Genomic DNA, 228890 nt, shown 5'->3' with positions numbered 1-228890 from the left:
CAGCAGCACCAGTGACCATTCGCTCATCAAGGATCCCACAGTTCTATTGATGGCCGATCCTAAGTGAGCTTTATGTACATAACATCAGAGAACACCTTTAGCATCAAAATGACATCAGCACTGAACTTCTGCAATTTTATAACACAAAGTTTTATTGCAAACTATGTACAAAAACCTCAAACACACCTGGGTACAACTCCGAATCCCAGCACATCTGTAACATTAAAGTGATCCTCCGATTCTGGAAAAACAAAGATGGCCGAACGGCTTCTCTAACTACTTGATGTACATTGCGTACTAGTATGCATCAGTAGTGTAAGACACTACATGCTGATGTGACTGGCCAATGCTGCCTACCTAGTCAATCAAAGTAGGTGTATTGCGTTATAGGCTAATGATTAGAGATGAGCGAACATGCTCGTTTAGGACAATTACTCGATTGAGCATCGCTTTTTTTCGAGTAACTACCTAATCGGGCAAAAAGATTCGGGGGGCCCCGGGGGTGAGCAGGGGGGGGTTGCGGTGGGGGATGGGGGGCAAAGAGAGAGAGCTCCCCCCTGTTCCCCCCTGCTAACCCCCGCTCCATCCCGCCGCCCCCCAAATCTTTTCGCCCGAGTAGGCAGTTACTGGAAAAAAGTGGTGCTCGATCGAGTAATTGTCCTAAACGAGCAGGTAGTCATGATTAGTCTTCATCTTACAAATACAGTGGGGAAAAAAAGTATTTAGTCAGATACCAATTGAACAAGTTCTCCCACTTAAAAAGATGAGAGAGGCCTGTAATTGACATCATAGGTAGACTCAATTATGAGAGTCAACATGAGAAAACACATCCAGAAATCACATTGTCTGATTTTTAACAAATTTATTGGCAAATTATGGTGGAAAATTAGTATTTGGTCACCTACAAACAAGCAAGATTTCTGGGTCTCACAGACCTGTAACTTCTTCTTTAAGAGGCTCCTCTGTCCTCCACTCTAACCTGTTGTAATGGCACCTGTGTGAACTTCTTATCAGTATAAAAGACTCCTGTCCACAACCTCAAGCAGTCACACTCCAAACTCCACTATGGTGAAGACCAAAGAGCTGTCGAAGGGCACCAGAAACAAAATTGTAGCCCTGAACCAGACTGGGAAAACTGAATCTGCAATAGGCAAGCAGCTTGGTGTGAAGAAATCAACTGTGGGAGCAATAATTAGAGAATGGAAGAGATACAAGACCACTGATAATCTCCCTCAATATGGGGCTCCACGCAAGATCTCACCCCGTGGGGTCAAAATGATCACAAGAACGGTGAGCAAAAATCCCAGAACCACATGGGGGAACCTAGTGAATGACCTGCAGAGTGCTAGGACCAACGTAACAAAGGCTACCATCAGTAACACACTACGCCGCCAGGGACTCAGATCCTGCAGTGCCAGACGTGTCCCTCTGCTTAAAGGGGTTGTCTCGCGAAATCAAGTTGGGGTATACACTTCTGTATGGCCATATTAATGCACTTTGTAATATACATCGTGCATTAAATATGAGCCATACAGAAGTTATTCACTTACCTGCTCCGTTGCTAGCGTCCTCGTCTCCATGGTTCCGTCTAAATTCGCTGGCAGCTTGCTTTTTTAGATGCGCTTGCGCAGTCCGGTCTTCTCCTTTCAGCACGAGCCGCTTCAGTGTGCTCCCCGCTACAGCTCCTCTGCGCATGCGCAGACGAGCTGTCACTGCTCGGGAGCGCGCTGGAGCGGCCATTCTGTACCATCCTCTGTTAGAGGAAGGTGCAGAGCTGCCGAGCTGTCCGGAGAAGCCGCCCAGCTGTCCCGCCGTCCTGGTAAGTGATGGGCCGGGGGGCTGCCGCTGCGCCGGGGGGGCTGCCGCTGCGATGGGGGGGCTGTCGCTGTGGCGGGGGGGCTGCCGCTGCGCCGGGGGGGCTGCCGCTGCGATGGGGGGGCTGTCGCTGTGGCGGGGGGGCTGCCGCTGCGCCGGGGGGGCTGCCGCTGCGATGGGGGGGCTGCCGTTGCGATGGGGGGGGGCTGCCGCTGTGATGGGGGGGCTGTCGCTGCGATGGGGGGGCTGTCGCTGCGATGGGGGGGGCTGCCGCTGTGATGGGGGGGCTGCCGCTGCGATGGGGGGGCTGCCGCTGTGCCGGGGGGGGGGCTGCCGCTGTGATGGGGGGCTGTCGCTGCGATGGGGGGGCTGTCGCTGCGATGTGCCGGGGGGGCTGCGATGGGGGGGGCTGTCGCTGCGATGGGGGGGGCTGTCGCTGTGCCGGGGGGGGCTGCGCCGGTTACCTGCTGCCTGGCGGTGGGTGACTGGTCGGCCGTGTTCACTCCAAGGGGCCGGTCGGCGGCTGCGGGGCGTCTGGTTGTCAGGGAGACACAGCTGGTAGCGTCTCGGGAGCGCGCACGTCGGGCTGCAGCAAGCGAAGGGAAAAGAGCCGGCGGCCATCTTGGGAAAATTTTTATAAGTTGCTGGAACGGTAAGTACAAACCAGCTAGAAAAGTCATTTACAGGGGGGCTTAGTAATGTTTGCTTAATTAGGGGGACTGGGCAATAAAAAAAATCCACTCCTGCCTCGAGACATCTCCTTTAAGCCAGTACATGTCCGGGGCCAACTGAATTTGCTAGAGAGCATTTGAATGATCCAGAAGAGTATTGGGAGAATGTCATATGGTCAGATGAAACCAAAGTAGAACTGCTTGACAGAAACACAACTTGTCGTGTTTGGAGGGGAAAGAATGCTGAGTTGCATCCAAAGAACACCATACCTACTGTGAAGCATGGGGATGGCAACATCATGCTTTGGGGCTGTTTCTCTGCAAAGGGACCAGGACGACTGATCCGTATACATGAAAGAATGAATGGGGCCATGTATGGTGAGATTTTGAGTGCAAACCTCCCATCAGCAAGGGCACTGAAGATGATACGTGGCTGGGTCTTTCAGCATGACAATGATGCCAAGCACACCACCAGGGCAACGGAGTGGCTTCGTAAGAAGCATTTCAAGGTCCTGGAGTGGCCTAGCCAGTCTCCAGATCTCAACCCTATAGAAAACCTTTGTAGGGCGAGTTCAAAGTCCGTGTTGCCCAGCGACAGCCCCAAAACATCACTGCTCTTGAGGAGATCTGCATGGAGGAATACCAGCAACAGTGTGTGCCAACCTTGTGAGGACTTACAGAAAACGTTTGACCTCTGTCATTGCCAATAAAGGATATATAACAAAGTATTGAGATGAATTTATGTTATTGACCAAATACTTATTTTCCACCATAATTTGCAAATAAATTCTTTAAAAATCAGACAATGTGACTTTCTGGATGTGTTTTCTCATGTTGTCTCTCATAGTTGAGGTCTACCTATGATGTCAAGTACAGGCCTCTCATCTTTTTAAGTGGGAGAACTTGTACAATTGGTATCTGACTAAATACTTTTTTTCCCCACTGTACAAGTGAACCTTTTGCTTTTGCTAGAAAAATATTTATACAAAGTTTGTTGTTTTATGATTGTCTATGGCCTGTAAGAGCAATAAAGTTGTGTCAAAGCTTAGACTTAAACCACGCTGCTCTCTTACTGCCTTATAAATCAGATTTTTTTAAGCTTAGGCTGGTAACACACAAGTGTATTTTGGTCGCATTGATGCGTCTGTACTACAAATGATTGGTCCGCCTGAACGTGGGTCTCCTGACCCAAACTCTGAGCATCATAGGAATATATAATGTTCCAAGTTCAAGTCAATGGACCCACCGATAGGCCAGGACACTCCTCCCTAGTGTGGATGAATAAAAGTAACTGGAATACGCTCATCTGTTACCGGCCATAGATGAGGAAACTATTAAACTAACGCTATATCTTTCAACATTTCAATCCCATCTTGCTCTGCCCACAAAAACAAGAAACACACACTTTTGGGCACATTTGTGAAAAATGGGATGGCTGGGAGGTATATGAGGAACAGAGGAAGTGGTAATCTCCGCTTGTGAGTTAATATAAACTCTTTGCCGTCCAAGTAATCAACGGAATGATGATGATTTAGAATTACACCGCGGGTCTCCCGTTTCATCACTTCTGCAGACAAATAGTTTTCCTGCCCATAATGACCAATCAGAGTCCAGATTCATGTTCTAATTTGCACGCGAAACGCGTCTGCTTATTTGCTGTTCGCGGTAAGGATCCATGTAGTCCAATATCTCTGAGATTACTTTCCTGTCCCACCGTGATGAGATCTTTAGGACGGTGCAGTCACTGTAATGGTAACATTCACTGGATCTTCTTCTGAAGTAGGAGGCAACGGAGACAGGGGCAGGTCAGAATTACTGGGACCTGCAGCCAAAAAAAGAGGAAGGTAAATTGTAATATCAGTCCTATGTACATTAGCAGCACAATTCTCCTGCTAGTTTGCTATGATGCATCAGTCTGGAGTCCTGTTCAGCCACAGGGGCCCAGGAGATAAGCTATCACTTTAAAAGCATTTCCCTAATGTGTATTACAATGCATATAAAGGAGCAATGAATTGCATAGCTCAAGGGGCAAAAGGAGATGTTCTATGATGAGCTAGAGTACTGGAGACTACAGGTCCATATACTTGCATGGTAGCCGCTTGCTGTCCTCTGTTCAGGCTCTTTGCGTGAAATCCTATGCTGTGAGAAGTGTTACATCTATGTAAGATTTCACAGACAGCAAAGCTCTTTTAATAGTCTATTCTCCAGTGTATGTCAGATGAGATACAGAGTGATAAAGTAAACTCTCCACTAAATGTTACTAGTCTAATCCAGGAAGAAGTGCAGAGCCACCTTAGAAAGATTAAAATAGACAAATGTGATAGACAGACCCTTCTTTGTTATATTTAAGGACTCTATAGTGACTGGGTCTGTTTCACTGGATTGGTGCACAGTCAATGTGGTTCCAATATTCAAAAATGGGTCAAAAAGTGAACCTGGAAACTACAGGCCAGTAAGTCTAACTTCTATTGTGGGCAAAATGTTTGAAGTGTTTCTAAGAGATGCTATCCTGGAGTATCTCAAGGAAAATAGCTGTATAACTCCATATCAACATGGGTTTATGAGAGATCATTCCTGTCAAACCAACCTGATTCACTTCTAGCATATTTGCAGATGATACAAAAGTATATAAAGTAATTAACACGAGGGAAGACAGAATGCAGTTGCAATTAGATCTGAATAAGTTTGGGGCAGAAAAGTGGCAAATAAGGTTTAACACTAATAAATGTAAGGTTCTGCACATGGGCAGGAAATACATGTCACCATGACACACTAAATGGGAAACCACTGGGGAACACTGACATGGAAAAGGACTTGGGGGTTTTAGTTAACTGTAAGCTTAACTGGAGCGACCAGTGTCAGGCAGCTGCTGCCAAGGCATATAGGATCATGGGGGTACATCAGAAGAGGTCTAGGGGCACAAGATGAGAACATTGTTCTTCCTCTTTACCAGTCACTGGTCAGACCACACATGGAATATTGTGGATACTTTTGGGCACCGGTACTCAAGAAGGACATACCAGAGCTTGAGTGGGTACAAAGGCAGGCAACTAAAGTAATAAATGGAATGGGCGGACTACAATACCCAGAGAGGTTATCAAAATTGGGGTTATTTAGTTTAGAGAAAAAACAGCTGAGGGTCAACCTCATAACTACCGGTATGTATAAATATATCAGGTGACAATACAGGGATCTCTCCTATCATCTATTTATACCCAGGAATGTGACGGTAACAAGGGGGCGCCCTCTACGTCTAGAAGAAAGAAGGTTTCTACACCGACATAGAAGGGGGTTCTTTACTGTAAGAGCAGTGAGACTGTGGAACTTTCTGCCTGAGGATGTGGTTATGGAGAACATGATAAAAGAGTACAAGAGGGGCCTGGACACATTTCTCGAGCGATAAAATATTACATGTTATAGTCACTAATTACTTCCGAAGGGTCGGTGATCCGGAGATTATTCCGATTACCAGATTGGAGTCGGGAAGGAATTTTTTCTCTTAGATGGAGAAAATTGGCATCTACCTCATTGGTTTTTTTTGCCTTCCTCTGGATCAATATTGGGGGGGGGAGGGGTAATAGGCTGAACTGGATGGACATATGTTTTTGTTCGGCCTAACATACTAAGTTCCTATTTTAAAGGAGATGTACCACAATTGACAGGATAGGTGATAAAAGTCTGATCATTGGGTGGTCTCACCGCTCACCAGTCTCAAGAACGAAGGTCCTATGTCTCCCACTATTCCTCATTTTGGGCTTACTGCTTCTATTCACAGTGATGTGTAGATTGAATAATGCAGCGATTGCGCATGTGCGGTGCCGCTCCTTTTTTTTTCTCAATGCGGCTGACCGAATCAGCCGAGTACAAGTGCTATCTTTAGCAGTCCCATTGAAAATTAATCAAGAAGCATCATTCTCGTGCAACAGCTGTTCCATTCAATCTCCTCCTCAATGCAGGGGGTGCAATGAACCTACAGTGAGGAGGAGAGGTGGACAGAGTATCCCCATTCTCAAGATCAGTGGAGGTCTAAGCAGTGAGACCCCCACCAATCTGTGGATAGGTGATAAATATCTGTTCTGGCACAACCCCTTTAAAATGGTGAAGAATGGAAGCACACAGTATATTGGAGAGTTACAGAATATTTTATGATACAATCTTGAAGTGACCATCCAGTTTCAGGACAAAATTCTATCATGTGATGAGAGTATATTAGCTGCACTTGTTATCTGACATCCATCCGATTCATCAGTTCTGGGTCCAGTTTTTGGCTACCCAGGATGGCCACTACAATTTTCTATCTAGCTAATGCGCACTGCTCTCTGATTCGCCAGTGCTGATCACGTGAGCAGCACTGGCCAATCAGAAAGCAGGTATAGTGCACTGGTAGTCTGACAATGTACTGTCGGGATTTAGGTAGCCTTAAGATTGTGTCAGTCATCACAGATGGCTGAAAATGGGACCTAAGACTGGCAAACTAGACAGACAGCAGAGAAGTGCAGTCTCATGAAATAATTTTGCCCAGAAACTAGAGAGACACTTTAAGCGTAATTTACATAACATTGGATGACCCCTTTAATATGCACCACTGAGGGTCATTATGTCATTTTTCACACACATAGACATGATGGTCTCCTACCTTCGGCAGGAGTTTCTGACACTGGACCTGTGTCCCCAGAAGTGCTGGGACCCTCGTCACCATCTGCTGCTGTTTCAGCATCCTCTGGGTTTCGGATGTTCTCTCGGGACTCAGCCGGGGCTCTAAGGAGTAGAAGAGATGACAAGTTAGGGTGTTTTTACACACAACAATTTATTGTTCACACAAGCAGCCTGTTTATACAGTCCAATACATTGTTGGATCTTTCACTCATTAAATCGTTTACATTCACTGCATCAGTCAATAAGAATGCATGAACGACTGTATTTAAACCAAACGATTAGTGAACGACCCAACAAGGATTTTCGGCATACATGAAATGAACAATAAGTGAACAGATTATTGTTCATCTCTTGATTGTGGACTGCATTTACACTAATAATCGTTCGTTTTTAGAGATGAGCGAACCTACTCGGCCACGCTCCTTTTTCGCCCGAGCGCCGCGATTTCCGAGTACTTCCAAAGATTCGAGGGGCGCCGTGGGTGAGTGGGGGGTTGCAGCAGGGAGTGGGGTGGAGAGGGACAGAGAGAAGGCTCCCCCCTGTTCCCCGCGGCTACCCCCCGCTCCACCACGCCTCCCCCCCCCGCCCCCCGAATCTTTTGACCCGAGTACAGAAGTACTCGAAAATCGAGGTGCTCGATCGAGTAATTACTCGAAACGAGTACATTCGCTCATCTCTATTCGTTTTCACTTATTTAAACAATTTTTGAACAATAACATTTCGTGTAAAAGGACCCTTTATTTTATAAGTTACCTAACATACATACAGTGGGTCAATAAGGGACAGATGGAAAGGAGGGGAACTGCAGTTACAGACCAGACAAAGTTTTTTTTGTAGTCTACAACCACAGAGAGACAAGTCTTCTAGAGTTGAGCGAACATGCTCGTCCAAGTTTGATGCTCGTTCGAGTATCAGCCTACTCGATGGTGCTCGTTAGTCGAGCGAGTACCACGCCGAGTTCGACCCCTCCCCGCATTACCACTTCCTGCTATGACGTGCCAGAGAGAGGGAGAGAGAGAGCTCTCGAATATTACGAAACACTCGACTCGAATAGCAAGGACCCGTGCAGGGAAGGGCTTATATATTTAAGCCCTTCCCGACAATTCATCCCGCGCTCGCCCGCAACGCATTGCTTTCAATGGAGCCGGCTGTATTGACAGCTCCATTGAATTCAATGGGCAAACATCATTCTTCTCTGCCACAGCTGTTACAGCTGTGGCAGAGAAGAATGATTTGTCTTCTATATGTTCTCAATGGGGTCGGCGCTGCTGCCGCCGGCCCCATTGAGCGCATATAGAGAAGAGAACAGGAATCGCAGATCGCAGATAGGTGCGATCTGCGATTTCTGTTCTATAATTTATCGGATGAGCGCATAAAAAGCGCTCATGTGTCCGATACCATTGCAAAGCAATGGTTTTATAAAATCGCCGGACGCATGCGCAAATCACATGAAAAAACGCCCGTCTGACTAAGGCCTAAGGCTGGGTTCACACAGGGCGGATTCCCATCGGAAATCTCGCGATTTGGCCGCAGCAAAAACCGCGAGATTTCCGCCGGGAGAACCGCCGTGGTGCAAGCCGCGGCAGCTTTGAAGCGGCTCGGCCGCTTGCTTTTCCGTTGCGGCTGGCGCTCCCATAGAGGAGAGCGCGGCCACGACGAAAATAAACAAAAAAAAAAAGTAAATAGACATGCTGCATCTCTTGAAACCGCGGCTGCGGCGGCCTGGGCGCGGTTTCAACCGGATTTACCGCAGCGGATTAGCCGTCCCGTGTGGACGGGATTTCTGAGAAATCTCATCCACATGGCTGGCTAATCCCGAGATTAGCGGCCGCGGGCGGATTTGCTGCGGCAAAACCGCTGCAAATCTGCCCTGTGTGAACCCAGCCTAAACAACTTTTTGTTTAGATTGATTGTTCCAAGAAGTTACTCACGTATGGTCAACTCTGCACCTGTGTGCGTTTGGTTGGCATTTTAGATATTAAGGCTGGGTTCACACAGGGCGGATTTGCCGCGGCTTTGCCGCAGCAGATCCGCCCGCGGCAAATCCGCCCACAGCCGCTAATCTCGGGATTAGCCAACCATGTGGATGAGATTTCTCAGAAATCTCGTCCACATGGGACGGCTAATCCGCAGCGGTAAATCCGGTTGAAACCGCGGCTGCGTCCGCTGCAGCCGTGGTTTCAAAAGATGCAGCATGTCTATTTACCTTTTTTTTTTGTTTATTTTCATCGCGGCCGCGCTCTCCTCTATGGGAGTGCCGGCCGCAACGGAAAAGCAAGCGGCCGGGCCGCTTCAAAGCTGCCGCGGCTTAAACCGCAGCGGTTCTCCCGGCGGAAATCTCGCGGTTTTTGCTGAGGCCAAACCGCGAGATTTCCGACGGGAATCCGCCCTGTGTGAACCCAGCCTAAATCCCTTATCTTGTATATTTATATTTTGTTTATATTTCTTTGACCAATGGTAACAAATGAATTATAATAGATTTGAATTATTGTAATGGAACATGTGACCCTATAAAACCTGTCGTTTGTCACTGAATAAACAGATTACTTTGGATCACATCCCATGCTGTGTGATTCAATGTTAGTCTCCTGAGCTCAGCTTACCTCTAACAAACTAAGAATTTGGACCCCAATAGCATATTGTATAGCAAATATTGGTTTGCACTAACACTTATATAGATCTTTTTGAATCCTCTCTCGCTCTTCTCTAGTATTAAGGCCCATTTGATGGGCCCATTTATGCTGCATAAACGATGGACGATCAGCTGATCGCTGATCGTTCAATGTAAATAGCAGCCGTTCAGTACTGAGCAGCCGCTATGTTATGTCAATGAAGAGGGGCGGGGAGCGAAAGGAGATAAATCTCCTACAGCCTCCCCGCTGTGAGCCAGCGATACTAGCTGCCATGCAGCAGCATGGGAGCGAGTATGTGCAGGGACGAGTGTCGGGCATTGTTTGCCTGACACTCGTCCCATCTAAATGGGCCTTAAGTTATCCCTCCTAGCTTTGTGTCATCTGTAAATCTGATTAGTTTTCCCTCATTTCACTCCTCCAGATCATTTAGAAAAAAGAGCAACAAACTTGGTTTCAAAGCTTTTGATTATTATTCATATAATATGGAAGTATAATTTACTTACGGTCTAAAGAACAAATCGTGCAATCCTGGACAGGGAGATATAAAAAAGACAATATGTTACAAAATATCAGATATTATTCTACATAACGCCTATCCACAGTAACTGCACTAAGTCTCTCTCACAGTCTGCAGATACCATGTAAAGGCTCATTCACATGGCCGTATTTAGTTTCAGTCCATGAATATGCTGCGTATTCAAGGAGCAAAACTCTGTTTATTCAATGTGCATTTAGACATGTAGCAGTTTTTTTTGTGTGCACAATCACTGTATTTATGCATGCAAAAAATACAAGATGGTCCCATTGTTTTAATGCATAAATAATAGAGATGAGCGAGCATACTCACTAAGGCAAACTACTCGAGCGAGTAGTGCCTTATGCGAGTACCTGCCCACTCATCTCTAAAGATTTGAGTGTCGGCGGGGGAGCGGGGAGCGGCAGGGGAGAGCGGGGAGGAACGGGGGGGGGAGATCTCTCTCTCACTCTTTCCCCCCGCTCCTCCCTGCTCACTCCCGCAACTCACCACTCTCCCCCGCCGGCACCCGAATCTTTAGAGATGAGCGGGCAGGTACTCGCATAAGACACTACTCGCTCGAGTAGTTTGCCTTAGCGAGTACGCTCGCTCATCTCTAATAAATACATAGTGAATACGTATATATCAATCATATTCATTGTGTATTTACGCAATCCCATTGACTTCAATGGGCTATTCCGGTCCATAATAAGGCCCAAAATAGGACATGCTGCTACTTTTAGACAGGCGGTGAAAAAGTTGCAACTGATACTCTCACACGGACGGAAGGAAGGAGTGTCTTTTGTTCTCTGTCTCAGGCCATTTCCCCTCAAGTGTTTAGCAACTTCAGTATGGGTTCACAAAACTCAAAGAAAGAAGAATTTAACGTTGGCTTGGGCTTGGTTCCCCCTTCTCTGTGGCACGTACACCCCTTTTTGTAACTACTCATGTCCATGCTACGAAAGCTCAAATTGTAGTCACCCAGACAGGAAGCGCGTCGTCAGCAAACAGAATTAACACTACAAGTTCCAAGAAGAGAACTAGACATAGATTCTCTAAGGCTACTGTCACGCCAGCGTGAATCTTGCACAAATGTTGTGCTTTGCGCGAATATTAACTCCATTCTTTTGAATGGTGTCATACACATGAGTGATGTTTTCCCACACAGTGATGATGCGAGGGGAAAAAAAAAAAAGCGCTGCATGTCCTATTTTTTCGCGTTCCTCGGAACACACCACCCATTGATTTCAATGATACCTTAAATACATTGCATGCCGTGTGATGTACATGCCAGTGCGCTGCGAGGTTTCCCATTGAAATCAACAGGAAACACTTCCAATCCTATATTGCACGGGAAATATGCACAGGATGATCGGAATTTCACAGAATCGATGCAAAGCTTTTTTTGGGACGCAAAACGTGAATAAGCGATTCTATTGATTTCCATTTTATTTTCACAGGCGTGTTTCTCACGCGATATTCCTACGCGCAAGAAAAAAATAGGTCAGGCCCCATTTTTCTGCTTTTTTTTCCTACACGTAATAACAGAGAGTTTAAATGTAAAGTGTAAATTAAAAAAAAATACTTTTGACTGGTTCATGCACAAATACGCTCCGTAGCGGCGAGCGTACTTGTGGATGCATTCATCTGAAGAAGCTCTAACTGTATGTAATACCATTTAGCTGAAGTGTCTGCGGTTATCAAGGAGGAGTTCAACTTTAAGAGCTTATTCACACATCAGTATTTTGAAAGCCAAAACCAATAGTTGGTCCAAAATATGGAAGAATTACAAATCTTTCCATTATACTTTCTCTATACGTTCCACTTCTGGTTTTGGCTTACAAGATACTGCTGAAAAACCTGACAAGTGAATAAACCCTAAGTGTAATTTATACTACTTACATACCAGCAACGATAGGACAATACTAGTAGGAATCAAGTAAAGGTTGTAGTTGACAAGACTCACGTGGGTTGTTTTCACGGTTCCGGACAATATATTGGAAAACCAGAAGACTGACCACAGTTGCCACTAACATACCGGCAAAGCCAGCTCCAATAGCAGCGGGGTAGACGTTATTCGGAGGGTCAGCTGGAAGGAAACAAATTGTACTAATGTGTAATAAATATGTATTTCTGAAGGGAAAGTTATTATAATTTTCCACAGCTAATTCATAAATCATTCCTTATGGAAAAAAACGGATTCATAAAGCAGCCATAGGTGGGACTTGGTCATAGATGGTGGTCAAGCTGCTTTTTACCTTTCCTACGTATGGTAAATCCAGATGCACAGCACAGAACTCTCCAATGGATGCACAGGATTTTTATTATTAGTTCCCACACTGTAGATTTCACATAAATTAATTCGTCAATCAACAATTTCTAATTGGGAGAAGTATATACTGCGATTTGGGGAATAGGATATTTCGAGCCTCCTGGGCTTTGTTCATAGTTGCTAAGAGAAGATGGAACAGGTATGACTAATGATTAGAGATGAGCGAGCATACTTGCTAAGGGCAATTACTCGATCGAGCATTGCCCTTAGCGAGTACCTGCTCGCTCGAGAGAAAAGGTTCGGGTGCTGGCGCGGGGGAGCGTTGAGTCGCGACAGTCAGCAGGGGGGAGCGGGGGGGAGAGAGGGAGAGAGAGATCTCCCCTCCGTTCCTCCCTGCTCTCCCCTGCAGCTCCCTGCCCTCTGCCGACACCCGAACCTTTTCTCTCGAGCGGGCAGGTACTCGCTAAGGGCAATGCTCGCTTGAGCAATTGCGCTTAGCGAGTATGCTCGCTCATCACTACTAATGATCAAAAATGAATTACATGATATAAATGAGATAATTAAGGCATCACAGGAGAACAATATATGAGGGTTATACACTGTACCCAGGTACATACTGTGCTGGTATCAGCTAGTGAATGGCTGAGATAATAAATCACCATAATCATATACAGGCATGGGTACAACCAGTCACGATATGCCTGTGACTTCACAGCCTCCTGCAATTCCTCCAAAAGTATAGGTGCATCCAGGAATTCTCTCTGCTTATTGGTTAAATGAGACAGAGATATAGACGAGTGCAACACGCCAGACTGCAGTGGGGTTGGCAGCAATAATGGTGGTTATTACGGTGGCTCCACTGCTTTCACTCACTAGCGGAAGGTGGTATGCAGTTGAAAAAGTAATAAGTTAGTTTTTGGCTGTTTGAGCTACCTGTAAAGTCGGATAAGGTAAGATGGTAATTTGTAAAGTTTGTGACGCCATTCCGTATAGAGGCCTAGAGCTGCACCAGACAAAATAATAATGAAAATGAGAAAAATAAAATAAAAGTAATTTGTCCGTTCCCCTGGAGTGTAGTGTGGTACCTCGGTGCAGATGTTACGGTGGTAGGAAGGGACTCCAGGAGTTGGGATGAACGGTGAAACCATAATTCAGTTTATTTCCTTAAAGAGAAGAAACTTCCATATTTCATACACATAGCATTACTTTATATCTTGAAGTAGACTTTCTTTTTGAAATACATATCTGTACATATGCAGGTATTAAGTGCAGAAACCATATTTGTACTCTTTGTTGAAAAAGCACAAGAATCCTCTCTGTACACTATTGTTTGCCCTCCTGCTTCTTTCTCACTCTTAGTCTTCTAGCTTTTTAAGTATGAAGTTTTTCCTTCAGTTAGTTAACGTTCCTTTCTTTCCTTTATTTGTTCATCTTTCTCTATCCTTCTTTCTGTAATCTTCAATCTCTAACCAACTTTATATATATATAGCCTCTTGCCTTTATAGCTTTTTTTCTCTTAATACAACCCTTTGTTCTATATCCTTCTTATCTTAATAAACTTCTCCTCTCTATAACGTTCTTCATTATACTGAATCTTTTTTCCTTTATTTCTCAAGTATTATGCAACTTATGTACTCACACTTTTCTCCTTCCCACCGCACTGGCTTCCTCCTGATGTTACTACTTCTCTCTGACTCCTAGACTGAACTCCTCTCCACTCCCCTACTCAGCTGGGTCTAGACTCCTCCTTTCTTCTCTTATACCAGCTCCTCTCAGCCAACCCATGCATAGGACTTTATCCACTAATTACAGGCTGCCTATCTTCTGGATACCTGTACTATACACAGAACCTAGTTTGTGGTGACTTTGAGACATAGTGTGGTTGACAAACAAGCAAACAATAAACTCACATACATAAAGGCAGTACACGAAGGGCTTTATGGAGCATACTATTCCGGTACACTACACGAGTATTGAGGTAATGAGTAGAGATGAGCGACCATACTCGTCCGAGCTTGATGCTCGTTCGAGTATTAGGGTGCTCGAGGTGCTCGTCTCGATTAAACGAGCACTGACCATTGAATTCAATGGAGCGGCAATACAGCCGGCTCCATTGAAAGCAATGGGCTGCCGGCTAGCGCGGGATGAATTTTCGGAAAGGGCTTAAAAATATAAGCCCTTACCTGAAAATCATCCTAAAATGTGTAAAAAGTAAAAAAAAAATATACTCACCTTGTCCCGGCAGAACGATGTTAGCCCATTGAATTCAATGGAGCCGGCAATACAGCCGGCTCCATTGAAAGCAATGGGCTGCCGGCGATGGCACAATGAATTTTCGGGAAGGGCTTAAATATATAAGCCCTTCCCTGCAATTCATCCAGAAATGTGTAAAAATAAAAAAAAATATATATACACTCACCTGGGCCCGGCAGACGGAGTTCAGCTGCGGCCAGCTGGCAGTTCTCCTGAACTGCTCTCTGTAGTATTCAGCAGGCGGGGATTTAAAATCCCCGCCTGCTGAATGAGCTGTCTCTGATTGGTCACAGCCTGACCAATCAGAGGCAGATCTCACTCACACCCATTCATGAATTCATGAATGGGTGAGTGAATGCTGCCTCTGATTGGCTCAGTGCAGCTCTCAGCTGAATGACAGCAGTTCAGCACCACAGTGCAGGGGACAGCAGGAGAAGACGAGGCTGTGCCCCAGCAGCTGAAGGGAGGTGAGTATCTATTTTTTTTGTTTTTTAAATCACTTTTAATTCATTTCCAGGGAATGGCTTATATGTAAAGCCCTTCCCTGAAAAAGAACTCAGGTGTGCCAGCGGACAATTGTCTTCAATGGAGTTGCCGGCAGCAGCAGCGGCTCCATTGAAGAGAATGCCTGCATTTTTATTCTTTTTTACACTAAAATCTTTCTTTTTCAGGTAAGGGCTTATATTTTTAAGCCCTTCCCGAAAATTCATCCCGCGCTCGCTGGCAGCCCATTGCTTTCAATGGAGGCGGCTGTATTGCCGGCTTCATTGAATTCAATGGGCTAACATCGTTCTTCTCTGCCACAGCTGTTACAGCTGTGGCAGAGAAGAACGATCATTATGCTGACAGTGGGGGGGGGGGGGGGGAGTGTCTCACTCTTGCCACTATTGTGGCTTAATAGTGAGACCTCGGAGCCCGAAATGCAGCCCTGCATGTTGCTCCTTGCCTACTTTATCCATTTCTGTGTTTTTTACATGACTTTGGTGATTTGCTAAGATTTTCACAAATTAAAACCTTAGCGGAGCACCAGTCATATACAAAAATGCTCGAGTCGCCCATTGACTTCAATGGGGTTCGTTACTCGAAACGAACTCTCGAGCATCACTGAAAGTTCGACTTGAGTAATGAGCACTCAAGCATTTTGGTGCTCGCTCATCTCTAGTAATGAGCAATTTGATCTGCACTTTTTTGAATTTTGGAGGAATACAGAGAGGCATAGAGATTGTGTGATGCCTCCCTAATCGCAGCAGTAGTAGTACCTAAGGTCCCTGAAGTATTTCGAAGTCCAAATATATATGAAGAGCCCACTGCAGTCATGCAATTACCGCCAGCATATGCACTGCCCCCCCTTCCCCTTTTTAAATTAAGTTTATGTTCAAAAGTATTTTATTAGACAGCCAACATCAAATTTGATATAAGTATATATGAAGCATATAAACCATACAATTTAGTAGACATCCACCCGGACCAACCCAGGCCTGGAGAACAGAAATAAACACCACTGTTGGTTTTGTATAAAATAAGTACTGTCACAAAAAAACAGTCAACTACACCCAAACAACCCAGGGTATATAGAACAGACGGAGTAGGGAAAGAGGGAAGCAAATAAGGAGGGGTCGAGAGTATCTAGACATATCTAACTGTTAGGTTGTGCGTCTAGGACCTGTGGTTCTACAGGTTTCCATGAGCACAGCTTCACAGGTGAGGGTTAATTGGGCTGGCTGAGTGTGGTGTTTTACCAGCCAATCCCCTCTGGTCTGCCGCACATAAATAACAGCATCTCTTGGTAGAAGATGCTGATCATTTTACTCTGTTGATGCATTCTGTGTTAATCCCACTCAGAGCTGGTGTTATGCATGCTTGTCTGTAGTCCTCTCTCACCTTCCCTGAGGACGGTCTGGACACCTGTTGTCCCTCCCCTCCTTGCGTTCTGGGGTGTGTGCATCGAGTAGTGTGTGGTACAGTGACTGTGCAGGTGCACACACCAACAGGTTTCTCCCTATCCCTTAGCAGGTGCGACCTCCAGACGTCTGATGTCTTACGTGTGTGTCAGATGGGTGATGACTGTTCCTAGTATATCAGCACAGAGGCTGCCTCTCTATCCCCCTGGTGTGAAGACACTTGGACTAGCTATGGTTTACTATCTGTATGCATGTGAGCTCTGGGTGGGGTTCCTGTTCAATGTGGTATGCATTACCATGTGTTATGTGTGAACAGTGACTTGTTTTGTATGTCTGTGCAAGTGGCCAGACATGGGCTCTATGCACAATCCTGTTCTGTGTGGTGTGCATAATCTGGTGTGTTGGTATGAATAGTGACATGCAGGTGGCCAGACATGAGGTGTGAACAGTCTAGTTCTGTGTTCAGTGTGTGTGAACAGTGTCCTGTCTTGTGTTTTGTACTTCTCTCCAGGTTCCTAATCACGGATAGCAGGGTCCCAGATAAAGACAGTGGGGCTGTCCTTATCAGGACAATCACCCTGCTTTTAGGCAGGGGTTCCCCACTTTCCCTGATTCGTATGGAACAGGGTTCCTTCCATTTTTACCTGAAGAGGTGTAATTGGTCTATGCAACATTATGAGAGCTGTTGCGGTTTTATCAGGACACCTTCGTGCGTCTGTGCTGAGGCGTGGTGTTTTAGTGCACTGGATGGACGTAACTCTAACTCTTTTTAATCTAAGATGGACTATAATCATTATAGGTTGTATGCTACCTGACTTATCCAACTTCAAAATCTCTTTGAGGTTTGAATCTGCACCCATGGCTGCTAAGTGGCACAGAACCCGGAGAAAGAGTTTTTTTCATTGTTTTTCATTTCCTCATATCTCATGAGGGTGTTCAGGGCTTCAACCCATTTCGCACTAGAGGGAGCAGTTGTTTCAAATTAAGTTGGAAGCATAAAGCCTCTCTTATTGGTCTCTAAGACATATTGATTTATTGCCCCCTGAGAGGGCATCTGAGGATCAATTACATGCAACAATGGATTCAGTTTCTACTAGATTTTTTTTCTGAAGTTTTTGCCCCAGTTTTCTTCACCTTCTCTTAACTCTGTTATAAATGCATCACAGAAGGGGAAATCAAGAATTAAAAACAATCACAGAAAATGGCCATTACTTACTGACTGAGGAGTGCATATAGATGCATCCTCCTCTCACCATGCAGGTAGCTGACTACCAAATGGAGGAGCCAATAACACCTGTGAGGACACCGATAAGACACCCACTCACACTGCCTCCTGATAATGAGGGGGGTGGATGCTTGGTGTACACTCCCACACATAGTGGATACAGTGTGCCAGACCATTCTAATATATGTAGTTCACCATGCAGACCAGCAACCTATTAATGACGCCACGATAATTCGGCGGGTCGCCCTGCATATCCATCAGTGAACCACATTGGTACTGCCACCCTGGGCTCCCCCTGGAGTCTTAATGCCACACTGCATGTGAATGATAGATAATAAATGCAAGGCATTGGTTGGATGTTGGCCAAGATACATGAGCCCACTAACCACTTAATTCTGCTAATATTTTGAAATAAGGATGCCTCTAAGATAGACCCTCATTGCCTCCCACATATATCTGTCGATTGGTAGTTTAGGACAAAATATACCTCTGATGATTGTCTTTCCACCTTCCAACCAACCTCCCCCTAACATCTTCCTTCTAGTGTCTGGAATCATAATAACCCCCAAACAGCAAGCCCGCTGTCTTGGGGTCACACTGGACTCTGACCTCTCCTTCACCCCCCACATCAAATCCCTGGTCCAAACATGCCACCTGCACCTCAGAAATATTGCTAAAATCCATCCTTTTCTCATCACGGACACGCTAAAGACACTCGTTGTCACCCTCATCCATTACTGACTTGATTATTGTAACTTGCTGCTCATTGACCTTCCCCGCACCAGACTCTCCGCTCTCCAATCCATACTAAATGTGGCAGCTAGACTCATCTTCCTGTCCAGCCGCTATTCGGATGCCTCTGCCCTGTGCCAGTCACTGCATTAGCTACCCATCCACTGCAGAACTAAATTCAAACTCATCACCCTCACCCACAAAGCTTTCCACAGCGCCGCGCCACAATACATCGCCTCCCTCCTGTCCGTACACCACCCAGCCCGCACACTCTGATCAGCAAACACATTGAGATTAAACGCCCCTCTAATACCATCCTCACATGCTTGCCTCCAGGACCTCTCTAAAGCAGCACCAGTCCCCTAGAACGCTCTACCCCAAAACATCCGGACAATCCCCGATGCACAGAACTTCAGATGCGCCTTAAAAACGCACCTCTTCAGGGAGGCATACAAAACCTCGTGATCTAATGCCTGACCCCCACAATATGCCCCCTGCTGCTCCCTACAGCACTTCTCACCTTCCACTTTGTCTATCTTAAACATTTTCTGCCCCTGTACCTCATTATCACCCCACATTCTGTTTCCTAATACTTAAATACCCACCTGCTGAAAAGCTTCAGAGCAGTGTAGGTAGAACAAATGGCAGGGGCAGACAGGTGAGTATATATATATTTTATTTTTTTTACTACAGCTAGGGATGATTTTCAGGGAAGGGCTTATATTTACAGTCCTTCCCCGAAAATCACTGCAGGGGTGTCGGCATCCTATTGTTTTCAAATGGGGCAACCGCATCCCAATTGAAATCAGTGGGTGAGCTTCGCGATCAGGAACAGGTTAATGGCTTTTCCATTCATTTCAATGGGGAAAATTGATTTGACTTATGAGTGTTTTGGGTTAAGAGCTCCGTCACGGAGCTAATTAAACTCTTAATCCAAGGCACCACTGTATACTAAAGGTGCTTTTACATGGAATGATCGTTCGCGCTCCCATGATCCAGCGAAGAACTGAGCTATTATTGTTCAGTGTAAATGCATGCACCGAATGAATGACGAATGAGAAGTCTTTCACTTCTCATTCAGTCTCTGCATACAAAAAACCGAACAACTGCTGGTTTACTGTGATTGGAGGCGGGTGGGCCAGATTTATCCCTGGCCTCGCTCCGTCTCCATTCACCGCCGCACCTCAATTCAATCAGCGATGCACAGGAACAATTATTGCTTGGACAACCTGTAGGGCATCTGTTGCCTGACAGATCGTCCTATGTAGAAGCACCCTAACTCTAGAATACCTCACGTGTGTTGCATGATAACTATTTCTCACCCAGGTTCTGCAGACAGTGGTAAGGTATCTCGGATTAAGTGGCGCTGCAGAGGTATTTTTGTCCAACTTCCTTATTTGCATATATATTCCAGAGGAGCTTGCATGGGCTTATAAGCCTCCGCACTCACCTCCTAGGTGTTTCCACACACCTTCTAGGTGCTCTCCTTAAGGAGAAATAATACCTTTCCCAACCCACATCTATAGGCCTCTCACTATCCAAGCCAGAAAAATACCGCACACTGATGAGGGGCAAACCCCCGAAACAGCTGTCTGTGTATGGATTTCTGACTTGCAGTCAATTCTCAATCATTGTTATAAAGACTTGTTTAAAGGGCCTGACATTGATTGCAATAATACTGCCATCCAATAGATGTCGCTGCAGAGGTATTGTTCCATCTTCCTTAACCTGCAAACACATCACAAGATGATGGTATTGTTTCACTGCCTGAAATAATGCAATGAAATAAAGGAGTCCCTCCCCCCCAATTCCCCACATATTCCAGAAAATAACAGTATATTTCTTAGCCATGTGTAAATAGTGAAAAAGTGGCAGGATATAGCATTACCCCAAATTCAATTGATTAAGCCCCAATACATGAATCCAGACCACAGATAAAATATTGCTGAAATAGGAGGGAAGAAAAAAAAACAAACAAACTCAAACACCCCCTTACACCAAATGGTAGAACCTAAAGATCTTTTATCAAAAAAGTAGAAAATGTAACAAAAATTTTATACGGTAACAACAACAACAACAAAATAACTGTATACAACAGGATAAGGCCCTTCACCCATGGTCCATGATCCACAAACAAAAGGAACAGTCAATAGATACCCATTCCTGGAGTTTTTCCCACTGCTGTGTACTCACACACACACATACTCAACATATAACACATATAACACAATATACCTAAAACACAATATACCGAAAAGAGCATAAAACTATAGAAACTCAAACTCCCAGGTCCAGCTGAACCATACTGAAACCAAACACAAATAAAATTAAACAGTAGCATAAATACTAAAATAAATAACTAACCAAAACATACTAAAAACCAAGTCAACTGGAATAAAACCAAACTACCTAAAAATAGTTTTTTTGGGGGTCCCTATTGCAGCTCAGGGGCCATGCCTGCTCCACAAGTCCGTGCCTGGAGTTCAAAGTTTAGGACGTGCCAAGCCACACAAGGGTTTTTTCTTTTTTTTTTTTAACAATACCACACTGTGCCAGCTGCAACTTGGGGGCCAAACCCATACCACCAGTCTGTGCCCAGAGTTCGATAGTAGAACCTGTAAAGTCCCTAACAGGTTGGGGTACCCGTTCTCCGTAGCTCTGGACATGGAGAAAACTGTGATCCAGTTCCGAAAAGCATCTTGTTCATCAGAATAGGAAGAGAAAAAAAACAATCCTGTGTATCTGGGTGAAGTCCAAGCCATCTCCAGGGATCTGGTTTCAGTTACTGCCAACATATTGGACATGAATATTATTGTGCAGTTGTCACTTCATATCCTGAAAGACTGTACACGTTTTCTGTAATTTCATGGAGAAATCAGGGGAAAGGGATATTTTGGCGCCATCCACTGATATGTGATCATTTGATGGACTTTCCACAGAATTATGTCACGATCCTTAGGGCTCCTACCCACTTACGTTTTTTTTTTAACGCTGTGATATGGCAGCGTTTTTTAAATGCGAATGTTAATGGGACTTTCTAATGTTAAAAACGCATCGCAAGTTTGATGTGGTTTTTGTGCAATGTGTTTTTAACATTAGAAAGTCCCATTAACATTTGCGTTAAAAAAACGCAGCGATATCACAGCGTTATAAAAACGCAAGTGGGTGTGAGTCCTTAGGGCTCATGTCCACGGGCAAAATGTGATTTAAAATCCGCAGCGGATCTCCCGCGCGCGGATCCGCACCCCATAGGGATGCATTGACCACCCGCGGGTAGATAAATACCCGCGGATCGTCAATAAAAGGCATTTAAAAAAAAATGGAGCATGAAAAAATCTGGAGCATGCTCCATTTTCATGCGGGTCTCCCGCGGGGACGGCTCCCGCGGGCTTCTATTGAAGCCTATGGAAGCCGTCCGGATCCGCGGGAGACCTAAAATAGGAATTAAAAGCATTTACTCACCCGCAGCGGACCGCGAAGCTCTGCTCTTCCTCACGGCCGCATCTCCCTTGCTTCGGCTCGGCGGATGTGCCCGGCGCATGCGCGCGGCACGTCGACGACGTGCCGGCGACGTGCCGCCGGCGTCAGGAATTCATCCGCCGGCCGAAAATGAAGATCCGGCCGTGAGGAACAGCTGACCTTCGCCGCCCGCTACGGAAAGGTAAATGCTTTTAAATTTCTATTTTCAGTGCTCATGTCCGCGGGGCAGGAGGGACCCGCTGCAGATTCTCCATGTAGAATCTGCAGCGGATCTGATTTTCCCCGTGGACATGAGGCCTTAAAGTAAAGGAGTTTAATCAGTAAGGACTGTAGCTCTCCTCTCGCTCCATGCCACTGTTCCGCATGGAGGGTTCTTGGTGTTCTGGCAGTTTTCCTCTCCTTAGCAGCCAAGTCTCTGCCCCGGGCAGTCTTTGATAAGCGGGCCTCGGCTCCTGGTGCCATCTTGGATTTCTTGTCCCCCGGCCTCCCCTGTTTTATGGTGTTCCTCGCAGTGGGTCATGCTGTAATTAGTGTCAGGAGGTCACGCTGAAGTGTCTTATGATGCACTGTGTGCTGTGTAACCTAAGGCTGGCTGAGGCACTGATCATATTCTCTAGATGATACCAGTACAGTACAGAGATTGGAGCTCCACGAAGATAATTTGCATATTCCCGATGCATTCTGGGAAGAGTGAAGAGTCGCAGTGAGTGAAAAGATTGCTGGGTCTAGCTACTTGGAGGACATCGCCAGACTGTGCACAACGTTTTACACTTAGTATTTATGTCCACTTTTAGAAGTTTAAAAGTGGACATAAACATGGAAGGGCAGAGTAGCCGTATGTTTATAGATCTAATAGAGGAAAAGCCAAACTTCACCTGCCAGAAATGCAAGCGCGCAATTAAAAGCTTCATTTTTGATCATTAGTAGAGATGAGCGAGCATACTCGGTAAGGCGATATACTCGAGAGAGCATCGCCTTTTTCGAGTACCTGCTGGCTCGTCCCTGAAGATTCGGAGGGGCCGTGGGGGTCGGGGGGCGGCGCGGTGCAGTGAGGGGGAGCAGGGAGGAGAGTGAGAGAGATCCCTCTCTCTCTCTCTCCCTCCCGATCCCCTCTGCTCACCCCCGCGGTCCTCCCGAATCTTCAGGGACGAGCCAGCAGGTACTCGAAAAAGGCGATGCTCTCTCAAGTATATTGCCTTACCGAGTATGCTCGCTCATCTCTAATCATTAGGTCATACCTGTTCTCTCTTCTTTCAGTGACTATGAACTAATTCCAGGAGGGATGAAACATCCTATCATCCCCAAGTCGCTGTATCCATTTCTAGAAATAAGAAATTAACGACTGCTGAATTAATTTACGTGAAATCAACAGCCGGGAATGTAATAATGAAAATTTTGAGTATCTATTGAAGAGTATTGAGTTATGAATTATAACTTATCATATGGGGGTACATACCTTTACTCTATAGCACACTCCAACTTCCCGTTGTACAACCCTTAATACTTTCCATCTGACTTTCCTTCTCTGCATACAGCACAGTACCAACCTGGCACTAAGCTGAGAGTCAGTTCAGACAGTCAGGTTGCTAGGGATATGTTGCCTAACAACCGGTGTCTTTAAAATAAGGTTGTCAGGCAGTGACTCCCTAACAACAAGTGTACATCAGATTATCCAGGTATTTTCTGAGCTACATTGGTACCAAGTTGAAGGGGTATTCCTGAGATGGGAAACGTTCTCAAGTTTTCTTCCATCCACTGGATGCTTGAAAACTTAGATTGGTGGGGTTGTGACCGCCACTGATCCCAAGAATGGAGGGTTCGGTTTCACCATTTCTTCTTATTACAAGCCTAAGATTGAATGAAGTGGTAGTTGCGCATGCGCAGTGCCGTTCCATTCACTTCCAACAAGACTGCTGAAGATAGCTGAGAACTCAACTATTTCCATCAGCTTCATTGAGATGAATGGAGCAGCGGCTGTGCATGTGTTCCATTCTTTAACGTCATTGCCGGCTGGAAAAGCAACTTGGAAGTGAGAATAAATGGGGAAACGGGAACCCCCTGTTCTCGAAATTGGTGGGGGTCCCAGTGGTTGGACCCCACTCTTCTATTAGTTTTCACCCATCCTTGACCCACATTTGGGAGTCGAAAAGCCACTTGCCCAGTAGTGTAAACCTGGCTTTACAAAGTATGAGGTCCAATCACAGTTGCCATGTGGCCAGAAATCAGGCACACCCTATATATTGCTGTAGCGCTTTCCCGACCACTGAGGAAATTAGAAGCAAGGAGGAAGGTCATGTGTCTGTGCCCACCTACTAGACTCTTTAGTAAATCCCCGAGATTAACCATAAGAAGAGTACACTTGAAGTATGTGTATGTATAGGCATTAGTATGTATGTATAGGAACATAATGCTACACAAATAACTGCACAGTACCACGTGTCATATCCTGTATGCTGGAGATTCAGGCACTGGTTGAAGCATAAGAAGAAGGGAGTATGGTCATTATTGGCTTGACAGAAGTAAACCTTTAATCATACCCTGTTATTGGGTACACCAGACCGATGGACATCAGAGCATTCGGCCAATTACTGTACCTGGTGTCTTCACCTCAGAAGGAAATCCTGTTGTCTTATGGTTGACAGCCAGTATCCTAAAGGCATATACAATGGAAGGGTCCAATCCTCCAAGTTTGTGCCCCCGTATTTCGGGCTCAATATCATTGGCCACTGTGTCCCAGGAAGCAGCTTGAACGAATCTCTTAGGAATGGGGGCGGATCGGATGCTGGCTTGTCGCTGTACCTTGAAGCCAGTTAGGTCTCCGGCTCCTTGAGTCATCCACTCCAGATCCACCTCTGTTCTGTGCCGACTGTAGAGAAGTTTACTGATTGTCACATTGGGAGGAGTAGGATATTCTGTCAAGAAAAAGCGTAAAAAAGATTTTTAAAAAATCAAAACACTGTATAAATAAGGCTGCACAAAATACTGTATTTTCTGTAGCAATTTGCTTAATAAATCTCGCCTATTGTACAACAGTTTTACATCCGCAATAAAAATGCACAGAAACAGTGCAAAAAACAGAAATGTTAGGAAAAAAAAAAAAGCACACTTCTACTATTTAACCACTGCCTGCTGTAAATGTATGTTGCTGCTTGCTGGGCTCTGTGCAGCAGCAACATAAATTTATGTTCTTCACTATTTTACTAACAGCCCGCGGTTCCGATGCCGACAGCGGGACCTGATTGGTTCACATCACAATGATGTCATCAGATTGTCAGCCACTTGTAGCATTGGCTGGGAAAGTTTATTGCAGTAACAAACTTTCTTGGCATTACAGCGCTGTAACAGCCTCTGAATCAGAGGAGAGAGGAAAGTACTGCGAAGCCCCTTACATTACAATCACCTATACTCTTTAGCTAGATAGGTGGTTGTATAGTGTAGGTTTTATTTTTTAAAACTATCGAGAAATAAATTTAATTTATAAGGGTACGTTCACACGCACGAACGATTTAGATGTCGATCCGCACCAAAATCCATAGTTTATTTTTCCATAGAGATTTTGGCGCAGATCTGCATCAAAATCCATAACATTTGGGGCAGATTTTGCCGCAGATCTGCAGCTGCTTTCACTCTTTCAAATGAAGAGGTGAAATCTGTTGCAAATCCACATCAATATTCGCACCAATTCTGCTACACGTGAAGTACCCTTACACTAATTGATTACATCTAAAGATGAGCGAATATACTCGTTTCGAGTAATTACTCGATTGAGCACCGCGATTTTCAAGTACTTCCGTACTCGGGTGAAAAGATTCGGGGGGTGCCGGGGGGCGGTGTGGCGGAGCGGGGGGTAGCCCTCTCTCTCTCCCTCTCCCCCCACTCCCTGCTGCAACCCCCCACTCACCCACGGCGCCCCCCGAATCTTTTCGCCCGAGTACGGAAGTACTCGAAAATCACAGCGCTCGGGCGAAAAAGGGGCGTGGCCGAGTAGGTTCGCTCATCTCTAATTACATCAATTCGTTATTCTAGAAATTAATTTCAGTTAATCATCGAGTTGAATCATTATATTTTTTCAGTATAAGGGTGACTACCCACTACAGTTTTTTTTCACTGCAAAATTCACAGCCTTTTTTTTTTCTGCAGGGGTCTATGGGACTTGTAATGCGCAAAATCGCAATTTACTGCGAAATCACGATTTTAACATTACAAGTCCCATAGACCCCTGCAGAAAAACAAAAACGCAGTGCAAAAAAACTGTAGTGGGTTGTCACTAGGGATGAGCGAACGTGTCCGTTACGGACACATCCGCACCCGGACACCGGCTTTGCCGAACACTGCAGTGTTCACGCGTAAGTGTCCGGGTGCCGCCGGGGGGCGGGGAGATGCGCGGCGGCGCGGGCGGCAGTAGCGGGGAACAGGGGGGAGCCCTCTCTCTCTCCCTCTCCCCCCCACTCCCCGCCGCACCCCCCCGCGCTGCCACGGCGGCCCCCGAACTTTTTCGCCCGAACACTGAAGTGTTCGCAAAGTTCGGTGTTCGGGCGAAAAAGAGGCGGAGCCGAACGTGTTCGCTCATCTCTAGTTGTCACCCTAAGTCTGTTCACATTGCAGTAAAATAACATATAGACTCATATGAGCCTCGTGTGGTGCAGAGTGTAAGCTCTCGCCTACGACCTGGAGGTTGCAAGTTCGATTCCCACATGAATCAGGTAGCCGGCTCAAGGTTGACTCAGCCTTCCATCCTTCCGAGGTCGGTAAAATGAGAACCCAGCTTGGTGGGGGGTAATAAGTAATAATTACCTGAAAGCGCTGCGGAATAAGTTGGCGCTATACAAATACCATGATTTGATTTGATATAGACGTGTCCCACGTCGCTGCTCTGGGTCTCCCCTCTGGTGTCAGATTTACAGGCTGTTCCAGCTTGTGTACGGGACGTCACAGGCACTACAGCCAATGGCAGAGCTGTGTGCCCAACCACTGAGCTCTGTTATTGGCTGCAGCGGCTGTAATGACCCATGAACCAGGCGGGAATGCAGCCCGTAAATGAACACAGGCACGGAACACCGATCGTTGATGTGGGACACAGTGGGAGCGGGGGGAGATGAGTATATTTCTATTTGTTATTTTACTGCAAAGGGAACAGATTTTTACTGAAAAAAATACAAGTCGGACCACCCCTGTAAGGCTAGTTTCACACGGGGCGATTGCGATTTTGCCACGAGAAAATCGCAGCATTGCATCTTTGTACCCCGCGATTTTTGGGCATCAGCAATGTTTTTTCAGGTTTTTTTTGTAGAATAATCTCGCATCGCATTGCTGCCGCCCTTATTAAAATCACGCATTTTTTTTATTGCAAAAGTCAATAGGACTTTCTGTTGTTAAAATCACAACGCAAGTTTGTTGCATTGCGATAAAAGGAGGCTCCATAGGGAAACTTGGGAGATAAAAAAAAAAACGAACATCGCAGAAGGATAGAGCATGCCGCGATTTTTTGTTCTCTCAACATCGCATCAGTGAAAACATCGCAGATGGGAAGGAAAGCATTGAAAATCATTGGTTTCATAATCTGCTTTTTTACTGACTCTCACATCAGGCGACAATCGCGCGATTTTCTCGCTCGTGTGAAACCACCCTAAGGCACAAATAGGCTTGGTCTTGAAGGAGTTACGAAAAACCATGAGGGCTGAAAACCGTTCCAGCATTAGTCCTGTTTGCTACAATGTACAGTATCAGTCATTTTAGAGTGTGGTTGCACATTGTGTTTTTCGATAAGAATAGTTCCTAGAGCAGAACTGCGCCACAGCTGCATGCGGTTTTAGCGTACTGGTGGAGGCAGAGTTTCGTGTCAGGGTACTATTCTAACATGTGAATATATCCTAAGAGGGTGGAGAATTGACTCAAGGGTTATGGAAAGTGAGTTGAGAGGAAGTGATTACCGCAGCCTCTTCTCCCCAGTGGGTAAGGCTTTTGCTGTTGGGCTCCCCTATAGGTAATGACTTTCTTAGTAACCCGGGAAGGTTTGTACTTACTGTTGACACGAAGCCTCAGTAATAGAGAGGTGTTTCCCACGGCATTAGAGGCCAGGCATCGATACAGTCCGCTATCCGTGTTCCACTCCGCCTCCCGTACGGTCAAGACCGATAGTCCGTTCTCCTTGTATATGCCGTACTTTTGGGAATCGGTGATTATCTCCTTGTTGGAGTTGTCGTACCAGGTGATTTCTGAGCTGGGGGTGGCCAGCTTCAGGTTACAGATCAACTGAGCGTTATGTCCTTCTAATATGAAGGTTTCGTGGTTCGGGGCGTCCAATACTGGAGCCTCTGTGAAAAGGGGGAGCAGGAAATTCACCAAATATTCTGCAGACTTACAAACTATAAAGGTGACATTGCATACAAAAGTAGCATCAATAAAAGAAAGAGGGGAGACAAGGCAATTGTCAACGGTGAGCACTGTTACTAATTGCCGCGCCACTATTGTGTTTTTTTTAATTCTGTCCTCCCAAATAATTTAAGGGATTGCCCGGGTGCAAGGCTATTTTTTTTTTATTTGATCTAAATCTGTTAAAACAATAAAACCAAAAATACTTACCCGTTCTCTTTCCTGGTGATCCAGCACTGCAGCCCCGTGGTCCTCCTGGTCTTTGTTTAGGAATTGGCTACCACCTACCACTGCAGCCAATCAGAGGCCGGAGCAGTCAAGTGCCAGTCTCCCGGCATCACCACTCAGATACTGGGAGCCATACTGACTGCTGTGGCCTTTGACTGGCTGCAGCGGTCAGGTGGTAGTCGCTCTAAAACAAAGATCGTGAGGACCGCGGGGATTAGTCAGGTAAGTACCACTGCTTTTATTGTTTGAACATGATTGGTTTGAATTTTAAAAATTCATATCACACCCAGATAATCACTTTAATAACGCTATATAATACATTATATGTATCCCAAAATGGCGCAATTAAAAAAGAAACACATTGCACAACAAACAAGTCCTCATACAGTTGTGCCGAAGGAAAAACAAAAGTTATGACTTTTAAATGCAGAGATGAAAATCCCCAAAAATCACTGCACCCTTAACCCCTTCATGACTGGGCCCTTTTTTTTCCCATTTTCGTTTTTTCCTCCCCCTTAAAAAAATCATAACTCCTTTATTTATCCATCGACGTCGCTGTATGAGGGCTTGTTTTTTGCGGGACGAGTTGTATTTTTCAATGGTGCTATTTAATGTACCATATAATGTACTGAGAAACTTTAAAAAAATTCTAAGTGAAGTAAAATGGAAAAAAAACCACATTCCGCCATCTTTCAGTGCGTCTTGTTTCTACAGCACACAAACTGCAACAAAAGCGACATGATAACTTTATTCTATGGGTCAGTGCGATTACTACGATACCAAACGTGTATAGTTTTTTTTTACTATACTACTCTTTTTTTCAAAGAGATTTAATTTTTTTCAATTATTTACTGCGGTCATCTTGTGCGCGCAATAACTTTTTTATTTTTCCGTCAACGTAGTTCAGCGATGGCCTATTTTTTGTGGAATGTCCTGTAGTTTCCGTTAGTACTAATTCGGAATACGTACGACTTTTTGATCGCTTTTTATTGCGTTTTTTCTGGGAGAAAGGGTGACTGAAAAAGTGCATTTCGGACAATGTTCACCGTGCAGGGTAAATAATGCACTACTTTGATAGATCAGACTTTTATGGACGCAGCGATACCAAATATGTATTTTTATTTTATTATTTAGACTTTTTAATTATAGATATGGCAAAAGGGGAGTGATTTAAACATTTATTACTTTTTTTTACAATTAAAAAAACTTTATTGCTTTTTTTTCACTTTACTTTTAAGTCCCCCTGGGGGACTACAATATGTGATACTTTGATTGCTCCTGCTGTATGACGTAATGCTATAGCATTACGTCATACTGCATTCTGACAGGCAGCCTATCAAGGCAGCCCAGGGGCCTTTCAGAAGGCCTCCGGCAGCCATGACACCTGCACGACTCCCCTTATCTCATCTCGGAGGGGGCCGTACGGGACCCCCGAACAGCGTTTGGGGGCTTTAAATGCCGCTGTCAGAACTGACAGTGGCATTTAACCCCTTGAGTGGCGGGTTTCCTACCACCCTGTCGTGCCCACCAGGGCAGGTTTTTTAAAATGGTCTAATCATTGAATTTCAACTAATTTTGCAGTTGCGTCTCAAGAGCCATAACTTTTTCATTTTTCCATTGACATGGCCATATGAGGGCTTGTTTTTTGCGGGACAAGTTGTGATTTTTTAAACAGGGGGGAGGAAAAAAAGAAATGGGGAAAAAAGAAAAAAAGGGGCCATGTCATTAAGGGGTTAAATAATGTATTAACTTCCTTCTCTGGGTCATTACGACGCAGGGATACCACATGTGTGATTGTATTTTTGATTTTTTTACAAAGTAAAGGGAGACAAGTGTTTTTATTATTTTTTTTATAATTTTTTAACTTTTTTTTTTTGTGTCCCTTTAGGGGACTTCCACAGGGACCCATTAGGACCCCTGATCACTTTCTGGGGGTCCGATGGTGACAGCCCTTTACATGCTGCAGTGACAGCCCTTTACATGCTGCAGTCACATAGACTGCAGCATGTAAAGGGTTAACACAGCAGAGATCGGAGGTTTTCTCTGATCTCGGCTGTAAGAGCTGGTACCTAGCTGTCCTCTGACAGCTAAGCACCAGCTCTCCCTGCCACAGAGACCATCGGCTTGCTTCTGACAAGCCCATGGTCTCTATGGCAACCTGTAAACAAAGCAGGAGATTGCCGGCATATCGGCAATATCTTCTGCTGGTTTTTCAAAGCCCTTGCTTTGTTCTCTGTGGGTCGCTGCAGGCAGAGCACAATGTCACAGCTTGTCTTCCGGGCTATGTCGCTATGGGCAGTGGAGCTCGTCCCGGAAAATTTCCGGGCGTGCCACTCAAGGGGTTAAAGGGTTAATAACCGCGATCGGCCGAACGGCTGATCATGGCTATTGCCCGCGGGTGTCAGCTGTAGTAAACAGCTGACGCCCGCGCTGTATGCAGAGAGGTCGCCCCGCGACCTCTCTGCATACATACCCCGACGCTCCAGGACATAAATGTACGTCCTGGAGCGGGAAGGGGTTAAAGGGGTTGCCCAGTTGTAAACTATATATTCTCAGAATAAGTCATTAGTAGTAGATCATTGGTGGTCTGTTGCAAGGGACCTTTCATCAATAAGTTGTCTTCTGGGCCAGTGTGCTCCTGCACTGAGCTGATTTTTGCAGGAAGTAGACAATTCCATTTCTACTGCACTGACCAGGCTTGGTATCATAGGCCAAGTTCCCATTCATCTCAATGCCTGCAATACCAAACCTCGCCACTGCAGTGGAAACTGAGCTGTCTGCAGGAGCACACCACCCAGATAACAGCTGATTGATGGGGGTCTCAGACAATGGGCCCCTTCTGATCTATCATTGATGACCTATAGTGTGGATAGGCCATTAAAAGTTTACAGCTGGACAATAAGTACCAAATGAGGCTGTGTCCTTAATGGGTTAATTGTTTCTCTCTATCCGATTCTTCATACGACAACTTACCGAGCTGGATGAGGCACTCAACGGGTTTCATCATCATTGGATGAAGTGCAGTGCAGGTGAATAATCTCTGGTTATACGTCCGGTCAGGTTTAAAAACATAGATGTTAGAAGATTCCTTTACATCTCCGATCCGATTGTTATTCCATAGCAGTGTGATCCGGGGCTGCCCGCCTGTCCAATCACACGTTAACATGATAAACTCATTCATCTTCGTGGCTACTGCAGAGCAATTGGGACCACCTGGAGGCATCACTGATACAAGGAAGCATAATATAATGAATATGTAATGAATGCATATACTACATACAGTGTATATAAAATATATATTGCATATCTGCTTATAGGAAAAGGATCACTCCAGGCAGAACTGATACACTGTGTTACGTCTGGTGCAGTGTGTCAGGAAATGGAGCATGATAAGGATTTAAATAATGGCAAACAGAATACCAGTGTCTTGCTCCACGCTCTCGGGTCCTTGACACACTTCTGTCTTATAACAAGACTTCCCATAAACTAAATTTATCATCTACCCACAGGTTAAGTAATAAATATATGATTGCTCGGGCTGCCGTGTCCTCTACACTGAGAAATCCTCTTCTTTCTGGTGATGGGGCTTTGAATACTCCACCTCCAGCAAACCGAGCGCTGTGATTGGATGGAGCGCCAGCCAATCACAGCCGACTCTCGATCCAATCAAAGCCCCGTCACCAGAAAGAAGAGGGTTTCTTAGTGCAGAGGACGCGGCAGCTTGCCGCCGTGACGGGGACCATCGCGAGGGACTCAGACACCGTGGGCCAGGTGAGTATTGATGTTTTTTTTTAAATGTACTTCAGCTAGGGATTATTTTTGGGGTGGGGCTTATATTTCAAGCCTCCCCCGAAAACCAGAGTAGGGCTTACTTTCTAGGGAAACACGGTAGTGTCAGAGTGCTTGCTTGATCAATGCTGCGTTTACTGTCTATGGAGCGATCTGAATACAATGTTGGCTATCTCTGTCAGTCACATAGAAGCAAATGGTGGCCATGAATGCGCACTACCACTCCATTCGCAGGGGAATATCGTACTCTGTGATCGCTGAGGATCCCAATCATCATATATTCATCACCTATCATGTGAACATAGCCTTATCTAGATATAAGCTGTACAGATTTAAAGGGAACCTTCCATCAGAAACGTTGTTTTAAGCCACCGCCATAGTGCTATCCAGCCTGTTCAATGCAAGGATTTGTCTCAAAACACGGAAGAACAGTAACCCCAAATTCTCACTTTTATTTTTTGGCGCAGTCTTGAGTCATCCAGGCAGAACTTGCAGCTCCATAAGTCAACTGTGTCAGCAGATCAATCACGCCCCCTCCTTGTAAGCACTGCTCGAATGACTCAAGACTGGGAATTTACAAACTGTTGGGGTCAATAAGCCAAATCCTTTTTTAGGTCCCACAGTATATAGGATAGCTCATATAGGCTACAGGGTCATTTTTCACATGAGGTCCAGCATTGTTGGAGCCTTTGATAATTAAGTTGTGCCGTCATCACAATAAACAGGTAGGCATTTCTTCACTCACCAACAGTGGTGCTGCAGTTGAGGTCTCTCTTGAGAGATGGGTGAGAGATGGTGCAGGTGAAGGTGCTCCCGTTCTGCAGCTGGGCACCGCTTTTTATCAGGGTTGCATTTGATTTTGACACAATGACTTTGCCATCTTCATTTGGTTGTATCCAATGGAGCTGTGCCAGAGGATGCCCCTCAGCCCAGGAGCACCAGAGGGCCACATCCTTGAACTTACTATGAGGTTTTGCTGTGCATGTTGGAGATCCCTCTGGCAAATCTGCACAAAAAATAGTGAGAATGCACCAACAACATCCATGATCCCCACCAGGTCACCCGCAGGGAACATCTATCGTCATTTCCAGATCAGAAATCGGTCAGTGTGATTGGTAATTCACTTAGCATTGCTACCACATACATCATGAGTGAAATATACAATTTCACTACTCACTTCAAATCAAATGTCAGCTCACCCAGCCTTGATTGTTAACCTACCGAGTGTCTAGGAGCAGAGAAGCCACTGCTGATACCAATAGAAAAAAAGGAATATTTCAGCACCTTGGATATTCATGGAAAAGACTTTATTTCATATCAGCACTACAAAAAACCATGCATGGGTAGTGAAACTACACCACGTTTCAAGCCGAGCTCTGATTAAGAGCCCTGCTCAAAACGTGTTAAAAACATACATTACCTATGCAGAGTTCTTATATCTTTCTAGTGCTGGTATGAAATAGTCTTTTCCATGAATATTCTAGGGGCTGAAATACCCTGTTTTTTAAACAATGTCATTAGTAATATATATAATGTTACAAATTATGCACCAGTGAAACATACAATGTCACTAGTGATACCTATAATGTCACCACACAGCATTAGTGTGTCACTACATACAATGTCATCAGTGATACATGTAATGTCATTATTAGAAATGAATGAGTATACTCGCTAAGGCACATTACTCGAGCGAGTAGTGCCTTAGCCGAGTATCTCCCCGCTCGTCTCTAAAGATTCGGGGGCCGGCGGCGTCCGGGGAGCGGCGGGGGAGAGCGAGGAGGAAAGGAGGGGAGATCTCTCTCCTGCCCCGCTCCCCGCCGCAACTCACCTGTCACCCGCGCCGGCCCCCGAATCTTTAGAGACGAGCGGGAAGTTACTCGGCTAAGGCACTACTCGCTCGAGTAATGTGCCTTAGCGAGTATACTCGCTCATCTCTAGTCATTATATATCACTAGTCATACATATGTCACCAGTGATATCTATAATGTTGACACACGACACCAGTAATACCTATGTTACCAGATAAGACCAGTGAAACATACAATGTCACCAGTGAAACACACAATGTCACCAGGGATACCTATAAATGACACCAGGGACACATGTAATGTCACCACACATCACTATTGAAACTTACGTCACAATTAAAACCATATAATGTCACCACAAGTCACAAGTGAAATGTACAATGCCACTAGTAATACCTAGAATGTCACAAATCATACATATAATGTCACCAGTGATACATGAACATAACGTCACTACAGATAACCAGTGGTACATGTAACATCATCAGTGAAACATACATAGTCCCTATACGTCAGTGATAGATATAATGTTGATACACGTCACAAGTAATACCTATATTACAGCACATCACCAGTGCAACATACAATGTCACCAGTCAACACACCTTACCAGTCATACATATGTCCCCTATAATACATATCACCACACAATGACTCACTTATAATAAATAGGAAATTAAATCCATTATTATCTTGTGCCACGACAGGTAACAAGTGGTCTCTAGAGATAAGAACAGGCAGACCCCCTCCCCCTAGTGCCAGGGGGTGATCACCCTACAGTGTAAATGCAATGCACTTCCCCATAATTCATTCATTCCTTTTTTTCATACATTTACATAAATATGATAAAAGATTACCTCCAGCATACAGAACTGTGGAAGTGGTACTGTGCATTAGGGTGTGTTCACACATTGCTGTAGATTTCGTCACAGATCTGCTGCAGATTTCACCCCTTCATTCAATTTAAATGGAAAGGGTGAAAACTGCAGCAAGCTCTGCAACAAAATCCACAGCACATCAGTGAAGTGTGAATGCAGCCTTAATATACATAGGCAATAAGACAATAAAATTCAGCATACAGAACAAGAGAAACTGAAGATGATTACACATTATCACAATCAAACAACTGATGAACACATATGGGCAAGGGTTTACTGGTCTCTACCACCAGATAACAATGCTTTATTAGTCCATATATGCGGCTGCCAGTACTGTAGCAATCAGGAAGCTCCCACCCAGTTCTGCAACTTTCTAATCTAGTATCAATTCCTCACCATTTTCAGAATCTCTGCTTGTTTTCAGTGTATGAAAGCATTGTGATTTACAGCTAAAGCAAACAGACTTGGTCCTGGACCTCAGTGATCTGCCAAGACTGCAGACTGTTACATTGTAGCAGGCTATCAGAACTAGATATTTATGTAGCTGTATACCTTTCATGATTGTCTAGGCTGCTACGATTGTAGCAAATTCTGAGCTGTAAAAAGTATTTGGAGTGTGTGGGTTCTTCACCTCGGCATATAAACAAAAATGTTCCCCTTCACTGGCAGCAAGCAGAAAATTTGACTTTCATGATGAATTGAAACCTGAGTATATTATAAAGTTGCAGATTGTCTCATTATAAAATAACATAAAGCCCCACTACTTATTGTGCAAGTCCGGGGCAGCGCACTTACAATAGACAGTGAGAATGATGGTACTTTGGGTACGTGTGTTGAGATGGTTGTTCTGTGCCAAGCAGGTGTACAACCCTGTCTGGCTCCGAGAGATTTTCGGAATGATGTACATCTGACCGGTGGACATCTGAGAGTTGTTATAAAACCAGACATAATGGCATGGAGGATTTGAAGAAGCTGAACAGTTCAGAGTGACTTCTTCTAGCTCGTTGGCAGCAAAACCATTCTCACTTATGGCATATGGCTTGATGGAGATTTCTGGTTCATCTGGGCCGTCTAGAAGATAAAGCGGATATGCCAATACTTGCAAGATTTTTTTTCTAAAGAATATTCTCAAAGCATTTTATAGGTTACTATACAGTGCAGTCACTGGGTTCATATATTATTTATCCTGTACTTATACTTCAGAGCTGCACTCACTATTTTGCTGGTGGAGTCACTGTGTACATACATTACTTATCCTGTGCTGCTCCTAAGTTACATCCTGTATTATACTCCAGAGCTGCACTCACCATTCTGCTGGTGGAGTCACTGTGTACATATATTACTTATCCTGTACTGATCCTGAGTTACATCCTATATTATACTCCAGAGCTGCACTCACTATTCTGCTGCAGGAGTCACTGTGTACATACATTACTTATCCTGTACTGATCCTGAGTTACATCCTGTAGATCCTTTTTTATTATAAAAGTGAAAAACATAACAATAAACAGAACATAAATATCGCTCACTTGGCATAAGACATAAACATAAAACAAAAGCAAATAATCACTTATATTAACTGTACTTTGCCTTACTGCAGGACAAAGGGGACAAAAGCAAAAGGTCCATCTGGTCCAAATAATATATACAGCACACTACACCAACCTGCACTCCAAAACTACACTCACTCATCCTCACCAATACATATACACTACATACTACATATAACAATATACACACATGTAAGAAAACATCCCTAACTCACAGGATCCAGCCTGAAATCCCAAAAAAGAAGAAAGAAAACTTGACTAACAACTGAAAATCCATGCCAAATGAATTATATAATAATAACAATAATACTAACAAGAATAACAAAAGTAGTAGTAATAATAATAATAATAATAATAATAATAATAACAACAACAACAACCCAATACCCTTTATTTATTTTGTTTGTTTCTTAATTTTTATTTTTTTTTGTGATGCCCACCACCTAAAGAACAAAACCTTACATAATCCTAAACTAACCATATAACCAGACCAAACCACCACACCCCCCACCCAAAACCCCTATGGTGCAGCCTGGGAGCCACGCCTGCATCCCAAGTCCGTGCTCAATGTCTATGTCCAGGACGAGCCAAGCTGCACCAGAAAACACGCCCTGCCCGCTGCAGCCTGAGGACCACGCCCGCACCAACAGTCCGTGCCCAGTGTTCATTGTCCGGGACGTGTCAAGCTACGGCTAAGGCATATATCCCCCCTCCCCCCAATAAACCCCCACCCAACCTATCTATAACCCCTAACCCTATATACAAAACAAAACATAACATAGCATATAACATCTCTTATACTACACAACTACAACCCAACACTACATATTAATACCCGAAAGCCTAAGGTTTAGTTACCTGCAGCCGTACATACTTTATCTTTGACCGAAAACAAAAACTCTACTAGTGTCACACACAGCCCTCCACAAGGAGCCGGCGGCCGGGTGAGTGCGTGCCCCGCAGAAAATTAGGACATGCCGCGGTTTGTTTGCCGCGCGAGATTTCGCGCGGCCAAACCGCGGCCGTCTGCATAGGAGTGCATATTTTAATGCACTCCTATGCAAACTTTCAGCGGCGGAAATCCCGCGGGAATTCCGCTCGTGTGCAGGCGGCCTAAAGCAGATGGACAGCTCTGCTACATCTATATTTAAACAAGGCAGTGAGGACTTACAGATAACATCCAGGTAAAGCCTTCCGCTGGTCTCTTCATTGACCATATTCCTAACTGTGCAGGTGTACCAGCCGGTATGAGCCCGTGTGGCTGGATCCAAGGCAAGGATACTTTCGTTGCCTTCGTGTACAGTAAATGTCCCATCTAATATCAGGTGCCTCTGCCAAATGAAGCTTATTGGTCCAGTCCCAAACGGAACTGTGCATGACAACTGGACTGGTGATCCTTCTACTGGCGTTTGCTCGTCAATTTGTAGATTGGGCCTTTCAACTGGCACTAAAATACAAAAATAATAAGCCAAAGATTAAATTCATTTTAATGCAAAGGGCCTGTCCAGACTTTACACTGTACATAGCTTGTATGGCTGAAAGAAAGACATCTGTCCATCTACTCCAGCCTGTGATACTGCAATGTTGATCCAGAGGAAGGCAAACCCCCCCACCAAGAGGCAAAAGTCGATTATCTTCATCTTAGAGAGGAAACTTGCTTCTCAACTCCAAATAGGACAGTCAGAATAGCCCTTGGATCAACAATCCATCTTCAGTAAGCAGTCACTCTAACTTGTTATATTGTTACACTCAAGAGAGGCATCCAGACCTCTTTTAACGCATTATCTGCCACGTCAGTTATATTTAACTCATGTTAGTTTTGAACCTGAAGCCTCGTGGGTTATATATATCTCACACGTCTTTTTACCTTGGAAGCTAAGGCCCCAAGAAAACTACTTTTTCTAGTGTGGCAGTCAATGTGTTAAATTCTTTCAGCCATGTAAATGAGTGATAGAATAATCCTCCACAGTGCCACCTATTGAAATGGTAGCTACCCTATACATCCATATCCAACCTTGCAGAATGACTAGGGACGTGAGCCAAGCCAGAATATACATGTACATACAGCTGTTTCAGGGTTCTTGCCTCTCATCAGTATACAGTTGGATTCTGGTTTGGCTTTCTGGAAGTTCACCACGACAACTTCCTTGGGCAGAGAGCTTCATAGTCTCACTGCTCTTACAGAAAAGAACCCCTTCTATGTTGGTGTAGAAACCTTCTTTCCTCTAGACATTACAGCCCTGGGTATAAATAGATGATGGGAGAGATCTCTATATTGTCCCCTGATATATCTATACATTGTAATTGGGTCGGCCTTCCGACATCTTCTAAATCGAAATAGCCCCACATTTCTGGATATTGTAGTCCGCACATTCCATTTATTACTTTAGTTGCCTATCTATTAACCCAATCAAGCTCTGATATGTCCTTCTCATATGGCCATGTTGATAGAGAAAGACACGTTGAAATGTATTATATCATGGTCACTATTTCCCAGGTGCCCCCCCATTTGTATCCCTGATATTCTGTCAGTCATTTTGGTTAATATTATGTGCAAAATGGCCAAACCTCTAGTTGGGTCCTGTAGACATTGGGAAAGGTAATTATCTCTAGTTGGTAACTAAACGTTTTTCCTTTATGAGATCCCCAGATTTCGGCTTCCCAGTTTATATCTGGATAATTAGTCTCCCATAACAATTACCTCTTTGTGATTTGCTGCTTCATTTATTTGACTTACTAATAGATTTTCAGTGGTTTCCGTTATATTTGGTGGCCTGTAGAAAACCCCTATGAGGATTATATTATTGCTTTTCCCTCCATGTATCTCTATACATAAAGACTCCACATGCTCATTACCCTCACATATATCTTCATGTAGTGTGGGCTTTACACTGGACTTTACATAAAGACAAACCCTATCACTTTCCGTTTTTTAAGATCCCTTCTGAACAAACTGTAATGCTGTAGGTTAAAGGGGATCTGTCACCTATTTCTAGACCTATAAGCTAAGCTTATGGGATGAAAGTAGGTGACCCGCTGAATGCGAAGTAGTGTTATACTTAGGTCCCACGTTGCTCCCCTGGTATGAGCGCTGAAAGCCACCGCTCAATGCACTGAGTGGCGCTGCTAAATAGTCCCCCCATTCTGATTTTAGCACTCACACCGGGGAAATGATTGCCAAGGTAAGTATAACACTTACATCTACAAACCCAGCGGGTCACCTACATTCAGTCCATAAACCTAGCTTATCAGGCAAAAAGTAGGGGACAGACTCTCTTTAGTTTCAATGGGTTTTATTGAAAATTTCTATATAAATATTAGTGCTGTACAACATTCTTAATTCCCTGCGCAGGGGGCCAATTATTACTGACTTGAAGTACTGTAATTTTATTAACATCGTACTCGCACAAATGAAGTACCTGGAAAGGGGTAACAAAGGGTATATAAGATGGGGTTGTCAAGGATCAATATCAATTCTCTAATGATTATATACTATGTATCAATGGTTGGTTTCTGTGACAAAGTCTCTTTAACGACCCAGTCACAGTTTTCATCCAGCCAGGTCTCAGTTATTCCCACTATGTCATGATTTTCCTCAGACATTATTACTTCCAGTTCATTAATTTTAGTGGTCAGACTTCTAGCATTGGTCAGCATGCAATCTATACATTTTGGCCTTATGTACCTCAAATGTAATCAATTTAAGTAAACATTCTGCAACTTCCTTTTTGCTTCACTTCCTCACCATTGCCTCTGCTTGCTGTAAATGAATTGAAAAGTTCAGAGGCTGAACTTCCATTTTAGTTATAAAGCTGATAATTTGCTACAATGAATCAGAAGTAGCCCTCATTTCTCTTCTGTTCTGGACTCCCAGTTAATAACATCTATCCACACTGATATTGCAACAAACTGCCCCTACAGTATGTGAGGAATCGGGAAATATAAAAGACAGCTGAAAAACTGTTTACCTAGAACGGTGAGGTCAATATACACTGTACGGGGGTTTATGTACATCCCTTCCCTGAATGCCATACATGTGTACCGTCCCTCAGCCCTTAGCTGCAGCTTGTCTATGACCAGAGAGCTGCCGGCTAATGTCACGATGCCCAGAGGCGACACTTCCTGAAAGACTTTATTCTTGAAAGCAATGGGAATCGCATGATCCGTCCCAAGGATGATAAATGTCCAGACGAAAGCGAAGGATGCATCAATGTTTCCGCATGTCAGCTCCACAGACCGATCCAGGATCCCACTTACTGTCAGGACCTTCTCAAGATTGAAAACGTCACCTGAGTGAAAAAAAAGGCAAAACACAACAATCAGGATGAGGAAAAAGAAATACTATGCAGTTGTACCGCCTGAACATGCCGTTATCTACTCTCACTTGCCAAGAGTCAATCGCACTGAACATTAATGTGCTCAATGTGTTCTAAATGATAAATTTCACAAACTAGAATAGACGGCCTCGTGTTTTTGCAACATTGTTTATTGCAAAATGCGGTATTTTATTAGAATCATAAATTGATATTCTGTCTATCCACCGTGCTTTACATTACAAATTGCTTGCTCTGATTCACTGTTTAACCCTTTCCAATCCACTGTCTGACGTCTGAAGACATTACGATTTAAGGCTGTACAGCTCCGATGTTGGAAGACATCCGTCGGGGTTCTCTTCCTGTATATTGCCAGCCTCTCTGCTGTCGGAGCCTATCCAACGTGTCACCTCATGCAGTACTGGCTTTAGTCAGCATATAGCGCCGTTGTATAACGGCAGAAAAAGAGTAAGCCCCCTAGGAAACCAGGATAGAAATTGGATTGGAAAGGGTTAAACTACAACATGTTGTATTGTGAAATATGTGGGCTCTCCTTATACTGCACAGGACCTTTAGGCCTCATGTCCACGGGGAAAATAAGAATTAAAATCCGCAGCGGATTTTAACTCTTCTCCCGCGCGTATCCGCACCCCATAGGGATGCATTGACCACCCGCGGGTAGATAAATACCCGCGGATCGTCAATAAAAGTGATTTTAAAAAAAATGGAGCATGAAAAAATCTGGACCATGCTCCATTTTCATGCGGATCTCCCATTCTTCTATTGAAGCCTATGGAAGCCGTCCGGATCCGCGGGAGACCTAAAATAGGAATTTAAAAGAATTTACTCACCCGCAGCGGGCCGGGAAGGTCTTCTCTTCCTCACGGCCGCATCTCCCTTGCTTCGGTTTGGCGGATGTGCTCGGCGCATGCGCGCGGCACGTCGACGACGTGCTGGCGACGTGCCGCCGGCGTGAGGAATTCATCCGCCGGCCGAAAAAGAAGATCCGGCCGTGAGGAAGAGCAGAGCTTCCCCACCCGCTACGGATAGGTAAATTCTTATAAATTCTTATTTTCAGCGCTCATGTCCGCGGGGCAGGAGGGACCCGCTACGGATTCTACATGTAGAATCCGTAGCGGGCCCGATTTTCCCCGTGGACATGAGGCCTTATCCTTTGTATCTGATCTGCCGCTTTGTTTACTGCAGAAGTGATGCATGTAAACAATAGCAGACCGTTATCAACAACTTTCAGCATGCATAGAGCTGTTTACGGAGCAGCGCTGTAGCTTCGCCCACAGCTCACAGGTCCTAAAACTTACTGGCACCAACCTCCCTCTCACTCAGAGAGCCAGAGAACGCTGCTGAAGCCGACAGACAGGCTCGTCTGGCGCTCTGAACTGCACATGAACAATACAGCGCAACGCTTGAGCTCTTGTTCTCCCATCATGCACTGCTCACAGGATGTTGAAGGCTATGCATAGGGGAGGAAGTAGCAAATGCGGACAATATATTTCTGGCATTCTCCTCTTCATCATCAAACGAATCTGAGCCCCCTGTACACCTGAGAAGGCGTCCAAGGACTGCCCCTTCAGAGGACTCCGATTCTTTAAATGCTTAGTGGATTATCCCAGGAAACTTCAGACCCCCGATCCCTGACTGTATGGGTATTCAGTGATACAATTTAATACAGCAGGGCTCAGAGGGTGGACTTTTTTTTTGTTACCCAAACTAATTTATATGTGCAGAATTTCATCCAAAAAAACCCAACTCCAGTTTTGCAAAACCCTGCAAATAGACCCCAGTGGATGCATCAGAAATCTCAAAACTTTGGGGCACTGTATTATGTATGGAGCTAGTAAAGAAGCCCAGCATCAGGGTCTACTGGAGCTTGGATATTTTATACCACACCCCAATGTTCCGCATTGCTTGCGCACGCAAAATCGCTTGCGCATACCACAGAGAAAAGAACCAATTGGTTTCAATGGGTTCCCTCACATTCTGCATTTTTGTGCTCAATTTTCCCTTGCACGAAAATATATGCGACATACTCTATTTTTTTGTGCACACAAGGCACCATGGGAGAGTTTGGGGGCATGCAAATGCACACCCTTTCCGCTCAAAATCGTGCACCGAACTGCACGATTTTGCGGTGTTAATTGATAACACCGGGAACTAATTAGGCTGCCAGTTAGCCAGTGTAATCACGACGCGGGTGTGTCCTGCGCTGATGTGAACAGACTTGACAGCATAGAAAAGTACAGTAGAATGTGCAGATTCGCTCATAATAGCCCGCGATAGCGCTCTCTTCACAGCGCTATTACGTCATGCTACTGTGACTGTATCTACACATGCACTTGTCTGCAAGAGCCCTAAGGCGTTAAAAATGTTCTATTGTTTGGTTTTTGCACCTGGCAGGTATTACAATACACTGCAAGGCGCTTGATACTATTCTGAACTCGTTCTGTCAGATGGCTCTTTGATGATTTGTTCTGCAGCTCCTCTGTCTCTCTGTTCCTGCAGACTAATCTAAGCTTAAATCTAATAAAAATAAGATAGGTATCTCTCCTTCCTTCCCTCAAGTATCTACCTACCTCCCATCAACAGGTCTAATCCCCCTTAGTTGTCATCTCATAACCCCCCCATATCACCCTCTCCCCTCCTAAAATGTAATAAATATCCCCCCAGGTGGAATCTCGCTCACCTCTCCAGGTATAATCTCTCTCAACATCATGCTTAATTCTTCCCTGCCCCCCAGTTAACATCTTACCTGCTTCCCCAGGTATCATCTCTCCTTCCTCCAACCTTCTCCTACTTACCATCTTTCTTTCCCCTCCACTTCTCTGTATCAATTTCCGCAAGGAGTCACTTCTCCTGTCCCTTCGGGTATCACCTTTTCCTTTCTCCCAAAGTATCACCCTCGTTCCAGTATCATCACTCACCTCCAGTTGCCTTTCTCAACCCAGGATCACTTCTATTCCCTGCACTGTCAACACCCCTCTAGAGTTTCCCCCCAACTTAAAGTAAGTGTCTTCCCTAGCTGCCTGCATTATGTCCTCTGTAAACCTGCAGCACCGTTATTAGCAGCAAGAGCTGTCAGCAGCTCTTAAGGTATGTTCACACAGCGGAATCTGCATTGGATTTTTTTTGCGTATTTCACCTCTAGCCCCACAGCAGAAATCCCCAACTAAGCCATGTATTTCTGCTGCAGATTTTGCCGCGGTTTAGCATGCAGATTTAGCCATTGTCCATGTGCAAAATTCATATGCAGACTTTCTGATGCAGAGTTTGTCCGGCACTTGGTTAAGAAGTGACATGTCACTTCTTTTTTTCTGTGCCGTAAATTCGAAATCCATTAAAAAAAAAAAAAATCTGTGTCAATCTGCGCCAAAATCTGCCGTGTAAACATACCTTTACAGTGTTATAGGAACCCTACTACAACTTTTGCTGCAAGCTGCAGAAGCCACGAGAGCCGTGGGAACAGCTGCTGACAGCTCCTGCTGCTAATAACGGTGCTGTAAATGTAAGAAGGATTGGATGCGGTCCTGATTGTCAGACACAGATGACTGTCTGTACGATCAGCTGCATTTCCTTCAGCAGGATGGGGACTACAAATAGAAGCAGTGCATGCAACCAGAGAACTAGGCAACCCAGTATTAGGCGAGCATCAGTCGAACTTGCTAATTTTCTCTGTACCGGACGACAATCCAGGGTGTAGGGGGTGTCCCAAATCATCCCTCATGATAGATGTTGGGGTAAAGAAGGATAAGGCAGTTTGATTTCATGTCCAATGCTTTTCTCATAGGAGATAAGCCACTGTCAGAGGTTTACAGCACCAGTTTATTCTTCTCTGCCTACTGAGAACGCATGCACACTTGGAAAAGTCAAGCATGCATGGGGAGAGATTGTGAAGAATAGCTGCGAGCAGCTATCTAAGTTGTATGACCACCTTAAAACATAGAAAGTAAATGTTCACTATTATCTTGTCTAACAAGAATGTTTGGTTTCGACCCATGAGCTGATACGACCCCCAACTTTTGCTTGAACAGCGCATATCCCCTCACTGTACAGGAGCTATGGCCCAAGTCATAGCACCCCTACTGAAATCAACACTCCCACCCAAGTGAAAAAAGGCAAAAGTTACGTTACATGGTGCTCCTTTAAGTGTCTCCTTTAGATACCCCCATAGATTTGAGCCTCAGATGTTCCCTAGGTCCAGGTGGCCATAATACATAGTGGCTAAATTTTTGATATTTGAAATTGAAGTAAATGGTAACTTGCAGCTAATTCCCCAGATTTTCTATAGTTCAGCACTACCAAGTCAACACTGAAGAATTTCTGTACTACCCCACCACTGGAGAGGGTCTATAGAATGTACAGAAGTGACCCATACATTCTAGCAACTAGTTGGTGGTCTCAGTTCATATAACCACCCACCAGATGACATGTGCTGGACCTTCATCTGCAGCTTACATGATCTCAGTCCTTATTTAGTACTCACCCAATGTCAGCGTGTGAAGGGCACAAAGAATTGCCAACAACTTCTGAAGTTTACAATTCCTGGTCAGACCATAATCCATTCCCCCATGTCGCACCTGGATGAAACCTAAAAGAAGAAGTTCTCAGATAGTTGCATAGATTATCCTCTGCCAAGCTGGCCCTACATCCACTGCAATCACTACTGATGGAATGTGCTCAAAATTTCCGTACTCCATTGACTATTGTGTTTCAGGCAATAAATTATTCAGCGCGAACCTTTAATCGTGTTTCTGTTACACACTGTTGTCCTATCGTAATGTATAATGCAGGAGCCGGGGCAGCGCTCCCCTAAACCTGAAACCGCCGGCCTCAAGTCTTTTCTTTAGCTCGGATATTAATCTTTAAGGTTATTAAGGTAAGTGGATAAAGTGATAGCATCTGTCCAAAGCAAACAAGAAAAGAAAGGTAAAAAAAGACCACGGACCATACCGCTGGTCATACAAGCCGTCCTCTCTTGTCAAGCTGATTGTTCGCTTCATAGTTGTATCTGTTTCCAGGAAAGCTGAATGACAGTCTGTATGGCTGCAATTCTAGACCGAAAAGGGCGACCCTGCAATTTTCCAAGACGTCTGTTAATTTATACAGTAATAGATACCAAGCGCATATATAACTGCATCACCAGGGAGATTTGCCTTTCAGGAGCCTGGAAAAGATGGCTTAGAAGCTCTGCTCGGGATGTAATGGCAGCCATATTGATTTCATTCTGACTTTATTGACTACTTAATGACACTATATGTCAAATGTGATTGTTCTCAGCAAGAAAAATCAAGTAATCTTGTAGATGTGATACCTTTTAATGGCTAACAAAAAGACATGATGTTATAGCGAGCTTTCGAACCAACGCAGGGTTCTTCTTCAGGCTTACACTATATGTAGACACACTGTTATGATCTAGTGCAGGACTGGAGTCACCTCTTGTAGCCACTACTGGAGAGAAGCATGGTCAAGGAGTAGCCAAGGTCTGGTATATGAGATCGTGGTGCAGTACAGAGGGTTCAGGCAGGAGAGTCATCAGGAGATAGCTGAGGTCTCGTACACAAGATGACGGTGCAGTACAGAGGGTTTAAGCAGGAACATAGTCGAGCGGAATAGCCAGGGTTTGGTACATGGGATGGGTGATCAGTTGTAGAGGAGCAGATATGCGGGAAGATAGCTTGGTTAGATGCACAGGGCACAATAAACACGCAACTGTAGTGATCTAGAGTCCCTTTAACACTTGCTTTCTCATGTGGATTGTCTTTGTGTGTTTGTTTACATTTGTGTTGGTCTTTTGTCATGTATGTGGTGACTTTTTTAAGGTTGTCCTTAAGTCGATCTTTCTTGTTGGTGTCACCAGACTTTTGTATATACCCATGACCCTAACCTGCTCTGTGTGGTGTGATTGGTCAGGGTATAGGTCAGGGGCAGAGATAGTCAGTTAGAAGTAGTTGAGAGATGTAGTCGATGGAGGAGGATGTGTGCAAAGGAGGCTGATGCTCTGATGCTTCCATCTGGGATAAGCCCAGGCTCATCTTGTTTAGTCATGGGATGCAACCGCTCCGGGGATCTGAAGTCAGAAACAGCTCTGGGAGGAGTTGTGGTAAACGTTACATACTCACCTGCCTAACTACTAAGTTGAGGGACAAGTCTGGCGTGAGAGTCTGCCCCACAAATACTGCTAGGTCAGCGAGGAAAGGGCTTACTAAGTAGTGAAAGACTGTTAATGTTTTCCCCTCCATGTCAGGAGCGCTCTCCCAAGAATTCCCTATCAGATAACTGAGACTGATGCGACTGTATTTTGGGGATGGAGTGTATGTCTAACACAAGGGTATCAGAGGTTGTACTGGAAAACATGTGCCAGAGGTATGGTACCCAAGACTGTGCAATTTGTTCTTGGAAAATCAAAGTTGGTAATGTGGAATAAAAAAACGTGTGCTTCTGGTTTAAACTGTACTTTAATTATGGACTCTTATTTGATTCTGATGATTCCTTTATCTAAGAGGCACTGGTGTCACGTGAATAGTTGAATTATGATATCTATCCACATGGCTGCTAACTTTTACCCCTGCGAGTGGTCGGACTAGGCCCCGTCTGGATGAGTCGGGAGGAGACAGTAGAGTCACCGTGAATGACCATATTATTGCCTGTTGTCTCCCCAACTGAAGGTCTGAACCTGGACGCTGCAGAAGGAAACCACCCCTTTGCCCCCCCACACACACTATTTATTAACCCCTTAGTGACCAAGCCTCTTTGAACCTTAATAACCAGGCCAAATTCTGGAAATCTGGCGTATCACTTTAACATAAAATAACTCCGTAACAGTTTTCGATATCCAAGTAATTCTGACATTGTTTTTTTGCCACATATTGTATTTAGGTGGAACAAAATGGATGGTTAGAATTGGTTTATATTTATTAAAAGCGTCAAAATTGGGAACATTTTCCAAAAATTTCATTTTTTCACATTTTCAACTGCAATAGGTCAAATATGTGCAAACATACTGCATAAAGTTTTGATGAGATATATGTTTTCATCTGTTTACTTTATTCTGGAAGCTTAGTTTAAAACGTTAGTTTTTTTTAACCATTTAGAAGACGTACAAATTTTACATTAATTATTAAAATTTTGAGGAACATTTTATTTTCCTACACCAAGCCAAGATTGCAAAGGCTCATAGGTGTCAGAATAATAGATACGCCCACAAATGAGCCAATTATAAAAAATACACCCCTTAATGTATTCACTGAGGGGTTTCACGAGTATTTTGACCCCACAGTTTTTTTTCAGGAGTTAATACAAATTTAGAGGAGAAAAAATAAAATTTTCTATATTTGCAAATACCGTATATACCGGCATATAAGGCGACGGGGCGTATAAGACGACCCCCCAACTGTCACCTTATACGCCGGTATACAGTGGAGAAAAAAAAAAAAATTCATTACTCACCTCCCACGGCGTTCTGTCGCGCTCCGGCAGGCTGTCGCTCGCTCCTCGTCCCCGCCGCAGCATAGCTTTCTGAATGCGGGGCTTGAAATCCCCGCTTCCAGAAAGCTAATACACACGCCGGCAGCCATGACATCATTGAATGGCTGTGATTGGCTAAAGCACACGTGGCTTCAGCCAATCACACTATTCAATGACATCATTGAATGGGTGTGATTGCTAACACGTGCGCCTTCAGCCAATCACAGCCATTCAATGATGTCATTGAATAGTGTGATTGGCTGAAGCCACGTGTGTTTTAGCCAATCACAGCCATTCAATGCTGTCATGGCTGCCGGCGTGTGTATTAGCTTTCTGGAAGCGGGGATTTCAAGCCCCGCATTCAGAAAGCTATGCTGCGCTGGGGACGAGGAGCGAGCGACAGCCTGCCGGAGCGAGCGACATCCTGCCGGAGCGCGACAGAACGCCGTGGGAGGTGAGTAATAAATTTTTTTTTTTTACACTTTTTTTTTTTTGTATTACCGGCGCATAAGACGACCCCCGACTGCAGAGCAGATTTTTCGGGGTTCAAAAGTCGTCTTATACGCCGGTATATACGGTATGTAATTTTAAGAAAACATATTTTTTTCTCTATAGTGCACATGAAAATGAGGATTTGCACCCCAAAATAGATACCCCTGTGTTCAGAAACATACCCGTTGTGGCCCTAATCTTCTGTCCATATGCACAACAGGGCCCAAAACAAAAGAGCAGCTGGCGGCTTTCAGAACAGACATTTTGCTTGAAGGTGTTTTAGCTTGTAGAGCCCTTGAGCGGCCAAAACGATTGAGAACCCAACAAATGACCCTATTTTGAAAACTAGACCCCTGAAGAATTCATCTAGGGGTGTACTGCGTATTCTGACCCCACAGTTTTTAAATGAATCTAAGCAAAGCAGAAGAAAAAATATGATTTTCATTTTAATTTTCTAACATTAGTAGTCATTACGAGGATTTATCAAAGAAAATGGATGCTGCTTTGATATATTTTCTGACCCGACGCTCCAGTTCGTCCCATAGATGTTCAGTGGGGTTCTGATTGGGACACTGTGCAGCCAGTGCAATCCTGGAACGTCCATATCCTCAAGCCAATGTAAAAGAGCCTTGGATTTGTAACAAGGCACGTTGTCTTGTTGGAAATATGGCCGACCATTCCCAGAGTATTAGCAGAAACCAAAAATGGCAACAGCACACAAAATAAATTTACTATCAGTAAATCTCAACCTGGGAAAGTTGGGTTCCTACCTCTCAGAATGCTCCTCTCTTGGGACTAAGCCTACAAATAAAACCAGGGAAGGTAGGATACCATTCATATGCGTCAGAAGGTAAATGGGCGGCAGGTGTGCACAACCAAGTGCAGGCAGCCAAAACTTCACAATATTTGTACAAAAAAAGATAAAATAGGTCAGCACTACCCACTGGAAATATATCCAAATAGAAACATATAGGTGCACGTTAAATCATGGCTGCAACATACAGTAGAAGCAGAAACCAAAAATGGCAACAGCACGCAAAATAAACTTACTATCAGAGGTATACATACCTATAATCAATACTCTAACCACATTAAATAATGCAGGGTTCTTGGTTGGTATATAATTTGATCGAATTACATTGGCCCATCTACCAACGTCCAGGTGACCAAGCTCTCAGATGGGTTCTAATACTAATACCAGAGTATTGTGACATTATCGGCAGCACATTATTGTCTAGAATGTCAGGGTACACCTCCGTGTCCATGGTTCTTGCCATCACATCCAACGGACTGAGACCATGCCACGTAAAACATCCACAGACCATAGCAGGATCTCCGCCATACTTAACTGTTGGCACAACACACCCAGGTAAAGGGCGTTCCCCATCACCGTCCGCACCCAGGTACGTCCATCCGATGTGAAGACGGAATATTGTGGGCATCGCATGCCGTTTGTTACTAGTACTACTAGAAAAGCCAGAGGGACGCGGGGCCGGACTGCTTCACTTCCCCCCTCCACGAGTGCCTACGACACATGGAGCGTGAGGGTGCGGCGCGGCCCGTGGAGAAGGGGGTTTATCTGTCTATGTAGTGCACTACAGTGGAATTTGGCTGCATAGGGGTTAATGTTACATTATAATGAATACATCTATGTGAGGAATATTTGGGTTGTATTGCAGTTGTTATGAGAATAATATCATATTCCAGAAGATTTCACCAGTCTGCTCCAAATTGGTTATAATGAGAAGTTTCATGCATGAAAATGTATTTGAGTTTGACTTCATCTTAGTCATTCTCTAATACCCTTCTGGTTTATTGTTAATATCACCATTAGAGACGAGCGAGCATTGCCTTTAGCGAGTATCTCCCCGCTCGAGACTGCAGGTTCGGGTGCCGGCGCGGGGGAGCGGTGAGTAGCGGCTGTCAGCAGGAGGGAGCGGGGGGAGAGAGGGAAAGAGAGATCTCCCCTCCGTTCCGCCCCGCTCTCCCCCGCAGCTCCGTGCCCGCTGCCGGCATCCGAACCTGCAGTCTCGAGCGGGGAGATACTCGCTAAAGTCAATGCTCGCTCGAGTAATTGCCTTTAGCGAGTATACTCGCTCATCTATAATCACCATACAGATATAGTTAAAGGGGTTGTCCCGCGGCAGCAAGTGGGTCTATACACTTCTGTATGGCCATATTAATGCACTTTGTAATGTACATTGTGCATTAAATATGAGCCATACAGAAGTTATAAAAAGTTTTTCACTTACCTGCTCCGTTGCTAGCGTCCTCGTCTCCATGGTTGCCGTCTAATTTTCGCCGTCTAAAATGGTCGAATGGCCAAATTAGACGCGCTTGCGCAGTCCGGGTCTTCTTATCTTCTCAATGGGGCTCCGTGTAGCTCCGCCCCGTCACGTGCCGATTCCAGCCAATCAGGAGGCTGGAATCGGCAATGGACCGCACAGAAGAGCTGCGGTCCATGGAGGGAGCAGACCCCGGCGGCTATCTTCAACCGGTAAGTATAGAAGTCACCGGAGCGCAGGGATTCAGGTAAGCGCTGAGCGGTTTTTTTTTAAAGTCCCTGCATCGGGGTTGTCTCGCGCCGAACGGGGGGGGGGGGGGGGGGTTTGAAAAAAAAACAACAACCCGTTTCGGCGTGGGACAACCCCTTTAAACATGACGCACCAATTATATGCACGACCCCCAACATCATAACAACTCATGATTGGCTTAGTATGTAATGACTCCATGATTAATCTATGTTAATGCCCAGCTGTATGCCGCTACCAAACATGTCACCTCTAACTAGATGAGAACAAACCACACTTATACTGTGTTCATTATCCAAGTACCCCAGAGCACTCTCCTAGATACATTTCCTGTGAGAAAGCTGTGTGTTGGAGTGAAGCACACATTCTGTCTGAGCATACCAATGTATAATGTTATAATGTTGAGCTTGTTAACCATTTAACTGCTAGCCATCCCCTATGAAGGTAGATTATATATATATATATATATATATATATATATATATATATATATATATATATGTTTGCCTAGGCTGATTTAAGAAACACATTTATTATTACTATAGCACAGGTGTACAGAGGCAGGATGCTTACGCTCCTGAGAATACATCATCAGCATTACATAATTACATGGCCGCCATGCTTGGGGCTACTTGCTCCCCTCAACCTCCCTTTTCCAGGGAACTTTAATTCTTGAGAAATGATTGAAAAATCGACAAAAATATGGTGAATATTTAAGATACCTCAGTTATCAAAACCAAAACAAGCAGGCCTGGTCACCCATAGCAACCAATCAGAGCTTAGCTTACATCTCTGAAGCTGCTGTGGGAAAATGAAAGCTGCTCTGTAATTGGTTGCTATGGGTGAGGGGCCGGCTGAGCTGCAGGGAGATGTTGTCTGGTGATGACAACATGATAGGATGGACTTTGTATTAGCTGGATGAGGCTGGCAGTATCAAAGTGCTAAAGACCACTTGTCTGTCATTTCGTATGTGACTTGTGAGTTACATGTAGAGCTTGACAGCACTTGTGATGTCAGTCACCGACTCTTAGCTCCACCCCTGATCACATGATGGTGATGTAATCACAGGTCCTTTATCCTCCTTGTGCACTAAATGAGAGATTACGGACGGATTACATCCCCCACAACCCCCCAGCGGCCTCAGTTGCTATGGATACAGCAGTTCTCAGTCTGGCAGTTTGTAGCTGGTTGTGAGACAGAGACCATGTTACCAGAGATGATATTTGTGGGGACATACTAAAAAGAATGAAGAAAGGGAATGAACAAAAAGAATGAACAGCATTACCAATTAGTAAAACCAAATTCCATGCCTGGTTGAAAGGAGAAAAGGATTCTGAAAACAAAAAAATGCATGAGTGGGAGATGATGCTGCTCGCAACATCTGAAGCAGGACTTCCACACCCTATGGTAGATACGCGAAAAAGAAGGTTTCCTGGCCCTGAGCATAGACGTACCGTCAGGGGTCGCTGGGGTCGCAGTAGCGACCCAGCCCCTGCCCTCAGGGGGTCCCGAGGCCGCCATCCGCATATGAACATTCAGTGCATTACCGACTAGCTGCTCTGTCTGCAGCACCGCATTGATCACGCGGCAGGCAGTGCAGCCAGCCTGAGAGTAAGCAGAGAAGAGTGGGGGGGGAGGGGGAGGCCGCCACACAGGCCAGCAGGGAATGATGATGTCATCATGAGCTGCTCCTGCATCCTGCTGGACGGCCTCTGATGCGCCTGCCTGTCCAGCTGCTATCACATGGAGAAGTGGTCCAGGGCCCTGGGGTATGCATATCTGCATATGTGTACATAGTGTGTGTGTATATATAGTATGTATATACTAAATTATATATATATGAATGAGAGAGAGAGATTACATGTGTATATATATATATATATATATATATATAGTGTGTGTGTCTATCTATATTTCTCATATCTATCTATCATCTATCTACCTCACTATCTATCTCACTATCTGTCCATCTATTTCATATTTATCTCACTATCTGTCTATTTCATATCTCTCTATCTCTGGTATAAGTTATATATCTGTGTATTAACTGTATATATTTTCACTCTTTACACACAATTAAAAAATGCATCAGAAACATGTGCGGTTATTAATAGTGTTTCCTGCTCCTTAATAACGTATGCGGTCTTTAAATACCGCATGCAGGTTTTTTTATGTGTTTTTCTTAATTTTGGTTCTAAAGTACAGCAAAAACATGAACACACTCCAAGACCACGGTCACACGGGACCGAAATTCCGCGGAAATCTCATGAAATGACCACACGGAAATACTGTGAGATTTCTGCGGCAGAAATGCAGCTTCATAACTCGCGTAGTCCGGCGCTGGTTTTAAAGTGGCTTCGCCGCCTGTATTCTGCTGCAGCCATCTTTCCGCATAGAGAAGAGAGAGGCCACCACAGAAACGGTGATACAATTGACATGCCACGGCTTTGATTGCCACGCGGCATGTCAATTTCAGCATAGCTCGGCCATGACAGACTGGAAGCAGCATGTGAACAAGATTTTTGCAAATCTCGTATACTTTGCTGCTTTGACCTATGATAAAAATTGCAGCCGGAATTTCCGTGCAGAAAATCTGTTCTGAAATTCAGTGGCAATTCCGCCCGGTGTGAGCACAGCCTAAGGCCACTCTCACATGTGTGTTCAGAAAACGCAGCTTGTAATCGTGGCATTTTTACCAGAATTTTGAGTGACGTTTTTGAACACGTGGTACAGTGTTTGACAGCGCTTTTTAATGTACGCCATCATTGTAAAAGGTGAGAAGGTAAAAAAAACATGAAACCACTAAAATTGAACAGTCAGCTCTCGAAAATCGCAGCATTAGGAGCACCGCGTTTGAATACAGGTTTGAGAAACCCCATTAAAATCAATAGGAGTGTTGTACCGCGGTTAGTACGGCACTTGGGACATTGCGCTAATAGCGGTAGAAAGTGGTATGTGTGTGTGAGTGGCCTGCGGGGCTACAAACAAATTTTCACGTGCAGCAAAAGCGTCATGTTTGGAAAGATTACGCTAAGGAGTTAGATCATGTATGGAAATTCGTTTTGCAGCTGTATGCAGCAAGATCTAGGTATAGGTACGGGGGAGGGGCCCTGAGCTGAACTTTTGCATCTGGGAACCTGAGCCTTTAGGTACGCCCCTGGCCCTGAGCATAGTCTGGGCACTTTGAAAGCTGCAGATTCAACAGCCTTCCCATCAAACATAGTATATGCAAAAGCAGGTGAAGGGCTGGGCCCTTCCTTAGCAGATCCTGAGTGGCAGTGGACAGGGCATGCGACCAGTAGGGGCACGACATTTGGCATACCAAGGATGACGTGGCCAGTCTAGTGCTATGAGGTTCATTGGTATGACCTCGATCTTGGCTTTCTTGAGGAGCCATGGTATCAGATATGTAGTGGCCCTCTATAGTCCTCTGGAGGAAGAAGGAGGAGGAGGAGGAGGAAGGACGAAGGAGGAAGAAGAAGAAGTAAGGAGGAGGAAGGAAGAAGAAGAATCATTTCTTTATCACTTCTAAGTAAACTCAGTGTCTCTGGTTTGCTAGAATTGCTTCCTGGTATTATTTTTCCTTTACATGTACACGTATTTCCTTGATACTGACAAGGGACACTGGCATCACGAATTTATTCATTCGCAATCTTCATCATATGCCTTGTGTATGCAAAAGTGGTGTCGGTGCTTGGGTCTGTATTGGGTGACAACCACCACAGCTAGAACGAATACAATATTTTCCCTCGAAATAACCCTACCAGATTCAGGCCATGACAGAGGTGTCGGTGCAAAGGTGTATAGGAAGGACAACTGGTTCCATGGGATCTCTAATGCGTCTACTGCAAATGCCATCAGATCCTCGTCTGGCAGGCCCCAATTCGTGCATAAGTTTACTCTGACAAGAATCACCTGCGACCTTGTTATAAAGAAGTTTTGCAGAAGCAATATGTATTATCAGGAATAATATACCCCAATTGTAAATTATTAGTATATTAGTCAATATTGGGGAGGACTTCTGAGACCTGAGGACTCTCTATAATCACTAAAGCCTTCAGTGACTTCTATTATACTTATAATTTACAGCAGGTGGGACGTCATATCAGGTATAATTGACTGAAGCCACATCTTACTTCTAGGTGTGATTTAAAACCCTGGAGCATATTGTGAGAGGGCAGCACCCAAACCATCATCTGAATGCATCCTTCATACATGTCCATGCCGATCTCACATTGGTTAGGTATCTTGCTTTCCAGCATGAAGTGCCCATTAAGTGCCGTCCTCGCCCAGTTCTTCTATCCTGTAAAGTGCCGGATCTGGTTACTGCAGAACTCAATACCTTAAGACGCAGGTTTGAAGTGTTATATCTCATTAGTCATTTAGGAAGAGAGTAACATTTCAGGGGATGGTGGGGTGATGGTAAATGTATAAGAACAATGATCCCAAACGGCGAAAGGACAATGACACGTGACCTTGTCACGTAAACCATGCACGTTACCATCTGTGTCATTGTACTAAAGGGTTAAGGAAGCCAAAGGAACCCTGTTCTATAGTCATGCTAAGATATTACTATGGCTCTATTTATGTGGGCGCACGCAATATCCCTCGGAGAACCTCGAACCGATGGGTGATTTACATGGATGATTTTGCTCTCAGATCCAGAGCCAAAGATAGAAAAATGGCAACGTATTATTTTTGGGCGATTTTGTTCAATTATCGCCCATTCTTTTCTATGGGAGTGAAAAAAAAAATCTCAGCGCACCCGTTTGTAAATGCGAGTTTCATGTGAGTATAATGCGATTTTTCTTTTTGTACTACTAAAATAACATGCAATCGTGTGATAGTTGCATGTGCAGCAATGCAATGTTTTTTTCTTTTAACCCTTTAATACCACAGGCGTAATTTTACGTTCTGGCTGCGGGATACTTAACGCAACAGGATGTAAACTTACGTCATGTGGATGTCGTGGATATGAAGCTGAGCCCGTGCCATTCTGCAGCGGGAGTCGGCTGTTACCGATAGCCGGCCTCCCACTGCAACAGCGGGGGTACCTTACGACAACGCGCTGTTAACCTGCTACATGCCGCAATATATGTAGATTATGAAAAATAGTGTGGGAAAAACGTAAAAAAATTGTGCATTTTCCCCTATTTCTATTTAAAAAAATCACACATATTTGGTATCATTGTGTCCGTTACGACCTGTACAATAAACATAACACACTATTTATCCTGCACACAAAAAACATTAAAAAAAAAACCCTAAAAAAACAGAGGTAAAATGCTTATTTTGTTCATTTTGCCTTCGAAAAAAATGCAATAAAAGTGATCAAAAAAGCCGCATGTAACCTAAAATGGTACCAAAAAAACCTACAACGTGCATCGCAAAAAATCAAGTCCTCACAGAGCTCTGTCCATGGAAAAAGATTAAAGTTATGGCACTTTGAAGGTAGTGATTAGAGATGAGCGAGCAAACTCGAGCGAGTATTGTCCTTAGCGAGTACCTGCCCGCTCCCTCCCGCAACACCTTGCTCACCCCTGCCGGCACCTGAATCTTTTCTCACGAGCGGGCAGGTACTTGCTAAGGACAATGCTCGCTCGAGTATTTGCCCTTAGCAAGTATGCTCGCTCATCTCTAGTAGCAATGTAAAAATATTAATAGTTTCCAAAAAAAAAGGGTTTTTAGTGTGTAAAAAAAATTACAATATTTCTGGTATCGTCGTAATCATACCGACCCACAGAAAAAATGTATTGTGTCATTTATGTGATAGACATGATGATTAGTTAGTATAAAATGTCTATCGATTTGTACTAAACTAGACGTATTATGTGTGTTTTGTGACTTCAGCCTAATGTGGAACTCTGCTGCATAAGGAAAGAGTTAAATCACAGTGTTATGTTATTGCTTGTATTCAATACTGAGTGTTTCCCCAGTCCTCCCCATCCCCCACACAGAATCTTCTTCAACAAAGAGATATCTACTTTCAGTTTCAGATTTGAGCAAATGTTTGTAAGACAAAGACTTGCTTATACATTGGAGTTGAGAGAAGGTGGGCAGGAAGGAGGGGGGATTCTATATGATCCGACAAATGAGAATCCTATATGTTACTGATGTAATCTGTTGCACGCCCATTAATGGGCAGGTGTTATGCTTTACAATAAAAGGGGCCGTCTGGGTGTCTCTGCCCAGAGAGCCATTTTGGATATGAGATTGATAGCTTGTGTCTGATCTGCTCGATGATGTGTGCACACTATACAATTTGGAAGCTACAAAATACCACGAAACCTGCTGGAGAAAACCATATCCAGTTCAGTGGCGTTTCTGGGTGCGCGGGTGGATCTGTGAGGTCAGAGCCTGGAACGTATAGAGACCGGCAGATAGCATGCGGAACTCAGGGGCCCAAAAATCTGCAGAACACGGTAAGATTGCTTTATGTAAAATCTACCGATGTGAGCTGATTTCCAACTGCTAAACTGCCTGTATCTGATTCAGACTAGACCTTCACTGAAAGGCAGGAAATAACTCTAGTTCTGTCCACCCGATTATCACCATGTTACCTGTCTAGGGGTATTTTGTATGCTGTGGCTGCTATGTCTGAGACGGTTAAAAATTGTGTATACAAGACCAAGAGATAAATTCTGTGAGGGTTAATGTGTCAGAAGGGCGGACGCGGCTGTTTAAGTCTGAGGAAGCACGCCGGAGAGAGACCCTTACTCCTAGGCAACTAGTGTGAGGTTAGGAAGATTTATGATACGCATATTTACCTTTATGATTGAGCGTGTTATGTTCTCATATGTGAAAAGGTATATACGCGGGAATATAGCCGTGCTTTGTGACGGCTGACGTCTCCAGAAGCTCTTGGTCATTGAAAATAATCATCAGTCTTTGTGTGTGTTTCAGACAGTTTAAAGAATGTGCAGTGTTTATTATTGGGGGAGGGTTGCTGATAAGAGAGTGGACTGAAGTTAAGCCACTGAGAGCATTTCTCAATTAACCCTTCCCTTCCCTTTGTCTTGTATTTTGTAGAATTAATGTGCACTGTGATCTGAGTGGGAAAGAGAGGTTATATTGGAAGGATTTGAAGAAAGCAGATTTTACAAGAGAAACACTACTGTGTCCAGAAACTTCGAATAGGATAGAATAAGCAGGTAGAATAGAATGAGGGATCAGTACAGGATGTTTTGGAATATGCAAAACATGTAGAAACGTTTTACAAAGAAAAGGATCAGGAAAAGTTGCAGAAAGGAATGTCAGGTTATGGACAGATAAGCAGAAATGAGTATGGTAAGAGACTGTAGAAAGTTTTCAGAAGACGAGCAGGAAACCCAGCAGAAAGAAAGGTGTTTTAGCTAGTTTTAGCTAGTTCTTTGGTATAATGTAGTTAAGAGATTCAAGAGAGGAAAGCATGTAGTGGGGTATGTGTATTGCTAATGAACAATGTAATGCCTTTGTGTTGACTACAGCCCCTCCCTGTAATGGCGGACGCTCTTGCAATGTTTACAACCCCACATAGTGTGACTTTGCAGCAAATTTGGTGAGCCCTGCCCCCACCCTGAAGTTACTTCCCCCCATGTGCTCACTTTCAGGGTGTGTGATGTTACTTCCGGTCCCTCCCCATCCGGGACAGGACCTGGCCCCGCCCCTTCCTCCTCCAGCGGCCATCTTGCCTCACCTGGAAGTGCTGCTGCTCCTGGCCCCGCCCATTCCTCCGGCAGCCATCTTGCCTCACCTGGGAGATTTGTAGCCCCTTTCTGCCTCTGGCGGCCATTTTGCTGCACTTGGGAGGCCTATATTCCCCAATGCCACTGTATCCAGTGCTAACCTCATGATTGTCTGAAGCAAGGTCTTGTTTGACCGGACTTTGTTACACTCCAAGATGTGGCCACTTTGGATGTGTGATAAGTTCAGGGAAACAAACCTTTTTGAAGATGCAGCTTGGGACATAGTAGATGACTAAGCTGGTTTATAGTGCATGGAAGATTGGAGTTGATGCATGGGGGACAGAGGCCGGGAATACATGACAGGGGACGCTCTGTCATGTTCCCAGGGGCTCTGTTTTCCACTGCCCGCTTCTCCAATGGATGCTCAGACAGATGATGTTATGGAAGGCTCCTACAGATGGAATAATTTCCCTATAGTCACCCAGCAAACTTTTTCACGCAATTTGATGAAGTAATTTTACTTTTTATGTGAAGAAAGAGGGACTAAATTGCCCAGAGTAGGATGTTAATTCATCCGTATTCTTTAGTTTTTTCCCTAAGTCTTTTGTATATTCTAGTGTCAGTCTACACTGAAGCTATAATTATATTCTGACAGGAGAGTGAAAGTTAAACGCTGGACGTTCCCTGAAATACTATAACACTGGGTGACGTAAAATTTTACTTGTGTTGCGCCCCCTTGTGTTAAAAAATGCTAACTGCGACCTGAAGAGGAAAAAAAAAATCTAAAGGATATTTTCGCTCAGACTTCGCTGCATACAATGTCACCTTGACCTACAAAGTGCTTGTTTTTGTGCCTCTTGGTTTCTTTTTTCAACTTGTACTAGTTTGAACGCAATTACTCTTTTTTTTCCATTGAGTATTCCGGTTCAAAAGGGGGGAGGCATAGGTGATCTGGGTCATAGATGATCTAGGTGTTGTAGATCAGCTATTGGGTTTAAAAAAAATAAATAAATGAAATAAGATAAAAAGGAAATAAATGATTTTGTGCTACAAGGTTCCGAGCCATGTGAAATAGAACATCAGCACGATTATTTAGTACTAATACAGTAAGAAACTGCAGGTATGCAAACAGTTACCAGAACCTCTGTTGATAATGCATATGTTGAGCTTTTTGCAGATGGTACCAGGGTGAGGATTGATGACTCCACATCGGATATGCAGTGGTCACACAACAAGATGTCCTAGAAGCAGAAACTCTGCATCCGCATGTCTCAGCACAAGAAGCGGAATGGAAGGCCCTCACTGAGGCGAGTAGAATGGCGAGAGGTAAGACGGCAACCATTTACACTGACTCCTGGTATGCATTTGGCATAGCTCATGATTACGGCCCAATATGGAAGGCCAGACAGTTTTTTACCTTAGCAGGACAACCAATTGAGAATGGTGCAGCGGTACAGAGTCGCATGGAGGCCCTACTTCTACCTGACAAAGTTGAGAGTTCACACCGATTCCTACACTGGAGAGGCGAGGGACGACACCCTCGCTGACAGCATAGCAAAGGCAGCGGCCCTCAAGCCGTGGAAGAAAGAAGAAAGATACTGACAGCATGAGTCAGTGGTAAAAACTTTGGACATTGACAAAATTTGGACTTTGATATGCTAAAGACTTTTACAGTTACAAGCCAGCAAGGAAGGAAAGGATAAATGGACTAATATGGGAGCAGCAGAAACAGGACAGCGTGTGGTGAACAGTCAACAGCACTTGCCCACCACAGTTCCTGTATCCCATGATGGCCCAGCTGATGGACGGAAAGACCCACCTAGTAAAGCAGCAATGACGACGACACTTGAAAGAGGACGGGCGACTCCTGGGTTCTCTGTAGCTGCTGCATCATTTGTCCAGTTTAGCATGATCTATGCCATAGGTGAGTCAGGGCAGAAGTAAATTTGCCACACCACACTTGCCGGGACCACTCTACCCATTTCAGGGATTGCAAATTGACTACGTTCAGCTCCCACTTGTTGGGAAGTATGAATACGTGCTTGTTGTTGTTGATGTCTTTACAGGTTGGAGGCTGACCCTGTTACCAAGGCAAACAAGTAGGTAACTGCAAAGAAGCTCATGAACGAGGTAAACTGTGAATATGGGGTACCAGAAGTGATTCAGAGTCAGACAGAGGTACAAACTTCGCAGGTGAATGTAACATGTCATGTCTTCTCTGGGTGTATCCCAGGCCTTTTACATACTCTACCATTTTTAGAGTAGTGGAAAGGTGGAGAGACGTAGTGGCATGCTAAAAAGTAAGATACTTAAAAATGACGCCACTTTGGAAAGACTGTCATCCAATAGCCTTATACAGTGTTAGATATGAACCCGGGGGGGGGGGGGGATTATACGTTATCTCCCTACGAGATTGTTTGGGCTAGCCCCAAGGCTAGGTCGTTACTATCCTCAGTAGTTACAATTACAATCTGATGTGTTGACTGAGTATGTGATTTCCGTTGTTAAAGAACTAACCAAAGCCTATGCACAGGTGTTCTCTTCCAGACTCAGAGGCAGACACTGGGACACATATCTTGCAGCCTAGGATTGGGTGTGCGTCAAGAAGTTCCCCAGGAAGCACCCTCCTGAGCCCCGATTTGATGGCCCCTACCAGGTGCTTCTGACTACTGCCACAGCTGTGAAACTAGCCGAAAAACTTACATGGATCCATGCTTCATACTGTAAGAAAGCTTCAGATCTGGGAGACCAGTCTTAGTTGTGCCAAAGACATTACTCTGGTTAGGGCTAGTGAGAGAGGAGGGTGGCAACTGGAATCCTTAGTCGGAAGAATATGAGGGTATGGTTACCTTCTGGTATAACTCGTCCAATGCTCAAGTAGCCGCATATTCCTTCGACTATTGTACTGTAGTCCCGTGTCTAGGCGCAAGATCCCACCGCAGGCCAGATTTAGCTCAGTCCAGCTGGTTATATGACTTACATACCCGGGGAATACAATATGTTTGCGCCACTGATAACGTCTGGGGAGAAGACTGCCGTTATTGGGGATTAGTGGGATGGAACGCAGGAACAGGCGGGTCCTATAAACCGCGAAGTGCCTTAAATACGAAAGATAAGAGCGGGAAATCCCTAAATCAGTCGTATAACCCTCCTTGAGAATAATAAGGACAGCAGGTATTGGAGGGCTGAACTTAGTATGCTGCTTGGTTTTAATGCGGTTGTTACACTAACCATGGGAGATCCAAGCCCAGGGGGGGGGGGGGACGGACTTACAGTCTGGGGACATACCGGTACGGGAGGACAGATCCCTTAGGGAAGTTTAAAATAAGGGATATGGTAGATGCACCCGAATGGAAGCCTTCACTTAGCCCCGTGCCCATAATTAACCCCCTCCGTCGTAAGATAAAGACCTTGACGAACATGATGATCATAGCCGACCCTACCTTTGAGGACACCTTGACAGTAGCGACTGGCTACTCTGACCAGAATCTCTAGTTGGAGTTGATGAGGTACAATGCTAACAGGAGCAACAAGTCTAACTGTTGCGTGTGCGGTAGTGCCCGACTACACTCGGGGATGGTCCCCCTAAATCTCCCTGTAGATGCTGAAGAGTGGTTTATTAGTCTCTTCACGAACATTTCCGCTAATCACACTGCTTGTGAGAAGTAGAAGAAGGAATACTCTATAACTAAAGTGTTTTGCACCAGAAAGAGTATTACTGACTACCCTGGAAACTACACCTGCCAGGCAAATAGGCAGGGTGGAGGGAGATTTTTGGGGAACTCACCAACGGGTATTGCTCCTCCTACGGTACGATAGGAGGGGAATGGACACAGAATCAGGTCCAGTCCTTAGGAGACGTTTACTGGCTTTGTAGAGACATGAGGTAGAGGACCCGCCTGGAGGGTAATTGGACAGGGGAGTGTGCCTTAGTAAAGCCTTTATGCTCCTCCACATCCTGTCAGACAACATTGAGGATAATGAGGTTACCCCCAATAGTTACTTTATCTCGATCCAACTCAGTCTGTGTTTTGTGGTTATCCTGTCATGTTGGTCTGTCCTTGTTTTCCGCATAGGTACGGCGGTTCCTGCCAGTCTTGTCACTAGGTAGTGTAGGGTCAGGGTGAGGCGGCCTGGACGTGTTCACCATCCGGACTATCTCCAGGAGGGACATTGGTGTGGGTGAAGATTAGGGAGTCCCAGGCCGTGCGTACCTGTGCATACTACTAGTATTGTAACATTATGCTAGAGCGAGAAGAGAGACTCCTGGTGGTAGTTTTGATCTACACGTGTACATTGACGTCATAGGATAGCCAAGGGGGGTACCTGATGAGTTTTAAAAAAATAGAGACCAAGTTAAAACTAGATTCGAGTCAATTTTCCCGATCATTATGGTAAATAAACGTTGACTGGATTAATTATGTTTATTATAATTAGCAGTGGTTTATAAATTATACTAGAGATGCCTTATAGGGACTAGTCGACCAATAGGACCTACCTCGACTGACTTTTCAAAATAGAATGGCCTTAGATATGACTTTAGCTAAAAAGGGGAGTGTCTGTAAGATGATAGGGGAGACTTGTTGTACCTACATCCCAGACGACACGTGACCCGCGGGTAAAGACGCAGTTGCCATTAAGAAGCTGACCGCACTAACTAAAAAGAGCTAACTTTTGGGACCAGCACTCGCCATGGATGAGTGGGTGGTAAAGGATCCTGGCACAGACGGGCGTCGCTGTTCTCTGTGAACTGATGATTACATTCTCTGTTCTAGTCTGCTGTGTTATCCCCTGTGTCAGAGAGACCTGTGAAACTGATGCTGGAAAAGCTACTCCCACAATGAGCTCGCTGGATGCATCCCCAGAAGGAGTGGACAAGTCCTACACCCCCTTGAAGACCCTAAAACGAACCTTCAATGCGCTCCAGTTATAGGCTCATGCGCAGAGAACTGTGAAAATCAGATAGAGAGTTAGAGGATAGACATTTTAAGGGGGGATTGTGATAGACATGATGATTAGTTAGTATAAAATGTCTATCGATTTGTACTAAACTAGACGTATTATGTGTGTTTTGTGACTTCAGCCTAATGTGGAACTCTGCTGCATAAGGAAAGAGTTAAATCACAGTGTTATGTTATTGCTTGTATTCAATACTGAGTGTTTTCCCAGTCCTCCCCATCCCCCACACAGAATCTTCTTCAACAAAGAGATATCTACTTTCAGTTTCAGGTTTGAGCACATGTTTGTAAGACAAAGACTTGCTTATACATTGGAGTTGAGAGAAGGTGGGCAGCAAGGAGGGGGGATTCTATATGATCCGACAAATGAGAATCCTATATGTTACTGATGTAATCTGTTGCACGCCCATTAAAGGGCAGGTGTTATGCTTTACAATAAAAGGGGCCGTCTGGGTGTCTCCGCCCAGAGAGCCATTTTGGATATGAGATTGATAGCTTGTGTCTGATCTGCTCGATGATGTGTGCACACTATACAATTTGGAAGCTACAAAATACCCCGAAACCTGCTGAAGAAAACCATATCCAGTTCATTTATATTGCATGATTTAGCCTGGGTTCACACAGGGCGGATTTGCCGCGGTTTTGCCGCGGATTGCCGTTGCATATCCGCACTGCGACAAAACCGCTGTGTTTGCAGTGCAATGCAGCACAAATGAGATCTGCCAAAAAGCTGTTCTCACAGGACGGATTTTTTCCGCACAGCCGCAGTGCGGAAATGCAACTGCGTCGCGGTTTTAAAAGATGCAGCATGTTCATTCTTTGGTCTTTTCCGCAGCGCTTTTTTGTCCATAGACCTCTATGGACGCAGCCAAAACCGCACCAAATACGCGACAAAAGTAAAAAAGCGCTGCGTCAAAACCGCGACAAATCAGTCCTGTGTGAACCCAGCCTTAAGGTGAGTGCGCACGGACAAATTTCTACCGCGTTTCCCGCAGTTATTAGGCCACAGCTATTAGGCCCAATGTCCACGGGGAAAATGGAATTACCAAATCCGCGCGTGTTTCCTGCACGTGCAATCTGCGCCCATACGGAATCATTAGGCACCCGCAGGTAATTAAATACCTGCAGATGTCATTTTTCCCCGGCGCATGTATCGCACGAGCGGGAAAACAACCGCAGCATGCTACATTCTGTGCTCCATTTTTTCATGCATGAATGGCTTCCACGGCTTCTATTGAAGTCAATGGAAGTCATCTGCCCCGCGACACAGACGCAGCTGACACTGCGCCCGTGCTGCGGGACCGCGGAAAAGCAGGAGTTTAAAGAAATAAAAAGACGGCACGGCGCCGGTGTCCTGAGCGTATCTGCCGGGCAGCAGAAAAAAATTCTGGCCTGCACGTAGGAGAGCCCCGCAGCGTCCGGACAGGTGAGTATACTGTATTTTTTGGCTTCATGTCTGGGGGCCGGGCGGAATCCGCTGCGGGATTCTGCACGGGGAAACCGTGGACATGAGGCCTCGGGGTCTATTGAACCCAATAGCTTTCTGCCTGCCAATGCTCACATGCGGAATTCTACCACGGATTTCCGCAGCGGAAAATAAATCGCGGCATGTTCTATTTGCAAAATACATGCAAAATCCGCAAGGAGACGCACGAGACACCGCATAATTTTTCTGTAAAAAGGACACATTTGCAACTCATTAGACAAATTAGCCATTTCAATCAGTGCGTGTTTGTGTCCCAAGCGCAAAAAAACATGCCCAGCGGGCTGAGAACGTACAGTAAAACATGCCGACATGCATGCAAAAAAGCCTGATTTAAAGCGCAAAAAGGTTGCGATAAACCACGCACAAACGTGCATGCGCTCGTGTGAAGGAGCCCTCAGGTAAAGCACCGCGTGGTCATGACTACAGTCAACGATCTCCCAGATTTGCGACCCCGCATCCGTGAAACGATTTTTAGGCCAGGCTCACACGAGTTTATTAGAATTCACGTATTACTGGCGCGATTACGGCAATTCAAAAACATTGATTTTCTCGGCCCCACTCACACTAGCGTTTTTTCATTGCATGCAACGCTAATTTCACATGAGTGAGTGCGATATCGGGCCGTGAAACTCAGCCCGATGTTGCGTTCGCCAACGTGCCATGTCCCCGCGGATGGGATGCCATTTTTGTGTTACAACAGCCTCGCATCACTTCGGCTAAGCAGCGATCCCAGATGCTAAAACCCGCAGTGAAGCGTTTCCCACTGTTTTGAATGGGTAAACATCGCATCACGTACTCCTTGCGCCAAGTGACGCTGTGCCGGCCCCATTTAACACAAGGGAACACCCAAAAATAGGGCATGCCGCGACGTCTTCACATGCTGCGATATGAAAAAAAAAAAAAAATCGCTCATGTGTATGACCCCATCTACAAGAATGGGGTTTATATTCATGCGTCTCGCAACACACAAATGTCACGTAATTTTCTTGGCTGTGTGAAACAGGCCTAATATGCCCGAAAAAAAGATCGCAGCATGTTTTATTTTACCGCATATTACGCGCAATAGAGCCCTATTCTCTAGTTGTGCGTACAAACGCTCTACATACACATTTAAACTGCGTATGTGCGGTGCTCATGCGCAACGTTGCTAAGCGACCGAACGGGGAAAAACAAAAAGTGCGCAAGATACTTTGTCACGTGCAATACGCCAGCCCACACTGCGGCATAACGCAGCGTTAGACACTTCTTGTTCGTGCTACCCGTGAAGAACATATTATGGTTGGGTTATTAATGTGCGCCAAAGAAAAATTGGAGCGGTTCTGATATTTCCAGCCACTTTTATTTTTCTACCATTCACCATCTCTGCAGTGTGATACAATGTGTGATATAATGTGTTATACAATGTGTGATAACTGAACACCCTGCAGCTGTACGGCTCTCTGTGGCAGGGTACACACACAGGCTTATGGAGGCCCTGTGGGTGACCTCTCCACTCGCGCAGGCGCAGTCAGCACTGAACACACTCGCGCAGGCGCAGTCAGCACTGAACATACAAGCTCTGAATGCCGTCCTGCTGTGGTGACACCATGAAGCGCTTTTCGCGCCTTCTGCAGGCCGCACGTCACGGCCTGCGCGCTGACGTCACCGCGTCGGCGGTTTTCCAGCCGGCGGTTAGCGAACCCGCCCAGGCGTTGCTAACGACGGTTTAACGGATTGAGAGGAGGATGGCGGCTACTCGGGGTCGTGGTGCGGCGTGGCGGGGCCGAGGAGTGGCAATGGCGGCCGGTGTGTGCTCCACATTGCAGGAGACGTGTAGTGGAGAGGCCGCCGACCTGCTGAACAACAATGTAACTACATAGACTGATAGTCACGTGTCTGGTTATTCTGTACCCTGCAGTGGGGAAGGCTGCTGGCTGGGGCTTTTTATCTTCTATTTAGTAACTACAAGTCCCAGCAAGAGGGCATTCAAAAAACATTTTAATGGTGATTGCGGTCTGATAGTGCGCCAATTAGCGGGTACGCCGATTCCACGTAGAAGTGCTGGCTGTGGATCTGGCCGGCGTAGCATCCCAACACGTTTAGATGTCACCAGACCGCTTGCCGTTCTCGGCCTGCAGGCCTTTGCTCTCCAGTCGTGATACGCACTACAAGTCCCAGCATGTACAGGTTGCAGACCGCTGCTTGGGGGGGGGGGGGGTGAATCTGATGTAATTTAAAGGGATTCAAGGATTTATTTATTTTTTTTTTTGCACTTTTTTGACTGATGGCGTCCGCCACTGGTGAACCCAACCAATCAGGTGATTCCCCTGCCGCTACGGTCAGCGCAGAGACCTGGAGGGTATGGCGGGCGCGGCTCCCATTTAGGTCAGCGGTTTCTGCTCCCTCTATTCACCTGCCAATCATTTTATGGATGACCGATTTGGTTACTAGTAGGAAAAAAAGCAAAAAGTTCCGGAATAATCCTCCTTCTCACGGGCGTCTGCAATTTTGGTGCGTGAAAACGGACCAGTTTTGCTGCGATTACCTCTGTGCACGTATGACTGTTCTGTGTTTGTCACTTTTTTCTTCCTGGCTCATGGCACGCTGTAAATACAAAGCCGCACGTAATGTCCGCGTTCTCTGGGCTCTCGCAGACTTTAAGGGACGCTTTTGGTCTGAAGTAGATGCACATTAAAAAAGACCCAAAAGCCGGCAGCAACTCGCCAATTACTTTAATGGGTCCGTAAGAAATATGGAGGGAAAACGGGCGGGAATGAGCCCTTAAAGGGGTTGTCCCGCGATGACAAGTTAAAGGGGTTGTCCCGCGGCAGCAAGTGGGGTCATACACTTCTGTATGGCCATATTAATGCACTTTGTAATATACATCGTGCATTAAATATGAGCAATACAGAAGTTATTCACTTACCTGCTCCGTTGCTAGCGTCCATGGCTCCGTCTAATTTCGCTGGCTTCTTGCTTTTTTAGACGCGCTTGCGCAGTCCGGTCTTCTGCCTGGTGAATGGGGCCGCTCGTGCCGGAGAGCTGGTCACCGCGTCATCATCGTAGCTCCACCCCGTCACGTGTGCCGATTCCAGCCAATCAGGAGGCTGGAATCGGCAATGGAATGCACAGAGCCCATGGTGCACCATGGGAGAAAACCGCAGTGCATCCCTGGGAAAGGACCGGCGGCCATCGTAGGCAGAAGATTTTTTAAACTTCACATTTCAGCACATCGGTGAGTAGCAAGCAGTTTAAAAACCGCTTTAAATTGCTATTTTATGCCAGGGGGGTGACAGCGGGAATGGGGTAAGGTTAAATTTTGATGTTTGCCGCGAGACAACCCCTTTAAATATGAGCCATACAGAAGTTATATACTCACCTTCCCTGCGCTGGCGTCCCGTCTCCATGGCTCCGTCTTATTTCAGCGTCTAATCGCCCGATTAGACGCGCTTGCGCAGAAGGGTCTTCTCCCTTCTGGTCGGTCCGGGCACAAGCGGCGTTCTGGCTCCGCCCCTTCTACGTGTCACCACGTAGCTCCGCCCCTTCACGTGTGCCGATTCCAGCCAATCAGGAGGCTGGAATCGGCAATGGACCGCACAGAGCCCACAGTGCACCGTGGGTGAAGATCCCAGCGGCCATCTTGGAGGAAAAGAAGGAAGAAGTTGCAGAGAGGGGATTCGGGTAAGTAAAATTTTAAAAAAAAATTTCAACACATCCCTTGGGTTTGTCCTGCGCTGAACAGGGGGCCTATGCAAAAAAAACCCGTTTCGGCGTGGGACAACCCCTTTAATTATACCGTCCTCTGGTTTTATACAGCTCTGGCGATGCTACAGCAATCCGATAATCTAACCTCTGGAGTGCCAGATTACCATTGGAATAACGGACGGACCATGTAAATACGTAATCCGCAGCGGCCCCTAAGGGTTTGTTCAAACATTGTTGACTTACTGTGGTTTTTATCGCAGATTGTAATGCAGATCTGCAGCAGATTTCGCCCTTCCAATTGGATGAAATCTGCTGCAGATCTGCATCAAAATCGGCGACATGTAAACGTACCCCTAGGCCCCATTTACACTGAAAGATTGCTTAAAAGACAGTCATCTTTGCATAGTCTATAGTAGCTAAGTAGCTACTTAAGAGCTATGCAGGCGCAGCGGGACGCTGTCGCTCAGCGAACAGTACAGCTGTTCTGCATAAACAAACAGCTGCATTATTCTCCGCACTTACAACTAACATCCCGCTGTGAACTACCAGCGGGACACAAACTGAAAGAATCTTATCAGCGCTGCCGACTGGGATAACAGCCTGCAACGCTGAGAAGAGTTCATCGCTCAGTTCTATAAAACTAGAATAGAGTGAGGAACGAAAACTGTACGATGTCCGTGTGTTTAGACGCAACGGTTATCGCTCAAAAGATGACTTTTAGCGAATTTTGAGCGAGAATCGTTGTGTAAATGGGCCTTTAGGCTGCTTTCACGCGGCCGCAAAAATCGCATGAGATTTGTGCGCTACAAGACGCACAAATATGAACCCCGGCATCGCTACCTGGCGTGACGGGAGGCAGTTTAAAGAAAACAACTCGCATCCATGGGTAAATAGCAGATTGGTGAGTGCGATATTGGGCTGAGGTTCACGCCCCGATATCGCGCTCAACCGTGTAGAAGCCCCAAGCTCACGGCACAATACAGAGGAACGCAGTAATGCCAACCAGCTGGTGCTCTACCCGGAGTGCCGTGCGTCTACTGGGTACCAGATGAACAGTGCCTGCTAATACATGCTTGGTTATAAAGTATCAGGTTAACCCTTTAAGGATGCAGCCTAGTTTGGCACTTAAAGGGGTGCTCCCAACTCAGGGTATCCGATTTCAATGTGTTCGAAATCCTAAAACAATGTACTCAACTTTTTTCTGTTTTCCTGAGGATCGGTACGATTACAGCTGTGTCCCTGTAGTGGGACTTGAACCTGCGATCCCTCAGATCATACATTGTATTATCCCTTACCTTAGCATTCACAGGCAATGGCAACCCATCAGCCCTCTGAGATTGAATGGTGAAGGGCGTGTGCCATCGGCATGCCGTACATGTAGTCCATTTCACACACCTTCCTTTCTATGACATGTTTATTATGGGGTGGAAAGGGAGGGGTTAAAGGATTTAACAGATAACCCCTTGTGGCGGACTTCTTCATTCTTGCTGTTTCTCTATTTTACAGGTTATCGAGTATCAGCAGAAGTGCACCCAGCACCCAGGTGAGACCCATTACTGTCTGCGCTGTTCATCCTGCGGTCACAGATGCGTTTGGTGGGTTCATACCTGCGTTGGGACCTCCAGCTCTGATCCCGCTTAAAATACCGCAAGAAAAAGAGCTTTTGTCTCCCCTCTAAAAAGCCGGGCAGCTGAACAGAAACCAAACAGACCCCATTATAGTCAATATTCGGTTCTGTCCTGAGACGGAGCCGTTTGGCCGTAGAGCTTTTGTTTGCCAATTCCCTGCAAGTCATTGGGGTGGGGACCGCTGCGTCAAGTCCCGTTCTGTGAATCGCACGCGTTCGTGTGATTTAAGGTGCGTCCACACAAGGCGGTTTGGTTGTGCATCGCCACAGTTTGCATTTTAATTTTTTCTTTTTTTTTTTTCTTTTAAATTGCAGACTGCAAAAAAGGAAGCAGTTTTTGGTGCTTTTTTTTTTTACAGCATTTAAACCACCCCGAGGGAATGCACCCTTAGGCCGGCTTCACACAAGCTTATCCTCTCCATCCTTAGTGGGACCTGTGGATGGGGGATACATTTAAACCATTCTTTAAAGAGTAGCTGCATTTTTCAAAACTTGACATGTCAAAACTTTGTGATCAGTGGGGGTCCTGCTGATTGTTATAACTAGGGGGCTGCAGCGCTTACCCCAGCATTGTCCCCACTCGGCTGTCTTTGCTGCTTTTCGACTTCTGGCAGCTGAAAATGGTGGCACAGAGTTCTTCGGAAGCTTCCTATACACCTCTATGCAGCCATCTTCAAGATGCTGGGAGGAGCAAAAGCAGCGAAGACGGCCGCCGGGCCACGGTGCTGCAGCCCCCTTGTTCTGGAGATCAGCAGAACCCGACTGAGCAAAACTTTTATGTTTCTGTCTCTGACATGTTTGTGAAAAGTGCAGCTACAATTTAAATGGTGAGAAATGGCAGCATAAGGTATATTAGATGGCTTTAGTGACACAAGACTGGAATACCTATTGAATAAGTTAAAATGAGTTCATACAATGTGCAGCAATGATTGGAATGATCCTGTAATCAGCAGTGACTGGGTGTAATATATGTATTTAGCTCTAAGGCCTGCTTATGGGTTAAGGGGGGTTGCATCAATATAAATGATGGTCAGTTCCTGGGATAAGCAAGCTAATGTGTAATCAGGCAGGTTTGACCGTATACGCACATACTGCAATAATTTTCTAAGTAAGGCCTCACCATAATATCTGCATATGACGCAGGCCCCCTTCACAGGAGCGTATGCTCATTTGTGCAGTGAACAATGCTTTTTTGCGCATGTATTGGCATATTTTACTGTACTTTTTGCACCCTCAAGACATGTTCATTTGTGCACGGCAAACGGACACACTGACTTACGCCTCATGCTCACGGACGGCGTGGGATACTCCCATGGTTTTACACCGCTGGAATCCTGCAGGGAAAAACAAAGTCCCCGCTGGCGATCGCAGAACGCGCTATTTACCGCGTTTCCCCACTGTTTCCATCAATACTATTAGTGGAGATCTACCGCCGTGATAATGCGGTAAAATAGAACCTGCCGCGATTTTTTTTTTCCCCCCGCGTCGTAAATGCGTTGCAGAATTCCGCATGTGAGGACTGAGCTATTAGGTTCAATAGAACCTAATAGCTGCGTTACTCTGCCCTGGGAACGCAGCATAAATCTGTCCGTGGGCATTAGCTCTAAACTGGCTAATTAGTACCAGAGGTGATCTTTTTCCACCATAACTAAGCAGTGTATCATGCATCATCTTGCATATTGTGCGTGCATTTGGGCACCCCCCCCTATTGACTTCTATAGGGCCCTTTGGTGTGCCAGAAAAATAGAACATGCGTTTTTTTTTCTTCTCGTAACTGAAAAGCGCAGGAAAAATACGCTTATGTGAACCAACCCATTGAAATCAATGGCTTCTATTCTCTGCATATTGCGCTTGCGATGGAGGCCTTGGTTGTGGATTTTGGTGCAGATTGAGCCACGGACTTGACTCCCTGCAATGAATGACAAGAGTACACTGTGGTTTCGAAAATCTGCTGTATAAAAAGAATTTCTTCCGCTGCGGGGCATGGGGTTTAAGTCTATTTACTTACACTGTACTGAACATTTTGCTCATTCTGCAAAAAAACTTCACAATGTGTGAGCAAACTAATGATCAGCAGAATACACTGCAGTACCTGCCGCGGCTCCTCTGCAGGCCTCCATATACATATAGTCTAGCTAACAAATGGATTTTTCTGCTTTTCAGGGAGGTACTGCTTCTGCGCGGTGGGGGAGGATGTCGGTAAGTTTAACTTCTTGTTACTGCTGTGCTGAACTAGAAATACCCTGAGCTGTTACTGCTGTGAAGGGGACGATGGCTCCTCTGTACCTCCACTTACACAATGGACTGAACCTGCCGCATGAAATTATAAGGGGTGCCCCCACTTATACATGTGACGGTCTACTGCCAGTGTAAATTGGTGGCGGGGAGAGCAGGGGGTCTCTCCCACAGGGGGTCTGGTAGCCTGTCTTATTATAGGTCGCTGACCCCTGGACGTTCCCATAAAGCGTTGAGCAGTCGTATTTTTGTGCTTAAAGTTGTATGGGTGCAGAAGGGAGTAAGGCTGAAGCTGCTCTGTTTTCCTTTAAGACTTATTCACATGGGCAATTTTAATGTTACATTTCAAAACTGCCAGAACTTGTACGCATTAACATGTATCAGTGTATTCACGTTTTTTTTCCCCCATGGTGCTGCAAAGTGTTTTTAATTAAAAATAGCATCACTTCTGTGAAATTTTGATAGGAAACCCAAGTGTTTCCCATTGACTTCAATGAGGAGCAGCACATCGCACTCGCATGCACATTGCATGGCATGCCAATGTCTTTTAAAATCCCATTGCAAACAACGGCGAAGCGTTCTGAGGGAACGCCCAGAGACGGAGCGTGCTGCGATTTTGTTTAGTTTTCATTAGATTGCTTGTGCCTCATGTGGCGCAGATTGACTCAGCCTTCTGAGTTCGGTAAAATGAGTACCCAGTTGGAGAGGGGTAATAAATTGAAAGCGTTGCGGAATAAGTTGGTGCAATACAAATAAGAATTATTTAATTGGTAGTGCTATAGATCATCAGTAAAATGGATAAGAAAAGTTCTTTTACTACTACATTTCTAGGACACAGTCCATATTTTGCAAGCCATACATTATGTGAGGGAAAGGCCGGGAAGGGGGACGCATGCGCACTCGCCATCGACTTCGGAGGTTAGACACAGCCGGCGTAGGAGTGACGCGCCACGTGACGACCACTGACCTGGGCGGAAGTACTTGCCGCCCGGCAGTGGCCGAGGCAGTTGTGGAGCTGGAACTTTGCCAGCTTCTGCACTGCCTTATCCAGCCTGCAGGATGGACTTGGGAAGACGAGGTGTCTGGTGAACGGCCCGGTGAGGTACAGGTGAGTATAGAATATAATTTTTTGGCTGACAGAACCCCTTTAACCTGAGCTCCATTCTCATCCCTGAAACTTGGGCTAGACACTAAGGAACGTGTAGAGTTACCTAACTGTAGGAAGATGGACATCCCAAAGAATTATCCTTGATCCACTTAGTTACACCCATGTAGGGTGGCCCCGTTCCTAAGGGCTCTATTTTAACCCTGGGTCTGAGGTAGGAGACTCGTGTTCTGGATATGGGTATAGATATGGAATGCTAAAATATGACACAACAATCTAGTTTTATCTAGGTCAAATTTCCCTTAATAGCATAAGTTGCGATCCTGTGTGTTTTTGGACCTGTGAACCAATTATTACACAAACTCACTAGATTAGGTATACACAGAGTGCAACAAAGGAATATACAACTCTACCAGAAAGTATATCTAAGAGAACTGAACTAGGGACCGAAGAGCCAATCAAACCATCCCTGGTCCTTATCTTGTCTGGACTAGCTTTTTGACCTAAAATTGGAGTCGGGATGCATGTCAATACCTAAGTGTGACTAAGTACATAATATACTGACATATGCCACGGTTGGGCAGCGGTAAGGTAATCTAGCACTATTGTGTGTTGGTTAGTAACTATAACCCTTAAGCTTGAATTACATTAGTTTGATTAACCAGTCCCAATACTGTGAAAATCTGATGACCTCGATAGTCTGTCGCTTCCACTAGCTTATCCCTCATCTGTAGTATGAATGGGCCAATACACCATAAACCCTACCTGAGGCTTACCATTTGGCTTTGGCCAATCATCCGCAGCTCTCTTGAAGAGTGTGTGTTCGTGGCTTACCGTTTATGACAGACCATCACAGGGTAACACAAAGGCCTGTATGCTTAAGAAGGCACCATGTGTATGACCTGATATCCTCCACAGTGAGGGGTACAGACACAAATGGTGTAGATGAGGACACTGTAGGGGCATAAATACATATTCCAACAATGTTATAGCTTTCCTGCACAATCAAGTCGTGCATTCCTACACAAACCGGGTCATTGCAGTGTGGAACCCTTGGGCAATCCAAGCAGAAGACACTATACCATACATTACCTCTTTGGATTGATGGGTTTGCTCATGGCTCGGGTGTGACGTAAAGTGTAGCATGTGAGAAAGACACAGGAGTTTGCCCTTCAGACCCCCACAGGGTTCTGTTCGCTTCTCTCTTTTGTCACTCCTCCTTTTTCTCCCTTTTGAGATGTGGTCCTGCAATTTAAGCAACAGAGATATATTCTCACCTGCTTCGGGTGCAATCAGGTTAACTGCCAATCCAGGCCCCTAGCCTGCTAGGTAAGTATAATAAGACTTAGTGCAAATTTTAATATAAGACAGGGTCTTATTTTCAGGTGTTAATTTGAATGCGATACCAAAGGTGTACTTGGAGTCAGTGCAGATATTAACAGTCTTTAACTACAGCTAGTCTACGCACTTCAGTGAGCGCCATCAACTCTGCCTCCTGAGCAGAAAGGAAGTGGGTTTTCTACAATTACCCCCTTGTTGCATAACCTATTCTTGTCTGTTTTCACGGTACCTGGAGCCATCTATGAAAAACTCAAAATCTACATTAGAAATGGGAATTTTAACATTTCCAAGACCCCTAGTTTTAATTCCAGACAATTAAGCGCTTGAAATTCAATTTCATAGTCTGCCCCCTCTTCCCTTTGCAAATTCAACGGAAGTAATGAACTATTTTAACTGTGTTGAGGTTGCCTAGTAGGTTGGTCTCATAGTTAGTTAGTGAGTAGAGCAACTGAAGGCTGTTTGGTATGTTCTTTATGCAGTATTTCCATGACCACATAAGGGCCCATGACTGTACGAGGGGCCATAACGCCTCTATTACCGACGCAAAAATTTCTTGCAAAGAGGAGGAAGAATTGTCAGTACAATCTGCAACCATAAGGACTGCACACATTTATTAAAGGGGTTCTGTCATTAGAAAAAAAAAATCAATACTTGCCAATTCCTCCCATCAGTCTTCTTACCGCATCTTCTCCTCGCCGATCTTCTTCTGTCTGCTGCAGTTCCCCCGGGTCACTAGTGATGTAGCATTCATAGCCTAGCAGGGAGTGCCAAGCAATTGCAGAGACTGCGCATGCGTGCTGTCTCTCTGCAGTAGTATATGAACACTTGCAGCGAGACAGCACTCTTGTGCAGTCTCTGTAATAGCTCAGCATTCTTTGCTAGGCAGTGAACGTTACATCATTAGTGACGTAACGTACACTGACCTGCAGGAGGAAGAATGCCGAGAATGGACGTTCCAAAACAAGAGGAAGAGGATCACAGTCGGCTTGCAGTGAGGTGGCCTGGGGGCTGGAGAAGATCAGTGGGGAGAAGATGCCTTAGGAAGACCTGACTGTGGAATAGTTAAGCATTGATGATTGATTTTTTTTTTTTTTTCTTCTAATGACAAAACTTACAGGACCAAGTACAGTAAATATACAGCGTTTGGTCCTGGGCGTTAAACCCAGACGAGGGTAAAAATATGACATGGGTTTAAAGCCTCTGTTCTGCAATAAATCAGAAGCATGTCGGGTTGTCAATTGTTAGTGACAGCTGAGAATCTGTGGGAGAAGGCAGGAATGGTTTTTAACCCTTTCTGCCTTTCTCTAGTACACAGTACTCAATGAGCGCTATGTACTAAAGAGTGAAAGTGGAAATCTTTCTTCCACTAGGCGAGCTGGCAGTCAGTGACTACCAGGTGACCTCCTGCACAGCAGAGCTTACAGGGTCCTAGCGGGCCCAGATCTGCTCTGTCAGTAACTTGTCACTACAGGGGGATGTTTCACCTGTAACTGAGGCTCCTATGGATGCCTCTGCTACAGTAGAAAAGTGTCAATTAAAAAAAGAAAAAAAAACATGTGACTGTCCCCCAGAGGTCTTATATGATGTCATGGGGGACATAGATAGTAAAAAAAAAAAAAATTACATACATGAGTAAAACAATATTACAGAATAAAATAAAAATATACATAAAGAAAGTAACCCAAAGCCGACGCCAACCAAAATTGTTGCCATATGCGCCCTGTAAACCAAAGCCATTCATATTATATATCAAAACGTCCAAAGCACAATAAGGAACCCTTTTCTATACTTTTAGCGTAAATATACAAATAAAAAAAAACAAACTATGAATGTTAAATCTTTTTTTTTTTTTTTAAGCTTTTTACCCCCAATGCAACTAAAAAATTGAAAGTCAGTACAAAATTTTTTTTATAAAAAAGCCCTATATGTCATGGGGAAAGAATGCAGCAAAAATAATTTGGGTAGCTGAAGGAGAAAAATAGGACATTAAAACCACCACCTGGGTAAAATCCCTATAAATTGCCTGGTCCTTAAGGGGTTAAGGACCTAATACAATTTGGGGTACATTCAAATATTCAATTACTGCTTGTATCGCTGTAAGCATGTCTGCCCCTAATGTATCGACTGGGCAGGTCTGTGACATCAAAAATATATCCACCTTTTAAATGTGACACACTTTCAGTTAGCCCTTCCTACTAATTTCTATTTGTAATGTACCTATCAGGCTTGTCAAGTACATAATTTTATTTTAGCATACTTCAATAGTATTCAAAAAAAGTAGAACCCAATACGTTGAATATATCATCATGTACTTGGGTTGTGTATGCATCAAAGATATATATACACACACAAATTATTATAAATATGCACACACAAACACAACATTCAAAGGTGCACGTCTAGGCTGATCTGTATTAAGTAGGGGCAAAACCATTACATACTCTTCCCTCTCTTTCCTTACATCACCTAGCTCCACCCCTTGTGGTCTAGCTCTCACAGGGCCTCGTGTGGCGCAGTGTGTTAAGGCAGCAGTATGCAGTCCTAAGTTCAATCCCCGCTTGGTTCAGGTAGCCGGCTCAAGGTTGACTCAGCTTTCCATCCTGTCGAGGTTCGTAAAATGAGTACCCAGCTTGCTGGGTGGTGATTAAACAAATTACCTGAAAGCGCTGCGCATTAAGTTGGTGTTATACAAATAAGTCCCCTTTCCACCCCTCACCCCCTTTCTCTGAGTGTTTTTCCCACACTTCATTTTGAGCAATCAAACAGTACACATAACCATAAATGACACAATATTGCTTAAAGACGGGTTCTTTTTTTTTCAAAACTTGATTACAATTTTTCATAATCAAAAACAAAACATAGCAACTCACATTATGATACAAGAGAAAAAAAATTGCATAGTTAAATCACATTAACATCTTTGACACATGTACATGTTGAGTAATTGCATCGCAATGGTTAATAATTATATAGCACATTAGCTTTAATTGTCTACATAGAACAAAATAAAATAAATCAACAAACATTTAACAGTGGATTTTAAGAGTACAGCTTTGTGTTTGTTTGTTTTTGCTTTTTATTAATTTACTATATGCTATGGCGTATCAATATATAAAAATTTCTGTTTATTGCCTGAAAATATCATCTTCTCCTCTCCCTTATGATTTAATAAGTGCTTTGTTATTTTTAATCCTCCTAATCTATCCGCTCCTGCTTGTGTGTGTGATACCAGGATGTGTTACTAAATGGGCGCATGCATTCTAAGATCTCATCCGGGTCCATGAATCTTTCTATGAAAACTCGCCATTTCTTAAAAAATTTTGATGCTTGGGATTCTGCCCGTTTTTCCGTCTCCAGTCTCTCCATTTTTAGAAGGTGTTTTAGTTGCTGCAGTATATCTGGTACTCCCGGGGGACTGGCCTGCAACCATTTTGCTAACATGCTCCTCTTGCCTATTATGAGAATAGTGTGTATCAAATTAGCGTTTTTTATATGACTAGGGAGAGAGTGAAATACGTAAGCTTGTGGGCTCAATGGTAGAGTAATTCCTGCAAGTTCATATACCAATGATTTAATTTCTGTCCAGAGTGTTTTGATTTGGGGGCAATGCCCGATTCCATGCAGAAAATCTGTTTTTGGTTGTGAGCATCTGGGGCACGCTTGCAGTCTAGTTGGGCTCCTGGGGTGTGGGGGGTATGTTGAAACCATAAATCGCTCCATGTATGATTTTAAAATAAGTTTCCCTCCATTTCTCATTGGTTATAGCCTTTCTTATAGAGATCCAACCATCTACCAGTTTTTGAGATAGTTCTGGGTCTTGTAGTTCCCGTTCCCACTTTTTAAACAGAGGTGTACTATCTGTTTCGGCCCACCCCTCCCTGAATCGATAGTATAGATCAGATATAGAATGCCTTTGCGATGATCCTTGCAGGAACATGTCAATTGGATTTGTTTTTGCCTCTTTTGAGACATCCCCAAGTCTAGCTCTTAGAAAACCCTTTATTTGTGCATATGGTAAAAAGTGTGATGCGGGTCGGCCATATACTTCACAAAGCTCTTCAAACGTTTTGTACCTAGGTTCTCTATGATGAAGAAGGTGGTGGGCTTTCATAATTCCCCTACTACGCCATAGCTCGAACATTTTATTGTCTTGCCCTTCTTTGAACTCCGGATGCCCCCACAAATCTGTATGTTTTGATAATTTGAACGGTAGCTGATAGTTTTTGCGGGTTATTTTCCAGGCAGCAATGGTGTCCTTTGACATAGTAGAATGTTTGGCCCCCGACGGAAGACTAGAAAATCCTGTGTGTAGGAGAGCATTTAAGCTCCAAGGGTGCATCAGGTCATTCTCTAGCTGGTAGTTTGAGAAATGGCTCGTCTTCAGTAGCCAGTCAACTGAATGTCGCATAAGGCTGGCTATATTATATGCACGTATTTTGGCTCCGCCCCCTTGTACGCATCATCGCGTAGCTCCGCCCCTGTCACATGTGCCGATTCCAGCCTCCTGTTTGGCTGGAATCGGCACATGTGACGGGGCGGAGCTACGCGATGACGCGTACAAGGGGGCGGAGCCAAAACGCCGCTGCTGCCGAGCCGAAGGGAGAAGACCCATCTGCGCAAGCGTGTCTAAAAAAGCAAGAAGACCCCGAAATTAGACGGAGCCATGGAGACGGGGACGCCAGCAACGGAGCAGGTAAGTGAATAACTTCTGTATGGCTCATATTTAATGCACGATGTATATTACAAAGTGCATTAATATGGCCATACAGAAGTGTATAACCCCACTTGCTTTCGCGAGACAACCCCTTTAATGTCTATATTGTGCAGATTACCCCGAGGAGAGATATCCAGCAATTCACATTTTGTGGTATTGACCCTAAAACCAGATTGTTTCCCAAATAACTCAAAGAAAGCAAAAACCCGTGGCAAATCTGTATGCGGTTGTGCCAGTACCAACATGATGATATCTGCAAAGAGCATGGATTTAATAGATTGATTATTGATCTTGACCCCTTCTATATCTTTGCTTTCCTCCAGCATACACACCAGTGGTTCTATTGCAATATTAAAAAGTAATGGGGATAAAGGACATCCCTGTCTGGTTCCCTTCTGTAGTGGAAACCTTGGGGAGAGAAAGCCAGGAGGATAAATTTGTGCTAGAGGAGAGGTGTATAAATTCCGTATATCCATCACCGCTCTCAACCAATTCCATGAGACGTTGTCAAACGCCTTTTCCGCGTCTATAGTTAGGAGTGCTGCAGAGGGATGAGTCGATGGGTTATTTTTAACAGTATCAAGAATTGTCAATATTTTCCGTATATTTGTAGTGGCAGATCTACCCTTCACGAACCCAGATTGTACTGGAGAGATCAGATGGGGTAGTACTGTGGCTAAGCGGTCTGCCATAATTTTCGCTATTAATTTTAAATCTGTATTGATAAGGGAAATCGGCCGATATGCCTTCGCTTCAGTGGGGTCTTTGCCCAGTTTAGGTAATAATTTGATGTGGGCTGTGTTCATTTCGATTGGGATGGGATTTTCTTGCATGTATCCATTAAAAAGGTTTTCCAGTATTGGGGTTGCTTGGTCTATCCGTCCGGTCCGGGGGCCTTGTTGTTTTTTTAAATTTGCTATAGCTTCTTTTATTTCTGTCTGTGGTATAGGGGCGTTTAAGAACGAACACTGCTCTGCTGATAGGGAGGGTAACGAGACATGGGAAGGAACAATAGTTGGGATATCTGATTGTATTGGATTTTGTGTATATAATTGTGAATAGAATTTATAGAAGAGGTCATTGATCTTTTTTGGGTGCGCTTGGACTTTGCCATGCTCATCTTTTAGGCCAGAGATATTTGATGCTGCAAAAGGTCCCCTTGCTAGATTTACCATAAGTTTACCTGCTTTGTTCCCAAATTTGAATAAGCGTGCTTCACTTCGTGAGTATGCTAACTGTTCACGCTTGTGCAACCACGTTTCGTAAGATTCCTTAGTTTCCACCCACTGTTGTTTAGTCTGTAAATTTTGGGTTAGAGTGAAATGCAGTATATGCCCCCCGAAGGAGAGAGCTGAAATGATCTATTTTGTCCTTTTATAGATTTTTTTTTAGTGCCGATACATATGCGATAAGTTTGCCTCTAATAACCGCTTTAACCGCGCTCCATAATTGGGGATTATCGGAATGTGACTCATTGTCTGACATATTCTAGCCACCACCCTTGCACCAATGAGCAGAAAGTTTCATCTTCAGCTAAATATGTTGGAAATCTCCACAGGTAGTCAGTACCTCTAGGGATTTTATCGTGTAGTGTTATTGCTACTGGAGCGTGGTCGGAAATCACTAAGTCTTCAATAGTGGTTTTAGTGACTCTAGGGAGCAATGTAGGGGATAGCAGTATGTAATCGATTCTGGACCAGGAGTCGTGGGAATAGTGCGTAAATTCACGGCCCTCTGGGTTAAGTTCCCGCCATATATCTGAGTTTTTGTATGGAATTAAAATCTTGTAAGGCCTTGTCATGGTATTTAGAGGGATATTTTTCCTATGGCATGGCTACGACGATCTTCTATCGTATTAAGCACTGAATTAAAATCTCCTCCAATCACTTTATGCTCTATGGTATCTGTCAGAAGCCTGTCTGAAAGTTCTGTAAAAAAAATTGTTTATTGTTGCTATTTGGGCCGTAATCATTGTAGATGCTAAATTCCTCCAAGTTGTTTTTAATACGAACCTGTAGGATCCTACCATTTTTTGTCACGCCAATGATCCAGTATCGTTAATCCTGATCCCTTTTTAACAAGCAGCAAAACCCCCGCCTTCGAGTGAACAGCAGGCGAACCATAGATCTCTCCTACCCATAATTTTCGCATTCGGATAAAGTCCTTTTCAGTCAGGTGTGTCTCCTGAAGTAAAGCAATATCTGCTTTCAGATGTTTTAAATGACGCAATATTGACATTAGTTTTTGTGGGGATCTGAGTCCCTTTACATTCCACGAGATGATACGCATAGCAAGTTCTAATTATATGTAAATTGTGTATATGTACTCTGTAATCCAACGGTATTTCTACCAATTCAACACTTAAACGCAAACAATAGAACCAAAATTCTGTGGCTCAAATTCCCACACCTCGCGTTTGACGCGGCGTAGAGAGTCAAATTAAAGTAAAATGCGGTCTCCTTTAAGAGTGAATGCACTGCACACCTCCCAAAAGAGAATGCATGAATGGACTTCCTTAAATTCCACTTGGTGAGTAATATCAGGAGTAAATTTGTCAGTTATATCGCTGTAACATCAATGAGGACATTTTAATGTTTCCTGCTCCTATATGATGCGTTACAAAGGGGAATAAAGTGGAACATCCACTTTTGGGTTTAAATTGACAAATTCCACTCCAGAAACGTTTTTCCATTCTTACTATCATTCCATGAACCATAACATTTCGTAAACAACTTTATCGGAATTTCCTAATGTCCCGCAGAGTACTCCCCGGAGGGAAATCTGCATAGTAGTATTACTGCATCTAGTGTCCTGTGAGGGTCCTTGCTCAAGGCAACAATGACATTCAATGCATACTCACAGCCCGCCTCAAAGTTTTCAGGTATCTGGCATCGATGCCGCTGCAGCTCCACGACGATGCCCCTTCGGTGACTCAGATGAAGATGGTGTGTCTCCCTGTCGATTTTTTTCGCCATCGGTCATCTTACGGAGGTGATCAGGTTGTCGTCGCCTTGGAGAGTCTTGGGTTGATATTAGGTGAAGCTCTTTTTCTGCTATCTCCAGATCCTGGAAGGCGATATTTGTGCCGTCTTTCTGGTATATTTTCAGTATTGCTGGGTATAGGAGTGCGAACTTGATTTGCTTCCGATACAGTGCAGAGCAAATTGGTGAGAAGGCCTTTCTCTTTCGCTGAACTTCTAAAGAAAAGTCCGCAAAGATTAGAATTTTCTGTCCTCCCAACTCCAAGACATTTTGCCGGCTTTTGAAATTCCGCAGAATTAGTGATTTATCCGTGTAGTCCAGATACTTTACAATAATTGGTCTGGGGCGCATTTTTGCTGATGTAGATGCGTTCTCCATTGGTGCTCAGGTATCCGGCCCCAATCTGTGCGCTCGTTCATTTTTACATATATGGGAGATTCCGTGTGCGTTAGGGATCGTGATCTCGCAGAGCTGGCGTAAATCCCTTTGTAAATACGATTCCTGTGTCGTGGAACCTTCCTTTGTGGAACCACGGCTTACTCAATTTGGAATGTTTACACCCCTCCCATATTAATTCTGAATTGATAATGCGCATAAGAAGTTTTCACACTGACACGAGGTTCAGCATGTATAGCTTCCTCAATTCTACTTTATTGTTGGGCGTGTAGCCTGTTTTAAAACAGTTTAACATATCCGCCCATCTGGGCAGGTCAAAGGATTACATAGATACAACGTATTGTTTAATTATTGGATAAGCATCTTGCAATTCTTCCATCCTCCGGTCATCTGTGATTGGCCATCAGGTGGTGGATGAAATGATTGGGTTGTCTTAGGCCCACGTGTGGTTCCTTCGATATAATTGGGTTACATCATGAGTTAGTAATAGCATAGACCTCCCATGTTATTTGCATACGTTTCCAGTAAAATTGCTTGGGTAATTTCTGCGGTAGCTGTTTCAGACTGCGGTTGTCCATGTCTGAGTTAACTGTCTTCCAAAGTTGCAAAACAGATGGAAAACGTGACGTGTTTATACTATATATTATCTTGTCAGCGTTTTGAGAACAGAAGTTTCATGTTGGCTTCCCCATGTCAGCAGAGTTATAAAACAGATATTTTCATATGAGCGGAAGTACCTATTGCATAACTGTAAGAACATTATATTTGTAGCAAGACAGAAAGCAAATATGTATACAGAATGTTAAATTGACAACTGTCTACTGCCAAGGCCCACCGATCCATATGAGTATATACTGGGCTTCCACCACAGACCCCCCCTTGAAACTATCTGTTTCACTAAACTCGCCCTGCTCCGCCCCACCCCCACTGCTGACCCTAGACTCGCATTGTGTTGTACACTGGAGCTATTGCTGTCATGGGGGTATAGGATGGTTCGACATCATCACATTCTGGATCCATGATGACGACGTTTGCGCTGACAGTGGGCTTTTTGTTGGACGTCGTAGTGGGACAGGTGGACCAGGCAGTCATCAGGGTCGGAATACACTGTATGCAACGACAAACAGAAATTAGGATGACTATAAAAGGTGACAAATATAATTAATAACTTCCTTATCAGAATAACCTCTTGTGTAGAATGTTCTGAAAACTCAGTAGAGTGGCGGTCTTTCACAACTGTCGCTTAGGCTGTAAATGCCCCTCTGATACCTAGGTGTGGGTTCATGGCAATCGGGTCTTTTGGTACATGTGGAGGTCTAGGCTAACACCTGGGATCTCGAGGCATTAGGTTAGGAGAGGTGCGACTTTTACTATTTCAGGTAAACACTGCATAACTTGTATAGAACCCGCCTTTTTGACGTTACCTCGATTCATCGACAGAGTGCAAAATCAGGACTATCTAATTACTGATCAATATGACTGAACCCCTGTCTCATTAGTAAGTGCATTATCATATATATTAGTCTGGAAGGAAAGAGCTACAAGGTGATTATTCCCACTTCCCTTTTCCAGAGGCAGCAAGGTAACAGGACCACGGGCGTTGTAACACCGGTATGTTGCATGGCATGAGCAGAGTGCACTGCAGATAAAATAAAGCAAAATCTTAGCGAAAACCTATCACAGTGTTCTAAATACACAATGTTTCAGAACTTATTTTATATATATTTTTTCCTTCTCCTGTTAGGTACCTTACTGAGGAAAACAGACTAAGGTTAGCTCTTTTTAGTTAGTGCGGTCAGCTTCTTAATGGCAACTGCGTCTTTACCTGCGGGTCACGTTTTGTCTGGAATGTAGGTACAAGTCTCCCCTATCATCTTACAGACACTCCCTTTTTTGGCTAAAATCGTACCTAGTGCCATTGTATTTTGAAAAGTTATAGTCGAGGTAGGTCCTATTGGTCGACTAGTCCCTATAAGGCGTCTCTAGTATAATGTATAAATCCCTTTTAATTGTAATAAACATAATTAATCTGGTCAACATTTTATTTACCATAATAAATCAGGAAAATTTTTAAAAACTCGTCAGGTACCCCCCTTGGCTGTCTGATGACGTCAACGTACACGTGTAGGTCCAAACTACCACCAGGAGCCTCTCTTCTCACTCTAGTGTGCTGTTCCAATACTAGTAGTATGCACAGGTACGCACGGATTGGGACTCCCTGATCTTCACCCACACCAATGTCCCTCCTGGAGATAGTCCTGATGGTGAACACGTCCAGGCCACCTACCCTGACCCTACACTACCTAGTGACAAGACTGGAAGCAGCCGCCGTACCTATGTAGGAAACAAGGGTAGACCAACATGACATGATAACTACAGAACACAGCAGTGTTGGATCAAGATAGAGTAACTATGGGGGGTAACCTCATTATCTTCAATGCTGTCTGACAGGATGTGGGGGAGCATAAGGGCTTTACTAAGGCACACTCCCCTGTCCAATTACTTTCTAGACATGATGTCACATTATTTTACCTGTGAAGTGTGTACCTTCGTTTACCTCATTCACTTCCGGTACCCTGTATCTGCAGATTACCTCATTCATGAGCTTCTGTGTGGTTACCTGCTCATTCACCTTAGTATCAGGGTGGGCCTCCAACCTGAAAGACTCGAGCAACAACAAGCACATATTCATACTCCCCAACAGGTGTGAGCTGAATGTGGTCAAATTGGCAATCTCTGAAATGGGTAGAGTGGTCGAGGCAAGTGTTATATGGCCACCTTACTTCTGTCCGGACTCGCATATGGCAAAGATCATGCCAACTGGACAAATGATGCAGCAGCCACAGAGAACCTAGGTGTCACCCATTCTTGTTCAGTGTCGCCGTCATCGCTGCTTTTGATTCTGTGTACCAGTTGGGCCATCATGGGGGACAGGGACCTCTGTATGCCAGTTCTGTTCATTGTTCGCCATACGCCGTCCTGTTCAGTCACTCCTGTCTTTTAGCCCATCTGCTTTCTTTCCTCGTTGACTTGTAACTGTAAAGTCCTTGACATATCAAAGTCCAAAGGTTTTATCAAAGTCCAAAGGTTTTATCACTGACTCATGCTGTCAGTATCTATTCTTCTTTCTTCCACGGCTTGAGGGCCGCTGCCTTTGCTGTGTTGTCGGCGAGGGTGTCATCTCTCGCTTCTCCATTGTAGAAATCGGTGTGAATTCTCCATTGCCAGGTAGTAGTAGTAGGGTTTCCATGAGACTCTGCACCGCTGCACCATTCTTAATTGACTGTCCTACTTAGAGATAACAAGCTGTCTGGCCTTCCATATTGGGCCGTAATCATGAGCTATGCCAAATGCATTCCAGGAGTCAGTGTAAAGAGTTGCCGTCTTACCTTCTACCACTCCACCCGCCTCAGTGAGGGCCTCCGGTTCCGCTTCTTGCCCTGAGACATGCGGAGGCAGAGCTTCTGCGTTTAGGAAATCTTGTTGTGTGAGCTCTGCATATCTGGTTCGGAGTCATCAATCCTCACCCTGATACCATCTACAAAAGAAAGCTCAAAATATGCATCATTAACAGTGTATTCTAATAACAGAATTTGTCAGAATTTTGTTGCACAGAATCTTAAAAAACTTAAAAAAGCTGATCTGTCATACTCAGATCACCTATGCCTCCCCTCCCCCGTTTGAACCGGAATACCTGATTAAAAGAAGAGTAGCCGGATTCGAGGTATTACAACATTGGGAAGAAATATTGGGGGAGGCATGGAAAGAGCACATTGTAGCCGGATCTAATAGGCCAGAGATAAGTGCTTGGGTTGCACTTGCATGAGTATGTTCTGGATGTCATTTGGGGTGTGGACCACTAGGGGGTAGTCCACTACCAACTTAGAAGATTTGTCAACCATTGCCTGTACTGCTGCCACCGCACAAACACATGAGGGAGCTCCTCGAGTCACTGGATCTAACCTCATGGCTGTGGTTGTCCTCTGTGCTTTTGTGTCAATACTGTCGTATGGGCGGCAGTATGAAACAAGGCCCAGAAAGGTGCGGAATTTGGCAACGGGTGTATGTACAGGTATGGCCTGCAGAACTTGGTTAGTCTTTGGAGGCCTCCAGGCCTTACAGCCTTCTGCAAGAGAAATTAACAGTGAAATTGTGGCCGGTTGGCAGTTTTTCCAAAGCATCAGCACACAGCACGTAACATGCGTGGCTGACCCTTCACCCCTTTTTTTTTTTTTAACTAGGGGGATACTGTTTGACCCAGGGGTGTGTATCTGGGTCTCGTATATATTATCATGGTGGATACATTCAATTTTCCTATGCCTGTTTTGTGGGTGTCCCATAATTTGTCAGGAACCGTGGAAAGCTGAGTTTGGGACAGGAGAAAAAAACAAAACTTTTTCTTCTGGTTATCTATGATTCTTACCCCTTCCTTGGATAAGAGACGTGTTCTTGCATCATCTAGCTCCACCCCTCTGAATCAGGCTAATCCCTTACTTCCTTATTCTCTCATTCAAGGTTGGCAGTCCTTGGATACACATCACAACCCAATAAAGATAAAGTCTTATGCATCACACAATTTACATTTTACAAATTACGGGTCAATCTACCCCGTTCCTCCTGTGGATACCTGGCCTTATCGTTACCTGCTTGTTTCCTATTCCTTGGCTTCTCTGCAGTTTCTCTTACTCCCTGTAGTTTATTTATTTATTTTATATTGTCTGCGAATGTACTTTACTGGTGCTGGGACGTTGTCAGGGCTAGTAACTTCCTCTTTTTAAAATCTCTCGCTCCCGTGACAGCCTAGCGACAGGATTATAAGGGAGAACGTGGCTAATTTTCACTTTTACAACAGTTTTTGTCCCAGACTTCCGGCGACCGGGCAGATGCAGTCTTAGATGCCGGGCATCTTCATCTGATTGGTAATGTACTGCAATTCTCTCTATTTACTAAACTGTTATATTGAACGCTGGTGTCTTTGGCTTGTATTAATACAGACGCCATTTCAGCCCACCTTCTCTTCCTCTTTCTGACACTCAGGGAAATTCTAACGTCTAATGCATAAATCTTATGTTGTAACTTTACTGTCACAGCGGTGACCACCTAACATTGTATGTGGTTACAATTGAATTGGGGACTTGGCAAACATAGATGTATTTTCTTAGTTTTAACATCCAACAGTAGTTATTTATTACAGCACAGGAATTGCTCCGCTTCTATTCAGAGTTATGGCACTTTCTCTTTTTAAATGAAGTAAGCAGCCTTTTTTTTTTTTTTTCCTCTCTAAACAATTATACTTTCTAACCTATAAAGTCCAAACCCACAGCGCGCCGCTGTGTACGGTGCATTAATCTTGGCTATAACCCAGCCAATGCGTTCTCATTGCCAACAATCCCTTCTTACAGTTGAGCAGGACTGATACTACTTCTATATGACAGACAACAAACTATTCCTATATAACAACTCAGCAGGATTAGCTCTACACAACAGACAAGCACACTAACTTTATAAAACTGACAGGTAGGACGTTTTGAGCACACAGAAAGATTGCTTGATTAATCAATGATAACTTGACTCTCCACCCCTTCCACACTTTTCTGGAGGGTGTAAGAATTGACCTTGGTACATTGTTTGTTGCCTTTCAATTTCAATCATGGCTGTCAGATTCATGATTATAGAAGTCTCCTCAGACGCCGGACACAGTATGTCCCGCCCTAGAGTCTCTAGCATTTCTGTCACTACACAGTTTATTAATCTACCCCCAGACAGAGGGATCTACTCATGAACGTTCAAACGATAAACAAATATTTGTGGACACACACAAATAGACAGAGCACCAGTACAGCTGGCTTAGTCTCACTGCCCCTCGGGATACGTGTCTGACAGCTCCCTTCTCCCGGACCCTACAAGCAGGCCTAGCAGGAGCGGAAATCCCATATCAGACTTTTCTCTGTCAGTCTCTCCCTCCCTGGGCCCTCCAAACAGGCCTCAGGACTGCTGAGTCTCTGCGACAGGCCACCTGAACGGCTCCCTCCTCCCTCAGGAGTGGAAACACCCCGTACAGGCCCTCCCTAGAGGCAGCTATTGATGTCACCAATTAACTAGTACTCTCAAGACAACAGGCATGCAAACATTCCTTTTATATCTTATGACCGGTTCTTATCGAGTGATCGAGACTTAAAGAAATACCTGTCGTCGTGCGGATCCAAATCGTTCGGCCTTGACACGGCACATAGGCGAGCCTGAACTTAGCCACACAGGTATAGATAATTAATTTATCTTACCGTGTTCTGATGATATTTTGGGCCCACCAAGTCCAAGGTCGCATATGTCCGTGTCTTCTGTCCGACCTCTATGGAACCTGTCGATCACTCCCCGTACGGGCCACCAGCTGTCGTGGAACCTTCCTTTGTGGAACCACGGCTTACTCAATTTGGAATGTTTACACCCCTCCCATATTAATTCTGAATTGATAATGCGCATAAGAAGTTTTCACACTGACACGAGGTTCAGCATGTATAGCTTCCTCAATTCTACTTTATTGTTGGGCGTGTAGCCTGTTTTAAAACAGTTTAACATATCCGCCCATCTGGGCAGGTCAAAGGATTACATAGATACAACGTATTGTTTAATTATTGGATAAGCATCTTGCAATTCTTCCATCCTCCGGTCATCTGTGATTGGCCATCAGGTGGTGGATGAAATGATTGGGTTGTCTTAGGCCCACGTGTGGTTCCTTCGATATAATTGGGTTACATCATGAGTTAGTAATAGCATAGACCTCCCATGTTATTTGCATACGTTTCCAGTAAAATTGCTTGGGTAATTTCTGCGGTAGCTGTTTCAGACTGCGGTTGTCCATGTCTGAGTTAACTGTCTTCCAAAGTTGCAAAACAGATGGAAAACGTGACGTGTTTATACTATATATTATCTTGTCAGCGTTTTGAGAACAGAAGTTTCATGTTGGCTTCCCCATGTCAGCAGAGTTATAAAACAGATATTTTCATATGAGCGGAAGTACCTATTGCATAACTGTAAGAACATTATATTTGTAGCAAGACAGAAAGCAAATATGTATACAGAATGTTAAATTGACAACTGTCTACTGCCAAGGCCCACCGATCCATATGAGTATATACTGGGCTTCCACCACACCTGGACTCCTATGATACGGAGATTATTACGCCTGCATCTATTCTCCAGATCATCCAGGCGGTCCCAGAGTTTTCTGTTGTCTCTTGTAAGGCTCTCTATTTGTTTGGATGTTGAGCTGCTCTCTGATGTTATATTTTCAGTTTCGTGCTCTATGCTGTCTAGGCGGTTTCCATGCTGCGCTATCGTCTCCTGAAGTTGACGCAGAGAGCCTGCGACTTTGTTTGCTGATGTCTCTTGGATGCCAGGAGAAATCAATTTTGCCACTTTGATTGCGAGCCTTTTATAATCCAACACTGGTGCTTCTTCCCCCATGGGGGTCTCGCTCTCTGATGTTGTAAGAGAGGGAGGGGGCACGGCGAGTAGAGGTTCCCCCTTATTTGTAGCGCCAGAAGTTAGTGTTGTTTTTGAGATTACTTTTGTACTGCCATCTGTTTGTTTTGCTTTGGAACGGCCCATTTTAAAGGGGTTGTCCCGAGGCAGCAAGTGGGTCTATACACTTCTGTATGGCCATATTAATGCACTTTGTAATATACATTGTGCATTAATTATGAGCCATACAGAAGTTATAAAAAGTTTTTTACTTACCTGCTTCGTTGCTGGCGTCCTCGTCTCCATGGTGCCGACTAATTTTCGGCCTCCGATGGCCAAATTAGCCGCGCTTGCGCAGTCCGGGTCTTCTGTAGTCTTCTATGGAGCCGCTCGTGCCAGAGAGCGGCTCCGTGTAGCTCCGCCCCGTCACGTGCCGATTCCAGCCAATCAGGAGGCTGGAATCGGCAATGGACCGCACAGAAGAGCTGCGGTCCACGAAGACAGAGGATCCCGGCGGCCATCTTCAGCGGTAAGTATTGAAGTCACCGGAGCGCGGGGATTAAGGTAAGCGCTCCGGTAAGCTTCCTTTACTTCCCTGCATCGGGGTTGTCTCGCGCCGAACGGGGGGGGGGTTGAAAAAAAAAAAAACCCGTTTCGGCGCGGGACATCTCCTTTAAGGATCAAGTCCTCCATACAGCAGAGACTTGATTATATATATATATATGTAGGTTAAAACGGAAAGGGACAGAGGATTCGCAATACTCTATATAGCGCTTCTAAGATCCTTATTGCAGTGATGAGTATTTGGTATGCGACCGTATTGCCTAGAGGCTCCGCCGCCTGCGCTTACGTATATTTATTGTCAGCAATATTTGCCTGATCCGAAACTGCAAGGCTCTTAATAAATTTCCGTTTGCGGGCTCCAACAGTCGGTATATAAAATGAGATGTGCAGAGGACATATAATAGATGGTAGGAGACTACAGTCCTGTTGTGCGATGTAGCAGAGCTGTAGTGGTTTGTGCTGTTGCTTTAGCTGGTATATGCAGTTGCTGTACAGCTTGTATATAGACTTTTCTCACTGTGCCCTTTATGTGAGTGGCACCGTACTTCTGCTTGTATCTGGGGACACTGTGGCTTTATTGTAGCCTGTGTTGTGGCTTTGTGAGGAGATCTCCCCTGCAGGGACTCTTTTTGCACTGCTTCCCCCTGCCTGTACTATTCCCCTGCTCCACGTGCAGCACTCTGTAATGGCGGTGGTCAGCCTGAGAGAGATAGCAGTGGGGGTGGGGGGGGGCTCTCCCATGGCACCTCAGCTCCTCTGACAGGCAGCTGATAACAGAGCAGTAGCAGTCCTTTCTCCCGCTGGAGCTGGCAGGCAGAAGCAGAGGTGAGGGAGAGCTCTGGAGCCCCGACCTGTCAGGCTATCACAGTCTCTCCTGCACTCAGCGGCCGGCAGCTGGAGAATGCTGCCCGTGTTCTATGGAGGGTAGCGCCGCTCAGGTGCTCCTCACTGCTGGGACCCGACAGGGCTGTTAGTATGCCAGCAGGGAGTGCAGAAGGCCCAGCGGCTGTGTTAAAGTTTGTTCTCTGGAGTGGTGTGATCGGAGTGGTTACTCACTGCTCCTCACTTCATGGCGCCGGAACCGGAAGTCAAGACGGGTTCTTCATATTCACACCCACAAAAAAATAAAAAAAATCACAAATATAACAGATCCACATTATGCGCAGAACAGACCAATATTACATCTTAATTCTCTTGTGCAGCAAAATATAACTTTCAATTCACATAGCTTTCCTCAATCTACCTAAATCTGCCTGATTCCCTGTGTAATTTTCTCCTAAGCTGACAGCCCCTCCCTTCCTAGTAATGGAACTGCACAGCAGATTTCACTGTCAACTTTTAGTATCGCCTTGCCCTTTTACCAACTACAAAGTCACACTACACAAACAGTGGGAACATTCATTCATTCATATTCAGTCTAAGAAATTTATCATGTGACATAAAAACTGTGATCGTACGTATGCGGGACTGCCCGACTAAACGAAACCCGTAGGTAACAAACTTGCTCATCGCGGTTTGACACTATTTGCTATCGATCATCCGATAATGATCCTCAGAACATAATACAATTCATGGCTGATTGCCACTTGCATACTACTTATAGCCATCACATGTCACTTCATCTGAAACACTCCTACTAGTTTCTGCTTGTGGATATGAAATCGCAGCATGCTCCATTTTGCTGCAGTTCTCGCGCAGACTGCTTCCATTGAAGTCAGTGGAAGCCGTTTGATCTGCGGCCCGTCCGCAGATGAAAGCCGGAGTTTGAGAAGAAAAAAAAAAAAAAAGTACAGTGCTGGCCGGCACTTTTGTACACATCCGCATTACAGAAAAAAAAGAAGACCCGGATAGGTAAGCAGGGTCCTTGGTGGCCAGGGTTGGATTCTGCTGCGGGCTCCAGCCTGCCTGTGGACATGATGCCTAAGGGTTAGCAGATAGGGCTTACGGTTTCCTCTCAAAGACCAAGGTAACATTACACGCACAGTAATTCTGTAACACTGTAGATCCCAATGCTGGAGCACGGTTTGTGTCTGGTGCATAAAAAACCTATTCTGCCTTGTCCCCGTACGGGCCACCAAGTTTTGTCAGCGATATGTAGCGCTATATGTATATACTTGCTGTTCCATATTGGGGGTTAATACAAGCAGCTCAAAGACTCATTGTCACACCACACAGCACATGAAGTCAGACCCCCACCAGTCATATAGTGATGGCATAACTGTGATAATCCGTGGCTTTGTGGGATGGGGAATCCCCCTTTAAACGCTAAAAGAGCAGAAGCCTGGTGCGAGTAATGCGGAAATGTATTTAGGGGAGAGATTTCACTCACCTGTAGTCAGGTGTATATATGGCTGATATTGGGCATTGGAGATCTGGAATGACGTAGTCATGGTTTATCACATGCAAAAGCTGAGCTAGCGAAGTTTACTTTGAGATCGCATGTTTTTAAATTCTCTCTCTTTACTTGCAGATGACCGGGCAGGTAACTCCCTGCTTAATAAGCTGATCAGGAGGTCGCTGGTGGAGTCGAGTCAGAACGTGGAGGTCCTGCAGAGAGACCCTACATCCCCATTGTACTCTGTTAAGTCCTTCGAGGAGCTCCACTTGTAAGTGGTCATGGTTCAGAAAGCCGAGTGACAGCAGGGTGTAGATGTGGTGATGCATCTTATGGATGGAAAGCCAGCAGGATGTTTGTATGAGGCAGGGAACGTGACTCTTATTGGTATTAAAGGGTTGTACATGAGTAGTAAAACCATGGCCGCCGTCTTCTAGACCACCCCCGTCCACAGGTTGTATCTGATATTGCAGCTCGGTCCCATTCACTTCAGCACAGCTGAGCTGCAGCACCAGAGATAGCCCATGGACAAGTGTGATGAAAGAAAGCAACCTTGTATGTCTTATACTGTATAACTCCTTTAATAGCGGAGTAAGTACAGAATATATTAGGATGTAGCTATATGCATCTAGTGTGTTGTAAGACGGGTGTTACGGACGCCAACTTGTATACCTATTGTAGACCACTAGCCTTAGTGGCAAGGTCATAAATTGGATATACAGGGAGTGAAGACTGAGCAAACTTCTTACAATGCAGAGAGACTAATGCTCATGCTATGTTATTAGCAATGCCACAGACGATTGCATAGAATTATATTATTATTTCTGCAGGATGCCTGCATTACTCAAGGGGATCTACTCTATGGGGTTCAACCGACCTTCAAAAATTCAAGCAACTGCTCTTCCAATGATTCTCGCTGAGCCGTAAGTATGGATGCCACTTGTTTTGTTTCTTGCAGGGAGTAGCTATTGGTAAAGTGTGTGTATAATATGTATGAATACATGGGTAATTTAAGATGACATAATGCATATTCATGTTTTTCTGGATTCTGTTCGGAGGAGAAGGCAGTTACTCGAGATGAGCGAGGCTCGCTCATCTCTACTCTGAAAATTCTTTCACTTTTGATACTTTACAAATATGTAAATTACTATATTACTGTATTAACCAATCCTGTAGGCGTACAATAACTTTTTGTATACTCCTATTTTGTGATTCCTTTGAATAAATCACAAGTGTACTGAGAATGACATGAAGTCAAGCTCCAATACATATTCATGCATTAAGCTTCTCATTATAACCAATTTGGAGCAGACCGGTGAAATCTTCTGGAATATGATATTCCCATAACAACCACAACGCCAGTTCTGATGATTCCTGGGAGGTTTGATTGTTGTATTCGTAGAAAAATATCCATATTACATACAGTACATCTAAAAGCATAAAAGCAGGCAATACCGCTTTTTGCTACTTCTATTACTGTTAATAGTTTATTATGTGGAACTAGTTTAACCTCTTTAAGGCCAGAGATTTTTCAGTCCCCCCCCCCCCCCCCCCTCCTCGCTTTCAGAAAAATCACTATTCTGTCAATTTAGCCATGAGACCTTGTTTTTGTGACGAGTTGTGTTTTTTTTTTTTTTTAATAGTACCATATAACATACCTTGAAAAAAAAAAAAATGAAGTGTTGAAATGCAAAAAAACCCGTCATTTCGGGAGTGGTTTTGCGTTCTTGGCACACATGGTGTAGTAAAAAAACGTTAACTTTACCAAATTGTTTTTTTTTTTCGTTATACAACTTAAAATATTTTTTGCTGATAAGGTTGTGTGATGGCTTATTTTTTGCAGGCATATTATCTAATTGATAAGGATTTACACCAATATTAGTGGGAGTTGACTTCCAGCACCCCACCTAATCAGCTGTTTGAAGAAGCTACTGTTTGGCAAAAGGTTACAGCTCTTCACTGTATACAAGGCACAGCGGTATATGCTTTGTAGTGACTGTGCCTGGTATTGGTACCCAGCCCCTCTCACTTGGGAGTCACTTCACATAGGCCATGTGACAGGTGGACGTGACATCACAGGCCAGAGAGGAGGCTGTAGCATCCTAACATCACGTCCTCTTCAATTAGCTGATTGGCGGGGGTGCTACTGGTTTTCCTCTGAAAATAACCCATACCCCGTTTTTGGGAGAGGCTTGAAATAAAAGCCCTCCTCCAAAATAAGCCCTATCTAAAGTACAGGGAAAAAACCATCAATACTCACCTGGCCCGCGGCATCTGAGTCCCTTGCGATGGTTCCCGGCACTGTGGCAAACTGCTGTGTCCTTTGCGCTGATATATCCTCTTATTTCTGGTGACAGGGCTTTGAATACCCCGCCTCCAGCAAAACGAGCGCTGTGATTGGATCAAACGCTAGCCGTACAGAGCCGGCGCTTGATCATTCACAGCCATTCGGTGAGTGACATCACTGAATGGCTGTGAATTGGTTCGAGGGCTGGCGCTCGACCCAATCACAGCGCTCACTTTGCTGGAAGTGGGGTATTCAAAGCCCTGTAACAAGAAGGAAGAGGCTATCTCAGCGCGTAGGACATTGCAGACTGCCGCATCGCCGCCAGAGGCCAACACCGCGAGGCACCAGGATGCCGCGGACCAGGCGAGTATAAGATCTCCCTCCGCCCCCCCCCCCCCCTTCCTGAAAATAAGACACTGTGCCTCTTTTGGGACAAATTTATATAAGACGGGGTCTTATTTTTGGGGAAACACTGTAGTAGGTGGCCTTTCATAATCTAATATTGATAACTGATCTGATAATAGATCATCAGTACTCTAGTCCTTGTAAACCACTGTAATACAAACCAGCAGAAATCAGCAAGTTCGGCCAACTTGCATCTAATGGCCCAGCTTTAGGCGAGCCATACACATTAGTTTTGATTAACTGCCCCCCTGACCCCGACACCCTGATACAGATTTCATATTGAAATCAATGGGAGTTGCACCTGCAATTACATGTGCTGGGCACTACACTGGTTGGAGTCACTCTGACCCCAGTGTATACCGGCACTTTCAGCGGGCGTTCGATCATCTAAGCTCCTGAACGGTGGGTCCCGGCCAATAAGCTATTAATAACTTGTCCTGAGAATAGTTCATTAGCGGTATTTTCGTGGAAAACCCTTTTAAGCATTTCCTAGTGCTTGTGATGGTAATTTTTTTAAAGCTGTTTAAAAAATAAAAACTACTTACAGACTTTGTTTTTTCCCCCCAGACCCCAGAATCTAATTGCGCAGAGCCAGTCGGGAACAGGAAAGACGGCAGCATTTGTTCTAGCAATGCTCAGCAGAGTTGATGTCAAGAAAAACTATCCCCAGGTGACTATGGGGACTCGTGCACAGGGCCTTTAGGGTGAATCTGCACAAGGCAAAATTGTTGCACAACGTTTGCAACAAAAAATCCGTTCCATTCATCTGCATGCCGTTTCTGCAATGTGCATAGATTTCTTAATCTACATTCAGGTGAATGGGACCGTTGCAGAAATTTCTCCAACAAACCTGCTGCATTTGAATTCACCGTTATTGGCTAATTTTGATGCTCTAGGAATGTTCACATGCAGCAGATTCGTTGCAGAGATTTCCTTGGTGGAAGTCTATGCTACATCTGAATGTGGTAGCTTCTGCCGCACGTGCGTGGATTTCTGCAAACACCATCCAGTTGAATATGGTAGACATGGAAATTTCTACAACAAATCTGTCTCGTGCGAGTATGTCCTTACAGACTCGATAGTAACAGGTACTATATAACGTGGCGGTAGGTCCAGGACTGATATTCTTCCTGCTTTTTTTGTAGACAGAGATTCTTTAAAAGAAATGCCAGACCTTCTTTTCATCATTAACCCTTTATTCACTTTCTCCATAGTGTATCTGCCTCAGTCCTACATTTGAATTGGCTTTACAGACAGGAGAAGTCATAGAACAGATGGGGAAGTTCTGTGAAGGAATTGATGTGGTCTACGCTATTCGGGGGAACAGACGTATGTATCATTACTGTATATCTGAATTTCTGAACTGCTTAAGGCCTCATCCCCACAGCTGTGACTGACTCTGCCAGCGGAATATCGCAGCGGAGTCCGTCACAGCGCCCCCCCCCAAAGACCCCATACTCACCTCTTCTGATCCGCTGTTCGCGTCCTGCCTGGCAAGCCAGCGTGACGCACCGGCAGTGCGGGATGACGCGGTGGGCGGGGACATGTAATCGCGCGATACTTCTGCATCGGCAGTATAGCATGACTGCCAGCTTCCATTGACTACAATGGAAGTCGGCCACGCGTATTCCGCTGTTTCATGCTGCAGAATTTCGCGGTAGAATTCCGCAACGTGAGCATTGAGCTAATCGCTGCGACATAATGCCGCGGATTTCCGGCGCGTGAAACGCGGCAAATCCGTCCGTTGGCTTTTTATATGTATTGGGAAGCATCCTGTATAAATCACTTTTTGGGCCGTGTGCTGTTTCCATAATTGCATGAACAGTACATGGCATTATCATAGCCTATGAAGCTATACACAGATGTTTTTTCACATTGACCCATGGTTACTTAAAAAAAACCTCATAGCATGTCCTATTCCTGTCCGTTTCATGGCCGAAAAATGGGACAAGCAATGCATGCAAGTGTGCATTGTCCATCTATATTGGACAGCACATGAACGGGTGCGTTTGAATTCCTCAGGCAGCGCTAGCAGTTACGGACGTGTGTCGCTGGCCTAAGAGTGTTCGACCAGCAGCTTTGGAACAACTTGAAACAAATATAGATGCAAGAATGCAGTCTTCAGCTCCTTTTTATATTTGAAGATTATAGGGGGTGGGGTGAGCGACGTCACACTTAGCCCAGATAAAAGTTCAAGTTGGTTTCTTTTTCTTCCAGTAATAAACAAAGTAACACAAAATAAAACCGTATATTACCCTGTGTGGGCAGACTAAACATGGGGCCCCCACGATCGTGCCCAAAGAAGAGGATGGATGCACGCACACAGGTTTCAGACAACTGATCCTGTTCTACATGGGAGGATGGCATGGCCCTACCTAAGCGGGGGATTTTCCCCAATAAAGGCTGGCCCAGCGCTCTTCGGATCTGGGCCCTAGCTGGTCCTAGGAGCCACGCACCAGAACAGGACGCATTCACATGCCACATGACGGACCGAACAGGGGACACAGAGCCAGAATACACAGCAGCCACAATGCAAACACTAGTAACAGATGATAAGCTGAATATACCAGGTATTGACATTTTGTACAAAACGTGGAAGCTAGCGGGCCAACTTCACAGCTCCTGGTTATACTGCTAGTCTCTACACTAACCAGGAGTCCAGCAGCACCAGACACAGATCACACAGCCAGCTGCAACAGGAACAGGACAGATCGCAGATCACACAGCCAGCTGCAACAGGAACAGGACAGATCGCAGATCACACAGCCAGCTGCAACAGGAACAGGACAGATCGCAGATCACACAGCCAGCTGCAACAGGAACAGGACAGATTGCAGATCACACAGCCAGCTGCAACAGGAACAGGACAGATCGCAGATCACACAGCCAGCTGCAACAGGAACAGGACAGATCGCAGATCACACAGCCAGCTGCAACAGGAACAGGACAGATCGCAGATCACACAGCCAGCTGCAACAGGAACAGGACAGATCGCAGATCACACAGCCAGCTGCAACAGGAACAGGACAGAGGACAGGATACCTATTTACAGGCACAGGCTAACAGCAGACTACAACATAATGGAAACCACACGGACTCCACCCAGAACTCACATGCACACAGATGAAACTCACAGCAAGTCCATGTGTCCTCATACAGGGGAGACAGACAGTCAGCTACACAAGCTGACATAGGGAGCTATGTCAGGGATTCACCATCTGACACACAGAGTAAGACATAAGATGCATGTGCTGCAGACCAGGACTACCGGTGTCCAAACCGTGTAGGGAAAGCGGAGAGACACAACCAGACCTACTTGCAAACACAGTTCAGAGTGGGAACAAATTACACATACCTGATAAGTTACAGAAGTAACATGACTGCTCACCCTGGGACCCAGCCAGACACTGACCAGGAGCTGGGTTTGTATGTGAGCACAAACCCAGGAGATTGATTAGCAGGAGGTACCACACCCAGCCAACTCAATCAATTAACCCTGTGAGGGCTGTGCTGCTAGGAAACTTAGAAGTAAAGATCCCAGCAGCACACGTAACACCGTAACTCAGCAAGGTGCCAGCTATACCATAGGTTTTTCTCACCCATGACTGGTTTGCAGCCAACATTGACCAGGAACCTACAGTTGTTGCACTCACTTCCAGGCTCTGACCCAGACTACATGGCCTTGCAGACTTTTATGTCCCGGTACTGAGCTCAGTATTTTCAGCTGAGCTCACTGAAACCCAAAAGAAAGCTCTAAGCTGGATCCCTACCTTACCCAGGCCAATTATGTGTGTGAGATGTACACCCCATCCAGCATCTTCCCATTTACATGCCCACAGTATATATGTGCTGCACACAGGACTTAACAACAAAAGGGAACAATCAATACGAAAAGTCCTGGGGTGCTTGTGGATAATACTGAATGCAATGCCAATAGATATGTTTCAAAACCGCACTTTGGGGGAGGTGGATATCTAAAACAGTAGCCCCCTCCTTGTAGTGTCGACACAGACAATCAGGATATGGTGTAGAGTGATTCTTTATTCATAACAGGGAAACGCGTTTCGGTGCTTTCTCAAGCCAGTGCATAAGGTAGTACATATAAAAATCACATTTAAATTTATTTTTTTGCATAACAGGTAATCACTTACAGCTCTTTCCCAGGCTGTTAGAGCGTTCTTGCACTCATACAGGGGGCGCGTCTGTGGGTGCGACCATTGCTGACATCGTTGCGCAACATTCGTGAGTGTCATGACTATAGGCGTTATGCCGAGTGTTGAAGCGCATGTTAAGTTGTAGAACTATTACTGCCCTGATATACTCTGAAGGACTACTCAAATAGAGACCCTTAAAGGGGTGTCCCGTATAATCAAGTGGGGTTATACACTTCTGTATGGCCATATTAATGCACTTTGTAATATACATCGTGCATTAAATATGAGCCATACAGAAGTTATTCACTTGCCCGCTCCGTTGCTGGCGTCCCCGTCTCCATGGCTCCGACTAATTTCTGCATCTTCTGGCTTCTTTAGACGCGCTTGCGCTGTCCGGTCTTCTGCTCTGTTGAATGGGGCTGCTCCGGCGTGCTCGCGCCGGAGAGCTGGTCTTCTCTGCGTCATCGTAGCTCCGCCTCCGTTGCATGGTGCCGATCAGCTAATTAGGTGGCTGTAATCGGCAGTGGAACGGAAGACATCCACGGTGCACCATGGGAGAAGACCCGCGGTGCACCATGGGAGAAAACCGCGGTGCATCATTGGGAAAGGACCGGCGGCCATCTTTAAAAGAAGAAACTGCCCGAACGGGGATGCAGGTAAGCGATTTTTTTTTTATTTTTTATTTATTTTTTTTATTTTTTAATTTTTTTTTTTAAATAACAAAGGGATTGTTTTTAACTGGGCACAATGTGGGGGTAGGTAGAAAAAAAAATGTTTTGATTTCGCCGCGGGACAACCCCTTTAAGTACCGTGCTAGACGACCTCATTGGCCTTTAAAACCACTGCAGCTCATCATGCCTTGGATTTCATTGAATGTTGAATTTGTTCTGTAGACATATTGAAGGGGATAGCAGAATTCTGCATGTTAGACGGAAGCACTGACGTGCTCTGCACAGATGACAGGAAGGGTTTGATTTATGCTGCTTAAGCCCAGATCTGACGTTCCCATCAGCATGGTTCAGCAGGAACCAGAATTCATCTGGCCAAGTGATGTTTTTTTTCTGCTGCTCAGTGATCCAATTTTTGCACTCTTCTGCCCACTGGAGTTTTGTCATTGTTTCTCTCAGTAATTAAGCTTGAACTGTTCTGCTGTTATAGCCCATCTGTGCTAATTAATGGCAGGGTGTGTTGGAGCACCAGCTTTCTATTCTGCTGCAATCTGTGTAACTCGGCACCACCCATTTGTCCGTATGATTCTTGATATCCAACTCTAACCCTTTTTCATCGAGTTGTGTTCACCGGTGCTTTTCCTCGATCACATCATTCTATGTATACTCTCCACACTGTTGAATGAGAGAGCCTCACCAGGCTGGCAGTTTTTGCAATGCTGGCCCCGACTAGTCTAGCACCAATGAACAGGCCCCATTGGAAGTCATTTAGATTACTCAAATTTCCCATTCTAATGTTGATTAACACTGTAACTGATCCACTAGTTCACTTGATGCTGCGCTCCGCGGTCACAAGTCTATTGGAGGCACCAGTGCATTCACAATTGGAGCTTTCCTGTATGGAAATTAAAGTGGCTATTCAGTGTACATCAAAAGGATTCTTTGCATACTAAGGTCCCATTTACACGAGACGACTGTCGGCTAAATGATCTGCACGAGCGGGTGACGTCGCAGCTAGATGTTAGCGCTGGTGTAGAGTGATTAGATCACCGCTGGGTATCGCTCACTTCTCACTGACACAGCACTCAACCTTCCTTTTCCTAATAGTGTGTTTCTCTGAAAATAAACCCTACCTTGATTTCTGGCTATTTTCAGGGAGGCTTGAAATATGAGCCCTACCCTGAAAATAAGCCCTAGCTAGACTGCATTAAAAAAATACATTGCGTAGCAGTTGCATTCCGGGTCCTGCCCGCTGGTCTGCCAAGTTCCGTAGCTTCGCCGGCCTTCCTGCACTCCTTGGCTGCCGACAGAACATCAGTTCCTGGTTGCAGCATTCATAAATCTCACCTCCAGGAAGTGATAGATTAGTGAGTGCTGCTCTCGGCCAATCAATGCAGCGCTCTTTGAACCAACGTGACGCCTGCTATTGGCTGAGAGCAGCGCTCACTGGCCAATCAGAGCCATCTCTTCCTGGAGGCGGGATTTATAAATGCCTCAACCAGGAAATGATGATCTGTCGGCGGCAGAGGACTGCAGGAAGCTCGGCAGAACTATGGAACTTCGCAGACCAGCGTGCCTGTTAGGCCTTATTTTTGGGGAATGTCTTATTAATACTTATTAAAATTTGTCACAGTACAGAAATTGTATTTTACACAACAAATGTCAACTTTGTTTATTATAAAACCCAATAAAAATTATTGAAAAGGGAGTGAGCGACTAATGAAAAGTAAACCTATAGTAACAATGTAACGATTATCACACATTTTCATCGTTTGAATGAGTTTCACGCCATAATCATCCCATGTAAATGGCCTTTAACACTACAGAAGTTGCATTCAGCCATCTGCACCCTGAATCTGGAATGCTGTAATATATATATTTTTCCTCCTTGTGCAGCCGCCAAAGGGACTATAATAGAAGCAAAGATCATTGTGGGAACCCCGGGAACTGTGATGGATTGGTGCTTGAAGCTCAAGCTTTTTGATGTTGAGAAAATCGCAGTGTTTGTCCTGGATGAAGCTGATGTCATGATTGGTCTTCAGGGTTATTCTGACCATAGTATCCGAGTAAAGAGGTGAGTCTCCATGGAGGGTAGTGCTCCCTGTAATGTTATTTCCAAACAGTTGGTGTTTCAATCCCTCACTACATGTAGCACCTGTATTTCTTGTCCTTGTCATTTGTGGACACTGCAAAGGCCTTGGGTATACCTGCTGATACTAGGAGGCAGAGACCCCGGAAAACTGTCCTACCGGCTGTAACCTTCCTCTAGATGCCAAGCAGGCTAGTTTTAGCTTGGTGTGTGTTGGAGGTAGACCGTCTGCATCATAGGTCCTGCCTTTGTTTTTTAGTTTTTCTCCTTTCCCCCTTTTTGGTTGGGATTTCAGGCTTTGCATTGGATCAACCCGCTGAGGGGAGAGAACAGAGCAGTTTAACAACTGTTGTCCACCTGGACTCCAGAGGAAAGAGGCACAGACAAGCCTTATTTTATCTATGACTTGCCAGTGACAGACTAGTCTCCCCTTCCTTATGACGAGTGTTTGGCCAGAGTCGGGATTGATGAGGGACACTGCTGTAGCCTGGAAGAGTCCCCTTTCTTTGGACGGGTAAATATATTCATCAGGAGTAAATATACGCTCCCTCTCCTTTTTCTTCCTCAGATTCCACATAGGGGTAGTATATCTCAGGGATTTCTGTTCTGATCCCAGCAAACCACTAGGAATTTACAACATCCTTTCCCTGTCCTAACTGGTCTCCAGTGGTGGTAGCATTGGCCCCCTCTCATACCATGGTCTGGTCAAATACGGGGGTTGTCCATCTCCATCCCCTGCTCCTCTTTCGGGCAGTTGGCAGTCCTGAGAAATCTGGCAATATTCTGGCGGCCCCTCACAGCTTCTGGTTGCGATGGCACTGGTTTCCAGTGTCTGTACGAGCGCTGGGACACCACTCTTTCCCCAAGCTGCATTACAGATTCAGTCGACTTCCGGCCTAGCTTAGGCTGCATCCTACTGGGAGCTGCCTTATGGTGGGCTAAGCGCGTGTCGGTAAGGGTGGGGGGAGTCTTAACCCTAACTCTCCAATAGCCACATCCTGCACCATATATCATGCCTCTGCCAGACCTGCCGCTTGGTTTGCTGTACCTGCTTCTGGCCCTTTTGTAGGGGCTGTCTGGTGGCGCATTGCTTCGTCTACCGCTCCTGCAGCTTAACTTAAAGCGGTTTTCCAGGAAGCGGCCGCTGGGATACACCAGGGTCAAAGTAAAAGCGCTGCTCCGACCTCCGTGTAGTAGATGGCGCTTGTAAAAGCTAGTGCAGCTGCTCTTGAAATCAATGGAAGCTGCCGCTTTAATTACAAGCACAGCTCCCATTGATTTCAATGAGAGCTGTGCTTGAGCTCTGAGCGCTGGCCACTACACCGAGGTCGGAGCAGTACTTTCTCTCTGATCCCGTTGTATTCCAGTGGCCGCTTCCTTAATAACCCCTCTAAGCAAGAACTTGGTTCTGTAGGAAGGGTTTGGCCCCATGCCCTCTGCTCAACAGTGTATGGAGGCACACTGTCTGACCCCAGAGGTGAATCCTCCAAACGGGGAGCGGCCATCGCTACTCACTTTGCTTGTACCCACTGCGAGCAGTCTGAGCCTCTCTGCAATGACTGTAACACAGAGACGGCACATCAGTGATCCATCCTGATCCTGAATGGGCATGTTCTTTGTTGCTGGCAGCTGTGGACTTTTATCAGACCTGGTGGAGTTTGCAGAACACCTGCTCAGTAATGGTACCAAATGTTTCTCTGCAGGCGTGATATGTTTAAAAGACTACTGAAGGAGAGACGTCCGGCAGCGCTTACATGGTCAGAAGCTGGCCCAGGGAGCTGAAAAGAGCTGAAGTCCTCACACTTGCTGGGAGGAGGTGATGGACCAGGCAGGAGAGGAAGAGGAAGTTGGGGATTGGAAGTGGGACTTGGCAGAAGCTGAGAAGAGAATGAGTTGTGCAGAAGTCTAAAATGCTGTGATCTGAGGGGGAGGAATAGAGACCTTCCCTGCCCGAGTGCACGTATGATTACCGCCCAGCCCAGAAGATTTGGCCTAGCTAGGCTAGAAGCTGGGGACTAAGTTTTAGCATGCAGTCCTAACAGGCTGCAGGAAGGGTACTACAGTAGCTGCCGAAACCTGCAGGACAAATCTGGAGATGGTCCCAAAGAACTTCCTCCCCCCCGAGCCACTAAGTTGAAAGTGGCTAGATCCGTGTGTGTTGGAGGGCAATATAACCGGTAGGTAGTGGTAACACATTTTTGCCTCTTGTCTAGCTCCTAGTGGCAGCTACTATATCTAAACTTCTTGTTCTCCCGCATTCCTGTTCTAAATGCTCTTCTCTCCATTGGTGCAGCATTGATCTATATGTGCTGGGAGAAGCCCTGACTACTTGTGTTCTCTCTGCAGGGCAATGCCACCCAACTGCCAGATGCTTCTGTTCTCGGCTACGTTTGAGGAGTCGGTCTTTAGTTTTGCCGAGAGGATTGTACCAGATCCAAACATCATAAAATTAAAGAAGGAAGAACTGACTTTGAAGAATATTCGGCAGTTCTACGATTTTTGTGAAAATAGGGAAGCAAAATACAGGGCCTTAATCAACATGTACGGGTCGATCACTATTGCGCAAGCCATCATCTTCTGTCAGGTATAGTCACGGCTCTGGACGTTTACAACAAATGTTCCTTAAATGGCATCTTGTATAACAATTTTTGGGTTTCATATTAAACAGACCCGTAGAACGGCCAACTGGCTGTCCCACGAAATGGCTAACGATGGGCATGTAGTGGCTCTGTTGAGCGGAGAACTTATCGTGACCCAGCGAGCGGATATTATCCAGAGATTTAGAGATGGCAAGGAGAAAGTTCTCATCACCACTAATGTCTGCGCTCGAGGTAAGCTGCTTATTTTTATTTTATTTTTTCTTCATTCTTCAGATATGTAGGTAAATCAGGTAAATTAGCTGAATCCCTTAACTGCCAGACATTGGAGGGCATCCTCTGTCAGACATCGCTGAGTGCCGATGGGTTGCTACAACTTGACAATGGCTTGCAGGGTTTTCAATCTATGGAGGCCTATGAGGTCCAACCAGAAGCAGGATCTCAAATGCTATTGTAATACACTGCAGTACTAAAGTATTGCAGTGTATTGTAGGAGCAAGCGCTTCTAATCACATTCATACACAATAAGATCTTGCCCCACAAAAAATAGAATAGAAATCGACCAAAGTCATATGAATCACCAGATGGTAACATTTAAAAAGTACAATTCATCCTGCAGCAAAGAAAAAAATGCCCTCGCACAGCACTACTGATCGGGACAAAAAATGGTACAGGTCTCTGAATGCAGCGATAGTAGAAGAAAAAAATAGTAAAACCTAAAGAAAACTGTATAAACTCTGTATTGCCATAATTATGGTGGCCCAGAGATTAAGGGTATCACTATTCTGTATGCTGGACACTAAAACATCAAGGTAACAATGAGATCCAAAAAAACAATGGTAGAATTTTGACCATCAGGACTGCAACCTTTCCTGTGGGTACCTGCGTCATCGTCTAGCGATGGTGCGGTTAACACAAATATTTAAGAAGAAAAATCTGTACTCCACATGACAGCTGGCGAGTCATGTGGAGTACATGCATTATTACATATAATGCATGTACGTGGGTTCGCTGGCCAGAGCCACAGCTGGATCCCGCATACAGAATCTGGCTCTCCAGTATGCTTGCAGCTTGAGAGATGCTTTACAGCAGCCTTATGGGCCATTCACACAATGAACAGCGAAGGGGTGGCGACGACCCTTTGACTTGTGTGGGGGTCTGTTGTAGACATGCTCTGTGACCTGTGTAGAGGTAATTTTGCTGGGAGGGCAGTGGATGGTCACCGCTTGTAACTATTGTGAATAATGGATCCTGTGTTATCCACATATAGGTGTTAACTTTCAGTGTAATCCTGGCCTGGGATGTTAGTGAGACGACGGCTGCAAAAGCTCTCTACAGATTATAGGAAGTGCGTTTTTTTTTTTGTTTGTTTGTTTTTTTTTTAAAGATTGTGACTGAAAACTTAAAAAAATCCCCACCAATTCTTTAAATATGTTTAGCACAAAAAGGTGATTTTAATATAATAGTTGTTTTTCTAATGACACATTCCCTTTAGTTATTCCTGCATCAGATCGCTGTATTGTCTGGTCCAACGACTTCCTAAAATGTAAATGACCAGAGTAAGCTCTGTGCAGCCCCTGAGCAAGCAGGAGGTGTTGCAAGACTTCAGGTCCTTGCAGTATTGCGAATGCATGATGTAGTCAAAAAGCCAGCTCCATCCCTATATCTCAGTACTTAGGTGTCCTATAATGAAATAACAATGGCGTACTTGAATAGGAAACATTGATGCCCTACATGATGGTATGCTGCACCGGCTCCTGGGGGCCCAGGAACATGGATTTCAACTTTGTGTTGTGGCACCTGTAAGACAGAGTAAAACCCAATTGCAAAGTTGAAGAGTAGCATGTGAGGAGCAAAAAACTGCATTTTGTCTCTTTAAGCCCCGTGGGACCGCTGCTATGGCTGGAGTAAGAAAAGCGGCCTCTAAGTCGGCTCCTGCTACAATAGATGCATGGAGCCATCGTTGGACCTGTGTTCATACCAGGGACTCTTAACACAGATCAGTACCTGAATTTCCTGCAGACGATGATTCAGGTACGCCATTATGTCAGTATAGGACACCAGTACTGAGCTACAGCGCTGGAGTCGGCTTTTTGGCTGCAGCCTGTCTAACAGATGCAATACATTGTGTATAGAGATGAGCGAACGTACTCGGTAAGGGCGATTTCGCAATCGAGCACCGCGATTTTCGAGTACTTCACTACTCGGGTGAAAAGTACTCGGGTGCGCTGTGAGTGAGAGGGGGAGAGAGAGAGGGCTCCCCCCACCCCACAGCACACCCGAGTAGTGAAGTACTCGAAACTCGCGGTGCTCGATTGCGAAATCGCCCTTACCGAGTACGTTCGCTCATCTCTAATTGTGTACCTGTCAAGGACCCTTCTTATTAGGTAACGTCTTCCAAGGTTTTGTAGAAGGTATTTGTTCACGGTGCAATAGCAGATGTGTTGTTTTCTAAGAGGCTTAAATTGCACCTTTTTATTTTTACCCCTTCAGGAATTGATGTAGAACAAGTGTCAGTCGTTATCAACTTTGACCTGCCTGTGACCGTAGATGGCCTGACGGACTATGAGACCTACCTGCATCGCATCGGCCGCACTGGCAGGTTTGGTAAGAAAGGCCTGGCGGTCAATCTTGTGGAGAAACAGTTCATGCACATTCTGCAAGACCTTGAAGAGCATTTTGGTGAGCGGTCAGCTTCTTATCATGGGTGACTCTGATAGTATCATCATACATATCATCATAACCTCAACATGATACAAGGGATCAGGTCATATATTTTTGACTCATGGAGGGAGGAGAAAGGGAGGCGGTCCTGGGCTAGTGAGCGCAAAGCAGGAAAATCTGAGGGTATGAAATCGATAGTTTATTTAGGGCAACGCTTTTCAACATCGAAATGTTGTCTTTGGGCCACTTAGCCATAGACAGGTTAACCCCATAACGACCGCCCATACGTCTTTTGAAGGCAGCAGTTAATGGGCTTTATTCTGATGCAATCACCTTTTTACGGTGGCTGCATCAGAAGTCTAGTGGCTGGTGGATAACAGCCTGGCACTGCTCAAAGACCGGGAACTAGAGAAATTCTGATCCCCGATCAAAATGTTATGTTCCCAAAAATTGGATAAATGACGATTCGAGTTCATCCCGCAACAAACAAGCCCTTATAGAGCTCTGTCCATGGAATAATAAAAATGCTATGGTTCTTTCTATTTCTACAATTACATTCATGTTTTATTTAACTCGTTCTTTTTAATGTTTCATTCCTCAATTGATTGCATGAATGTATCCTTTTTTTATTTTTTGAGTTTCTGCTTTATCTCGGGATGAGAAGGCGGGTGCCATGACATCAAAAGGAAACCTTTCCCCTCCTTCTCATGCTTTTTAAACCATTACAGTTGCCCAGTATGACCATTTTCTAAGTGGCCCAAAGAAAACCTTTCAATGTTGAAATGCATTGCCCGGAGCTCAAAGTGATGGATTCTGTCCCCCTCGATCTTCCTGCTTTGCGCTCAGCAGCACAGAGTATCCTCCTTCTCTTCGTGATTCTGGCTGGAGGAGGCTGCTTGGTGTGCTATGCTGCTAGTATAGCCCCATCAGTGAGTGCAATCCCCCTTCCCTACACACGGAGCGCTGTCTATTTTTGCGCTAGGTTTATTTGTTACTGCCTCCTACAGACTATCTCTCTCCAGTTATTCTGTTCAGACATATGGGTGCCACAGAAGGTGGTTCAGTTCCCAGCCTATGTATTATATGGTCGGCCATTCACGGTGTAGTTAAAATTACCTGACTTGCAGAACTTGTTCGTTTTCATTTCTAGGCATACAGATCACGAGGCTGGATACCGGAGACATGGATGAAATGGAAAAGCTGTGCGACTGAGGAGGCAGCTATGATTAAAAAGTCTGTCGTCTGGGTTCATGAGGGGAGATCTGCACGGGGTGGAGGGGTTTGCAGCACTTAAGTCTCACTGTTTTTTGATGCACTTTTTTTTGTTTCTAAATGTTTTTGTTTTCTATAAATATCCTTTTTTATACTCACTGAGAAACCGAATAACCAGTTCAAAAGAATTACTTTCCCCCAAGGGGTCCTTTCACAATGGCTTATGATTTAAAGCGGGGCCACATGCTCCATTGTTAGTATTGATGGGGAAGAAATGCGCACGTGGTGTCTGATGGGATCAGGGATACAAATGTATTTGTGCCTTGTTATATGCTGTGCAAATAGATCACCCCTGCCAGAAAACTTTGTTCCGTATCCCCAGTTGGAGCACTAGAGGAAATGTCTCCTGTGTATTTTATTCAGTTTTAGGACGCACTCTCCTTTTGTGAATACTTATTTGTGAATGTTGTCCCGTTCGTTGTCCCTGTTGGACAGATGTTGTCACATCTTCTAAGCAGATTTTGTTATTAAATTGGAATCTGTTCCTGAAAAACTGCCTGAATGTTTTTGTTTTTAGCTTAAACACCATGCCTTGCAAAGGTATTCACCCTTGTGTGTTTTTTTGGGTGATGGCAGTCGGGGGGCGGAGGGGGGGTTTCTACCATTTAAAGATAGAGAATATTTTTTACTGTGATACAAATAAAAACAAAAAAACACAACTTTAATGTGCGTTAAGTGTTTATTCCCTGACAGCCAATACTACGTAGAGCCCCCTATTTCTGTAGTCACGGTTGTGTAAGTATGGGTTATGTCTCTCTTTGCACATCTACACACTGGTGGAATTTTTTCCTGTTATTGTTCCAACTCCTTTCAGTTAGATGGTTGTGTTGGTTGCTTTGATTAGACTAGTCTAAGACACTTCCATGTTTCCCCTTGGACCCCTCCACTGAAGCTTTAACAGTACATTTAGGGTCCTTGTCCTGCTGGAGGTGATCCTCCATTCCAGTCTTTCATCTCTGCCGGACTAAAACACAGCTTTTCCATAAGACTTGTCCAGTATTTACTGCCTTCTGTCTCTCCTGAGCAGTAGTTCAGGTGTCGGGAAGGGTTTGGTTTGCACCACACACAGCCGTGAAGTTCCATTTTAGTCCCAGCAGACTAGAGACCGTTCTTCCATGTGTCGGGGTGTCAACCATGTGCTGTTTGGTGAACTAGATGTTTTCTAAAATACACCAGAAATTTCCTTACTCATTAGCATCATGTCTAGGTTCTGATTTTCAGCTGGTCTTCCCCATTATTCTGTTGCTCTGTTTTGTAATCCACTTTCAGGGAGGGTGGGTGTAGCAAGCCTAGAATTCTGCCAGTAGTTCCCTGTCCTGACTTCCTTGCCTCTACTTCCCATTTTGCATTACACGGACTCTGGCCCAATCAGTAGCGAGACAGTATGTGAATGTTTTACCAGGACAATTGGCCATTTAGACATATTCTGGCCAAATGTTTAGTAAACCCACTATAATGTGTGCACAGACACCCACCTGCACACTGTAACAGCTGGAGAGGCAAAGACTGGAGATCGTTAGTGTCTGCCGATCTGTCAGCCTGCAGGTGTAAGAGCTGCATGTGAAGATAGCCCCTCTCTTTGTTGCTATGGAGAAATCCCTCTATCATTGTTACTAAGGAAGATCTGTACCTACTGCCAGTGGATTGCAGAGAAGCTGGAAAGCAGACCCCTAAGTGGCAGTCACTTTAAAAACCTGTTCCATACAGAGATGGAGGGATCCGCTGCTGGGGTGTACATTATACAATGTATAATTCAAGAATCAGCATTTACCATCTGAATGGTTATCAAATTCTAAATCTAGAATTCTTATCTAAATAAGTAAACATGATCATTTTTCCCTATCGCAGTAGACTTTAACATGTGCCTGTTGTGAAGGTTCAGCTCTCTGTGGCTGGCAGAGCACTGTGGGACTTCTGTATGGGTCAAACCCTAGAAAAGGTGATGGTGTGTAAAGGTCAATTTACACACACAGATCACTCAAAATTCGTCAAACTGACAGTTTTGAGTGATCATAAGGTACTAATGGGTTAATCAGCCCATTAAGTAGCTAACTAGCTTCATTTGCATGTATTTAGAGAACAGTGGGTGGTCTGTTCTGTAAATACATCACTATTGTTCTCCAGGGAGACAGCAGCTGAAAGAATGTTATCAGTGCTGGCTGCAGAGAACTCCGCATGCGGTTCCTCTTAGCAGGGACTATGGATTTTAAGCTGAGCTTAACTCAACGATGAACGAGAAGTGCAATGTAAGGCCTCATGTCCATGTGCACTCAGGGATTCTGAGTGTGGAATCCTGCAGCGGATTCCTGCTGTGACTGTAGACGTGAGGCAAAAAAAATACATTTTACTCACCTGTCTGGACGCGGGTCGGGTTTTCTCCGTCACAGCCGGATCTTCTTTCTTCTGCACGGCAGGTGCGCTTGGCATGCCGGCTGGTGTACAGCGCACATGCACCGTGCCTTTTCTTCTTTTTTTAAATCTACTGCTTTCCCGTGGATCTGCAGCATGTCCGCAGTGTCTGCTCTGGGCGTTCCGGGGACCAGACAGCTTCCATTGACTTTAATGGAAGCCGTCCCTGTGGGATCCGCATGCTGCACTTTTTTCCCTGCGTGCGATCCGATAGATGTAGATGGTGCCCCCTAGTTACAATCAGTCGTGTGATCCACTAGATGTAGATGGTGCCCCCTAGTTACAATCAGTCGTGTGATCCACTAGATGTAGATGGTGCCCCCTAGTTACAATCAGTCGTGTGATCCACTAGATGTAGATGGTGCCCCCTAGTTACAATCAGTCGTGTGATCCACTAGATGTAGATGGTGCCCCCTAGTTACAATCACAGTCGTGGGTATAAATAGACTAGTAATTATGAAATTATAGCACCAAAGGACCTGTGATGACATCACAGTTGTGATGAGGGATGGAGCTTAAAGGCCCCGGTGACTGATCCCCATGACTGTGGCATATTTACATGTAACGCTCAGTCACTCACAGACAGGTGGTTGTTAGTATTCCATAGTAACTGAGGCTGTGGGGGTTTGTAGTCCGCTCATAATCTGCACAAGGATGAAGGACCTGTGATGATGCCACGTGATCAGGGGCAGAGCTCAGAGCCCAGGTGACTGATGACTCACAGATGGTCGTTAGTATTTTGACTAATTATTAGGACATTAGATTAGCAGTGTTTCTTGTGGCACATCACACACACACACAGCAGCTTGATTGATCCTTCAGCCCACTGTATCTCTGTGCTGGAGGTAGGTCAGTGTGTTTTGCCAGGACTGATGAGTTGTGTCTTCTGAGATATAAATGGCTTAGTTGTATTTTCATTTTGTTGTTTTTGTCCTCCCCTTCCAAGAGCCCGAACTGTGTTCTTGTCGGTCAGACTCTGTTTTATGTATGTTGTAGGACCTTTGATGGCATCACCAGGGGCGAAGCATAAGAAGCACTCACACAAACATACAGCCAAGTGGTCGTTAGTAGTTTGATGATGGGAGAGATCTCTGTATTGTCCCCTGATCTATAAATACATAGTTTTTAGGTCGCCCCTCACCAGGCTTTTCTAAACTAACCTCAATTTTGATAAGCTCTCTGGGTAGTGTAGTCCACCATTCCATTTATTACTTTAGTTGCCCACCTTTGTACCCACTCAAGCTCTGATATGTCCTCATTGAGTACCGATGCCCAAAATTGTCCACATTATTCTGTGTGGTCTGACCAGTGACTTGTAAAGAGGAAGAACAATGTTGTCATGTGCCCCTAGACCTTTTGATGTTCCCCATGACCCGACACTGGTTGCCCCAGTTAACTAAAATCCCCAAATCCTTTTTCCTGTCAGGGTTTCCCATTTAGTATGTAATGGTGACATATTTCTGTCAACGTCCATAACCTTACATTTATCACTGTTAGGCCTCCTGCAAACAGGCGGATTTGCATTGCAAAATCCAGCACATCGCATGCTATGACAATACACGATTTCCTGCCCACAAGCGAGTTTCTGCTCTTGGGGTAGAAATCGTAGCATGCTTCAATTTGGTGCAGGCTCTGTACGGCCTGCTTACATTGAAGTCAAAAAGCTGTCTGGCCCGTGGCCATTATCATTGCAGAATAGTCGTGGCAGCCATGTCATCGCCATAGCGGCAGCCGGCATATCAGCAGCAGAGGAGAAGACTGCAGAGGTACGCTGGGGTCTACCTCCACTGCAGGAATTCTGCATGGAGTCTAACCCACCTGTGTGCAGGCAGCCTTAAACCTCATTTGCCACTTTTCTGCCCAAACCCCCAACGTGTCTAGATTCTTTTACAACTGCATTCTTTCCTCCTGTGTTACTAGATAGTTTTGTATCAGCTGTAAATATTTATATTTCATTGTGCAATTCTGCTTAGTCATTATTAAGACTAGGGCCCAATACTGCCCCCCTGTGGTACCCTACTTGTAACTGTGACCCAACCAGAGTATGTACCATTTGCTAACTTTGAGACAGTTACTTACCTGCTTACATTCTCACCCCAGACCAAGCATCCTGGTTTTGTTTACTAAACACTTTGGAAAAGTCCAGATACACAAGATCCAATGACTCTTCCCGGTCCCGTCTAGAACTTACCTCTTTCTAGAAGCAGATCAGGTTCGTTTGACAGGAGCGCCCCCTCATAAACCCATACTGATAGTTATACAGCTAGTTTCCTTAAGGTACTCCAGGATAGCATCTCTTAGGCCACATGCACATGGTTGGATCCCGCAGCGGAATCAGATACTGTGCCGGCCGGTAACCTCCTGCGTACCTTTTCCAGATTGGTCTTCTGTGTAAGGAAAGCCACGCCGGTGATGATGCAGATCCGCAACGATTTCGCAATTGACATTTCAGAATCGTCACGTTTAGACTTCTTATTTCTGAAGACAGCGTCCCAGTCAAAGTTTCGGACATCTCTGAGCTGACCGCATTTCGCCTTCCTAAAGTTTAGTATTTTCATAGCTCCCCTATAAAACACTCTTTTGAAAGACAAGTGAAAATTCATTATATTCACTACTTCCTAGGTGCCCCTGTTAAAGTCCAAAATAGCAGTCCCTCAAGCTGGGTAAGGTAATTATCTTTAGTCATTGACAAACTTGTTACCTTTTATGAAATCTGCATGTTTTATCTTCCCAGTTTATATCCAAATAGGTAAAGTCCCCCATAATAGCTTATTGTGATTTGATGCTTTATCTATTTGCCTTGATAAGATTTGTGATGGCCTACAGCTGAGGAGTTTGTTTTTTCCCCACTCCATCTCTACCCATACCGACTTTACGTGTTCATCTTCCTCAATGTGGGCTTTAAATAGGGTTTTACATGAAAACAAACCCCATCCCCTTTATGCTCCATTCTAAAACTTTAACCCTGAAAGTTCACCGCCTAGCCACAGCATTCATCCAACCAGGTCTCAGTTATTCCCACTCTATCATACTCAGACATTACTTCATTTGTTACACTTATTGGTCAGACTTCTTGCATTAGTCACCATACAGTTTAGAAAGTTTTAGTTATTTGAAGTGTAGAAAACTGGTGAAAAAAAAATGCAGGAAACAAGTCAGGAATAGTACTAATAATCAAAACAGCAGCTTTTTCTCAAGTCATCTGAAAGTGAAGATCTGCTTTACATAAAACTGCTGCTAAATTGCTTGACTGGAACAATCTTGAACAGCTTTAAGCTACTCGGAACAATCCTGTGTCCGGTGATGGCACACCAATTTTACATGGCAGTTTTGGTGCACTAAGTTATGAGGCTGTTTGGTGGAAAGCCAGTCAAGTAATTTTTATACACTCTCCCATTAAATCTGAAAATCTGCCTTTTCAGACGACTTGACATTTGCTCTCCTATAGAGTTCTATGGGCGTGTGCATGCACGTCTGAAAAGAGATTTTCAGGCCGCATGTAGCGTTCAGCAGCCCAAGCGAGAAAGCCACACACTGTTTGATAGTGGTCTGAAAGCAGCTCCAACCACGGGGACATGTAGGTTCGCATCCTTGATACAGACTACTGAAAGGAACTTCCCCCTACACCATAGATGCAATTACCATGGTCAACGACTCCATTCTGAAGTGTCAGACCGTGACATGGTGGTTCAGCTTTATCAAGGGCAGAACAGGTTGAAGTAGAAAGCTTCTTCTCAAGTACTAGAAACTGGTTTGATTAGAACCCCTTGAATAATTCCTTGTGAGATTATAGTCTGAACTGCCTGAACAAGTGTCAACACTTGAAGGAAAATAAGAGAATCTGGCACCAGAGGAAGTGGCATAGCCCCTAGACATGACCGCATAAGACCCTCAGAGAAGGGAGGTTTGCCCTCTATGGACACCAAGCTAAAACGGATTAGCTTAGTGTCTGCAGGAGTATTGCTGCTAGGAGATGCCAACACATTTTTTTACTTCATGTCTGTCTCCTAGCAGCAGATGTACCCAAGATCTTTGCTGGCTCACTACCCAATAACACAGACAAGAAGTTACAGATTTTAATCCATCAATGTTCTCATGCCCCGATAAGTGGATCTGGAAGCTCGAGAGGAATAGAAGCGGTCTTTGTACAGTGAAGGGATCTGCACCGCTCTTATCACAGTATAGTATATTGTGTTCGTTGCTGCAGCAAAACTACACGAACCTGAACTGAAGCTAGCCAGCGGTCGGAGAGCGTAGTTTGTAGAGTTGGTTTATATTGGTGTGAACACTAAACAAGCCAGATGAAAGTTTTTTAATAAACCAAATAGCAGTAGAAAGTGATTACAGGAATCTGTGGCTGCAGCTTTGGCCAGCCTCATAAAATACAGCAACATGGTTAACAAGAAAAGTGCAACATTACGACGTTCAGCAGCGTCATACAGGGAGGTATGTACAGAAAAAAAGTGACATAAGTAAAAGCGGTTAAGGCCTCCACATCACTCTTGGACCTCTTTTAGCGGAGTTCGTCCCGACAGCTGCCGCCGACTGTGTCTCTGCATTGGAGACTCCACCTTCCACTGTTGTGGCTGCGGCGCTCTAAGAGGGAAGGAATCACAGATATCTCATGGCCAAATATCTTACAGTTCCATGAAGAACCACCCCCCCAATAGTATTACAAACCATGTGGACCGAGATTAAAGCTTTACAGCAGTTTTCTGGTGTAGAAGAGTTGCAACTAGAGATGAGCGAACGTACTCGTTAAGGGCAATTTCGCAATCGAGGATCGCTTTTTTCGAGTAACTGACTACTCGGGTGAAAAGATTCGGGGGGGAGCAGTGTGGAACAGGGGGGATGGATCTCTCTCCCCTCATCCCCCGGCACCCCGAGTAGTCAGTTATTCGAAAAAAAGCGATGCTCGATTGCAAAATCGCCCTTAACGAGTACTTTCGCTCATCTCTAGTTGCAACATTGTTACTTTTCAGCCTTTTCTTATCGGGGGGTGGAGCCACCACAAAACAATTAATTTATGTATTATTTATGACAAACTGGTGTAAATTATATCAGAAATGTACGCCTGGTTCCAAGCAGATGTATATTTCTGGTGAAACACACGGAGGCATGGCGTGCCCCAGGGAAATGCTTACTAAAGGTCAGTGCCGGAAACGCCAGGCTTCGTAAATCTCCCACAATGTCTAGGGTAGAATCAATGAAAGGCATGGGAAGATGATAGCAGGAGACTGGGATACCAGTTCCTCAGTCTATGAGCACAATACTCACGGCTTGTCGGGAGACATCATACACAGGACGTCTTTCTCTTTGTCATGGGAGGAGTTTAGACTTCTTGCCGCTGAGCCTAGTGTCTGGTTTGCACTAATGTAACTCATTCCGGCTCCAAAAGTCACATTGTTAATAGTTTCTGTAATATATAAATTAGAGATTGAGTTGAACCCCGTTGCATTTACCAGCGCCAATCTATGGGTCACATTGGGCCACTTATACAAATGTGCCAACCACTTGGACTTGTAAGGCATTTGTGAATCACATTAAAAGGGAACAGATCGTCAACTGCAAGTTTATAGTGCCAAGTTATGGTGTTTATAGTTTAACTGACATGGAATCCAGAGGGTGAAGTGGGGGCAGACTAGTTCCTGTGTGTACACACCAGCTTTACAGGAAGACAGTGCAGGAATGGGGGAGCAGGTGAGTATGAAAAGAGGCTCCCTGGACTCCGCATCACCTACATAATAAGCAACATAGAACTTAGTTTATGGTGCTTATAGTTGTTGACAGGTTCCCTTTAAGGTGGGTCATTTTATCTGATGACCAGTAGAGGGCACACTACATCTTTCCTATTTAAAGGGATAGTCCAAGGGAAAAAGATTAAGTTAAAATGTGTTCATGCTGTATAAAAAATATATTCAATATTAAAAAAAAAAAAAAAAAGTTTCACCCACAGTTTCCATTCAGACAGTCCCGGATTCCCCACTGCACACTTCTTCAAACTCCACTAATGACACCCCGCCACAGGGACATGTGACCGCTGCAGCCAAATACCATACATTCCTGAGTTATAGAAGCCAGCAATTGGCTGCAGCGGTCACATGTCCTCGTAACAGGATGGCATCGGGAAACTAAGCGAGGAGAGTATGACTGTTTTCATACATCGCTGAACAGAATAGTTACAAACTTGTACATTTTATACTTAAAAAGGCAGTCTGGGAGAAAAAAACGTAAAGTGTAACCAGGCTTTCTATAAAAAATACAAACCAAAAAAAACCTCCAAAAAACACTTTTTGACATGGCACGGGGACGTCAAATCTTGATCACTGGGATCCAGCTGCTGAGATCCCCACCAACCAGTAGAACATGACAGCGCTCGGACAAACACTTCAGCTGGCTCATTTATAAATCAGTGGGATCTCAGCAGCCGGGCCCCCAGTGAGCAACATTTTGTTTTGTTACATTTTGTTACTTGCACTGTGGCCGTTGTCAATAGGTCGCAGAGCTACCCAGCAATCTTTGTTAACTCTTCCAAACCAAAATTTTGCCCTTGCATCCGAATGGTCGATGCATTGCAAGTGAATACATGAAATGAAGAAATGCAGGAACGGAACGGCTTACTATCTAGAACCGGCTCCATACTTACTTTCTGGAGTACTGATTGCCCTTTCAGCAAGTGACGTATTAGATTGTTGATCCAAGCTGTTCAATGTGACTGCAGGGGGAAAAGATATGCTGTTATATTACCCGGATAAAAGAAACTTACAGCAAACACGGCAATAGAGTTAAAGGGGTTGTCCCGCGCCGAAACGGGGTTTTTTTTTTTTTCAACCCCCCCGTTCGGCGCGAGACAACCCCGATGCAGGGACTGAAAAAAAGAACAGCACAGCGCTTACCTGAATCCCGGCGCTCCGGTGACTTCTATACTTACCGGTTGAAGATGGCTGCCGGGATCTTCTTCCTCCGTGGACCGCAGCTCTTCTGTGCGGTCCATTGCCAATTCCAGCCTCCTGATTGGCTGGAATCGGCACGTGACGGGGCGGAGCTACACGGAGCCCCATTGAGAAGATAAGAAGACCCGGACTGCGCAAGCGCGTCTAATTTGGCCATTCGACCATTTTAGACGGCAACCATGGAGACGAGGACGCCAGCAACGGAGCAGGTAAGTGAAAAACTTTTTATAACTTCTGTATGGCTCATAATTAATGCACAATGTACATTACAAAGTGCATTAATATGGCCATACAGAAGTGTATAGACCCACTTGCTGCCGCGGGACAACCCCTTTAAGTGATAAATGCCAGAAAACCGGCACAATGTCTACTGTTGGAACTTGACTGACTGTGGTCGGGCTTTGTGCAATCTATAGGGCCCGGACGGAATCTCCACCTCACTAGTCATACTCCGCCAGATAACGCTGCTGGGCTAGAGTTGACACAGTGTTATACATGATGTGACTTGGTAATGAAATGGCAGGAGTTTTGTTACTTACCGTAAAATCCATTTTGCGTCCCATTCATCTGGGGACACAGCAAGAACCGTGGGTATAGCTGCTGCCACCAGGAGGCGATACTAAGCACAAAAGTGTTAGTTTCTCCCACCAGCTATGCCCCTCCTGCAGAAACTGAGCTAAAATCAGTTTGTACATAAGCAGTAGGAGAAACTTAAAGGGGGTTTTCCCCACCACCAAAACTGCCCCACAGCCCCTCCTAACCACCCAAGCAGTGACCTTTTACAGCCAGTGGTCGGCCGCAACAGACATACACCTTTGCCAGAAGCAGCCAGGAAACAGAGTGGTTGCAAAGCAGCCCAAGCGCTGGGAAACCCCACCAACATCAACTAATACAGACTATGTAAGAAGCAAATGGTGCCATGGAGGAACCAGAAAGGCCAAGAACTCCTTCTGAAGCCAGAGGTCAAAGCCAGCAAGGACAAAACAACTGGGTGGGTGCCATCGCACCCAATGAACGCAACGAGAAATTGATTTTACGGCAAGTAACAAAAATCCTGTTTTCTCATACGGGTCATTGGAGGACACAGCAAGATCTTGGGACATTCCAGAGCAGTACCAAAGGGTGGGTCAAAGAAAAGGAGGTCATACTGGGCAGAACACCGGCACTTGCAGACCCCAGTAACTGGAGAGACCCAGCGGAGAATGCAAGGAATGCGTGCCCGAGAACTCAGAACAAGGTGTGGAGACTGGGAAAACCCATAGCACTAAGATAGTCGAAGGGTTTGCTGAACTATTAGGAAAGAGTTTACCACTCCAGCAAAATGACAGCTATACAGGACGGTGGTAGCCCTGCTTGGAAGGGAGAAGCAGCACATTGACCCTTGTTGATGAGACCTTGAAAGGTAACCTGGACCTGAATGAAGACTCACAGATGATACAGTACTGTGCAGTGTGAGTGACATGAAGTATACCCAATGCCTGCTTAATGGAGTGAAGAGAGAGAACACAACCTTCAAGAAGGCAGAGGAGGAAAACAACAAGATTATAGCTGGATGGATGCTGAAAATGACTCTCTACATTGGCTTCTCGAGGGAAAGATGTCCGGCCACTAGACAGGTCTGTTCTCAAGGGGCAGCGAAGTGCACAAGAACTGAGGCAAGACACTTGATCCGCCACGGTGCACCTCAACCTGGCTGCGGCAACACGGGTGTTTTATCAACTATTTATGCAGGACATTGTTGTGTTGTTCTTCAACAGAACAAGGAATGGACAGCGAGTAGATCTGAGGAGGGACAGAAGGATGGATGAGGTGCCAGGGTAAGGACCACGAGGGAAGATCCATGAGGAATCTTGCCTGAGCTTTGAAAGGGAGACGACAGAATCTCCTTAATGAGGAAAATAGAACTGTAGAAACAAGATGGCAAACTGCCATAATGAATAAATGTAAAGGAACGCCAACTTCCCGGTAGTTGAGGAGGGTTACGAGTACAGGATGCTTTAGAGCTGTAGGAGCCGCCTTCACTCAGGAGAAGCAGCGATGTGCGACTGTGTCTGCAAAACTCGGTTAAGGACGAGTAAGAAGTCAAGTGGCTCACAGATGCTCTATAACATGTAGGCTGTGTAGATAGAGATAAGAAACACACATGCGCTCCTCTTACAGAAAACTTGTAGCGCATGAGCGACGCTTGTAAGGACGGCTGAGCATGGTAAGTTGCCCTGCGTAACAAGAGATGGCCGTTACTCAAACAGATGAGTCTACAGAAGGCTCTAAGAATCCTCCAGCACCGATACCAGAAAAGTGACCGTCAGAGAGAACCTCCCATAGGTGCAGTATTGCCGAGGACTGTGCTAACTTGTGGCGCAGTCCTGCTGTGCAGTTTTTGATGCCACTACCCCGAGTCCGGTGTAACAAGATATTCCAGCTACAGAGGAAAGAAAAAAAGTAGTCAATTAATGTCGATAATAACTGATCGTTCAGACAGAATGTGTAGCAAAACTGCTCCTTCCAGGACGAAGGTAATGATACTTGGGAGCACGTTAGGTAAAGGTCTGGCAGTAACAGAGTCCAGCACTATACCAGTACTCCTCTTCACAAGAGGGGGTAGAGAAGGTAGCCCGATATTATGTCGAGAAGCCCCAATGCCAGAGCCTACCCGGCCAGTCAGATGCCCCCAGTGAGTCTCGAGTGCTTCTGTAGTGGCGAGGAAGGAAGCTGGTAGCAAAGGGTGTCTTGGGGTCCCATTGCACTATGAAGGGCTACTGTGAAAACCCACAGATGTGTGGAAGCTGGTGAACACAAGAATGCTGGGTGCATGAGGAGGAACCCAGCGGCAGAGTAAAACTGCCCAGCGGCCATTGCTTCTGCAGAGAGCCCCCACTGTAGACGGTAGGCCCGCTCCACAGGAAAATCAGCGCTATCAGCATGCCCGCTGAAAGTCTGGCCCAAGTCAGCACGTCAATCAGAAGTTTGGCCACAGCTTGTGTGACCCACCTACACCTGTGCAGGCCAGAGAAGCAAAGGCGCAAGTTTAGAGTTTGCCCGGAGAAAGGACCTCGGATTTGGGGGCGAGAGGACGATCGACTGCAGTATCGGAGGGGGAAAATTCAGCCCTAATCCGTGAATTGCGAGCTGACTACCAATTTGACGACCAACTGTGTCAGATACGCAGGCCACCATATGGAGGACACACCAGGAGTAGTAGTGGGCTGACAAGACTCAGGGGACCAGAGACCACTGACAGAGTTGGGTGGTAGCTAGAGATATTGCGGTGGGATCCAGAAGGAAGGCAGAGACGTGTGGAGGTGCCGAGGCTGCAAGGGGAAGGGAAATAAAAAATTATAAAGATGGGGATTCCCTATGGTAGGTAGAAGGTAAGGGGCCAGACTACTGTAAGAAAAGAGGATGGGAAGATGACTGAAGTACAGGGGTGGTGGGATGGCGCCATATTTACCCTCCTCTCTGTAGCTCCCCGGGTGCACCACAGCAGGGTCACCTCCTCCTGAGTGACCTTCCACTAGATATGGGGGAGCAGACAGGAAACCCCAGGTGACCCCAAAGCTGGCGGGAAGCAGCAAAGCTAGAGCTACTCAGATCCAATTTTTTCTTCTTGGAAGAGGGAGTAACAGTGTCTGATGCAGCAGTCAGGGAAGTTAGCTCGTCACCCATTCTCAGCTAGAGGGAAAGAGAAAAAAAGACCTGCAGAGCAGGAGGTTTGTTTCCTATTGGACACGAAGCTAAAACGGGTTAAAAGGTGCATTTAGATAGAACGAAAGTGAACGCGATAATCACTCAGCTTAAACACAAGCCAACGACTCCACGACGAACAAGACAGCTGTTGCTTTTTGCTCATCGATCAGTTTCAGCCGGCATAAAAATCCTTGTTGCCTTGTTCACTTCTAGTTGCATTTAAACCGCTCCTGACTCAGCGTATAGATAGGAAGCGAGACCCTGAATGATGATCAACGATGATCTTACTGTCTTAACAGGCTGCACGAGCGCAAACAAGCTGGTGATGAGGTCATCAGCTCGTTTGCCCGAGCAAACAAGAATCCTGCATTTCTCCTTGTGTGTAAAAGGGCCATTAGCTCAGTCTCTGCAGGCGGGGTATACCTGCTGGGAGGAACTAACATCCTTGTGCTTAGTGTCGCCTCCTAGCGGCAGCAGATATACCCAAGATCTTGCTGTGTCCCCTAATGACACAGACAAGAAAAAACAGATTCCACTCTTACCCAGCTTACTGCTGTTTCTGCTCGATGCGGAGGCTGGTGAAGGATTTGCCCCAATGCTCTTGCTCCTTGGCTTCTGTTTGTTTTCTATGGCTTTCCTTGCAGAATTGAGGATGGCGAGAGTGCTGAGAGACTTGTGCCTGTAGAAGAACACATCAGTCCGTATATATTCACACACCATGTAGTAGAAGAACGAAACTCCTGAGGTCCTGTACTTTACCTCGGCCGAGGGACCTGCCCAGCAAGAACACAAGCTCTGGGGGTAGACGGCGGACTTCCTCCAGATGCCTCCTCTACGGTGGAGAGCAAGGGCCTTCGAGGTGTTGGTGTTTTGGAGGAACCAGGAGCAGCAGAAGGCTAGGAATGAAACAAAATGAGGAAACCGCAGATCAGAGATCATCCCCAAGACCAGGCTCCACCAGTGGCCAACCATTTATAGCGCTCACTATAAACACCCCATGTCCTCACCTGTGGACTGCCAGTTGCGGCGGCAGCGGGAGGATTCGCGATGCCATTCTCCTGCTCACTTTGTTCCAAGGCCAGCTGCTCCTCGTACTTCTTCATGTCATACTCCAGCTCCGCCGCCAGCTGTTTATCCGCCGCAAAGAAGTCTTTGATCTCATCACGGTAATCCTGCATCATCTCCTGCAGGTCAGGCAGAAAAAGGTCGTGTCTGTGTAAGCGACCACCAGGCCCGGAGAAACAAAGATGGCTGCCACACCTCTGACTGCCTGATGCACTGTACATTGGTAGTGTAAGTGCCCAACACTGGCTTTTCTTCCATCCGTTTAACGTACGGACTTCAGAAGAGTGTGTCCCGCCTGATCACAGGTCTTTAGACCTGAACTCTGAGCATCATATGTGCGTATGGTGCTCTCAGTTCGGAGACCCACGGTCAGGCTGGGACACACTTCTAAAGTCCGTACATTAAACAAATGGAAGAAAAGCCAGTGTGGTTATCCCCTAAGACACTACATGCTGCTCTGATGGGCCACCATTGCTCGTCTAGTCAATCAAAGCAGGTGTAGTGTCTTAGCCTAATGATGGATACTAATACACAGTGTGCATCAGGTAGTCAGAGAAGCTGGTGCGGCCATCTTTGCTTGTCCAGGACCGTAGGGTCACTTTAACCCTCCCTCACCCTGGCTACCTACCCGCAAGTAGTTCATGAGGTTTCGCACCGCTGGGATTCTCTGCTGCTCCAACAAACCCTTCAGAGACGAGATAATGGGGACAACATTTTCTATGAAGTTTTTCTTTTGGACCTGCACAGATAAGAGAAGCGATATGTGAGATAATCTGCAGCTGTATAAAGAGTAATTACTGCTACCCGTCACTGGTCCCACCCTGAAATAATGAAAGGTCACCTGGGAAATTAGTTTTTTTTGTGCCACTTGCATTACAACATTGGCCATTTCCTCCTCATCTCCTGCACCGACGTCTTCTCCAGGTTTCGACCTCATTACCGATAACTTGATCTCCTTGGAGCTCATGATTTGAAAGATGTCAGAGAGCAGTTCGTTGGCTTCCATGTCGATTGGCAACACGCCGTCCACAAAGCAAGCTGCAGCAGGAGGAACAACGATGTGTCAATGGTAGACATTACTTTGAATAGTTGATGATTCTTTAGCGACAGGGTCTGTCCCACAGGACTAGTGTTAGAGAGTATGATACCAATATCCAACAGGGGGCCAAAGACAGAGCTAAAAAACTACAAACCGACAAGTTTAACCTCTACTGTGGGCAAAATGTTTAAAGGGTTTCTAAGAGATGCTATCCTGGAGGAACTCAAGGAAAATATCTGTATAAGTCTGTATCAGCTGGGGGTTGTGAGAGATCAGTCTAGCCAAAGTTATTTGATCAGCCGTAAAAGGTCATAGTGGACTTTTCCAAAGCGTTTGATACTGTGCCACATAAAAGGTTGGTATATAAATGATAATGCTTGGTCTGGGTGAGAATGTCTAAGTGGGTAAGAAACTGGTCAGTGATAGAAAGCAGAGAGGGGTTATTAGTGGTACACACTCTAATTGGGTCACCGTTACTAGTGGGGTACCACAGGGTGCAGTACTGGAGGGGTCACCGTTACTAGTGGGGTACCACAGGGAGCAGTTTTAGGCCCCCAATATATTTATTAATGACTTGGTAAAAGGATTGCGCAGCAAAATTGATATTTGTAGACGATACACAAGGTTCTGCACATGTGCAGGGAAACACATGTCACCATTACACACTAAATGGGAAACCACTGGGGGAACACCGACAGGAAAAAGGACTTGGGGGTTTTAGTTAACTGTAAGCTTAACTGGAGCAACCAGTGTCAGACAGCTGCTGCCAAGGCAAATAGGATCATGGGGTGCATCAAAAGAGGTCTAGGGGCACAAGATGAGAATGTAATTCTACCACCCAATAATCTCAAGTCAGACTACGAAATATGAAATATTGTGTACAGTTCGGGGCCCCAGTACTCAAGGAGGACATATCAGAGCTTGTGCAACGTCAAAGGTGAGCAACCAATGTAATAAAAAGGAATGGGCGGACTACAACACCCAGATAGATAAATCAATAAGGTTTCTAATTTAGAAAGGAAAAAAAAAAAAAAAAGACATCTGAGGGAACAGTACAGAGATCTCTCCCATGATCTGTTTATACCGAGGACTGCGACGGTAACAAGAGGGCACCAACATAGAAAGGGGTTCTTTACTGTTAGAGCAGTCAGGCTATGGAACTCTTTGCCTGAGGATGCGGTTATGGATGACTAAGTGAAGGCTTAAATAAGGCCTGGACGTCTCTGAGTGTAATACTACAAGTTGTGGTTATTATATTACTGGAGATGGGGAGCTGCTCCAGGTATTTATTCTGAATGTTGTTTCCAAAAGGAGGGGAGAAAAAAAAAACAACTTTTTTTATTTTTGCCTTCCTCTGGATTAACAGGAAAATGCCGATAATAGGTTGAACAACCTGTTGTTCTAGACCATGTAGATGGGTCTAGAACAATATCCAGTTTCTTCAGAGGATACAACTCCCAGTATGTTACAAGCATCTGCTGCTTCCACAGCATATTAGGCCCTGTGGTTTCACAACTGTTGGAAAGCTACAGGAGACAGATCATCAGGTCTGGAACATGAAGGGCGAAGACGTACCTAGAACGCTCTGGCTCAGCTTCGTAGTCAAACTGAACCTTTGCTCATCCGTAAAATGCTCCAGCAGGAATTTGTAGATCTTCATCCGTTTCTCCACGTTCCCCTTTCCTTTAAGGGAGAAGCGCCTCCTCTCCCTAGAGACAGATGAGATGTCAGCTATAACAACAATCCAATGGCGACCGTACAGAGTGCAGAGGAACGTGCAACTCACCTCTCAGTCTGCAAAAACGTCTTATACTTCTCGTGCTTCTCATAAGAAGTAAAGTGAAAAATGCATTCAATGAAATGCTGGGAGAACATGACTGGGTTTCTTTTCAGAAGAAGGTGAACCAAGCAGAACTCTCCGAGCCTGGAACATAATAGGAGGAACCGCTGTGTGAAATTCCTGCACAGCGCCAGAAATCATGCAGGTAGCCATCATCATGAACACTTACTTGGCAATGTCTGGGTCTGGGTCCACTAGGACGCTGACGAAGTGGAAGAATAGGGACCCTTTCCACTTTATAAACTCTTCCTGTAATATGAACAGAAGTAACATATCAGATGCGTATAACAAGGGTGTCATCCGCAACCCGGACAAGTGAAAGGTTACATCAAGAATCAGCAGCGTTATCCACACAGAGGCAGCATATATAAAGCAGCTCTGTAATAAGAGGCTGGTGGTCCTATGGAATAATCTATCCCATTTCCAGTGGTCTAGGCGGTGAATAATCCCATCCCAAATGGTCTACTGGGTTAAATATTTGTATTTCTAGAGGTAAAAGGGATTGTCCTACTTCCAACTGTTGTGCTACAGGAAGCAGAGAGCTCCCTACATTGTACAGGACTCCGCCTGCAGTACCAAACCAGGCCACTGCGCAATGTATGGAGCTGTCTACTTCCTGCAGCAAAACAGAAGCGGGACGATAACCCCTTTGAAATTATTAATGACGGCAAAAGTTGTAATTTTCCCATTGATCCAGATCTGTGCTTGCAGTAACAATGATGGGGCCCGCCCTATTCACTAGTGATCAGTGCAAGAGTGGACTGATCCCCTTAGGATCCATCAGCATCACCAGTGAACTCAGTGGTGTCCTTCAGTGCTGCATTGAACAGGACTGCCCTTCTTATATGTGCAACTTACCTGCAGCAGGTTGGTCAGCATGATCAAGGTCTGTTTTCGTATTAAAGGTTCTCTGTCCTTAAGACACACGGACACATTAGGGATGTATCTGTCCACCATGGTGGTGTAGCGAACGCACAGGTCACAAATGACGAGGATCACATTGTTGCGGATGGCCAAGTCATCGGAGACTTCCAGTTCTCGAATGAGGGCAGGAATACACTTCTTAGCAAGGTCCTCATGCTGGAGACACAACTTTCCTGAGGAAGAGAAGGTTTTACAGAAGGCGACCTCCGATCACTTATCAGGTTATATACAGAATAACCCCTTAATCACTGGAGCATTCTAGGCGTTGGAGACCAACCGATTTTTCGTTGTCGCATTCCTAGAGCTGTAACTTTTCGTTGCCACAGCCGTAGGAGGCCGGTTTAGTTGCAGGACAACCTTTTTAGTCGCATCATTTTGGGGTACATACAAATATTATATAGCTTATACATTTCTTTCATTGGGGACTGCGTGTGTCTGTCTTTTGGACTTCATTTTGATGGTATTCAGCATCATATTATATATATTTTTATATGGTGATACTTTTTCACCCTAAAAAAAGATGTATTTTTTGTATCACCACATTCAAAAGACCCCAAACACCCCCCCCCCCCCCCAATCAATGGACTTGTTATACATTTTAATGATACCATTTGGCAATTCATATCACTTGAATTGCTATTTTTGTATGTGTGAGAAAAAATAGCTATTTTAGCCACTTTTTAAAAATATATTTAATTCACAACATTCACTGGCGGGTTAGATAACTTGGTACTTTTTATGTGGGTCATTACGAACGTGGCAATACCAAAATTTGCGATTTTTGTTTTACATTGTTGGGGGAGGGGTCTTTTACTTTAAAAAAAGTTGTGCGAAATATTTTTTTAGTTCCATTGGGGAACTTAAATTGCTTTAACAATGATCATGCCTGTAATACATTGCAATACTTCAGTATTGCAGTGTATTATATTGACCTAGAAGACCCAACCTCTGACCACCGTAGATGGCAGACCTGGAGTTCATCTTCAAGCAATCCATCAGCACCCCGTGAACAGATAGCATTTGTCTGATAGGCGACAGAGGGAGCCCTTTTGCATGCAGAGATAGCATTGGCTGCGGCAGGTAAAGGGTTGAAAAGCTGGGACTTGAGTTTCCTCCTCTCACAGTTGTTAGAGCTTGAGTCTGGCTATCATCAGATATCCAAGCGATGCTCCGACTGACACGGATCTCCGCTGTGCCATAAAAAAGCGTAAGCATTGGACTACTGTAAAAAGCCATATTGGTGGTCACTAAGGCCGCCTGCAGACGGCCGGGTTGGATCCCGCTGCGAGAATTCTCGCAGCAGGACCCGACCCGAGGCCCTGCAGCGACCAGTGTGTCACTCCTCTCCCGCGGTTCCGGCTCTTTGATGTGCCGGCTGCAGGCGCACACGCAGAGCGGAGTCGGCGGCCCGGGAGTGACATCTCTGTGAGACCCGCACAGAAATAGAGCTTGCTGAGGTTTTTCGCGTGTGATTTCACGCGTCCAAATCGCGTCCGTCTGCATAGGATTGCGTACTGTAATGCAATCCTATGCAGGCGTGCACGGGCGGAAATTCAGTGGGGAATCCCGTCGCTGAATTTCCGCCCGTGTGCATGAGGCCTAAGTGTATAAAATCTACAACAGTGTAGTTCACAGTGTACATACATATCCTTTATTACACCATGTAATATACTTCAGAGCTGCACTCACTATTCTGCTGGTGCAGTCATGGTATGGTTGCAGTTCTGCTGGTGCAGTCACATTCCTAATCCCAAGTAACAGCCTGCATTACACTCTAGATCTGCACTCGCAATTCTGCAGGCTTCAGAGCCGAACTCTCCCAATAGTCCCTGTTTGTTCAGTGAATATACAGAACTTTCTCTGGCATTTTGCATTCAACCGTATGCCTTGGCCATTATTGCCGTCTGTAGCAGTCAGCTCTAGGTTGACTACACATCAAGTAACCACATGAGGACTTTCTATCTGGAGGGGAAGTTTATGCTGCAAAAGTCGACAACGTTTAAAGTATGAAGAAATGTTCTTACCAAGTGTGATGAAGGCGTGGGCCCGGACCAGAGGCGGCATAGCGGAGCCTCTAAACTGGGATAATGGTTGAGATTGAGGCTGCGACTGAGACAGAGGTTGAGAATCTGAAACACCATCATTGTCGAAGACGCTGGAGCCTATGGAGAAAGAAACGGTAAATGATTTACCCCCCAAAACCCAGAACATGAAGCTTATGTAATGGATATTTGCTCACTCTGTATTGTGGGCATAGAGGCCAGGACAGACTGGATCAGGAGCAACACTCGTTTCTCCACCCGTGCCGGACAAAGCTGAGCCGCTTCTCCCAGGGTAAAGAGGTGTTGGACCTAAGAGTGGGAGACAAGAAGAGACCACGGGTAACACCAGCATGACAGAATCTGCCAACAAGTTGGCTCCCCAATAATGGACGGCGCCAGTGCAGCAACTGGCACAGGGTGGAGGCGCCAGTGCAGGATAGAAAGAGGAGGCTGGCTATTGCAAGCTGCCAACTAGTTATGGTAGTATCACACACCGAGATGGAAAGATCAGGTTTAGGTCAGTTAGTAGACGGTGGAAACACAAGAAGATAAGTTTGAGAAATTCAGTTTCAGACAGAGAGAGGACATGATGTTAGAGACTACAGACAATCCCTGTTTTGGAGTAGTGATGGGGCGAGGTCATGGCAAGAGGTGTATAGTGGGTGTCATCAACGTACAGATGGTACCGAAAGCGGAAAGTCCAATAGAGGCTGTGTACAGAGAAAAGAGGAAGAGGACGAACCTACGAGAACTGCCAAGAGATGAAGTAGTAAAACAAGAAGCAGAAGACGTGTTGTCAAATCCATAAGGTTGAGAAGGGAATAAAACGTTGCAATAGCGCAGGAAAGTATAACTTTGGAGTTCGCATAAAGTAGCAGGGTCTTCATGGACAGCAGCGAGGCTAAATTCGACGACTAGTCAAGTAGGTTTTTGCAGCCTCTGAATGATAATGAGACTGTTCTCATTCACTGACACATTTTTGAAAGGGTTGAGAATTCCAAAAAGCTACTGAACACCACAACAGGCTGCAGCGCCAAGATCTGATCTGCTCGGTGTTGTATATGTAACAGGACATTAGATTTACCACAGGCTCTATACAATATATAAACCCCTCACCATTAACTGCTGATCAAACTGCATATTCTGGGAGTTAGCCATCACCACAGACGAGATGTGTTCTTCACAAGCCGACACCAAATCACCGCAAACATCATTCAGCAGATCCTGCAGTAAGAGACACAGAAGAAAGTCACCAATCAGTGCAAATATTTGCATTCATAATTCGCAGTGGCCTCTAGGTGGAGCCAGCAATGTATACGCCGCGTTTCCCTGAAAACAAGACACTGTCTTCTATTAATTTTTGCACCAAAAGAGGCACTGGATCTTATTTTTGGGGGAGGTCCAGGTCCCTCCCGCTGCTCCCTGCAGCTCTGACACACTTATTGAAGTCCTCAGCAGCCCACAAAGGATCACTTCCTGGTTACGGGATTTATAAATCTCACCTCCAGAAAACGATGGCTGTGATTGGTTCATCCAGCGCTGCAGTGATTGTCTGAGCAGCGGTCGAAGAACCAAAAGGATGGCTGCGATTGGTTTATCCAGTGCTGCATTGATTGGTTCTTCCACCAATGCGCAGCCAAACAGCTATCACGTTGTAGAGGCAGGATTTATAAAATTGGCTAGACCGCGGTCAATCATAGCCACTGCATTGGTTCAGCCAGCGCTGCATTGATTGGCTAGGCAGCGGTTGAAGAACCAAAATCACAGCCATCGCTTCCTGGAGGTGGGATTTATGAATCCTGTAACCAGGAAGTGAGGTTGTATACGAGTGTCTGAGGACTGCTGGAACCGCGTCGAACCTCTACAGAGCAGCGTGAGAGACCTGCACAGAGCCTGCTAGGTAATGTATTCTTTTTTTTAATGTAGTGTAAACTAGGCTTTCTTTTCAGGGTAGGGCTTATATTTCAAGCCTCTTCAAAAATTAGACTAAGGCCGCCTGCAGGCGCTCGGGTCGGATCCGGCGGCGAGAATTCTCGCCGCGGGACCCGACCCGAGCGCCTGCAGAGACGAGCGCGTACTCACCCGCGCCCGGCTCTTTCATGTGCCGGCTGCCGGCGCATGCGCAGACCGGAGCCAGCGGCCGGGTGAGTGACGTTTCTGTGAGCCCCGCACAAAAATAGGACATCTCGCGGTTTGTTTGCCGCGCGAGTTTTCGCGCGGCCAAACCGCGGCCGTCTGCATAGGAGTGCGTATTGTAATGCACTCCTATGCAGGCTTTCAGTGGCGGAAATCCCGCCGCGGGATTTCCACCCGTGTGCAGGCGGCCTAAGGCTTATTTTCGGGGAGAAAAAAAAAAAAAAAAAAAAGAGTAGTATGCAATGCATGTGGTATATACACTGCTGCTTCCACAATATCAATGCAAACGGAAAGATAAAACAATATCTCTGCAGCGCCACCTATTGGAAGGCAGCATTCCTGCAAGTCAATGTCAGGCCTTTTAACAAGCCTTGTAGCAATGACTGCGAATAGAAGCCAAAGCCAGAGTTTTCTCCACAAGTGAAAAACATGCATGCTTCGTTATGGAGAGGACTCTGGCTGTGGCTTATTCTTCCCAGGTACAGCGATTGTTGAAAGGTCTGACACGGACTTGCAGGCATGCTATCTTTCGATAGGTAGCGCTGTGGAGGCATTGTTCAATCTTACCATTTGCATAAATTTCCCAGAGGAGCCTGCGTGGCCTTAGAAGTCTTCTCATTAGGTGCTCTCCCTAATGAGAAACCATACCATCCACAACATCTATCAGCTTCAGTACTTTACCTGCACGGCTTCAGGTGAGTCCAGGTGAGCGTAGCACAGCTTCTGCAAGCCATCTATTGCTGGACTTATAATCTCTGGGGGAGACTTAAATTCCTTCAGCCAGGACTTTATATTATCTGTATGGAGGGAAGGAAGAGCAGGCAATCAAAACTCATTGGAAGAAGACTCCAAATCCCCAACGAACACCTAGTAAGCGATCGATGTATATTGTTATCACGGCATCTGAAGCCTCTTCCGGAAAGAATAGGGTTTTGCTACCGTGGGCGTTTCAATGTGAATATGGACATTGGGGTATAAAAACCATAATCCGAGTAACTCCGTCCCACGTAGGTTTCAGATATTGTCTTTTTCTGGTCATCTTGCTTGGACATCGTTTTTTAATCCAGACGTCTTTCAGTGAAAGGTCCTTAAAAGATGATGCAACTGCCAGGGGCAGGGTGGTGCGTTTGGACAGGTGAGACACTGGAGCGTGCGCCAATGGTGAAGACGACCACCTTTTAATCAACTCCTCAAAGAATGGATACATGACGTCTAAACACTTGGGCTTGTGGAAAGGTTTATCCAGGGCCGGCCACTCTTTGGCCACCATGACCTTAAATTCCACATAAGTAGGAACATCTAGGACGAGGGAGGGAGAAGTCTGCGGTGGCAGAGAAGTCTTGCTTCCGCACATGAAGCGTCTCCTTTACCACTTCTGGGAGGGAGTCTACCATGGCGGAAACTCTGGAGGACTGTTCCTCATCTAAGGAAGAGTCAGAATCTGATTGCACATGAAAGGTTTACGCACGCAATATGCAATATAAAGAATCCATTGATTTCAATGGGTTTGTTCACATGAGCGCATTTTGATCATGTGATGTGCGACTGCGTGAAAAAAATACATAACATAATTTGTTTTGGTGCGTATTACGCACTGCAATAGGCCATTAAAGTGAATGAGCCAGAGCAAATATGCAGGAGACCTGTATATTAATTATTTGCACAGCATTCCGCGTTCTTTTTTGTGCGTGCTAATACGCAGTGTATTCGCGCACATAAAAGCCACGCAGGAGCGGCTGAAAAGCGCGGGCATAAGCGCTTTTCAGTCACGCAAATATGCAGCGTATTTGCACGATAGCAATGCTCTTACGTACCCCCATAGTGGCCCGGTAGTAATACTGACCCTTATAAAGGCTCCAGTAATGATAGCAAATTTGTCATTGCAGCAAGTGCGGCTCTGGGAGGGCAATCTCTTGGTCCGTCAGCCCTGGAGTCGGACATAGTGACGACTACTGCGCCTAGTGTATAGAGTGCTGTTAAATGTGCTTGCTGCGATTGCTGCTACCAGAGAAACAAAAGGAGGAAGCAGTGCTTACCCGCTACTGAACTGGTGTGAATGTACGGCTGTGGTGCCAAAGACCCCCTGGAATGGGAATAGGAAGCATGTCCGGTGCACTACCAGCCCCAGCAGCTGCAGAGAGCAATGTTCTTAGAGAGGAACAAGGAGGATCTGACGGCGGGAGCCGATGGGGAGAGCATCCAGGCGTCAAGCTAGAAGATTGGAGGAAGCCTGCCTCCCAGCGATGAAAGTCCCTATTGGCGCCAGAGGGGAAGGAGCCCACCATCGGTGCATGCTCCCTGTAATAGGCTGCATTCAAGGCGTACATTTTTTGGCCCTGCAGTGCGGTGGCTGAAAGCCGTCACCAGCCCTGAAAAGCTCCGCGCAAGGAAATGCCTCCCATGGTCAGAAACAGGAAGCTGGCCAGGAGAGAGATAGTGAGGAAGCTTTGCTGCCCCAGTTCCTTGCTGCCGACATTGCGGCAGTGAAAAAGTCACAGCGATTCTGATAAGATGCGGCTTTGGTGGCGAGTTGAGAAACAATACCTATTCTCCTAGGGAACTCTTGTCCCACCTGAGCACAGCAGCCCAATGTGGGGGTCAGTATGGCTAGCGGATCAGGGTGAAACTAACATTGATAGTGCCTCCTTGCCTTCTGAAGGTCCTCCTCCGTGGGGTAAAGAGGAAGAGTCTAGTGCCAGCCCTGTAGTCCCCGAAACAGGAAAACTGAAGATGTCTGCCTCCTACAGACACTAAGCTAAGACTAGCTAGCTTGGTGCCCGCAGGAGGAGTATAGCTGATAGGAGGAATTAAACACTTTTTTTGCTTAGTGCCGGCTTCATACTTGGCAGTAGCTAACCTCCCAGTCCCAGGCTGTCCCCCCCCAATAAAATGGGTTAGAAAAAAAAAAAAAATGTGATTTATATATTTGGTCACTTTTTGATAACACACTTCCTTTAAACTAGGCTGCAACAGGTTGGCACACCTGTAACTGTCAGGACAAGAGGGACCTGCGTGCTGCTGATAGGTACAGCTCAAACAGCATTACCTGGACAGGATACATTGTAACAAGTCCTAAGCTGTGAAGTACTGACAGCAAGCAAGGGTCTTGAAAACAATGAGGCATTGAAAGACACCCTACAACAGCTACTTACCAATCAGCTGCACTCTCTTGTCTGCAGGTATGTGTTTGGCAATGTGGCTGATGACATACAGGATGTGCCCGGTGGTGGTGCTGGAGTTTGCATTCGCCTCCCTGAAATAAAAGAGGCTGAATAAGTTTGGTTCCACATACGCGTCGGGTTCTGCTTTCCTGATCCGTTTGGGGAGCAGGAAAGGGGAATCCCCTGGCTGATCAGCTCCATGTTGTGGAACCGAACAGCGCCAGGCGGACCCCTTGTCTATAACGGGGTCCTTCGGTTTCCGCTCAGCTGCCCGTGTTTTAGACGGAACAAAAAGCGCTACATGCAGTTTTTTCTTCTGGTATTTTAAGCCGGATCTGCGGCAGAACTTCCAACCGAAGGTCCCAACGCAGATGTGGAGCCTAAAGCTGACACTTGATCCCAGAATTTGCACCACTTACCCTCTGACCTGGTCCCAGGCATTCAGGATTTTGGTGTAGTCCACTTTTGTCGAGAAGCCAGCGACCTTAGCGAGAACCATCCAGGCTGAGGCTGAACGCTCCGTCTCCGTGTGAGAGATCAAATTGTTGATTAAGGTGGAAGAAAACTTATCCTGTTTGGCCAAGAGGTGAAAAGCTTTTGTCAGGTAGCGGCTGTGGAGAGAGGAACATATAAAACAGTACTACAGGCAAGTCAAATGACGAAGACGATCACTGATTCAAATACACATATAGTAGATCACTTTTAACCCCTTTAAGGACCACCAGCCATAAATATACTGCAGATGGTCACGGGTGGTATACGGAGCCGGCTCAGAAACAGACCCTGCTCCATACCCGAAGGATGTCGGCTGTTTAACACCCACCTTCAGTGATCAGGGCTAGCTCCGATCGCTGCCGTTAATGGTTTAGAGGTCACTGTCGAAGCTGAAGGTTCCAGTACCCCATCGGCCCCCTCCACAATTTTGTTGTTGTGCCAATGGGTTCACAGGGCAGCCTGAAGCCTAGTGAAGGCTCCTAGGGCTGCCATGTATCACAGCGTAAGCTCTGCCTGTGGCAGGGGGTTGATAGACTAATGTTAAAAATACAATATACTTCAATACTGAGCACTGTAGTATATTGTAGGATCTTTCAAACTATTGCAAGTTCAAGTCCCCTATAAAGTCTTGAGAGAAAAAAAAACAAGTTGAATAAAAGAAAAAAAGTTAAAAAATAATCATTTCTCAAAAAAAAAAAAGGAACGCAAATATAATGGTCACCACTGCATAAATAAAAGTCAGAATTGTATATAATTACTAATCCTACATGATGAACGTTGCAAGTTACTTTAGTTTTTAGAATATTAAATTAAAAAACCCCTGTATAATCTGGCACCACTACATTTAAACCCACCTGAGGAATAACGTTAACATGTCATTTTTGCTGCCCATGAACGCTGTAAAACACAAAACCCAAAAAGCAATGGCGTGCTTGTTAAAGGGGTTGTCTCGCGAAGCAAGTGGGGTTCAGCACTTCTGTATGGCCATATTAATGCACTTTGTAATGTACATCGTGCATTAATTATGAGCCATACAGAAGTTATTCACTTACCTTCCCTGCGCTGGCGTCCCCGTCTCCATGGCTCCGTCTAACTTCAGCGTCTAATCGCCCGATTAGACGCGCTTGCACAGAAGGGTATTCTGCCTCCGGCTCGGTTCGGCAGCAGCGGCGTTCTGGCTCCGCCCCCTTCTACGCATCATCGCGTAGCTCCGCCCCATCACGTGTGCCAATTCCAGCCTCCTGATTGGCTGGAATCGGCACACGTGACGGGGCGGAGCTACGCGATGACGCGTAGAAGGGGGCGGAGCCAGAACGCCGCTGCTGCCGAACCGAGCCGGAGGCAGAAGACCCTTCTGCGCAAGCGCGTCTAATCGGGCGATTAGACGCTGAAGTTAGACGGAGCCATGGAGACGGGGACGCCAGCGCAGGGAAGGTAAGTGAATAACTTCTGTATGGCTCATATTTAATGCACGATGTACATTACAAAGTGCATTAATATGGCCATACAGAAGTGCTGAACCCCACTTGGTTCGCGAGACAACCCCTTTAACAAGCACGCCATTGCTTTTTGGGTTTTGTGCTTTACAGCGTTCATGGGGAGCAAAAAATGACATGTTAACCCCTTTAAACAGTTTTCAATGCATTTTAGTGGTACATTAAAGCGACTCTCTAGTCCTGGACAAACATGGCTGCATCACTTCTGAGTACGGTCCGGCTCACACGACAGGATCGGACTCCACATGCAGGAGGCCCACAGCGGATTTGGGGTGTTGACTCCGCTTACGGTACTAATGCGTATTGCGTATGGCCACCTAGGTTCACAGGCAATAAGGGTGCAGTACAAGGGTTTTTTGTTTGCAATACCTGCGCTGTCGCTTAGCGATGACGCGGGTACACGCAGCCCATCTGAAATGTTAATTGCACATAGGCTGGGGAGGACGGCCTCTATTGACATCAACTGAGGCGGTCGGCACGGATCCTGCAGCAAAATGGAGCTTGCTGCGATTTTTCTTCCACTCACAAAATACGCAATTCTTATCTGTGAGTGTGAACGAAAAATGCACACCTTTCAAGGCGTTTGGGATCCACAATACAAACCCGCCCATGTGAGCCCGGCCGACCTGATGCACACCGTGTACTAGTATTATGTTACCGCATCATTGTTTGAAAGGATAATATATGAGGTTTTATGGACAGATTCCGCCCAGAGCCACAACTTGAGGCGGGGAGAGTTTTGCCCACCTGAGGTCCTGACTCTCTGTAGCGAGCAGGTGTAGCAGGTCCCAGGTGAGCCGCTGATTCTCATCGTCGTCTCTGTAGCGACTGGCGTGTTTGACGCTCTGCAGGAGGAGCTGCTCCAGGCATTCCAGCGTTTTCCCCTGAACGGACGATTCAGTATCCAGCACAACCGGGATCAGCCCAGTAAGCCAGGCTTTCTGCACCAAGACATTGTGAGGTTGAGCCTAAAGGGGTGGATACATGTTAAATCAGTGGATTGCCTATAAACACAAACAACCTGCACAGAGCCAATAGCAATCACAGCTGAGGTTTTGTTGCAATTGTATCGATCTCTGGATTCTACCTAAAGTAATTGGATGCCTGAGCAAGAATCAAAAATACTGTATCCATAGGTTGATACTAAGCGAAACTTCCTAATGACATCAGATAGACTTCAACTGGTATTTACCTCCATTCATCCTGCAAACGTCTACACAGTTCTCTCAAGATGGACGCTGTTCATATTTCCTATGCAGATGTTCTAGTTCATCCGAAAGATGTTCAGTAGGTTCAGGTCGGGACTCTGTGCAGCCAGTCCAATCGTGGAACATACATATCCTCAATCCAACGTAAAGCAGCGTTGGATGTGTGACGAGGCGCGTTGTCTTGTTGGAAGTATGGCCGACCATTCCCCGAGTATTGCCACATTGTCGGAAGCACATTGTGTAGAGTGTCAGGGTACACCTCAATGTTCATGGTTATTGCCACTACAATCAACGGACCGAGACCATGCCACGCAACAGTTCCCCAGACCATAACGGAACCATTTACTGTACTTAACTGTTGGCACAACACACTCAGGTAGGTGTTCCCCTCGGGTCCTCCAGACCCAGGTATGTCCATACGATGTGAAGACGGAGTAGCACGATTCATCACTCCACATAACGCTTTTCCATTACTCAACTTGCCAATGACAACACTTCTTGCACCATTGCAAAGGGGCCGATGCATCTTTTTAAGAGAACTCGACAGATGTTTGCAGGATGAATGAAGGGAAATAGCAGCTGAAATGTATCAGACGAAATGTATCAGATATTAGTAAAAAAGTATGCCACAGAGCGTGTCCGATGTCATTAGGATCAAAGGAGCTCTGCTAAGTATTAACAGATGGAAATAAATACTATTTTTGATTTGCCTGTTAGTGACCAAGCTTTTTTTGCGTTTTTTTTCCATTTTCGTTTTTCCTGCCCTCTTTATAGAAAAAAATTAAAATCATAATTCCTTTATTTATCCACGCAGCTGTATGAGGGCTTGTATTTTGCGCGACGAGTTGTATTTCTCTTACACTATAAATTTTGGCATCTTTGAACATTGTACAAAGAAAACTAAACAATGATTGCTGTGTTTTTTTGTTCACCTACACCCTCCCCTCCCCCCTTAAAAATGTAGAGCTAAACAATACATTGTATGTATCCCAAAAGGATTCCATTAAAATATACAAGCCATCCTGCAAAAAAAAACATGCCCTAATACGGCTGCATCAATAGGACAACAGTTATGGCTTTTGAAATGCAGAGATGGAAAATCATCATTGAAGTGGCTGTCCAGTTGTAAACTATTTATGGTCTATCCTTAGGATAGTCCATCTATAGTAGATTGTTAGGGTTCTCTTGCAGCAGACCCCTGCCAATCACCTGTTTACCTGGCCGGTGTGTTCATGTACTGAGCCCACTTCAGGAAGTAGATAGCTACATTCCCACTGCAGTGGCCAGTATTGGTATTGCAGGCGAGGTTTCCATTCACTTCAATGGGAACTTATTATGCAATACCAAGCTTAGCCACTGCGGTGGGAACAGAGCTGTCTGCTTTCTGCAGAAATCCAAATCGATATATATGAACACACCGGCCTGGCAAATAGCTAATTGTCAGGAATCCCTGGCGATAGAACCCTGCTGATGGCCTATTCTTTCTATAGGCCATCAACAGTGTACAACCCCTTTATGTGCTAAATTAGGCTGTGTCATTAACCTCTTCACTATGGCAACCTGTGCCCTCCGGACCTGCCATTAAGAAAGCCCATTACAGGCTGCCTCTACCTATAGCAATTTTAAAAATGTTAATGCATTTTGCCTTATTACTAATTATTTTAAGATGATGGATGAGAAAGAGGATAAACAGAACAGTTTTGTGCCCCACGCCAACATATAGTCTATATGAAGCACTCTACCTGCAAGAGATCCGTCAGGGCTGTCAGAGCCTGTTTCCGCACAGACACAGCAGGATCTCTGCATCGGTCTCGTAGCGTGCAGAGCTCATCTGAGCTGCAAGTAATCAGGTTGGACTTCAGAATGTTCACCAAGACCTGGAGAATTAAGATCCAGAGGAGACAAGATCTTAGAGTCAGATGCATGGATAGTTCAACTAATCAGTGATCGGAGCAATAGACCTCATGGTTACACTTACCTGTAGAGCGGACTTCCTGACATTAGTCTTCTCATCAGCAGCTCTTAGCCGCAGCATCTCCAATGTATCCCTTCCTGGAAGGAGAGACACAAACAACTGTAAGGTTTCCAATACGCTTGGACTCGGCATAAAACCAACACAGTCCAACAATATCAAAGCCCTAAGAGCAGTCCTATTAGTAGGTGTAGACCCCTTGTAGTTCACCCCCATTCATGCGATTCCCTCTGCCGAAAAGGCACAATCATTTGTACTCAGTGGGGACTTTAGAGCAAGACTCTGGATATGGAGTTATAGGGGCGCTCAGACTTTAGCCGTCGGTGCATGATGAGATTTGTAGTTCCACAACTGCTGGTAAGGCACAGGCTGAGAGCCCACCGCCATAGAGGTGTGCACAGAACAGTGTGAATACCCCCATAGCAGACGACCTACAGCACAACAGAGCCACTCACCATCAGTTCCCATGGGGTCACCGTCATCGGTCACTTCAATGGTCCTCAAAACGCCAAAAGTCTTGCGGGTGTGCCCGGTAGCTGAAACACAGCAGAAATTCATTCTAAGGATGTGTTCACATGTTGAGGATTTGCCCCAGATTTTGGTGCAGATTTCATCCAGTGAATTCAAATTGAAGGGGTGAAATCTGCACCAAAAACTGCGATATGTAAAATGGACCCCAAAGCTGAGAACGAACGGATCCCATCAGTATGCCTCAAACAATACGGCAATTCTCAACACACATTCTGACGCCACTATACAATATACACTATATATTGTATTTGGACACTGCGTGTTTTTCAGAAAAACGACTATTATTCTATTTAGTAACATGTCGGCCCTCCTTCTGCTTGTATTACAGCGGTAACACGTCGGCATACGTTCCACAAGTTCTTTAAAGGGGTTGTCCCGCGCCGAAACGGGGTTTTTTTTTTCAATAGCCCCCCCCCCGTTTGGCGTGAGACAAACCCGATGCAGGGGTTTAAAAAAAAAAAAACGGGTAGTACTTACCCGAATCCCCGCGCTCCGGTGACTTCTTACTTACCTTGCGAAGATGGCCGCCGGGATCTTCACCCTCGGTGGACCGCAGGTCTTCTGTGCGGTCCATTGCCGATTCCAGCCTCCTGATTGGCTGGAATCGGCACACGTGACGGGGCGGAGCTACGAGGAGCAGCTCTCCGGCACGAGCAGCCCCATTCAGAAGGGAGAAGACCGGACTGCGCAAGCGCGTCTAATCGGGCGATTAGACGCTGAAAATTAGACGGCACCATGGAGACGAGGACGCTAGCAACGGAACAGGTAAGTGAATAACTTCTGTATGGCTCATAATTAATGCACGATGTACATTACAAAGTGCATTAATATGGCCATGCAGAAGTGTATACCCCAACTTTGTTTCGCGGGACAACCCCTTTAAATCTGGGCAGGAATAGCTGCCATTTCCCATGCAAGCCTGAGAGAAGAGATTGTTGTGACAATGGGCGTGGGTGGCGGAGTCTTCCCCGCCGCTCCAGTTCATTCCACAAGAACTCGATCGGATGAATGGTTATTAAGCAGCTTATCATTTTACCCATGCCCTTCCCAGCATACCGGTCGGCAAACTCAGTATTTGCATATTTGATGATTTTCTGCAGTGTCCAAATACTTTTGCCCATATAGTGTATTACACTCCACCCACAATTGACTGTATAATGGGAGGAGACTTCTTAATGACCAGAACAAAAAACGTACATCGTGACCGAGTACATTTTTTTGTCATGGTGATATTTCAAGTGCAGTTGGTGCGGCGATATAGGAGTTAACCTGTATTACAGAGTCCTGTCAAAATGTTGATCCTGTACAAAACTGTACAGTTCCAGTAGTTTAATCCCTTAGATGCCACGGTCAACAGTAAACATGGCATTTAAGGGGTTTGACAGAGGGAGGCGGAGCTCCCAGTCATCCCTTCAGTGTCCTGCAATACCGAAACGTATAATAAAAGATAAATCAGTCTTCCCATCACAGCCTCTCCAAGCATTATGTCTGCCGTAACCCCATTTACACAAAATGATTAATCGCTCAAAATCTGTTCAGATGAGTCTTTTGAGCGATAATTGTTGCGTGTAAATGCTACCATCGTTTGTTTTCGGCTAACACAATGATTTTCAGTTTAGCGTAAAAAACATCATTTGGCCAGCCGGCTGATGGCGGGGACCGCATGCTGCAAGTCTTCACAGGAGTGCTGATAACATTGTATTCAGCTGCAGTCCCGCAGCAGAACAAAGGGGCTGTATGCAGATAACAGACCAACTGCTGTTCTCTGTATACAGCTCAGGGAGGCTCATTTGCAGGCAAATGAAACTAATAAGCTACTAATGGGCATTAGTGGCGATTAGCGGCTTATGCAAAATGATCCCTCAAACTGTCATACAAGCAATCTTTTGAATGAATTTTGAGCGATCATCTTTACATGGAAATGGAGCTTTAGAAGGACAAAGAACTATCCATCGGCTACGTTTGGTTTTGAATATTGTACTATAATTATTTGTCTGCTTAATCTCCTATAGGGATCGCAACCTATGTTGTTCACTGCCTTCAGATCAGCATTTCTCTTCTTAGGCTGGGGTCACACGGGACGTATTCTCAACGGAAATCTCGCCACAGCGAAAAAACGCAAGATTTCCGCTGGGAAAGCGCCGCTTCAAAACCCGCGGCACTTAGTTGCGTGTTTTGAAGTGGCTCTGCCAGAAACTTTTCTGTTGCGGCCGGCGCTTCCATAAAGAAGAGCGCGGCCGCAATGGGAAAAAAAAAAATTGACATGCTGCGGCCGGGTTATCCGCGCGGCAGCGCCGGCTTTGCCGCGATGGATTGGCCGTCCCGTGTGGACGAGATTTTTCACAAATCTCGTCCACATAGCTGGCTATACCGGGATTAGCGGCCGCATGCGGATTTGTCGCAGCGAAATTCCAGACAGAATTTGCGCGGTGTTAACCCAGCCTTACACTTCTGAGAAGGGTCTCTACGGTATTGTTTGGTTTGCTTGCATTATAAAATAAAACCTCTTAATTGGAAAGGAGTGTTTGTTGGGGGGAAGCAGGGTTGGGGCGCGACAAAGCACATACATATCTAACACCAGAGCCATCATAACGATCCACAGGATGAGGCCAACTTGTTTATATTATGGAAGATTTGACATTCCCCCCATCCTCCCCATAAGGCCTCATGTCCACGGGATAATTGTCATTTAAAATCCGCAGCATTCTTCCCGCACGCGGATCCGAGTCCCATAGGGATGCATTGGACACCCGCGGGTAGATAAATACCCGCGGATGGTATTTAAAAGTGATTTAAAAATTTACGGTGCATGGCCCCTATTGATCTCTATGGGTCCAGGAGATTCGCTGCGGATTTCAAGGCTGGGAGGTGGGGTAAAGTGGGCAAAACACCTCCAGCGTAAAAACGGCATCCGCGTACATACACGCGTGGAAAAAAAACGCATCCGCATGTCACCCGCATGCAATAAAATACAATTTTAAGCTCATCCGCACTGCATCCGCAGCCCAAATCCACAGCGGATCTAATTTTCCCCGTGGACATGAGGCCCTAATCGTTTCTAAAAATCTGGAAAAAAAAGTTATATGTACTATATGAAGCTAAACTTCAACCTTCAGCACATACAAACTAGGCTGGTTCTTAAAGGGGCTGAGAAGAATTAGTAAAATAGGACTTTCTTCTAGAAGCAGCACCACATCCGCCCATAGTGCAGTGCAGCCCTATTCACATCATGTTTTTCTAATCCTGGACAACGCCTTTAAATGGCTTGTATTAAAATATAACTTTATCACATATCTAAAGGACAGATCTGATTGTGGGGGGGCTCACCGCTCAGACTTCCACCAGTCCCAGGAACAGCATTCCCTTGTCCCCCTCCTCTCGTCACTACAGAGTCGCTTCTTCCACCTGCAATGTAGTCATTTTCAATGGAGTGCTGGTCACGTCGTTCCATTCATTTGAATAGAGCTGACGGAAATAGTAGAGAACAAACCACTCGGCTATCGCCGTCAGGCCCACTGAAATGAATGGAGCAGCACCGCACACACATACATGGTCATAGCTCCATTCAGGTCTCTTCCTCACTGCAGGAGGGGTGGTGGTGGTGGGGGGCTGCATTCACTCAGCATTGATAGTTTGTGTAAAAGCAGATGAGCGATCATCACAGGGCATCTGCAACCGACAGGTCATCCCGTGTAAAAGAACCCCAAGTGTCCCCAAATAGGAGACCCAGAATGTCAGGGAGGTAGGAGCCACAGACAGCATCTACTAAAGTCCCATTATTATAGAATTGTGCACCCGATACCTTCTGTGCCGTTGACCGGACTGTCAGCTGTGACCATGGTTCCTGGAAACGTGCGGCAACTGCCTGAAAGTTAAAAAAACAGCTAGTTAGTACATTTATTGATATACCACAGTATTAATTGAAATAAAATAAATCTGGTTATTTGTATAGCGCCAACTTATTCCGCAGCGCTTTTAGGTAATTTATCATCAGTGTCCAGAGTGATGTGGGCAAATTATCTGACCAGGTCAGGGCTCTCACCAGGGTGTTGTCGAAAGATAACATGGCTACTATCCCCTTGGTGGGATGCCAGGGCCTTTGTGAAGACTTGGGGGAGCTGTGGCTAACCCGAACGGCGGGGCTGTGAATTGGTAGTGTTCCGAGTGAATGACAAGGCATGGGAATCGCTGGTGTGCTGGACAGATGGGGATATGAAGGTACACATTCTTGATGTCGATAGATCCATGGACGTAATGATGGATCTCAACGACTCCATGTGGAAATGTCGAACCTTGGTATAATGATTCAAACGATTCAGATCCAGAACGAGTTGGACGGTGCCGTCCTTCTTGAGAACCACAAAGAGATTGGAACAGAGCCTCTTGTTGCGTTCTAAGCGGGGAAGGGGGAAGACAACGACTATTACACCCTAAAAAGGATGGAATACGAGTCGCAAGAGTCAAAGCATTTTTGAAGAGGACACTGCAATTCTGGAACTGAAGCAGCCATCTGGGAGGTTCCTCATCTAGCAGGTCGCCGCAGAGACTGAAAGAGATGCCGATGCGGGAGAGCTAGGAAACCGCCTCGAGCGAACATTAGCTTGCAGGAGGGATATACTAGAAGGAGGAGCAAACACTTTTTTGCTTAGTGGCAGTAGCTATGTGGGAGGCAGGCAGAAAACTCTATGGCGCAGCCCAAAGACATGACTTCTCAAACCCAAGCATCTAAGACGTGGGCGAGCCAGGTTCTCTGACTAGAGGTGGACTTGGAAGATTGTGGTCAGGGATGCCGGGAAGGGCACTTTGTAGGAAAGTCTTTGCATTTTGGTCCTGCAAGGATTTTTTGCTATCCAAGGACCGGCTAAAGGAACAAAACGGAGGCCTCTTTTTCTTGTGCAGATCTCGTACACCCGACTTTGTTTTGTGGTAGATAAGAACTCCTCTCACCAGCGAGCTCACCCAGTCTGGCACCAAAGAGGCGCTAGCCAATGAAGGAAAAGACTCGTCCAGGATTTGAGCCACTGGCAAGAGGAAACAGAAGCAGCTAGTGCGCAAGCCAATAGCCTGGCCGCATCCAGAGAGGCTTTAGGTCGGTTTCACACGAGCGCTAATCTTGCGCAAGTTTTGTGCCTTGCGAGACTCACAAAACGTGCACGAATATGAACTCCATTCTATTGGCCTTTGGAGAATGCTTCGGGTCTCTGAAAGGCTTCCATGAATGAAGTGGATGCCTGGTCCTTTCACTGCCACTACGAGGATATCGACCAGTGAGGAGAGCTTAGATACTGGTTCCTCATCTAGCATGTCACCGCAGAGACTGGAGGAGATGCCTACGTGGAGGAGCTGGAAAATCATCTAAAAGCGAGCGAGCATTAGCTTGTAGGAGGGATATACTAGAAGGAGGAGCGAACACTTTTTTGCTTAGTAGCCACCTCCTAGTGGCAGTAGCTATACAAACTACCTAAGCCGTGTCTCACAATGCAATGGACGAGAAAAACAACTCATCCGGCAAAAAAAGAAAAGTTCAAAATTAAAAAAAAAAACAACCCAAAACCTTCATGTAGTTCGGTCACCAAAAAAATAAAGTTAGGATTTTTTTTTTTAAAAGTGGGGTGGAAAAGGCTGCAAAGGAAAGAAACAAAAAGGCTAGTGGTTAGGAAGGGGTTAAGGTTTGTCAGCCCCTGGTTGTACTTACTGCCCTGCAGCAACTCGGTGACACCTTCGGACACAGATGTGCCATTATTCTGCAGACACTGTGCCAGGCATGAGAGCGCCTTACTACGTACAGTTGGGGCCTTGTCAGAGCAGCGGCTGAACACCACGTCCTGTAGCAGGAACTTGTGCTTGAGGAACTTCACATTCTCAGGAGGAAACGAAACATCAACCGGCCTCTCCGGCAGCTCCAGCAGAGCGACGGCCGCATCCAGGACGAACACTCTGTAGGACATCTGTGGAGGAAGAGTGTTCATTTTCAAGATGACCGTCATTAAGCTTACCCCCTCCCCACTGCAGCCCTTTTCATTTTTTTCATTCCTGCTTCCTGCAAGGGCTGGATTGTTTCGTGGGACGAGATACCAAAAAACTTTTGTAAAAAACTTTTACAAGTTTCTAAGGGTTCGTTTACATCAGCGTCGGAGGTTCAGTTCCGAACTCAGTCAATGATTTCTGATAGTAGATAGGATGACATAGCGCAGCAAGCAGCGCGGTTTCATCCTGTAAACTCCGGCAAAATACCAGACTGCTGGACAGAAATCGGACACACCCCATTATAGTCAATATTCAACGTCATAACATGGAACCGTTCGGCCAGGGGGTGCCGTCCTCCTGCCCCCTGAACAGAGCAGGAAAACTGAACTCCCTAATGCTGATGTGAATGAGCCCCAAATAGGGCAAAATGAAGAAAAATAAAAACCTGCACCATATTCGGGGGTTAAGAATAATGAGATATCGAATGAGCAATATTGTTTGAGAGCATAAAATAGTTTTTGAAGTTGTATTACCCATTAAGGACATTTATCCCCCTCCCCAACCACAGGAAAGGGAATGAATGTCCAATCGGTGGGTCTATAAGCGACGCCAAGAACTGTACAGTCCTAATGCCCAATGAATGAAGTGGCGGCGTGCCTCTGTGACCACCATGCACTTCTGTGGGACGAAGGGATTCCAGCTGGAAGGATCCATCTCAATACATCCTATAGAAGTGAATGGAGTGGTGGTAGAGAACGCGCACTGCCATTCCATTAACATGGGGCATTTGAGCTCACAGCGGTCAGACATGCAGATATTTATCCTCTATGCTGTGGATTGGGGATGAATGTATTTAGTGGTAAACCATTTTCATTTTCTTCACTTTTTCGCTCTTAATTAATGGGGATGTAGTAAAATGATGACACAATTAGCTAACGAAGGTAATAAGCATCGTAGTGCACTGATCAGCTTCTAATTGCGCTATATTGCCACTAATATCAATGCTGTAATCAATGAAGCAAATAATATCAATATAGGAGCCAGAACATTAGCGTTGAGACACTTGTTACCTCCTGACTAGGAAGGCAAGCAAGATGTAAGAGCCAACTACACCCAGCTAAAAGGATCCCTGTCGCTCCATTAAAAGGGTTGTGTCACGCCGAAACGTTTTTTTTAAATTTATTCAATAGGCCCCCCGTTCGGCGTGAGACAAACCCAAGGGATGGGTTAAAAAAAAAAAAGTTTATTACTTACCCGAATCCCTGCGCTGCGGCGACTTCTTTCTTCCTTTACCAAGATGGCCGCCGGGATCTTCACCCACGATGCACCGCGGGTCTTCTCCCATGGTGCACCGTGGGCTCTGTGCGGTCCATTGCCGATTCCAGCCTCTTGATTGGCTGGAATCGGCACACATGACGGGGCGGAGCTACGAGGACCAGCTCTCCGGCACGAGCGGCCCCATTCACCAGGGAGAAGACCGGACTGCGCAAGCGCGTCTAATCGGGCGATTAGACGCTGAAATTAGACGGCACCATGGAGACGAGGACGCTAGCAACGGAGCAGGTAAGTGAATAACTTCTGTATGGCTCATAATTAATGCACAATGTACATTACAAAGTGCATTAATATGGCCATACAGAAGTGCATACCCCCACTTGCTGCCGCGGGACAACCCCTTTAACTTTGGACTATAAAATCCAAAACTACCCATGAATGATACAGGATTGCTCTGTGACCGCTGGTTGCACGCTCGGTCCAATTTATCTTGTAACGTAAAAAGGGCCTTTAATCTGAAAAAATGTGCAAGAAAATTAGGCAAAAAAAAATACTGGGTGTGAATTTGCAGGACGTTTAATTTTGAAATGGTTACACTTTATAAAGCTAAAGCTGAAGATCCCTTCTAAGACACAACGCAGGCTGTAAAGACAAGACGAACACGCAGCGCGTCTCACCTTGGGGTTCCGGGAGCATTTGTAAAGCCAGTGTATGAAGGAGGCATATTCTGGGTTTGGTAGCTTCACCAGGAATTTGACCAGAGCTTGGGCGGCGGATACCCTGTATTCAGACTTATCTGGGCACTGGAAGAGAGAAATGGGCATGAAGAAAATGCTTAATGCGGAATACTACATCATGGAATTTGCTAATACTGCACTTCTAAATTACCAGTAAATTGAGAATAGTCCCAAAAGAAACGATAATCCAGCAGAATGGACCGTTAATCATTTTTACTGTATAAAACAATAAATATCCCACGATACCCAATACGTGAGGTATAGATATAACTACCTTCGCACATATGTGCTGTAACAAGATCCGGAGAATTGGAAATGACACTTCCTTCAACTCGTCCACCAAGAAACTGCAAGAGGTTCAACACAGCAAATATCAGAAAAGTCCAGACACAAAACTGGAGGAGAACAGGGAATATTTCAGGACAAGCAGACCACCAGACACACAGCGCCATCTTGTGGATGAAACCCAAACTGTATTGTTCATGTCATTGGAAATGCGTGTGTGTGTGTGTGTGTGTGTGTGTGTGTGTGTGTTGAGAGAGGGGTGTGAGATGGGGGGGGGGGGGGGGGGGGGAAGAATAGCTTGACAGTGCATATAGCTCTTGCCACTAGGGGGCAGACACTAAGAAAAGAAAGTTAATCACTCCTACCAGCTATACCCCTCCAGCAGGCACTGAGCTAAATCAATTTTAGCTTAGGCCAGCTCCACAAGGGGCGTGAATGTATTTGCGCATACCTGAGCTTTGCATTTTTGCAGGATGAAAGATGCTTTTTTGTGCATGAATCCGCAAGGCATGTTCGTTTGCATACGGCAAACAAAGACGCATTTACCAAAATGGCTAATTAGTCTAAATGAGTTCCAGGTGTTTCTTTTCAAATAGAATTACGCAGTATTTTACGCATGATTTGCGCATGCCCATCGGCTTCTATGGGGACCTTTGGTGCGCAAATACACAGAAAAATAGACCATCTTTAATTTTTTTTTCTTTTTTGAGCGACCAAAACGGGTGTCTGAAATAGAGATGTGAAGGAACCCAATTCTGATAGCAGCATTCAAATGTCTCGATCAGAGTTCAGATGAGACCGCAGGGTGCAGTTTGGTTGCGATGGCAGCCGGAGCCTTCGGAAAGTCCCCAGGGCTGCAATTGCAGATTGGCTATCAAGCCTGTGATGTGGCCTGATAGATGGCAGTAAAATGCAATATTATGGGCACCAAAAAAAAAAAAAAAAAGTTTAAAAGAGTTTTACTAATAAAACAAAAAAACAAACAAGAAAAAACAAACCACACAACCTAAGGCTGGGTTCACACAGGGCGGATTTGCCGCGCGGAATTTCGCCGCAGCAAATCCGCCCGCGGCCTCTAATCTCGGGACTAGCCAGCCATGTGGACAAGATTTCACAGAAATCTCATCCACACAGGACGGCTAATCCGCTGCGGTAAGTCCGGCTGAAACCGCGGCTGCGGCTGACGCAGCCGCGGTTTCAAAAGATGCAGCATGTCTATTTACATTTTTTTTTTTGTTTACTTTCGTCGCGGCCGCGCTCTCCTCTATGGAGCGCCGGCCGCAACGGAAAAGCGAGCGGCTGGGCCGCTTCAAAGCCGCCGCGGCTTTTTCCGCGGCTGTTCTCCCGGCGGAAATCTCGTGGTTTTTGCTGCGGCCAAACCGCGAGATTTCCGACGGGAATCCGCCCGTGGGAACCCAGCCTAAAACTTTTGCCATGTTTATACTAAAAAAACACGTCTAAATAAGAGACCCAAACACATATTTGGTACCGATGTGTCCATTAGAGTCAGACCTTCCAAACTAATGCATTATTTATCCCTCATGGTGAAAGTCATCAGAAAAAAAACGCAACAAAAAACACATCAGAATTGCCCCTTTTGGTCACACTGTCTCCCAAGGAAAAAAACGTAATTAAACGTGATAAAAAAGTCATATGTACCCCAAAATGCTACCAATAGACGCATTACAGAAAGTCCTGCAAAAAAAGAGCCCTTACATGACTATGTTGACGAAAAAATAAAGTTTTGGCTGTCAGACGATGGCGGCAGAAAATAATTTTAAGTTGTTCCAAAGATTTTTTTTTTTTAAAGTAGTACAGCAAAAAAAAAAAAAATAAATAAAAAAATCAAACACCATATGACTATAAATTTGGTGTCGTAGTAACCGTACTGACCCCATCATAAAGTGATCATTGCATTTATTGCTGCAGAGTTTACACTGTAGAAACAAGACCACCCTTTCCTCTATAAAATGTCGGAATTGCGTTTTTTTTTACCCCACATATAATATTTTTCAGTATATTGCATAGTACCCTTAAAAATACAACTCATTGCACAAAATAGCTACAATAAAAGGAGAAATAAAAGTTATACTGCTTTTAAAAAAGTGGAGCGAAAAGCTGAGAATGAAAAAAAAAAAAAAAAAAGAACGCATTCTTAAGGGGTTAATGTAAGCAATGAAACCCTAAGCCCAGCTTCACAAGGGCAATAAATAAAACTAAAATCGCCCAAACATGAAGCCCATGCTTTTGAATAGGACCATTCACATGAGCGGTATTTTACCCGCATGTTCTATCTGGCTGCGTGATCTCGCATCGCAGCCTTATTGTTTTTCAATGGGGTTGGCGGCAGCAGCGCCAGCCCCATTGAAAGCAATGGGAGAAAATCTGTGATCCTCTGCCGCGGCTGTGACAGCCACACCGGAGAATCCCTGCTTCGCCGAAGTGATGCGAGGCAGTTTTCATATGAAAAAGCCTTGCATCCTCAGGGCTTTCACAGGATGGCGAGCGTAATAGGGGGGCGGGATTCACAGCCCCATATCGTACTCACCCGTGTGAAGTTAGCCTAGCAAGAATAAGGAAGGAAACACACGGATACAACTGAAGCTAGGAGCATTTTAAGCAACAAAGATACAAACTATAGATCTGACCAGCTCATGGTACCAACCTGACAAATCGAATTGCTTGGTCCCTGGCACCAGCGACTGCAGTCGTGACGGCAAGCGCAGCGGAGTTGGATCCTTCACCTCCTTTCACCATGAGAATGACGCTCAGCAGACGCTGGAACAGATGTAGGAGAGTCTAGGAGCAAAGAAAGAAACTGTTAAGATAATTTCCAATCCTGCAGCAATTATAAGTGTGCAGAAGTAATGATGTACTAAAAAGGAATACCACCAAAAGGTTCCATTAACCCCTTAGGCTACGGCTGCAGTGATTGCAGCCGCTCTAGCCCACATGCTGGATCAGATGGACAACCCACTATTTCTCTGGATCGCCATTTATGCAACCGCCTGAATTCCTGTAATAATTGTGCTGCTACGAAGTTGCAAAAACTACAGAGGCAGAACCCCCCCCCCCCCCCCCCCAAAAAAAAAAAAAAAAACGAAAAAAAATATCACCCTGTGTCTCTATTTTGTTGCAAAGTTATTTGGATGAAGGGAAAGTTTTCAGTACCTGACCGCCTTCTCCGTGTATGGGCGAACACAGTAACCACAGGCCGTGGTAAGCCAGCTGTGGCACATACTTCATCCGGTCAAGTGGACTGCAAAATATAAAGACAGGTTAGGACTTGTTCACATCTGGGTCGCGGCTTTCCATCTCAATATTGGATCAGTTCTGTTTATAGAACAAAAAAAAAAGGTATCAAACATTTTTTCCCCCCTAATTGATTTTAATGGATATTCAAAACATCAGTTTGTTATTATAGATGAGCGAGTATACTCACTAAAGGCAATTACTCGAGCGAGCATTGCCTTTAGCGAGTATCTCCCCGCTCGAGACAGAAGGTTCGGGTGCCGGCAGCGGGCAGGGAGCTGCGGGGGAGAGCGGGGCGGAACGGAGGGAAGATCTCTCTCCCCCCGGCTCCCTCCTGCTGACAGGCGCTACTCACCGCTCCCCCGCGCCGGCACCCGAACCTTCCGTCTCGAGCGGGGGAGACACTCGCTAAAGCAATGCTCGCTCGAGTAATTGCCTTTAGCAAGTATACTCACTCATCTCTATTTGTTATCGTTCTATTAAGGTTTCAGATTTTATAATGGAAATAAATAAAAATGGAAACATAATGAAACAAGTCTAACTGAAAGCTTTACGGCTAACCTCCAGATATTGCGCTCACCAACATGCGACAACCAAAACAGCCTGGCATCACTTCAGGGAGGTAGCAATCCTCCACCGTGTCGGAGCGTCAGAGTGTCTCCTATTGTTTTCAATGTGCAGACCTCGCATTGCACTCACGCGCACCTAGCAGATGATGCAATGCTGCCGCGGACCCCATTAAAAACAATGCGCGATGTGAGGGGTGTGGAGAATTGCTGTGTATGACCCCATTCAAAAGAACAGGTTCATATTTATGTGAGACTCGTGCATCCACAAAGCACAAATCTCATTACACTTAAACGGCCTAATGAGAGCAGAAAAGCCGCAGATTAACAAGATAAACTCACGTGGAATCTGAAAAGGCCATTTCTTGTGGGACGGTTTCAAAGGAGGCAAGATTAATGAAGGTCTGCAAGAAAAGAAAAAAATGGAGAGATGATATCAGACACAAAATGACCCGTTAATAGTAGTGAATTAAGTGGATTGTCCAACTTGGACAACCCCTATCTGAAAGGGAAGACGTAAAAAATTGAAACTACTTTGCTAGTTTAGGGACTATATTTTGAAAGATTTAAAGGGCCACTGCAACGCATTTTTTCCATTCCTGCTGCCCCCCCTTACCTGATTGTCTGTGACACTCTGGAGGTTTCCCATGTATACTTCAGTCACTTCCATGCAGTGCAGCCTTCTGTCTAATACCCATTAGGCTGGGCTCCCACGGGACGGAAATCTAGCAGAATGTCCGCACCAAAATTCCGCAAGATTTTTGCAGTGGAAAGGCTGATTCAAAATCTCTCCCCATAGAAAGGGAGCCCGCAGCGGAAACTGCGCCAAAATTGACACGTCGTGGGTTTGAATTCCATGCTGCATGTCAGTTTCCGTGCAGCTTGGCGGCAGCGTGTGAACCAGATTTTTGCAAAGCTTCTCCACTTTGCTACTTAGTCTGAGGTTAAAAAGAAGCATGCGGAATTTCCATGCAGCAAGTAAGTGTGACAGGAGCTTGTGTGGTAGAGTCTGTGTAATCACACAGGAATTAGGCCGACTGAAAAACTGACTTCTTGGAAGAACATAAAGCCAAGTAATTCTCAGGTGGTCAGAATGGGAACACATGACCTACCTGAAAAGCAGGACTTCAGGAAGTTCCAGATAGAAAGGAATAACTAACCAAGGTAACACTAGCTGACTTATATACTGGGGACTAGTTACAGAGTGAATGAGGAGGGATAAAAAAATAAATAAATAAAAATCACTAGAGTGGCCCTTCAATGCTTTGGCTAATAGTTGGTGCTTAAAGTTAGCGGGAACTACTTCTATAGCATATAATGACAAGTGTTAGAACTTTAGAACCAAGAAAAAGGTCTGGCAGCTCCCCATAAAGATACTTGCCCCACGGCACTTAATCTTACCATAGATGAAATGACCTGCTCACAATCCTATAGTGTTCTCACTACCCAAATGGCGGTTATTAAAGGGCCATACACTACCAGCAAGGACAGAAATAATTCTGCAATTGAGTGCCTCAATCCCAGCACTAACCTTGGGTGGTGCCGCGGCGAACCAGCGGCATATTCTTAATCACACGGCATCCCATCCCCTTTCTAAGGTTTATGTCACACTAGAGGGGCTTCTACACGACTGGACTCGTCTCACCTGCATACAGTGCGTCACACACTGCGGCTTGTCCTTCAGGGAGAACTTTGGAAGAAGACGCAGGAAGTTCTTCAGGAGGAGGATAATGGAGTCTCGGAGGTTCATCAGGTCGTGGGTGGAGAAGTAGACCTTTTCTTCCTCCTCCTCGTCCGATAAGTCATTTATCTGACAAGATTAAAGAGATGCGTATAATCACTCCCACTGACCATTCCGTAATCCACCTGTCATTGGGCGGATCCACTTCCTAAACTTGATCAAGTATACAAGTGCCTCAGGGTGTACGCCGGGCTTATTAATGGTTAACACCAAAATTACCCAATGTGCAAGAAACCCCCCCCGGCTGAATATTTTCATTAACAGCTAAACTTTAATTGAATTCAATTACAATACTAAGAGGTGTAGGAATTAAACTTACAACCACCTGCCGAACAAACCCGGGAGCGCTGAGATACCTCGAATATATATCATTCAGTGCTGTATATAGAGCTCTCCCAAGGAGCTGGTAGCCATGTAACATATCAAGCAGGGCACTGCTGCAGACTAGTGACTGCTGAAATAATATAGCCAGGTCTGCGTGTTTCAGCTAAAAGTAACATAGAACCCCCTAATATGTCTCAAAGTAGTGGCGTCCTCAGGGGTCTGGGGTTAGTAGAGGCGCACCCATCTATTTACCAGCTGTTATATAAGACTAGGGAGGGATATTCCCATTCGACTGACCAGCAAGAGATCTTGCATGCTGGGCGGCCAATGGAGAGAAAACCAATGATGCAGGATCGGTCCTTAAGCCAATCGCCCAGAGGGACTCCCTCATATACGGCCAATCCTCATGTGGGATGATGTCATTAGCCCAGCTAATGGTAGTTCGGCCTTTCCCAGCATGCTCTGTGTGTCCCTTCTAGGACTCTTCATTTCATTTTGTGCTCCATGCTCGGTACATAAAGCTAACACTTGGGCTGATTTGCCCGGGGCTGCAGTTTATAGCAAGATACTATGAGGGTTACTGAATTGTGTTGAGTCCATAGATATATGAACTCAAAAGAAGCCAAGAGACGTGTTACACTAAATACATACACTACCGTTCAAAAGTTTGGGGTCACATTGAAATGTCCTTATTTTTGAAGGAAAAGCACTGTACTTTTCAATGAAGATAACTTTAAACTAGTCCTAACTTTAAACAAATGCACTCTATACATTGCTAATGTGGTAAATGACTATTCTAGCTGCAAATGTCTGGTTTTTTGTGCAATATCTACAAAGGTGAATAGAGGCCCATTTCCAGCAACTATCACTCCAGTGTTCTAATGGTACAATGTGTTTGCTCATTGGCTCAGAAGGCTAATTGATGATTAGAAAACCCTTGTGCAATCATGTTCACACATCTGAAAACAGTCTAGCTCGTTACAGAAGCTACAAAACTGACCTTCCTGTGAGCAGATTGAGTTTCTGGAGCATCACATTTGTGGGGTCAATTAAACGCTCAAAATGGCCAGAAAAAGAGAACTTTCATCTGAAACTCGACAGTCTATTCTTGTTCTTAGAAATGAAGGCTATTCCATACGAGAAATTGCTAAGAAATTGAAGATTTCCTACAACGGTGTGTACTACTCCCTTCAGAGGACAGCACAAACAGGCTCTAACCAGAGTAGAAAAAGAAGTGGGAGGCCGAGTTGCACAACTAAGCAGGAAGATAAGCACATTAGAGTCTCTAGTTTGAGAAACAGACGCCTCACAGGTACCCAACTGGCATCTTCATTAAATAGTACCCGCAAAACACCAGTGTCAACATCTACAGTGAAGAGGCGGCTGCGGGATTTTGGGCTTCAGGGCAGAGTGGCAAAGAAAAAGCCATATCTGAGACTGGCCAATAAAAGAAAAAGATTAAGATGGGCAAAAGAACACAGACATTGGACAGAGGAAGACTGGAAAAAAGTGTTGTGGATGGATGAATCCAAGTTTGAGGTGTTTGGATCACAAAGAAGAACGTTTGTGAGACGCAGAACAAATGAAAAGATGCTGGAAGAATGCCTGACGCCATCTGTTAAGCATGGTGGAGGTAATGTGATGGTCTGGGGTTGCTTTGGTGCTGGTAAGGTGGGAGATTTGTACAGGGTAAAAGGGATTCTGAATAAGGAAGGCTATCACTCCATTTTGCAACGCCATGCCATACCCAGTGGACAGCGCTTGATTGGAACCAATTTCATCCTACAACAGGACAATGACCCTAAACACACCTCCAAATTGTGCAAGAACTATTTACAGCAGAAGCAGGCAGCTGGTATTCTATCGGTAATGGAGTGGCCAGCGCAGTCACCAGATCTGAACCCCATTGAGCTGTTGTGGGAGCAGCTTGACCGTATGGTACGCCAGAAGTGCCCATCCAACCAATCCAACTTGTGGGAGATGCTTCTAGAAGCGTGGGGTGCAATTTCTCAAGCTTACCTCAACAAATTAACAGCTAGAATGTCAAAGGTGTGCAATGCTGTAATTGCTGCAAAAGGAGGATTCTTTGACGAAAGCAAAGTTTGATGTAAAAACAATGTTATTTCAAATACAAATCATTATTTCTAACCTTGTCAATGTCTTGACTCTATTTTCTATTCATTTCACAACGCATGGTGGTGAATAAGTGTGACTTTTCATGGAAAACACTAAATTGTTTGGGTGACCCCAAACTTTTGAACGGTAGTGTATATTTTCCTCCAAATGTCAGTGCACCCTCCAACATACACCTATGGCTACAAGTGATGCCAGTATGTACCAACAGCGCTGCGGGTGGCACAGACCCCCAACTTAGTCATTTCTGTGGGTATTCCGTAGTAAACTATCTTCCAATCTGAAGTGTTACTCATGCAGAACAATTCAATGTAACTTAAGCCTGCGGGGTAATTCTGATGTTTCCCACAGACACCTAGATGGGTCCCCATAATTGGGAAAACATAATATATCTGTGTGCCTTCCAGTCCAAGTGCTTTTGGTTTTAGTCTAGTAAAAAGGGGGCTCTCAGAGCAGTGTGCCCGTATCATTTGCCTCTTAGAGGTCCATCAGAGTCTCCAGAGCTTCAAGATCATTCTGATCCCCTTCAGCTCTTAGAACAGGATACTTCTGGAGAGCCAACTTAGTGGAGAACAAGTTATCTTCATTGCGGTTACAGCAGCAGTCGCCGTCCCTGTTGGGGATTTTTTCCGGTCTCATTTCCCAAACTTGAAGTTCATATTTCCAAAAGCGCCGAGATTAACAAATACCTCTGCAGGGTGCAGCATTTTACCGGCTGCTGGATCGGTCATACCTCAGTGTCATGTCGTCGGGTTGGTTTTGGGCGCTTCCTCCCCCCACGGCCGTCCCCCTGAGAGCTCTTCATATTGTCTTTCTTCCTTTTCCGGCTGGCTTCGGGGTCCTGGGGCCAGCACTTCTCCAGGCTGTTCACACATTTGTCAAACAGCACAGTGTGAAACAACTGATGGGCGACGCTGCCTGTCAGAGGAAGAGCGGGGACATTATGACGGTGCATGAAGCCAGTGACGCTACTGCCTGCTCAATGAGTGGACTTTTACGCAGGATGACTTCTGCGCCCCCCAAAACAGCCCCGACAGCCATCACTCCTGTACTCACACAGATAAGTTGGTAATTTTCTTTCTTACAGGTTCGTTAAGTTCGCTGTAACCGTGAATGAGAACGACTGAACAAACAGTATTTAAACCGAATGATTAGCGAACGAGCCAACGCTGATTTTCATGCTTGCATGAAATGAATGATAAGCAAACATATCATCATTCATTGCTGGCTGCGTTACACTGAAGGATTATCATTCGAAATTCGAAAGATCGAGCAATTTTTTGAGCCATGATCGTTCCGTGTAAAGGGTCCTTACTAGAGATGAGCGAGCGTACTCGGAAAAGCACTACTCGCTCGAGTAATTTGCTTTATCCGAGTATCGTTGTGCTCGTCCCTGAAGATTCGGGTGCCGGCACGGAGCGGGGAGCTGCAGGGGAGAGCGGGGAGGAACGGAGGTAAGATCTTTCTCTTCCTCTCTCCTGCCCGCTCTCCCCTGCTCCCCGCTGCGACTCACCTGTCAGCCGCAGCGGCACCCGAATCTTCAGGGACGAGCACAGCGATACTCGGATAAAGCCAATTACTCGAGCGAGTAGTGCTTTTCCGAGTACGCTCGCTCATCTCTAGTCCTTACCCCGGCTGCCGGGCCAGAGAACTCCCATAAACCCGGAGCGAGCCCTGGTGCCAGGATTATATTAGTCGGGGAGGGGTGCACTCACCTGGGATCTCCAGCAGTAGGAAGTACAACCCAGCGGCAGTGAGGCCCAGCATCCGCTGCATGGCCGCTGCTGTCTTCTTCTCTCCGGCCTGAATGAAGTGGTAGAGAACGGCCACCAACGCATTATAGCAAACCTCATTCTCTTTGAAGAGGACCCAGGCGCTCTGCAGAACGGGGCAGAAACAACATGCGTGTTACATGTGTACGGTGCTACGCGAGGCGGCAGCTCCTCGGACACTCACCCGCGCGTTCTCCTGATCTTCAGAGGCAAAAGGCAGGAGACTCTCATACAGGTTGTTCAACACTTCTAAGCCATTTTCTGTGATTTCCGCTTCCACTCGGGGATCCAGCGGCTCGGTCTCTATGAACTCCGACTCCCAGACAGACTCCACCCAGGCTGCAAGCGGAGAACAAAAAATAACGCAAATTACAACCTAAAATACATTGGACTGATTGCGTTATACCTCAGAGCTGCATTCACTATTCTGCTGGTTGTTATTCAAGCTCCTATAGTGCAGGAGGGCAGTTTTATCTACATGGGATAACTATACATGGTGTAAAGATGACACTTACAGCTAGATGGCGCCACTGATTAGGTGATGCCCCCCTGTACAACTTCCAATGGTCTTATCAACAAGAGGTCTTCACTGAAATTACTGCATGAAGCCCCTACTGCTAATGTCTGTACTAACTGATATATCCCATCCTTTCCCTTGAGAAGGAGACAGGCGATCAAAGGCCTTGCAGTAGCATCGATCAGCCACTAGGGGCTCCATCACTGAAAACGTCTCCTTATATTCAGATGACGCTTTGAGTTTATCCAGCAGATTCTGCTTTCTTTTGCGTCTCTGATGGATCTCATGGTCAAACTTGGTACTTTGGCTTAATGTGTACCCAATGTTTTAGAACAAGCTGTTGTGTGTACATGAGGAATTACACTATTTAAGGCCATTATACCACTTATAAACCCTGCAGGGGGGTTGCAGGATACATCCGATTCTCAGTTCTCCCAGAGCTGGTGTGAGGAGCCTGGCTGCGCTATATACTGTGCACAGAGAACTGCAGATGCTGCTCTCTAAAAGTCTGTAACATACCACACAAAAAGCAAGAATGAGCAGTGGAGATGTGATTGACGTAGTTAAGACACAGTAAACAGTCATTTACACCAGCTGCAGGAATTGTCTGTGGAAGTCTTGGCTTCCCTCCTCCCCTTCTATGCGTTTCAAGGCGCACAATACTCATCCCCTATTAATCATCAGACAAGTCATGGACAACAAGCTGGAAGGAAGGCAGACAACATTTTGACATTTTGTGCTGAAAGATCACTTTCCAGGTAAATAAATAGCAGTTCTGCTCGTTATCACACGGGTATCATAGAAGCACAAATTTAAAACAACGGTTTGAAACAATTAGTGTCCATTAATAGGTGAACTGGTCACAAGCGATTATTTCCCCCTAATGAGCCCTCTCTGCTCCCCACTGCTACTTCCTGTTGGTTTACAATATTCAGCTCTGAAGGCTGCAGAATAGTGAATGCAGCTCTAGAGTGTAATACAGGAGTAGGGCTCATTCACTTAAGTGCTGGACGCTCCCTTCAGCTCAGGCACACAGACCCAGATGACGCAGCACAACGCGCTACAGTATCACATCCAGGGGAACGCCAGAAGCCACACAGACCCGTTACAGAGAATAAGGAGTCCGGCTCTTTTGTAGGTAATATATGTACACAGTGCAGTGAGTGCAGCTCTGGAGTATAATACATGATGTAACTCAGGATCAGTACAGGATAAGTGATGTATATACACAGTGACTCCACCAGCAGAATAGTGAGTGCAGCTCTGGAGTATAATATAGGATGTAACTTAGGATCAGTACAGGATAAGTAATGTATGTACACAGTGACTCCACCAGCAGAATAGTGAGTGCAGCTCTGGAGTATAATACAGGATGCAGCTTAGGATCAGTACAGGATTAGTAATATATGTACACAGTGACTCCACCAGCAGAATAGTGAGTGCAGCTCTGGAGTATAATACAGGATGTAACTCAGGATCAGTACAGGGTAATGTATGTACACAGTGACTCCACCAGCAGAATAGTGAGTGCAGCTCTGGAGTATAATACAGGATATAACTCAGGATCAGTACAGGATAAGTAATGTATGTACACAGTGACTCCACCAGGAGAATAGTGAGCGCAGCTCTGGAGTATAATACAGGATGTAACTCAGGATCAGTACAGGATAAGTAATGTATGTACACAGTGACTCCACCAGCAGAATAGTGAGTGCAGCTCTGGAGTATAATACAGGATATAACTCAGGATCAGTACAGGATAAGTAATGTATATACATAGTGACTCCACCAGCAGAATAGTGAGTGCAGCTCTGGAGTATAATACAGGATATAACTCAGGATCAGTACAGGATAAGTAATGTATGTATACAGTGACTCCACCAGCAGAATGGTGAGTGCAGCTCTGGAGTATAATACAGGATGTAACTCCGGATCAGTACAGGATAAGTAATGTATGTACACAGTGACTCCACCAGCAGAATAGTGAGTGCAGCTCTGGAGTATAATACAGGATGCAGCTTAGGATCAGTACAGGATTAGTAATATATGTACACAGTGACTCCTGCAGCAGAATAGTGAGTGCTGCTCTGGGGTATAATACAGGATGCAGCTTAGGATCAGTACAGGATAAGTAATGTATGTACACAGTGACTCCACCAGCAGAATAGTGAGTGCAGCTCTGGAGTATAATACAGGATGTAACTCAGGATCAGTACAGGGTAATGTATGTACACAGTGACTCCACCAGCAGAATAGTGAGTGCAGCTCTGGAGTATAATACAGGATATAACTCAGGATCAGTACAGGATAAGTAATGTATGTACACAGTGACTCCACCAGCAGAATAGTGAGTGCAGCTCTGGAGTATAATACAGGATATAACTCAGGATCAGTACAGGATAAGTAATGTATGTATACAGTGACTCCACCAGCAGAATGGTGAGTGCAGCTCTGGAGTATAATACAGGATGTAACTCAGGATCAGTACAGGATAAGTAATGTATATACATAGTGACTCCATCAGCAGAATAGTGAGTGCTGCTCTGGGGTATAATACAGGATGTAACTCAGGATCAGTACAGGATAAGTAATGTATGTACACAGTGACTCCACCAGCAGAATAGTGAGTGCTGCTCTGGGGTATAATACAGGATGCAGCTTAGGATCAGTACAGCAGAATAAGCAACTTCTGCTCATTTTGTGCTTTTATGAAGCAGTCAGCCTGAGTAAGTGGAGGATAAACAGAACAGTAGTTTGGTCTGATGAGACACGCAGTGAATCTACTGTGACAGCAGGGCAGCTGCAGTCTCTGGGTTGTATTACATCATCAGTTGTAGGAGGAGCCTCACAGTATGACCTGCTGGGAGTTATAGTCCAACCACAATGATGTACCTTGTTGTGTATGAGTATTAGAACTACATGCACCAGCCTTACTCCTCCCCAACCACATGCGGAGACCTGTAGTTGTACAGCTTCCAGTTAGACTCACCTCTCCGAATACTCCGGAGCCCACACCGGCTCAGGGCCTCTAGTACTACCGCCTCCTTATCCCCCATCTGCCGGCCGCTTTCCGCAGACACCTCCGCTCCTTCGTTAGCCGCAGAAGACCGCGAAAACACAACACAAATCTACCAATCTCAGATCCGAACGTCATCTCAGTGCGCCGCCTTGTAGCGGCCATCTTTTTTAAGGGCATTCCAATAGTATCTTATCGATGGATGCCCAAAAGCAACATGGCGTCTATGATGTGACGCCATGAAGAACGCTCCTAGCGAGTGGAAAAAAGTGTCACACATTTTACGCCTGCGCAGTGGCTCTTGTTGGTGAGAAGGCCATCATATTGGTGTCTGGCATGATGGTTACGTGCGGCGTCATCCAGGCCAGAGCTCTGCGCATGCGCCCTGTGCGGGACACCTACTAGCGGAGACCGGGATCTGCGGGAGAATCGGTGCCGTGTTGTCAGCCTCCTGATCCCGGGGCCCATATCTCCGCCGCAGCCATGAGCTTCTTCGGCTTCGGGCCGGCCGCGGAGCTGGACATCACGCTGACGGACGCGGAGAGCCGCCGGCGGGTGGAGCACAAGACGGAGGACGGGAAGAAGGAGAAATATTTCCTTTTCTACGACGGAGAGACGGTGTCCGGCCGGGTGACGGTCAACCTGCGCAACCCGGGCAAGAGGCTGGAGCACCAGGGGCTGAAGATAGAGTTCATCGGGCAGATCGGTGAGCGGAGGGGGCGGGGACAGGTGCTGCTGGGGGGCGGGGAGCTGTCATCTGCACCGGGGGACTACAAGTCCCAGCATGCTTTGTGCCGTACAGGCTTATGGGAAATGCATGTACTGCTGTTGCGCAATCCTGAGGCTCGGGGATGTGTCATCTGTGCTGGGGGGGACAACAAGTCCCAGCATCTCTCATACATATCAGCCTTTTGGGAAATGTATGCACTGCTGCTGTGCAGTCCAGAGGCCTGGGTGGGCTGCTGGGATACTACAAGTCCCAGCAGGTGCTAAGCTGTGTTAGGCCGCTCTCACACGGGCGCATTGTCATTGTGCAATTTTCCCTTGATTGACACTCAGTGCCAATAGCCCATTGATTTGATAATCGCGGTACGTTTTTTTGCTCGTGTGCGTATTACTTGCATAAAAAAAAATGGCCGCATGTTCTACTTTGGCGCATATTACGCTGACATGCACGCCAAGACAGTGCGTGGGGTTTGGCGGTACGCATGTCATGGCGTAGCGCTGCATGCCCACATGAGACAGATTCGTGGATTCGTGCGGCTAGCTAGCAAACTTGGTCGTGTGAGTCTGGACTTACTCTTTGCCCACAGTGGGCAGCCCTGGCATGTGGTGGCACAATCATATAGTCAATAGTTGGCTTTGTGCTGCCCATTGCCTTGTAGTGTCATGGGGCGAATGCGTTGTTTTTGCGGAGAACGGCGCCGATGCCGCATGTCGTCGTGCAGCTTGCTCCGCGCTGAGGTGCGCCTACTCTTAAACCGCTTGCGCTGTCATGTGACCGCGGTATTAGCGGATAGGACCGCTTCTCAACCGTTGTGCACCAAGGGCCCGTTCATATCGGAGGTTCCGCTCGGCGCCGATATGACAAAATAGCGCAGTATTTAGTGGTATGCTGTAAAGTAAAATGCCGGTTGGCGTGCCGGGAGCCTGATGGCATCCGCTCTGGTCCGTGCAGCCAGTATGGCGCTGGCAGAAGTCGGATCTAAAGGCTGAGGCCTTTTCGGTATATGGCGCCGAATACACGAAATGCGCGGGAGCCTCAGTCCAGATGTGAGTGGCGCCATGGGTCATCCCTCAGGCACAGGCTGGTCTCACACGGGCGTATTATCAGGGCACGCTGCACGCAATGCCACATGTATTGGGCCACTCCCACCAGCGATATATATAATTTTTTTTTTTCACGTGCGTATTACTTGTGTGAAAAAAAAAATGTCGGCATGATCTATACCGGCCTGTAAAACGCAGGCATGCACATCACAACTGTGCATGGGGATTGGCGGCACGCAGCAGATACGCATCTCGTTACATGCTTGCTGTTTGCCAGTGAGATTGGCGCACGGCACGCTGGCACACACGGTTGTGTGAGCCTAGCTTTACACGGGATGAGTATCGCTCTTGCGCTTTTACATGGCCGCCCGCCATGCAGTAAACGCCTCGCTCATAGATGAACATCTAGTCGCTGACTAGTCGATTCATGCGCTGTAATAAAGTGACTAGCGACTAATGCGCAATCTGTTGTTCCGCGCCCCGCGGGATCCCGCAGTCACACGGTACAACTATCACTGAAATCGCTTGTTTAAGTAATTTTTCGGCTAGTCGGCCCGTATAAAGCTTCTCTTCAGGCTCGCTCACACGAACAGGCTTGCACAACGTATTATACGTGCGTCATATGCAGTGAATAGAACCCAGTGATCGCAATAGGTTTGTTTACATGAGCGCAGTTTTTTACACAATGTGCGATTGCTTGAAAAAATATGCAACATGACCTCTCTTGGTGTGCATTTGCGCACCACAAAGGCCCGTTGAAATGCTGTGTAACTGCGCATGGCGTACGCAGAAAACCTGCGTATTTGCAGCGAATATACTCAGAGTATCTGATTTTGTGCGCATTTTCTCTCTTGTGTGGAGGGCTCAGCACCACACCATTATGAAAGCTGTCCGAAAGAAAATCTGCCCTTGTTGCCCATAGCAACCAATCACAGCGCAGCTTTCATTTTACTTCAGCAGTATGAGAAATGGCAGCCAATCACAGCGCAGCTTTCATTTTACGTCAGCAGTATGAGAAATGGCAGCCAATCACAGCACAGCTTTCAGTTTACCTCAGCGGTATAAGAAATAGCAACCAATCACGGCGCAGCTTTCAGTTTACCTCAGCGGTATAAGAAATAGCAACCAATCACAGCGCAGCTTTCATTTTACCTCAGCAGTATAAGAAATGGCAACCAATCACAGCGCAGCTTTCATTTTACCTCAGCAGTATAAGAAATGGCAACCAATCACAGCGCAGCTTTCATTTTACCTCAGCAGTATAAGAAATGGCAACCAATCACAGCGCAGCTTTCATTTTACCTCAGCAGTATAAGAAATGACAACCAATCACAGTGCAGCTTTCATTTTACCTCAGCAGTATAAGAAATGGCAACCAATCACAGCGCAGCTTTCATGTTACCTCAGCAGTATAAGAAATGAAAGCTGCGCTGTGATTGGTTGCTATGGGCGACATAGATTTTCTTTTAGACCGTTTTCCTGGCAGTGTGGTGCCGGCCTACCTTTCCATGGGGCACCCCGTATTATTGCATGAAGTCTGGTCAGATATGGGTGATGTGTAATTGGTGCAGATGCACACAGTGATTAAGGGGGTCTTCCTAGAATCCTCTGTCCATCAGTCCCATAGAGATGAATGGCGCAGCCGAACGTATGCTCGGTCGCCACGCCATACAGAATGGCGCTATGGTGTCCCTGTCCTCGGTGGGTCCCAGTCATCGGGCCCTTACTGTGGGGATAAGTCGTCATCCTGAGAACTCTTGTATGATGTGACATCTGCAGATTTCTCTTATACCGTGTGTTTCACTTCTCCATCTCTGCTTGCTGTCAATGAATGGATACGTTCACATTGAGAAGCTGAAAATGACTCTTGACCGAATACTTCTCACAGCTGAGGGTTTGTTAAAGCGGCTTTACGCAGGACAACTATCTTCTGAATAGAGGCTTGAAATAGTCGCTAAACCGTACGAACGGCTGCGGCTTGTTCGCGAATGCTAAAGCGCACGCCGCCATGCTAAGCTGTTCACTAGTCTCTGGAAGAGAGGGATTACCTGTGTAGACCAGACCTGCTCTGTCTCTTAGCGATGTTGCGTATAATCGCTACACGTATGCGCGCAGGACGCGCTTTCCATAGGATAACTGGAGAGCGCAGCGTACTGCACACGAGTGCAAAATCAGAGCCATTATCCGCTCTGTGATTAAAATTGCGGCATGCTGCGATTCTCCACGGTGAGCCTATCATTAATATAAGCTCATTGCGGAGATCTTTTAGTGCTCCCCCTCCTCCCCTGCGGCGAAGTATCGCTGGCGATATTCTGTCGCGGCCGTGGTCAGGCGGCCTAAAGCGCTCACTTATGAACAACTGCTGGTTCATTGTGAATGGAAGCGGGTGTCCATAATGATCCCCGGCCCGCTGCGCCTCCATTCACTGAGCAATGGTCTTGTGTACACGCACAGGAAGGATCTTTGGTGGCATGGCCTGTCGTCATCTACGCCCGACGGATTGTTCCGTGTAAAAGCACCCTAAGTGACTGGGGGATGAATCATCCTTCGGCACCCGGTTTATACGGAACAACAGTCTCTCACGTTCGTTCTGTCAAGCAACTATTTTGACGATGGTTGTTCCATGTAAAGCCGCTGGGTTCACACGGGGCGGATTTGCCGCGGAAATTTCGTGCGGAATTTCATCGCGGCAAATCCGCATGCGGCCGCTAATCCCAGGATTAGCCAGCCAAGTGGACAAGATTTCTCAGCAAATCCACTGCGGCTAATCCGGCAGAAACCGCTGCTGCGGCACGGCTTTGCCGACCGCAGCTGCGGATTTGCCGAACGCAGCATGTCTTTTTTTTTTTTTCCCGCTGCGGCCGCGCTCTCCTCTATGGGAGCGCCAACCGCAGGGGAAGAGCGAGCGGCCGGGCCGCTTCAAAGCCGCCGCTGCGGTCCTCCCGGCGGAAATGTCGTGGTTTTTCGCTGCGGCCAAACCGCGATATTTACGTCAGGAATCTGCCTGTGTGAACCCAGCCGGCCTTGTTCACGGCACTGTTTTTGATTTACGTTTACCTTTCCATCAGACCAGAAAAACAAGATAAAAAAACTTATGTCTGAAAAGCCCATTTACACGCAAAGATAATCTTTCAAACGATTGAAAGATTGACAGTTTTAGCGATCGTTTTGCATAAAGTGTTTATGGACACTTATGTCCATTAACACTTTATCAGCTTCATTTGTGTGCAAAAGGGCCTCTGGTAGCCGTTAAAGAAAAACAATGGATCTGTTCAAAAATGGAAATCAATTATGTGAACAGGGGATGCTGTGTACATCAGCAGCACAGATCTCTGCCCGTCCTGATCGTTTGTTACACTGTATCATTTTTGGAGTCCAGGCTGTTTACCTCACAGAGGATTGTCTAGGCTGATACAACTGTAACACTTGTAAGGTCAGGATTAGAGATGAGCGAGCGTACTCGGATAAGCACTACTCGCTCGAGTAATTGGCTTTATCCGAGTATCGCTGTGCTCGGGTCTAAAGATTCGGGTGCCGGCACGGAGCGGGGAGCTGCAGGGGAGAGCGGGGAGGAACGGAGGGGAGATCTTTCTCTCCCTCTCTCCTGCCCGCTCTCCCCTGCTCCCCGCTGCGACTCACCTGTCAGCCGCAGCGGCACCCGAATCTTTAGACCCGAGCACAGCGATACTCGGATAAAGCCAATTACTCGAGCGAGTAGTGCTTATCCGAGTACGCTCGCTCATCTCTAGTCAGGATGGATGTAGGCAAGAATGTTCATGTTCATTAACAGCAAGTAGAGATCTTAAATATTGCGAGCAGGTAAGTAAAGTGTAAAGTTTGAAAAGTTTTCCTTTTTATATAAAAAGTTTCAAAAACAAAAGTGACAGACTTTATGTGGAGAAAATGTTTTTTATTGTACGGCAGCGTCTTGTCTGAATACCCGGACTCCGTAGAACATGACTGATATGTGAGGCGCGGTGCTTCCTGTAATCTCGCACCATGACCGCCAAGATGTCCTCCTGTCATTATCCTTCACTTTTCTCAGTGATTTGACCATTTTTGACTCTTTATTGTATAACATTCGCTTTATTCTAGCTGCCCTCATGGTGGATGTAGAATGCCGCAGTTGCCTTGGTAACAACATCAACTTCCTTCTCTGTTGTAGTTCTCATTGGTTAAAGGGGTTGTCCCACTTCTTAGATTGATGACCCATTATCAGATAGATTATTAAAGGGGTTGTCTAGTTAACAGACCATTCCTGCTTCAATAGCGCTGCCTGTATTAAAATAATAAGCACAACTGTACTTGCCCCTCTGCGGTGGCTGGGATGCAGCGCTGTGGTCCCGGTGATTGTTGTGACAGATGATGTCACAAGAAGTCATGTGACCGCTGCAGCATCACGTTCCCAAATTCCTGACATCATGGAGCTCAGCATGTAAGTGCTGATGCCAGGTGAACAAGCTGTGATTCTGTAGCCTCTCATTGACTGCAGCGATCACCTGATTTCCTGTGACATCATCTATTAATACAGGCAGCACTATTGAAGCGGGGTTGATTGCTATCTGGACATCCCCTTTAATTTTAGAAGTGGAACAACCCCTTTAAAGTGAGAAAAGTGTAAAGCTGCAGCCCAGGGAATCTGTTTCTCAATCAGTGACTTAAAGGGCTTATGCCACCAGAAATATATGTCACCTCTCCATAAGATGGGTGATTGATGACTGCTGGAGGTTTGACTGCTGGGACCAGGGATCATGAGGATGGCGCAGCCGGAGACCCTGTAATAATTGGGGTGGTGGTGAAAGCTGTATATGGAGATGGCCAAGGGCATTTTCATTAAGTCCATAGAAGTGAGTGGAGCGCTGGTCACACGTGTGCCACTCCATTCATTAGGGGGTCTTGGAATGTGCTGTTGTTGTGATCAGTTGAGGCTACGGTAATAGGGAATGTTGGGAGATTTCAGCACTGAAGCCTACAGAATAGCGAGTGCAGCTCTGGGGTATAATACAGTATGTAACTCAGGATCAGTACAGGATAAGTAATTTATGTACACAGTGACTCCACCAGCAGAATAGTGAGTACAGCTCTGGAGTATAATACAGGATGTAACTCAGAATCAGTACAGGATAAGTAATGTATGTACACAGTGACTCCACCAGCAGAATAATGAGTGCAGCTCTGAAGTATAATACAGGATGTAACTCAGGATCAGTACAGGATAAGTAATGTATGTACACAGTGACTCCACCAGCAGAATAGTGAGTGCAGCTCTGGAGTATAATACAGGATGTAACTCAGAATCAGTACAGGATAAGTAATGTATGTACACAGTGACTCCACCAGCAGAATAGTGAGTGCAGCTCTGGAGTATAATACAGGATGTAACTCAGGATCAGTACAGGATAAGTAATGTATGTACACAGTGACCCCACCAGCAGAATAGTGAGTGCAGCTCTGGAGTATAATACAGGATGTAACTCAGGATCAGTTCAGGATAAGTAATGTATGTACACAGTGACTCTACCAGCAGAATAGTGAGTGCAGCTCTGCAGTATAATACAGGATGTAACTCAGGATCAGTACAGGATAAGTAATGTAAATACACAGTGACTCCACCAGCAGAATAGTGAGTGCTGCTCTGGAGTATAATACATGCTAAATTAGGACACGATAAGTAACCACCACCTGTGATGCACAGGATAAATTGTGCGTTGCCTGTGTTAATTGCTCCTCTGGGATTATCCTTCCAAAAGCCTCACAGGATACGATGAGAACAGAACCACTTGAGTATCAAAAAACATGGCTGCTTTCTTTCAAACACAGCACCACCTTTGTGCAAAGGGTTTTGTCTGGTATTGCAACTCTGTTCCATTGAAGTGAATGGATGCTGAGCTGCAATACAAGACAGAAATCATGGACAAGGGTGGCGCTGTGATTGGTAGAAAGCGGCCATGTTTTTATAACCGTGGACAATCCCTTTAACTATCTCATTCCAGGTACACATATCTATAGGTTTTATGTTTGAACAGGACCCTTCATCAGTTTCAGTATCGCTATATATCTGACTAAGGGTCCTGTCCCGCCCTGAAATACGTTAATTGTACCAGGAATAAAATCTGTAACTTGCCTGCCCCCTGTGGGTCTTCAGCGGTCCTGTTATTCTGTCCTAACACTTGAATGGTTCTGTTCTTATTGTAACATACCTAGGTTGTCAGGGCATGCTGGGAGTTGTAGTTTGGGTACATAGAGACCCTTTAAGTTGTGTAAGTTGTACCGCTGGCAGTTCTTCTGTCTCTCCTTCCCCCTTGAGGTGGAGCGGTCTCCAGGGGTCAGCCATGTGTACACATGTACTGATGGGCCCCCCTCTTATGGCTTCATGCTGAGTCTGGGAATGTTGAGCTCCTACTGATAGAGGAAGATCAAATATTATTCTTCTCCAGAGTCGCCTTGTGAACATCTTCCACCTCAAACATCAAGCATCTCTACAGTCACGGCCACCAGCCGAGCGCCCCCTCTGCCCCGGAGAAGCGGAAGCAGCTGCTGCTCCGAGGTTACTTGTAGATGGACCCTCAGATGAGACTCCTGCTGTAAGATGCCACTTGTGCTGCATCGTCTACATTACATGATCTATTCGTCTTACCATGTAAATCCACTTAAAGGGGGTTTTCAGAACTTAAAAAAAACTTCACAGACTTAGAATTTCTTAATTTAAAGAAAAAGGATATGCTTCAACAGCGCCCATCCATCGCTGGAGCCCTGGTGCTCGAACCCAGAGGAAGTCGGCGGATGGTCACTGGCAGTACATATAAACCACTCAGCCAGTGATGGGCTTCAGCGGCTATGGAAGAATCGCCACTGAAGCTTGTGATTGGCTGAGCAGTCATGTGCTCAGTGAACCGCACATGACCGACCGCCTACCAGGTTCAAAGCGGCAGGCACCAAGCTAGAGTGCAGTATGGGATGCAACTGGAGCATAACTGAATCCCTATACGATTATAAAGAGTAACTGCACTTTTAAAAAAAACTTTTGACATGTTAAACTTTTTGATCAGTGGAGTCCGGATGCGGAGACCCCCGCTGATTGCTGAAATGGAGAGGCTGCAGCCCTTACCCGAGTGCCGTGCCCCTTCAGTGGTCTTTACGGTCTCAGCGGCTGAAGACAGACACTTGTATATCCATAGAAGTCTATGTGTCCATCTTCCGCTGCAGAGAGGAGCTGACGAGCAGCGAAGACCGCTGAAGGGGCACAGTGCTCAGATGAGTGTTGCAGGCCCTCAATTGGAGTGATTATCGGGGGTCTTGGCACTCGGAGCCCGACTGATCAAAACGTTTGACATCACTCTGGTGTCAAAGGGTTTTAAAAAGTCCACTTACCCTTTAAATCCAGAATTACCTTGGCTCTAGTAGTGGGACACTGAGTCTCTCTGGATTGTCATCAGGGGGCAACGCCTTATCTCTGGGATGTCCTTTGGAGACAGGGGGTGCAAATTTACAACAAACAAGCCCCCCTTCTCTGTGAGACGTCTGCTTCTACATTGATGCACCATTAATCCGGTACCTGGGTTCCCTTTCCTCATTTTTTAATGCTTGCATTATATTCCTGCTGGGTCACACTCTGCCAGAGGGGACTCCGGTTGTCTATGTGCACACACAAAAATGATCAGTCATTCCGCAAAAAACGCTACGCTCATGCGTAGGTTATGGCGAGTTCTTGTACCAAGATTGTCGTGTCCCTCCACCCAGAAATAAATCCTTCCCCCGTCCCCCTGACTCCATATCTGCAGTCTCTTTGTCTTGGAGTTCTGCTGTTCTGCAGACTCTTCAGTTTCTAAGAGAAGTAGTTGTTTCCGGTCATCCACCGTTGTCAGCCATACTAGCTTTGAGTTTTTTCACCCCCAAGCTCCTCCCCTTTCCTCCTTCAGCTCTGCCTGGCAATAAGTCACAGTGAGACACCCCTCCTTACATACTCAACTAAATAATTGTCGGCATAGAAGGTGAAACATTCTCATCTTTCCAGATTCCAGTTTATCCATCAAGTTTTGTGGGAGATGGTTGCTAACCTATTGGAATTCCCAAAGTATCACTTGCTGGGTAGCCAGAATTTACATGTCACGAACTAGGCCTTATCGCATGTGATGTGCGTGTGACGGCAAGGGGTTGATCTACTTCAACTCCCTCAGTTCTGTACCAGATACAAGATGGAGCACAGATCACATGGTAACGTATCGAAGTGAACACTCTTATCAGGGACTACCAGCTCTTATAGAGCAACAAGGACTGAACTTAGAAAGTTTAAAGGGAACCTGTCAGATCCCCACAGCTTCATAAACTAACTTATGCTGCTGTTAGGAGACGTGACAGGGAGCCAGTTGATGTATTTTTTTACACTCCCATGATACAGCTGTCTGCTTATCCAGTATTAAGTACTTTCAACCAAACTCCAGAATGGCTCCTCCCACAGCAGTGACATCACCACAGGTCCTTCAGCCCATTGTATCTCTGTGGTGGCGGTAGGTCGGTGTCTTCTGTCAGGATCGCTGAGATAATTATGGCTTAGTTGTGTTATATTGTCCTCCCTTTCCAAGAGCCTTAACTTTGTTTTTCTTCTGTCGGTCAGGCTCTGTGTTTTATATTTACTGTAGGACATGCGATGAGGTCACCAGGGAGGGATGGAGTGATGACGTCACCAGGGGCGGAGCATGAGAAGTACACGCAAACATACATACATACAAACGGACAAGTGGTCATTAGTAGTCTGATGGTAGAGCATGTGCACAGAACTCTGAGAATAGTCAAACTTTCTGCACACACGCTCTAATTGAATTCAATAGGAGCCGCCTGGAATATCAACCAGCGCCACTGTGCTACGATTAGGTCAATCTGCTTCCTACGCTTACCATAGTGACAAAAATCAGCTGATCATCAGAGACCCCACCGATCATCCTAGGGACAGATCATCCATGGCAAAAATCAAGTCCAAGACAACCCTTTTAACTATAGTAAGCCCTTCCTGTGAAAGCTGGAGAAGTCGAAAGTTCGGACTCTGACTTCTAGGTAGTACTTGATCACAGGTTTAGTTGCCACTAAAGCAACAAAAGTGTGGAATGCAATGCAATGTAATGCGTTTCGCAGCTCGCAGACCTCTTCATCAGAAATATATATCATACGGACCACATCTTAGTCCTAATATGTTGGAGCTAATAGACCACAGATCTGCTCTTCTTGTGTGTGGCCGGAAGCTTGAAAAACAACGACTAATCGCTGGTGCCGTAGATTCAAACCTTGTGGCAGGGTTTAATATGTGAAAGTTTTAAAATACAACAATGCGCAATACTGAAGTATAGCGTTATATTTTATAAGCAATCAAACGATCACAAGTTCAAGTCCCTAAGGGGAGCTAAAAAATAAAATTAGAAATAAAAAATACCATTAAAAAATATGACTCATCCTGCGAAAGACAAGCCTTCGTACGCAGAACCCACGTCAAGAAGTGACATCAGGGCTTATCTCCCTGCCCCAGATAGATGACAGCACAGAGTTCAATTAGCTTTAATAATAGACTTTAAACTCGCCATATAAAGGTACTGAATATTCGTGCTGCTGGTAAATGATAGAAGTGCGCTTGTGCCATCAGTAGAAGATCGCGGATCATGCGGTTTGGAAGCTCTCTTCCTACATATGTTTCTATGCCAGTGAATAGATGCCATTACCCTTTTTCTGTTACCTCACTTTTTACCGTTTTCCTCTACAGAGCTGTACTACGACCGGGGAAACCATCATGAGTTTGTCTCATTGGTGAAGGATTTGGCGCGTCCTGGAGAGATCTCACAGTCCCAGAGTTTCGATTTCGAATTTACTCACGTGGAGAAGCCATACGAGTCTTACACGGGGCAGAACGTGAAGTTACGGTACGGATTCTGTAATGAGCTGTATTTGGGAATTTCAAGATTGAAAGGTGTTTTGCATAACTAGGGTTAAAGGGGTTGTCCCGCGGCAACAAGTGGGGTTATACACTTCTGTATGGCCATATTAATGCACTTTGTAATGTACATTGTGCATTAATTATGAGCCATACAGAAGTTATTCACTTACCTGTTCCGTTGCTAGCGTCCCCGTCTCCATGGTGCCGTCTAATTTCAGCGGCTAATCGCCCGATTAGACGCGCTTGCGCTGTGCGGTCTTCTTCCTGGTGAATGGGGCCGCTCGTGCCGGAGAGCTGGTCCTCGTAGCTCCGCCCCGTCACGTGTGCCGATTCCAGCCAATCAGGAGGCTGGAATTGGCAATGGACCGCACAGAGCCCACAGTGCACCATGGGAGAAGACCCGCGGTGCATCGTGGGTGAAGATCCCGGCGGCCATCTTGCTAAGGTAAGGAAGAAGTCGCCGCAGCGCGGGGATTCGGGTAAGTACTAAACGTTTTTTTTTTTTAACACATGCATTGGGTTTGTCTCGCGCCGAACGGGGGGCCTATTGAATAAAAAAAAAACCCGTTTCGGCGCGGGACAACCCCTTTAAGCGCTAAACTTGTGCCACAACACATCATATGGACGAAATTGGCGCTATAGCCACGCTACGTCACATTTTGATGTCAGTGAATGTGTTCGCATTTGAACTTGCCAGTTACAGTGGTTTCACACGAGCGACAAAATCCCACGATTTGCCGCAATGCGACAGTGCTACAAATCACATGTATGTGAAGCCGTGCTTTCCATTGGGTTCCTTCACATTAGAGATGTTTTGTAGCCCTAGCTGCAGAAAAAAACCCAAATACATCACCTAACAGCTGCTGTTCACTCGGCCGCATCTTCTCCGCAGCTCCCTGACACGTCTTTAGTCTTCTGCCAGCACTTCCTGGATTGCAGGTTCAAATTCTCCGTCTCCAGGAAGGACTGGCTGTGATAGGCTGAGCCATGGAGCTTGAGAGCCAATTGGAGCCAGCACTCAATGAACCAATCACAGCCATTCCTTTTTTTTCATTGAAAAGCTGTGAATGGTTCATCGAGCGCTGCATTTGATTGGCTGAGCCGCGGTACTCGAGAGCTAATCACAGCTAGCGCTTCCTGGAGACAGGGAATTTAAACCTCCAATCCAGGAAGTGCTGGCAGAAGACTAAAGACACGTGTCGGGGAGCTACAGAGAAGACACGGCAGAGTAAACAGCAGCTGTTAGGTGATGTATTTGTTTGCTGGCAGTGAAGAACAACACTCGTATGGTGCAGAGTGTTAAGGTAGCAGTATGCAGTCCTAAGCTCCCGGAAGGTTGGGAGTTCAATCCCTGCACGGTTCAGGTAGGCGATTTGGTCTTCCATCCTTCCGAGGTCGGTAAAATAAGTACCAAGTTATTTGGCACTATGCAAATAACTAGATTGTACTTATTTTTATTCCGAAGGCTGAAAAAATTGTACAGATCTTTTACATAGCTGAGGGTTTATTATAATATATCCATTCTTGACAATCCTCTGTCAGCTAAACACAGCAGCCCTGCAAATCTCTACTGTCCTGATAGCTTGCTACAATGTATGGCCAGGCTTATGCTAGTGTGTGGTCACAGCATATTATGCCTGCGGGTTATACCTGCGTAATACGCTCTACAAATCTTCTATAGGCTGCCATGTTGCCACTGACATGAAAAATCACAACATGTTCTATCTTGGTGTGTATCATCTGCGCAGACACGCCAGGATAGTGCATGGTGGTTGCGGCATACAGAAAGTACGCGATGTCATGTGTACTTACTGCATGTCACTTCGTCTGAGCCCAGCCTGTCAGTATAGCATTGTGCCGATAACTACAAATGGCAATGAGGGCCCTTCCACACAGTCACATGGTCATCTGTGAAACATGCACATTTTTATTCTAAAAGTGGATGAAGATGTACCATTCAGCTGACCCATAAGCTATAGTGGGTTAAACGTATGCCTTGCTACATATACGTTTCCATGTGTGGTTGCTTTTTTTCCTTTTTGTGGGATTGAAAAATGAAGCCTACCACACTTCTCATCCCACAAAAAAAAGTATGAAAACATGTTTTTTTTTTCTTTTTTCATTTTTTTTAAAAATTGCGGTCAATGGAAAATGTCTGGAAATGTATAGCTGTATGTTTCTATATGCATTATGTATGTTTTTTGTTATCAAATGCCTAAAAGAAGTGTGTTGCACTTCAAAACTTTATTAAGGGGCAAAAAAGTTTACATAAACTGATCAAAACTTGTCAAACTTATAGAAATGCATAAAATAGGTGTTTTTTTTCATGTATGTTTCTAGCAAGTGTGAAATGTACGTGACGGTACCATTGTGGACGGGCCCTAAGTATTGTGTGGAGTTGGTTTGTGCGTTTCCTGTTGGTTGTCACCTCTGCCTCTCTCGCTGCCCAGGTACTTCCTGCGTGCCACCCTCAGCCGCAGACTCAACGATGTCGGTAAAGAGATGGATATCGTGGTTCATACTCTGAGCACTTACCCGGAGCTGAATTCTTCCATCAAGATGGAGGTGGGGATCGAAGATTGTCTGCACATCGAGTTTGAGTACAATAAATCCAAGTAAGTCCGCATCCAACGTCCTTGTCGAATACTGTGTTTCCCCGAAAATAAAACAGTGTCTTATATTAATTTTTGCTCAAAAAGGTTTAACTTTTTTACATGTATAGCTGCCTGGATACTATTTAAATTGACTTTTTTAATTAACTGTTAGCAGGGCTTAATTTTGGAGTAGGGCTTATATTTCAAGCATTCTCAAAAAGCCTGAAAAATCATTTTGCATCCTCAAAACTTCTGGAAAATCAGGCTAGGTCTTATTTTCAGGGTATGTCTTATTTTCAGGGAAACAGGGTAGATCCGAAACTTAGTAGTCTGAACATTAATACAAGGTGATTCTCTCGCTAGGGAACCCGAACATTCCTCAGTTTTGTCTGGTTCCCTATGAACATCGTCCTGGATGAAGATTATGGAGCAGATTTATGAAAACTGTGAAAAACTGTCTTTGTTGCCCATAGCAACCAATCGGAGAGCAGTGTTCATTTAACCACAGTACTATGAGGAATGAAAGCCGCGTTGTGAGTAGTTTCATAAATCTTCCCCTATGTCTAGTGAATCATTACACCTCTCAACTGAGTGGACTGTATCCGTGACATCGAGACGTAAACACCAAACAGCCATCTGAATCGTGTTTTTTGGGGGGTCGTGAATACGATTGAACGCGTTCTTTTAAATAATGTAAAAGGGCATTTCTGAATAAGTCTGGTTATGGGTGTAACTACAGAGTCATGGGCCCGGGTGAAACAGTTCAGCATGTCTGCATGGGCGTCATTTCATTGTTGCTCAGCCACCAAAGCCGGCTGATTCAAAGCCCGACTCCTCTTCTCTGTCTGCGGTTCGGTCGGAGCGCTGGAGACACGGAGGAGCAGTCAGGCTCTGATGCTGTCAGGTTAGGTGACTGAGCGGCGTTGACAAACTTTTTCTCACCACCGCTCAGTCACCCAATCCGGCAGCATCAGAGCCTGACTGCTCCTCCATGTCTATCTCTCAGACCGCAATACAGATGAGGATTCGGGCTCTAATGCAGCCGGGTTAGGTGACTGAGCAGCAATACAATGAAGTTTGTGCTGATAGTAACTGTGGGTGAGCAGAAACACTATAATATGGGGTACACAGCAGCCATATCAGTGTGGTGAGGCCCGCCCCCTGGCTTAGTGGTCAGGTCACAATTGCAACCTCCTGTAGCCACTGAGTTCGGTGAAGGAAGTTACCGACGGACTGCTGCATTCACAAATTGGTGACGAATTGACGGAAGGTAACTTTCAACAGGATGGCGCAACGTGCCGCACATCTACTGTACGGATGATGGAAATTGAAAGTTATTTTGGTGACCGACTAATTTAAAAATAATCTGTGGCTGCCGAGATCGCCGGACCCGACACAACCAGATTTCTTCTTGTGAGGTTTACTGAGGGGCCGTGTATGCAGAAATAAACCATGAATAATTGATGCCCTCAAAGACACAATGCCGAGAGATTGCGGCCACTACAGGGGTCTTCACCAGTATGCAGACTCTCATACACAAGTGTTCGGTTGCTGGAAGAGGCCATTTCCAGGAGATGCTCCAGCCAACATACAAGGCAAATCCAGATCAAGTTTCATAGGGAACCAGACGGAAAGTACAGTTATTGGGGGACTGTCCTAGCGAGGGGATCAGCCTAGACTGTAAGGGCTCATTCAGAAATGGTCTGTGAAATAAGCAGCATTTTCATGGACCGAAACTGTGCGTCTTCCCTGCATATAGGTTTTGTTAGGTTTTTTTTTTTTTGCACGGATTAATTGCGTTTTTTTTTTTCGTGTGCAAATTAAAAAAAACACGCATGAGGGCCCCATTGATTTCATGCATGTATTGTGTATTCGCTGTGTATTTACAGGATCCCATTGACTTTGATGGGCAATCGAGGTCCATAATACGTTGGAATATCCCAGTGCGAATCAATGGGGTTTCAGATCTCCGTATTATGCACATATTGCGGAGTGCAAATACGCCCGTGAGAATCACCCCTAAGACTGCACCCACCAGGATTTGCACATAAAGTTTTCCAGGATTTTCTAGACTTTGGGATTTCCATTTTGTAGTTGCCCAATAATTCAGAATTAGGAAAAAAATAATGGATGCTGAACTGTCGGAATATTACGCTATTGATGACATCCGGGCGGTCATTGCATGTGACAGTACAGACATCACCAAGGTGCAAGATGCCTCCGTGCTTTCGCCCGTCACTCTCGGTCAATAACCAGTTGTGCCCACGTATTGGGGATTTGGTACTCATTTATATATTCCACTGTGTTTTCTCCTCTAATAGATATCACCTTAAAGATGTCATCGTAGGGAAAATCTATTTCCTTCTCGTGCGGATCAAGATCAAACATATGGAGATCGATATCATCAAGCGGGAAACTACAGGGACTGGACCGAATGTTTACCATGAAAACGACACGATCGCCAAGTATGAGATCATGGACGGCGCGCCAGTACGAGGTAGGGCCCATGCTGGCTGGTATAGGTTGGCAGCTCCTACTCATCTGTTCCATTTGGGTCATTATAGCTTACTTTGGATGTTTGCACCTGTGCCTGGGAATGCTTAGTGACAACCAGTTTGGCTGCCATGACAGAGGGTTGTCGCCCAGATTTTCTAGGCTTCTGAATGAATGGTAAATCTACAAAACAGTAAATTACTTACATCTGCATCACTTTGTAATTAGACGTTTTTGCTATTCAGATGTCTGGAAGAGCTGGATGACAACCCTTCCCCCCCGTGACCGATACGTTAGTTACAAAGGTACTTAGTGGGTATGAAGCAGGCTTGAGAGCCAAGTTCTCTGTATACCTGACTGGTGCAAACCGCTATCTCCAAATGCTGCTGTTTTGCAGCTTGCATACGCAGTCAATCCTTCCTGCAGCATGCGAGCTGTGAGCCAGGGGAAGTTCCCCCTCTGACTCGCCATCCGTCCCCTCGTGATGTGATCACGGGTTGCTGATGGTAGTCGTAAGGGGGTAGTGAAGGTTCGCAGGACTACAATGTACTTAACTATATTAAGTCCTGCCTGTGGCAAAGCCTAATATGTGATGGTTAAAATTAGAATATACTGCAATACTGACTATACTGAAGTATCGAATATAATATATACTTTAACATGTCCTGTGTCAGTTTATATTTGAAATACTGCCACCATGTGGTTGGATGACTATGTGACACACTAAAGCATTTACATATGTAGATCAGTAGAGGGGGACTTGACACTTAATTGTTTACACTGTGGCCCGCACTCACCAGTCAGTAGGTTAAGGGAGAAGGATCCCGCGACAGTCACCTGCAGTCGTTGTCCTAGGACAAGACCTCTGCCACACGGGTGATTTTTCTCGCGCATCAGTGCTACAATTCGCATGTATGTAGAGCCTATGCTTTCCTATGGGTTCTTCCACATAAAGGGGGGGCAGTCGGGCTCTGAGGCCCCCACCCTACCCCCCCCCAAAAAAGAAAAGAAAAATCCTCGCAAGTGGTTCTTTAAAGTCAAGCGCATTATCGCCACGAGATGTGATATTGCTGCGATTTCTTTTTTTTCCCCCCACCTCAATAAAAATTGAAAAGAAGTGATCAAATGGTGTCAATATAAACTACAGCTTGCCCTGCAAAAAAAAAGCAAGCTCACACGGCTATGTCAACAGAAGAATCCAGTTATAACTATTGGAACCCTTGGATGAAAAAAAAAACTAAACCAAAAACCCAAAAATGGCTGAAGAATTGGACCGGCAGTCATGGTGACTGTCACTGAGCATCTAACTAGCACACATTACTGAATACAATACTTGATAACTCAAGGACTTTTCTATTTTCTCACTAAATTCTGGACGCCTGCGCAGCTAGTGACTAACCTGACGCTAACGAGACCCACAAGCTGCCTGTAGCGACGTTGGCACTATGATGTTCCAATCTCTAATGGTGCCGCTGTATATAGAAAGCTTGTATTCTTCTGATTGATAAGATTTGAAGTTTGTTTTAGCTTTAACATTGTCTTATTCTCTCTGTAGGTGAATCCATACCCATTCGGCTGTTCCTGGCAGGATATGAACTGACCCCTACGATGAGGGACATCAACAAGAAATTCAGCGTGCGCTATTACCTCAACTTAGTGCTGATTGACGAAGAAGAGAGACGCTACTTCAAACAGCAGGTCAGCACCAGTATTACAGTGCCTTATAGGAGACCAAGACTTAGCTAGCTATGACAGTGGTAGGATTTAAAGGGGTTGATGCACCACTAAATATCCATTGTAAAAATAATTTAAAAAACGAGTATTTGCTATTTACGAGCTGTTTAACCCCTTCTCAAAACAGGGCGTAAACTTATGATCTCACGCTATCCAGCAGCGGTAGCCGGCTGTCAGTGATAGCCAGCTTCCCGCTGCAACAGCAGAGGTGCATCGGAGATGTGACCCACGCTGTTAACCCCTTCCCTGCCGCAATCTATGTAGATTGTAGCATGGGAAGAGTTCACAGAGAGAGTGCACTCCCTCTGCGACGTTGTTGGGGTCTTGCGATACAATCGCAGAGAGCCTGGCTGGTTGCCAGATACCATCTTCCTGTATTGCCATTGTCTACGATTGCCGCAATAAGCGATAAGGCATTGCAGGAGAAAAGTCCTGCGATACCTTATCAAAGTGATCATCAGTGGTATGCTGTAAGACACCCAGAGGGAAACACATGGTGTAAAAAAAGATAAAAATAAAAATGTAAAAAACAAATGTAAAAAAAACCAAAACCTTTTATAGGTGCTTTTTCTCAATAGGTTGCGCATGCTTTTTATCCTGCACGGCAAAAAGCGTAAAAAAAGCAAATTTTTAGCATTTTGCCTCCCAAAAACGCAATAAAAGTGATCAAAAAAGCCGTATGTACCCCAAAATGGTACCAATAAAAACTACAGCTCGTCTCGCAAAAAATAAGCCCCCTATTTACCCCCTTCATCCTAGAATCCTAGAATGGTAGAGTTGGAAGGGACCTCCAGGGTCATCGGGTCCAACCCCCTGCTCAGTGCAGGATTCACTAAATCATCCCAGACAGATATTTGTCCAGCCTTTGTTTGAAACTTTCATTGAAGGAGAACTCGCCACCTCCTGTGGTAACCTGTTCCACTCATTGATCACCATCACTTCAGAAAGTTTTCTCTAATATCTAATCTGTGTCTACTCCCTTTGTTTCATCCCATTGCTTCTAGTCTTTCCTTGTACAGATGAGAATAGGGCTGATCCCTCTGCACTGTGACAGCCCTTCAGATATTTGTAGACCGCTATTAAATCTCCTCTCAGCCTTCTGTTCTGCAAGCTAAACATTCCTCTTCTTCTCCTTCCTCCTTCGTCCTATGTCTCCTCCACCCCCTCCCTTCTATGTCTCCTTCGTCCCCTCCTTCCGTCCCCTGTCTCCTTCCGTCCTAATAAAAGGGAGCCCATGTGATGGAATGACATTAATGTGCCTGAATAGGGCACATGAGCACCAGTGATCGACCCAGTAGCCCCGTGACTGATTTGTGAATCCTTGCCCACCCCTTGTCTTCTCTATTCTTTTCCAGGAGGTGGTGTTATGGCGTAAAGGAGACATTGTGAGGAAGAGCATGTCTCACCAGGCTGCTATCGCCTCTCAGAGATTCGAGGGGACGCACCCTGACAACCGGCCTCAGTACAGCGGGGCGGCTGCAGGAGACCAAGAGAACGAGTGACTGCTTGTTCAGTAGGAGAACAGGTTCAACAGTGACTAAACAGAGACTGGACCTCTCCAAGCCCACCACCTGTGGTACCACAGACACTCGGTGGGTCAAGGTTGCAGAGGGATGAGACCAGCTTCACTTACCGGGCCGGCTGTCCGTTCCTCTTGCTGCTACTTGACTTTGAGTAACATGGGGGTGGGAGGGAGGGGAACGAGCAGGGCCTAGCCCCTTTAACCCCTTGTGTTTATACTTTTTATGATCTCATTGGCTTATCATTCTCACAGGCGGTCCCACCATCTAAGCCCGATACATCCGGATGGAGAACCAAAGGCTTAGCCTATACCCAGGGAAGGGTCTTACATATGACAAGTGCCCTCTTCACCTCGTGGTTGTAGAGTTAGTGCTGACCTTCGCTTATCTGTGTCTCGGTGCCAGTAAAGGACCTGTCTGTCCATTCCAAGCGCCTCTTACATGTGTGATGCTGCTCTTACCACTTGGGGCAGCATCACTCTGCATGACACTATTTCCCTGAGTCGGACACAAGTTATATGGATCCATGTACGTTATATAGACATATAAAGGTTTTGTTTTATTTTAAAGGGAGATTTTTAAAGAAACGCCAGCTGTCCTGCCAACCCTCATACAGGAGATCCATGATCAGGAAGAACCGAGAACCAGGTCTGTACATCAGAAGCCTCGTAGATAGAAGTAGCAAAGTACTAAAGGGATCGATACAACTTTTGCTGCCTTCACCATTCCAATAAGCTCATTTACAAGCAGCTAGCGAATCGCTAATAAGCTATATTATGGAGCTGTATTTCCAATATAACACAGCGGTGAATGAAATATATGGTTATATTTCAGCCTCTGTTGTCTTATATGGGGACGTATGGAAATGTGCTTCTCACCTAATCCAAATTTGCTTTTGGCTGCCAGCAGTAAACTACATACCTCAACACTGAAATTGCAATGCCAAGAAGGAAAAGTTGTAAGGTTATGCAAATATAGGAAGATATGCAAATGATCACATTTTCAAGCACCTGGCAATGTGGGAGGGGCTTCAATGGTATGAAAGCCACAGGGAAAGGAAGTTGTTTTTTTTTTGCTTAGCCACATGAAACCTCAAAAATCAGATGGTCTTGTGGTATGATTGTTCGATGTCTCCTGTCCATCCACGTGCTAGTTATTACCATTTCTTGTGAACTGAGACGGACAGAATCCTTGACTTGAGAGACCTTGACAAATTGCTATGCACGAAGGCCAAGATCTTCACCCTGTTGCTTGGCCCAGTAGTTGGAAGAATGACAAGCTCCAATAACACCAAGAAGTGTGGAGAGGCGAACCTCTGCACAAACTGATCATCAGATTAGAAGAATGGCGCATAGTGATCCATTCTGTACTGCCAGTGAAGTTGTACGTCACATCCCAAGCCTAGGTGTCTACAGAAACCATCAGAAGGCGCTTGCAGACATTGGGCTACGACCCAGACATCGAGCAACAGTTGTTCCATTGTCACTGCTGTCCTAGACTAGAACGTTGCAGAGCAAGACGGCAATGGACGCCGGAACGGAGATCTGCCCACTTCCATGATGAGTTCCGTTTTTGTCTCGGATGCAATGGTAGCTGGAAATTGGGCTAGAGACCGCGTAGGCAACGACATGAAGAAGCCTTCACGTGGGAACGTCATACTGGTTCTACTACCAGTGTTATAGCGTACCGTAGCCAGATCCCTCTAGTCTTCATTCCAGGTACACTAACGGCTCAGCATTACATTGATTTGATGGTTGAACTAGTGGTACGGCCATTTCTCCAAAGTGTCCCAGGACCCTTTTTCAACACTACAGTGCGTGGCCTAAATAGGCTACCATGGCCTGCAGAGTCTTCGGACTTGTCTGCTATCAAACTCAGTTGGGATCCAACAATTGCATCTTGATGATCTGCGTGTCCAAGTGCGGAACGTTCGTCAGACAACCATTAATATCCTTCCTGATAGCATGCCAAGGCGTGTAAGTGCGTGTATTTCTGTGCGTAGTGCACGTACTCCATACTGAATAAATGGAGAGGTTTTGAGTTTTTTCATCACTTGCATGTCTTTAGATCCTGCGATTTCCAGAATTCCACAACTTTTCCTTCTTAGTGTTGCGATTTCACCGTTGAGGAGTGTAGTTAAGGTGGCCTTGGATGAAATAACACTAGTTTTAACAATAGTGTATGTAATGTAGAGCAGTGGGCACTCGCAATACAAACGGTAAAAGTGATCAAATTAAAGAGCCAGTAAGCCTTTATAATAGTGTAGCAGTATTATAAGAGAAGTGTCTGATTTCATGTACACCAATGGGTGTAAAGGTTCTCAGCACTTGAGATGGGCACAGTAAAATAGTGATTATGGGCTGCAGGGAGGTTTCTGCCCTTTGTCATTCATCAAACCGAAGCGCGAATTTATGGTGTGAATTTCAACAAGGGGATTTTAACCCTTTAATCCGCAGCATTTCTGCAGTTAAAAAAGTTGGCCAAATCCGCACCGTGTAGTTGTGAATTAGGCCACTGTGGAAAGGCACCCTTAGACTAACTTCACATGGGCGAGTGTGATATCGCGCTCGCCAGCATCCGATTACCCCGCGGATGCGAGGCAGTTTTTTAAAATCAAAACCGTCTTCAGGGAAGTAGTGATCTCCGGCTCGGTTGATAGCCTCGAAGTGTCTCCCATTGTTCTCAATGGGGAGACCTTGCATCACACTCGCTTACACCTAGACCAGGGTACGATGCTGCTGCAGCCCAATTGAAAACAATGGGCGATGCAATGGTATGTCCAAAGATAGGGCATACATTGATTTTTTTTTTCCCCCTGCAAATAAGGAAGATAAAACAATACCTCTGCAGCGCCATCTATTGGATGGCAGCATTCCTGCAAATTAATGTTCGACCCTTTTATACAAGTCTTAACAAAAATTGAGAATGGAAAACCAAGCCAGAATACCATACACAGACAGCTGTTTTGGGGCGATTGCCTCTCATCAGTGTGCAGTAGGATTCTGGCTTGGCTAGTGAGAGGCCTATGACATGAGTCAGGAGGGGTATTGTTTCTCCTTGAGGAGAGCGCCTGGAAGGTGAGTAAAGAGACTTATGAAGCCATGCATGCTCCTCTGGGTAATATGCAAATAAGGAAAATGGAACAATACCATCCAATAGATGGCGCTGCAGAGGTATTGTTCCGTCTCCTTATTTGCCTATTACCCAGAGGAGCATGCATGGTCTCATAAGTCTCCTCACTCACCTTCTAAGTGCTCTCCTCAAGGAGAGACAATACCCCTCAAATCGCTCATGTGTGTGTGACCCCATTGACAAGAATGGGGTTCATATTTGTGCGAGATTTGGGCATCTCACAACGCACAAATCTTACATGAGAATATCGCCGGTGTCAATCCAGCCTCAGGGTGGATTAACATGCATCACATAAGTGCTCAACATTCATCCCAAGACTTCTCACTCCTGTGCATTCACATAGTGAATGGAGGTGGAGCGGCCTGAGATCTCTTCCGGCCACCAGCCTCCATTCTTTGTGAACAGGCAGTCTTCAAAGATAAACAACTGCCTGTTTGCACTGATTGAGAAGTTGCTCACTAGTTCCTTTGTTTTAGTGAGCTGCTAGAAATAGACTAGTAACTACTGAGTGAGGTCTCACTCTGTACCCGGTCGGGTCCTGTATTTACATCGGACAACTATCGCTAAAAACTGCTCATTTGGCTGATTTTTCAATTAGTTTTTAAAGCTGATGGTTGTCCCATGTAAAGCCACCCTTACTCAAACCATCTGCCACTGACCACCATTGCTACGGCTCAGAGGTTCTGATATTGGAAGCCAAGTCCGTTGTGCACTAAAACGGTTCCTGCCGATGTAATTAGTTCACGATTGTGTTAATTATAAGCTATTACTACAACTGGAAGAACAAGAGGGGATCTTTCTTTGCTGGAATTGTTCTAGAAAAAGACCAACTTTCCAATCCTCTCCCCAGTAAGGTCTTTGACCCTTGTTAATAATGTGGCATTCCATGTCTTAAAATCTGTGCCCGCCCTGCTGCTTTTGTATATGCTCAGCTTACCAGCGATCGATTCCTTCCAATGTACTTATGGCCTGGCTGACCGTCCTATATGTGAGATGGAACTGAAGAGGTTAAATTAAAGGAGTACGTCACTACTGGCAGTTCACATCCATGCCTTGTACAGGCGGTGTACATACCTGCCAAAGGGCAGTAGGAATGCTGCATCTCTATTCCTTATAGGACAAACCCATTGAAAATCCTAATCAGAAAAGCCAACAATGACCAATTTGCAGTCCCGCAGCTCCTATATTATTAGGGAGTTAAGGGACCTCTCAGTTTCCCAGTCTTAGTAAATGCATGTATTCCCCATTAAAATAATTCTGGAGTATATTTTCTTAAAATGTCTACATTTATGTCCTACGTCCGTTTTTCTTCCTGGAAATGTATGAGTAAATTAACAAACTGGGCATTACCATTCACCTTTGTTGGGATTTCTCCCTAGAGACTCAGAAAGTAGTTAATGAGTACTGATGATCTGACTATGTATGGATGCACCCTATTAATGAGGACTGGAACTGATACTCATGCATTTCCAGGAAGAGCAGCAGAGGGACAGCAGGACACAGAATTTTAAAGGGGCGCCTGTTTACACCTCAACAATTTTGTGTCATACTTTAATTAAAAGTTTTGTTGTTTTACCACTTTAAAAGAAGTTTGAAGTGTCTGCTACTAGGGGTAGACTTCCAGCCTCCTTGCAATCCACTGCCACTTGTTGAGTATTGAGCTTCTGTAGTTACTGGGACATTTTCTTAGCTGTGTGGGAGGGACTATCTTCACAGGCTCCTCCCCTGCACTCACAGGCTGACAGATCTGTTTACACAGTGCCTGCAGTCTCCAATATCTTTGCCTCTCCTGCTGTTACAGCACAGTGTGTGTACAGATTCTTGGGGTTCACTAACCATTTGGCCAGAGTGTCTCTGAATGCCCATCTCCTGGGGCAGCAGAAAAAGGTGGGCTTGCAGATACTGCCTCCCTGCTGATTGGACCAGAGACCGAGCAATGCAGCATGGGAAGTGAGGGAAAGGAAGTACAGGACAGTAAACTACTGGCAGAATGCTAGGCTCGCTTCATGCACCCTGCCTGAAAGTGGATCGCAAACAACAGCATAAAATGTGATATTTATGGGGAATGCAAGTATTTGCTAAAATGGACACAGAGAGATGATAATGAGAGTATTCGCTCAACCTACAATATGGTGGCACCTGCAGAATTCTTCATAGAGGTCACTGTTGATTATAGAATGGATAATCTGCGGTTTTGCTCTGCTCACAGCAGATGGCAATTTGCAATTAGTTGTCGTCCAGTCAGTTTTTATTTTTCTTCCAGCAACAATGTAAATGTTCTATTTATTTAGGGTGGTTTTACACGGGCCAGCTCCTTTACACAGGCACCTGATAGAGCGAATATAAGCGACTGTTCCGTGTAAACATGACCGCCAACCAGCTAATGAGCGAGAATTCCTTCACTAGTCACTTCGCTTCAGCTCACCTAAAAATAGTCACTAGTTGATTATCGTCTGGTGTAAACAGGTAATCAGTGTTTTTCCACGACTAGCCAACAAGATTGCACTGCACACACCCCCCCCCCCCCCCCCATCCTTTTTTTTTTTCATTTTGGCCTTCCACTTAACAAGGTTTCCTGGTTACCGGACACTATTCCCCCTTTAGTGCCCACTGTGCTAAAATAACAAAAGGGGGCGGTAATTACCTGTCTTCTGCCGCTACAGTGCTACCGCTTGTTGAGGCATCTGACGTCACCTGACCGCTGTGTTGCCGCTCGTTCTCCTGGCATCAGTGCTCACACCCTGAGCGCCATAATGCTAAGAGATCGGAGCAGTAACGCTGCAGCTTCTGATTGGCTGCAACAGTCAGTGCTATCTGCCAAAACAAAGACCCAGACCCGGGCAGGGCTGCCCTACTGATGGGTACGTACTGCTTCTTTTGGTTATTTTAGAACAGTGTTGTCCAGTAACAAGATAACCAATTTTACGCTCACTTGTTGCCGAAAACATAAGCCATTGACCCTCGAGTGAACAGTCCCTGATGGTCTTTGAAAGACCGCTCACTGCTGCCACCTCTGGCTGGTTTTGGTACAGAGAGAGGCCACAGCAGTGCGTGTTCACTCGAAGACTGCTCGCACGTATTTTATCTGCATTCAACTTTGCAGCCAATGAGTGTGCGTCAGGGAGGGATCGAAACTTCAAATGCGCACCTGCCAAAGAACCGGACGCCCCTTAACTAGTCAACGATGGTTGTCCCATGTGAAGCCACCATTGTACCCTGGATTAGATATGCGGGGAAAAAAAATCAAGTATCTCAGCGCAACTCTCTAATGAAAGTCGTGAGACAATAGGATGACCTCCCATTCTGGTGTCACAGCCCGGTCCTCTCCTGGGGTCACCAGCACTTTTGTGTCCATACCTGTGTAGGTCCAAGGACGAGGTTTCTCCCAGCTTGACTGATGAAGGGGTCCGTCCCCCCCCCCCCCCCCAAAAAAAAAAAAAACACGCGTATCTTTACTGGGTTTTAATTCACTAAGCAAAGCAAATTGGATAGTTCATCCTACTGTCACATGACTTTCATTGGGGATCTGCACCAAGATACCAGATTTGTTTACCCCGCACATCAAGTCAGTCCACCATTGGTGGGTTTACTCAGCTGGCAGCACCTCCACCACCTACTTTCCATAACCCTGGTCTTACTCCTTGGACTCAAGCCTCTGCCACTTTTTGAGTTTGCTTCCACCCCTTTCCTTTCTCCATCTCTCGATTGACACATCGGATCTCATGCAGGGATGGCAATGGATCAAAAAAAAAAAAAAGGATAGGCCTCAGCAAAGCCTAGTATGTACCGTATACGGCTGACAATGTTCCTCCACCACCGAATGTAGGCAAGGGTTAAATGTGAATGATGGCAGCATCAGTATTTTTAAATAGTTATTTTTATTATTGTTTTGACTCAACTATAAGGAAAAAAAAAAAAAACCTTAAAAAAAACTATATAAAAGTTCCAAAGTATTTCAAGTCTATACCGAGTATAGCCAATTGCATCTGGTAAACGATATATAACAATGTATTTATTAGGTGGTTAGTGATGTATTCATCTGTCAGAGATTGCACTTTGAACCCATGGCTGTGCCTCAGAATCTGCAATTAGATTGTAAGCTCTTGGGAGCCAGGCTGTGGCGGTGCCTGCGCTACTTCTGTTAGCGCCACCAGGAAATAGAAACATTTCAACACATTGTAAAGCGGTTGAAGTTCACCCTCGAGCCAGAGATCAATGTGGCGAATTCCATTTCAGTTGCAGTGTTCCTTTCCCATGTCTATAATTTCATTGTGTTTTAAATGTCTATTTTACATTGTTTTTATTAGTCTCAGATTAAAAAAAAACAAAAAAACGTATGGCTTGGCCAAGCCTGGTGTGGTAATTTTCTGGGGGCGGGAAGGGGGGATTGGTCACCTGAGCTGATTTCTATAGGAAGCAGACAGCTCCATTTCCACTGTAGTGGCCAGGCGTGGAATTACAAGCCATTCATTTCAGTGGGAACTTTGCCTGCAATACCAAGTCTGACCACGGCAGTAGGAATGGAGCAGTAAGCTTCCTACAGAAAATAGCTCAGTACATAAGCACACCGGCCCAGAAAACAGCGGATTGGTGGGGATCCCAGGTGACTGATCGCATGGAATGTAAGTGTGATGCAATTATTTTCTTCTCATGCACCCATAGGAAATAATGGCGACTTAAACAAAGATCGGCCAAAAATAAGACTTGCTGTGATTTTTCTCAGATTTATGTGTATAAACCCATTAAAAATGTAGTTTTTTCCCCCCCCTATGTGATTTCTGTCCATATCACACCAGACAGAATGCGTGTGAGGAAATCACCTGTGTAATTACACCCTAAATGCATTTAATGTTTTCCCTCCTATTTGAAACATGAAAATTACATGTGCAGTTACGCATTTTTCTTGCAAAATATATCACAATCATGTGAAAAATTGCAAGTTGAAGAGTGCCATATTTGTTTCTTGGACCAATATTGTACTCGCCTGTGTAAATTTGCTGTAATCAGAGAGCAATGCATTGTGAGAGTTCAGATAACCATTGCAGTAAAGGCCCTTTTACACACAAATGAATGAAAGGTTTAGCAATCTATTTGCATACAGTGTTAATGGCCATTAACACTTTATCATCTTCGTTTGCATATAAAAGGACCTGCATGAGTTGCTTGCAGAGCCCAGCATGTGTTTAAACACATGCCCAGCTGTGCAAACAGTTGCCTGCACATTCCATTGTTCTCCTCTAGGCTGCTGGCAGGTTGCATTGTTCTCCTCCTGGCTGCCAACACATTCCATTGTTCTCCTCGTGGCTAGTGTAAACATTAGAGATGAGCGAACATACTCGGTAAGGCCGATTTCGCAATCGAGCACCGCGATTTTCGAGTACTTCACTACTCGGGTGAAAAGTACTCGGGTGCGCCGGTGGGCCGGGGAGAGGCGTGGCGGCGTGGGGGGTAGCAGCGAGGAATAGGGGGGAGCCCTCTCTCTCTCCCTCCCACTCCCCGCTGCAACCCCCCGCGCCGCCACGGCGACCCCCGAATTTTTTCGCCCGAGTACGGAAGTACTCGAAAATCGCGGTATTCGGGCGAAAAAGGGGCGTGGCCGAGCACGTTCGCTCATCTCTAGTAAACATGTTGGGAGGAGAACATCCTGCAGTCCATTGAAGGATGAGTGAAATACATTCAACTGGAATGTATGTGCTCAGTCTTTCAGCCGCTGAATGATTGATTTTAAGTGAACCAAAATCCATAATCGTTCAAACGAAAAGTGCCCGATGCCCGCGTTTACATGTAATGAGGTATTTATGTACATTACTGCAGATCTAGACTAAAGTAGGCTCCATGCACATAGCAGGTCTGGATTCCTGCACGGAATCCAGCCCCGACCGCGGTGGGTGACCCTAAGTACTTGTGTGTGCAGGTGGCCCTCTTCGCCGGCCTCCACACAGACCTCTCTTCTTCCGGACATGCACAGATTTTATTAAACTCCTGCTTTTCTAGCGGAATCTGCAGCCCATCCGCAATGTCAATTGCAGACGGGCCGCGGGTCACATGGCTTCCATTGACTTCAATGGAAGTCATCCGTGCAGGAACCGCAGGAAAATGGAGCATGCTGAGATTTTTCATCCGCAAGCGGAAACCACTGTTGGTTTCCGCTCATGTGCATGAAGAATCATTTTTGCATTGCATGCTATGGAGAGTTATTGCAGTAGAACATGGAGGCGGATGCCGCAGCAAAAATCCGCCTGTGTGACCTTACACTGCAATTAAACTGAATTGAGTCACAGTATAAGGGCTTATTTAGACGACCGTATATCGGCTCGGTTTTAACGCCGAGCCGATATACGGTGTCCGTGTGTGTGTGTGTGTGTGTGTGTGTGTGTGTGTGTGTGTGTGTGTGTGTGTGTGTGTGTGTGTGTGTGTGTGTGTGTGTGTGTGTGTGTGTGTGTGTGTGTGTGTGTGTGTGTGTGTGTGTGTGTGTGTGTGTGTGTGTGTGTGTGTGTGTGTGTGTGTGTGTGTGTGTGTGTGTGTGGGGGGGAGGGGGAGGCAGGAGCAGGAACTGAGCTCTCGCCCCGCCCCTTGCCACTATTTGCAATGGGAGGGGCGGGACGGGGGCAGAGCTAAGCGGTGGGACTTAGCTCCGCCCCCATCTTGCCCCCTCCTATTGCAAATAGTGGAGAGGGGGCGGGAGCTCAGTTCCTGCTCCTGGCTCTTCCATCCTCCTCCCCCTGCAGACAAGGACACTGTATATCGGCTCAGCGTGAAAACTGAGCCGATATACAGTCGTCTGAAATAGCCCTAAGTTGCACGTTTTTGCAACATCGCGCCAGCAAAAAAAACAAAAAAAAAAAATCTACTTTTAGACCTGTTTCCCATGGGCTACAAAACGCACGTATGTGTAGCCCATGGTTTCCAATGGGGTTTTTCACATGAGCGGTTGTGTAGTCTGAAAGAATCAATTGGAAACCGTGGGCTTCACATACATGCATTTGTAGCGATGTCGCATCACTACAAAATTGTGCAATTTGCAGCCTGTGTGAAACAGGCCTTAGTGTAGGAGACCGTTGCATCATGCCAGCCTGTGATGCACATAGATTTCAATTACAATGCAATGCTGCAAAGTGACGCAGTAATTTTAGACACGTGGCCATGTAGCCCTAGCCTTAACCCTTTCCAATCCAATTTCTATCCTGGTTTTCCTAGGGGGCTTACTCTTTCTCTGCTATTATACAACGGCGCTATCTGCTGGCTAAAGCCAGTACTGCATGAGGTGACACGTTGGCTAGGCTCAGACAGCAGAGAGGCTGGCAATATACAGTAAGAGAACCCAGACGGACGTCTACCAACATCGGAGCTGTACAGCCTTAAATCATAATGTCTTCGGACGTCAGACAGTGGATTGGAGAGAGTTAAACGTGGCTGCATGGATGTGTATGTGTGGCTAAGCTCAGGATCTCTACTCCTGGGCCACACACTGGTCAATTCCCTTAGGGTCCTAGCTTCTAATACAAGTACATTTTACAAAAGGTACAAACTTACTGTAACAAGTATGAACAAAGTTTAATTAAGAAAAAACAAAACCTAAAAGCAAACATTTTGTGTGGAATGTAATTCAGTCATCTCCTTCCCTCTCTTCTTGCTCCACATTCTCATCTTCCAGGGTCAATATATAATCAAATTCCTCTGTGTAAAGAAAAAGCATTTGTAACTAGACCTTAGCCAAAAAAGTGGAGCGCACCCTAGTTTTTTTTTTTACTTACCCGGATTAAAGGGATTGTTTGTAAATCATTGGCAGGCCATGAATAGTAGGGTCCTAGCTTAGGATCTCTGTTGATTAGCTGTTCTCTAGGCAGGTGTGTTCATGCACTGCGCTGATTTCTACAGGAAGCAGTCAGCTCTGTTCCCACTGCAGTGGCCAGGCTTGGTATTACAGGCAAAGTTCCAATTCACATCAATGGGAATTTTGCCTGTAGTACTAAGCCTGGCCACTGCAATGGGAATGGAGCTGTCTTCCAGCAGAAATCAGTGCAGTGCAGGAATACACCAGCCTGGGAAACGGCTGATTGGCGGGGGAGCCCAGATGGCAGACCCCACTGATCTACTATTGAAAGCCTATCCTAAGGATGGGCTATAAATAGTTTATAACCGGACAAGCCCCTTAGCAGTAAATGCATCCATGGCACGTTCTGGTGCCAGTAACAAGGTAAATCGGGCACATTGCAGATGTCTGTACCCTCTATTAACATACCTTGCGTGAGTGGCTGCACAGACAGCCTTGCCCGAGTGAAGAGTGCCATATTTCGGAGGGGTCCAGCTGTGGTCTTGTGCTTTTGGTGCAGTTTCTTCAGTTCAGCCAGAGAAATGTAACGTTTCAGCATCCGGACAAACTGCACATCCACCTGCAAAAGGACCGGCACATAAATCATCTTTGGCTATATAGGAGGTCCCAGCATCTACCACAGTTTTATGGAACCAGTGGAGTGCCACTAATTTTGGCAGACCTCTTGACTGCTATGGGGGCTGCAGGACAAGAATTGGGGGGGAAAGGGAAGGGAAGCGGTGGCCAAACCTCGGTGTTTTAGTAAGAGGCTCGTGGGGGCTAGTAAGAGTGTGCAAAGATAAGTCATGGCTGGGAGGAAATTTTCATGGTCATCTTGGCCCAGATAAAAAACGAAAACAGCCGTCCCCACCAGCAGATGGCACTTGTGATCATTGGAGGTAACTGAACTGTAATCACTATCACTGTGTAGAACTAGTATCTACTATATGTCGGAATACAATCTCGGAAATCCATCCTATGGATGGGCTTCGGTGTCTGATTCCCAGAGTGTCAGCTCCGATGTCAGACAGGATATACTTACACTATTCTGCCGCCCCCGCTAAGACACGTCCCATCATGTAGTTACTGGCTAGAAGGCCCTTTTACACGCGCCGGCATTCGTTTGGTTCACTGCACGAGCGCTGACGTCACTGCTAAGAATTCATACAGAAAGACTTGCTGGCCGCTCGCTGGCTTCTCATTCAGCGCTTCCCCCACCTATTGGAAGCGGGGAGCGTTTAGACAGGATGAGGAGCCAACAAGGTTTTTTAAGCTGACTGAAAAGTCTGCTTAAACAACGGCTAGAAACAAGTGAGCAATTTTTTTTCGCATTGACTCTGAATGATTATCGCTCAAAGTCATTCGTTTGGATGAATTTTGAGCAATAATCGTTACGTGTAAATGGGCCTTTAGCCAGCAGATGGCGCCGTTGTATAATAGCGGAAACAGCAAGCCATTTGGAAATCCTCAATCCAAAAAATGGATTGGAAAGGGTTACATTTTGTTCTCTGTTCACACAGAAAGCTACACTCAGGATTCTGCTGGATTATAGTTTCAGGGAGCAACACATTATGGGAGCTCAGATAGCGGGGTGGAACAAAGCTGCTTTCTGTTTCCAAAGGGGACCTGCAAAATCCTGCTTCCTTTCAATAACAGCACCACACATGTCCATTGGTTGCATCTGGTATTGCAGCTCAGCACTATTGAAGTGAATAGGGATGAGCTGCAATACTAGAAGCAGCCTGAGTACAAGTGTGGCACTGTTTTTTGGGGGGATGGGGGGGGGGGGAGAAATAATGTTTATCCAACTCTGGACAAGTCCTTTAACCCTTCAACTGCACACACTCACCATGGACCATTTGGGATCATCCTTCTTGCTGGAGGCATCATAATGCGGATTCTTTGGATCAAACTGCGTATGGTCTGGGTAAGCTTCCTTCACAATCTAGCAAAAAAGTAGTTTAAAAAAATGGTCATTATCATAGCAAGGCTCATATTTTCTTATTCACTGGGTAATGCCTTAAAAGTGTTGTGTCAAGTTACAAAGTTACCCCCCACCAATCAAAGTTATCAGCTACTCTGTAGATGGGGGTTATGACCCTTGGGACCCACACACAGCGCAAGATCGGGGTTCCCAAAGGTCCCCACCTAAACGGAGCTGGGATTGCGCATGCGACTCACCGCTCCCTCCGTTCATGTTCTAGAGACGGACTAGGATTTGTACTCGGCAATCTCTGATGCTCTCAATTATATGAATGGAGCGGTGGCTCGTGGCCACCCTCAGGACGCCCGTGTTTTCAGAGGTCAGACTTCACTGATCAGAAAGTGGATATAGCAGTTTTTTTTTTTTTTTGTTTTGTTTTTAACAGGGGACGATGGTCATTCAGAATGGGAATGTGAATGATAATTGCCTCATGTAAACGCATGCAGCATTCATTCTGTTTAAAGTAGATGAAGGGTGGCAGGGGGAGAGGGCTCCACGGCCTACTTCGCCTCCATGCCAGTAGCGCTTCCAGCGATGCTAGTGATATTTGCTCCTGTGTAACGGCACAGAAGCGAGCATCACTGGGAGGTGCTGTCGGACATTGCTTGCTCGACAGTTCATCCCATCTGAATGGGGAAGAACTCTGCACGAGCGCCAACGACCTTAGCGGTGACGCCAACACTCGTGCAGTCGTTTATCCAATTCTCGTCTGTGCTGGAGTGACGGCGCTCGTGCCCACATAGAGGGCTCTGAGTGCCCCCTCTGGCAAGTGCCATGGTTTCGCCACCACTGGGATACGGAATAACTTTATAATATGACAAAACCCCTTTAATATGGCCTGTAGCTCAGGACAGCACAGGCAGCAGATAGCACTGTCAATATTCCAGCGGCCCATGTTGTTAGTAGTGGCGCAGCTCTCATTGGGTTCAATGGATGTTAGGCCTACATCAACAACCCAGGGCGCTGCTATATGGACTAGGCGATCTGCTTCCAGCACCATCCGCACTGACAGCGGGCGCAGATAACAGCTGATCGACAGGGATCCCAAACAGCAGACCCCCACTGATCAACTATTGATGACCTTTGCTAATGAAAGAGGGGAGAAGGGGGCGCCAATGGTCCCTCCTGCCACATAAGCGGACAGAATGTGACAGCAGGGAGGGGTGGAGTTACATAATTTGCATTAGGGACCAGGACCATTTAAAGGTGTAAAGAGGACTACATTGTCCTAAAATATTTCCGATGTTGTATTTGAGGGGTCACTTTGATTTGGAAATCAACCTCCATCCATCAGACCTTGATAATCCCAGCAATGCCAGGCTCCTTGCAATTGCTGTGGTAGAAGAAGCCCTCCTGCCCGACCTCCATCGCTCTCATGAAGTTCCTCGCCTGGGGAGAAAAATGTCAAAATTGCAAACAATCTGCCACAACAACAAATACTTTGGCCTGGTAGTAGATCGCTGTCTAACGTGTCCAGGCGCTGGCTGATAGGGCCTAAAATTAACCCGTTAATGACGTGGCCCCTTTTTCTTTTTCCATTTTCGGTTTTTCCTCCCTTCTTCAAAAAAATCGTAACTCCTTTATTTATCCATCGGCGTCGCTGTATGAGGGCTTGTTTTTTGCGGGACGAGTTGTATTTTTCAATGGTGCTATTTAATGTACCATATAATGTACTGAAAAACTTTAAAAAATTGTAAGTGGAGTAAAATAAAAAAAAAACCAACATCCCGCCATCTTTCAGTGCGTTTTGTTTCTACGGCGCACAAACTGCAACAAAAATGACATCATAACTTTATTCTACGGGTCGGTACGATTACTGCGATACCAAACTTGTATATATTTTTTTTTTTACTGTACTAAAATTTTTTAAAATTATTTTCTGCCGCCATCTTCTGCGCGCAATGACTTTATTTTTCCGTCAATGTAGTTGTGAGAGGGCTCATTTTTTGCGGGATGTCCTGTAGTTTCTGATAGTACCGATTTGGAATACATACGACTTTTTGACCGCTTTTTATTGCGTTTTTTCTGGGAGACAGGGTAACTGAAAAAGTGCATTTCTGGCGTTATTTTTTTTTTCCGGACGTTCACCATGCGGGGAAAATGTGGTATTTTGATAGATTGCACTTTTACGGATGCAGCGATACTAAATATGTATTTTTTTTAGTGATTTAGATTTTTTTTTATTACAGATATGGCAAAAGAGGAGCGATTTAAAATTTTTTTTTTTTTTTTTTACAATTCATAAAACTTTTATTGATCTTTTTTTAACTTTTCTTTTAAGCCCCCCTGGGGGACAACAACATGCGGTGCTTTGACCGCTCCTGCAGTATGATGTAATGCTATAGCATTACGTCATACTGCATTCTGACAGGCAGCCTATCAAGCCACCCCATGGGAATGACTTGATAGGCAGTCTGCTAAGGCAGCCATGGGCCTTTCAGAAGGCCCCCGGCTGCCATGACACCTGCAAGACTCCCTGTGATCTCACTGCGGGGGGGCTGTTCGGGGCATTTAAAGGGTTAATAGCCGCAAACGGCCGATTGTAACTATTGTCCGTGGGTGTCAGCTGTAATAAACAGCTGACGCCCGCGCTGTATGAAGAGAGGTCGCCCCGCGACCTCTTTTCATACATACCCGGTTGCTCCAGGATGTACCCTTACGTCCTTGGTCGTGAAGGTGTTAAAGTCTATTTTTTTTCCCAAACAAATTTAAGGACTATTCTAAATTTATTTATTTTTGCTAGACAAGCCAAAATATTACCATCCTTTTAATGCAAGAGAATTTCATTCACAGCAATTCCTTAAAACATTTTTCCATTCCTGCCACCCCCCCCCCCCCTTCCCCCACAATTCCCCCTCACCAGATTGTCTGTTGCACTCTGGACAACTCCTATGCATCCTACAGTGACTTCCCTGCAGTGCAGCCACCTGTCTGATACTTATAAGGCACCATCTTGATGCTGAGATTTTTCTCTGTTTCTCTCCCTCTATACTGCGCTAATAATCCCATGATGCATCAGCATAGCATCACATGACCAGCTAGAGCCAATACCATCTCCGCCTGCTGGGAGTAGAGTGTGATTATCATTACCCTCTATATAGGTCTATGGCCGGGTCGGATTCCACATGCGGGAGTAGCGGCATCCAACCTTGTGCCTAGCCGGCATCCATGTGTACTTGTATTTTTTTCTTCTCTGTACTGCGGATGCTCCACACAGCTCGCCGTCAGATACAGATTTTGCGCAGTACAGATTTTTTTTTAAACTCCTGCTTTTTCCTGGGAATCCCGTGTAACTTAAATGGAAGCCGTCTGCTGTAATTTTTCATCCGCGAGCAGAAACCGCAATGTTTCCGCTTGTGTGCACGGAGATTCATTTTTGCATTGCATGCTATGGGCGGTATTTGCTGCGGAATCTGGAGGCGATTGCTTGTCCGGATTCCGCAATTCAAATCCGCCCGTGTGCAGCGGCCTAAATAAGACAAATGGTCATAAGTATATCAGGGGAATGCTCTGTCAACTTCTTCATTATACCTGTCAAACAGGTGTAATGAATATAATGAATCATTATCAGCAGTAAGTGTGATAGGAGTTTTTCCGAAATATACCTTTGATGGAGGCTCTCATTTTATATAAAAAAAATATATACACACTGCACACTATCAGTTTTTTTTTTTTTTTTTTTTCAAATATCCCCCTACACAGAGCCCGTCCCCCTGCTGTACCGTGACTGCTGTGACTACAGCATTAATAGAGCAGCATGGTGAATTAAAGGGGTATTCCGGAGATGGAGCATTTTTTCCAGTTTTCACTCATGTAGCTGAAGACTGATTAACGGGTGAGGTTTCGACAACTGGGACCCCCACTGATCTGAGAATGGCTATTTCCATCAGCCACATTGAAATGCATGGCAAGCACTCTATTCAATGCGACATCATCGGGCCTCGTGTTAAGGCAGCAGAATGCAGTCCTAAGCTCTCGCTCATGACCTGAAGGTTGCGAGTTCAATCGCCGCATGGTTCAGGTTGACTCAGCCTTCCATCCTTCTGAGGTCGGTAAAATGAGTACCCATTTTGGTGGGGGGGTAATAAATAAATTACCTGAAAGCGCTGCGGAATAAGTTGGCGCTATACAAATAACAAGTCCCTACGCACAGCAGGGAGTAACTGGACCCTGTTCTCGGGATCAGTAGGAGCCCCATCCGTTTGCACCCATACAGTGGATGAGTGAAAAATAATACACCTTTAACCCTATGAATTTGATGAATCGCCCAACCTACACATATCCGTACCTGGTAATTCCGGACTCCGTCCCAGCATGCCACCTGGTTGGGTTGCGCTTTCAGATCTTCTATTCCAAACTGGAAAAAAATAAAAATGCCTGTAATGGGCATAAAGTAAAGTTCTGTGGTTCCCAAACTGCGGTCCTCACAACTGTCTAACGGGTCATGATCTGAGGACATCCTATAGAGAGACCCCTTGTGGCAATGCCTCAGGCACTGACAATAATTATGTCACCTGTGCAATACTGAAGAAATCCTGACAACCTGACCTGTTGGGGGCCGTGGGGACTGGAGTTTGGGAATTACTGCTCTATGTCAACCCTTTACTTAAATGGTCGCTGAACTTTCAGCAAACTTTGCACATATGAAAAGCACAGGCAAATGCAAGAAACTGTAATAGATCTTATCCGCGCTCCTGCGGGAAATTATACGATAATCGTTTCATGTAAATTCAAGCAACGACCGAATGTCGAGCAGTTCAGTGTAAACAGCAGTCGTTCACTTTTGAATGACTGTCTACTGGGAATCGAGGCCGGTGGGAAGAGAACGCTCGCCGGCCCGCCTCCATTCTGGCAGCGCTGTGGGCGATGCCAACGATAACAGCATAGGAACAAGCCTCACTGGGACGAGTGTTGAGCATCATTTGCCGGACAGCTCGTCCCATGTGAATGGATCATAAGGGTTCTTTTTCATGGGATGACCGTCACCCTAGCGACAATCGCTCAGTGAATCATCGTTCATCAGTGTAAAAGGGCCTAAACTGCTTACTGACAGATCAGATTACATGCTGCCCATAGAAGTCCATGCAGAGGAGAAGGAGATACAGACAGACCTATAGACTTGCTGCTGCAGTTAATACTGTGTTTTACTGCCTCACAGCTATTGGAATCACACCTACACTGCCCAGTAATGCTGTATAATCTCCTCCATGCTGCTGCACATACATACACACACACACACACACATATATACACATACACACACTGATTGCGATTGCACCCCACAATGCGATCACAAGGTACTAATGGGTTCTCATTGCAGCCGGAGGCCTTACATCACTTCCCTCCTGTCTGTACACCGTCCAGCCCGCATAACACATTCAGACTAAGTACGAACCTCACACGCTCGCCTACAGGACTTTACCAGAACAGCACCCATCCTCTGGAACGCTCTACCCCAAGGCATCTGGACGATATCCGATGCACAAAATTTCAGACGAGCCCTAAAAACCCCTGCACCTCCTTACCGCCCCCACCCCGTTTGCTTCGTAATAACCGATAGGGCACAAATTAGGTCGGTTACTAAGGGGTTTAAGCTCTCCTCCTCTTTTGTCTATACAGTTGCTATACAGATACATTCCCCGCATAGTCTGGTCCTGCAGTCAGACTCCCTGCCACTTTTTTGCTAAAGTACATTCGTTAGATGACTTAGAAGTAGCGAAGAGTGAAGGAAGTAGCACTGCGGGATCGGTAACCATAGACACACATCATATCTGCATAGGAGCCGCAGACACAAAATGAGAGATTTTTAATCAAGCTGATTTTCCAAGCCACAGGGCCAAGCCACGATTGGCTACTATGGTCATGCAAAGTCTTAATAGGGATGGCATTACTACCTAGAAGACTTTGAAAACTCATTTAAACTGACCAAACAAAGATAGCGGAACCGCTTCTTTGACTTTCTTTGAAAATTCCTGGAGAACAGGAGAAGTCCCAAAAGATTGGAAAAGGGCAAATGTTGTCCCTATCTTCAAAAAAGAGAAGAAGGTGGATCCAGGAAACTACAGGCCTGTGAGCCTGACTTCTATACAAGAAAGATCTTTGAACAAATTATTAAACAGCATGTATGCAAGTACTTGGCTGAAAATGGAGTAATTAACCAGAGCCAGCATGGGTTTGTAACAAACAAGTCATGCCAGACTAATCTAATTTCCTTCTATGACAGAATCACCTACTGGGTTGATCAGGGAAATACGGTGGATATAGTATATCTTGACTTTAGTAAAGCATTTAACAAAGTATCTCATACCATACTTATTGAAAAAATGACCAAATATGGGATTGACAAAGCAACTGTTAGGTGGATTCACAACTGGCTGAGTGATCGTACTCAAAGAGTGGTCATAAATGGCTACACATCCAAGTGGAAGAATGCATCAAGTGGGGTACAACAAGGCTCTGTCCTCGGCCCAGTGTTGTTCAACATTTTTATAAATGATCTGGAGGAGGGAATTGATGGGAAACTGATCAAATTTGCCCACGACACAAAGCTAGGAGGATTAGCTAACACTAGGGAAGAAAGGGCAGTATTCAAAAAGATATAGAAAAGCTTGAACAGTGGGCAGCGACTAACATGGTATTTAACAAGGAGAAATGCAAAGTCCTACATCTGGGCAAGAAAAATGAAGAAAGTACATACAGAATGGGAGAAATTGATATAAGCAACAGCACATGTTAAAAACCCTTGGGTATACTAATAGATCATAGACTGAGCATGAGTCAACAATGTGATGCAGCAGCCAAAAAGGCAAACACAATTCTGGGATGTATTAAGAGAAGCATAGAGTCTAGATCTCGTGAGGTAATTATCCCCCTCTACTCTTCCTTAGTCAGACCTCATCTGGAATACTGTGTCCAGTTCTGGGCACCGCACTTTAACCCCTTAGTGACGAAGCCTGTTTGCGCCTTAGTGACGGAGCCAAATTTTTGAAATCTGACATGCGTCGTTCAACATAGCATAACTCCGTAAAGGTTTTGCATATCCAAGTGATTCTGACATTGTTTTTTCGCCACATGTTGTACTTCATCTAGGTGGTAAAAATAGACCGATATAATTTGTGTATATTTATTAAAAGCACCAATACTGGAAAAATTTTGAAAAAATTGTCATTTTTTCACATTTTCAACTGTAATATCTCAAATATGTCCAAACATACTGTACAAATTTTTGATAGGATATATATTTCCATCAGTTTACACTATTCTAAATGCACGTTTGAAAAACTTGTGTTTTTTTTAACCATTTAGATGACGTACTAATTTAACATTACTTTTCAGCATTTTGAGGAACACTTTGTTTTCCTGCACCAAGCCAAGTTTGCAAAGGCTCATGAGTGTCAGAATAATAGATACCCCCACAAATGACCCCATTTAAAAAACTACACCCCTTAATGTATTCACTGAGGGGGGTCAGGAGTATTTTGACCCCACAGTTTTTTTTCAGGAATTAATTTAATTTAGAGGAGAAAAAATAAAATATTTCATATTTTTGCAAATATATCATTTTAAAGACATATTTTTTTCCTATAGTGCCCATGAAAATGAGGATTGACACCCCAGAATGGATACCCCTGTTTCTCCCGTGTTCAGAAATATACCCATTGTGGCCCTAATCTTATGTCTGGAGGCACAAGGGGGCCCAAAATGAAAGGAGTAGTCAGAGTCTTTCAGAACATAAATTTTGCTTGAAGGCCTTTTAGGCCCCATAGCACTCTTGTAGAGCTCTTGAGCGGCCAAAACCATAGAAAACCCCCACAAATGACCCCATTTTGAAAACTAGACCCCTTAATGAATTTATCTAGGGGTGTACTGCCCATTGTTGTTTGTCATTTTAAAAACAGCTGTTTTTGTACAGCACACACATGAATGAAGCCTTGCACCCCAAAATGGATACCCCTGTTTCTCCCGTGTTCAGAGACATACCCATTGTGGCCCTAATCTTATGTCTGGATGCACAACGGGGCCTAAAATGAAAGGAGTAGTCGATGGTTTTCAGAACAGAAATTTTGCTTGAAGGCTTTTTAGGCCCCATAGCATACTTGTAGAGCTCTTTAACGGCCAAAACCAAAGAGAACCCCCACAAATGACCCCATTTTAAAAACTAGACCCCTTAACGAATTTATCTAGCGGTGTACTGCCCATTTTGACCCCACAGTATTTGAATGAATTCAAGCAAAGCAAAAGGAAAAAATTGTGATTTTCATTTTTTTGTCAATTCTGTCATTTTAAAAACTGCTTTTTTTGTACAGCACACACATGAATGAAGACTTGCACCCCAACATGGATACCCCTGTTTCTCCAGTGTTCAGAGACATACCCATTGTGGCCCTAATCTTCTGTCTGGATGCACAACGGGGCCCAAAATGAAAGGCGTAGTCGGTGGCTTTCAGAACAGAAATTTAGCATGAAGGCGATTTAGGCCCCATTGCCCAATTGTAGAGCTCTTGAGCGGCCAAAACGACAGAGAACGCCCACAAATGACCCTATTTTGAAAACTAGACCCCCTAACGAATTTATCTAGGGGTGTACTGTGTATTTTACCATACAATTTTTGAATAAATCTAAGCAAAGCAGTAGGAAAAAAAATACAATTTTCATTTTTTTGGCAGTTGTATCAATTTAAAAACTGTTTTTTTTTGTACAGCACACATATGAATGAAGACTTGCACCCCAAAATGGATACCCCTGTTTGTCCCGTGTTCAGAACCATACCCCTTGTGGCCCTAATCTACTTAAAGGACGCATGGCTAGGCCTATAATGGAAGGAGCACCCGTTGGATTTTAGGGTACAACGGAATAAATTCCAGGCCCCAATGCCCACTTGTAGAGCCATTGAGCGTCCAAAACGATAAAGAACCCCACAAATGACCCTATTTTGAAAACTAGACCGCTTAACGAATTTATCCAGGGGTGTACTGCGTATTTTGACCCGACAGTATTTGAATAAATCTAAGCAAAGCAGAAGGAAAAAATTACGATTTTCATTTTTTTGGCAATTTTGTCAATTTAAAAACGCTTTTTTTGTACAGTGTACATAGGAATGAAGACCTTCACCCCCAAATGGATACCCCCGTTTGTCCCGTGTTCAAAAACATACCCATTGTGGCCCTAATCTACTTAAAGGATACATGGCAAGGCCTGTAATGGAGGGAACACCTGTTGGATTGCAGGGCACAACTGGATAAATTCCTGGCCCCATTGCCCACTTGTGCGGAATAAAAATTGGCACGTTAAAAAAAAATCCCCCCTCCGCTCCCCTTTTCGGCATTCCCAAATCTTAGATAAAGTAATAATGGAACTGTGTGGTATTTCCGAAGACAGGGGTAATTACGGAGGCTGGTTGGGATGGGTACATGGGGCAATAAAACCGTGTATCTCCCCCTCCTCTCATGCTTTTTTTGGGGGGGATTTCTTGACCTCAGTGGCAGGTATGGGGTGTAAAAAGTGGCGTTTCGTGAGTCTCCGTAAGCTTGATGAGGTGCGGCGGTCTCACACAGAAGGCGCTCAACAAGCTGCTCTCGGAACTACATGAAGGCGAGCGTTCCCAGGGCATCTTGTAAAATACGTATTAGAGGGAGCGGTCTGAATAACGCCGGGCTCACACGGCCAGATGTGGAATCCGCTTGCGGAGGCCCTCAGCGAATCCCAGCTGTGAGCCCTGCGTACGGCCGCGTAATGTACTGCACATAACTGCCTATTCACACAGGTGGTCATGCGCAGTACACTTTTTTTGTTGTTTGTATTTCCCGCACCGTCACTTAGCGATGACACGGGTACCCGCAGCCCGTACACAATGTAGTTGCGTATGGGCTGTGGGTATATCTGCGACCATGGAGCACAATGGGCTCTATGTTGCGGATATCCGCAGTAAAATAGAACCTGCTGCGTTCTCTTTTCTGCGAGTGGATTACGTAATTCCGACCCGCTAATGTGAGCGGAATTGTGTAATCCAATGCGATTGATCTGTGTATTACCGCGGATTAGACGCATGCGGAATCCGTAATTCCTATCTGGTCATGTGAGACCGGCCTAAGGTAGATTGCTACCTTTTTATCACGTGACCGGCGATCGCTCAACAAGGTCACTGCTCCAGGCTCTAACCGTTGGTCGGTGGGAGCAAGGAGATTTTAAATTTCCTGGGCTCCCCGCCTCCTGCGCATGTGTCCGGTGTTTTGCTGGTGGTCGCATGTGAAGAATCCGGGAAAGTTCACAGAGGAAGATCGCGTCGGGGTTCAAAAACGGAGGCCTCCGGTAAAAAGTTTCATCGCATCGGTGAGGGGAGATGAAGCTTCACCTTTTTTTATTTTTACGCGATCGCCATTATCCATTGGATAACGGCGAACAAGTGACCAGGAACCGCTCACCGCGGCCCCCCCGTGAAATCTCCAGGCTCTCGGCTAAGTTTTGTAGCCAGGAGCAGGGAGATTTTTAAATTACCCTGGCAATCCATGGCTTTTGCGCATGCGTCTGCCATTTTGGCAACGGGCGCGTGCGCAGAAGCTGGAATAAGGTCCGTGGATAAATCCGGGGGCCTTAGGTACGTAATTTCATCCTGAAACGTAAGCTTTTTTAACTTTTTTTTACTTTTTAAAACTTTTTTTTTTTTACTTTTACTTTACATGATCACTGTTATCCATTGGATAACAGTGATCATGCCACCAGTGACATCCCTCTGCTCCTGGCTACACATGGCAGCCAGGAGTAGAGGGATTTTGAATTTCCCGGGGCTCGAGCCCCTCTGTGCACGCGCTTACGTTTTCATCTCGCCGCGGTCCCCAGGGACATCTCCTGGTTCCCGGCTACCTTCAGGAGCCGGGAGATTTTGAATCTGCCGGGGCTCCCGGCCTTCTGCGCATGCGTGTGACGTCATACGTCTGGCGCGCATGCGCAGAAGAGCGGCACCGGGTCCCGGAGGGACCCATTCACCGCGGCAGGCTTCACGGAAGGCAGGTGACAGATATTCAGCTGCCCTGATGGATCAGATCCATCAGGGCAGCTGAAAGTAAACTTTTTCCACTTTTTTAAACTTTATTGTGATCGGCGCTATCCATTGGATAGCGCCGATCGCAATGCCGGGGGGGGACTGCCCGCAGCCCGGGATGACAGCTCCATGCTGTCGGCTACCTGTGGGCACCGACAGCATGGAGCTGTCACGTCCAGAGCCTGAGGGGCATTAATCCTAAGAGGACGCATAATTCTACGTCCTCTAGGATTAAAGCCCACTCAGGCAGGACGTAGTTTCCCGATGGGGCCGTCACTAAGGGGTTAAAAAAGATCAACAAACTGGCACAAGTTCAGAGAAACGTTACCAAGATGGTGAGCGGTCTGCAAATCATGTCCTATGAAGAACGGTTAAAGGATCTGGGAATGTTTAGCTGCAAAATAGAAGGCTGAAAGGAGACTTAATAGCTGTCTACAAATATCTGAAGGGCAGTCACAGTGCAGAGGGATCAGCCCTATTCTCATTTGTACAAGGAAAGACTAGAAGCCATGGGATGAAACTGAAAGGGAGGAGACACAGATTAGATATTAGAAAAAAACTTTCTGACAGTGAGGGGATCAATGAGTGGAACAGGTTACCATGGGAGGTGTTGAGTTCTCCTGCAATCAAAGTGTTCAAACAAAGGCTTGATAGACATCTGTCTGGGATGATTTAGTGAATCCTACACTGAGCAGGGGGTTGGACCAGATGACCCTGGAGGTCCCTTCCAACTCTACTATTCTATGATTCTATACTGCCCACTGTGGATTTAGTAGTCTTAGGCCATGTTCATTCGCAGGACAGTTCATAAACAGTCCTGAAATCAGCAAGACATAAAGTTGCAGTTTGCTGCAGATTTCATGGCGGTTTTCTCAGCAAATGGTGCGTTTTTTCGTGCAGATTTTAGTACGATCTAGACTTCCGTTCCTTTATGTTCACACTGGTGATAAAATTGAGCGATTTCGAGACTGAGTGACAAAACGCACAATTATGAAACCAATAATTTTCAATGGTTTCATTCCCTTTTGCAAGGTTTTCACTTATGCGATGTGGAGTGTAAAAAAAAAAAAAAAAAATACGCTGCTTTTCTACAACATTAAAATCCGCTCCGTAAGTGCAATTACGCTGTGGATATTTTCGCTGCGCATAGACGAAAAATCACTAACATTCATTAATTTAGCTGGGATTTAAAACATTCTGCAGCATATCCACCCAGTGTGAACATACCCTAAAGGCTCATCTGTACGGCATATTTTCAGTCCGCATTATGAGCATATTTTTGATGCATGTAATACGGACACTATAGAACACCATTGGTTTCTATTAGACTAAAAACACCCATTCAAGTCTATGGGTGTGAAAAAAAAACACAATGAATACGTATGTTACACGGGTATGTGTTGAGTTTTTGCACATGCTGCTAGGAGACTGTAAAAACGTAACATGAATTTGGACTTCTTGCTTTTTTTTTTTTGGTTTGCGTATATGGATGCAATAGACATACAAAAAAAAAAAACACATACAAGTCCAATAGCTCCAAAAACGGATATACATATGCAGTAAAAACGCTACATATTTTACGGAATGGGCACGCACATGTCCATGTAAATGAGACCTTAGATAATACACCTGCTTTGATTGACCAGTCAGATCAGCTTATAACATCTTATGGCTCTTTTACACGGAACGACTTCTGCGCCAACGGCCATCACAGCTATCTCACTCATATGCTTCTACACAGTGGACACTGAGGATCGCTCTGGCCACCCGCCTCCATTCACAGCAAAACCAGCAATGGCATTGCATTTTTGCGAACGCCTGTGCGTGTTTTACTGTATTCTTTGCATGTGCAAAATAACACGCAAGCAATTAACTTTAATGAGTTTAACATGTACTATGTTCCTGCACAATACACACAAAAATAAAACATGCTGCGCAAACAAAATGCGTGCGCACAATACGCTCAAGTGAACGGACCTACGGAAATCAATCAATTCTATTAACTGTAGATTGTGTGCGCAAATCTTCCATGCGCAATACGCTGTGCAAACGCGTTGTGTAAATAAGAAGGCAGATGAACCATTGACTGTTTACACGGCCGATCATCATTTCATTTTTATGTCTGCACGACCCGAATGACAAACGAATGATCATTCATTGTTCTGATTGTGTCGGCATTTACACTGACCGCTTATCGTTCGGATTCCCGCGATCCAGAGTGAATAGGAACAATAATAGTCCCGCGTAATAGGACCCTTAGGCCTCATGTCCACTGGACAAATAGAATTACCAAATCCACGCGGGGGTCCCGCACGCGTGATCCGCGCCCCATAGGGATGCTTTGGACACTCGCAGGTAAGTAAATACCTGCGGATGTCCATTTTCCCTGCCGCGTGGATTGCATGTGCGGGGAAACACCACAGCATGCTCCATTTTCTGCGAGGCTCCTGCAGGCTTCCATTGAGGCCTATGGAAGCCGTCCAAATTCGCGGAACACCCGCAGCTGAATTTCTGCTCTCCGATGCGGGAGAGCAGGAGTTAAAAAAAAAAAAAAAGTACACGGCGTATGCGCGTGGCACGCTGCCGGCATGCCAAGCACATTCGCCGGGCAGAAGCAAAGAAGATACGGTCGCGACGGACGGAAACCCGCGGCATCCGGACAGGTAAGTAAAATCTATTTTGAGGCCTCATGTCCGCGGGAAAGGTGGGACCCGCTGCGGGATTCTGCATGGAGAATCTGCGCTGGCCCGAATTACCTAGTGGACATGAGGCCTTAGGCTGCGTGCGCACGGCCGGATTTATATTGTGACTGTGCTTTTTCCTGCCCACAAGCGGAAATCAGTTGCGATTTTCCGCTCACGGGGTAAAAATCGTAGCATGCTCTATTTTTAGGCGGATTTCACGTGGACAGCGCGACTGCAATCCTCATTGTCAAAAGGTCACGGGATCCGCGGCATTGTCTGCACTGCACATGTGTGCCAGTCGGCACATCCACAGTACAGAAAAGAAGAATCCGGACAGGTATGCGGCCGGGCACAGGGTCGGATCCCTCATGCGGAATCCAACCCGGTCGTGTGCATGCGGCCCAAGACTACCAGTGCATACTAGTGCACAGCGTGCATCAGGTTGTCAGAGAAGCCGTGCAGCCATCTTTGTTCCTTACAATCCCCCCAGGTCTACCTTCATGTCCACGCCCTTCTCCATCCTGCTCTCCGGCTCGGACTTCATCAGCCAGCAGTGATACTCTGCCTTCCGACTGTCTGAAGCACAGCGTGGCGCACTCACATTCTTCCGAATCGTTGCCTCTGCCCCTGCATCACGTCCTCGGCCATTTTCATCTGCGAAATAAAGAAGATTAAAGGGTGTCTCATGACCAGTTTCACCTCAGACACCCCATCCATGGCTCGTCCCGAAGTATGTAGCTGCGTATGCGTACCACTGCTATATTCACTTCAATCGGACCACCAGGGATGGCTGCGTCAGGGGTATGCATGCGCGGCCCCCCGCCGTCGCAGGCTACGGTTCAAGCCACAGCTGGAGAGTCTTTGTGACAGATAAGACCTGTCATAAGACCCTCTAAGTAAGCAAAAGTCTGTGTTTTCTACATTTCACGTATTTTCAGTTTAATCCACCCTCCAGGTCTGGATAAACAAAGATGGCCACCGCTTCTCTGACTACCTGATGTGCACTGTGTAGTAGTATCCATTGGTAGTCTGAGACACTACACCTGCTTTGATTGGCCAATGCTACTCATGTGGGCATGAGCAGCCAATCAAGTCTGGTGTCTTAGACGACCTATGCATACTAGTGCGCATCAGGTAGTCAGTGCGGCCATCTTTGTTTATCCAGAACTGGAGGGTCACTTTCATTTTAGCTTTGTTTCGCTCGGTGGCAATCCACGGCGTTATTCCGCAGTTATTAGGTCTATTGAACCTAATAGCTTTCTGCCCTGCAAGGTTAACGCTGCCGAATTCTACCACGGATTTCTGTAGTGTGAAAGAAATCGCGGAAAAATGCGCGGCCGGCTTCCAGTGGCGTCACGCGTGACAACTTCTCGTCCACAACACTTTTTCAGGTAACCTCCACCCGGCGTTGCCTGCAAGAGGCCTAGCGGTACTTGGGCCGAGGTTCCGTGCGTCCCTCCGGGGAGGAGTCTGGTAGAGCCACTGTAACAAGTGACACCTCTACCCCCGTCAGCTCCTCAGCGTGACCCTCGTGTCTCGGTCGCCATGGGGCACCACATAACAAGTCGGTTGGCGCTCTTAAGATGTAAATGTTACGTAGGAACAACCGATCTGGCGCCCAGCGCGGACTCCTATCATCGTCCCATGCGCCTCGGATCAGAGGACCCTGTAGGCATAGAGTGAGGAGATGAATCTACTCAATGCACTGAGGGATGGCTTTGCGGGTGGACAGAGAGGAACGGGCAGGCAGGTGTGCATTCAAACAACCCCTCTTCCCCATCCCCCGGGATTCAGTAGCCCCTCTGCTATAAGTTCCTAACTTTAGTTTATGGGGCTCACAGGATGTGACAGGTTCAATGGCACCAAGGCCGGTGACACATGCGCATATTACCGCTAATTTCACACGGACTCCGCCTGATATGCGATTTCCCAGCTAATGCGAGGGGTTTTTGTATCAAAACCGCCTTGCATCACTTCAGAAAGAAGCGATCCGCCACTGTGACTGACAGCTACGGCGGAAGACCAAGGAGTGTTTCCAATGAAAAACCTTAAATCGTAATGCGCGTGCACTGAGCACGCCATGTGATGCTGCCGCCGGCCCCGTTGAGAACAATGGGCGATGCAAGGGCACGCCCAAAGATAGGACATGGTGCGATTTTTTTTTCCGCTCAGGTGTATGACCCCATTCAAAAGAATGGGGCTCACATTCATACGAAATTTGTTTCGCAACGCACAAATCTCATGCAAGAATGTCGGCTGTGTGAAACCGGCCTAATATGGAGAAGACTCCCAGCCTGAGCGCGGGTCTCCGGATCTGAACACCAGGCATCATGGGTGACACATGAGTATATTTTGACCCCGTTTAGGGTTCATTTACATGAGCGACTTTCATGCGGGATTTCTGGACGTTGCGGGACGCACAGAAATCGCACGTGAAAAGAACCCCTTATTTACATGTGCAACTTTTTTGCCTCGCAGCAGGTTTTATTTTTGGGAGATTCTGATCAAACCTGCCCGCAGGACTCTGAGCATCATCGCGCTCGCACAAGCATTTTTGTGTCCGTAATAGGTACAAGTGTTGCAGCCTGACCGCGGGTCTCCTGACCTGGATCACGAGTATCACATGATGCTCAGCGTTCTCGCGACGCGTTCAGGCCGCGACACTGCTCCGTATTGCAGGCATCTAGCCGCAGTGCGCTGGTGTGTCAGCATCATAGGGCAGATTGCTGGTAGGGTGATGTCAGGCGAGGATGCGTTCACACGGGCGAGAATATCATGCTTGGAAAATGGAGATATTCACTGTAAGTGCGTTACGATTTGCGAGAAGACATAACTGAACATGCAGATTTCAGGCGCGTTTATTAAAAAAAAAATAAAAAAAATCACATGTTCATTCAATAGGAAAAATTAAAAAAAAAAAAAATCGCACTTGTTTATGCGAGTGCAATGCGATTTTTTTTTCTCGCCCATTGTGAATGGGCGAGATTCCTGCGGACTCGCAGAAAAATAGAACATGATGCAAAAGAGAGACATCGCACGTTAATAGAACCATTGAAAACAACGAGGTCTATTTCAGTGCGTCTCGCAACGCAAGAACCTCGCCCATATGAATGCACTCTGACCTTAGGGGCGCCTTCACACGAGTGTATGTGTAATTGTAATTTACTGTACTTTTTGCGCCCACGGGGCATGTGCATTTACGCGCAGCAGACGACCACGACCCAATTTAAATGGCTAATTAGCCCAATGAGTTCCAGATGTGTCTCTTTCCCCGCAGACTTACGCAGCGTATCGTGCATCCCATTGCATGCTGTCTATAGGCTTCTATGGGGACCTCTGATGCGCAAATGTGCACACAAGTAGAGCATGCGTGTGCAAATAAAGCGGAACGCAGCCACTGAAAGCAAGGGCTTCTATTCTCTACGTTTTGCACGTTCACATTTTGCGCACACAAATACGCCGGCGTGAAAGAACCCTGTAGAAAGTAAGAATTCGAGGCCATAATATGACCGTCCAGGATTACCTGCAGCCGGTGATGTCACGCGCTTCCTCTTACTTTGACGCATCATTCACTTCCCTCCTAAAATCATAAAAAGGTATGAAAAATCTAAGTTTTTTCCAAAACACTGGTTACGCTGGGCAGGTGACATCACTGAGCCTCATGCAGTGACATCACTGATCATAGGGAAGTGACATCAGCGGCCGTGGAGGGAGGGGGTTCACTGCTTGGACATGAGGCCCTTTTCCACAGGGCTGGCGTGCACCAGCCGCCATCTTTGTCGCCAGCAACACCATATACTTGGTGCCACGAAGTTATGTTAATCTTCCCTATTCCATGCTGTCAGGCATGCTGGGAGTTGTAGTTTCACAAATAGTAATAATTTAGAGAGGACACAATTTAAAATAGAAATGTAACATTCCAGACTCTACTTTCATCTCCCAGCATTCTCATACAGCCAGAGACAAATAAACCACTACTGCAGGGAGATTCTCTATGTATTAGAACTCACAGGCGCAGGAAATAACCAGAGGACGTCTCTGCATCCCAGCACTATTACCTAACAGCAGCGGCTCCTTTAAGACGTGCCTCTCAGGCTAGCCAATCAGCACATTATACCTCGCAAAGCCCCGCTTTGCTTACTGGGAAATGTAGTTTTTTCTCCCTACCCTTATAAATGCGCATGTACATCACGGAAATACAATTCCCGTGATGCACTGGTACACTGCCGGCTAGCAGACATGGCGGTCGGGTTCAGATTGGGCTTGCTGGTCTCTCGGTCTTTCAGAAATGTTCTCAGTGGTATGAGCACGGCTCCCAGCAGAGGAATAACGTCAGTTATAGACCGTAAGGGCATGCAAAGGTTAACATTGAGAGGGTGGAGTCAGCGGGAATGTACTGACCTTCTTTTGTTAATTTACTGGGGGGAAAACGGAGTGTCACGTGACTGCTTGGCGGAGCTCATGTTGATGGTGAGGTCACGTGACGACAGCTGTGATGCAAGGAATGTCATGCAATTGTCACATGACTAAGATGATTTGATGTAATTGGTCAGAATAAAAATGGACGTATTTATAGCCAGGTTGGTTGCCCATAGCAACCACAAAACTAACAACTTAAAAAACTAATATATATATATATATATATATATATATATATATATGATGTATATACACTTATACATGTGGTGCCACATCTGTCATTTTTCCCATGACATTTCTTCTATGTTGCCAGTGATGGCTGCAGTACCGGCTAAGGCGCACATGCCCTGTGTGAATCCAGGAAAATAGCCCATTCCTTTGGATTTATTCACTCAAGTGATCTTTCTTTTTTTTTTTTTTGCTTTTTCCACTCAGATCGATAGTTTAAATTTTAAAAATCACTTCATGTCTTATTGTTGGTAGTTCTTCAAGAATTTCCCATTATTTTTAATGGGAGCGTTAAAAAAACAAAAGCGTCACACTCGCCTGCCGTGCCCCCCCCCTCGCTTGTAAAAAACGGATGTAAATCCGATGCAAATTGAGCCTTTTTATTGCAAAAGCGCATCTTACATGCATGAAAATTGCAGTGAAGTTGCAGGTAAAATGTTCCGTTTTTCACTGCCCTCCGCTGCACTTGCCCAGGCGTCTTTAACCCCTTAGTGACAGCCAATACGCCTTTTTACCAAGCTCATTAATGGGCTTTTATTTGCACATGCATCTTTTCAGGGGCTCCTTCACGCCGTCGATCACGATTTTTGCCACGAGAAAATCGCAGCTTTTCTCCCTACGTCAGCGCTGCTCTTTCTCGCAAAAACATCACTGACACCTGCGGTTTATTTTATTTTTTTTGTTCCTCACATGATGATCTTGCTCGATTTTGTTTAGCGCAAAAGTCAATAGGACTTTCTAATGTTAAAAAAGCGTCGCACGAAAATCGCAAGTCCGTGCTTTGCACTCCATTTGGTTCTGGTGCTGCATTTATGTATTAAAACTTATAATGGGAATATGTTTATGTGATGAACCTGAATCTGGTATTTTGCATTGAGCTTGATTCTGGTACTGCATTTATGTTATTTGTTTGGCTCTGGTACAGTATTTATTTACGGAAGTGTTCTAGTGTGGGTATGCTGCTGTCTGCACAAGCTGAATATAGACTGCTCATCAGTGCTATATATATATATATATATCTTTTTTTATGATGGGAGAGAGCCCCCCCCCCCCAAAAAAAAAATTCCACGCAGAGTGCCATGTAACTTAAAGTTGGCGTTGGTACATCCATACATCCAATGTCATGCAATCGCATAGACTACAATTACATATGACATTGTAATGAATTTAACCGGGCACTTGTGTGTTAAATCACCATGGCGGTCTAAACCCTCTCCCCCCCCCCCCCCCCCCCCCTCCAATCTCATAAAAGGGTAAAATATGCCGGAGCCTGGTTGTGATATTGTAAACCGAATACAGTCGCCATGTCTTGGCCTGGTACTGTGCATTCCCAGCAGACCTGACCCGCCATCCTCTTGTGGCTCTACAAGACAAGGTATGGCCCCTCTGGCCCTGTATTGGGTATTACACAGTGGATCAGTTTTGGTTGGACTGTTCCTTTAAACATGGTACATAATATTCTTCTCTTGCTTTGCAGCTTCCATTGGGCTGAGTGAAGAGCAGCAAGAGTTTCAGAAAGTGGCTTTCGACTTCGCCTCCAAGGAGATGGCTCCAAACATGGCGCTGTGGGATGAAAAGGTCAGGATGTAGGCTAAACCTATGTGGAAAATTGGGCAGGGGTTACCGTCGCCCACGGGGGGGAATGCTGAGTGTGCAACGGTAAAGTCTAGTAGAGGGTGTTGGTGAATAAGCACATAAGAAATAGACCCCAGTGGACAACGATGGGCTCCAAAATTTATTCCAAATAGAGTTGTCCTCTTCTGGACTATTCAGAGCCCCCTTCGTATTATGGGCCCTTACGGTGTCAGAGCCTGAGCCCTCTACTATTCTGGTGGGCGATTTCGAACCTGGTCTATGAGTTCTCTCATTATTATTAGAGTAACGGCTGTAATCCTCTGTTTTGCATAGGAAATCTTCCCAGTGGAGACGATGAAGAAGGCGGCACAACTCGGCTTTGGCGGGATTTACACCCGTCCTGACGTTGGAGGATCAGGGCTGTCTCGTCTGGATACTTCCATTATATTCGAGGCGCTATCTACAGGCTGCGTCAGCACAACAGCGTATATGAGCATTCACAAGTATGAGGCTTTATTATGTCAGGGTTATGCTACCCACATCCTGGTCCTTTTTATAAACTGTTCATGACCTTTTCGCAGGATAGCTCATCAATAGTAGATCAGCAGGGGATCCCCGCTGATCAGCTATTTGCTGAGTCGGTATGCTGGTGGACTGAGCGGTTTCTGTAGGGAGCACACAGCTCTGTTCCCACTGCAGTGGCCAGGCTTGGTATTACAGGCAAAGCTTCCATTGAAGTGAATGTAAACTGCACCTGCAATACCAGGTCTGGCCACTGCAGTGGGAACGGAGCTTTCTGCATCCTTCAGAAATCAGCTCAGTGCACGAGCACACTGGCCTGGTGAAATGTTTGTTTGCTTGTCTTGTTGAAAAAACAAATCCTCACAGAAACTTCATAAAGGCTATTTCCGGCAGTCCTTACCAATCTTCTATGCCGATAGCTTCCTCACAAGTAGATCTGTCTGCTTCCCAAACCATCTGGCGATCACTTCTCAATTATTTGTGGATTTCTGGTGAAGCACATCCCACAACATATGAATACTGAAATGGTTAACTACTGGGACCCCACTGATCAGTTAACCTTCATCCTGTGAATGGGTTATCACTAGAGATGAGCGAGCGTACTCGCTAAGGCAAATTACTCGAGCGAGTAGTGCCTTATGCGAGTACCTGCCCGCTCGTTTCAAAAGATTCGGGTGCTGGCGGGGGTGAGTGGTGAGTTGCGGGAGTGAGCAGGGGGGAGCGATCCCCGTTCCTCCACGCTCTCCCCCGCCGCTCCTCAGGGAAGTTTGTCTAACTTCCCTGCTGTTGTACAGTTGGGTCAGTTGGTCCACTGTGGCATGTTGTTGCTGAGATACCAGATGTGCCACCCAACACTCAGCTCTAGGATCAACCACACATGCCCTGCCGCTGTGTGATCTGTTGGATGTCCCTCCGTAGTTTAACCAGTCTTGGTACACCCATGGTACTATGGTTCAGAAACACCCAACAAGTACAACTGTTTCAGAATTACTGGCACCCCACCTCTGGGCACCAACAATCTGCCCGGGGTCAAAGTTACTCAAGTCACCACGTTTACCCACGACTGCCAAATGTTGCCTGCTGCTACTCAGAGGAGTACTTGGACCATCCAATAATCCAGAATATCTGCAAATCCCGCATCTATCCCATTGCTGCATCAGTGGTGTCATATTTAGGATTTTCTGTTATATACTTGTTATCTAGGAATCTACCATTTCTTCTTCTCTCCTCCGCAGTATGTGTGTTTGGATGATCGATACGTTTGGCAATGATGAGCAGAGACATCGCTTTTGCCCCTCTCTCTGTAGTATGGAGAAGTTTGCATCTTACTGTCTGACAGAACCAGGTGAGGTCCGATCACGTGATGCAAAGATTGACAAGGGGGCGGGCATCCTCTGTTATGGGGTATCCTCTAACTCAGCTGCTGAGGATTGTCAGTGTAGTAGATCTCATCACTCATCTTACTTATATGCTGCGTTCTTGTCTTCCAGGCAGCGGTAGCGACGCAGCATCCTTACTGACATCTGCAAAACGAGACGGTGACCGCTACATCCTGAATGGATCTAAGGTGCCTTCCTTAAAACCTGGATTGCCTGCAGCTCTCCCAAGTATCTTACAACATGTGTGTTGCTGTCACAAGTTTCCAGGAAGCTGAGATATGTGGAGCTGAGTGCAGTATCATAGTATTTAAGGCTGTCTGCATGCAGAAAACCTGAACGCCATATCGTTCCGCGTAAACTGGCTGTCGCTCACTTATGAATGACGGCCTGTTTTACTTTGAATGGAGGCGGGATGTTCGGAACAATCCCCAGCCCGTTCCACCCCCATTCAGTCAGTAATGATAGTTGATGTGTAAAAGTGCAGGAACGATTATTGCTGGGACGACCTGTTGGGCATCCGGTGCCCGTCATGTCTTTTTGTGGAAAAGCACCCTTAATTTCAGCCAAGCTAACTGTACAGTGTGATACTCTGCAAACAACTCCTCATATCTTAGTTTCCTGGACCCTGTGATATGGAGGGTTGAGATATTTCATACTTTTGGCTTTGGGTTAGCAATCTTTGTCACACCATTATGTGTTAATATCAAAGTGTGGTCCCCCCCCCCATTATGTTGGACCTAGAATATTAATAGGATAGGTGATAAAAGTCTGATCAGTGGGGGTGGGGGGGTTGGTCTCACTACTGAAACCCCCAGTGACCCCGAAAGCGGTGTCCCTGTGCCCCCCTTTTATTTTTCAACAATGGTTCGCTGCACTCACTTGCAGGGGTGTAGAGATTGAATGGATCGGTGGTTGCAGAAGCGCTGCTTCATTCATTTCAAAGGGGCTGATGGAAATTGCCAACAAGCGCTGAGCGATATCCAGCAGTTCCATTGAAGATTAACAGAGCAGCACTGCCTATGCGCCACTGCAACTGCATTCAGTCTCCTCCCTGTATGCGGCGCAACGAGCCTGCAGTGAGGAGGAGAATCAAACTAAGGACCCCTGTGCTTGGGATCCATGAGGGTCTCGGTGCTCAGACCTGCACTGATCAGGCTTTTATCAGGTGATAAAAGTTTAAGGGTCTTTTTAGATGGAGCAAGAAATCACTCGCACAAGTGTTAACGAACAGAATTCCCCGCCCCCGCAAAAATAATAATTGATTATTAAAATCAAGAATTATCTAGAGGTTTTTGTCAGTACGTTGGTGTAAATGTCTTATATTGTAGACTGCAGCTAGTTCTCGCTGTCTTCTTCCAGGCATTTATCAGCGGTGGTGGAGACACAGATGTGTATGTAGTAATGTGCAGGACGGGGGGCAGCGGATCTCGGGGCATCTCCTGCCTGGTGGTGGAGAAGGGCACGCCGGGGCTCAGCTTTGGAAAGAAAGAGAAAAAGGTAAGAGGGGGCCGAAATGAGGGTAACAAATTCTAAGACGTTGGTCCTTGTGATACTGGTATAGGGTGACCAGTGGTTACCATGCAGTGACATCATCATCTAATGCCGCCTTGTGTTTGACCTGTTATACTGTACAACCTCACTGCACATCATCCAATCACAGCCTGACCTGCCGCGTAGATTGTGTAACTTCCCTGTATTTACTCTGACCTGTGGAACACCTTCATAAACTGCCTGTCCAAATGCAGTATAATGTAATACTGTCCTATTAATTTATTCGCTCATACAGAATAATGTATCACAAGTTCGAGTCCCCTATGGGACTTATTTTTTTAATTCTTGGAAAAGAATAAGAGAGGTAATAGTTTATTCACACAGCTTCTGTCACACAGTTATAATAGAGGAGATCACAGCTCATCCTCCTGACACTATACTTGTAGGCTGTAGTTTATTTTAGTGAATATAAAAGGTAATGGTACTTAAACGATTCCCCCCCCCCCCCCCTCCACCACCACCACCACCAGCAGGCAAAAATTGTTTAGCCTCAGCTAATGCATCATCAGATAGATGTAAAACAAATAAAAAAATCTTAGCATCAGACAGGAAGCTGCGCTGCAAAAAAGTGATTGTAATACACAGAGGAGACCTACAGAGTGCGACAGGCAATCCGGTGAGGGAGGCAGGCATGAAAAAAGTGCTTTTGCCAGAGTGGCCCTTTAATGAAGTCAAGCTGCAATACCAGATACAACCTATGGGTAGATGAGGCACCATTTTTTGGAAAAAGACTACTAAGTTTTTCCCAATGCTGGCCAACCCTTTTAAAGATGTTTCCACATTTTATATCTATAATAAAGATGACCAATCACGTAACATTTTAAACATTTTTGGCTCGTGAAAGTAATAAATTAAAAAAAAGTTATATGTAAAGATTTTAAAAATTTCTAAAAGAAAAAAAAAACTTAAAGGGGTTGTCCCGCGCCGAAACGGGGTTTTTTTTTTTCAATAGCCCCCCCGTTCGGTGCGAGACAAACCCGATGCAGGGGTAAAAAAAAAACAAAAACGTCTAGTACTTACCCGAATCCCCGCGCTCCCATGACTTCTTACTTACCTTAGTAAGATGGCCGCCGGGATCTTCACCCACGATGCACCGCAGGTCTTCTCCCATGGTGCACCGTGGGCTCTGTGCGCTCCATTGCCGATTCCAGCCTCCTGATTGGCTGGAATCGGCACACGTGACGGGGCGGAGCTACAAGGAGCAGCTCTCCGGCACGAGCGGCCCCATTCGGAAGGGAGAAGACTGGACTGCGCAAGCGCGTCTAATCGGGCGATTAGACGCTGAAATTAGACGGCACCATGGAGACGGGGACGCTAGCAACGGAACAGGTAAGTGAATAACTTCTGTATGGCTCATAATTAATGCATGATGTACATTACTAAGTGCATTAATATGGCCATACAGAAGTGTATACCCCCACTTGCTTTCGCGGGACAACCCCTTTAAGGTGATGCAACTTGTAATGTAAATGGGCTGACTCCACTTTGAAGCTGCTGCCAGACATTCTCACAGGGAGTTCCCCGCAGGCCCAGTGCCACAACTTCATATTTCCCACAATCCCTGTGGACACAGATTGAAAAATTGACCTAAGTGCCAACGCAGTCCCTGTAATCACAAGACATACATAACACGCATACTCCGCACGGACCTCTTCGGTCACAGTTTGCAAACACTGTAGAGCTGCAGTCACCCGCTGCTACAACCGCTCTGCTGTGCCATGCACTCTCCAAGAACGATATTAACTGTCCCCCCAATAAGCAGAAATGGTATAGCCTATAGCTAGTGATGTGCTGATGCATCATGGGATAGATGTGAAAGGATAAAAATCTCACTTTCCAGATGGTGCCTGATAAGTATCAGACAGGGTACAATTTTATTTTATTTTTTAAGTGTTTTTAGTGTGCAAAAGTAGTAACACATAAAAAAACAATATAAACTTGGTATCGCCGTTATTGTGGTGCGATCCAGAGAATAACGACTTGTGTTTTTCGTCGCATGATGAACACAAATAGAAACAATGAAACTTTTTTTTTTTTTTAGTTTACATCCCCACCCCCACCCCACCTTAAAAAAAAAAAAAAAAGTTTTACAACTCCATATATGTACCCCAAAGTGGTGACATTAAAAACTGAAACTTGTCTGGCGAAAACAAGCCCTCACATGGTTGTATCAATGGAACAATAAGAAAGTTCTGGCGCTTTCTATACGACGATGAAAAAGCTAATGAAATAGCTTGGTCATTAAGGTGCAAAATAGGCCAGTCACTAAGGGGTTAACGATGTATGCTGATTTACAGGCCATTCAGAGTCTGCAGAAAGCTGGGTTAGACTTTCATTAGGCGTGAGAACATCATGACCACTAATGATTTCTGGCGCAGGTCGGGTGGAACTCGCAGCCAACACGAGCGGTGATATTTGAGGACTGCGTCGTCCCCGTAACAAACCGCCTTGGCGAGGAAGGTCAAGGCTTCGGAATTGCAATGAAAGGACTAAATGGAGGCAGAATAAACATCGGTAAGAGTCTGTAGATCTGTACTGTGCGGTGAGGGGCACTCATAGCTGCAGGAACATAGTCCACCCAGCAGAGCGGGATGACCACACAGGTGTACGTTGATGGGCTGTAAGGCTGTCACATCTATCTAGCATCTCATCTGTGCCAGGGGCAGACGTACGCGGTTAGGTGGATGGCTCGTGACATCTAAACTTCACCGCTGTTCATAGACTTCATGCACTTCTGTTCTATTCCAGCATCGTGTTCGCTCGGAGCAGCCCATGCCTCAGTATTACTCTCCCGAGATCACCTTGTTGTGCGGAAGCAGTTTGGGGAGCCCCTTGCTAATAACCAGGTAACATTACGGCACTCTACTACTGTGTCCCCCAAAAATAAGACCTATCCAAATAATAAGCCCTACCCTGATTTTCAGGGGGTGGGGGGAGAGCCTAAAATATAAGCCCTAACTACACTACATTGAAAAGAAAAAAAAAAAAAAGAAATACTCACCTAGCAGGTGCCGTCCACGTCCCTCCCGGTAGCCTCTGGCACTCCTGCAGGCTTCCTTCCGTGCAGTCCTCAAAGCCGATAGAGCATCTCTTGCTGGTAACGGGGCTTGAATCCCCCGCCTCCAGCAGATTGCTCTGATTGGCTGAGGCGAAGCTCCTGAACCAATCATAGCCATTCAGTGAATGACATCATTGAATGGCTGTGATTGGTTTATCGAGTGCTGGCTTTGATTGGCCGAAGAGCTGCTCCTATACCAATCAGCAATCGCTTGCTGGAGGCGGGGTATTCAAGGCCCGTTACCAGGAAGAAATGCGTTGGGGACTACACAGAGACCTGCTGGAGCGAGCGGCATGGTCCCGGACGGCGCCTGCAAAGACACCCCCTGAAAATAAGACCTTGTGCCTCTTTTGTGGAAAAAATTGATATAAGACAGGGTCTTATTTTCGGGAAACTTTGTATGTTTATCAGTTTTTTTTTGCTAACTTTTTTTTTTGCTTATCTCAGTATCTACAATTCCGTCTGGCAGAGATGGCAACACAACTGGTTACTGCGCGGCTTATTGTACGCCATGCAGCTCAAGCTCTGCAGGAGGAACACAGCAATGCGGCAACATTATGTGCTATGGCAAAATTGTATGCCACCGATGAATGTTTTAAGGTGAGCTTCAGAGATAATGAGGGTTACCAGGCAAAACCATAAATTTAATACAATTCTGATAATGCAGCATATTCAAGACCAATAAGGGTCCGATTATCAGCGGATCGGTTCCAGGATACTAAGGGGAGCCTGTTGGGATCGGCAAGCACCATTAACTAAGTTATGGTGCTCACAGGACAAGAGCTAAGGAGTCTGGGAATGTAGTCTTTATGCTCAGTTGGTCCTCAGTTGGCCCCAACAGACTCCTCTCTGGAGCTATGCGTATGCTCCCATAGAGAGCAGTGTGTGTATGCGCATGCATTGGACTCATCTGTGCCGGCCGCGCATGCGCACACTCTGTTGAGGAAGTGCGCACAGAGCCTGCAGGGATGAGTCCAGCGGCGCTGATTTCCATGGTTGACAGAGTGGGATTGGGGATCTGGGCGAGTATAGGAACTACATCCCCGGGCTCCTTGAACCTGGCCAATGAGCGCCATAAGACGGCGGCTTTTAGATGGAATAATTATCGTTCAAATGAGCGAAGGCGAATGATAAACGCGGCCAATGAGGAGAATCCTTCACTTCTCACTCGTCATTCATTTAGCTCGTTCGCTTAGCGTTTAATTTACCAGCGCTCGTTTAGTCCTTCTCATTCACGTATACAGGGAATGTAAAAGACTGACCGATGCCCTTATGAGCGAGCCAAAGATGTATCTGCCTGTCTAAACAGGCGGCACGAGAGCAAACGAGCCAGCGGTGACATCACTCGCTCGTTCAAATGAAAATCTGCTCATTTCAAAGGCCCCTTGGGGCTCCCGTCCACGGACAAGTGTCTCTGCAATAAAATGGTGTATGGGCTGCAAATGTACTGCACATGGCCATGTATCCCACGCACGCGGTCATGCACAGTGCGGCTTTTTTTTTTTTTTTCTTTAATTCTCCGCTCTGTCTCATAGTGGGGTTGTGTACGAATCGCCACCCATACACAACGTATTAATAGGGTATGGATAGCGTTTGCATATACTGCCCATACAAACGTATAGGGCTCACGTTGTGTGGTATCCCGAGAAATAGAACATGCTGCGATCTATTTATCATGCGTATCAACACACAGTGTCAACTTGCTCATGTGCATGGATCAGTGAGTCCATTAACTCGTGCATCACAGTGAATGCATTGTGGTGTTGCATGGGGATTTTGACTTGGATCCACACCAAAATCAGCAGCGGATTTTCCGGTATGTCTAGAGCTGTACTACTATATTGCTGATGGAGTCACTGCATGCGTACATACTTCACATTTACTGTATTATACTCCAGAGCTGCACTCAGTATTCTGCTGGTGGAGTCACTGTGTACATACATTACTTATCGTGTACTGATCCTGAGTTACATCCTGTATTATACTGCAGAGCTGCACTCACTATTCTGCTGGCGGAGTCACTTTGTACATGCATGATATTATTTACCTTGTACTGATCCTGAGTTACATCCTGTATTATACTCCAGAGCTGCACTCAGTATTCTGCTGGTGGAGTCACTATGTATATACATTACTTATCCTGTACTGATCCTGAGTTACATCCTGTATTATACTGCAGAGCTGCACTCACTATTCTGCTGGTGGAGTCACTGTGTACATACATTACTTTTCCTGTACTGATCCTGAGTTACATCCTGTATTATACTGCAGAGCTGCACTCACTATTCTGCTGGTGGAGTCACTATGTATATACATTACTTATCCTGTACTGATCCTGAGTTACATCCTGTATTATACTCCAGAGCTGCACTCAGTATTCTGCTGGTGGAGTCACTATGTATATACATTACTTATCCTGAGTTACATCCTGTATTGTACTCCAGAGCTGCACTCACTATTCTGCTGGTGCAGTCACTGTGTACATACATTACTTATCCTGTACTGATCCTGAGTTACATCCTGTATTATACTTCAGAGATGCACTCACTGTTCTGCTGGTGGAGTCACTGTGTACATACAACAGGATCTGCATAGACACTAACCAAACGGGGAATGCTGGGAGATTCCAGCTGTGAATCCTGCAGAATTGGTAGTGAGTTTTGGAGCACAATACAGGATGTAACTCAGGATCAGTACAGGATAAGTAATGTATGTACACAGTGACTCCACCAGCAGAATAGTGAGTGCAGCTCTGGAGTATAATACAGGATGTAACTCAGGATCAGTACAGGATAAGTAATGTATGTACATCATGACTCCACCAGCAGAATAGTGAGTGCAGCTCTGGAGTATAATACAGTGTAGGATCAGTACAGGATAAGTAATGTATATACACAGTGACTCCACCAGCAGAATAGTGAGTGCAACTCTGTAGTGTAATACATGATGTAACTCAGGATTTGTACAGGATAAGTAATGCATGTACACAGTGACTCCACCAGCAGAATAGTGAGTGCAACTCTGTAGTATAATACATGATGTAACTAAGGATCAGTACAGGATAAGTAATGTATGTACACAGTGACTCCACTAGCAGAATAGTGAGTGCAGCTCTGGAGTATAATTCAGGATGTAACTCAGGATCAGTACAGGATAAGTAATGTATGTACACAGTGACTCCATTAGAAGACTAGTGAGTGCAGCTCTGGAGTATAATACAGGATGTAACTCGGGATCAGTACAGGATAAGTAATGTATGTACACAGTGACTCCACTAGAAGACTAGTGAGTGCAGCTCTGGAGTATAATTCATGATCAGTACAAGGTGACTCCTCTTACTACTTGCTGATCTTATTCTTGCTGCAGGTTTGTAACCAGGCTCTGCAGATGCACGGAGGTTATGGCTACCTGAAGGATTACGCTGTTCAGCAGTTTGTCCGGGATATACGTGTTCACCAGATCCTTGAGGGTAAGTGTTAGCTCTCACAGTGAACAAGGGGGGACATTTCCGCTTCCGCCAGAACACTGGCATAGAAAAGTTGCAAACATTTTACGACTTTATTTCCTCTTGCAGTGGCGGCTGTGCCACTTTCCAAAAAATGGGCGGGGCTTTCAGGGAGGGGACATGGCTGCTCTGGACCAATAGATTTATGTATAATTTACACCAAATTGAGCCAGAATTGTACATCTGGTTGGGACCAGGTATACTTTTCCGTCAAGGTGTACGGAAGTGTCGGGGATATGCTCAATATATGAAGAGGCCTGCTGCTCACCGCACACGGGGAAAATCTTACTAAGCCCGGCGCAGGAAATGCTTAGTAACTTTCCCCGAATTATTTCATATGCGTCAATATGGTGTACAGTCCAACATCCAGACCTCGTCCGCAGCCCCTCGCACATTGGGATGACGGACAGCTGGTCTACGGGTCTCAGATTTGTAATGTCCACTAAGGAAACTTGATATTTTCATCTGGTAAGCTCCTCTGCGCTCTTGGAGATGGGGGTAACTAATAGGTGTTCTCTTCCAGGTACAAATGAGGTGATGAGGATGATTGTGGCCAGAAACATCTTACAAGGATGAACCAGTGGGACATCACATGACGCTGGACCGTAGGAGGACAATGCTTGCCAACTCTGTGACACACGCCGGACGGACGAGCAGCACATGAACTGCACCTTCATGACTGGTGATGGCAGAGTTTGGGATGGACAGATTTCCCTTTCTTTGTCTTATTTTCACTGTATGCTTCCCATTCTGGGGATTTGGTGTCTGTATTATATTTATATCTTATTAATGTAGCCGTCGTCCCCTCCGCTTCTTTCTGAGCATCTTTATGCTGATCTGTAGACAAAAGTGAAACTTCATAAGACGTCTCGGCCAAATACAGTCCACATGTCTGCTGTACAAATTGCAATACTCCCAGTGCAGACAGTATTGTGAACCAGGTTTAAAAGGGTTATAAACTAGCGATGGCCTAGCCTTCTCTAGGGACTTGCATGATCCACTCTTCTCTGGGCCGGCGCGCTGATTTCTGCAGGCACCACACAGCTCTGTTCTTACTACAGTGGCCAGGATTGTTATTGCAGGCCAAGTTTGCATTTAAATGAGTTGGAACTTTGCTGCAATACCAAACCCGGCCACTGCAACAGAACGGAGCTGTCTGCTTCCTGTAGAAATAGTTCCCTGCAAAATTACAATACCCTGGTAAACAGCTGATCAGTGGGGGTCCCAGGTGACAGACTCCTGTCTGGCTACTGTTGATGACCTATGGTAAGGATAGGCCATCTCTAGTTTTAAACTGAGCACTTTACTTTAATAATTAGTACAAGTAATGTACACACAGTGATGCCACCAGCCGAATAGTGAGTGCAGTTTTGGATAATAATACAAGTTATAACCCAGGCTTAGTAGAGGATAAGTAATGTTTGTACACAATGACTTCACCTGCAGAATCATGAGTGCAGCTCTGGAGCATAATACAGGCTCTAACCCAGGATCAGTACAGGTTAATTAATTATCCTAATTTATTTATGAAATGATTATGTTTTTGATACAGAATATAATTACTGCAAAATGAGGCTAAAAAGGTATTTCTATCTGAAATTAAAAATTCTTTTGGCACTCATGCACTCTCTCAATATGGAACAAAGGTGCAACTGCAAAGAGTTAATCTATTACACTGACTCAATCTTGCACTCAGCTTCCACTCAGGGTAGTTTCAGATGGCTGTATGCAAAACTATGCTCGCCAGTATGGAGTGTAGTTGCGCATGTACAATGTTTTGGTTTTTTTTTCCCCTCGCCAGCCGTTCAAACTCCATGCCATAGTGTAGGAGTTTGAAAAAAAGAGCAGTAAGCTAGGTCCTACCCTATCTCTCCCACATGTAGTTAATACTACATGCAGGAAAGATAGGACATATCCTGTCTTTTCCCACCTGTACAATTAGCAGGCGAGAACCCCGATGGTGAAAACGAAACCACTGAAATCCATTAAAATTAGAGGTTTTGCTTTGTCCCGTTATGCGTCCATGATAATCACGACTGCATAATGGGAGAAAAACATGTTCACGTGTGTAAGCTCTCAGATTGAAAATTAAACATAGATGTCACCTAAACACAGTTCACATACCGCCACCACTTCTGGGTAAGACCAGAAGACCTACTCACAGCAGTCAAATGGTTAATGATAACCAAAGGTTATGAGTTTCAGTGTAACAAGAACTAAGCTTGTTAAAGTTTTAAGCTTTAATAGAGAAGACAAAACTGATTCTAAAAAGAGGAATAGATAAAATGACCAAAGCCAAGCAAATAGTACTAAAATAAAATGGAGAAAAATATATAGAGGCCGTAAACTTACAGCAAGTTCCTAAATTTACTATATTGGATGGGATGAAAAAAAAAGCAACATATTAAAGCGGGGCTGGCTTCGCAAACATGAACGTATTTCTGTTGTCCAACACCTGTTAGTTTTATAGCTCAAGTCCCATAAGTCAGGTATCAGAACAGTCCATCCGCTTGTATTCCCCTCTCCCTATCAGCTGCTGCCATTGGCATCTATTCTGCCCCCCCCCCCCACCCATTGTAGTAAAATATACAATTATTGCTATACAATACATTTTACAGCGGTTCCCCATTAGAAATGCTGCACATTTTTAGTTTATATCTGTATGTGACAAAAGTGTGAAAAGCGTTCAGACCGCTGGAGGGGGAAACATTTCCGAAAGCTTATAGCAGTGAAGGGGTTAAGCCGATTATCAGACTGCTGAAAGTGTCTACTCTGCATCGTCTTCAGACTTTTCTCTGGTGTGATCGCTTGTTCTGTGCTCTGCCAGTTTTCCCCGGGTGATCGTGGTCTCTGGGTACCTCTCACACTTGTTTTCCTAAACTTTCAGCGGCTGGCACACATGGGCTTCAGAGACCGGAGCTGGCACTGCCATCTGTTTGCTGTAGGAGGTATTTACTCTTGCTCTTCCTTCACTTCCACGCTCCGCAGCACTCTCCTATCTAACAGCCTGGCTACAGAATAGGAAATCAGAAATGCTATGAAAAACAGAATTCTATGCTATGCAGATGGGAACCTGCACTTTAGGAGAAAAGCCAAAAGAAATATTTGGTACTATTTAGGAGTGCAGCTGCCATGAGACGACCTGA

At 45.6% G+C, this 228890-nt stretch overlaps 6 protein-coding genes across 11 annotated transcripts; 3 read left to right on the top strand and 3 right to left on the bottom strand.

Moving 5' to 3' along the window:
- Window positions 1-12090: 12090 nt before the first annotated feature.
- On the bottom strand, window positions 12091-54992 carry VSIG10L2 (V-set and immunoglobulin domain containing 10 like 2). The gene is made up of 12 exons (XM_066609285.1): window positions 54918-54992; window positions 52753-52831; window positions 45592-45696; window positions 40749-41069; window positions 37952-38227; window positions 36026-36301; window positions 33287-33547; window positions 31726-31896; window positions 28176-28466; window positions 24747-25064; window positions 12256-12378; window positions 12091-12149 (listed from the first exon to the last, which is right to left on the bottom strand). The coding sequence occupies exons 1-12, from the start codon at window positions 54990-54992 to the stop codon at window positions 12091-12093; spliced, it is 2355 nt and encodes a 784-aa protein (XP_066465382.1).
- A 12454-nt stretch (window positions 54993-67446) lies between these two features.
- Window positions 67447-110556, top strand: DDX25 (DEAD-box helicase 25). Its single transcript, XM_066572666.1, has 12 exons — window positions 67447-67550; window positions 70894-70930; window positions 73178-73213; window positions 94283-94418; window positions 94978-95070; window positions 97407-97509; window positions 98054-98168; window positions 103558-103735; window positions 106097-106334; window positions 106419-106581; window positions 108841-109029; window positions 110162-110556. The coding sequence occupies exons 1-12, from the start codon at window positions 67479-67481 to the stop codon at window positions 110221-110223; spliced, it is 1422 nt and encodes a 473-aa protein (XP_066428763.1). The 5' UTR covers window positions 67447-67478; the 3' UTR covers window positions 110224-110556.
- A 6433-nt stretch (window positions 110557-116989) lies between these two features.
- NCAPD3 (non-SMC condensin II complex subunit D3) lies at window positions 116990-163356 on the bottom strand. 3 transcript variants are annotated; one of them, XM_066606622.1, is made up of 35 exons: window positions 163229-163356; window positions 159478-159632; window positions 159237-159399; window positions 158255-158439; window positions 154969-155133; window positions 153666-153727; window positions 152677-152764; window positions 152171-152304; window positions 149495-149567; window positions 149161-149286; window positions 146937-147189; window positions 145044-145106; window positions 144569-144646; window positions 141166-141246; window positions 140717-140790; window positions 140481-140615; window positions 138278-138498; window positions 135959-136150; window positions 135531-135631; window positions 133060-133175; window positions 131359-131466; window positions 130440-130551; window positions 130225-130362; window positions 128135-128373; window positions 127446-127525; window positions 127223-127360; window positions 127012-127145; window positions 125239-125435; window positions 125026-125136; window positions 124340-124516; window positions 124092-124228; window positions 123875-124011; window positions 119339-119407; window positions 117970-118108; window positions 116990-117288 (listed from the first exon to the last, which is right to left on the bottom strand). In XM_066606622.1, exons 3-35 carry the CDS (start codon window positions 159295-159297, stop codon window positions 117189-117191), a joined length of 4224 nt encoding a protein of 1407 aa, XP_066462719.1. In that variant the 5' UTR covers window positions 159298-159399; window positions 159478-159632; window positions 163229-163356; the 3' UTR covers window positions 116990-117188. The 3 variants fall into 3 exon arrangements, with proteins under 3 accessions (XP_066462719.1, XP_066462717.1, XP_066462718.1); XM_066606620.1 differs by lacking the exon at window positions 163229-163356 and adding an exon at window positions 162800-163018; XM_066606621.1 differs by lacking the exons at window positions 144569-144646; window positions 163229-163356 and adding an exon at window positions 162800-163018.
- On the top strand, window positions 163192-183016 carry VPS26B (VPS26 retromer complex component B). Its single transcript, XM_066606623.1, has 6 exons — window positions 163192-163532; window positions 174345-174501; window positions 176966-177130; window positions 179431-179606; window positions 181158-181300; window positions 182692-183016. The coding sequence occupies exons 1-6, from the start codon at window positions 163310-163312 to the stop codon at window positions 182836-182838; spliced, it is 1011 nt and encodes a 336-aa protein (XP_066462720.1). The 5' UTR covers window positions 163192-163309; the 3' UTR covers window positions 182839-183016.
- Window positions 183017-193517: 10501 nt separating this feature from the next.
- Window positions 193518-213966, bottom strand: THYN1 (thymocyte nuclear protein 1). 2 transcript variants are annotated; one of them, XM_066606618.1, is made up of 8 exons: window positions 213909-213966; window positions 213031-213087; window positions 210004-210161; window positions 200074-200142; window positions 197082-197174; window positions 195651-195746; window positions 194231-194381; window positions 193518-193665 (listed from the first exon to the last, which is right to left on the bottom strand). In XM_066606618.1, the coding sequence occupies exons 2-8, from the start codon at window positions 213074-213076 to the stop codon at window positions 193595-193597; spliced, it is 684 nt and encodes a 227-aa protein (XP_066462715.1). In that variant the 5' UTR covers window positions 213077-213087; window positions 213909-213966; the 3' UTR covers window positions 193518-193594. The 2 variants fall into 2 exon arrangements, with proteins under 2 accessions (XP_066462715.1, XP_066462714.1); XM_066606617.1 differs by lacking the exon at window positions 213909-213966 and adding an exon at window positions 213518-213577.
- On the top strand, window positions 213722-227321 carry ACAD8 (acyl-CoA dehydrogenase family member 8). Of its 3 annotated transcripts, none has more exons than XM_066606615.1 (11): window positions 213722-213852; window positions 215632-215732; window positions 216063-216232; window positions 217487-217596; window positions 217742-217818; window positions 218990-219127; window positions 221560-221695; window positions 221930-222027; window positions 222687-222839; window positions 225606-225708; window positions 226268-227321. In XM_066606615.1, the coding sequence occupies exons 1-11, from the start codon at window positions 213747-213749 to the stop codon at window positions 226318-226320; spliced, it is 1245 nt and encodes a 414-aa protein (XP_066462712.1). In that variant the 5' UTR covers window positions 213722-213746; the 3' UTR covers window positions 226321-227321. The 3 variants fall into 3 exon arrangements, with proteins under 3 accessions (XP_066462712.1, XP_066462713.1, XP_066462711.1); XM_066606616.1 differs by having other exon boundaries at window positions 213723-213838; XM_066606614.1 differs by lacking the exon at window positions 213722-213852 and adding an exon at window positions 215414-215529.
- The last annotated feature ends 1569 nt before the right edge of the window (window positions 227322-228890 follow it).

This window comes from Eleutherodactylus coqui, chromosome 6, assembly GCF_035609145.1.
Source record: "Eleutherodactylus coqui strain aEleCoq1 chromosome 6, aEleCoq1.hap1, whole genome shotgun sequence".
NCBI classification, from domain to species: domain Eukaryota; kingdom Metazoa; phylum Chordata; class Amphibia; order Anura; family Eleutherodactylidae; genus Eleutherodactylus; species Eleutherodactylus coqui.
This window is presented reverse-complemented; position numbering and strand designations above follow the sequence as displayed.

What these genes read in the sequence shown, in the direction of transcription:
- ACAD8 (XM_066606614.1), top strand. Translation starts at nt 215,415, where the DNA reads ATGCCGGAGCCTGGTTGTGATATTGTAAACCGAATACAGTCGCCATGT. An exon ending in ACATCCTGAATGGATCTAAG is followed by an intron (nt 217,819 to 218,989) that starts GTGCCTTCCTTA and finishes GTCTTCTTCCAG; the next exon opens with GCATTTATCAGCGGTGGTGG. An exon ending in CCACCGATGAATGTTTTAAG is followed by an intron (nt 222,840 to 225,605) that starts GTGAGCTTCAGA and finishes TTCTTGCTGCAG; the next exon opens with GTTTGTAACCAGGCTCTGCA.
- THYN1 (XM_066606618.1), bottom strand. Translation starts at nt 213,076, where the DNA reads ATGATGCGTCAAAGTAAGAGGAAGCGCGTGACATCACCGGCTGCAG. An exon ending in ATGATCCCAAATGGTCCATG is followed by an intron (nt 194,382 to 195,650) that starts GTGAGTGTGTGC and finishes GTCCTTTTGCAG; the next exon opens with GTGGATGTGCAGTTTGTCCG. An exon ending in TGTGCAGCCACTCACGCAAG is followed by an intron (nt 193,666 to 194,230) that starts GTATGTTAATAG and finishes TTCTTTACACAG; the next exon opens with AGGAATTTGATTATATATTG.
- NCAPD3 (XM_066606620.1), bottom strand. Translation starts at nt 162,866, where the DNA reads ATGGGGGATAAGGAGGCGGTAGTACTAGAGGCCCTGAGCCGGTGTGGG. An exon ending in CAAGAGAGTGCAGCTGATTG is followed by an intron (nt 133,176 to 135,530) that starts GTAAGTAGCTGT and finishes CCCTCCATACAG; the next exon opens with ATAATATAAAGTCCTGGCTG. An exon ending in GCTGAGCCAGAGCGTTCTAG is followed by an intron (nt 125,436 to 127,011) that starts GTACGTCTTCGC and finishes CTCCTGCTGCAG; the next exon opens with CTTGCTTTGTGGACGGCGTG.
- DDX25 (XM_066572666.1), top strand. Translation starts at nt 67,479, where the DNA reads ATGGCGGCCGGTGTGTGCTCCACATTGCAGGAGACGTGTAGTGGAGAG. An exon ending in CATAGTATCCGAGTAAAGAG is followed by an intron (nt 103,736 to 106,096) that starts GTGAGTCTCCAT and finishes TTCTCTCTGCAG; the next exon opens with GGCAATGCCACCCAACTGCC. An exon ending in AAGCCATCATCTTCTGTCAG is followed by an intron (nt 106,335 to 106,418) that starts GTATAGTCACGG and finishes CATATTAAACAG; the next exon opens with ACCCGTAGAACGGCCAACTG.
- VSIG10L2 (XM_066609285.1), bottom strand. Translation starts at nt 54,992, where the DNA reads ATGGCTCCTCAAGAAAGCCAAGATCGAGGTCATACCAATGAACCTCAT. An exon ending in GACTGGCCACGTCATCCTTG is followed by an intron (nt 52,832 to 54,917) that starts GTATGCCAAATG and finishes CATTCTTTTTAG; the next exon opens with TATGTCCCCACAAATATCAT. An exon ending in CAACTGCAGCACCACTGTTG is followed by an intron (nt 31,897 to 33,286) that starts GTGAGTGAAGAA and finishes GTGATTGGACAG; the next exon opens with GCGGGCAGCCCCGGATCACA.
- VPS26B (XM_066606623.1), top strand. Translation starts at nt 163,310, where the DNA reads ATGAGCTTCTTCGGCTTCGGGCCGGCCGCGGAGCTGGACATCACGCTG. An exon ending in AGAGTTCATCGGGCAGATCG is followed by an intron (nt 163,533 to 174,344) that starts GTGAGCGGAGGG and finishes TTTCCTCTACAG; the next exon opens with AGCTGTACTACGACCGGGGA. An exon ending in TTTGAGTACAATAAATCCAA is followed by an intron (nt 177,131 to 179,430) that starts GTAAGTCCGCAT and finishes CTCCTCTAATAG; the next exon opens with ATATCACCTTAAAGATGTCA.